Here is a 288,358-nt window from a genome sequence, read left to right as displayed (position 1 = left end):
AGTCGACTATCAAAATAATCGTTTGTGGCAGCCCTAGGTACAATGTTGCTGTTGAGGGGTTGCTGCTGCTCCTGCTGCTGATAGTGCTGAAGGGCAGGGCTGTGTTGATCTGAGACTGTAGACATTAAAGAATCCATAGGAGAGATGGTAGCTGATTACAGTTTTTCTTGATTGCTTAAACACATTTCTTGAAACTATGCCTCGTATTCCCAAAACAGTAAACACAAATCCATAACGTCTCACCCAATTTCCCAAACACCGTATTGTTAGGTCAAAATGAAGCTCTATACTCAAAACCAATCACTCTTGCTGAAAAACCAAACTTTGCCACAGACAGCATTCACAAGGCCCCAAACACACACATGACAACATAATCTTACACATTGGTGCAATAAATGTAAAACAATATTCCCCAAACTGCCAAGTTATGTTCCTTGTGGTTCTTCCCCTCAAAAACCTTTTCAAATCATGAACAAAAAAGATGAAACCAATGTAGATACAGTGGCACATTTTTATTCATGTACCATACAGTATAACACACACCAAAAACATTAGTCCACCTCAGCATCCTGTCTGTGGTCTGGGTCAGGCCAGAGAATCTCATCCACATCACAGGCTATATTGGCCCTAGCCAGGCAGCGGGGTTAAAATCCTCATGCATGCCTGATCCACACTGGCATGCATATACTGATATGTCAAGGTAGGCATCTTCCATGGCCTGGAGGAGGTGCACATGGACATATGGTTCTTTGTCGTACACTTTCCACCGCCATGCCCAAAATACTCCTCTATCAGGTTTAGAAACGGAGAGTATGAAGGCAGAAAGATGTTAGAACACCAGTCATCAACCATAGCAATGCGATGGAAGCTAATGTAATCCCAAACAACAACGCAGTGGGACTGCTCTGGTTTGTGCTGGTTCCCTGCAGTCCCGCTGGAACATATGTTATCTCAGACTATCAAGAAAAGCAATGAGAAGCATAGCGTTATAGGGTCCTAGAATGGCATGGCAGTGGAGTAACCCTCGTTGGCTGATGGCTGCGCACAGAGTGACATTCCCTCCTTGCTGACCAGGGACATTTACAATAAGCCAATGGGCAATTATGTTCCTTTACCTCCACCTCCTCCTCATTCCCTGGTGTCCTAGACCTCCTCGTCCTCCTCAAACTCTTGCTTTGCATGTCTTTGGATCCATTGTTTCAAACCTGAATGAGCTGACTTTTGTCTATCCATCAAAGTTTCTGATTGGTGTGTGATACATTTTGACTCCTAGTGTTTCCACTTTGTTACAGTTTTTCTCGAAAACTCTATTGTTTGAACCAAAGTCTCAGTTGCCTGAACCCACTTATTGAATCAGTCACTCTTTTGGCAAAACCATAAGCACTTTTCACCTGTTTAGACACATCTTGTCAACATATTATCATTGTGATGCACCTGTGTTGCATAATGGTGAGCACTGGTGGCAAAAGTCAAACACAATTAACGCTCAGGTGTCACCGGTTGAACACAACTCAAAATTTATCACACTTGTGGCTAATGATGTAAGGATACATATAAGCCAGATCACTGGTTTGTGAGGCACTACAATGGTTAGAAATCCAAGAAGAGGAGTTCGTATGAGAGGAGGTCAAGGTGGTCAGCGAGGACAAAGAACAGTAATATCAGATGAAATCAGAGCTACTGTGATTGTCCATGTTCTTGTCCATAGTATGACAATGAAGGAGGCCAGACTAAGGGTACAACCAAACAGTAGATTCACTGTGTCTACCATGATCCGAAGAGCACAGGTAGTTACCTTTTTCGACATCATAGTATGTAAATGTTGACAACAATTACATATGTACAATGACTGTACTACATACTTTACCACAGTAAACATGTTTCAGTACATCACTGTGCCAGTGTACTGTAGTTTTCTAATGGATGGTTAGTCTGACTGTTTGCAGGCCTATTCCATGTATGTATTTTTGTAAGTGCATGCTCTGTTTTTGTAGAGTTGAAAGCTGATTAACCACCCTTTAATTTTTAATTTGTCACGTCTTGAACCTTTTCATTTAAATTTTACTGATGTACCTGGAGAGGTGTGAGACATGTTTATGTACTGGCATCACCTTTATGCAATGAGATGACAGGAAAAGTGATGTAACTACCATCACAGAAGACAGATGCATCTATAGGCGTTGGGATCCCTGGCCACTGCTCCCCAATCTAGTATAAGCAGTTGCACACTGCTGAGATCTTACATAGATGGGTGTTCCTGATAGTAGGTAGATGAAAGATCAATCAGATATAAGAGATCCAGACTGTCCTCTTCTGTTAAAACCAGCAAAAATATGTTAAAGAGTAATAATAAAACAACAACAAGCTGCAGCCAACATAAAGTGGAAAAGACTGCTTACACCTTCATATGGGTTTGGGAGAATATATTTACTTTTTAAAGATTGTGTCCAAAGATGTTTTACACAAGGTTTATGTAAAGCGGCCTACTTGGGTTTGAAGCACAGTTCGTCAGTTCTAAATAGGAACTTGAATTAGAAGTTTAGTTCCCCGTTTGGACTTTGGTCATTATTTTCACATTGTAGAATACAACAAGGTTGGTGATAAGTTGGTAAGGTGGTCAGTGAAGACGTGGTTGCATTAGTAAATGGGTCACAATCTAAACAGGATTGTGACCCATTTATCTATTTTAAACCTTCAGATTAAGAACATTGTGATGGAAATGAAAAAACACTAGCAGGTATGGATTAATTCAAATACATTTCATCTATGTAGCGGTGCACTGACAGCAGCCATCATTCCGCAGTTTTAAAATTTACTTTAAAGAATTTTGTATGGCTATGTGTGAGTGCTGTTATTATTTCACACATAGAAACAGAACATCATTGCGTGAGAACCAGTCTAAACCAGACAGGCTTCCTGCTTACGCTTTGATGTAATACAAAATTACACATCTCTAGTACAAGTGGTTGCAGAATCAACTGTTGTCACCAACTTGACTATTTGTCATCAAAACGGTGCTTTAAGTAAAGTAGTCATGTAGTTTATCACACTTCCCATGGAAATGTTGTCATCCATAAACAAGAAAATACTGACATTAATCTCTGCTTTTCTAAAATCACTATTATATTTTATTATTATATGTGATAATGTAGATACAACGAGGAACAAAGGTTGATGGAGGGATCACCAATGTCTGTTGAGGAGCAGTGGCCAGAGATCCCAACGCCTATAGATGCTGCTGTCTTCTATGATGGTACTTACATCACTTTTCTTTTAGAGCCCTTTAAAATGTCAATTTCTCATAAAAAGAAATTCAATCCAACAAAATTTACAGTACATTTACACTAACACTTCATAGTTTTCTGCTCCTTTGCTGTTTGACTCTCAGATTAATAGAATATCTTCACTAACTGTGATTGGAAAATACTTGCATAATAGAGTAAAATGTAAGGTATAAAGGTTTATAACCAAGGCAGTACTATCCAAGGTACTTAAACCTTTTCATTATGAATACTTTTGAATGCACTGTACACAGACAGTCCTTGCCCCATACAGCAAACACAGTTTGCCACAATACATTTTAAGTTTCAAATTCTAAATGAATATTGATTTCCCCACAGGATCTGTGCACTTCTTCAAAGGAAACGTGGACTACAAATACGACTCCAACTTCAAACGTGTGCACTCCATCAGTCGTGTTAATGAGCTGCTGGAATGTGAAGTGAAGGAAGGCAATGAAACAGTGACAGAGAGGAGATAAGTGAAGTAATGCTTTCCCTGGAGCTTGACGGTGCTGTGCATGCATACACAAACTTTTACGTCCAGTAATAACCACAATGTATCGAACAGAAAATAGAGAAGTGGTTAGTGTGTGGTTAGTCTTACCTCAGTGTGTAATACAGTGATGTAACATTGGAATTTGTACAGTTTTCATGATTTGAAATGTGTGTTTTAATCTAATTTTGCTGCTAATTTTAATTTTAAATCTCTCTATACAAACATCAACATGTGATATAGAGCTATTCAGCCAAACGTAACATTTATTTTAAGCTCGTGTCGTTCCATCAGAGGGATTTATTTTTTACTTAGCAAAGAAAATTTGATATTTTCCTGATAAAAAAAAATATCTTTGCTTTTCTATTAAAACATATTCAGTGTGTGTGGGTGTGTGTGTGTGTGTCTTTTTACTGCTGTTGCCTAATTTACTTGAGGCTGAACATTACTTTATAAAGTCAAAACTCTTCATCCCTGTGTCCAGTATTGTGTAACACTGACACAAAGTGTTTTGAGATAATTACAGGTAAGGTGGAAAACACCCACCTGCAGTTGACTCACAGAAAAAAAAAAACTTTCCAGTTTCCAACACGTTATGCGGTTGGGCACTATTGAATGTGTAGAATAAACTGACTTTAATGTTTCTGGTAAATGGACTGATTCTTATATAGCGCTTTTCTACTCTCCTGGAGTACTCAAAGTGCTCTATACAACATGCCTCATTCACACCCACTCATACAAGCACTTCTAAACACAAGTGCAAACTAATCTGCATTCACACACATTCACACTCCGATGAATGCATCAGAGGACAATTTGGGGTTAGTATCTCAAGGATGCTTGGCACGCAGACTGGGGAAGCCAAGAATCAAACCACCAACCTTCTGATCAGTAACTGATCTGCTCTGCCATCTGAGCCACCCCACTGATAACATTAACACTTCACTGTAGCAATTTCAAGACTTCAGGTAGTAAAGTGAATCTGATCTTGTCTTGGCTCTGTGTGAGGCACACGTTTAAAGTACATGTTGTGCATTAAGGACAGGGTTTTCAAGAACTTCAGCTAATAGACTTCAGCTTGGTCCACGGGTTTGTTCCACGCACCTCAAAAGGTGGCTCATTGTAGAAGATGTGGTTGCACAATTGTAACAGAAATGGTGGCAATGTCAACATTAATCATCCTTTCCTGTATGTGATGTGCAGCACTTGAAACCCTCCATGACCAATTCCTGGCAAAATACTTCTTTTCATTTGGAATCATGTTGGATCGTGCAAAAACCAAAGTGTTCATAGTGAAAAAAAACCTTCCAATTCCTCAATGCAGTGTTTGACAGAATATTAAATTTATGTTAACACATCCATTACAAGAAAACACAGGTGAAAGTGTTTAATGAGACAAGAACTGTTCTGAGATTATTAAGTCCAGATACCAAATACCACTGAGAAAATATGAAAGAAAACTAGAAACTAAGTTTTAAATAATAACAGCTAAGCTAAAAGAAGGAAACCAGCTTTGAACCCTATATTAAAATGAAGTGAATCAACAACAACAACAATAATAATAATTGTGGAAAAAACACACAAAGAAAATCTTCAAATATGTGATTAAATCTGCTTTAAATCAGCTATGAGGTCAATTCTGGAAAAGGAAAAATGGACGCTTGTTTTCTTTGTTTGAGAGCTTGAAAATAGGAATAGTTTTACATTTTATTTCTAGAACTTTCATAAAGAGGGAAAACAACTTTAACCTGAGTTCACTGAGCTATATAAATCCAATCCATTATTATTATTATTATTATTATTATTATTATTATTATTATTATTATTATTAAAATCTGATAATTACAGATGTTGGGGCTGTTCTAATTATCTCATGAACAATTTCCTCTGCAAACTGCAACAATGATTCAACATCAGTGTTTTGGGGTTTTTTGTACATGTAACACCGTCATGAGCAATCAAAGCCAGAGTTCCCATCTTCACCATAAAAGGAGCATTTCGTTAGTCACTGACGGCAGGTAGTTACTCAACACATCCAAACTCCAGCCTATATAACAGCTTCTCACAGCACTGAGACACAAGTTGCACACAACGAGGAAGCATGAAGACTTTGACTCTGAGCATTCTGCTTGGCCTGGCAGTGGCAGTTTACTGCATGCCAGTATCTCAGATTACTGGGCAAGATGAAAGTTTTGCAAAGGTATGTGTACTTGGCTGTTTTTTATTTTTTGGCATAGGCTAGAGTGGACAAACGTTGTGATTATTTTAATTGTCCATCCCATGTTGTTATTTGTCTTGTTTCTTGAGCTTAAACATGCTGACAGATATTTGAGTGTAAAGCTCTGAATATTTCTCTCTTCCAGAACTACCTGAAGAAATTCTTCAACCTCACAGAGGAGGAGGGTCCAGCTGTCAGAAGGGGCATCAGCCCGCTGAACAAGAAGCTGGCTGAGATGCAGAGATTCTTTGGTCTCCAGATCACCGGGTCTCTGGATGCTGACACTTTGGCCATGATGAAGAAGCCCCGCTGTGGGGTTCCCGATGAACAGGTCGCTCGTTTCTCCACTTTTGAAAACAACCTCAAATGGAAGAAAAACAGCCTCACATACAGGTGAATGATCTAAAGACACAACATAACACACAACATGAGAAAATGTGACCACACTAATGATTTTCTTGGATATTGTTGTGCTCTGCAGGATAGAGAACTACACACCTGACATGTCTGTGGCAGAGGTGGATGACTCCATAGGCAAAGCTCTGCAGGTGTGGGCCAAAGTCACTCCACTGAGGTTCACAAGGATCTACAGCGGCATTGCTGATATTATGATCTCCTTTGGTCGCCGGGGTGAGTCTAAAAACACACTAAGTAATATAATCACTGAACGTTTTTATTGTATTATTGCACAAGACATGACCATCCCACCTATCTCACCATCTCACCTATATTTTTTAGTGTTTTTTTTGTTTTGTTTGGCCAAGTCTAATACCACTATCTTCTAACAGCACATGGTGATGGTTACCCCTTTGATGGCCCTAATGAAATTCTTGCCCACGCATTTGCTCCCGGTGATGGCATTGGAGGGGATGCCCATTTTGATGAAGATGAAACGTTCACGTTCCGCTCAAACACGGGTAAGTTTGTTTACTTTTATGAACTGTGGTGTCCAAATTATTACTCTGTAGTGTGCGACCTGAGTTATCCTTAGCTGTAACCAATTGTCATTCTGTGTTTTCTACTTCAGGCTACGTCCTCTTTATGGTTGCTGCCCATGAATTTGGTCACTCTCTGGGCTTGTCTCACTCCAATGACCCCGGTGCTCTCATGTACCCAGTGTACTCATACAGTAACCCTGACACCTATGTTCTTCCCCGGGATGACGTTAATGGCATCCAGTCCCTCTATGGTGAGTGCTAAATTCTTTTTTTGGTTTTATTCAATTAAAAATATTTGAGTTGACCAAAATCTTAGAAGAGCCTGTGCATAAATAATTTTACAACTTACAACAGTGTGATATTTATTAAATTACTTCCAGGTCCAAATCCAGATCCCGTTAAGCCTGGACCTACAGCGCCCACTACTCCTGATGCCTGTGATTCAACGATGGTTTTGGATGCTGTTGCCACAATGCGAGGAGAGATGCTCTTCTTCAAGGACAGGTATCACAAAATAAATGCTTGAATACCTGAGTGAGAAATCTCTCATAGCAGAGCTGGCTTCTGACATTGGCTGATTGGTCATTTACATTAATTTACATTTTGTGCATGTGTTCACAGATTAGTCTGGCGCAAACACCCTCAGATCAGCACACCTGTACAAACTCTCATCTCAGCTAACTGGCCCGATGCCCCTGTTTATATTGATGCTGCTTATGAGAGCCAAAAATTAGACCGTGTCTTACTTTTTAAAGGTATGCTTTCTCAGTGTCCACCTAATGCAGCACTCCTTCGAAGTCAGCATTTTTGTGCCTTTACATAGCTTTACTATAAAGTCTACTTCTTATTTGTTCACAGATCAGCAGGTGTGGGCTTTCAGCGGCTATGATCTTGTAAGTGGCTATCCTAAACCAATATCCAGCTTTGGTCTGCCCAAAACAGTGAAGAAAGTTGATGCGGCCCTCTATGACGAACAAAGTGGGAAGACTCTGTTCTTTGTAGGCAGTGAATACTACAGGTGTGTTCCACTAAGACCTGAGAAAATTAGGCAACTGATTTTCATACAGCAGCTTACAAGTTGTATTACAAATGTTAGATGAATCTAAATACATTTTTCTTTTCCCAGTTATAATGAGGCCACAAAGACGATGGATAAGGGATTCCCCAAACAGGTGGATGAGACCTTCTTGGGAATGACCTCCAAAGTGACTGCAGCTCTGCAGCAAGGAGGTGAGCAGCAATTCAGGCTTGAAGACCACTGAAACGAGACAATGATTTCTGTTTTTGATATTTCTGTTTTTATCTTTTGAGTTTACATGTAATGAATGATTGCTATTTTAACATGTTTAAAAATCCCTCTGGTCTGTTATGCAGCACTAACATGTAGCATCTCTGTTCTGCAGGGTACACCTACCTCTACAGTGGACCACAAATGTTTGAGTATGCCATGTGGAGCGGGAGGCTGTACCGTGTGCTGCCGAACAGCTACTTCTTGCCCTGCTACTATAAGCCAGTTTTCTAACTTGTTTACAGAAGATTTTGAATGTTAAATAAGGCACAGTAAAAAAAATAAAGAGAAACTGTATCAATATAATTTTGGATATCTAATATTATTGTTGAACAATTACCAGCAGCTTATGTACTTAATTTTGTTTTTGTTATGTTAATCATTGCTTCATTGAGGTTCACCTTTTTATTTTGTTTTATTTATGGCACAGTCATTATGTAATTCTTTCACTCGCTAATTGTTTTTGTTGTGTTTTCAACATTAATTACTGTGACTTTATGTATACAAAAGATCAAATGGAGTGCAGTAAAATTAAATTGACATCATCAATAAGCACATTTTAAGTATGTTACTGTTGTGTTACAATGTTACAACCAAAGGTGGATAAAGTACACACACTGGTAATGTAAGAATAAGTACAGATCTTTTATTTACAAAATACTGATGCAAAAGTTGAAGAAGTGCTTCCTTACCTCTCATATATAATCCAAGTATAAAAGAAAAAGTATCTCTTTGGAGTTATTTTTAGCTAACTTAAACTCAGTCATATTATAATAAAAATATACAATAGAAAGTTCTTACGAATGTAGAGTCGGTAGAATAAAAGTGATATAGAGATAAATGACTACTAAAATATTAGGGGTGCAACGATACACAAAATTCACGGTTCGGTTCGGTTCGATACTTTGGTGTCACGGTTCGATATTCTTTCGATACAAAAAAAATGTTCATGCCTTTTTAATTTGTCATTTATTAAAATTATAACTATATATTTTAACTCAAAAGTACAGTTTTTAAATTTAATGTTGCTGAAACAACAAAGTAATAAAAAATATATATATATATATATCTGATTGAGGAATCACTCATCTTTGGAAAAGAGAGTTTATTACAGAGAAATGGCTCTTACCAAAATAAAAGCTATACGCTTCTTCTGGGCTATATTCTCAGCAGCATATTAAACATATCAGTTCCCCATGAGGAGAATCATGTGCTAACGGCTGTCTAAATGACTCGGGTAAAGTTTGTAGCATGCGTGCTTGATGTTTTTGTCTGCTTCCACTTGTCTTTGCACGAGGATGATGTTGGAGTAAATGTGCAGTCATATTCGTTGTGTTCCCACTAGTGCTGTCAGCGTTAATCTCGTTGAAATGACGTTAACGCCACAACACGGCAAGTTTACGAGCTACCGCGGATCGCCCCGTGCCTGGGGCTGGACAGCCAACACGTTAACGAGCTAACTGCGCTAACGCAGTAGTTCCCACCAATGTAATTGAGCATTGCACATCCGACATACTGTTTTACTTTAGTCCATGACGCGCTTACCTTCAGGGTCATATTTCACATGAAAACCAAAATAGTTCCAAACGCCAGATCTGAATGAGGGTGGGGGAGGTTCAATTTGCCATGTTGCAAGGAGAGCTAAACTTCTGTCTCGCTAGCTTGCCCTGCGCTCAGTGAATCTGCGTTCGACTACTCCGCCTAGGCTGCACTGTCGAGCGCAGATCCACTGAGCGCTCAACACAGACAGCATCGTCAGAAGGAAAGTTGATCAAATAAATTAAAAATTTGTATTGTTCAATACATATGAGTACCGAACCGAAAGCACTGTATCGAACGGTTCAATATCGATACGAGTATCGTTGCACCCCTATAACATATATCAGGATGTGAGAACTAATAACTGAGTAGTGTTAAATATCAACACTTCATCGAGTTCTTCTGATCCCTCAGAGGCATCTGATGGAAGACAAAACACTGTTCAGTAGACCATTTCACACTTTATTCTCTTACACAATACTTCTAGAAGGGTGATGCGTCCTGCATGACACATTGCCGTGGATCTCCAAATGGTGGTGCGCCCCTAACAGTTTTATTACAGAAGCTTGAAACTGTGAGATGGTGTGCAGTTGTGGGTCAGCAGAGTGAAGAGTAGGGGGCTCAACACAAATCCTTGGGGAACCCCTGTATTCAGTGTTCTTGTGCTGGAGGTGTTGCTGCTGACCCCGTGCTGTCTTACTGTCAGGAAATCCAGCAGCCAAAGCGAGGTGCTGATCCCCAGCAGATCCAGTTTGTGAATTAGTTGCTGGGGAATGCTGAACTGAAGCCTATGAACAGCATTCTAATGGTCGAGCGGTTTGACCAGTATGCGAACTGAAATGGATCCAGGTTGGGGGGGAAGAGATGTCTTGATTTGATGCATGACTAACTGTTCAAAGCACTTCATAATGATGGGGGGAGTGCGACCGGATGGCAGTCGTTAAAGCAGGAGGGAGATGACTTCTTTGGTACAGGAATGATGGTGGAGGCTTTGAGGCATGTGCAAGCCTGGGTCAGTGATGTATTAAAGATGTCTGTGAAGACATCTGTGAGTTTTGCAGCACAGTCCCTCAGTGCTCGTCCAGGGATGTTGTCAGGACCTGGGGCCTTGCGTGTGTTGATCCTGGCAAGGGATCTCCACAAACTGTCTGGGGATAGTGTCACCACCTGATTGTTCGGGGAGCGGGGGGTTGAATCTTCTCTGCAGGGGAGAAGTTCTGTGCCTCAAAGCAAATAAAGAATTTGTTTAGCTCATCTGATAAAGGGGTGGAACTGACAGCAGTCTGTGGAGTGGGCTTGTAGTCTGTGATGGTTTGTATTTCTTGCCACAGCCTCTGAGTGTCTCTGCTGTCGCTTGCTTATTACCCACCAGTCTACTGTTGTTTACAGCACTGTTACACCCCTGAAAACAGGGGGAAAAGAATCACGAGAGTGATTATGACTTGCGTCTCTCATGCAGTAGTTTATTGCAGTGAAAATGAGCAGAAACGTTTCACATTCTGTACTGCTAAATGTCACATGGTGGAAGAAAAACACTAATTAATAAACCGAAATACTAAAGTGCTTACTATACATATACTTGAGCAGGTTTCCTGACAAAATGGCTGACAATCGCGGCATTTTTAGCTCCTGCAGTTATCGTAATGGCCATTACACAGTACAAAACACAGCTCAAAACCACCACGCACATGTGCACAAAACTGTAATATAATGCTTCTAACGCTTACAAAACAATGAAGGATTACCTCTTAAATATCTTAACAGTGTACACATTGAAAATATATCAACTTTTAAACACTTTTACCTGAAAACAGGGGGAAAAGAATCACGAGAGTGATTATGACTTGCGTCTCTCATGCAGTAGTTTATTGCAGTGAGGAGAACGCGCGAAAGCCCCCTAGTGGAGAATAGAGACATTACTAATCGATCCCAGAAAAGGCTTACTAGCCGATCACTAATGTATAGATTGCAGTTCTCTTAAATAACATGAAAGCCATTAATATAACATGAAAAATAATAAACTCTTAACCACTTTCTTACCATATTTACATTATTTGCATCCTTATATCAACAGATATGAATTAGTATTAACTGAACAGTTTTATATGCAGTAGTTCTTCAATCTGTCACATTGACCGCTGTTTTTTTTTTTTTTTTCCAATGACTGCCGACTAGAAAGGCTCATTTCTGCTGTTCAATACCGAAGAAATTTAAACTTTTTTAAAATTATGCCAAATTTTGCTCTACTGCAGAATATTTTTAAGGTTATCTGCTATAAAAAGTCAGGTCAGGAAAATCTCCATCCATCCATCCATCCATCCATCTTCATCCGCTTTATCCGGGGCCGGGTCGCGGGGGCAGCAGCCTAAGCAAAGAGGCCCAGACCTCCCTCTCCCCAGCCACCTCCTCCAGCTTATCCGGGGGAATACCAAGGCGTTCCCAGGCCAGCCGAGAGATATAATCTCTCCAGCGTGTCCTGGGTCTGCCCCGGGGCCTCCTCCCAGTGGGACATGCCTGGAACACCTCACCCAGGAGGCGCCCAGGGGGCATCCTTGTCAGATGCCCGAACCACCTCAGCTGGCTCCTTTCGATGTGGAGCAGCAGCTGCTCTACTCTGAGCCCCTCCCGGATGGCCGAACTTCTCACCCTATCTCTAAGGGAGAGGCCAGCCACTCTTCGGAGGAAGCTCATTTCTGCCGCTTGTATCCGCGATCTCGTTCTTTCGGTCACTACCCACAGCTCGTGGCCATAGGTGAGGGTAGGGACGTAGATCGACCGGTAAATTGAGAGCTTCGCTTTTACACTCAGCTCCCTCTTCACCACGACGGACCGGTGCAGCGTCCGCATTACTGCAGCTGCAGCCCCAATCCGTCTGTCGATCTCCGGCTCCCTTCTCCCATCACTCGAGAACAAGACCCCGAGATACTTGAACTCCTCCACTTGGGGCAGGAACTCATCCCCGACCCGGAGTGGGCACTCCACCCTTTTCCGGCTGAGAACCATGGCCTCAGATTTGGAGGTGCTGATCCTCATTCCCGCTGCTTCACACTCGGCTGCGAACCGTTCCAGTGTGAGCTGGAGGCCCTCACCCGATGAAGCCAACAGAACCACATCATCTGCAAAAATCAGAGATGAGATTCTGAGGCCACCAAAGCGAAAGCCCTCCGCCACTTGGCTGCGCCTAGAAATTCTGTCCATAAAAATTATGAACAGAACTGGAGACAAAGGGCAGCCCTGGCGGAGCCCATCACCCACCGGGAACGAGTCCGACTTATTGCCGGCAATGCGAACCAAGCTCTTGCAACGGTTGTATAGGGATCGAATAGCCCGTAGCAATGGGCCAGACACCCCATATTCCCGCAACACCTCCCACAGGACACCCCGAGGGACACGGTCGAATGCCTTCTCCAAGTCCACAAAACACATGTAGACTGGTTGGGCAAACTCCCATGCACCCTCAAGTATCCTGGAGAGGATAAAGAGCTGGTCCAGTGTTCCGCGACCAGGACGAAAACCGCATTGTTCCTCCTGTATCCGAGGTTCGACTAACGGACGAACTCTCCTTTCCAGCACCCTGGCAGAGACTTTCCCAGGGAGGCTGAGGAGTGTGATCCCCCTGTAGTTGGAACACACCCTCCGGTCCCCCTTCTTAAAGATGGGGACCACCACCCCGGTCTGCCAGTCCACAGGTACTGCCCCTGATCTCCACGCAACATTGCAGAGGCGTGTCAACCAGGACAGCCCTACAACGTCCAGAGCCTTCAGGAACTCGGGGCGGACCTCATCAACCCCAGGGGCTCTGCCACCAAGGAGTTGTTTAACTGCCTCAGTGACCTCGCCCCCGGAAATTGGCGGGTCATTCCCCTCATCCCCAGACTCTGCTTCCTCCTCGGGAGACGTGTCAGTGGGATTAAGGAGGTCCTCGAAGTATTCCTTCCACCGCCCAACAATTTTCTCAGTCGACGTCAGCAGCGCTCCGCCAGCACTATACACAGTGCAGGTAGAGCACCGCTTTCCCCTCCTGAGACGTCTGACGGTTTGCCAGAATCTCTTCGAGGCAGTCCGAAAGTCTTTTTCCATGGCCTCTCCGAACTCCTCCCACACCCGAGTTTTTGCTTCAGCCACTGCCCGAGCCGCATTCCGCTTGGCCTGTCGATACCTGTCGGCTGCCTCCGGAGTCCCACAGGCTAACCAAGCCTGATAGGACTCCTTCTTCAGCCTGGTGGCTCCCGTCACCTCTGGTGTCCACCATTTGGTTCGGGGATTACCACCACGGCAGGCACCAACCACCTTGCGGCCGCAGCTCAATGCAGCAGCTTCGGCAATGGAGACGCTGAACATGGTCCATTCAGACTCAATGTCCCCAGTCTCCCTCGGAATGCTGTTGAAGCTCTGCCGGAGGTGTGCGTTGAAGATCTCGCGGACTGGGGCCTCTGCTAGACGTTCCCAGCACACCCTCACTACGCGTTTAGGTGCACCAGGTCTGTCCAGTGTCCTCCCCCGCCACCTGATCCAACTCACCACCAGGTGGTGATCAGTTGACAGCTCAGCCCCTCTCTTTACCCGAGTGTCCAGAACATATGGTCGCAGGTCTGCTGATACGATTACAAAATCGATCATCGACCTACGGCCTAGAGCGTCCTGGTGCCACGTGCACTTATGGACACTCTTATGTTCGAACAGGGTGTTCGTTATGGCCAAACTGTGATTAGCACAGAAGTCCAATAACAAAGCACCGCTCGGGTTCAGATCAGGGAGGCCGTTCCTCCCAATCACGCCCCTCCAGGTCTCGCTGTCGTTACCCACATGAGCATTGAAGTCTCCCAGCAGGACAACAGAGTCTCCAGGTGGAGCACCCTCCAGCACCCCCCCCCCCCCCCCCCCCCCCCAGGGACTCTAAGAAGGCTGGGTACTCTGAACTGCCACTCGGCGCATAAGCGCAGATGACTGTCAGGACCCGTTCCCCGACCCTAAGGCGCAGGGAACAAACCCTCTCGTCCACCGGGAAAAACCCCAACGTACCGGCAGCAAGCCGAGGGGATATTAGAATACCCACCCCAGCCCGCCGCCTCTCACCAGGGGCAATTCCAGACTGAGACAGAGTCCAGCCCCTCTCCAGGAGGCTGGTTCCAGAGCCCAAGCCATGTGTAGAGGTGAGCCCGACTATATCTAGCCGGTACCTCTCAACCTCACGCACTAACTCAGGCTCCTTCCCCACCAGAGAGGTGACAATGTCCCTATTGCCAGTCTTGGCAGCCGGGGGTCAGTCCGCCAGGGCCTCCGCTCCTGGCCGCCACCCGGCACACAATGCACCCGACCCCTATGGCGCCTCCTGCGGGTGGTGGGCCTGCGGGTGGATAGGCCCATGTCTCCTCTTCGGGCTGTGCCCGGCCGGGCCCCATGGACTAAGGCCCGGCCACCAGACGCTCGCCCTCGGGCACCCTCCCCGGGCCTGGCTCCAGGGCGGGGCCCCGGTAACCCTATCCCGGGCAGGGTAAACTGTTCCCTCGGTGTCCTTTTCATAAGGGTCTTATGAATCACTCTTTGTCTGGTCCCTCACCCAGGGCCAATTTGCCATGGGAGACCCTACCAGGGGGCAAAAGCCCCCAGACAACATAGCCCCTGGGATCCCTGGGAAAATCTCCTTCATGATATTTTTTTGGTTTTATCCTCAGTTACTGTGATACAAAGCCATGTGCTGTGATGCTTACACCTCTGATGAAGTGTCGGTACTGATAAATGATCAGAATTGTAATATTTCTGACTGTCTGACTCAAAATTGAATCGAATTCAATCGAATCGTTGATCAAATCAAATTGGGACGTTGTGATTTGGAATTGAATCGATTCTAGAAATCAGTGACGATACCCAGCCCTATTTGGTCATATTTGTTGAGCTGCTGAAAAGTTGCATTTGAAGTAACCGCTGTTGTGTCCACATACTATTGCATTTGTTCTGTAGATGCATTTACCAGAAGCGCTAGAGGGCGCTAGTGAGTATGTTGTTCTGGTTGTGGTATTTGAAAGAAGAAAAATAAAAATAAAGAAAGGAGTTATCTCCGGTGATCATCTGTTCCTACCTGCATGTGTGTGTAATGCCTGCTGAACTAACACCATACAACAACCTCCCAGTTCATTCACATCACAGCCCACTTTAATTTCAAAACCTTGTTACAGGTCATCCTATTGATGAATGCATGCGCCATATTTTCAATTACCGTCCATTCATACTGATGGATTATGAATAAATGAATGAATGTTGGAGAGAGAACAGCCAAAAACAAAAATGAACAAAGAACAAGCAGTATACAATCATCAGGTTAATGGCAGGTTAAGCATTACAGAACAAGAAAGAAAAGGCAACTAGCAAAGACAAGGAATCGTAGGGAAGCCTGGGAAATTTTGAAGAGTGGAAAGAATATCAATAAAAGTTTAAAAGGGGGGTAACACAAAAATATATTACCAGGACACATGACCATGATGCAGTTAGGTCTGTAGGTTTTTTGTTTATTTGTAGTTTTGCCTCTTTACACTACCACCTCCGCATGTGTCTGATTTGGCAGCTCTTAAATGTTCTGTTTTGCCCTTCATTTACATCCACATCTCATAACATCCCACAAATATATCAAACAAAAACACTGGGAATGAACTTGAAAAATTGAGGAAACATGGCTCACCTGGCCATGAAACTGTCAAGGTTCCTGGGTGGTTCACCCAGTGTTTTCCAGTGTTTCAGCAGAAACTGCTTAGCCCACCTGTCTCTCAGGGGCCTGCACAGGCTATCGTTTCAAGGCTGTTGCTGCCTCTCAAGCCTCCAGAGTGGCCTCTACCAATGCCTGAAGTGGGAAGAGCATCAAGGTAGATAGATAGATAGATAGATAGATAGATAGATAGATAGATAGATAGATAGATAGATAGATAGATAGATAGATAGATAGATAGATAGATAGATAGATAGATAGATAGATAGATAGATAGATAGATAGATAGATAGATAGATTAGATAGGGACAAACAGTTTTTAAATTGTACCCAAGTCTGTCTTCTGAAGAGTTTGTTAATAAGTTTCTGAGTATGTTTAATAATGGTTCTTGACGCAATGGTTCATAGATTATTTACAACTTTTTTCATTAACTTTCTCAGGCAACCATGTAGAGCAAATTAGCCTTTTCCTATTCGAAGCACCTTAAACACTCCTGGTTTTCGGTCCTCACAGACTTAGTACTCATAATCCCAATATCTATTGTTCTAAAGATTGCATCTCCAGGCAACACGTTTTCACTCCCAAAGCGTAACATTTTATGCTAGGTGACAAATCGTCAGTATATTACGCCTTTGGCCACCTAACACATCCCTATATTAAAATGAGGAAACATAAGAACTGTTTGGAATAAATCTACACATGTACATTTATTTGACTTAAATCGCTTTGGAAAACACTGTCTAACACGATTAAGGTGGTGGTTAAAATTAGGGATAAGGTTAGGGTTAGGCCCGGAATACACAGCTGGAATGTGTGTTACTGCGGGAGTGTCATTCAATTAGATTTCATCCACAATCCGGCACATTACATAGGAACGCAGAAAGGTAACCTTTCGCATTCCCTGGAATGCCTCGGGACGTGACAAATCATCTGTATATTACGCATCGGGAGTGAGAGCGGGCTGCCCTAGGTGGAGTATAAATTGCCATCTACTTTTCCTCAGATCCACCACCCCTTTGGTCAATTCCTCCATTAGAGCCAAAACACCTGAACCCCGTCCCTCCATGCCTCAAGTGTAGCACGATCTTGCAGAAGTGTTCGACAAAGCTTGGTGCTGGGTTCTTTTTCATGACAAAGAAAAAATCAAGGTGACAAACAAGTACCCCTCACCCCTCCTGTAAACTGAATTGGAACTCCTACAAGGCAACACCATTTTCACTAAACTGGACCTTTGTAATGCCTATTACTTGGTAAGGATTAAAGAGGGAGACAAATTTAAAACAGCATTCAAACACATCTTGCGCACTTTGAATACCTTGTTATAGCATTTTGTTTGACCAGTGCTCTGGCAGTTTCCCATTCCCTTGGAAATAATGTGTTTCAATACTTCATTTATCACTTTGTCTTTGTTTAGTTTGATGATATTCCCATTTCCTCTAAGACCCTCCATCATCATTAAAGCCATGGCTGTTTGGTCCTCTAGCACCATCTTAAGAACTGGCTCTGTGTTAGCGGTGAGAAATGTGAGTTTCACACATACTCTGTTTCATTCCTTGTTTTCATTGTGGTTAAAGGACAACTCAAATCTGACCCTGTAAAACACCAACTTTCTACAGTGCAGTTTTGAGATTCCTTTCCAGGCACCTCAACTCCCATTGAGGTTACTTGACAGTGTGAAGTAACCTCAATAGGTCGCCTAATAGGGTAATGCAAGGTCTCACAATGGTTTCACCTGAAACCTGTGGTGATATTGACCCACGCCTTTTTTCACACATTGGCTCAGAAGGGTTGGTTGTGTACAAAAACATTCGTTTACGAACTGAGAAACTGGGATCGAATTATACTTGTCCCTTTGAGTTGACTCTATCATTACTCCTGTCTCTGTCCGGTTGAAATGACCACAGAACAGGAAAAGTCACCATATTTTTCATGTCTCGCAGTCTGGATCAGTCCATTGGCTCCTCACAATTTTGAAAGTTTCTTTGCCTTGCCTGCAAAAGAGTATCTTACCTGCTTTTCCTGTGCTCAGATTTGCTTGGTGTCTGTAAGTAAACATTTGGAATTGAAATGGTTTGGATTCCAAGGAGAACCCAGACGGTGACTAGAACTCTCACTCCTGGAGGAGTATGTTTTTCTGATATGATGAATGGTGAAATGTTGAATGGTGATGGTGACATTTGAAAGATAATTTTCACACTTTGGTTTTTATTTATTGCCAAATCCATGCCACATCTTTGTTATGTCTGAGCTATTTTTTAGCCATTTTGACATCTATCATTCCAGGAACTAACATCTGAGAAAATTGTTGATAAGCTGCCAAAATGGAAATGTCTGGATTTCTTGTCTCACTGTCTCACACGCACACTGTTATGTTTATGGGTGTGGATCTCTGTTTCATCATAGACTGCCCACATACACCTGACTGTGGAGATAGACCTGATGTTTGAATCATAATCTCTGTTTGGAGGGAAACTATGATGACTACTCATATAACGATGGGGTTATCAGCATGGTTTTTACACACTGTACTGCAAAGTTACCAAAACAAAAGCCAAAAGGATGTATAACAATGAGCATCAGCCTTTGATATCCATTCAGTCGTCTCAGCATGGTCTGGAATTTTTTCTTTTTTTTTGAATACTTCATTACCTCATTACCTTAAAAGGCAGCAGATAGAGAGTACTATTCTTGAGAAGGAGGAAGAGTCCCTGAAGTGTTTGGGTAATTTCAGTCATGACAACTCAACATTCAGTAGTAAAAGATCTTCTGCCTACAACAACCTCTGTGATTCAATCTCTGTGATTCATGCATCAGATCATCAAGCTGCAGTAACAAGTCATAGGTTGAGTTATCAGTTCCCATCAGGTTCAGCTGCAATCACAGTGGACAAACTGGCTTTTTAATGAGGTTTTCTGACTTCTGGAACAGAAGCATAAACATTGTAAGAATGCTGGAAATAGGTACTGTTACTACAGTAGAGTAGTGTATTTTGAAGCCTGTTTCTAAATATGAGAAATTTTAAAAAGTGACAATTTCAGTTTCTAATTGTAAAAGCATGAACACTATACCACTGAAGTATGATTCACAAAATATCTATGACGTTCAATGAATTTGCCCCAAATAAGGTTAAAAAAAACTCTTTTTTCTTGCTGTCATGCAGTCAAAATCCTGACGAGTCTCTGATTCATGTCACAACAGCACTCATATATATACAAAATGATGAAAATGCATACTTTCTTTTTTTTGGTTCTGTTGATGCATTACAAGCTCTCTTGTTTTCCAAGACAGTCATCGTGCCCCACTACCGGTGGACCTTATACAAGACTTCTTGTAATCCTTATACGAGACGATTGCGGATGACTGATGCAGTCTGTGTTAAAATCTGTTAACATCAGCTCATTGTGTAATGGAGTGTTGTAATATTGACCCATATAATTGCCCCCAAAATAGGTACTCATATATGCAATCATGGAGACACAAAAGAAATGATCATCATGTGGTGCATATTTAAACCATAGAAAAAACTTTTTTCAAAGTGTTTCATTTTATGTTTTCTTAAAAAATAAAAGAAGAAAAGAAGAAGGACCTAATAGACACTTAATAGATACTTTTTCATAACAGGTACTAACTGGTCATAGTTTACACATGTACTAGCTGGGTTTTTTTTAGCATTGTTCAGTATATCTAAGACACAATCCAAACGATACTACCATCAGTGTCCAATACTGAAAAGAATGGCAGCACTGTTGTGCACCACATGCAAAATTGAGAGTAAACAGAGGGTTTGTTGACAGCACGATATATCTTGTTTGGGTTTAGCCTCAGGACACATTGCTCACTTATCAGTAGAAAAAATAATCTAGGTACTCCCTTTTGTGATGGATTCGATAAATATCTTCTGACTTGTGCTAAACCGCCTTAAGCAAAATTTACAGTGTCTGTTGTAATATAACTTCGAACAACATGCAAAATTAGGAAACATATTCAAAGTAAAATGACAAATATACAATAAATGTTTCATCTCCCTCCTGTTTAAATACATAGAGACAATATTGTCTGAATGAGTATCAGCAAAACACTGATGAAGAAATACACTAGCATGATCCTACAATGATATGTACAGCAGTCAAAACTCACTGGTTTTATTATCCCTTACTGTTTCACTATTAACATAATATTTGGTTTAAAAATCTGTAGTTTTGGTATGTAATGTTTTGTAATGTGTCATCTCATAATCACAGAGTTGATTTGGGAATTTTCTATCTGTGCTGATCTTCTCCTCAGTCATGTCATCCTAAATATAACTATTACTGAGTCATCAGCTCAAGGAAGTAGTTGCTTAACACACCCACTCTACGATACTTCCCCTCCACAGCCTATATAACACCAGACTTCAATGTATGCACACAAGTCAAAACAGTGAAGAAGTATGAGGTCTCTCACCGGGTGTATTCTGTTCAGTCTGGCGACTGCAGTTCTCTCTGTGCCGCTTTCTGAAGTTTCTGTGGAAGATGAAAGTTTTGCAAAGGTATGTATATGTTTCCTTTGCTTGTCCTATAATTGTAACACAAGTCCTAGGATTATGGGGTATTAAGAATATTGTTCAGATCTCATGTTTTTTGACAGAACTACCTGAAGAAATTCTTCAACCTCACAGAGGAGGAGGGTCCAGCTGTCAGAAGGGGCATCAGCCCGCTGAACAAGAAGCTGGCTGAGATGCAGAGATTCTTTGGTCTCCAGATCACCGGGTCTCTGGATGCTGACACTTTGGCCATGATGAAGAAGCCCCGCTGTGGGGTTCCCGATGAACAGGTCGCTCGTTTCTCCATTTATGGAAAAAAATGGCAGAAACGCAGCCTCACATACAGGTGAATGATCTAAAGACACAACATAACACACAACGTGAGAAAATGTGACCACACTAATGATTTTCTTGATTATTGTTGTGCTCTGCAGGATAGAGAACTACACACCTGACATGTCTGTGGCAGAGGTGGATGCTTCCATAGGCAAAGCTCTGCAGGTGTGGGCCAAAGTCACTCCACTGAGGTTCACAAGGATCTACAGCGGCATTGCTGATATTATGATCTCCTTTGTTCGCCGGGGTGAGTGCAAATCTTTTTCAGCAATGGAAGATGCACTCAGATAACATCATTATTAAAAATATGAGTCTAAAACAATAGAAAATAGAGTATGGATAGGTTACTCAGAATCAGAAAATCCTAAAGAAATGATGTACTTATACACACGATACCTCTAATCGGCATTATATTGTATTACATAGAGTTATATATGTTTTAGATTGACTGTTTGAATCCACTTGGAGATAACTATTTACCAAATGTTTCATGTCAATGTGTACACAAAATGGTTTGTAAATTTTGGCTTGTTTGCCTTATTTAACAGAACATGGTGATTTTAATTCCTTCGATGGGCCCGGTAACACTCTTGCCCACGCCTTTGCTCCCGGTGATGGTCTTGGAGGGGATGCTCATTTTGACGATGATGAATCTTTCACGTTCCGCTCAAGCCGTGGTGAGGTTTTCACTTATCATTTTTCCTTTTTTGATCTTTACGTGCTTTACGTGTGATTTTAGAAAATAACTGCATTGTCGCACTGTCCTGTAACCGGCCTGCCATTATGTGTTTTCGGCTTCAGGCGTCGTCCTCTTCATTGTCGCCGCCCATGAGTTTGGTCACTCTCTGGGCTTAGGTCATTCCAATGTCCCTGGTGCCCTAATGTACCCAACGTACTCCTACAGAAACCCTGACACCTTTGTTCTGCCTCAGGATGATGTTAGGGGCATTCAGTACCTCTATGGTGAGTACTGAGGGTCTGAATATTGCTTTGGTATTGCTGCTCGTTTTGACCTTTGGTGGATTGTGAAGCAGGGCTTCCCAAAACGTATCTTTTGAATTCTAGGTTCAAACTCTAGGAAGGATCCCTCTGTGGATGATCCCAAGCCTCCCACTACTCCTGATGCCTGTGATTCTACCATGGTATTGGATGCTGTCACAACCCACAGAGGAGAGATTATCTTCTTCAAAGACAGGTTTCAGATATGCGCCGCAGCAGAGTGCTAAAACATCTAAATCCACAGTTTAGTAATGATTGTTTGATGGCTCATGTTTGCCTCTATTTATTATCAGCTTCTTGTGGCGTAGCTTCCCCCAGAGCCAGACTCCACAGCAAAGCCTCATCAGAAGCTTGTGGCCCAGTGCCCCTGTGGACATCGATGCTGCGTATGAGAGCCGACAGTTAGACACAGTGTTTCTGTTCAAAGGTACTGGTTTCTCCTTATCTATGTAAGAAACACATTCCATATTTTGGAATCTAACTTAAGCGTTTTCAATCGTTTTCTACAGGTCGCAAAGTGTGGGCCTTCACTGGCAACCAGCCCGTGCGGGGCTACCCTAAAACACTAACTGCTTTTGGTCTGCCAAAAGGAGTGAGGAAAATCGACGCTGCCCTTCATGATGTAAACTCTGGCAAAACTCTCTTCTTTGTAGGCAATAATTACTTCAGGTGAGTTGAAAGTTTACCAGTTCCAATTTTCACTGTGAACTACTCTATACTATTAACGTCAACTGGATCAATCTATTTTCTGTTTTTCTCCAGTTATGATGAGTCCAGAAAGACTATGGAGCAAGGATATCCCAGACTGGTGAATCAGGCCTTTGCAGGCCTGACCAGAAGAGTTACAGCAGCTTTCCAGCACAAAGGTGAGTGGTCCTCACTGCTAACCTGAAATTAGAGATTTTAAAAAAATGTCTTGTCAGACTAAAAGTCATGCTACTGTCATTCTAATTTCCACATTTTTAACATAACAGCAGAACCAGAAGCAGCTCTAAAACCTCTTGAAAACTCTTTAACTCTTAAACTATATGCTCCAGTGTAAAACCGAAAAGTAGCACCTACTTTATAATGAGTCTAAAAACATAACCTCCCCGAACAACAGTTAAGTATTAAGTACTGAGCTTAGAGACAGTAGTAGGTGGATTTTTTTGGCAAAGTCTGCTGGCTGTATTTATGCTTTAAGCTAAGCTAACCGTCTTTTAGTTTAGTATAACCAACACATGAAAGCAGTGGCCTCATGTATATCATTGAATTAAGACAATGTATTATTTTTGTGAACCATTTCTTTAACTAGTATTTAGACTAACACTAAGCCATTGTTCTGCAGGTTACACTTACATTTACAGTGGACCCTACATGTATGAGTACGACCTGGGGACTGGGACACGGCACCGTGTGTTGAGGAACAGTTACTTCCTGCGCTGCACGAACTCCTAGACGAATGGGTCTTTGTTTTTACAGTATGTAGTAATTGTGCAAACTAAGACAAAAATCTGTAAACAAAGCCTACAGTATTATTCAAGTACTTCACTGAAAACATTTAAACTGCACTTTTCTCAATTTCTTTTTAAACATATAATAAAAGTGGGGCTTAAGGAGTCAGTACTATGATCTATAAATATATGATCTACACATCCTTGCCTCTGCTAAATTATTTTGATCCCAGGTGGACACAAAATCTTTGCCCTTGCCTGAGTAATTCATTGTACTTTAACAACAGTTACAGCTCAAATAAGATTGTTTAGTGCTGCAAGTTTTGCTGAAACAAAACAAAACAAGTTTATACTGGAAACAACTAAATTAAAAACTGATATTGGTATCCTGATATGACTGAACACCCTCTAAAGATTTTGAGAATATTAAAGAGAAATTGAACCACTGACCAAGTAGTATTATGTTAAAGGGGGATTTAATACTGCATTGTGCTATAGCTGCAGAAGGTATGAGATTGATGAGCACTGCATTAAGTAATTAATTTTGAGAATATTTTAATGACCTTCTAAATGCAGCTTCAAATGTATTTTCTAAACGTGTTTTGTTGTAATTGCTCAGATGACTTCATTTTAAAAGGAGCATTCACTAATAAATACACGAAATGACTTCATTGTCTTTAGACTGTTGTTTCTTAACTATGATATGAAAAATGACTGTATGAATTTTAAATAACTGATGGCTACATGTCTTATTTATATAAAAGCTGAACTGTTTAAAAACATCTGATACTTTTTGGTTATTAGATCCAATATAAATAATACATTCTCACACAATATAATAAATACATAACATGGCTTCTTGGCATAACAACACATCTGTACGGAGCAGAATGTCATGGTCATGGGTCATTGATTCAGTGCTTTGTGTTCATGGACTTCTTGACTAATCATTATGATGTTTCTAGAGTGACTCATATTTATTAGTTTAGCTTTTTTTGGAAAAAGGGGAAAAAACAACCTCTGCTTACCACACAGCCTGACACAGAAATCTGTACATAGACCCCCCCCCCCCCCCACACACACACACACACACACGGTGCTGATGAAATATCCTGATGTCCTGCTTCAAGGCTTTTCAGACTGAAATCAACATGTTCTTGTTGATGAAGTGAACATGCATGAACATGACGTAAATTCCTTTACATGCAGATCTAAGGAATATATCTCCCCCTATAGACACACACACACATTAACATTGTAATGCTGGTCTTATTCACAACACTGGCACTGAATATTTCCATAAAAAATATGCAACTAGCTCATTATAAGCTTTAAAGTCTTTTCCACAGCATTGAAACATAGCTGCTAATCATGTTAATAATCTGACCTTTGCTGAAGGTAAGCTTGTGCTCCATATTATAGCGAATACTTGGATTATAATTCTTTAGCTGATCAGATAATGATCAGCTTGCCGTGCAGGGAATTATGTGTCATTTTGCACGAAAATACTTTTGCATATTTCCAAATATGCTGACAACGTATTAACTGACTCATTGCACTCTCTAACCTAGTCTGAAATAGTTAATACCAGCAATTAAACTATACATTTTAAATTGTTATTATTTTAAGGGAAACATTAACCTAACCAAAGATACAATGGCATAAATTGGGCCTCCTGCTTCTTTGATTTCTTCTTCGTACTTTCCTGCCAGACAAAAAATGCATACTGGAAGCAAGGAAACAAAACATAAGGAGTGAGGGGATGAGTGAAAACACAACAAAGAACAGAGGGAGAAAGATGCAGGCAATATATACAGATAGCAGATAAGGATGGAAGAAGGAACAGGTGGGAAAACAGCTGACACTAATCATAGGGGACATATATGGGAAGTGAAACTGAACGATGAGGGACTATCAAAATAAAACAGAAAACCAACACTGAGACATACCAGCTTGACACAGACAAAAAGGAAGACAGAGACAGGATACAGAGGGACCAGTCAGACATGGGGTAATGACTGGGGAACAGAAGATAAATAGACTACAGAGGACAAAATATATGACGAGAGAAAATAGCAATGCACTTGTAATACACACACCCCAGACTTAAATACAAGAGCCCAAACCTCACACGAAACCCAAAATACTGACTCAAAGTCCCTGGACCATGAGAGAATCAATTTATATTCTACAGCCATTTATTCATTAAGCAGAAACGTTTCCTACTGGCACTTAAATGAATAAACAATAAACAGTGGAACTGGAACCTGTGAAATACTGTAAAATAAAATATTTATTTATATTTTTTATTTCAAGGTAAATGTGATTACTGTGTGTTGATCTTAAAATATATATAACCCAATATATTTTATTTAAGCAATACACATTGGATGTTGTGGATGAAACTACAATAACTACAATGCTTAGCCAAAGATGACGTAGGAAGCACACCTCCTCCTGTGATTGGCTGATGTGTTTATTCGTGCGCTGCTGAAGGTGAAGCGTTAGTCAGTTCTGTGTCTCAGTCCGAAATGTCATCCAGTGGACTTTTAACCATGCACGCTCAAATCTGTAAACGTCTGGTAAGTGATGGGCTGTGAAACTGTCATCTTAGGTTTGTGGTCATGTTGTTGTAAGAAATAGGAAGGCTAGGCTGGCAGCACAGGGCTCTGGTTAACTTCAAGTAGCTGTGCTAACCTTGCTCTGTGTGTGTGTGTGAGAGTAGCGTCCTTGGCAGGTTAAAGTAATGCAAACACCTGAAAACATACTGTACTTGTAGCTGGTTGGTCAGAGTACTTTAAAGAAGCAGTAGTATGCTTTACTGGCTTCAATACAGTCGACAGTGTATCAGAAAGGACTAGTTGACACCAAAACAGGCTAGCTATAGCATCAGCTGCAGCTAGCTTAGCGCCCACAAAGAGTACCATTGAAACTCTAGCTCCTGTCACTTCATTAGGCAGCTGATATTACCTGAATACCTGCCTTTATTGTCATATTTTTCACGGTGACAGTTTTATTCTGGAGCTTGATTCTAACATGTGATGTTCGGGTCTGTGGGACACCTTTTCATTGTTTAGTAAACGTCAAGTTTTTCAGATTTATCATTATTTCAACAACGGCTAATTTTCTGTGAAGAACATAAAATAACCCATTTTAATGATCTCGCACTGTAATCGTGTTTGACACGTTTCGCCCCAGTTATGACAGATGGCTTAGCTGCTGCTTCTGGACAGGTGAAGCGGCAGGATTTGGGTTTGTTGTTGTTGTGTTTGTTTGTTTGTTTGTTTTTCCCCGGGACGGAGTCATGTGCGCTGGTGTTTGTAATTATTAAGTGAATGTTTTTTTTAATTAAGACAAACGGCCACATGCACATGTAAGAAAATTAATACTAGATCTCTCATTGTTATTTATGCTGTGGATTGTGAAGACTAATATAGAGTATTCATTCACTAAAACACCAGAAAGTGTAATTGAATAAATATGATTTTATTGGAATTATTACTTGCTCATGCAAGTTTTTTACTTTTAACAGAAAATGATATTTGCTGCATCAAGTGGCTTCACACACAGTCTAACATCCTGCACATTCAGAAACTTATTATTTTGACTGTAGTAATGAAACCAATGAAAATTAAAGAATTGTTGTGCTATTACTATAAAATATAATTTGTTACTATTTTTTTTTTAAATAATTGTCATTACAAATGAGTCCTTGACCTCAAAAAACAAAAAGAGAAACTTCTCTTTCTTTTTTTATTCCCACTAATACTCTCGGTGTAATTGTGTCATAAAAAACAGGAGAGCTGCATGCAGATGCAATTTCAGTGTGATTAAAAACGCAGACGCAGACTGACACGTTGCAAAAGTTCAGGAGCAACCTCTTAACTGTGTTGTGTTTGCTTAGATTCAAAAAGGTATCTAAAACATCAGAGCTGCTTCTAGCTTTGTTTGGCAGTGTGGAACAACCTGATGATGGAAAGTGTCAGACGACTAAAACATCAACTAAACGCATCCAAACTCTTTTTTTTTTTTTTTTTTTTTTTTTTTTTACAAAGCTGAGGAGGTGACTTGGAGGGAAAAAACCAGGCCAACTCAGTCTGAAAGCTGAAAACCTGTGTGGCTGTCACATTCAATATAGCCCTCATTTGTCAGTATGTTTAATTCTATAAATTGTTTTAAGTAAGTACTCTGCTCTTTACAGTCACAGCTTGTTGTCTTTAACAGTCTCAATGTTTTTCTTTCCCTGTTTGTGTGGGATTTAGCCGCGATAACACATGCTGTTTTCATAATTATCAATAGCCTGATATAACAAGTACCCTTATTTAGACTTGTGAAGCAGCTGCCTGTGTTATTGTTTCACAGAATAGGGTTATGAGACTGTGTCAATAGTTAAAAGTGGCCAGCAGATGTTCTGGTGGAGACGGGTGTCAGAAAGTTTCAAAGCCTCAGGACGTTTAAACGTTTCACAAAACCTGTTTCTACTATGTGGTGTACATATGGTAAATGGCCTGTATTTGTATAGCGCTTTTACTAGTCCCCCTTAAGGACTCCAAAGCGCTTTACACACACATTCATACACTGGTGGAGGCAGCTACAGTTAGCTGCCTCCAACTGTCCTGGGGCAGACTGACAGAAGCGAGGCTGCCATATCGCACCAACACCAGTAGGCGGTAGGTGAAGTGTCTTGCCCAAGGACACAACGACCGAGACTGTCCAAGCCGGGGCTCGAACCGGCAACCTTCCGATTACAAGGCGAACACCCAACTCTTGAGCCACGATCGCCAATGTGTGTTTTGTGTTTCTGCTCGTGCTTTTTCCAAACGAGGTTCAAACATTTCAGTCACATTCATCTGCCTGTTCTCGCATTCTTGTAATTCTCCATATCGTTGAAAGGATTCTCTGAGGAGTTTTAGGACTTTTAGATAAGAGAGAACATTTGGAAGATAACAGATGGGAAGAGTTTTCAGAACGTGAGTCATTTTGCCTTTATTGGATAGAACAGTGCAGAAAGTAGACATCAGCGCAGGGCGAGAGTGAAGGGGTATAACACACAATAAATGATCTGGGGCTCTAAATTCCATACGTTGGTCACTTCCTCAGCCAGGTGAGCCAAAGCAGCACCATCAGTTCAGAGTCTGAAAGTGAGCACGAAGACAGGATTTGACACTGAACACCTGCCCCAAAGCAAACCCTTGGATATCAAAAATGGTGACACTGAATAGTCTCCTCGCCCAAAGAATGAGCCATTGAGCTTGACTGGTAGCATCGTGCAACCAGGGCCAAGACAAATGGTGGTCCAGCTTGTGGAGGGCATCAAAGCTGATTTTTACTCTTCATCCTAGATCCCATCTACAAATATACCAGTGTCAGTAGATGTTCCCTGATTTGATCCTTAGCAACAGAAAGACAAGCTGCAATGTGTGTTTTAGAGGTGGACGGCAAGTAGTACATATGTAACACACACTGTTGTATAGGGTAGCACAAAAAGGCTGCTTGTAGATGATATATCAATCTGTTGAAAGATATAAATGTCAGTAGTGATGACAGTTTGCTGCCTTTATATTTGATTCAATTTTCTATTTCTATTACATTTTATGACCAAAAATCAAACAGCATATTTCATAAATGGGCTTCAATAGAAGTAAATGACCAAATATTAACCATATATATGGTCTATCTATATTTCTTGGACTTGGGGTAAAATAAACATCTGTTAAGTACTTTTAGATACGTTGTTATTGTTGTATTGGTTAATAAAAACCCTAAATGTGTTGGGTCCATCAGATCCACAAAACAAAGGTCAGACACCTGTCATAAGCATTATATCAGCTGAATACTTATGTTCACTTATTATTTATAACATTTATGATCTTGTCACTGTAGGCTCACAAGTATCTGTCAAGAACCTACACATCTCATCCTTCCCTCAATGTAAGTACTATCACTGAGAGCCTGCACTGATAGTTAATCATCTGTAGAGCACAATAACATATATACACTAAATTGTATGGTCATAGGAAGTCGTCATTGTCAGCGCAGTCCGCACTCCGATGGGCTCCTTCAAAGGCAGCCTAGCTTCAGTTCCAGCCACCAAACTGGGCTCTATTGCCATCAAGGGGGCCATTGACAAAGCAGGTATGTTTGGCCACTTCACTTTCACTGCTCGGACGGATCCACTTTCCTCTGTTGCTTGATAAACATCGGCTGGTGCTGTGTCCAAACAATAGGTTGAGTATCTGTCTCTCATGAGTGGAAACAGGGCTGCATTAAAACTGAGGCAGCTGTGCATGTTCAGTATGTTGCCTTTGTGTTTAGGAATTGCTCCGGAAGAAGTGAAGGAAGTCTACATGGGCAATGTGCTTCAGGCTGGCGAAGGACAGGCCCCCACACGACAGGCCTTGCTCGGAGCAGGTATGACCTCTCGGCTATATTTAACCCACAATATTGATACATCTGTGGTGCCTTGAGGGATATTTTTGAGTCTGCAATATGAATTATTCCCAATTTCTTGAGCTAAACACTGTTTTTTGAATATTATCTCTTGACATTGGAGTTCAAATGTGCATCCAAGCAGAATCCAGAGCTGGTGAGAAGTTGTCTTCATCTAATTTCTGTTATAGTAAGAATGATGTCTCTGATTGTCTCTACAGGACTGACCCTCAGCACACCAGCAACAACCATCAACAAAGTCTGTGCATCTGGAATGAAGTCCATCATGATGGCAGCTCAGAGTCTAATGTGTGGACACCAGGTATTATCAGCATTAAATATGCAAGGTGTAACAAAACACGAGTGCAGATTCTTCTGAAATACTGCATCTTTTGCTGTCATGCTAGTACTCGATCACAGATGTGATCCTGATAAATGCATAAATGCACGTGTTTATCAGGACTGAAAGAAACTTTTGTTTATAATGGGTTATTCTGGCTTTGTAATGCAAATTACTCTGACTATAGTTCTATATGTGTGACTTAGGATGTGATGGTGGCAGGAGGCATGGAGAGCATGTCCAATGTACCTTATGTGATGGCAAGAGAGACCCCATCCTACGGAGGAGTGAGGATGGAAGACCTCATTGTGAAGGACGGACTCACTGATGTCTACAACAAATTCCACATGGTGATCCTCATGTTCTACTTATTATTGGAAAATTATAAGGCCTATGTGCATTTAGAGCATTATAATATTGTTGCTCTCTTACAGGGTAACTGTGCAGAAAACACAGCCAAGAACTGCAAAATCAGCAGAGAGGAGCAGGATGCGTACGCCATCAACTCTTATAGCTGCAGCAGAGCAGCGCACGAGGCTGGTGTGCTGGCAAAGGAGATAATACCTGTTACTATTACCCAGAAAGGTACAGGAAGATATACCATGTTTGTCTCGGCCCAGTGACTTTAATTAGTGTTATTGCACAGCTAATGTTGTTGATGGGGTTTTGCAGGCAAACCTGATGTGGTGGTGTCTGAGGATGAGGAGTGGAGACGGGTCGACTTCAGCAAAGTCCCCAAACTGAGAGCTGTGTTCCAGAAAGAGAACGGTAACGATGAGTTATAGAGCAACATGAAGCCGTGTGAAGCATCCACATTCTTCTTGCACTTTAACACTAATTAAAATAAAACAAAAAGATTAAAAATGAGATTTTCTTTAATATTTTTAACTAAGACGTGTAACATCAGACAAATACAGTGTGTACTGTTTTTATTAAAATAACTTAAAAAAAATTGTACAAGTAGTTCTGCTGCTACAGGAAATGTTAATAACAGTAATGTGGTTGCTCATCTGTGCGTTATTAAAGGTGTAATTTATTTTGATGGGTCTCTTGTTATTTTTTTATTTTGCTGTTTTCAGGCACGGTGACAGCAGCCAATGCCAGCACACTGAACGACGGAGCTGCAGCTCTTGTTTTAATGACAGCAGATGCAGCAAAAAGACTCAATGTGACTCCACTGGCCAGGGTTGTTTGTAAGTTTTTCGTGGACGCTTGCTTCATGGAGAGCTTTACTGTTGGTTTGCTCTTGGTTCGCACTCACAAGGTGAGGAAGGAGGCAGTGCTGGTCGATATTGCTGGAAAAAACAAAAAGACAGTGTAAAACCTAACCCCAATAATTACCTGACACCATATGATCAAGTACTTGGTGACAGTGGGAAAGAAAAACATTTAACAGGAAGAAACCTCTGGCAGAACCACATTGACCACATTTTTTATGCTTTTTTCAGAGCATTTAAAATCACAAGAAAACAGCAAATAAGTTTAAGCATTGATATTCGTTAGAGGCATCTTTAAAAGAGGGTTATTGCAAACCCAAAGGCCGACTGGCTCCAAATAGTTGGACCTGTATAATGAACTGGGTAGAAGCTGACTTGATACATTTGACCATCATTTGTTCCAGTGGTATCTGTTCAACTATCTTCATTAAAGTAACAAAAATCTGTCATAAAAAATCTTCTGTTGTTAAACCGTTAGCTGGCTTTGTTTAGTTGTTGTTTTTCAATGCATCCATTTGAGTCTGACACCAGTTCTTCAGCATTTGTTTATATCAAGTCACGGTGGTAAAATGAACTCCTTTTGAAATGAAAGTGTTTCTTGTTTCCTCCTGAGAGTATCTTTGGATGACTTTTGGTTGCCAAACAGTTCATATATATCTGTACATTCTCTGATTTGTTTTACACAGCTTTTGCCGATGCTGCAGTTGCACCCATTGATTTCCCCATTGCTCCTGCATTTGCTGTACCAAAGGTGGGTTATGAGCATGTAGTCTGGCACTTACATTTTCTAATTATTTTGCAACAATGACACAACCCCCAAAAACATGGTTTTACAGATGGAGGCCACCAACAGTTTTTCCCTCCTCATCTTTTCAGTTTTTTCACTAGTTTGATGAGACTAGTCCTCTATTAGGCCAGTCTCTGTATCACCTTATGCTTTTAGTAGTCTGAGGCAATACTTGGGACCCTACAGAGGTTACACAGGTAGACCAACTCTGACAGGGTGACACATCAACATCTGCCATTGACAGAAGGCTTTCTGTGTCTCCCAGCACAATTTCAAGAGCATGGGAGAGATTCGAACAGACAGGCAGTTACTTTAGGATAGCTGGACTGGGCCATAGAAGGTCCTTAACCCATCATCAGGACTGGTGTCTGCCCCTGTGTGCAAGGAGGAATAAGATGAGCACTGCCAGAGCACATCAACAACTCGTGTAGGAGGTCACTAAAGAACCCAGAATAGCATCTAAAGAACTGAAGGCCTCACTTCTTCCAGTCAAGATTACATAATATAAGAATAAGCCTGACCACAAATAGGAGAGTTCCAACGACAAAACCACTGCTGACCAAAATAAACACAAACTCCATTTTTCAAAAAATATCTTGATGATTTTGGTAAATAACCCAAAACCTTTGGGAAATATTCTGTGGACATGGGAGACAAAAGGTGAACAAAGAATTCAACCAAGTCCAACCTGAAAGGCTCATCGTCAATTATCACAAATGCGCGATCCTGCTTCTTGCTGCAAAGGGTGACACAACAACACAATGACATCATCATTTAGAAACTGCATGTCGTATTTGCCTGGGTTATATTTGTTTTGTGATTACTAAAGATTGTTCATATTTATATTTTTAGGTTAAATTAAAAGTATATACAAAAGCATAATATAATAATTATTTAGACCCATATATGTGTATGACTAGACCCGTGTGTGTGTGTGTCTGCCAGGTGCTGGATGCAGCAGGGCTGAAGAAGGATGATATTGCCATGTGGGAGATCAATGAGGCCTTTAGCGTGGTTGTGCTGGCTAACATCAAGATGCTGAACATCGACCCAGCAAAAGTCAACGTTAACGGGGGAGCTGTGTCACTGGGACACCCCATTGGGTAGGTGACACAACAAAATGTTACAACTTGGCTTTAACTCACCTGGTTCTTCTCAAAAGTATTTTTTTCTAGTAAATGTGTTTACATTTGTCTGAAATATTCAGATGTGGCCCATAATATTGCAAACAATACATCATAACTGTTTCTCTTCGCAAACAAGAAACCTGACACGTGACAGCCCTGCTAACCTTTTTGGCTTTGTCAGAGTTAATTATTTAACTGGAGCAATGCTTAACCACAGGTATGTGGATCTTCTCTAAGCACTGACCTTAGCAATTGAGACTTTGTTGACTATGCTTAAAAAGCCAGCTCTGTGCCAACAAACCACATAATTTAAATTAACTCTACAAATTCTGCGAAACAGTGTGCTCAAATGTCCAGCCTGACTTATTCTAGAAGCTTGTCAATGGCTAACAAAGGTGCCATGGCCGAGATTAACTTGCTAAGAGACATTTAAGCAATATAAATAGGTGCGTATGTATATATTTGAGCCTGTGTGTATATATAGTATTAAATATGTATAGATGAGAGAAAATCCAAAATAAATTCAAACCTGTTTACCCAATTTATTGAAAGTCATTGAAGAAAAATCTCAGAAAAATCATTCCACTCTGGAAAAAGAACAGTCCAAATTAATCATTCCCAAAATGACTATTCATGGCAGGCTCAGCCTACGTTTGAAGCCGCCGAGGTGTTCGATGGCGGGGCTGACGTGATGTCACTGTTATGAATGAAATTTGCCACAGTCCAATAACTCCAGCCGTACTTATCTTGTCCGTTTAACATCTTTATTGCATTCCATCAGTTGTATTTATTGTTCAACAGTTCTCTTTATCCAACCTCATTTATCATAAATCACAACAGCATAGCGGTCACAAACTGTTTGCTTTTTCCGACCAAACAACATCTGACACTAATTACGTGTGCCTACCTTAAATACAGTCCCATGTTTGATTTCTGTGCACTTCTGTAGTACGCCATGGCTTTTTAAACCTAGAGTAGAAAAGAAACTATTACCCTCTATTTCTCTTTCCTCTGTCAGGATGTCTGGTGCAAGAATTGTGGGTCACATGGTGCACAACCTGAAGTCTGGTCAGTACGGGCTGGCGGGCATCTGCAATGGAGGCGGCGGAGCTTCTTCCATTCTGATCCAGAAGCTGTAAGAAGACCTGGCAAGAAGCTTCTGTTCCTTTAAGAGTGTTGAACTGTGCAGTGACTGTCTGCTGGTTCCAAAGGACTCTCACATCTATAAGCTCCTGTTAATTGTGAAGAAAGAATCTGTTACGTTAATGTCAGCGGCCTTAGCAAACAGCAACACGGGACTCCTGTGATGTCGTGACTCCAGTGTACAAAACACTCCTCTTGTTTGAGAACACGTCTTGTGCAAAAAATAGAATAATGTTTAACTCTGGTTAAATAAATAGTTTTTTGAAAGCACTGTCTTGTTATTGGTCTGTTGTGAGCGTGTGTATTTACTGGGTATTACTACAATTACCAGTTTGTGTTGTTTTTCAAACTGGCCACTAGATGCCGCAACTACCTTTCTTAAGTTAAGCTGTTCTTACACTGGATACATAACGTGCCAGAGATAAGCGATAACATTGACTGTGCTCTGTTTGGCTGCATTATCTGCAACAGCAATGTCTTTTTAACCTTTTGAAATTGGGGATTAAAGGATCAGTTTGCCTCTGATTATAAGAACTGCACTTTTCCCCTCTCTTAAATATTCTCTGCCTGAAGGGAAACAAACATTTGTCTGTAATGATAAAACATGAATTAAACTATATTATTTATATTAAGACAAGAATGTAAAACAAAAAAGATGCTAGACAGATACCATTTTTGATGGCTAAAGCATTTGTAAATATTCACAAGGTAATCCATGTCTTTAAATAGACAGAATTCGCCCATAGAGTTTAGTGGACTCATGTTTGTGGGGTGCGGTTTAAGTGTAGTGTTGCTGGAAATGTATCATGTTTTTCCCCTGTGGGTGAACACCTAGTCAGGATATGCTGCTCAGTAAAGGTAAGTTTCATCAAAACCGGGGGAAGGAGGGTGCAATGAGTGGTTAGCTTTATGCAGGATGTTTTGTTTCCTCTAATTAGCTTGAACTCGATGATCCCTCATTATCCTCACACCCTTTCAAAGTCAGTTTAAGGTTGTGAGTGTGTCATTTAGACATTATGTACCTCCATCCTGTCCTTCATGACCGTCATCTTTCTTTCTCTATTTTGCATTTCCTGACAGTTGGCACATTCATACAGAGTTAAATTTTAACAGGGTCTGAAAGTCCTTTGTCCATTCTTTTTTAAAGTCCACTTATTTAGACGTCACAAATTAAACTCAGGGAACTCTTTGCTTTGACAGGATCGAGATTTACACTTAATGTAAGTGCATATATTACACCTTTTCACCCTATTTTTAATCTTCATGTTATGGTTAGCAGAATATAGTAGAATCTTATTAGGCCCCAGAGTAAAGCTGTGAAGACTGGTAAGAGATGGAGCTTTGATTACCAAAACACGTGCCTTATGCAAAAGAACCTAAGCTTGTATGAGATGCAGAGGATTGTTACACCAATCTGCAAACCTCTCGGAAATATATATAGAACACTGTCTTTCATCTGTACTGAAGTATGGTGCTTTGTAATGGGGCTGGTATTGTATCAAAAGCATTGTTTGTATTTGTCTCAATCCGAACGTGTGTATTTCAGTCTGTGTGGAGATTTGTGTGTGCGTAGCAAAAGTTACATGTTAAAAAAAAAAGAGAAAAAGTAAAACTGCATGATTGTAACTTGTGATGTTGTGTGTTGTTGTTGTTTTTTATAGAGATTTGCGCTTTAATACTTTTGAACCATTCATACTCACAGAACAGACATGAACACACAGACATACTGATTTCTCTACGCACACACAAATCTGATTACACGTACACGAACTGGAATATGTACATGTGAATTAAGATACTGAGATATGCCCATATTCTTTGCACCTGTCATTTTTTTATCCAGTTGTGTGTAAATCCACTTGAGCACCACATGCTGGGTGCGCACACAGTGGGAAAGGGCGTGACTCTGGCTGTTGATTACATTCGAGGCGAGAAAGAAAATGAGACAGGGAGAGAGAGAAACAAACGAGTGCGGTAACAGAGTCAGAGAACCGAAGGAAACTTTCGAGGTGAGAACTAGTAAATAATTCTAAGTAATTTAGCTGTCCTGGATCACATGATACCTTCATACCAAAGTAAGATGAGCAAATATTTATTCAAAAATGTTCTCTCTTCAGTTTAAATCTTATTTGTGAATAACAGAAAAGTGTAAACGAGTATTTCTGTTTCATTTTAATATGTGTGTGTTATTTTTTAGCTTCTTATTGTGGGGCCAAGCTGTTCAGTTTAATGAAAAAATACAAATCTGCAAAGATGTGTGAATGTTTTTATACCTGTGTTGCACCTAACAACTAGTATTTAAATGTGTTTAAATTTTACACATCACTTTTCAGGTTTCACAGAGTTCTTCTTCTTCGGGCAGTAAAATCAGTTTCACTATGAATAATAATCAGGTATGGTCACCTCAAGTGTTATTCTCAGGTTGTTATTTGACTAAACATACATATACAAACAGGCTCGATCTGATATCTCAACTTTATAACTGAATCTAACAAACCGATGCTGATGAAATGATTACCTCAGTGACAGGTAGAGCAAATAAATTCATCTTTTTTTTGTCTGTATATCTCCAGGTGAGCGGTCCCATGTATGACAACCAAGTGTTTAAACATGAAGAATATAGTCCTCCATATTCTGTAACACAGCAGATCCCCAGCCATTCCTCCATCAACCAGTATTATACTTCAACACCCGGAATACCAGCTAATCCAAGGCAAACAAAAGGTACTGGAATATTTGATTTGACCAAGGTTGTCACTTGGCAAATATCCATCTGGAAATATGTATTGCACATTCACAGAATCATTAACTTATTTTTGTTCCACATTTTAAATCCACACATACTAATTTAACCTAAATAATTAAAATTGTTTCCTTGATTAAATGAATACAGTTTCAATCGAGTCTTTTCTAGAGACACAAGACAACGTGGCTAAAATAGTTTTAAACTGTTGTTGTCTAAAAGTTGGCAGGCAGAAAGCCGTGGTGTGGTTTTACGGTGTTTCCACAAGTTAAATACTGTGCAAATTTTAATATGCAGCATAAAATAGGTAACTGTAACTTCCTCTTAACCACTAGATACTCACAAATTCAGAACGTAGACACTGAACTATCCAGACACACCTTTCTGAATATGACTGCATTCATAGAGAGTTGCAAACTATGAAAGATATACAAAACAAAACAATAAAACACAGAGTGGAGTTATACTTTTGCATAAAGTTTATTTATATAGTGCAATGCAGAAACTCTTCATATTAATTGAAATGTTTTAGTTTCATAAGCTCAATAAAAAGAAACTCTAAATATTAAAGTTAGAAGATGTTAAAAGCAAAAGAAAAGAAAAAGTAAATGATGTGTTTATTTACTTCAAGAATTTTGGTTTACAATGTTTATATGAGCCTCAAAGTAAGTTAGCTGTGTTTATGACTCTTCTTTGGTAGAGTTTATTGCTTCTTGTTAACTGTTTTATGGTTTACATTACTACAATATCACAATATTCATCTGTCGTCACAGTGGCTGTTTAGATTTCTAAAACATGGGCAAACTCAGTGCAGTTGTGTCTTGTTTGTGACTGCGCATTAATGATTGGGATAGTTATACATTTATACAGCTCCAAATCACAACAACAGTCACCTCAAGGTGCTTTATATTGTAAGGTCGACCCTACAATAACACATACAGAGAAAAACCAACAATTATATGACCTCCTATGAGCAAGCACTTTGGCGACAGTGGGAAGGAAAAACTCCCTTTTAACAGGAAGAAACCTCCAGCAGAACCAGGCTCAGGGAGGGGCGGGGCCATCTGCTGCGACCGGTTGGGGAGAGAGAAGGAAGACAGGATAAAAGACATGCTGTGGAAGAGAGACAGAGATTAATATCAAGTATTATTCAATGCAGAGAGGTCTGTTAACACATAGTGAGTGAGAAAGGTGACGGAAGAAGAAATATTCAATGCATCATGGGAATCCCCCAGCACCCTACGCCTATTGCAGCATAACTAAGGGAGGATTCAGGGTCACCTGGTCCAGCACTAACTATATGCTTTAGCAAAAAGGAAAGTTTGAAGCCTAATCTTAAAAGTAGAAATAGTGTCTGTCTCCCAAATCAACAGTTTTTCCATGAATTTTTACAAATTGATACAGGATTGTCTTTTTTTTTTTTAAATCTTGGCCTTCAGGAAGAAAGAAATGTCACTGGAAGTACATCCTGAGTGCATTTCTGTGTGTGACTGTTATCCTGGCAGTGCTCGGACTCTTGCTGTGGTACTTCCGTGAGTTGATCTGGAGACTGTGCAGCTGCATAAAATTATTTTTATAATTTAAGTATTGTAATATGGCATGATTCTGCATGCTCTTGTATATATATGAGATTCACAGTAGTAAATGCATGTGCTCACAGTATACTACCAGTGTCTACTGGGGAAGTCGTGTGGAAAAGGTGGGATGTGTCTGAGCCATACCCGGTGGTGTGATGGAACCATTGACTGTCCAGATGGAGAGGATGAATCTCAGTGCTGTAAGGCATTCAAATCAGTGTCTCAGTCTTCCACGCAGTTATTTAGTGTACGAATCTATTTTTTAATAGACTTGATGTTTCACAGTTCGCCTCCAAGGGGCCAACTCCATGCTGGAGAGTTATTCATCAAGCAGCCAGACCTGGATGCCCGTGTGTGCTGACAACTGGGATGATAACTATGGACGAACTGTGTGCAGACAGATTGGTTACAGCAGGTGCTCATTGTCCTTTCCCACTGACACACTTTTGCAATGTGTGGTGTAAAAAGCTCACTCATATTACACGACTCATGATTTGCATTGCTACTGGACCTTGAATAATTTCCAAACTAAAGCATTTTTTTAAAATTACATACAAAAATATTTTCTTGGATTAGATATAATAGATATTCGTTTGATATAATAATGTGTGCGTCACATTACTGTAACTCCTCAGCCCTTTGACAAAAATGATAAGAATCATCTTGTAATTTTACACCTGGTGGCCTGTATGATACGTGGGTGATAAAGTGTTTGTTTTTTTAGCTGCACAGACCTACTGCTTACCTGTGGAAACAATGGATGTACTTAGTTTTTCCACCCACTGAGACAACAACTAATATTCTTCTGAAATGACAAATGTGCAGTATTGATTAGTACATATTTTTCAAAGTTCTAACTCAGAGGGAATGTCCTTGCGTGACATGCATGTATGTGTGAGTACAGTCTGCTGGTCTCATCTCCCTGTCACACGTGCCTCTTTGTCCCACAGAGATGATTATTTTGCCTACAGCCAAACCAGTGCAGGTTCTTTGGCCTCCAATGGATATATGAGGCTGGAGTCTGGAAGTAATAGTGGCTCACTAATACAGTCACAGCTCACTCACAGGTATACACAACCACATATCACTGAGTGCTCACTTCATACACACCACAGCATTTATAAAATGTGCCGTTTTTTTCATCCTTTCACTTTCAGCTTACTGTGCTTCTCCAAAGCTGTCACACTTCAGTGTATTGGTAAGCTACTGTGTTCTCTGTGACATACGTGAAATAATAATGTAAATCCCCAAAACTTGATTCTATTTATCTGGACGTCGTGTTTCAGTGAAGAAGCGTTTCCTCACTTGGATGAGTGATGGACAGAATCAAGTTTTGGGGATTTCCTTACTTGGATGATTGATCATACATCAATGTAATCATTTAATCTGTCCATTTGTCTGGTGCTACAGTGTCTGAATTGGTTTAAAAGCTTGAAAGTCAGCGAAAGTAACATTGAGCTCCTCGGTCCTCAGAATGTGGCAAGAGTTCAGCAGCTCCGAGCAGTCGTATTGTTGGTGGCACAGAGGCTGTAAATGGAGCCTGGCCATGGCAGGTCAGCCTCCAGGTTTCAGGTCGACACAGCTGCGGAGGCTCCGTTATCAGCCGATACTGGATCCTGTCTGCTGCACACTGCTTTAAATAGTGAGAGCTTCTATTCTCTGCTTTCTTTCACCCGAACATGTCATTGTGCTGTTGAACAATAGCAAAAACATAATCCCTCTGACGGAAGTAATCCTGATTCAAAGAACTACCTGTGTGTGTGTCATATTTACAGCTTAATGACTTAGGTGTGCCTTCAAAGACAAAGTACACAGGATATATGGGAATATTACTTTATTGCAATATATTTATTCACATGTTGGTAGAAAGGTAACTGTGTCACTGATAGCAGTGAAGCACGCGACGTGTTTGCAAGTTCAGTAGGTTTGTCTCTTTTTCGACAACAGGTTCACTTACTGTGTTTATCCCACAGAAGACATTAACATTAACTATCTTAGTTGAAGCAGGCCTAAGGTTTGGCCATGCAGCTTTGACCACCATACATTCAATTAGATGATAAAACTGTGTAAGACTGGAACTGCCAAATCGTTATCATACAGTGTCCTCAATTTCTCAGTGAGAGCCACCTTTACTTTTTATGTCGAGTCTCCAACTATCAGTTGTCGAGTCCTCCACTCAAGTGGAGGATTCATAATGGATCAATAGTGACCTCGTGTTCATCTTTTATCTACAGTGTTTTGGCTAATATTTAATAAATCCACCATGCCCATTTCACCTTGTCTTTTCCTTGGCAGTTCCTCTTCTCCTTCATTGTGGAGGGTATACTATGGGGACGTGAACTTGGAAAACATGTTTAACAGCAGAGTTCAGAAAATCATCAAACATAAAGATTTTGACACAAGAACGAATAATTATGACATTGCTCTCCTAAAGCTTGATACACCTCTGACTTTTAACAGTAAGTACTTGGAAGTTAATTTCACATGTTAATTTCAATGATACTGTGATTACGTGATTGCAAATCCAGCACTCTAAGGTGATACATGCTTATGCCTCAGATAAAGTTCGGCCGGTGTGTCTCCCCAATGTTGACCTGAACCTTTCTGCTAATCGTCAAGCATGGATCACAGGATGGGGAGCACTGCAGTCAACAGGTGAGGCAAAACCATAACTGAATATGTCAAACCTTCAGCCTTTGGCAACAGCCTTTACCATAACACCCAAAATGTAATTCAATGGTATTTATTTATACCATTTATTTATTTATATTTATTTATTTACACCATTTATATAGCACCAAATGTTTAAAATTGTAAGGAAAATACTCTACAATAATGCAACAATGGAACAATCACATAAGCAAGCACTTTGGTGACAGTGGGAGGGAAAGACTCCCTTTTAACAGGAAGAAACCTCCAGCAGACTCATGCTCAGGGAGGGGCGGGGTCATCTGCTATGACCAGACCAAGCAGAGGACTTAAATACACGGAACGGCAATGAGGAAAGTGGAAACACATGGGGAACACAGCTGATACAAAGTGACGTCACAGGGGAAGCAAAACTAAACACACAAAACATGGACCGTGAGACTAGCAAAGTAAAACAGGAAACACTGAGACATAGACTGACACGTGAGCATGCGTCAACATGACAGGAGGCAAGGCAGATGAGAGAGGGAGCGAGGGAACACGAGAGAGGGGACGAGAGAGCACAAGTAAGAGAGACATGACGGCTGGGGAGACATGGAATGACACACAGGAAGTGGAGACGAGACATCTCGACAAAGCAACATGGAAACTAAACATAGCAGCCGAAAAGGAAAACCAAAATACTACACACAAAGAAACCACAAAACACCATTAATTCCAATAGGCTGGCTCAAATGACCCAAGTCACCGGAAATTAGTTGATTCCAGTCCTGGCCAATTGTTCGATGCATCTCTAATTGTAAGTTCTTAATCATGTAACACTGACCAGCATTTTCAAAAAAGGCAGACACTGTTTAGACTATTACAATATGTGAATGAATTTCATTGATTGATTAACATCTGTTTCATTAACTTCAGTTAAATTTATTCAAGCTGTTTTTAGCAATACCAGAAATATGGAGTCAGTATTAGGACATCAAAACTGATCTGATGTTTACTGTCACCTTTTTTTTTCTTCTTTACAATAAATGCAACCACCACCAGTTCATTATTGTATCTTCACTAATAGCTACCACTACACTTTTTCCATGAAAAAGTAAAACAGTTATGCATGTCCTGTCCATGTTAAACAACACTTTTTAATGACTCTTAAACTAGTGACTGTGATATCCTCAGTTAATAGGAACATAAATGGATATTAAATAAAGCCAGTGAGCAGAACAGACTCTTTCCAACTGAGAATGAAAAGAAATACAAAGTTCAGTGTGTGACCCAGAGCAGAAGAGTAAAAACTACTACCGCTGTTTTGGATTTTTGTTACTTGTTATTAACAATATACAGTGTGTTTATGGCCTTGGATTTGGGATTACCTTGCTAGTGACAGGACCTTTGAGCCAGCTTCAGGCTTCTCAGAATGAAAAAAAAGTATTCAGACCTGAGTGGGTCTATTCCAGCAGCTGTCAATGTAGTTTGTGTCCACGTTGACACAAACACAAGAACACAAGACAAATTTAGGGGTTGAATACTTTTTTCACAGCACTGTCTAATATAAACTACGTTGAGTGAGAAACCTGTAACGCTCCTTTTCATTTTTCATTGTCGATTATTTCAGATGGGACTTAGCAAGCACTGCCTTTCATGTTTGTCTGAGTTAACAGTGTGAATAATCCTTTTTCCAGGGCCAACCCCCAAAATAATGAATCAAGCCAAGGTGACCATTTACAGCAGGGCCACTTGTAATGCACCTGAAGTATTAAATGGTGAAGTCACCAAGGCCATGTTCTGTGCAGGTAGCCTGGAGGGAGGAGTTGACTCCTGTCAGGTCAGTCTGATCCTCCTGTCACACACTCTGAGATGTAGCAATAAGTGTACAACCTGAGATATGTCTGTGGTTCTGTGTGCTGCAGGGTGACAGTGGAGGTCCCCTGGTCGTGAAAGAAGGAAATCGATGGTGGCTGGCAGGAGCTACGAGCTATGGTTATGGATGTGCTTTGAAGAACAAGCCAGGAGTCTATGCCAATGTACCATTCTTTATTGACTGGATATACGAAAACATACAGGTACGTATGCAATGGGAGGAGAATAGAGAATAAAGTCCTGTGAAATTATCTGTTGATTAATCAGTGGTGTCAAATGTTTATCCTGTATTTTCTCTGCCACATCAAATATACATTTATATTTGTAAGTTTAGCTAGAAAGTCATAGCAGTGCTTTATTTGTGCGTGCTCTTCTGTTCACTTTGTACATGACATTGAATGTTTGACTGTTTTTCATGTTGTGTGAAATTATGTTCTCTGATACATAATTTGGTGATTAATAATCATCTAAGAGAACAAAAGAGAATCTGCTCTTCCCCCTAAATCTAATCATACTTTTTTTTCTTTACCTCCATAGAATAACTGAGACGTCGGTGAATTTTTGAAAGGAACTACTTGAGTTACTTGCAAAACAAAAATCAACCAACAAAATAATGGATCAGCATTTTTATATTCTTGTTTATAGCATGCACTGAATTTCTTGCATTTGGACAAAATAAAGCTATTATTTGGTCCAATAAAACTAATTTTCAGCAAAGAGTTGTTTTTTGTAAATTCACATTGTGCGATAGATGTGCTACAGAAAAATGTAGCTTTGCTTTTCTTACTTCTGCCTGGCTAACGAAGCTTGCTATGCCATGCCTGATACAATGAAATGAATTCATACATGTGCCTTTTAGCTCCCACCTCAACTAAGTATGATGTCCTTGAAGTGGAACAGCAAGGTCAAAGCCAGGAAATCAAATTTTGACTGTGTCACATAATGTTATGTAATAAATTCCACTAGAGTTAAATGGTAAAAAATGGTAAATGGCCTGTATTTATATAGCGCTTTACTAGTCCCTAAGGACCCCAAAGCGCTTTACATATCCAGTCATCCACCCATTCACACACACATTCACACACTGTTGTGTTGTATCTCATAACTGTTTCAAAATAAAATATGACCACTGTCAAATGTTCTGAAATAAGTTGTACTTTAAGTGTTCTGTGTGCGCTGTGGATGACAGCTTTGCTCACACTGGAGTCTGTTTCCACATATTATCAGAACAATCAGCCAGGAATTCAGTTCTGCCCAGTAATAAGTGACAAATCAGTTAACTAATGGTAGTTAATGTTTTATGGTATATTACTGTCACATGTTCTAAGGCACTTGTCTAAAGACAGGATTTTTTTCAGCTACTAGCTGTTATTTTCCATTTCACTGTCTTAGCTTTGATATTTACGTAATGTTTTTTTTCCAAGTCCTATACTAAAGAGTGGTTTCACAATAATAATGTGTGCATTACTGTGAGACAAGTGCTTAAAATACATAGAATAAAAAAATGCTGTATTAGAATGTTATTGTGGATAATAGCTTAAAGCAGTTTTCATTAAGACTAGCAAAGTTTAAATAAATACTAGTGTCTTTCTACTTGAATAAAAGAGTGAATGAGGCTCTCGCTCCATTCTGATGTACTTCCAACCTTCAGATCAAATTCTTACTTATTCTTTAATTGCTTCTTTTCTCTTAGCAAATGTGCAGGAGCTGCTTAAATGCACACATTATTTGCTGTCGACCTTTTAGGAAGACTAGTACTTTTACTAGCCTGATCTACTAGTTTTTTGAATTACTTTACCAAATGCAACTGGTATATCACTGGTTTACGCAGACCCCAGTTCAATCAGAGCCAATTTAAAATGTCAATAAATAAATAGCAACGATGATACAGAATGCAATGGTTCATAAATGCATATTTTATTCACAACAGAGCATAGAAAATGTATCAGATGTATTTAGACTTGTCTCGAAAAAGTTGGGACAGGTGCAAGAAGAGAATGAGCGGTACTGGCCACGTTTTACTGGACACTGGACATTATATTCTTCATTTCCAGTTAATACTTGTACAGCTGCTGTTATTGTGTATATATTTATTTATATTTCTTCATACATTCTTATATAGTTCTAAATTGTGTATTTTGTTGTACAGTTATTTTATTTTCAACTTTAATTTATATATTTTATCTTATTCTTTCCCAGTTAAATTTACCCTTCATTCTAATTTGTGTTGTACAGTTATTTCATTTTTAACCTTAATTTATATTTTATTCCTTCCTAGTTAAATTTACCCTTTTTAATTTTTCATATTTATTTCCTATCTTATTCATAGCCTTTTCCTTTATTGTTTGGTCACGAGCAGTTGTCAAAGCATTTCACTACATATCGTACTGTGTATGACTGTGTACGTGACAAATAAAATTTGAATTTGAATTTGAATTCAGTAACATGATCGGGTTTAAAAAGAGCATCTCAGAGAGGCAGGGTTTCTCACGCTTATAAAGATAGGCAGAGGTTCCCCAATCTGCAAAAAACTGTCTATAAAATGTGAATAAATTTCAGAATAAAGACTTTGAATATCTTTTTATCTACTGTACATAACCATAGCCCATAACCTGGCAAAAGATTTTAGGGATTTGGGACAAAGTTTCCATGATCTTTGGGCCCTCAGGTGGCAGTGCATTAAAGACGTGATTCCTGAAGCCTGAATCAATTCACCATGCCATCCACTAATGCAGGTCTCTAGCATGCAAAGGAGTCATGTGATCCAGAGACACCAGGTCCTCACCTGGGCTGAAGCAAAGTGGAACTGAAGAGATACTTGTCATCTGCATCTTGTTATCAGGACTCAAAATGCTTACTGATGGTATGGGGGGCAGAATTACCTATTGAACTAGCAGCTTGCACATCTGGAAAGTCACCATCAGTGCTGAAACATATATACAGGTTTTAGAGCAACACATCCAGATGATGTCTTTTTTTTTTTTTTTTTTTTTTGCCTGTCCTGTTTGGCTCTTTTGCATCAGAATTGTTGTCTAAAGGCAAAGAAAGATGCCCAACGGATTTACTTTACCAAATTGACCATCCCAGCCTTGCCGTAATGGTCCATTTGATTCACCTGTTATTGTTTATTTTATTTTCACTTACTGAATACGGGACAGACTTGACTGGGGAAAAGAAGGGGAGAAAGAAAGAGGGAAAAAGAAACAGCTGAGAAGAGGGACGGGGGAGAAGGGCAAAAGACAAAAACCAACAGAACGGGCAGAAAAAGAAAAAAAAAGAAATAAAAAATGCATATATCGATCACCTGGATCACCTGCTGAGAAAGAAAAAAGAAAACAAGCAGAAGAGAACAAGAGTACTAGAATAAACAACATCACAATGATATATGGGAATATGACAGTAAATACTAAATATTAAACATTATTGTGCAGCACATAAGATCAACAGAACACAGTGTGCTTTGAGGTAGGAGCCAAAAAGGGTGTAGTTTGTGGGTGTGATCACCCGTGTGTACACCTGTGAGCATGGACGCGCTTGTTTTTTGTTTTTTTTTAAAGGTTCCTTCATGTAATAATCTGCTAGAGGGTGTGGGGGGGCCACAGCCCCGTCCTCCAGGGCATGAAGCAGGTATGGAGGAGATCAAAACTCCAGACATCCAGAGGCCCCCAGAACACAAGAGACCAAGGAAGACCAACAGAGGGGCAGCCGCGCCACTGTCCCAGTAAGAGCTGAGGAGAGTCCCAGATGAGGGCTCACTCAGCAGCCGCGGAGCAGAAGTCAGGGGGAGTTGCAGTGACGCGCCCATGAGCTCCGCCGGCAGCCAGCTGCGCCTGAGTGACCGAGCCCCCGGCCGAGAGGCCGGGGGCACCCCACCTCCGGAGTGGCCCGAGCGAGCCCCAGGCTCCAGGCCCCGATAAGCGGCCGCCAAGGAGTGAGCCGGTGTGTACCTGGACGCCCATCCCCGGACACAAAGAACCACCAACGCACCGATGTCTGAGGGAGTCCGCCACTGGCAGGGGAAGTGGTGGTAGGGGGAGATAGGCCTCCAAACCTTGGAGGGCCTGAGATGTCCCCAGAGAGGTGGCGCCTGACACCCAACCTGACATATAGACACAGACATACAGGCACACACAGACACAAACATCCATTCCCACCCTCATGCTCTCATATGCACTTACTCCACACTCAACCAACGTGGAGACAGACATAAAGAGACGCTGTACACACGATCACACTCCCCAAGCGTACTCTACAAACCGGGTCTAGGTACCCTTGCCCCTGGAGGGGGGAACTGCACCCAGACCCAGGTGGTGTTACCCTTTTCCCTGCGGTGGGGGGAGGCAGACCGCCCCGACTCCGCAGCAGCAGGAAGGCCCCACACCCCAGACCGCAGTCGGACGGCCAACTCCTCCTCCTAGCCCCCCCGCTCCAGCAGGTCGCAGAGAATGGGGGTGAGAGAAGACTCCAAACCTCCCTCCACCCGCTCATTGTAGTGTTGATGCATGTGTGTTCTAAGGTGCATTTAAAACCCAGGAGGGCATGGAGCTACCTGCCAGAGAGCAGCAGGTAAGCGCATGGTCCCTCCTGCTAGCCCTCAATGTCTACGTGTATTTAAAATTGAAAGGTGGGCAACGACGCCAGGGGTGAGGTGTACACCCTGATGGTACTTTGGATTCCGTGTATCGTGCCCACCCCCAAGATCCTATATGTATGTGTAATGAGAGTGTGAGTAATGTGAATGTCTAAGTTGTGGGATAAAATTGAGGCAGAGGCAGCCAGAAGGGGACAGAGGGAGGGGAGGGGGGGTAGCCTCCTCTGCACCCTGGTGACATACCCCTACTCCAAGGTCCTGCATGTGTGGGTGGTTGTGGTGGAGCGGGAAGAGGGAGGCAGCTGGAGATGGGGAGGGAAGGAAGGGAGGGGCAAGTGACCCCTCCCTGGGGCCAGCTCCCCCGCTGACCCCAGTAGGCACCCCCATACTCCGCGACCCGCCAGGGAAAGGGGGCCCAGGCCCATTCAGACCGGGGCCCAGTGCAGCAGCGCCTCCCGGCCCCACAGAGCCCGGGACAGTCCACCCAACCCCACCACAGAGAAAACTGCACCCACCCCACCATCCACTCATCTTCCAGACTACATAAGACAATAAACACCCAGGCTGAGATCTTCCTCCACCTCTCCTGTATCTCCCCCTCCTGCAGAGGGAGCTCCTGAGGAGAGGAAAGCTCCTGCAAGATGTGACAATCTCCCCCACCAGTTGAAGAGCCCCCCAGGTGGTTCGACGCACCGGCGACACCCTGCTCCAGGGCTGGGCCCCCATGCACCCACCCGCCCACAACCCCGGCAACACACCAACCAGGACCCAAGCCCCCGAGGCCCGGTCCGGGTCCCAGCCCAGAGACGGAGCGCCCCCAGAACCTCACGCCCATCCCGGACCCACCCAGGGCCAGCCAGGCTACCAGGTCAGTAACCCATGTCCGTCAGCACAGACCCTCCCCTAGCCCCGCTGCACGCAGCCGCGAGGAAACAGTCACCTGAGAGCCAACAGAGCCCCCAACCGGACATGACCGCTACCCCGGGTTGAGCCCCCAAGGAAGATACCTCCGGGGAACCCCCCGACGCCCTAAGCCTGTCCCTACCCCCACACCAATCACAACAGTGAAGGCGGGACCAAACTATGACCCCCCACCCCCACTAGGTGATGGAGCTGATCAAAGGAGCCCAGAGCAATTGATCTGATGTGGTGGCAGAGGCTGTATCAAGACTAATGTAATCTAATAGATAATTTCTATATTGGTTAGAATTAAGATTATTTTTATTTTTCCAGTTCATGAGGACAGTTTTCTTGGCTATGCATAGGGCAGTGAAAACCATATGGGCGATATTCTTTTCTGAAGTGACATTATCTAAGCTGCCCAACAAACACACTAAGGGGGAAGTTGGAATGTTACATTTCAGACACTTCGATAAGTCTTCACATATCTCGCGCCAAAACTTCTGAACTGGTGGACAGAACCAAAGAGCGTGGATATAATTGTCCGGTGAATTGGTTTGGCAGTGTGAGCAGTTGTTGGTAGACGTAAAGCCCATCTTGAACATCCGATGACCTGTATAGTGCACTCTATGTAATATTTTGTATTGAATTAATTGAAGACTGGGATTTCTAATTAGATGAAAGGTTTTTAAGCAAATCTGAGACCAGAAGTTTAGGTCTAAGTTAACTGATAAATCCGCTTCCCATTTTGCAATAGGAAGTGATATTGATTCATCTGTTTTAGAAAGCATTCTGTATATTTTGGATAGTAATTTGGGGGTTTTAAGAGTAAGAAATTGAACCACACTTGGTGGTGTTTGTAGTTCAACTTGACCCGGTTTAAATTTCTTTTTTACTATGGATTTAATTTGTTGATATTCTAAAAATCTTTTCTTGTTGATCCCATATTGTGTAACTAGTCTGTCAAATGAAATAAATTCTGTTCCTTCTAGTATATGTTCTAAATATTTGATTCCTTTACCACTCCAATCTGAAAAGTTTATCATATTATTGTTTTGTAATATGTCAGGGTTGTTCCAGATAGGTGTACGTTTGCATGGGATTAATGAAGACGCCGTCAACAACAGCAACCCTTCCCATGAGTGATATGGGTAGAGATTTCCATCTAGCCAGATCATCTTCTACCTTCTTTAAAAGTGGGATATGGTTTAATTTAGTTAGATCTGCAAGCTTGGGAGAAACATTAATACCTAAATATTTTATATTTCCCGATTGCAGTGGTGTAGAAGAGGAATTATGGAAGGAGCAATTAATCGGTAGGACTGTAGATTTTGACCAGTTAATTGAGTAATCTGATATTCTTGCAAAAGAGTTTATCAATTCAATCACCCCAGAGATATTGGTTTGTGAATTTTGGAGAAAGAGTAACACATCATCCGCATAAAGGCTGATTTTATGTTCCACGTTCTTGCATTTTATGCCCTTAATTACTGAATTCTGTCTAATTGCTGCTGCTAGTGGTTCAATAAAAATTGCAAACAGTGAAGGGGAGAGTGGGCATCCCTGCCTGGTGCCCCTCAAGAGACAGAAGCTGGAGGATGTCTGGTCATTTGTTCTAACACAAGCTGTTGGGGAATTATATAATATTTTTAACCAGTTTATGAAAGAGGATCCAAAACCAAATTTGTGTAAAGTTGAAAATAGAAATTTCCAGTTAACTCTGTCAAATGCTTTTTCTGCGTCTAAAGAGAATATTGTAGTTTCTAGGTTTTTACTGTATGAGTAGTCTATCAAATTAAGTAATCTACGTGTATTTGTTGATGAGTGCCTACCTTTTATGAAACCAGTTTGGTCAGGATGAATTAAGAGGGGGGTTATTTTCTCCAGTCTCTTTGAGAGAGCTTTGCAGATTATTTTAAGGTCTACATTTATAAGGGATATTGGACGATAGCTTGAGGGATATACAGGGTCTTTGCCTGGTTTTAGCAGGAGATTAATGTTTGCAGAATTCATATTTGATGGAAGTCTGCCCTTTTCTTTAATTTCCAACAACGTTCTGTAGAAAACTGGTGCTAGAATCGTCCAGAATTCTTTGTAGAATTCTGCAGGAAAGCCGTCTGGACCTGGAGCCGTATTATTGGGCATACTTATCAGGGCTTCCTGGAGTTCACCTGGTGTCAGTGGTGAATCCAGTGCCATTGCTTGAGTGTCCAATAATTTTGGAAGAGTTATGTTATCCAAAAACTGATCAATTTCTTTTTTAGATGGCTTTATTTGTGGTGAATACAACGTTTTATAGAAATCCCTGAAAATGTTGTTTATTTGTATTGGATCATATAATGTGTTCCCAGATGAATCTTGAACAGCACATATAGTTGTTTTTTCTTTATTTATTTTTAGCTGGTTTGCTAGAAATTGACCAGATTTATTACCATGTTCATAATTTTGTAGGCGTAGTCTTTGTACTAAGAATTTTGTTTTTTTTTATCAATTATCTCATTTAATTCTAGTTTTGTTTTGCGTATTTTGTTCAATGTTTCCTGATCTTGGTGGGACGCGTAGGCTTCTTCTAGTGATTTGATTTTTTTTTCTAATTCCTGAATATTTTTGTTTTCTTTTTATGTGATGAGAAAGAAATTATTTTACCTCTCATCACAGCTTTCCCTGCTTCCCATAGAACAGAAGCTGATGTTTCGGGAGTGTCATTATAGTCTAAATATGAAGTCCACTCTTTTTTAAAATATTTAATAAAGTCTTCATCTTTAAGTAGTGATATATTAAATCTCCAGTTTTTTCTTGGCGTAGTATTATTCTTGTGCATTAGTGTTAAAGATACAGGACCATGATCGCTGACAGCTATAGGGTGAATCTCAGTGTCTGAAATGTCGTTCAGCAGTGAGCTGCTGACCAAAAAATAATCCAGACGAGAGTAGGAGTGATGGACATGTGAGAAAAAAGTATATTCCTTACTGGTGGGGTGAAGGGAGCGCCATGCATCGCAAAGACCAAAGTCGCTCATATACTGTTTGATTATATTTGTGGACTGCCAATTACGCTGAGTTCCCGCTGTATTGAGCCTATCAATTTCTTCATTTAGTCCAAGGTTGAGGTCGCCTCCAAGAACAAGTGTGCCATCTAAGTGTTCAGAGAGTGCACTGAAAAAACCGTGAAAGAATGAGGGATCATCAACATTTGGACCATATACACTTGCAATACATAGCTTTTTATCAAGTATAGATAGTTTAATGATTAAGAATCTGCCCTCTGGATCTATAACTGTATCGAGTACTGTGAAATTAATATTTTTATGTATTAAAATTGCTGCTCCCCTTTGTCTAGAATTATAACAAGCTGAGAACACATTGGGAAACTCAGGTGTTTTAAGTTCATTCGAACCTCTAAGAGGTCTGTGGGTCTCTTGTAAAAGGACAAGATCTGCCTGTAGTTTTTTGAGTTGGTTAAATATTTTTAACCTCTTTTCTCTGGAGCCAGCTCCATTTATATTCCATGTAATGAACCTCAGTGTACCCATAGATGTTTGTGTATAACTAGGGATGTATGCTGTGTGCGTCGCTTAGACAGGTGGAGAGAATACGTCACTTGTTCATAAATAAAGAGAAGGAGAGAGAGAAAAAATGTGTGGCGAGATGCTCCCTGAGTCTGACTTTGTGTATGCATAGTTACTAATATGAGTAGGCTTGGCTTAAGTGTGTGTATCCTAAACGACTGTGTGCGCTGTCTGACTGAAGTAAATGTGCTGCCGTTGAGCGCATGGTGCGTATGTGTCGAAATAAAGGATGTTTGTGGATGAGTGTCGAAGCAGGTGATCGAGGCAGTGAAAGGAATAAAGAAAGAAACCAAGGACAGGGGTGAGCAGCATAAAACCAAGAGGGGGAAAAGAGCGGGAAAAAAAACGAGAAAAAAACAAACAAAAACAAAACGTAAACATTCCAATTAAATCACTGACGGAGAGTGACGGTGTTAATTCTGCTATGAAATCACACTTTAAGATGCGATTTGATACTGGTAAGTTAAACAGATGTTAATGCAAGTTAGTGTGAGTGGATGGGGAAATGGTGCAGCTGATTCTTATCTGGTGTGAGGTTAATACAGCCACGGAGTGATGTCGGGGTCGCGGTGGAGCTGTCCGTCCACGTACAGCCGGTCCACAGCGATGACAGCGCGGTAGCCCTTCTGGATGAAGCCGCGTCGGATTGGGAAGAGGACCCTGCATCGTTCCAAGATCTCTTTGGGGAACTGGTCGTTCACGCTGAAGTCCGTTCCTTTTAATTCCCTGCCGCGGCTTTTCACATGTTGCTTTTGTTTGAAGTGGCCGAATTTGGCCACGATAGGACGTGGTCTCCCGGCCGTAGCCCGAATGGGGCCGAGGCGATGTACCCGATCAAAGACGATGTTCTTCACAGTGTCCTCCGGCAGCTTCAGGTGGGTTTTGATGAAGCTTTTTACCGTGGTCTCCGCGTCCTCTCCAGTGGCTTCTGGAATACCAGAAAATACCAGATAATCACGCATGCTACGAGCTTGTAGATCGATAACTGTTTCTTTTATTTTTTTATTTTCTCTATTGAGCTGGGTAACATTATCTGTGAGACATTTCACCGACTCCCTTAGCGTGGCATTTTCAGCAGCAAGTGTTTCCACCTGCTGCTGGCTGTACTCCAGGGATTCTCGCAAGCATTTAAATTCTCGGTGAAGAATCTCCACCAAGGACAGCCTTGCGTCGAAACTGGACAATCGCTTGTCGATTGACTCCAGTATGTCAGCAATATCTTTGCCGGCTGGCGATGTTGAGCCGGGGGAATCTGCCGGGCGTTGTCTTTTCGACGACGGCGTCTCAGGTTTGGCCGGGGAAGCTGCACACTGGGTCTTCTTCATCACGAGATCCTGAAAGCACTGATCAATATAATCTTGGAGAGTCTCTAAACTCTCCTCGTTGTTCTCCAGGGTGTTGGAGATTATTTAGACAAATAGTGTTAGTTATAAGACAATTGATAAGTGTATTTGGTAATGCTGAAGCTTAAATGAATTTGTTCAAATCTAAACTACCATTTGCTTTAATTTTCCGCCAAAATCTCCAGCGTCTGACGTCAGTTACAACATGAGTCGCTTACCTTGTCCGTCACTTCCGTCACTTACCTCTCCCTCAATGCTTACCTCTCCCCCAAACCAATCTACTTGAAACTGCAAAAACATAACATGATGTCTTTTTTTAAGGGAATTGTTTGCATATTTCAGTAAGACAATGCTGAACCATATCTCACACCTCTTACAACATCATGGCTTCATAGAAGAGTCAGGCTGCTTAACTGCCCGGCCTACAGTCCAGAACCTCTCACCTACTGAGAACATTTGGCACATCATAAAACAAGACATAAAACAAAGGAGACCCAAGGCTGTTGAGCAGCTAGAATTCTACATCACACAAAAAAGCAAAAACAAAAAACAAACAAAATCCTGTCCTAAATGTAACTGGTCTCTTGAGTTCCCAGATGTTTCTCCATTGTTGATGCTGAGATAATGCTGCACAGCGGTGAACATGGCCCTGTCTCAACTTTTAAATTGAAATAAGATAAGAATGAGATTTGCAAAATATTGCATTCTTTTTTTATTTATGTTACAACCCAAGTTTTTTGGAATTGTGATTGTAAATGTGTTTTCCATTTTTGTGTTACCGATGTCATCTTGTTTTAAAGACTTACTGCCCATAAGAAAGTTATAATTACTGTGAAACTGTGCATTATTGCAACGTTGATCATGTTTGTTGATGGTATTACCAGTAAACAGTCAATGATGAGTCATTTACTGACAAGCAGACTTTTGAAAAAGGTGTGTCACTACAAGGCAAATTTCCTGTTTCCTGTTTCCTGATCCTTCCTGGAACCTGTTTGTTTCCTTCACCTGATGTTTTGCGAAACTCTGTGTGACAATTCTGAAATAGTTTTTCAGTAGTTTGGATATTTATAAGGGTTTGTTTAAAAATGGACATGTTTTAACATAAAATCACTCATCATTTCTTCTGATGAGTGATTTTATGTTAAAACTATTGCAAATCTATTTTCAGTATTATATTCTACTAAGTATGACACGTGATTATAATTATATTGAGCGATTGTTACATAATAGCTTATTTGTTATATATCATTACATCTTTCATGTTGAAATTACAAGCAGAATTCAGTGTCGGTAAAGACAGCACAACTAAAGATCCTCAAACAAACACAGTTAATGTGGGCTATAGCGCCCTCTCCTGGCAGCCACAGCCACACTCACATATGTCACTCTACATCTTTTTGCGCTCTTTTAATACGATTCTTTTTATTTCTGTTCTGTGAGTCGTTTTAATGGAATTTGACTCCGAGAAACGTTCTTATCAGATACAGCAAGAAAGATAAAATGCTGTGTGGCTAAATAAATTCCAAAAGAAATACTCACCACATTCCCTCCTGCGTGTCACATTAAATTATTGCTTGATCTTCACCAGCTAGATCGTTTTTTTCTTTGTACCTCATATTTTAAATATATTTAAATATATATTAAATATATATTATAATGCTCTAAAAGACAGATTTGCTTAATTTGTTATGAAATAATGAAGGGAACAGGAACGGTTTTCCAGTCAATTATCCAGTTAATTTAGAGTATATGAAAAATAAGGGACTGTTAGACATAAATTACTGTAATTCTAATTAATGCAAAATGTTTGAAGTCTGCATTTCACAAATTTCTCTTTACTGGTGCACAGAGGCAAAATAAATTATTAGTATTATTATTATTTTTATTATTATTTAAAAAAAAAACATATAATAAGCAAAGTGTCCATGTACAACAATTAATGACCTAACTGTACACGGTGTAAACATTTTGTCATTAATGCTCTGATATAACAATAATGATTCAGAGATTGTTCCAGTTCTAGTGATCACAGAGGAGAAGTCAATCACAGATGGGTTTAAGTTCATATATCTGCCTGGCAGACATTTAGATTTAGAAGGAATTAATATTCTTGTGACTTGTGTGGATTAGCAGTAGCAATCTGTCACTACATTTAATAGTGTGCATACACTAAAGTTTCAAATCTAATATAAATGTCAACAATACATTTAAATACATTTTTATATATATGGAATATATGTGGTTTATTAAGTTTATCAATTTTTTTTTTAAAGATTACTTTGGAAAGACTCCATAATACTGTTTCAAGGTGAGAGAGCTGCGGCGCACATTTACACACCTGAGCTAACAGCTGGCACGATGTGAGGAGAAACAGTTTTCTGTTTGTCCACATCGCAGCATGGCCAGTTTTCATACGCAGATTTCCACACAGGTTCTTCCTCAGGTTCCCAGAGTCACCTTCATCATCAGTTATTTATTTGTATACTGTTGAAAAGGTTGACATGGGAAGTCAAATGTCTTTTAGCCCCTTTCAGGTTCATTAATTATAATATTTTCAAGTACAAACTCTTACAGAACATGCAGTCGTGACGATTTAGATGAACTGTCAGTTTATCACAGTTTATTATGAGCTAATGATATATCAACTGAACTTCTAGTGGTGTTTTCCCATCATTTATGTTGATTTATTGTAGGCTCGTACTCATAAAATGTGAGCACTATTTTCATCAACAGTGGTCAATACAAAAGATACCAGTAGCAATGAAATGCTTTTTTAATCTGCAGAAAACTGGGTTTGTTTGCGTGCATCAGAACTGAAGGATCGTTTTGTTTTGTTTTGGGGGTTTTTTGTATTGATGGATACATACTACAGATCCATTTATTTATGTTGGTAGCATTTTTATGTTTTTCATGTTGTAGCTACTGTTACCAACTTTAATCAACGACGTATGTTGAATGAGATGATCACACACTTTAAACGAAAATCAGGTGGTTTTTCCAGGTGTATAAATGTGACATTTCATAAATGGGAAATGCGTAACCAATTATTAAATCTATAAAAACGGAGTTGTGCCTTTTACACTGCGTGTGCCTATGGTCACGTGTTACGTTACCAGTAACTCCAGCAGGTGTCAGTGTGGATCGAGCAGAGGCTGTGAAAGGGGGAGAAAAACTGTTCTCAAACTAGAAGATTTTCAGGTAAGGGCTGACTTTGCGGTTTTAGTTTTCTCTCCTCTGCTAAAGTATTGGTTGCCTCAGTTTTTCCTGCCTTTTATCTTTGTTTGCCTGTATAAGTGATGTTTAAAACGTTTTATAATAAAAATGTAGCATGCTAGCAATAATACAGATTCACAGTAAAGGAGCAAAAGCTCATTATTAATAAAGTAAAGCCAGAACAGGTCATTATAGGAACACAAACATACATTTATTTCTGCTGCTATCATATGTGCAGTCTTTTTTTTTTAACTTCAGCAGATGGTAGGGGTTTTTAATATTACTCCTTTTTCCCCAGTGGTAAATGCTGTGCTGAGGGTTGTCCTTCCATGATGGTTCCTCTCCTTGCTTCTCTTCTTTCTCGAGTTTCTGCTGCCTGAGGTATTCACTAAGCATGTGGTCAGTTGTGGCTGTCTTCCCGATGTACTCATGGACCTTTGTTGTTTCATCCTGGACAGTGGTTCTGACACTCACTAGTCCTCGGCCTTCTTCCTTGTGCTTAGCGAACAGTCTCAGGGGGCTGGACTTGGGGTGAAACCCTCCATTATTGGAGCTTTCTTGCCTTGATGTTAGTGGCTTCTATGGCAGTTTATTATCCCAGCAGGGTATATGATGACTGTCAGGGTGTAGGTGATGATTGCCTACATCTTGTTCTTCTCAGCGGACTCCTCAGGACTTTTCTTACTCTCTGCAGGTATTCGGTGGTTGAGGCTTTCCTAACTATCCTCAATGTGCGCAATGAGGATATATCGTTCAAAGTCAGGAAAAAAGCAGATGATTCATTTTTCCTCTTTAATCTATTTATAACAGAATTGCTTTTTAAATATCCCACTTTTGACGTTCACATAAACACAAATACATACACAATAAGAACCAGAACATGATACTATATCTCGTTATATCAGTCAAATAACTACATACATTCTCTATGAAATTTTCTCCTGTTACAGAACTGCAGGTATGATTTAATGTTCTAAAACTTGTATAAATGCCAGACATTTGTTGATCAAAGTACAGTGAAAACTGGTGTAAAATTCAAGCAAAACATGAAACTGTAAACAGAGTGTTTCATTCAAGGTTAGAGCGACTGTTGTCCACTTATCTACCACCATCTGCTGGTACAAGGCAACATGACAGGTCCATTCATGGTGGGAACTCTGAAATTGGTTTATATTTGACTCTTCAACAATTTGTTATTAGAATCAATCATACACTGGACACTGTGGGTTTACTAGTGAATGAAGGGAAATGTTCAACTTTCTCTGGTTATAAGTAGTAGCTAAATAAATACATAACATTAAATAAAAACATGGAACTAGATGCACTGTCAATAACGAACATATTCACTGGTTTATCCTGGGCTTTGATCTCCTTCCATCAGCTTGGCTGTATAATCACTGCTCATGGAGGTTGGCTCGCTGGTTGGCATATGCTCAATCCCAGAGCCTGCATCTGCTACCTGTTTGTACCAATTAACAGGCCCATGATACTGCACTGACACCTCTTCAACGGGTTAACAGATGCCACAATTAGCTACTCATTTGAATAGCTGCCTGCTTAGCGTGAGGACTCTTGTTGCATCATCTCCAACTGTGGGGACCGCCTTTCATCTATTTGCCTTTTTTTCTTGTTGCCTCTCAAATGAGGCATGGGAAGGCCAGGGAACCCCAGTGTGTTGAGCAGTCTTTTTATTATATCCCTAAATTAGCTCTCCAGTCCCACTGCTCCAGGTGATGGTGACACACTGCTGGATGGCAAAATTCACTGCATACAGTATATTATAGATGGATGGGCGGATTTTCAAATGCTCATATTTGTGGTACTTGTGACAAACAAGTGCCCAGCTCAGAAAATGTTATTTATTGTTCCAGGAAACTTCAGAGTACAGCTGATCATGACCTATTCTCCCGAGCATTAGGGGTGAGGAATGAGGTGAAGTTTAGAACTTCCCAGGTAGCTCATTAGTTCCCTTTGTCAATGCTGGCATGCTGTTCTGACAGTTGCTGATTACAAAACAGTGCAGCTCTGTATTGTTCTGAAATAGTCAGTCTTTTTATTTTATTTTATTTTAACATGTAAATTTAATTTGAGTGTTTCTAATGACAAATTGTGTACTGCTCTCCTTGTGTGTGTGCATGCGTGCGTGCGTAGGTACACAATTCAGCAGCCAGCCAAACTCCATTCAAAAGAATACGGGAGTCAGGATATAGCGTCCAAGCTCCAGGGGCTTTATTTTACGTTGCACCGCCATACACCATTGAATCAGAGTGAAACTAAAACAAAAACAAGAATACAACAGTAAGGTGATTAACACACTGATATTACAAATTCCCTTATCGACTCTACAGCAAGTCAAGGCTAGCAACAAAAGACAAAGAAATATCCATGTAATCGGTCCTCCTATGTATACATGACATGAGATTAGCTTAGCAATATAATTATACACAAAGTTAGGCTTTAGAACACAAAACTACCAAAATGTTACTAAAATATGTCGCTATACTAGTGATGGGCAGATGAAGCTTCATGAAGCACTGAAGCTTTTCATCCAATTGGTTCACCCCAGCGCAAAGCTTCTTGAAGCTTCATTTGCTGTAGTAGGACATCTACTGGATGTAAAAATATTAGTTGGCATGAATTTGAAGAGTGTGGCCTTTTGCACACAGCCTGTAAATGTCAACAACAAAAGGAGTGTGTAAAACATCTATATTGTAGTGATGCAGTATACTGTGTATATTTATACTGGCAGTATGGAAAATGATTATTTGGAAATGCTTAAAATGGAAATGATCATTTACTGTGAGGTGAGGTGTGGTTGGGGTGTGGACAGTAGTTGTGCTTTTGTAACGTTGAGGTATGGACAGCTACACACTGAGGCTTTGAGCCTCAGTCCTGCCTGTTCACATTTTATTCTGTAAAAACTAAATTTCCACTGCTTTTATGACCTTTTTAGTGGGGAGAACATAGCTAGGATTTAATGATTTAACAAATCTTTTAAATCCTTTGCCCTCCACAATGCTAAATGGCTGGGAGTCCTCAATCACCATGCTAACCAGGTCTTCATCTATTTGAGATTGTTCTCCTGAGGAAAGACAATAAAGACAAAGCACAAATATAAATATCACACACGTAACTTATTACAGTTGTATGATATTGTTATATCATTTAGTAACATTACTGCATGCTATATTATCGTGGCATTTGATGGCTCACCTGGTCTTGCTCCACAATCGGTGTTCCCCTTATTCTCATGCAAAGCTCTGTAGTGCCTAAGCATGGATGAGGTGTTGTTGTTATATCCCAGCTCCCTGGCACATAGCAAACACTTCACCTTGTACAAAAGTAAAGCCGCTTAACATAAATTGTATTGCACCATCAGTATTATGAAAAACCATCTTCTGTAGAAATTTACATACCTTGTTGGGAGGAATAAGATCAAAATGTTCCCACACAGGGGAGGACATCCTCCTCTTCTTAGCCGGCTCCATTCTCTCCTGACTTTCTCTCCTCACTCTCATAAACCTCCAAACTGTCTCCAAACTCTCACTAACCGCAACTCTCCATCAAACACCCACATTTTGAATGAAGTCTGAGGGGTTTATATCTCTATCATAGCTTGCGGCAAAGTTTGAACCACTTCATGAACCAGTGACGTGGTACAGCCGGGCAGCGAGGCTTCGGACGTCATCATTTTCAGCTCCTCCCATAAATGAAGCAAGCCTCGATACGTGCATCGCGGAAACGCTCCCTCAATTACTCGACACAAGCTTCGAAGCCTCGATACAGAACGTCACATCACTACTCTATACTCTTAAGTCAACAAGTACTTACAGATGATGCTTTCGAAGGCATAAACAAGAAAGAGGATTGCAGCGGATAACTACAGGAACACTTCAGCACATGTGAACCTGTTTACCCCAACTAACATAGCTGACTGTCACATTAACAACAATTTACAAGGCCCAGTAGGGGGCACTAAATTCAAGGCAGAACACTCCCCGCCTGGTATCTTTAAGATGCCACAAATTAGTCTGTAACTATAAAGAGATATATTTTCTTATAACATTACTTTTTCATGAGAAGAATGACCTCAGAGACAGGCCTGAGGAACCTTTTTTCTGATCCTTGTTTGGTGACCTTGAGCTCCACTTTGCGAACTTTTCCATCACTGCTGGGAAAAGTGTCTGTAACAAGTGCCATAGGCCAGTCATTGCGGGCTGCCTCATTATCCTTCAGTAGGACAACATCGCCCTTCTCAATGTTAGGACATGACTTCAACCATTTCTGACGAGCTTGGAGTGTGTGTAGATACTCTGTTTTCCAGCGCCTCAAGAAGTGGTCTGCTAGGTGCTGGACTTGCTGCCATTGCTGCTTGTAGAGATCCTTCTCTGTAAACTTCCCAGGCGGAGGTGGTGCGCTTGCCTTTTGAGTAAGGAGCATAGCCGGGCAAAGTATTTCAGGTGAGTTGGCATCTGAAGAGACAGGAACTATAGGCCTGGAGTTAATAATAGCCATTACTTCTGCCATTAAAGTGCACAGTACTTTGTGAGTGAGATGGGAACAATCTGTGTGCATTAGCATAGAGTCTAAGATCCTCCTTGTAACTCCAATCATGCGCTCCCATGTGCCCCCTACATGTGAGGAGTGTGGAAGGTTGAACTCCCATGTACAACCATAATTGTTCACATATCTCTGTACTTTTAAATCTTTTACTGTTTTGTGGTACTCGAGTTTGTTGCAGGCGCCAACAAAATTAGTCCCACAGTCAGAATGCAATTGTTTACATGGGCCCCGGATAGCACAGAATCTTCGGAGACAGTTAATGAAGGATGAAGCATCCATGGACTCAATCACTTCAATGTCAATGGCACGAGTACTTAGACAAGTTAATAACACCGCCCAGTGCTTAATGTAGGCCAGTCCTCCTCTTGTGCGCCTTGCAACTACATTCCAAGGCCCAAAGACATCCAGACCCGTGTAAGTAAAGGGGGGAGAAGTACTAAGTCGTTGCCCCTGCAAATGCGACATCTTCTGCCTTTCAGTTCTGCCTCGCAGCTTCCGACAAATGACACATCCAAGAAGAACACTGCCTATGCATCTTTTGCCACCTATCAGCCATATTCCAGCTGCTCGAATCACACCCTCTGTGAAGACACGGCCTTGGTGTTCCACTTGTTCATGGTAGTGTCGTATGAGCAATGTAGAGACATGATGTTTGCCAGGCATAATGACTGGGTGCTTCTCCTTACTGATAAGATCAGCTAGTTTTAGCCTGCCGCCAACTCGAAGCAGACCATCTGCGTCTATAAATGGATTCAGCTTTGCAAAAGGGCTTTTCTGGCTGATATTGCCTTTCTTGGAGAGAGTGTCTAACTCCTCAGAGAAACTAGCTGTCTGCACAGAGCGAATAATAACACGCCTTGCCTTGGACAATTCACTGACAGTATGTGGCATTGAACACTGATGCCATCCTTTGCATTCATTGGTGCTTTGGTCATGGACTGAAAAGAATGTGCAATGTGAATAAGTGTGGCAACTGCTCTCTGCAAAGAGTTCCATGAAGAAAATTTCTCAACCCTTTCTGGGGTAAGTTTCTTCTCCTCTTTCTTACTGGCACAGCATGTGACTTGTGGCCGGATCTCTTTATCCGAGTCTGGGTCAACAAGACTGAAGATCTCTTGCTGCTCAGCAGAATTTTTGTGTTGTTCATATAAGAACGCTGGTCCAGTCAGCCAGTTCGTATTAGAGCTGAGAGGCTTGGATTGATCTTGAAGCATGATCTGCTGGATTATGTTCTGTGGGCACATATCGCCACTGTTCTGGCTGCGTCGATTGTTGAATTCGTTGAACTCTGTTGTGAACATACACATAAAAGTGTTTTGACTACTTATAGATATATCCAAGCACCACTTTGCTATCACAAAAGAAGGTGACTGCATCAAGCTCCAAGTCCAACTCCTGGACAATAAGTTCAGCCATTTCCACCGCTAGCACTGCCGCACAGAGTTCTAATCTGGGGATGGTGGGCTCACTTAATGGTGCCAGTTTGGCCTTCCCTAGAACAAAGCCAATGTTTATCTGTCCTTCGTCGTCAGTTGTTTTGAGGTATGCTACAGCACCGATGGCTTTGGTTGAAGCATCTGAGAAAACGCAGATTTATTTTTTCTTGGCATTTGAAGGAGAGTTGAGTGTGTAAGCTCGAGGAATATGCAGCTGTTGGAGGTCTTGTAGTGAGTCCCTCCATGCTTCCCATTCACTGTATTTCTCCAATGGGAGTGACTCATCCCAGTCGCTTACTGAAGTGGATAGTTCTCTTAGTAGGAACTTTCCTTGAATGGTGATAGGAGCTACAAACCCAAGAGGATCAAAGAGGCTATTTACTGTGGATAAAGCCCCACGCTGTGTGAAAGGTTGCTGGTTGGTCGATGCTTGAAAAGTGAATGTATCTGTAGCCACTTCCCAGCTCAAACCAAGACTGCGCTGTGTAGGAATAGGTTCTGCTCCTAGGTCAAGATCCTTGATTTCTTTCGCGTGGTCTTCTGCTGGAAATGCTCTCAGCACATTCATGTTGTTTGATACTATCCTGCCTTATATTAGACTCTGAAAGAGAGGCTTCCGTTCTCTTAATCAGGGAAATGGCTTCCTCTTCAGTTGGCAAAGAAACTAGACCATCATCCACATAAAACTCACGTTCCACAAAGCGTTTGGTGTCTGGCCCATGTTGCTTTTCTCCCTTCTCAGCTGCTCTCCTGAGGAGGTAAGTAGCCACTGCCGGTGAAGGGCTGTTGCCAAATACATGGACTCGCATCCTGTACTCCACCACGTCTTTGCTTGGGTTATTATCATGGTACCACAGAAAGCGCAAAAAGTCTCGATGATCCTCTCTTACCACAAAACTGTAAAACATCTGTTCGATGTCTGCTGTCACTGCCACCTGCTCCTTCCTGAAACGCATAAGGACACCTAAGAGACTATTATTCAGGTTTGGTCCAGTGAGTAGAACCTTGTTCAGAGAGATGCCCTTGTATTGTGCACTAGAATCAAAAACTACTCTGATCTGGTCTGGCTTTCTTGGATGATAAACTTCAAATGTTGGTAAATACCAGCACTCTGTCCCCTGTATCAGTGGAGGTGCTAGCTCTGCGTGGTTGTTGTCCAATACATGCTGCATGAAAGCAAGAAACTGCTCATTTTTGTTTGGATTTCATTCCACTAAATTCAAGGCAGAACAAATTGCCCAACATTATTTTGTGTTGGTGGACATTAGGGCTGCCACGATTAGTCGACTAGTCACGATTACGTCGACTATCAAAATCGTCGACGACTAATTTAATAGTCGACGCCTCGTTTGAAGCTTTGTAAGATCCCAAAAGACGCAGGAATAAGTAGTAGGATTTAAGAGTGTAATAACGGACTGAAACAGAAGATGGCAGCACTGCATGTACAAGGATGCCAGCTGCTGTTAAACCCAGAAGGAGAAGAAGCTGTGTCCCAGAATTCATAGCACGGCTCTGCTTAGTTTCCAACAATGGCGGCAGCTAGTTAGTTTTAATATTACTCTTATTATTCTTTCTGGGTCACAAAATAAACGTTTAACATATTTTCAGGCGAGAATGTAGCTGTGTAAACCTCAAATATCTGCTCAGTTTATCAAGACACCACATATTTTCAAAAGCGCTCCGACGTTTTCGGAGACGTCTGTTACCCACCAGCTCGATAGCTAGCCGGGGTTCAAGGCTCACTAGAGCCGTGAGAACACCGGACTCCTGGCAAATCGTTTTCAAACCCACCGCCGTCTTTCGCTACTCAGGTTAAACATGATATATAAGTCACTTAGATAACTTAAAAATGTTATTGTTTGGCTTTTTTCAGTATTTTATTTGTTCCTTTTTTTTTTTTTTTCTTTTTTCTTTTTTCGCCTGTCCCATTTGGTTCTTTAGCCATCAGAATTGTTGTCTGAAGACCAACAAGGATACCCAATGGATTTACTTTGCCAAATGGATCATCGTGGCATTGCCGTATTCGTCCATTTGGTCGATCTTTGTTTTTATTTTTTATTATATTTTATTTTCAGATGTTACAGACGGGACAGACATGAGTGAGAGATAGGAAAGGGAGAAAGAAAGAGGAAGGAAAGGAAAAACAGAAGGGGAGAGGGACAGTGAGAAAGGGGGGGAGAAAAAAAATAAAAATCTCCTGGATCACCTGTTGAGAGAAGAATAGAAAACAAGCAAAAAAAGACAAAAAAAACAAAAAACAAAGCAACATACTAAACACAACACCATCACATTAATCTAGCTAAGTGTAAACAGCAGTAAATACTAAATATTCAATGTTGTTGTGCAGCACGCAGGACAGATGTGCTTCGAAGTAGCAGCCAAGAAAGGTGTAATTTGGGTCTACGAGCAGTGAACACCCGTGTGCATACCTGTGTGGATCAGCGCGCTTGTATTCCAAAGGTTTCTCCATGTAACGATCTGCTAGGGAGTGTGGGGGGGCCACAGCCCCGTCCTCCAGGGTGTGAAGCAGGTATGGAGGAGATCAAAACTCCAGACATCCAGAGGCCCCCAGAACGCAAGAAACCATGGAAGACCAACAGAGGGGCAGCCGCGCCACTGTTCCAGTAAGAGCTGAGGAGAGTCCCAGATGAGGGTTCACTCAGCAGCCGCGGAGCAGAAGCCAGGGGGAGTTGCAGTGACGCGCCCGTGAGCTCCGCCGGCCGCCAGCTGTGCCTGAGTGACCGAGCCCCAGGCCGAGAGGCCGGGGGCACCCCACCCCCGAAGGGGCCCGAGCGAGCCCCAGGCTCCAGGCCCCGATAAGCGGCCGCCAAGGAGTGAGCCGGTGTGTACCTGGACGCCCACCCCCAGACACAAAGAACCACCAACGCACCGACACCTGAGGGAGTCCGCCACCGGCAGGGGAAGTGGTGGTAGGTGGAGATAGGCCTCCAAACCTTGGAGGGCCTGAGGTGTCCCCAGAGAGGTGGCGTCTGATACCCAACCTGACATATAGACACAGACATACAGGCACACACAGACACAAACATCCATTCCCCCCCTCATGCTCTCATATGCACTCACTCCACACTCAACCAACGTGGAGACAGACATAAAGAGACGCTGTACACACGATCACACTCCCCAAGCGTACTCTACAAACCGGGTCTAGGTACCCTTGCCCCTGGAGGGGGGAACTGCACCCAGACCCAGGTGGTGTTACCCTTTTCCCTGCGGTGGGGAGAGGCAGACCACCCCGACTCCGTAGCAGCAGGGAGGCCCCACACTCCAGACCGCAGTCGGACGGCCAACTCCACCTAGCCCTCCCACTCCAGCAGGCCGCAGAGAATGGGGGTGGGAGAAGACTCCAAACCTCCCTCCACCCGCTCATTGTAGTGTTGATGCATGTGTGTTCTAAGGTGCAATTAAAACCCAGGAGGGCATGGAGCTACCTGCCAAGGAGCAGCAGGTAAGCGCATAGTCCCTCCTGATAGCCCTCAATGTCTAAGTGTATTTAAAATTGAGAGGTGGGCAACGACGCCAGGGGTGAGGAGTACACCCTGATGGTAATTTGGACTCCGTGATTGTGCCCACCCCCAAGATCCTATATGTATGTGTAATGAGAGTATGAATAATGTGAATGTCTAAGAAGGGGACAGAGGGGGGGGGGGTAGCCTCCTCTGCACCCTGGTGACATACCCCTACTCCAAGGCCCTGCATGTGTGGGTGGTTGTGGTGGAGCGGGAAGAGAGAGGCAGCTGGAGATGGGGAGGGAAGGAAGGGAGGGGCAGGTAACCCCTCCCTGGGGCCAGCTCCCCCGCTGACCCCAGTAGGCACTCCCACACTCCGCGACCCGCCAGGGAAAGGGGGCCCAGGCCCATCCAGACCGGGGCCCAGTGCAGCAGCGCCTCCCGGCCCCACAGAGCCCGGGACAGTCCACCCAACCCCACCACAGAGAAAACTGCACCCATCCCGCCATCCACTCATCTTCCAGACTACATAAGACAGTAAACGCCCAGGCTGAGATCTTCCTCCACCTCTCCTGTATCTCCCCCTCCTGCAGAGAGAGTTCCTGAAGAGAGGAAAGCTCCTGCAAGATGTGACCATCTCCCCCACCAGTTGAAGAGCCCCCCAGGCGGTTCGACGCACCGGCGGCACCCTGCTCCAGGGCCGGGCCCCCATGCACCCACCCGCCCACAACCCCGGCAACACACCAACCAGGATCCAAGCCCCCGAGGCCCGGCCCGGGCCCCAGCCCAGAGACGGAGCGCCCCCAGAACCTCACGCCCATCCCGGACCCACCCAGGGCCAGCCAGGCTACCAGGTCAGTAACCCACGTCCGTCAGCACAGACCCTCCCCTAGCCCCACTGCACGCAGCCGCGAGGAAACAGTCACCTGAGAGCCAACAGAGCCCCCAACCGGACATGACCGCTACCCCGGGTTGAGCCCCCCAAGGAAGATGCCTCCGGGGAACCCCCCGACGCCCTAAGCCTGTCCCTACCCCCACACCAATCACAACAGTGAAGGTGGGACCAAATTATGACCCCCCACCCCCACTAGGTGATGGAGCTGATAAAAGGAGTCCAGAGCAATTGATCTGATGTGGTGCCAGAGGCTGTATCAAGACTAATGTAATCTAATAGATAATTTCTATATTGGTTAGAATTAAGATTATTTTTATTTTTCCAGTTCATGAGGACTGTTTTCTTGGCTATGCATAGGGCAGTGAAAATCATATGGGCTATATTCTTTTCTGAAGTGACATTATCTAAGCTGCCCAGTAAACACACTAAGGGGGAGGTTGGAATGTTACATTTCAGACACTTTGATAAGTCTTCACATATCTCGCGCCAAAACTTTTGCACTGGTGGACAGAACCAAAGAGCGTGGATGTAATTGTCTGGTGTATTGCCTTGACAGTGTGAGCAGTTGTTGGAAGATGTAAAGCCCATCTTGAACATCCGATGACCTGTATAGTGCACTCTATGTAGTATTTTGTATTGTATTAATTGCAGACTGGGATTTCTAATTAGATGAAAGGTTTTTAAGCAAATCTGAGACCAGAAGTTTTGGTCTAAGCTGACTGATAAATCTGCTTCCCACTTTGCAATAGGAAGGGATATTGATTCATCTAATTTAGAAAGTGTTCTGTATATTTTAGATAATAATTTGGGGGATTTAAGAGTAAGAAAATGTGCCGCACTTAGTGGTGTTTGTAATTCAACTTGACTGAGGTTAAATTTCTTTTTTACTATGGATTTAATTTGTTGATATTCTAAAAATCTTGTCTTGTTGATCCCATATTGTGCAACTAGTCTGTCAAATGGAATAAATTCTGTTCCCTCTAATATATGTTCTAAGTATTTAATTCCTTTACAACTCCATTCTGGGAAATTAATCATATTATTGTTTTGTAATATGTCAGGGTTATTCCAGATAGGTGTACGTTTGCATGGGATTAATGAAGACTCCGTTATTTTTAGAAACTCCCACCATGCTGTCAGAGAAAAGCTGATGTTGATACTTTTAAAGCATTCATGTCTTTTGATGTTTGAGCTGATAAATGGTAGGTCTGAAATCTCTAGATCCTTGCATAGTGCCTGTTCAACATCTAGCCAGGGCTCAACTAAGAAGGTATGTTTTAACCATTCTGAGATGAACTGAAGCCTGTTGGCTAAGAAGTATTGGTGAAAATTAGGCAGATCTAATCCTCCTCTATCCTTGGTTCTTTGTAGCGTTTTTAAGCTGATACGCGGGGGTTTATCTTTCCAAAGGAATTTGGAAATATATGAATCCAGAGATCTGAACCAATCTTGTTAGGGATCATCAAAAATAAGTAATTTATTTTTGGCAAGATCATCATTTTTATAGTGGCGACCCTTCCCATGAGTGATATGGGTAAAGATTTCCATCTAGTCAGATTGCCTTCTACTTTCTTTAGAAGTGGGATGTGGTTTAATTTAGTTAAGTCTGAAAGCTTAGGAGAGACATTAATACCTAAATATTTAATATTTCCGGATTGCAGTGGGGCAGAGGAAGAATTATGGAAGGAGCAGTTAATGGGGAGAACTGTAGATTTTGGCCAGTTAATTGAATAATCTGAAACTCTTGAAAACCAGTTTATTAAAGTAATTACCTCAGAGAGGTTGGTTTGTGTGTTTTGCAGAAAAAGCAACACATCATCCGCATAGAGACTGATTTTATGTTCTATGTTCTTACATTTTATGCCCTTAATTGTTGTAGCCTGTCTAAATGCTGCTGCTAGAGGTTCGATAAAAATTGCAAAAAGTGAAGGGGAGAGTGGGCATCCCTGTCTGGTGCCCCTCAGGAGATAGAAGCTGGAGGATGTCTGGTCATTTGTTCTGATACGAGCTGTTGGGGAGTTGTATAATATTCTTATCCAGTTTATGAAAGAGTTTCCAAAACCAAATTTGTGTAAAGTTGCGAATAAAAATTTCCAGTTAACTCTGTCAAATGCTTTTTCTGCATCTAGAGATAATATTATGGTTTCAATGTTTTTATCGTATGAGTAGTCTATTAAATTAAGTAATCTACGAGTGTTTGTTGAGGAGTGCCGACCTTTTATGAAACCAGTTTGGTCAGGATGAATTAAGAGGGGGGTCATTTTCTCTAATCTCTTTGAGAGAGCTTTGCAGATTATTTTAAGGTCTACATTTAAAAGAGAAATTGGACGATAGCTTGAGGGAAATAAAGGGTCTTTGCCTGGTTTTAGCAGGAGACTAATGTTGGCAGAATTCATATTTGGTGGTAGTCCGCCATTTTCCTCGATTTCCTGCAACATGCCGTGGAATACTGGTGCCAAAATTATCCAGAATTCTTTGTAGAATTCTGCAGGGAAGCCGTCTGGACCTGGAGCCTTATTATTGTGCATACTTATCAGGGCTTCCTGGAGTTCACTTGGCGTCAGTGGCGAATCCAGTTTCATTGCTTGACTATCTAGTAATTTTGGAAGAGTTACGTTGTCAAGAAACAGATCAATTTCATTTTTAGATGGGTTTATTTGTGGTGAGTATAAAGTTTCATAGAAATCCCTAAAAATGTTGTTTATTCTTCCAGGATCATATATTATGTTCCCCGATAAATCTTTAGCAGCACATATAGTTGTTTTTTCTTTATTTATTTTTAGCTGGTTAGCTAGAAATCGACCTGATTTGTTACTGTGTTCAAAATTCTGCAAGCGAAGTCTTTGTATAAGGAATTGTGTTTTTTTTATTAATAATTTCATTTAATTCTAGTTTTGTTTTGCATATTTTGTTCAATGTTTCCTGATCTTGGTCGCACGCGTAGGCTTCTTCTAGTGATTTGATGTTTTTTTCTAATTCCTGAATATTTTTGTTTTCTTCTTTCTTTTTGTGTGATGAGAAAGAAATTATTTTACCTCTCATCACAGCTTTCCCTGCTTCCCATAGAACAGAAGCAGATATTCCGGGAGTGTCATTAAAGTCTAAATATGAAGTCCATTCCTTTTTAAAATATTTAATAAAGTCTTCATCTTTAAGTAGTGATATATTAAATTTCCAGTTTTTTCTTGGCGTAGTGTTATTCTTGTGCATTAGTGTTAAAGATACAGGAGCATGATCGCTGACAGCTATAGGATGAATCTCAGTGTCTAAAATGTCACACAGCAGTGAGCTGCTGACCAAAAAATAATCCAGACGAGAGTAAGAGTGATGAACATGCGAGAAAAAAGTATATTCCTTACTGGTGGGGTGAAGAGAGCGCCATGCATCGCAAAGACCAAAGTCGCTCATATACTGTTTGATTATATTTGTGGAATGCCAATTGCGCTGAGTTCCTGTTGTGTTGAGCCTATCCATGTCTTCATTTAGTCCAAGGTTGAGGTCACCGCCAAGAATGAGTGTGCAATCAAGGTGTTCAGAGAGTGCACTAAAAAATCCGTGGAAGAATGAGGGATCATCAACATTTGGACCGTATATACTTACAATACATAATTTTTTGTTCAATATTGATAGTTTAATAATTAGAAATCTACCCTCTGGATCTATAACTGTATCGAGTACTGTAAAATTAACATTTTTATGTATTAAAATTGCTACTCCCCGTTGTCTAGAATTATAACAGGCTGCAAACACGTTAGGAAACTCAGGTGTTTTAAGTTCGTTTAAGCCTGTGACAGGTTTATGAGTTTCTTGTAATAAAACAACATCTGCCTGTAGTTTTTTAAGCTGGTTAAATATCTTTAACCTCTTTCCTCTGGAGCCAGCTCCATTTACATTCCATGTGACAAACCTCAGCATTCCCATAATTGTGTGTGTATGTCTAATGAAGTATGCTGGGTGTTTCGTTTAGACAGGTGGAGAGAATGTGGAAACATCCCTTGTTTGTAAATAGAAAGAGAAAAAGAAGTGTGGTGAGAGGCTCCATAAGTCTGACTATGTGTGTGAATATTCACTAATATGAACAAGCGTGGCTTGCTTATGTGTCCTGCAAGTCTGTGCGTGCTGTGAGGCTGTTGTGAATGTGCTGCCGTTGAGCTGATGTGTTTGCGTGATCGTGGTGTGAAAATATGGAGAAATAGAGGGTGTTGTTTGTAGGTGAGTGGGGAAGTAGGTGATCACAGCAGTGAAAGACAAGAGAAAGAAAGAAACCACATGAACTGTGAGCAACAACAACAAAAAAGAAACGAAACGGAAACATTCCAATATTTTTATTTTATTTTATTTGTTCCTGAGTAAATCGGCTGAGTTTATTAAACTCCACCGAAACAATCTGCACATTTAATTAAAATTTAATAAACTACCATCTTGTCTTTATTTTTAGTTAGCACATACCATAACCTCCTAAGACCCAAACTCTTCCACGGCATGCATTTTAAATTCTCTTTGATATTTGGGCATATTGGGACCCGATGAATGTAAAAACAAAGAATTACCAGATTTTTTTGTTTTACCTGATTTTTGTTTCTAAAAAAAATGAGAGCCACATATGAGGATATTCGTTTAAAATTTCGATAGAACAGTAGCAGTATAATGTCCTCGTAAGTGGATATCAAGCCCTTGTAGAGCAAAATTGAGTATTTTGGTCTAAATAACCCAAAATGTGATGTCCACATATGTCAGTGGTTCCCAAACTTTTTTTGCTGGGCCCCCCTTTGTTTTACGAGAAAAATGTTGCCCCCCCCCCCCCCCCCCCCCCCCCCGCGCGTGCACGCGCGCACAAACACATCCTCCAACCACACACACCCATATTTTGCTCCATTGCAGTTTATTTCACACCTCAAACATTTAGTAAACAATTACAGGTAGTAATGAAATAAACTACTAACTCTGTTACGCTACGTCCAAACCTACACGGGTGATTTTGAAAACGCAGCTGTTTCGTCCACACGTAAACGACGTTTCGAATCACCGAAAACTGAAAGTTTTTTTAAAACTCCTTTTTTGCGTTTACGTGTGGACGAGGAATACAGAGTTCGTCACGCAACGTCAAAGGTATGTGCCTTTTTCACGTCACGCCATGCGCCACGTTATTGTTTACATGAGATGAATTGCAGAATGGCAGATAGAGACAAAATACTGTTAATCTGACTATCTGCAGTGTTTACACGCTTACATACACACGCAGTTACTAGAGGTGGGAATCACCATACATCCCACGATACGATATTATCACAATACTTAACGCACGATACGCTATTATTGCGATTTTTAAAAATATTTTGCGATATTCAGATTCTGTACATAAAGGTAAACTTTATCAATATTCATTTTATCTAATATCAAAGTCTCACACTCAGTCTTTCTCTCATTTCAGTCAGTTTTATTGTTGACAAACTGAACGGTTTGTATTACAGTCTAGTCCAACTTAACTGAATGCAACCATCTGGTACAATTATAGCTATTCTGAACTATGCAATTTATGAAAACTATGCAGCCCATTCAGCAACTGAAGAATTTGAAAGTAAAATAAAACTAAATATAATTTTACATTAAATAAAAAAGTTTTAAACTTAATTAAAATAAAACATGTCTTAAATTAAAATAAGTAAACTGTCATGTTTATTGCTGCCAAAAAAAAGTTAAACACATTTGGACAGTGAAGGAGTGTCAGGATTCTTGCTCAGAAAAAGGAGCTGATCAACATGCTCTGAAGTCAGAGCACAAAAACTTTTTTTGTAACAAAATATCGATTCCTGCTATCCCTGTATCGATACATTATTAGCAAACAAAATATCACGATACTACACAGTATCGATTTTTCCCCCCACCCCTAGCAGTTACTGTCCCTCCATTACAAAGGCAGAGGCGTCACATGTAATTATTTTACGTGTAGTTGTTTTTTTCATGTGTAATAATATTCAACATTGCTATCAATACATTTTTCAAAAAATGCCTCTCTGTGCAAAATGGGTTTAAAAACATAAACAACTGTGGAACACTGTTTGTCCGGGATTTGAACTGAGGGAACAAATCGTGGCAGGATCAGCCTGATGTTATTTGTATCCCACTGTAACTTTACTGTATAAAGAAGTAACATCTCCAAAATGTCAGGAGCAGTTAGTCATTACAACAAGTGTTTGTGAACTAAAAATCCAGAATGTGGGATACTGTTTGTCCGTGATCTAAACAGCCCAGCGCTGCTCCCGATGCAGGGAAAACCAATTCTGCAGGGGGAGACCTAACTCGGCACTTGTGCAGGTGAAGCCAAAGGGAAGATATGCTTCACCATATTTTCTAGTCTTTGGCTTAGAATGAAGTTGGTTTGGAAACATATTCAGCGATGCTTCATCTCCTGCTTTGCGTTTGTGTGGGCGCCCCGTGCTAGCAGTGTCCAAGCGTTTTGTTTTGTTTTCCCCCCCTTTCATCCCGCGCCCCCCCCTGCAATGGCTCTGCGCCGCCTGTAGGGGGCGGGCCCCACTTGGGAAGGTCTGACATATGTGGACGGCAAGTCCTAGGAGGTTAAACACTTCAAGCTGTAAGCTAGTGATAGTTATATAAGAGCAGATGCATGCTGGTGCAATAAGCTGTCCGTTTTACGTACAATGGATGCATGATCTGATTAGTCGACTAATCGCAAAAACTATCAAAATAATCGTTTGTGGCAGCCCTAGTGGACATGACGTTTCATCTGTCTGCTCTCATACGTACTGACTTGTTTCCATGTGCAGAAAATACATTTTTTTTTCAACTTTTAAAAGAAAAAAAATATGTTAGTAATTAAAAATATGTTGGTGGTTTCGTCTGGCAACAGTAGCCATGTATTTTAAAGGTTTTTTTAGTTCCACAAGCCAACTTTGGGAGCCAGGGACTGGACCAGGGACCTCCACCTGTGACCATTGCTCGACCCATAAAGCACTGAACCCTTATGGCTGTGTTTCCCATCCACTGTGTGCCGTGGAAGATTATCTGGTTTCACCTGATTAGTGCTCTAAGCAATCAGTGTGAGTAACAGGCAGAAAAATTACATTCTCTTCCACTAGAGGGCAGTACAACTACCTGCTCTAATTAAATTGGTTGCCCACTGGCAGTAAAACAGAAGAACATGAAGAAGAAATTAGATAATAGTCTTGCTGTGAGATGCAGTGCAATAGATAAATATCTGAAAAGAAAAAGTAGTCAGTCTGACCTGGTCCTGGAGAAAATTCCGACTCAGATGAAGGTCCTAACATGAGTAGTGGTCAGAAGAAAGCAAAAAAGGAGCCAATTCCACTATCCATGGTGTGCAGGGAAAAATGATCAATATGCTTTTTGTGACATTTTTGTTTGGTGGTGTGCCGTGTGATTTTGCCAATATGAAATATGTGCTGTGGCTCCAAAAGGTTGGGAAACATTGCCTTATGGCCCCTCCTGTGGGTGGAAGGCCCATAGGAGGATTATTTGAACTATTTGAACCTTTGCTAAATTTGTAAGTTTGCCCACTAACAAAGAGATGAGTCTATATTTTTGATGGCAGGTTCATTTGAACAGAGAGAGACAGAACAATAGCCAAAAAATCCAGAGAAATGCATTTTTAAAAAGTTATAAATGAATTTACATTTTCATGGAGGAAATGAGTATTCAATCCCTTTTTTGGCAATCACAGAGGTCAGACTTGTCTTGTAGCTAGCCACAAGTTTTGCACACATCTCTGGGGGGATTTTGTCCCACTCCTATCACACCTATTTTGTGTGGGTTTTGTGTATAGAAAACTTTAAATTGTTCAAAAATGTGTTTCAGACATTTAAAGTACATTGCTTTGATTTTTCTCCCTCAAGAAGTTAAATAAGCTGCAACTAGCTGTCATGGTCTGTGGAATGCGTGATGCTCGGGTAGCCACACCCCCGGGCTGGGCCATCACTAGCACACCTGCTCTCCATCCCGGTGATTACACGGAGATCCACTTAATCCGGCGCTGACGGATGCTCCACGCCAGTCCGTAGTCATCCCCACAGTGGTAACCAGACTTCCACGAAAAGTGTGCATTCTCTTCTGCTTGGAACTTTGTTTAACCTGCCTACTTCTGTCCAGATTTCTACTCGGCGTCTGCTACCTGCCTGTCCTCCGGCTCAACTGGATCTCGCGGCGCTCACCTGGCCCACTCGCCATTCCACGGACTTCCTGCCCCCACGGACTGCCACACTTCCCTCCCGAGCTCCCACGGTTCCGTTCTATCGTAAGCCCCTACTCTAACTCAGTCCTGATATGTTCTCCCCGCTTCCTGGCTCCCTAGTAATCATCTCCCCTTTCTATTGCAGCCCCCCGCCGTCCCGATCCCGGCTTCCTCGTGTCATTGTTTCCCCGGATTTTTAGTTTCTGTTTTGCTCTCTACTTTCCCCGGGTCGCCTTTCGTTGTTTTAATAAAGTGTCTTTTTGTTAGCTCGGAGTCTGCGCCTGGATCCTTTCGTGCCCGCGCACCACGGCGCATGACACTAGCTGCATATATGGTCCATGACTGTGCAAATAATTTACAGTAGTTTAACAATGTCACCTCTGGTGTTACACATAAATATATACTAAATATAGTATTTACAACATATGTTAAAAAAAATCTTAAAAAGTCTTAAAATCTACCTTCAGTTAATCTATGAACTCTTTGTGTAGGTTTTATACAAATCAAAAAGATGATTTTTCAACTGCAATTAGCCCTTTTTCATGTCCTGTTTCTAGTTAGAAAGACCAACTGCCCATTTTCAGATCAAAGTGATGTTCTTAATTGAAGGGGTAAACTATGTGCTACTACAAAAAGAAGCCAGTGATGGAAGAGGAAACAGTGTTGACATCAAGTATGAATGATGGTGGGTGATGTGTAACAACAAAACAGCAACACTGTTACTAGGGGCGAAGTGCTAATCTTGGGTTGGGGGTGGCGGGGGCTCAAATCTCAGAGGAAATGTAACTAAAAAAAGATTCTTGCTGGTGTGATTCTGCCCTAGTTCTCACCAACACTTTGCTGATAAGTGTAATTGTGTGACGCAGAGTACGTATGTTCATGCACATCCAAGCTTCCAAGTGCTGATGTGCACACACGAACTGCATGTTACCGTAATCCTGCCTGCGTGTGCACGACTGAAAACCCCATGTGTCATTTTTGCACAAAGAGTATGATCAATGCAACATCCTTCTGCAGCCAATGAGGAGCAAGCCCTTGTTACTGGGCAGTTATGTGTTTATTCTCCCTCTCCTGTTCTTTCGTGAGGTCGATGTCACGCGTCAAGCCTCATAGACTCTCAGATCAGCATGAGTCTTTACGACACACCGGGGTCCTGCGGTTGTGATGAACATCAGCACTCTTACTGGTTTTGTAGGTCAACCAGTATTTAGCTACGGGTGCAGCTCAACTTACAGCACATGTGCTTGTGTGCAGCAGGTAGAGCAAAGGTCACACAGGAATTTATATATATGTAGAGAGAAACATAGATAATAGATAGATTAAAAAAAACTAAATGATTGGCTAGAGCTGGATGAGCAAGTGTCATATTCAAATTTTTACAGTTACAAACAGATTTAACTTTCCTATTTTAACTGATGTGATAATATCACGTTTATTAAGCAAAGAAGACATTTTCAGTTGTTTTTTAATTTTTGTGTAATACTCTGATTTAGGAATTTTAATCCTGACTGAATGTTAAAAAAAATGTAAATATAACTAAAATAACAAGAGACAAGAAAAACTTAAAAACAAGTTTTCATGAATATTTCTATGTCTACACAATGTTTATGCTCAAAAAGCATAGAATGATGTTTGCACTGTAATTTCATTACACAAACCAGTGGTGCAGATTTAAAACATACTACATGAAATATTAGCAAGCAAAAGTGCTGATGTCACTGCTGTGGCTCATCTGGTTTTATATGTTTCTTTGCTAAGTGGTGTCAAAAGCATTAGCTAACGTAGGTTAGATCAGCGATTATTAGCTTATTTTAGCTTTCGGCGCTCTTAGTCCACTGGCGTGACTGACGTCCTTCATTATTTTAGTTTCTTAAAGTTTCCTATTCTAGTTAGATTTTCAAATTGTACTTGATTGTTTAATAAAAGTGCTTTCATGGACAGTCTGAAAGGGTTAGGGTCTGAAAGAAACGCTGACTTATTGGAAAAGACATTTTTTAGCAAATGTATAGATTTCACATGACTTAGCTATCAATTATATTTGTTATCACATGTGGATTCTCCTCACTTTCAGTGTGTATTCTGAGACACTGCAATCGGCCATCCAAATAAATGGGCTTCTTCTGAAAGAAACGTAATGTGTACCCAACAGAACTGAGGGTGGAGTCATAAAGGGCTTTTACAAAAATATCCTGTGGCATGAAACTTATTATACTAAAAAGCAAATTATACACTTCTTGTGTGCAAGGCAATATGTAAAAAACACAGGTTTGATCGTAGCATTGTCCCGCATCTTAGTAGTTATTATGAGTAGTACTAGCAGGTGTAATATTTCCATCTGAAATGTAAAGAAGGTACTCTAGTACTACCTTCCAGAATGCACTGTATAAAAGTATGCACCATTAACAGACCAAACAAACCTAGAGCCTCCATTCTGCAGTAAATTAATCCAAATTCATTTTAAGCTACACGTGAAATTTTTATGAGCATTAAATGCTAAGCTAGCTAAAATGAGGATGTTTTACGCTGTACACTTGTTCTGTTGTGATTCAGTGTTTCTGTTCCATATAAGATAAACAGTGCATTTTAAGAGGCATTCAAAGCTTTGTCCAGTCCTTCAGACCAGGTTAATATTTAACATTAACATTTACATCACTTTTCAACCTCTTATTCAGCATTATTATTATTATTATTATTATCATTATTATTAAAGCACACTTCTTACTTTTGGCTAGCAGTAATTGTATGTTTTTCTAAATCACCAAAACTTTGTGTAAATCATCCAACTTTTTAAAAGGTCTGTTTATCATTAACACACATACAGAGGCAGACAAGCCATCTAATGGCTACATGTTGTATTAGGATAAAATAACCAGAACATGCCTACAGGCTGGTTGAGTTCATCCACAACATCAGCCTTGACCACATGGTGGCATCAGTCCTCACTGACTCACCTCATGAATGCAGCATTACTGATGAGCTGAGTGTTGATAAATCCTCTTTACTGGGAAGGTTCAACTTTAATCTTAACAGTGTTTTTTAACCCTTTCTGTGAAAACCATATGCCAATAACTATAAGCCAGAAACATCTGTCCAAACCTCTCAGATATGTAAACGAGAGGAATAACAAATGGATTTCCTTGTAAGACGGCTAGTTACAGATGAAAAGATCTGCTCGCAGATTAAAAACATGTCTTATTTCCTTAGGATGGAAATGTGGGTGTTGCAGAAAATCTTCTTTTGTGTCTACTGGTGACATTTTCTTATGAAACATTAAGTCTGCCTTCAATTCTATAGATTCCCAGTTGTGGTATCTTTACCGGTGCTGTTTTTGCACAGTTAAACGTTTGTTTCCCCAGTGTTCTTGCTTGGTTGGTGAGTGTATTATTGCTGTTGACTATTTTGTATTTAGGTCAGTGTGGCCCCCTCAGGCTCTGACAAACCACTTTCTCCCCGAGTCCCTATGATTGACACATTTTCTTATGGCAAATGAAATCGTGCTCCTCCAGTTTTAAATTCTTGATGAGTAACATGTTATAAAATACAACACTAAACGCTGCTGTTGGTGGACTCCCATTTAGATATCCCTCAATACCGTTTAGTTATTCCCTGAATACTTCTAATAATACTGTTAATAATGAAGAGTACAAGAATATAATTATTTTGACGTCTGTTTGTTTATTCCTCGGATCTTGTTCCCATCTCTCCATAATACAAAACAAACAGACGTGTGTCCCCTCTGGGTGTGTAAGATCTTGTTTTGCATAGACTGTTGCATCACGTGACCAGGCATCAGAGATGGCTACCTGTTGTCCTCTCTTGCCCCTCATCCTTACCACTTCTAGACAACATGATAATAATCAGCAGCCTGGCAAAAACCAGAATTACCAGGACATCCTCTAAGAACATAATGCCCGTCTTAGACACTGGGCATCTGGTGGCATTTCCTCGCAGTATGTTAGATACAGGAGGGGGTGGGGCGTGGGGGGTGAGGTAAAGGAAAGAGGATGGGAGGGAGGAAGCTTTAAGGCTGGGATTAAGGAGGGTGAAGAGGGGGTGGGGAGATGTTGTGTGTCTGTGTGTGTGGGGTGGGGTGACCTGACCACATGCTCCGTCCGTAAAGCGCTTTTCTTCTGCACTGGCCCGCTGCCCTGGGCAACCGTTCCAGGTCAAACCCAGAGCCCCCACTGAGTGATGCACTGTGCTGCTGTCAACAGCCATTGTGATCTGCATATCTGCTCAGTCAGCCTCTCCTGTGTGATTTTTCATTGTGGGCACAGTTCTTCACTTTGAGAACTACAAGGCAGGAGCTCAAAACAAACAAACAAAAAAAGTAAATATGTGGTAGGATGGATTAGAAGACGTGAACATGATTACTTGGGATATAGAATTCAGTTAAGCTATCTGGTGATTAGACTCCGATGACCCATCATTGCAGAGGGGAATCTCAGCAGAATTAGGAACCTGGAGTCTAGACACTGGTGGTGGTGAAGGTGAAAATGAAGGCTTGGGTGGAGCCTGCATGAATACGGTGAGGCGGAGATTGGGAGGCGGTGCGTTGCATGAATGAGAGCCTGAAAGGCAGAATGACAGATTACTGAGACTTAAAGTACAGAGAATGGAGATTGGTGCGGAGAAGGCGGGCAAGAAGATGATTGGACTAGAACAGTTGTGTCAGCATTGAGTTTTACGTGGTGGGAAAGTGGACGTGATGTAAAGAATAGGCTAACAGCTGAACACCCAGGAAAGCAAACAGATGAGTAATTGTAGGTGTTCCTCATTCAACTTATGCATAAGCTTTATTTTAAGGAGAGACAATTTGGAAGAACTGAGTATGAGTTACTGAGATTTCAGTTAAGTTGTTCTACTGTTGTGACCCATAATAGTAGAATGTAATCTCAGCAGTGATAGGAATTATGACAGCAACCCTCACCCTGATAAGAGCAATCGTAATGTAGCAGGGAAATTCAGCTCTATAAAAATATAAATGTTAGAAGCAGCATTAACAAAGACACAGAATATATCTATTAAAAATAACGGAAATGAAGAGGTCCAGGGTCCAGGCACCAAAGGGGAAAGAGTGACAAAAGCAATAGAATGAGCCTCTAAGGCTCAGTGGTCTAAAGCAGGGGTCCCCAATCCCAGTCCACGAGGGCCGGTGTCCCTGTAGGTTTTAGATGTGTCCTTGATCCATCACAGCTGATTTAAATGGATAAATGACCTTCTCAACATGTCTTGAAGTTCTCCAGAGGCCTGGTAATGAACTAATCTTGTGATTCAGGTGTGTTGACCCAGGGTGAGATCTAAAACCTGCAGGGACACTGGCCCTCGCGAACTGGGATTGGGGACCCCTGGTCTAAAGTTAAGGCTCACTGGTTGTCTAGCGAGCCTGCAATAAGGCTCAAAGGCTATTGGAGGCCTGGAGAGAGGTGTAGGATAGAGACTGCAATAATGCTGGAAGACCATTGCGGTCGAGAGAGAGCAGAGAGACTACATTAAGGCACGAGAGTTGATAAAGGCCAGGATAAAAAAGATAACCTACAAACGAGATTGGATGCCTTCAGTCTCTCTGACCGATCATAGCCGAATGTAATCTTGGCACTATATTTGTCATATGGTGATGCATGCAGAAACTCTTGTGGTCCACTACCTGCAGAGACTAGGATCAGCTGTTAGATTCTTAGGTGAGTTCTGTGAAGCCTGGGGAACTAGGATGGCCTAGGAAAGAATGAGAGATGTGTACGGGGAGCAAGCTGTTTTTGCTCTCCAGAACTTGTAGGCAAATGGTAAAAGCTTGCAGATGCAAAGAAACTGAAGCAAAGTTGCAATTTGCACAACAATAGAAATGGGTGCTAGATTGAAATAGCTAAAAACAGAAAACTACAGTGAGGAAGAATTACCCTAAAGTAATGCAGTGCAGGATCTGCTTGTCCTATTACTACACAAGAGCTCAACCTACACAGGACAAGAGCATCATTATGGACCCAAAGATGACGTTGCCTGAATCAAAATGATTGAGAAGGCAACTAATGCAGCACTGAAAGACAATCTGAAAGGCAGAATGACAAAAGAGCATTGATATTTAAATTAAGCAGAATGGAGGCTGATTGGCTTAGATAAGGCAAACAGGAAGATTAACAAGGCCTCGAGCAATGACCTCAGCATTGAGTTTGACATGGTGGGAATATGGAAGTCATGTCATCCTGGAAAGCACATTTGTGTCAAAGAAAAGCGTTACCATTCAGTACTTCAGGTCAGAGGAAACAAGATTATTTGAAAATTAGATTTTTACACCTACCTCTGTCCAACAATAGTGATTAATTTGTCAATCATTTCCATAACAGATGGGTTACTTAATTTAGTTGGCATCCTAAAAAATCTACAGATACTATTGATGGAAAGCCAAAACATCAAATACTCATATAAAAGAACCGCAGACTGTATAAATGATGGTTGTAGCTACCAGTCAGTTAACCTTAAACCTGCATTGACGTCAGCCAGCGCATATTGGGAATGTCATAGGCACCGATTGGTTTTCTATCGCCCATTTGATGGGAGTAAGGGCGCCCTTCGTTTGCGAGGTGCGCCTGCTGCTTGCGGAGAGGAGAGGGCGGGGCGGCGGGGGATTCTCTGACCGGCTGGAGCAGCATCTAATAACCAACTCGCAAAATAAAACAAAATAAAAACAAACTAACAAACACAAAAACACCAGACATTATGATACAGACTCATAATTTTCACCGATGTTTTTTCGAAATTCTATACGGGAAAAGTGAGCGCGAGAGCCCTCGGTGCGCCTGCTCGCTGCTGAAGTCAAAGTAAACTTTATTGTCATCTCCGCTACATACAGTCCAGTATATAGAGAGACGAGACGACGAGGCTCCAGTTACAGCAGTGCAAGTAAACAAACAATAAATATAAGAAGAGTAAGAAAATAAATATACACTTTAGGACTCGGCGCAAAGGGATCAATAACAATTTAAAATTTACAGTTTGATGATTTAAAGTCTCACACACAACCCGTCGAAAGACGAAAAACATTTATAATGTTGTAAATCCAAGCCCATTATGTATTCATGATTTTAATCCTGGGTTGTGTGAAATCTCAGAAATAAACCCTAGACAAAGTGAATTTGTGAACTAAGGTGTTGGTCTGTTAGGTTATGTTGTGGTGATCCTCGGGTTGGGGGATGAGTGTTCATACTGGAGTGCAAAATTAAAACCAATGGAAGATGGACAAGAAAAGTTCAAAGCCATCAGGTGCTCAGTTTAGAAAAAAGAGAAAAGAAGAGGAGAAACGAGCAAAAGATGCAGGTAAGCAGATGTGTGATTGGATAATGGCAGGTCATCCTGAAACTATCAGAATCAGAATACTTTATTAATCCCTAAGGAAATAATGCGGGTTACAGTTGCTCCAATAAGAAATGGTAAAAATAGTAACAGTAACAGACTAAACTCCAAACAATACATTATGTTACAGATTTTTAATATTAATTAGACATTGTCGATTGTTGATTTGTCCTGATCTCATTGTTTGACGAATTAGGATGGCTGTTTGGTAGCTGTTTGCATACTATGCATACTCTCTCTCTCTTCATATGTGTGTGTGTACACAGTGTTGGGGGGGGGGGGGGGGGGCAGAGGGAGTGTTCGCCCAGGGCTGCCACTGCCAGGGGGTTATAGCTGCAATTGCAAAAAGACCTTTGGTCTGTGGAAAAATGGCTCTTGGACTTGACTTCAGTAAAACTTTCCTGATGAGTTTATGTGCTCATTCACTCTTTTTGGGTCATATTGAATAAAAGATTGAGCCCATTTAAAAAACTTTGGTCAAATTTTCAGATAGAAGGATTATGCAGTGTATGCTTATTAGGTAAAGACTAGGAATTGACAAGTCATTAGCGTTAATGAGTGTGAAGTTTCACAGTCAGCTCGATCCGTTGGTCATCACATCCAGTTTAAAAATACCAACATAGCAACAGCAAAAACTCTCATCTCAAGGCTTCTAAATGGGACTTCATAAGCCATAAGTCATGTTTTAAGGACCCTGGAATGTACTGCATGCCTTCTTTGCTCACTAGCAACTTCTTGGCTTTAAGTATATTATCTCTTCCTGCTGTTACTGCAAGTTCTGTAGGCGTGTGCATTTCAGTCTTTGGAGAGGCAAGTGGAAACGGTGGACCGGTGTGTTTATTACACGCTTTGCCGGGATCCATGGTAGCTTTTTATATGTCAGTCTAATAAACATAGTTAATCGCTACATCTACAGTGGGGCAAAAAAGTATTTAGTCAGCCACCGATTGTGCAAGTTCCCCCACCTAAAATGATGACAGAGGTCAGTAATTTGCACCAGAGGTACACTTCAACTGTGAGAGACAGAATGTGAAAAAAAAATCCATGAATCCACATGGTAGGATTTGTAAAGAATTTATTGGTAAATCAGGGTGGAAAATAAGTATTTGGTCAATAACAAAAATACAACTCAATACTTTGTAACATAACCTTTGTTGGCAATAACAGAGGTCAAACGTTTACTATAGGTCTTTACCAGGTTTGCACACACAGTAGCTGGTATTTTGGCCCATTCCTCCATGCAGATCTTCTCGAGAGCAGTGATGTTTTGGGGCTGTCGCCAAGCAACACGGACTTTCAACTCCCGCCACAGATTTTCTATGGGGTTGAGGTCTGGAGACTGGCTAGGCCACTCCAGGACTTTCAAATGCTTCTTACGGAGCCACTCCTTTGTTGCCCGGGCGGTGTGTTTTGGATCATTGTCATGTTGGAAGACCCAGCCTCGTTTCATCTTCAAAGTTCTCACTGATGGAAGGAGGTTTTGGCTCAAAATCTCACGATACATGGCCCCATTCATTCTGTCCTTAACACGGATCAGTCGTCCTGTCCCCTTGGCAGAAAAACAGCCCCATAGCATGATGTTTCCACCCCCATGCTTCACAGTAGGTATGGTGTTCTTGGGATGCAACTCAGTATTCTTCTTCCTCCAAACATGACGAGTTGAGTTTATACCAAAAAGTTCTACTTTGGTTTCATCTGACCACATGACATTCTCCCAATCCTCTGCTGTATCATCCATGTGCTCTCTGGCAAACTTCAGACGGGCCTGGACATGCACTGGCTTCAGCAGCGGAACACGTCTGGCACTGCGGGATTTGATTCCCTGCCGTTGTAGTGTGTTACTGATGGTGACCTTTGTTACTTTGGTCCCAGCTCTCTGCAGGTCATTCACCAGGTCCCCCCGTGTGGTTCTGGGATCTTTGCTCACCGTTCTCATGATCATTTTGACCCCACGGGATGAGATCTTGTGTGGAGCCCCAGATCGAGGGAGATTATCAGTGGTCTTGTATGTCTTCCATTTTCTGATGATTGCTCCCACAGTTGATTTTTTCACACCAAGCTGCTTGCCTATTGTAGATTCACTCTTCCCAGTCTGGTGCAGGTCTACAATACTTTTCCTGGTGTCCTTCGAAAGCTCTTTGGTCTTGGCCATGGCGGAGTTTGGAGTCTGACTGTTTGAGGCTGTGGACAGGTGTCTTTTATACAGATGATGAGTTCAAACAGGTGCCATTCATACAGGTAACGAGTGGGGGACAGAAAAGCTTCTTACAGAAGACGTTACAGGTCTGTGAGAGCCAGAGATTTTCCATGTTTGAGGTGACCAAATACTTATTTTCCACCCTGATTTACGAATAAATTCTTTACAAATCCTACCATGTGAATTCATGGATTTTTTTTTCACATTCTGTCTCTCACAGTTGAAGTGTACCTCTGGTGCAAATTACTGACCTCTGTCATCATTTTAAGTGGGGGAACTTGCACAGTCGGTGGCTGACTAAATACTTTTTTGCCCCACTGTAGTTTTTTGTTTGTTTTTATCAGAAACTACATGAAGATTGTTGTGAAATGGGAAAAACAAAAAGTCATTTATTATCCGTCAGTCATAGAAAATTGTTTCTTTTTGCAGTGCAGCCAGTGAGACCATTTTTCTGGGATGAGTTCATTAGAACTAAAACCTTATTATTCTGGCAATTTGTCAGTTTGTTGATAAAATTAGCTAGAACATATTAACTTGTCAGTTGGAATGTAGAAATATGACTAGTGTATAATTCTAAAGACCATTTTTATTTCAGCAGATTTATCATTTCTGTCAATATACAGCATGAGTGCTCCAGAACTGTTTCTTTTTTCTTTAGTTTTTTGGGGGTGAGGAGGTGGGGGTTGTTTGGTTGGTTTTTTGTTTTGTTTTGTTTGGTTGATGTACATCCAAGTACATTTTTATTAGGACTTTGTGTCTCAGTGAACTTAACTTTTAACAAAAACAGTAAACTCGTTCTCTAGGTATCTGTGGGATTGACTCACACATTTCCTTTCTAGATTGAAGGGAAGAGTGTGTGTTGCTAAGCTGGACAGATAAACCCAGGCCTTTATTTATCAATGAGAAGGTCAGAATACAGATACTGTATCATGCTAATCTTACACGTTAGAAGAATGGACACGGACTGCACCGAGGGGACACTGTACATCAGTTAAGTTTTAGCTACTAAAACTAAACCAAGCTGTCATATCAAAGCATTTGCACAACACATCCTGGAAAGACTTTATTGCAGTAACAGTAATGTAACAAGTTGTTGTTAACTGAGGTGAAGTTATCTTCACTTTGCCTGTCCAGTATGAAGATACTCAGTTGAAATACATGTGATCTTTTGTCTTCCACTTGTCAACTGTCCTGAATTTTTTAAGGACACACTGCACACCACACTGAGATATGCCAAGTTTTCAGCTAATACCTTTTTGGGAATTCACTTCTTGATGCAAAATGCTATTTTGTGCTTGTCACACAGTGTTATCATTTTTGTAGCTTCAACGATTTGAAACTGAATTCTTGCTAAGTTGTCTGTGTTGTGTAGGCAACACTAGTTCATGCCTTAAGTTAGATGTCTGGGTTTTTTATGCTTGAATGATTCATAGATTGGTGTTCAGTGGCTTAACAAACAAACTGAAACGAGTGAAAAAGCAAAGAAAAAGTCCTTCAGAAAGCCTGGAGAGCTATTGGCCGAGCTGACTTTAAAAATTACAACAAAGCCTAACCTTTTAGCAGAATTTAACTGATAAGGGATGGTTCAAGACTTCTGCACATTATAGCAACTATCACCCCATGGCTCTTTTAAGTTTTCATCAGAGGCAGTCTTTAATATCAACAGACCTTGCTATCACGCCAAACATTTTCAAGTCTATTACATAGTTCCCCTGTCTTTTCTTTTACTGCCTACTAAAATTAGTACAGACTGCAGCATTTGAAGCCCCTCCTGCACACCAACTCCACTGAAACCTCCCAGAGAGTACAACATTTTACGCAAGGTGACTTCCAACTCCTGACAGTTTTTCTGTCAAGGAAACATTGGAGATGCCCCAGGGCAGATCGCCAGCATCAAGGCCAGATGGGAGCCCCACACTCTACCTGCCACCCCACCACCCCCCGTCCCTTTGCCAGTCCCCTGACACCCCCTCCTGCCATCTGTGCTGACCTGCCCCTAGCTGTCAACAGTTCAAGAGCGGGTTGCATCGTTTCAGTCGACAACACAGCTGTGCAGATGTTGTCAGGGTGAAAAGATGGTGATGGCGCCAACAGCAAGGCTAACATCTGCGGTCCCTGTGGGAACAGCAGAGCAGCACTTTGCAGGAAAGCCAGTCGCTGTGATACCGTGTCAATGAGCTGACAGACGTGGTGCTTAACGTCCTGTGTGGAATCATTAGCATTGCTCCTGTTTCACAAAGGCCTCGGAAAACCTCACACAGCCTTACAGACCACCTCCGCAGCATAATACTTTGTCAGTTCAATAAATATGTTCTAGGGATTAAACCCAGATTAAGACACTGTAAACAAGACAGATTTACATCAACTAAGTAGATCACAGAGATTTGATACTCAAAGCACTCCAAGCATAATCCAAATATCATCACAGTGTGTATGCTTCTTAAATCTGTATGATTTACATGTTGTTCTCACAAGTGGCTTAATAAAAATATATTAGCAGGACTCTTTCCCACACTCGCTCTCCCCCACATATCCCTCCCTCCCTCTCTCCATTCTGCTTTATGTCCTCTGTGGCATGTGTCAGGTATAGCCGTTCATTACCCTAGTGTACTTGTGCTCTTACTCTCTCGTGCTCTCTCCATTCAACAAACAGACAAAGAATACATTTATAAGATAAGATAAGACTTTATTGATCCCACAACGGGGAAATTTTTGTGTCACCTCAGCTCAGGTACAGATATCAGAAGGAAATACAAAAATACAAATAAGTACAATCAATTAAAAAAAGTAAGATAACACACTATATACAATGGTAGCATACACAGTATGTGATTATGGATATGGTTGGAAATATGGAAGACATATTTCTGTTGTGTTCTTCTCCACTGTGTGCGTCTCTGAGAGTGTAAAAGAGAGACAGGGCTCAGCAGAGAAGGGTAAATGAGTAAGGGGACTTCATACATTTTTATGACTGTACCGATAAGGTCAGTCATGTGCTGTGGTTACTAAGCAACGCTGCCACCCCGTGTTGGACAGTTACAAAAAAAAGAGTCAAACTCAGAGATGTTTACTATTACGCTAACTGACAGTCGCCCAGTATCTCTCAGGCGTCTTAGCTCAGCCTCATGGTGCAGTTACTATAACACATCTCACACATCTCAATCTTGCATTGCATCACATTATGGCACATTATGCACATTGGCTCTCTTCCACAGCATGTCTCTTCCTGTTAAAAGGGAGTTTTTCCTTCCCACTGTTGCCAAAGTGCTTGCTCATAGGGGGGTCATGTGATTGTTGGGTTTTTCACTGTATGGATTATTGTAGTATAATCAGTATACTTACAATATAAAGCAATATAAAGTGCCTTGATGTGACTGTTGTTGTGATTTGGCGATGTATAAATAAAATTGAAATTGAATTGAATTATCCCAGAGAAAGACATTTTTTTGTTCATCAAGCTGTAAGGCATAACAATATATTTTTTTAAAATATTGTCTGCCAAATCTGTGGGGAAATAAATAATTTTAATTAAAAACAATGATTATTAGTAGGGCTGCTCGATTATGGCAAAAAATGATAATCACGATTATTTTCACTGAAATTGAGATCTCGATTATTTGACGATATTTATTTAACAATAACAATGTATTGAATAATGACTTTAAAGATTGTCAAAAAATAATATAAAATAGTGTGCAAATACTGATAACAGTGCAAATGTTTGCAATATAAAAAAATTAATGAAAAATGTAAACATCTATGTTTAGTGAACTTTGCAGTGTTGCTCTGTGGTGCAGCTACGACACTGTAGCAAAGTTTACACACTGTGTCTACTTGATCCACGTCTGACTCCGCGAACCCATAATGTTTCCACACCACTGAAGTTTTTTTACCTCTCTTTTCAACCAATGGCAGTCACTCTCCTCTCCAAATAACTTCTGCTTAGCTTTCCGAGCTTCCCTCAGGTCCTCTTAATCAGCGGTCCCCAACCCGGTATCGGTCCATAAGTCGTTTGGTACCGGGCCGCGAGAGTTGAGGCTCAGGTGTGAAATGTATAGTTTTCAGGGTTTTTATTGGTTTTCAGCGTTATTTTGTTAGCGTTTTTATCGTTAACTCGGTTTTCCTGGGTCTTTCCACGTGTGCTATGAATAAATTTTCTTTTTTTCAGTACCGGTACTAGTTTTATTTTGTTGTATTTATCCGCGACACCTTAAAGGCCGGTCTGTGAAAATATTGTCGAGCATAAACCGGTCCGTGGCGCAAAAAAGGTTGGAGACCGCTGCTCTTAATTGTTGTGACACGTGTTCGAAATGCAGAGAGGTGCGCTCGATTTGCCACACGGAGCAGCGCGAGAGTAAAGCACGAGGGAGGGGCTAATAATCGGCTCAGTCATTTTTAATGATCGTTGAAAGCCCAGATCGTAATCGAGATTAAAATTCGATTAATTGAGCAGCCCTAATTATTAGTTTATTACGTCAACATTGACTATGATTATATTTAAGGAATTCAAAACAGAAAACCCCTTTTTCTGTTTTGCAGTATTAAATTCATGACTGCGTTTTATGGGCAGAAATCTGTGCCATCAGAAACTGAATTTGAATAAGTTCAATTTGAATTTGAATTGCTCAGATTGAATCTGAATTGTAACTTGAATAAATGCTTTTGAAAACTGAATTTGAATTAGTCTAATTTGAAATTGAATTTATGGTTTGAAAATGATCATCACTAAATTGAAATTGAATTTTATATTTTGAAAATGAATTGATTTGCTTTGAAACTGCATTTTATCCTTTAAAAATTCAGCTCTCGAATACTTTCAGTTTCACTTCTCACCATTCAGTTTCAGTTCTACAATTCAATTTCAGTTCCAAAATTCAGTTTTTTGGAACTTACATCCGGTTCCGGTTCAAGCGCAGATTAATAGAACTACGTTTTACTAGCGGACCGAAAGTGTTACTGACGGGAATCTACAGCGTCTTGAGCTGAATTAAGACTTCAGAAGTCATTCGTCATGTCGAATGACCAGCGGATAAACTCTCAGGTTGGTAATAAATGTATTACATGTATAAGAACAAGCGTCATGTTAACAAATGATAGCCGTACGGTAACTTTTATGCTTATTGTAGCTTCTAGCTAAAAACGCTAATTTAGCGTAGTTTGCCCTGAATTCAGCTTTGACAAACAAATATGATCGACTGTTTCTAGTAGAATTCCAAAGTTGTCATCTTGGACCCTCTCAGAGTACCCCCTCTGTATGCTTGCAGAGACCCCTACAGTAGGGAAACATGCAAAACGGTGCCCAAACCTTTGTATTTTAGCTTTATTTATGTCTTACACAGCATCCCAACTCTTTAGCTAACTTAATAACTTTAGCTAAAGTGAATAGTTAGTCTAATTCATTAGTGCAGCATTACTGGATCACCTCTGTTTGAAGTGATATAATATGATATACAACTATCACTGTGTTTAACTACCATAATAATTCTACTTAATTAGATTTTTTTTTTTTTTTAAACATACTGCTCCATTACTATGTTTGACAGGCTGAAGTTGTCGGGTCACCTCCTAAATCGACCATCTTTTACAGGTGTTTTGTGCCAGAAATGGAGTGTCCACTGAAGACTGAAGATACTGAATCTCTACGCCTTGCCATCCATCCGTCTTGTGCCTTCATCTAGACAAGAGACAAACTTAACCACTCTCATATGCTCTGTACCTACATCACCTTCCCTGACAGTCGTAGCTTGGCTCATCTGAGGGTGAAATTATAAGAATGTGTTATTTTGCAAAGTGCTCTCTAGGGTTCCTAAATAAAATATGGCATTGAGGTCTTTTGAATTAATCCCTTCTTCTGAAATATAAGAACCTCTCCTGGTTTTAATGGCACTTTGGATTTCCTTACTTTCTGTTCCACTCCCAACCCCAAATAGATGCTGACAAGCTGCCACAGTAACATGGAAGAGGGAAAGACGTTGGAAAGGACTACTACAAATAAACCTAATGCCTAACAATGAAAAGTGTAAAATAAGAACAATAATAATAATAATAATAAAGATAAAAGATGAAGTAACAAGTTTTTAGTTTTTTGTTTATTCCAAATGATCATCCAGATGTCTGTGACATGTGATGGCAAACACCATAATGGAAGGCCTTTGTCATCACATGCTTAAACTCATCATATATTTTTGCATATGCTGAACAGGCCAGTCAGACATGCTGTAACTGTGGGGTAGAAAACAGCATGAACACCATACGGCAGGTGTCTCAAACTCCAGTCCTCGAGGGCATGGAGAAGTTGCATGACACTGGCCCTTGAGGACTGGAGTTTGAGACCCCTGTCATATGGAATATGACAGGTGTGGTTGAACTGCATGAAGACTCTGAAGTTTCTCTTCTCTTCTGGCAGGACAGGAATGTGGCCTTGTCCTGTGAGCCACTGTAAGGATGTACTTAGAGTAGAACTGGACTGTCACCGGCCTCAGGCTCTTCACCCTTTTCAAAGACAAAGCAGTCATTTAGATAAAATATTAGATATTGTTTACCTGTAAATGCACAAAGTAAATTTAGAAATGTTATTATTGTCAAGAGTGAACAAGCACTGATAGTGTAATCTACAGCTGTGGCCAAACGTTTAGAGAATGAGAAGTGTTGTTTGCTTATTTACAAAGTTTGCTGTTTCAGTGATAGTTGTATATCACATTATATCATTTCAAACAGAGGTGACCCAGTAATGCTGCACTAATAACTATTCACTTTAGCTAAAGTTATTATGTTAGCTAAAGAGTTGGGATGCTGTGTAAGACATAAATAAAGCTAAAATACAAAGGTTTGGACACCGTTTTGCATGTTTCCCTACTGTAGGGGTCTCTGCAAGCATACAGAGGGGGTACTCTGAGAGGGTCCAAGATGACAACTTTGGAATTCTACTAGAAACAGTCGATCATATTTGTTGTCAAAGCTGAATTCAGGGCAAACTACGCTAAATTAGCGTTTTTAGCTAGCAGCTACAATAAGCATAAAAGTTACCGTACGGCTATCATTTGTTAACATGACGCTTGTTCTTATACATGTAATACATTTACCAACCTGAGAGTTTATCCGCTGGTCATTCGACAAGACGAATGACTTCTGAAGTCTTAATTCAGCTCAAGACGCTGTAGATTCCCGTCAGTAACACTTTCGGTCCGCTAGTAAAACGTAGTTCTATTAATCTGCGCTTGAACCGGAACCGGATGTAAGTTCCAAAAAACTGAATTTTGGAACTGAAATTGAATTGTAGAACTGAAACTGAATGGTGAGAAGTGAAACTGAAATTATTCGAGAGCTGAATTTTCAAAGGATAAAATGCCGTTTCAAAGCAAATGAATTCATTTTCAAGATATAAAATTCAATTTCAATTTAGTGATGATCTTTTTCAAACCATAAATTCAATTTCAAATTAGACTAATTCAAATTCAGTTTTCAAAAGCATTTATTCAAGTTACAATTCAGATTCAATCTGAGCAATTCAAATTCAAATTGAACTTATTCAAATTCAGTTTCTGATGGCACAGATTTCTGCCCATAGCGTTTATTCTGACGACGTCCATGTTCCAATAGCAGAAGTGAAGCAGGAAACTGGGGGTGAGTGAAAGAATCTCTTCTGTCAAAGGCTGTTTATTTTTACATTTTAGGAAAATTACGAATATCAAAATGACAAATTACAAATATCTCTTTAACATTTGAAACGTTTAGAAAGGTTTTTTCTGATCTTATTTGAAAGCACGGTCAGAATTTAAAAATGCAAATTCCCATTACATTCAGTAGTTTGTTGTTATGTGTGTTTGCCGTGAGCGGATGAAAGTAACCTGTCAATGAAATGATCTTTCTATTGTAAAAGTCCAATTTTAAATACCAATGACAGTAAAGATTTGGGAGCCAGAAAATTTCACTATTTCAAAAAGTCACAGAACAGTTTAAACCATCAAAATCTACATTTCTCATGAGTACACATTTAGTATGTCAGAAACCTCACTTCGTTATACACACTGCAACTAAAATTCCAAATGAAACAAAAATGAGATTTCTAGATTGAAATAAAATAAAATCTTGTGAATCAACACCTCACTATATTCATTAACTCTCCTGCTTTAATTTCAAAGACCTAAAACCCTTGAATTACCTCTGGATGACCCTACTGACCACTTATATCTGATCAGAGCATTGAGATGTGAGATGCAAAGTAGTCAAACAGTTAAATCAATGAATAGATCTGCGATAGTAGGCTGTCAAGGAGGTTTGCTCTGCACAGCCAGTTGCTTACAAAGCAAGATAGTGAAATCAGCCAGGCAAATTCTGTGTTTTTTAACCTTGTTAATCAGGACTTGGCGTTTGTAGTTCCTCATTCTTTTAATTAACCCTCTCCAGGCAGGCGTGGCAGATTTGCAACAGTTAAAATCTAACAACCTGATTACCCCACATACATATTTTATGAGTTTTTTTTACTCAGAAGTACCACTGCAGGACTTGGTTGTGTATTAGCAACAAAAAGTTTAATTTGAGCCTGAGAGGGTTAATGTACGAAGGATATAGGTTGCATTTCAATCCATAGTTAAATAGAGGAGCGTGTTAACTCATTTCTGGTAGATTAGCAGCCCAGTTATCTATGACAGTAAAAAAAATATTATCTGCCATAGATAACTGGGAACCTGAGATCCCGACTTTCACAACTGAATGCAATTAAAATACATTTGAAGCTTTCAGTTGTGAAAGTCTAATACGAATTTAATTACTAGCCAGTATCAATAACATATCAATACCACAACTAATTCTTTTGTTTTTTGTTGGTATGTATTTCCTTTTGAGCCAAGAAAATGAGGAAATCTTCCTTACAAAAACAACTTTTGATGTTTTAAAGTCTTATAGCCCTTCACCATATTGTCTTTGAACGTCTCACTAGTGCAAAATTGATGTAACACATTAAAAAAGTAATAATAAATATCAGCCACTAACATCTGTAACTGTCATCTCATTTTGTAATATGTTGATATAGGTCATTAAGACCAATTTTAACTGATACAGATGTGATGTTCAGGTATTGGAGCATCTGTAATTAAATATATAACATTTTTACATCACTTACTTATTAGTAATTCCTTTTAGTGTTCAAATTTATATTTTTCTTTATATTTATATAAAGATTTATTTATATATTTAGTTATATTTCTTTTCCAGTTTCATATTTTTGAATTAGCAGTATTATTAGAAAAACTTATTTCAGTTACAACAGATTATTTATATAAGCAGTTTACTATATATAAAATAAGGCCTGGATTCGATGTCTGCTGCTTTACCTTTGAGAATATATTTTGTATTGTAAAGCTGTGGTGTGGAAAGTCTGGCATTTAGCTAATTTTCAATCAGAGCGTGAATTGTGACTTTGTCTCTCATTCTTTTCAAAATGTCTGGGCTGAGGCTAGGATTCATAGATTATCTAATGAAATGAGGGTCTCAGGATGTATGCTAGACTACTGCTCCTGCGTTTATGTCTCATAAGGCGGTTTAAATTATTCAGCAGTCTGACCCAAGCAGTGGAGCTCCTTCATTCCATATGAGTTACTTATTCAGATGAAGCTGCCTTGGTCATCTTTAAAACAATATCAGAAATATGTTTAATAGGTTTGTTTAAATGTAGTCAAACATGAGACTATTTTATTAATACAACAATTAATGTTTCCTTTGGGTCTATTTCTAAGTATAATTATCAAATAGATTACATAGCTATTATAGTTAGCCACGCTGGACTTGCTTCTTGTTTAACTCATATACATATATTTTGTAAATAAGGTGCTAAACCTGTTTCATCAAGAAAAAATATGCAATACATTAACAATCAAAGATTTTAGTTTACAGAGGTATCAGAGGTTTGTGAGGGCCATTTGTAAATCTTTTCTTGTGTATTTTTGGAATAATTCTTAGTGGATTTTAAGGGTCGTGAGATGCAACTGTTCACAGTTTCCCTGCAGTGTTTCCTTCTTCTGGTATCCACAGATTTTATTTTTATCAAACGCTTCTTTCATTTCTCTCCAAACATACATTAGATGTACTGTACTAGACAGATGTACTTGGGTACCTGCCTATTATACCTACCAGAGCTGCACAACCATAGAAATCCATGCCATGAAACTCCCAGTGTACAGCCCCAGTGTTGATGACACACCTTGTATCTCAGTTCTTGGATACCTCGCTCTGTAACTTTGTATGGTCTGCCACATTGTAGCTGAGTTGCTGTGGTTCCTAAACGCTTCCACTTTGCAATAACATCACACACACAGCTGATGCTAAAATATCTAGGAAGGAATACCTTTCATGAACTGACTGGTTGGAGCAGTGACATCGTATTACATTACCATGCTTGAATTCAGTGAACTCTTTAGAAAGACCCATTGTTTCACATTTGTTTGTAGAGGCAGACCTCGAGATACTTAAAATCTTCCACTTGGGGCAGTAACTCATCCCTGATGTGGAGTGGGCACTTCACCCTTTTCCGGTTGAGGACCATGGCCTCAGAATTGGAGGTGCTGATTCTCATTCCATAAAAATCTTGTCTATAAAAATCATAAAGAGATTTGGTGAAAAGGGACAAGCCTGACTGCTATTTAGATATAGCTGTTTATAAACTGTCTGTGAGCAGTGTAGGACAGTATTTCTACTATTTTTTTAATAGTACTTAATTTTCAAGAAACATTTGCAACAGAGTTAATTGAGCTAGAAACAGGTAATTTAGCCATTGTTAAGTTGTTAGATGTTTCTTTGTGGATAACAATGGTTGTCATTAACGACTGTCATTCTGCAGTACATGTTTACTTCTTATTCTTATTGCTCTGGCTGCCTCTTTTAGATCTCCTTCTATTTCACCCTATCCTTTTCTGTCACACCAACCCCCTGCATGTCCTCCTTCACTACATCCTCTGATGTCTTCCTCTTTTCCTCCTGCCTGGCACCTTTATTATCACCCTGACACTAATCTCCACCCACTCCACATTGCACGCACTCTCTTCTTTACCTCTCTTGTGCACCATTTGTTGTTTTAGATGGTTGAACCCTGGTATGTAAAAGCATTTGCCCGCACTATCTCAACTCCGCATGTTCATATTTCCAACTGTCTTCCGCTCATTCCCACATACGTACTTTGTCTTGTGTCTATTCATTTTCATTCCCTACTCTCCAGTGAATACCTCCGCCTCGCCATACTCTCCTCCACCCGCTCCCTATTCTCAGTACAGATCACAGTGCTATCTGAAAACACCACAATCCACAGTCTCCCAACTGACCTGATCCGTCAGTTTGTCTCAGAGCAGATCCGTGATATAGTCCCATACCCACCTTGAACCCGTCTGTCACTTCTGCTACACACCTCACCACTGTCTCACTGTCCTCATACAAGTCTTGCGCCAGTTCCTTAACCACTTCTGACTTCATCATGCAGAGCCACAGTTCCTGTCTTGGCATCCTATCATGTGCTTTCTCTAGATTAGAAGGGCACAGTGAAGCTCCTTTTGACCTTCTCTATACTCCATAAACACTCCAACAACCATCGCATCTGTAGTACTCTTTTTCTGCATTAAGTCATATTGCTGCTTGCTGATTGTCACTTTGCTTCTTAACCTAGCTTCAACAACTGCTTCCCATAGCTTCACGGTATGACTCTCCAATGTTATCCCTCTGTAGAACATCCAACCAATCTACAAAATAAATGTGGTCAACAATATACATATGTATATTTCCAGTTGAAGACACATGAATAGCAATCAAACCAGAGTTAACAATTTCCCAACACTTCTAAGAGGTGAAGCTCCTCAACAAAACAAACCAAAAGGAAACTTGATGTCCAAACAATGAATTACACACTTTGGAACAAAGTCTTTGAACCTACTGGGTGGTCTGATTTCTCTATCCTACGTTCTCTTACAGCTGATTGAGCGCCTCCAATACAAGCGCACCCTCATGGATGGGGGCGTCGTGGTGAACCATTAGACAGGCCCGAGTCATAGACAGGGTCTGGAACTCTGCAGTCCCATTAAGAGACAGTGGAACCTCCTGGATGTGTCGCGCAGCTAGAGATTTGTCTAGCTACGTGGAATTTGTGAAGTTTGCCCCAAATCACATTCTGTAGCCATCCTAAATGCATCTAACTTCCCGTCACAGATTGTGACACAATGACATCCTGTACATATGCTTCGACTGCCCCTTCTAATGTCCTTGCGCAAAGGGCAACTGGTTGTTGTTCATCTCCTTGCTTTTACAACAGAGTGGTACCCAATCCATAGCTGCTCGCATCAGTGCTTACTATTGTTGGCTTGCCAGCGTCGTAATATGCTAATGCCGGTGTTGTAGTCAACATGGCTTTCACTTTTGTGAATACTTGTTTCTGCACTTCTCTCCATGTCAACACAGTGTCAGTTTTGAACAAACCGTTGATTGGGTGCGTGATGGTGCCCAGATAGTGTAGGCTGTGAAGTCCTGCATCGGGTCTTAGCTAAATTTTTACATACTCACAGTTCAATAGCCTCATGTCCCCAACTTTCCACTTGCACCCTGCTGACCATCCAGTATGGAAATCTCATTTGTTATGATTTGGATGCTTGATTTGACCACGATTTCATGCCCTTCCAAACACAACCCTCCCCATTCATCTGTGTTTAAGGGTGCTTCAGTAGCTGTTTACACCACATGTAATTTTTCACTAGAGATCATAAGATAAGATGAGATAACTCTTTATTGTCAAAATTGTAAAACTGTTCCATGTCAGCACTAAACACAACAAACACAACAAAACACAACACAGTAAACAGTAAAGTTGATATAATGTGCAAAAAAGTATGACTTAATTAACTAAAGTATGAATGTTTGTTTCACATTACTGTTTGTCCATGACCTAAGCAACCTGAATCTTTTGCCAGACAGCAGGAGTTTACACACACTCGTGTCCTGGGTGTGTGCAATCCTGTAGCATGCTGCGTGCCCTCTTGAGACGGCGAATGCTGTACAGGTCCTTTAGGGAGGAAAGAGGATGTCCCATGATTTTTTGGGGTAATATTAATGACCCCTTAAGTGCCTTTTGTGTGCCGTGGTACTGCTAGAGGACCATACAGAGATGCAGTATGTTAGCATACAGTGGGGCAAAAAAGTATTTAGTCAGCCACCGATTGTGCAAGTTCCCCCACTTAAAATGATGACAGAGGTCAGTAATTTGCACCAGAGGTACACTTCAACTGTGAGAGACAGAATGTGAAAAAAAATCCATGAATTCACATGGTAGGATTTGTAAAGAATTTATTCGTAAATTAGGGTGGAAAATAAGTATTTGGTCACCTCAAACAAGGAAAATCTCTGGCTCTCACAGACCTGTAACGTCTTCTGTAAGAAGCTTTTCTGTCCCCCACTCGTTACCTGTATGAATGGCACCTGTTTGAACTCATCATCTGTATAAAAGACACCTGTCCACAGCCTCAAACAGTCAGACTCCAAACTTCGCCATGGCCAAGACCAAAGAGCTTTCGAAGGACACCAGGAAAAGTATTGTAGACCTGCACCAGACTGGGAAGAGTGAATCTACAATAGGCAAGCAGCTTGGTGTGAAAAAATCAACTGTGGGAGCAATCATCAGAAAATGGAAGACATACAAGACCACTGATAATCTCCCTCGATCTGGGGCTCCACGCAAGATCTCATCCCGTGGGGTCAAAATGATCATGAGAACGGTGAGCAAAGATCCCAGAACCACACGGGGGGACCTGGTGAATGACCTGCAGAGAGCTGGGACCAAAGTAACAAAGGTCACCATCAGTAACACACTACAACGGCAGGGAATCAAATCCCGCAGTGCCAGACGTGTTCCGCTGCTGAAGCCAGTGCATGTCCAGGCCCGTCTGAAGTTTGCCAGAGAGCACATGGATGATACAGCAGAGGATTGGGAGAATGTCGTGTGGTCAGATGAAACCAAAGTAGAACTTTTTGGTATAAACTCAACTCGTCGTGTTTGGAGGAAGAAGAATACTGAGTTGCATCCCAAGAACACCATACCTACTGTGAAGCATGGGGGTGGAAACATCATGCTATGGGGCTGTTTTTCTGCCAAGGGGACAGGACGACTGATCCGTGTTAAGGACAGAATGAATGGGGCCATGTATCGTGAGATTTTGAGCCAAAACCTCCTTCCATCAGTGAGAACTTTGAAGATGAAACGAGGCTGGGTCTTCCAACATGACAATGATCCAAAACACACCGCCCGGGCAACAAAGGAGTGGCTCCGTAAGAAGCATTTGAAAGTCCTGGAGTGGCCTAGCCAGTCTCCAGACCTCAACCCCCATAGAAAATCTGTGGCGGGAGTTGAAAGTCCGTGTTGCTCGGCGACAGCCCCAAAACATCACTGCTCTCGTGAAGATCTGCATGGAGGAATGGGCCAAAATAACAGCTACTGTGTGTGCAAACCTGGTAAAGACCTATAGTAAACGTTTGACCTCTGTTATTGCCAACAAAGGTTATGTTACAAAGTATTGAGTTGTATTTTTGTTATTGACCAAATACTTATTTTCCACCCTGATTTACCAATAAATTCTTTACAAATCCTACCATGTGGATTCATGGATTTTTTTTTCACATTCTGTCTCTCACAGTTGAAGTGTACCTCTGGTGCAAATTACTGACCTCTGTCATCATTTTAAGTGGGGGAACTTGCACAATCGGTGGCTGACTAAATACTTTTTTGCCCCACTGTACTTGATAATGACACTTGATATGGCAGACGCGTTTCCACAAATATATGTCTATCTGTCTGAACCCATCAGAACCAACACTTTCAACTCCCTATCTATCCTTCCATCCATCCATCCATTCAGCCAGCCAGCCAGCCATTTTCTTCCACTAATTCAGTTCAGTGTTACAGGAGGCATAAGCCTATTCCAGCGGTCACAGGGCGAAAGGCAGGGTAGACCACTGTTGACCCTTATCTTTTATTAGTATTTTTAATTTGGCTAGAAACAGAAACCAGAAGTGAAAAGCTAAAATTAAAATAGTAAAAAAAAACATAAAATAAAAATAAATTAATAAATGGGTGCTGTACGTAAACTGAAATAGTAAACTGACTAATTATCATGGTTCAAGATCATTTTCTTGTGTATATCCAGTCGGCTTCCAACACTGCTACTATTTTTAGAACACTTGATGAACGACCTGCTCTGTCTCCTTGTGCTTTAGCTCTGCAATGCATACAAGATTTCTTCTAATGTGTCAAAATGATGATCTTTCATCTTGATTTTAATTTTGGGGGAAAAGATAATGTCACAACGAGCCAAACCTTTCACGTGGCAAAAAAATCCTGTTTTCAGTACAATGCACACATTCACTGTTTCCCCTGACGTATAGCTGCTCTCTCTGTTATTTTTTAAACAAAGTACAGCAGTACAGCATTATATGGCTGTCATTTGTTTACTTTCCCCGTCACTCATTTACTACTTCCACAGAAAGAATGAAAGCGAGAGGGGCACGGCTTACCGTCAGGGCCCAGATAACTTTGAAGCGGTAACGGTAATGCTGCAGTGCGTTAATAAAATAAGAATAAAGCATTTAACTGACTAGTATTTCAAGGGGTCTTGACCAGTTGTTCATATATTACAGGTTTGAAGTAGGATTGTACTGGTATGAATGGTATTAATATTGTTAATTTCAAATCTAATGTCCAAACACTGGGAAAGCAAAACCAGTAGTTGCTTGTCAAATGTTTAGTCATTTTCATTATCTACAGTAGCATCATAACACATCGTGTTGCAGATCATAATGCTTAATAAATGTATTAATTGTTTCCAGTATCTGTTTCCATCACTAAATTCTTAATGTTTTAGACATTAAAAATATTTTAAAATATTTGCATTTGATTAAAGAATCAGTGCAGTTAAATAACAACATGGTTTAAAGAGGATAAAACCTTTGATTTGATCCAAACCTCACAACATATCATGGAGTTAATGCAGGGATTAGAGAAATAAGGATTGAGCTCTGTATGACCATACAGCCAGTGATTTTAATCCAATCTCTGAACCCCGTCCACTGGGATGAACACTGAAGACAATCATTTAACATATGGCTGAATGATTATCCATAACAAGGCATAAAAGGTAATGAATCAACAAAACCAGTGGGGAAATGGGCTGATGCCAAATTAATTGATGCTCTTGAGTTAACATGTTTTCTCAATAACCAACCTATTTATTCCAGTTGTAAACATGTTATTAGCACAATACAACTGTTTGGTGGTTTTGATTTCTTGCTTCTCGGACAGCAGTTATTAAAAATGTCTGTTTGAATTGAATTTGCTTAGAAGTTTGTCATAAGGTGCGATACAGGAAAATTTTAGCAATTCAGCACAATGTAGCTTAGCCATACTAGATACAAACCCCTAAGTCTGCATTTAATAGTTAGTATAGATAGCATAGATACTACAGGTACTGATGTGTGAGCCAGTTTAGCCTCAAATTTGCTAGCAGTCTGAATAGGTAGCTGCCTGCAACTGGGGCAAGATATATAGAGTCCCCGACTGCAGACCAGTGCTATACAAAGGCAGACAGAAGAAGATGAGACATGCGTATACCAGGGAACAAAATGCCATAACTGAATGATCAACAACCCCCCCTCACTGCTGGGAGTCAAGGAGATTGACAGAGAAGGGGATTACGCAAAATCCACACATACATACAAACAAAATACTTTGTGCACAGTGTCTGCATGTTTCCTTCCTGCTATCTTATTTTGGGTAGCTTCAGTCAGTGATAATGATCAGTTTTATTTTGGGGATGCCTGGCTGGAAGCGCATGGAGGGGCCAGACGTGCGTTGACAGGTCCTGTATTCCTGGCGCAGCGCATGTTCACATGCAGGTCTGATGTGGATGCTAAGTCCTAAAGACAGATACTGCATCTAGGCTGTGGGCTAAAGCTCGAGTCGCCGTTGAACATAAATTCACTAAATCCAAACAGTCACATGACAGCAGTGTCATAGCTTCCAAAATTATTTCAATACAGCACTGCTGTTTGCTCACTAAAGGTTTAAAAGGAAGCGTCTGAATCTTTGTGTCTCAGGCTGGTATAAAAAAACAAATAAGGTTGTTTTTCAGGTGTGTTCTTCCTTTTTACAACTACACGCTAATTACAAATTATAAAATGTTGAGAGAAATATCAACGCTAATCATTTAAAAAATGTGGCTTTACACTTCTCTATATGCTTGTCTTCATCCAGTAGCAGTTTCACAACTTAATTCTCAGTCTCCTCCTCCTCCGCTGTGGTTTGAATGGAGGTGAACTCATGCAGGGGGCTGTGGATGTCTAACATGGCCGCTGTTTGATACCCCCTGGTGCATTAGGGGGGTCGCTACTTATATTTGTCAAGGTCAATTAATGAATGCCGGGGTAAAGCTGGCAGGGTCCCCAAAATGCCCCCGGGGCTCATAAATTACCCAGAAGACACATTAAAGGACACGATTTGATCTCCTCCAATTAAGATAATTTAGATTTTTTCCCCTTAACCAAATGCCTACATAGCACCCAGTCAGGTGTAGCCTACATCACTGTTTCTCCCTGCCTCCCTCCCTCCTTCAGCCTCCATCCTGCAGCCTGCTACACCACAACAGTGGCAACAAACCATAGAAGGGTGTCCTGCCTGAGCTAATATTTATTTATTTATATTTTTTTGCTTGCGTTAATGCACAGTTCACCCTGCGTGGCACCTTGATCCGTCATAAAACAAAAGAAAGGGTTTCTTTTTTTTGTATCCCCCCCCCCCTTTTTTTTTTTCTTTCTTTCTGATTTTTCTTTTTTTACGCCAGAGGCTCAGCTGTGCCCCCCACCACCCCCACCCCTGCACCTTTAAGGCAATGGAGAGGGAGGAAAGCGGCTGCGGAGAAGGAAGCGAGGTTTTATTCCACGGTGCTCTGAGGCAGGGCAGGTTATAAGCGCAGGGACCAGTGTGCGCAGTTTGTGTGTGCGGCTGCGGGGGGAAGATGCGTGTGCTTGTTGCTCGCCGGATGGAGAGAGGTGGCGAAGAGAGAATGAGTTTCCAGCGCAGCTAACAGTCAACTCCATGCGCTTTTTAATCCTCGACAGAAATTCCAACTTTTTACGCATTTTTTTCCCCGCACATACCTGAGATGACACGTTTGCCTCTTTTCAGGGCATAGACTTCTAATTCATTCATTCTTTATTGATTCTTTTCATTATTGGAGGCTTTTTTGGTTCTTATTTTTTATGTTTTTAATATATTTTTTCTTTGATGTTTTAATTTTCTATCCGTGGATTTCGGTGTGCGCATAGGCAGTGCGTCCTGTGCTTTTGAGCCTCTGACTCAGCAGCAGCACAGCTCACCTGGTCCGGAGCGCACCGAGCCGAGCTCCCTCATGTTCCACACAGAGCAGCACTCCGGTACGGGGGGACGGCTGCACTGAGGCCCGGCACGGTGCGGTCAGTCCTAAAAAAAAGAAAAAGAAAGGAGGGGTGAGACGCACAGTTGTGGATCATATACCATCTCCCGTTGTACCAGGAGACAATCAGCAGCAGGAAAAAGCTCAAACCTCCTCCTCTTCATCTTCTTCCCAACGTGAAGGATTGAGAGAGAGAGAGGGAGAGAGAGCGCGCCAGAGGGAGAGAGAGATTTGCAGGCTCCCTTTTCTTATATTGCAATTGACTTGGGAAAAAATAAAAAAGGGGGGAAATAATAAGAAGAAAGAGTGCGTGGAGAGAAGAAGAAAAAAGCATAAGCTTGGATATTGAACGGAGCGGGGCATGTGGATATTGGCTCTTTTCTTTTTCCAGTGCATCTTGAATGGTAAGTGATGCTTTTGCGCACATCGAACTTAAAGTTTATGCTGATTATCGAACAGAACCAAGCTGCAATTAATATGCGGGGTGGTCTGGAACCATTTCTACTTTGAGGATAATATTTATTTATATTTTGTCCCGGGAAAACGATGGGTAGAACAGGCTGTTGCTATGTCCTGTCACTGACAGTGGGGCTTTTGGTGGGAGGTTGATATTTACTTGCACAGTAACCTTTAATAAAGTGAAAATGTTTTATCCCCTCATACACCTTCGATATTTAACAATAACCTTGTGCAGATAGAGAAGCAGAGAGAGGGGAGAAATGTAGGTTGTGGATAGGTGCAGCCTGTACTGCATGAAGAACGAGGCTCTTTACAGGAATATTTCTATTTTCTTTTTTCTACAATGATTTTTTTTAGTAAAATTTAGGGTCAAAATAATTGGAACAATTATCAGTTTTCATTCTAAATTTGTACAGAAAGGATTATTTATTCCCTCTCTTGAAGCTAAGCTGGGCCTCAGTTTGGCTGCATTTTCATACATCATTTTTAGGTGCTGGATCTGCACTGTTTATAAATCAGATTTCTATTTGTATAAATTATGAAAGTAATATTTTAGTAAATCATTTTGTGGGAACACAGTTGTGTGTTACTTGGTGCAATCAGCCTTTGGTTGTTTTAATCTCTATTCTGCTTTTGAGAGGCATTCAAACAAAAACCGTTATTTGCATGAAATAATTTCTTTATTGACATTCACAATGATTTTCTATTCAAAAATCTACTCATGAACCAAGAAATGAGCTGGTGAATATGTCAGATATTTACTTTCATTCTGTAATTTATTTAAAGTAAAAAAAAAAATTAACAAAATGCTTTGCACATGTAACTGCATGTTTGTGTGCTTTCTCTCAGATCTATTAATTGTCTCCTTGAAAAAGAATGAAAAGGTTGGCCAGTTGTTTTGTGTGTGTGTGTTTCTTTTTTTTCCGGCATTGCACCCGCCATATTAGAAGCACAGACATGGAGTCATTTTGAATTGGGGGGAAAAAAAAGAGACAAGCCCTTATCACCCTTGCCCAAATGCACATCTCGCAAAATGCATCCACATCCCGTTTTGTATACAGTGAATTCCTCAAAAGATTGGCTTGATAAGTGGTAGTTGTATCTTTCTTTGGAGTGGGGGTAACTGATTTTTTTTTACAGCGAACACAGGAATTGGAAAAGGGGGGTGGTGAGGGACACGGGGCTGTGGGGTATAGGACGGGATGTGCGCATGTTGGGGGGCAGAAATCGTCTCGAAAGAAAATTGAGCTATTTTGAAGATCTTTTGAAAGATACGTGGAAGCAAAGGGGTTAAAAAAACAAGACTGGACACAATGTGAACTGAGAGTAGACGATGATGCATCAAGCAAAGATGACAGGAAAACCATTTTGTTGCCAATGTGAAGGGTTCTGTGAAGGCAGGGTTTATTTATAGGAGAGAATGGATTCAAAGCAAATTCTCTTTTTGCTGCAGCCGAGACGAGAGAATTTCCAAGAACACGAGAGGACACTGGTGTTCATTTGAAATCTAACTAAACGCTGTACTGAAATCCCCGTTTGCAGAGCGAGATCCATGGCTTAGCTTGCTTGTGAATGGCTTTTTTCAGTCTCTTTGGTCCAGGCAACAGTGTTGCAAAATGGCTGCTACTAGAGACATCTACATGGAAACTTTGAATGGCAGCAACAGCACTTGTAATTGTGATGAATGCTACGTTCGAGGCTGCTGCTGATGCGGTACCATTTGTATCAGCAGACTTGAATCGTCTGACGCTGACCTTTTCTTCTCATTCAGAGATCTGAGCGTCGTTTTTGTGTCGGAAAGTAGAATTGACCAGTGTTCATTATGATGATCCCTGTATTTTTCCTGTGCCATGCTAAAATTGACAGTACACAGAATTAAAAGGCTGTGAGTGGTGATGTTAGATGCTATTGTTTCTGCCGTGCATTTGTTTTCAGTGGACAGACCTGCAAAGACTGCACTTAACGAGCCATTTCCATCCGAATCGTACATTTTTACACCTCTTGTGGATGGAGAGATGAAGCTTTACGAAATAAAGGCTTTTAGAGCTCTGGTCCGGTACAGGCTGCTGAGGTTGTCTCTATGGAGACCTGGGTAATGAGTGTTGCTGCAGTGTGGGCTTTGGGCTTGACAAACACTGCACTCTGTTCAGGTGACCTGATCAGTGCTTCTCGATACACATCACGGCCTTTCATTAATTTTCAAAAACTGATACACGTCTGTGCAGGTGTCGTTTGCATGCACTATATTTGCATTGGCTCTTAATAGAAAATGTATTTAAAGATTGCAGCTCCTGGCTATTTGCACAGCTTTTCAGTGATCATTTATGAATAGTATCTACTGTACAAACTCCATTTTGCTCTGAATTGCTGTTTTCCAATTTGAGGACACATTTGCAAGCTCATCTACAAGAGATATAAACAATTCAGCACTGTAGAGAGTAAAACCTGCTGTAGAGTTCACTCCAGTGGTGCTTGAGCTTTTAAAGTGCTCTTACAAAAGTGTCTATCCTAAATGGAATAGGAAAAACATTCCAGTTATGAAGAGAGAAAATTGGGGAAATGGCATAATGTTGTTTTTGCTTAGCTATGCCAGGGGGGGAAATCTGACACATGCTCAATTGGACACTAATAAGCTGTGTAAATATACAGTGAAGCGCCTCAATTGGCTCTTAGTATCACTCTGTGCATGTTTATTTTTAGCTTTTAGCTTGGGATGGAAAGGGGGATGCTGGAGAAAAGGTCTTTATCGTGTTATCAAACATGATTAATGTCGGAGCAGACTTTAGTTTTCCTCAGCATTTGTTTCTGTTTTACAACATCGTACTGCAAACTTTTCACAATAACCAACAACTGTTTCCAGTTTTAAAAATATAAAACACCAAGACCCAGGAATATTTATTCAGATATGAGCAAATTATGTAATGAAACATCACTAAACTGACATAAATCAGCGATGTGTATCTGTACACAGTGGCTCGGTCATACCTATATATTTTTATATTCATATCATTGTTCTAATCAGTAGAGCGTATAGTTGTAAATTTCTCACACTAAGTAACAACTTTCATTTGCTTTCCACAATATTTCCTGTCACAGAAGAGTGAAAAAGGAACTCGTGTTGGTTGTTCAGGAATTTGATCCATGTTATGTAAAAGATTGTGTTCCTCATCAAATATATAGTTAAAAAAACACTCAAAAAATGATTCATTCGATTCAATTCAGTTCAGATTTTACTTTCATACTTTGGTAGCAGCAGTTGTTTTAAGGTGCTATATACTGTAAGGTAAAGACTCTGTAGGACTGGAGAGAGAACTCCAATGATCACATGATCCCATATGAGAAAATACTTTACGACACAGGGAAGGAAGAACTCCCTGAAAGCACACAGCAAGACAAAGCTTATTTTGCCAACATCTCATTGAAGTTACAGCATCTTAGTCTTAATTTTTCACAAGTGTACCTCAGCGCAAATCACACATCACTACCTTCAATCGAAAAGAGTTTTCTGAAGATAATCTAGGAGGCGCGCTTCCCTGAAACATTTTACGACCAGACTAAATGTATTGTACACAGCTAAAATGAATTTCCTTATCTGTAATTTACAAGTGGAAAAATGTGTCTTGGGTTTGCTATTTTTAAATTTGGAGACGACTGCACACCAAATTTTCCTCCTATTTTACAGTTTTAGCCAATCGTCACCACACAAAACAGTGTTGCTTAGAGGTCGCATCAGGGCCAGTAGGAAACTAGGTCTGTGCAGACTCTGGTCTTTTGGTATACATCTGTCACTTCACATAGAGACAGAACGGGTTGACGGAGTCACAGCAACACACATCAGCAAACAATAACTGAGCTCAGTTCCTCAGTAGCACGTTAATATCAGCACACCAGTCAATGCAATGTAGGCCACTGGGAACATGAGTTTAAACTCAGCGTGTTTACTCTGTAAGTGCATAGTTGTCATGTCTTGATTTTGTTCAGTTAGGATCGGCACTCATGCTCGAGATAGTCATTTCTGACAGCTGTATTCATACATTCATGTTTACCGTTAGTAGAAACTGTAAAGTCAATATATTCTAAAACCTAAATGCGTTTATTATGAAATAAACAGTGTTTGTGCTCTTATATTAGCTTAGAGTGTCGCAGTAGGATAGATTTCGTTCACATTTGTTGTTTTTCTTCAAGGTGTTATGAAATCTGGTTCATTCGGTAATGTTAGAAGGCATTAGAGACTTAGTGTTTTTGTGGACTCGCTAATCACTCCGGGATTTGTCCGTGCCATCGGATCGAGGTTTTTTTTGTTTGTTTTTGCCACTGCATGCTTACGCCTTAGCTTGGCTGTGAGTAGACTCAAGCATATGTTAATGGATGCACATTGAACTGTTAAAGGTTTCATTTAACCCAGACCAGAATGCTTAAGGAGATGATAGTGTGTAGTGAGGCAGAAAAAGAGGAGGAAGAGAGGGGGGAAGAGGGACGCACACAGTCAGCTTGTGTTATGTGGTATCTAAAACTCAAAGAGTCATATCAAATCGCCCTGCTTTTCCATGCAGAAACAAGATTATTCTCAGCTTTTTTTTTACACTTATGAAGACTGAACTGCCTTTTTTATCCTTTGTCCAGTTAAAGTTCATGGCTGCGAGTGCCACAGCCCAAATTAACTGGTATAAGTGACAGAAATTGCTCGAGCCCTTTGTTCTTGACATTGTAATGATAATTCAGAGCATCCTGCTGCTTTTTTTTCTGGTTCTAGTCCATATTGCAGCTGACAAGTGTGATAGTTCATTAAAGATATATGAAGATAAACTTAATAAGGTTAAAGTACAAAATGCTATGCAATCATTAGATCAGCCAAGCACTACAACATGCATTCAGGCTTATGGGTGTTTCACAGCTAAGTGGTAACTATAAAAGTTGTTGTCGGTGCTTATGGCTATGGTATTCATATACAGCACATCTGCACATCTAGCACTTAACATGGACTCACAGATTAAAGGTAATACTCAAAAGTATTGAATGACATTTTGACAGAATATTGGCTCAGATCAGTTTTGCACAGTTTAACTAATGGATCACTGCAGTTTAGCTTGTTGTCTAACCTGATTACCAGAACATCTTTGACATTTTGCGTGACATATAAGCTGCATTCTTCAGAAATGGCCTTGCGTGAGTGTACAATGAGACAGTGTTACAGAGCAAGTAAAGTGGTTAAAAACAATGGACTAGAGTTTCCGGTACATCTTATCGGGACTAGTGATTTAACAAGATCACAGTTACCTAAGTTATTTGCATATGTAGGCTTTCATTAGAAAATAGGGCAGTAGGTTAATGCTGTGACCAGTCAGGTACAACAACAGGTAACATAAGCTCTCAAAATAAAGACCTTGGCTGTTTGTCCTTGAACTTGGAGGATTTTATTGAAATGGACTTCATTTCTAATATTCCGGATAAAATGTTACATTTTGACTTTTATTATCTAAAGCATGCAGTGTATCACTGTGAAAGTAGTGAGTTTAGCATATGAAATACACTCTTGGACTTTATTTGGTTCATCTGTTAAACTGCCCTTTAACACAAATGTCTAATCGGCCAATCACATTGCAACAATTCACTGCATTTATCCATACGGGCATAATCAAGCTCAAACTGGGCATCAGAATGGTAAAGAAACGTGGCATGGTTATTGGTGTCATACAGGTATGTTAAAAACTGCAGATCTATTGGAGCTGTACCGAACAACCACCTCTGGGGTTTGCAGAGAATTGTACACAAAAGACAAAAATATCAAGTGAGCACTGTTGATGTCAGAGGTCAGAGGAGAATGGCCAGACTACTTTGCACTGATAAAAACCAAATAACCACTGGTTACAACCACGGAGAGCAACATGCTGAATGTTGAAGCAGCAGAAGACCACTATGGGGACCGCTCCTGTCAGCTGTATCCACAGAAGTTTAGAGCTTGGCTGTGGTTATCCATCAGGTATAAAAATAAATAAACACCAGAGCCAAGTTCTAGACACATTATGGAGTGGCCCCTTCTACAAATGGAATCAAAACTCAATCCAAGGGCACCAGTTTAGCTCAGCTGGACTGAGCGGGCAACCATATGCTGCTGAGGGCGGCCGACCCGGGTTCGAGTCTGACCCGCAGCCCTTTGCCGCATGGCTTTACTGTCAGTCTTCACTGTATCTGTCTAGTAAAGCCAGTAAAAAAATATTAACAAATATATTAAAGGGAAAAAATCAATCCAAAAGGGAGAAGAACACTAAACTTGTGCCATGATTCGGTTGCAATGAGCAGATATGAGGTTAAAATTGTTGACAAACACTGTTTCCCATCAACAATATTTGATAATGGAGCATCTACATAATGCACTGAATTTATATATGTTTACACTTACCGTTTTGCCTGATTTGAAATTTTCATATTATTTAAAAAAAAGTATGTAGAACAGACAAAAATGATGCAACTACTGCAAAACAACACAGATCTGTGCACAGATCAGATTGCTGGTTTTACCTCATAGACCACAGAGGGAAGTTCTCATTTGTTATCCCTGAGAAGACGTGAAGGGATGTCAGCAAATTATACTAAACTAACACTGTCTAAACCAAAATGAAACCAAAATGAGACGTTTACAACAGAAGCATCTGAAACACAGTAATATTACAAAGTATTCCTCTTGAGCTTCACTCCATATCGATTTCATGCTGTTTACACATTTTCACGTGAACAAAGTGAACGACTGCGTTGCTTGCGTTGCAATGATTGCTGCCTGGGATGAAACACAGAGGCAAGAGGTTCAAACAGCATCTCATTCATGTCAGTAATATAAAATACCTCAAGCTTGCAGCAGATTAACAAGACCAATGATGGCAGACACAGTGATGGAAGCATTTTTGCATGTTCGTCCAAATTCGCTGTCCTTGCGTTAATTGTAGACTTTAGAATGTGATTTCATAAAAATATTAATTGAGTCTTGCCCTGAACAAGTGGGAGCAATGTTCTGCTAAACTAAATTATACTGCTGGGAAATGATTTTATCAGATTTTATCAGCTGAACTCGAATTCTGTGGTCAGTTTGTGTAGAGGGGGGAAAGCTAAAAATGAACCATTTTAGAATAAACCTTCTTTATGGGGGGAGGTGTTTACAATAAAGATTACCCAATGTTAAACCATAAAAGACAATCACTGACAAAATAGAAAATACTCACTTGTAATTTCTTCCTCTGTGGCTGACATATTCATTAAGCATACCAGACCGTGCTGATTAACATTCACAGTCCAGCTCTTTTCCTGTAGCCCAAAATGTGTAACATTTTCAAACATTCTGGCAAATGTTTCATTAAAGTGTTGCTCGCCCCCAGCTCCATTCCGCTCCAGTCTCAGCTCTATCAGGCCTTCCCCAGAAGTGATTATGCTAATTGCTGTTTGATCAGATGATTAAATTATAATTTGATTAATCCCAGGCACTAAACGCTCTGAATATGTTGATGTGTGTTTTGCTGCCTGGCAGTGTTTGCAGGGCCCCTGTCACCGGTGCTGCCAGTATAATTCACACAGCTCAGGTATAGGACAGGGAGTACGCGAGGCTGCGTCGGAAGGTAGTTACGGACACGAATGAAACAGCGGTGTTGATGTACAGCTGCGCAGTAATCACAGAAAACATGATGGTTAATAAAAGCTCACTCCCATCTGTGTGCTGATTGAGTGCAGCTCTAATGCAGATATCTGCCATTTTCTCAGCCGTCGCCTGTCCCTGTTCCTCTCAATTGACTGTGTATCCGTCAGAGTGATTTATATTAGTGAGGGTGCAGATAGCCTCGTACAGGACTGCATGGTTTTTTTGAAGTTCTGTAAAGCTAGCATTGCTAGTGTGACTGTGACTTCTTAAACCTCCTGACTGGATATAAATGAAAAAGCTAAAGTAGAGCTAGACACATGAAAACATCACATATTCTAAACAATCGTTAAGAACCACAAAAATCCACGCTTAACAAATTGGCTCACAATTTTTTTGCATAGAAGCAATGTCTTTTCTAGTGGGGTTACTAAAGACAAAATGCTGTTGCCTCAAAGGGAAATGGTGGGCTGATGAGTGGAGGAGGAGGGGGGGGAGGGATGAGGGAGACAGTGATGGGAGGGGAGCGGTGATATTTTTCTGAGGCAGAAGAGTATGGCCGTGAGCAGAAAGGCAACAATGTCTAGTCATCTGACCCACAATCCCATTTAACCCCAGGACTTTGATTTGCCCTCCACTGTTAACTGCCACATTTCGCCTCCTTCTTTCTCTCCTGCAAATGGCATTCACTGTGCCCCGGGATAATAGGAAAACAACATGGCAATGAAGCAAAATGTCTTCCTGTTATAGCTCTCTACAGAGGCGGAAAATTCTCTAATCTGTTCGTGTGATACACAGTTAAGGAAATTCTGTTGTGTTTATTTTGATACAATAACCAGTGCCTATGAAAGACCATATTTACACAACTGTTTATATGTTCATCTCTATAAGTCCAGTAAATGAGTGAAATAAATACATCTATCCATTTAGGGCTCAGGAAAAATACATCTGCCAGTACTTGTAACACACCAAATACACTGTATGATTTTTACTCGAAGGATTAAGCAGCCAAGCATCTTCTTTTAAAAGTTTCCTTTGTACTGATCGAGCATTTTAATCAGAAGTGGAAATTTACTTTTTCACCAATACAACATCTCACCAGTCAAAGTTCACACGTCCCACACATTTGCACTCGTGTTTAGCAGACCGAATGAGTGAGCATTGTTGTTTCTTTCCTTTGAAACGATGAACATGATCCCAAGTATTCTGTCGGTTACGAATGGAGCACGTGTCTCATCTAAAAACATGTCAAAGTGATCAAAAGGTGGAAAGTGAAATACACCAGAGCTGTCTGAGCTTCAGTAAACTTCTCACCCAGTGGTGACTAAACATGTTGGCATGAATGACCAAAAGCTGAAATCCAGCATATGTCAGATCAAGTCAAAAGGACAAACAGGTTAGTGGTGAAGTACACTACCGTGCTTTCTCTCACTTTCTTCTCTTTCTTTCTCACAGAGAAACAAAATCCAGCTGTACTGTAATTACTCTGCTCAGATGCATACCAAACGTATTTTCTTTAGGCTCTAAGCTCCTGTGCTGTGTCACAGTACCAGTACTGTGGATGATCTTCAGGCTGTCAGCCTTCCTCCTCCAGCAAATCTCCTCATTCATCCCTTCCTGCTGGGTTTAATGTCCTCCTCCTCAGCTCACCTGAGATCCTCTTTCTCTCTCTCTCTCTCTCTCTCTGTCGGCTCAGTCAGTTGAATGGTACTTGATGGTATAGCGAGCAGAGGTAGGAGGAATTTTACTCAAACAGAAATAATGCCACTCTCCCACCCTCTAACAGCATGCACAGCGTATATTGTGCCTCACTAGATTTTATACAAATTTAAGTCAAGTGCTGTAGCACTGTTCAGAGATACAAGTCAAGAACTCACGAGAGCATCTCTAACTAAAACATCCTCTCTCAAAAAACGTACTCCTATTGCTGAAATAGAAAAAAAAATACCATTTTCAGTGCAAAATACGCAGTCATGTTAACGTTCTTGGGGTGTACTCGGAGTGACTGACAATATTCTCTTTTAATAAGTACATTAGTTCTTGTACAAAGAAAATTAAGTTAAAAAATACTTCAAGATCTTAGGGAAAATGTATGAATTTGGTTTTTCTAAGCATTATGCTTAAACTAATGCCTCTAAAGCCAAGTAATTATTATGACAAATTGTTTAAGTGAAGGGTAAAGAAAGAATCGCTTTATGGATGTTCTGGGATTTGTGGAGTTCAACTGATTCTTTGAAAGCCTCACAGTGATCTCATAACTGCAGGTTGCATGAAGCTATAAGCTGCAAGCATAACATTTATCTTTCATCCAGAACTGAGATAAAGACATTTAGACATTTAAGTCCAAATTTCAAATTTCCCAGAATGTCAAACTGTGTTTTTAAAAAGCATTATTTGAAATGGTCATTGTCAGTTGATTCTAGTACGGGATATCCCACCCACACGTGTCCTGGCTGTAGAGCAAGAGCATGGCATCTCATGCTACATGTGCTGTACCGTGTTTCTCTCCATCATGGAACAGATGTTATAGACGTCTGTGAAGGTTCAGACCCAGCAACACACTCAGACAAAAACTGGTTCACCCGAAAGACAAAACTCCAAAACACAGACTTAACAATGTGGTGTATGCTGTACAGTGCAGCGAGGAATGCTCAGACCTCTACATTGGAGAGACCAAACAGCCACTTCACAAGCGCATGGCACAACATAGAAGAGCCACCTCCACAGGACAAGACTCAGCATCCATCTGCATCTAAAGGTCAAAGGTCACTCTTTCGAGGATGCCAATGTTCACATTTTGGACAGAGAGGACGGATGGTTTGAAAGAGGAGTGAAAGAAGCATCTATGTCCACTGTGAGCGACCATCTTTGAACAGAGGCGGGGCTTACGACACCAACTCTCTGCCATCTATAATCCAGTTTTGAGTTCCCTCCCCAGACGCCTTAACGCCCACTCACATCCTGGGCCATCTGACCTCAGGAAATCGCATGATAAGGTGGGGCCAGGTCCCCCAACCTTTTTAGCGCCACGGACCGGTTTATGCCCGACATTATTTTCACGGACCGGCCTTAAGGTGTCGCGGATAAATACAACAAAATAAAACTAGTACCGGTACTGAAAAAAAAGAAGATTTATTCATGACACACCTGAAAAGACCCAGGAAAACCGAGTTAACGATAAAAACGATAACAAAATAACGCTGAACACCGATAAAATCCCTGAAAACCATACATTTCACACCTGAGCCTCAACTCTCGCGGCCAAACGACTGAAGGACCGGTACCGGTCCGAGGCCCGGGGGTTGGGGACTGCTGAGGTAGAGGACCATCAGGGGGTCCTTTTGTCCCTCTTTGGGGGGAAACTCCCACTGGGGTTAAATCTGGGACTCTCCACCATTTGGCCTTAGAACTGAAGAAGCTTCTCAGATGAGAGGTGAAACGTCTTCAAGTAACTTAAAGAAGTCCAGATGCTTTTCTTTCCAAGCTCCTTAGACTAAGATGTTATAGACATAACATTTTCTTTTTCTCTCAGCCCATGGCTGTTAGTAACTGTCAGTAGGCTGGCCATATCTCAGCTTCTACTTTAGTTTACCTGGTGGTTAACAAAGTAACCCTAAATGTGGATGTAACACAAGGCAATGAAATGAATGAAGCCTGTCTATGAGGTATGTTGACTTATTATTAAAAGGTGCTAGAATGGTGTTGCTAGTTGTTCCTGCTCACCTTGAACCCTGAGTGTACCTCTCCACTGTCACCTCCATCTAACAGAAGACCACCAGTCGTTGATCCTTCCATTACATCTTCTGCTGGCAGACTGATTCAGAGCCAAAAATAAGAGAAAGGCGTGGCGCTGAAAGGGAAATCTAAAGGTAGTTCTAGTTATAGGGCTTTGGAGTTGACGTCACGCCGCAATGCATTATGGGAGCGCAGCGCCATTTTCGGGGTCTACGAATCAAACCAAACACACTGTGTTGGAACGACGACTACAAGAAAGATGCTTAAAAGCAGCTCAAAAGAGAATGAACTGTATAGAGACCGATTGCGTCCAGAGGCGAAGCGGCGGTACTTGCAGAAAATAGTGTGCATTGGAAATGTGGACCCGTATGAAATACGGCCGTGGAGTAGAAACCCTGAAGACCAACCGCTACTGACGTAGCCTGACATATGTTCGTACCTTGTCTGTGGAGTCAGCGCGTACAAGTCGTCATTCAAACAAAGGTAAGTCAGCTCGAGTACTGCGAGTGAAATGCGTTTGATTTCCCTGCAAACATTCACATTAGTGCAGCATAAATTCATTCATGAGGGGAGATTACAGTGAGAACATGTGGAGGCTGTTAGGTGGATAACATAATGAGTTCAGTGCATTGATGTGACATTGTCCTGAAGGATTGTTATTCTTTATGATTAAAGAAATTGCACTAATTTATTCATATTTATTATAAATAATCCTAATTATACATCTTGCTTCCATGTTTGTATCCTGTGTCACTAAAAATACATTTTATTTTAGTTTTATACATCGATTAATGACCTGCAGAATCTCCTTATCATATTAAGTGATTCATAATTGTCACTATATGCTTTCTCCATCTCTAAAGTGATGACATCCTTGCATTACATACTTTAGGTTCATTTTCTGCAGGCAGATTTAGAATATAACATGCAGCATTCTATAGATGGACACATAAAGAAATGAAAAATTACATGTATGTGCTAACTTTCTAAACACTTTGTTACATTTATGATAAAGTAGATAAAACACATTTACGTCGGCCTTGGCTCATTAGTTCTTGTCTTTAAATGAACTTTGTCTGTGTGTGTTTCAGGTCCTGCACTCTCAAAGACTGAATGAACCAGCATTGCAGCCATGGGTCACTGTGAGCATCACAGGGAAGGTTGAAGCCGCCCACTGCAGCTGTATGGCCGGAGTCGCAGAGACCTGCACCCATGTCTCTGCTCTTCTGTTTAATGTAGAAGCAACAGTGTGGATCTGTGGCACAAGGACTGTTACAGATGAACCTGCATACTGGGTTTTGCTGGGTAATATGACCAAGATACAGCCAGAGGTTGGCCATAAGATAGACTTCTCCTCTTCAGCTGCCCAAAAAAAAGGCTCTCAATCAAAACATAAACAGACCATCTGTAGTGACAGGTAAAAGAAGCCGTCCTCAAAACAGAAAAATCCCACCTGCTACTGTGGAGGAGTTGTCACTGCTATTGGATACTTTGCTGGAGCACAGTAAAGCTGTGGGTTGTGGGAATGACCCATAATGTTTTATCTAGGGGTCTAGATTTATGCCTGTAGTGCACTGCCGTGTAAATAATTTGCATTTACTGAATATATACCGACTGAGTCCCACTGTTCAAAAGTTGAATAAAGAAACAAACAAATTTTTGCCTTTTTTTTTTTTTATTAAAACCACTTTATAGAACATCACATCAGTTACAATGATGATATCATTTATAGTTTACAAATGACAAAATGTTTACACAAAATCATGAGTGTTTACATGATATCACCCACTACTAACATTACTTTATTTACTGTATCTTTTGAAAAAATAACAGCACAAGACTTAAGAATATTTAACAGGAGCAGGTTTCATTCTTCCCTGGTTTTATTATCACACTGTTCACCAAAACGCAGCAAACCTTCACCATCTTATCCAGGAGGGTCACCTCTTCACCCTCACATGGAAGAAGTCATCTGATTGGCATGGTGGTATGTTTGCAGCAGGTCCCTTGTGTAGCACTGGAACCCAGTCACGATGTTTCATCCATTTCATTAGCTTGTTTGCTGCAATAATGCCAAATAATTAGCAACTCTATAAATAGAGGGTAGTTCTGCAAAATCACTCAGTAGGATGTTTGTTCTAAATTGCTATGACCTCAGAGCGCATAGAAAATAAAACTAATAGGCTATAAAGAGAGATATGAACATATTTAGAACTTACCGGAATGAAAATGTCTGGAGCACCAACAGATATTTGGAGATGGAAGAGAACTGGATATCAGCTCATCTCACAGCTGCTATCCAGGCTGGACGCCTTCGTTTGGTAACATCAATACACGAGCTGCCTCATGTTGCTTCCAGGTTGGGAAAGAATTAAAAGATAAACCCTTTTCAACCTTATTCTCTTGCCGGTCGTGTGATCGAACATTGCAGCCGACCACACAGCAAGAACGAACCATGGTTGTTGTGTGTGACTTCGCTCCCTTTTCACTTGCGCTAGACCCCCAAAATCGGGTCAAAATCCTTTCCACGCCCACCCCCCGTGACATCACGCTCCAAAGCCCTATTCGGCCCCTCCAAAGAACCGATCGACAGCTGAACAGGGAAATATGTCATCCATACATGTCCACTGTTAAGGTTTGGAACAATTAAAGCATCGGAGCGGCAGCAATATTATCTGGTTACAATAATAGAGATGTAAGCAAATGTACCCTACTTTGTTGTCTTGGCCCTCTTGAATTCAGTGCTTTGGTGGGATGAGCCAAGGGTATTGATCCTTGTCAGCTCTCTGGAGCCACAGCAAACCTATGATGTCCTAAAAGTTAACACATGCTTGAAAGAATTATATCCTAACAGTAACTGAACATTTGAATTGGTTGTCCCTGGTGCTGTTACCCTCAACAAGGCCGTTGGTTAATGGCAGAGATGCTCCCCACTGCTTCCCTAGCTTGGAAGTTTGCAGCTCTTCATTGTCCCTGTGTGGGGGGGTTAAACCACAGAACTTGAGAAATTTTGAGAGAGAAGAGTTGGAGGAAAGTTTAAAGAATCACCACAGGTTATCCTGAAGTGGAACAAGAACGTGTGACTCAGATCTCATGGCAACCAATCCAGAACTTGATAAAGCGTTCATTAAAGCCAAAAATGTTTTGAGAAAAGTGTGTATTACTGAACTCAGTAGGAGTCATCCACTGAATATCATGAATATCTGTGTTTCAGACTAAAGTAACTCAGTCTGGACCAGACTTGTGGCTTGTAGGTAGATAAGAAAGCTAATGTGTCACAGAATAGATATGGATGGCTACTTTTATTGTAGTTAGCTCCGTAACTCATAATGAGAACTGACTTCTGTGACTCCAGAAGGCTGGGAAATGACTAGAGTCTACATTAAGCTCTGATCCGCGCTTGAATTTCCATATGACCTAATATTAGGTAAATGCAGTCATATCAACATAGCATCACTTGGGAAGCGTAATGGAGCATTATCTGAGATGGTTGTTTCTTTCTCCTGATGTGCTTTTGCATGTTAGTATCAGTGGCAGTTACTAGAACTTTATTTACTCCCTACCTCTCCGTCTCAGTCTATTTGCCGTGTTTGTCCTTTCCCGCCTTAGTGATGTAACTGATTAATGTCTTCAAAGTGCACAGTATGTAGGAACTCCCTCCTCTTATGTTAGCGCTTATGTAAATGAGCATTCATATGCATCAACTAACCCACTCCACAGTGATTCTTTGCTCACCCTCCAGAGAGTTGACATCAGAGAAGGGTATCATTGGTTTTACATAGCGGCTGCGTGGCACTGAGCACATCGCTCAACATTATTCATGAGGGCAAATTGGGCGCCGGTGATTTGGGAGAGTGAGGGGACTCTGTTCTTCGATCAGTGCATCTCAGCTCAGTGCAGCGCTTCTCTTTACCGCTCATTGTGTAAGCCCCTAGGGCAACAGTGGAGAGGGTAGGGGGTGGGGTGGGTGCTTGCTTACTCACTGCCATCATGAGGCCATCCTGTTCTCCACCCTATCTCCACCCCTCCCTATCCAACCCCCATTTTCTACTCCCCCAACCACCACACTCTCCTCCCTAGGCAGCCACTGCAGAGCTTTGCCTTAATTACCTGCATCGCCTGCTATGAGCTGTCAGTGTGGCTCAGTCCTTGTTTGCCCCAGTGGAGATGCCCTAATGTCTTGATGCCCTGGTGCCCGCTGACCTGGTGCAGACCACATAGGCCACATTGTGGTTAATACCCAATCGGGCTCCAGTGTTTAAATACATTAACAGCCTTGGCTGAGCACATGTTTTTGGGCTAATAGCTCATTGAATGTGATAAAATCACAGAAGAAAGGGTGAAAACCACGCTTTTGTTGTGGGAACCAAGCAGTCAACCCGGATAATATGTCATAAATTGTAGATTTTTTTTTCTCTTTTGTTGGCATTTCATCGGGAAAAAAAGGAGCCTCCATACTCATTCAGTAAAAGTTGATTAATGATGTTTGGTTGAGGTAAATACAAGCTGCGCAAAAACCCCCTGACACATCAGTGGTCTAATGCACAGGCTAATGCATAGGCCTATTTATGCTGTGTGTTAGTGGGACCTGTATTGATCTCACATTTACTTAAATGAATTGCCTCAGTGAAGCAACCACTGACTGGCATTGGTCTGCAAGCAAATACTGAAGGAAAAATATAAACATTATTTGGTTAATATTTTTGAGATGTTATATAACTGAGAATTTTTTTAACCCCTATCTTGATTTTTAAAAGATAACTACAACTGTTTCCTGTCTGCTATTCTCTGTCATGCTGGAAGGCTAAATCAGCAACATTCCTGCCTGCATTGACTCCCTGCTGGCTCACCAGTGAACCAAGCCCATGTCAGTCTCTATGTTCATGGGCTACCAGACATTAACCCCACCTCCCACACACAGACACACACACACACACACAAGCGCACAGATCCATCTGACACGCCTGTGTGCACTCTCCGTGACCGAAGCTTGTCTGTTGCCCTTGAGCTCCGAACATAGTAGCAGAGGCTCTGCAAAGAGAAAATTGCATGAGGAGTCACCTGCAATCCATGATTAGAGTCTTCAGCAGGGCCTGCCACCAATAGGTGCTGACATCTGGGAGCGTGCCAAGCATTATTCCACACAGGAAGAGGCTAACTCAAATGGACCCCCATCCCACCCCCACCGGTTCCTGCCCCTCTTCTGAGAATTGCTAAGGAAGAACACGCGCAAAAAAAGTGAGAGTCCATCTATTATACATGCGTGGGATTCATAATTGAACAATATCACTTTTTCCTCTTTGTGATTTTGGCTCTGGGAAAAGTAATGTCAATTAAGACAACTCTGGCACAAGCTGCCATGTAGAAGCTGTTAGAGAGTATGCCTCTGTGTGTGGGCATGATGGGCGTGGGAGAGGGTTGGTGTTCCTTCAGCATGATAATGTGATGGCATGTGGGTAACGCCAGAGCCATGTTAAGGGAACAGAGAACGGATGCACTGAAGGATTTAAATAGTTTGTATAAACCTAAAAAGTGTTTTCTGACAGTTTCATGGTATAATGATTCGTGTCATTTTCGCAAGAGTGAGCCTTTGTAGATATTTACAGTAGCTTCATTTGGACTTATTCTTTTAGACTTTGTGACACAAATGACTCTGTCACCAGAAAAAGAAAATCCCACCTGGACCCCAGTGGCTGTGTGTGGGTGGAGCTGCCTGAACCACTTCCACAGTGAAATTCCAGCCACAGAATGACCAGAAACAAAACAAAACAAGACTCATTTTTTTAAAACTGAAAAATCTCCCCACAGCAGACACGGCTCCTCTCCCGGTAATGACTTATTTTGATGCATTTCTCCTCTATTTTATTCTTTACCGTCAATCTGTCTTTACAGTACTTAAATAAAGCAGTAGCACCCCTTCCAATTGTGATTTTCTTTTCTTTTTAGCTAGTATTCATTTAGTTAATGTGCAATTATTAGTGTTTATGTGTCAAAATGATCCTGTTCCATGATGTTTGCTGTCTTTCAATTGCTGTTTTATATTAATTTTTAGTAATATTGATAAAAAGCCCATTAATGTGAGAGACCTATGAACAGAAAATCCAACAAGATGTGGACCAAAGTGTTGCAGACTGCAGCCATTATCTGCCAACCAGGCTGACGGCTGACTGAGTATTGATAGGGTCCACATAAATCTTTTATCTCCTGTTTCAACATTCTGCTAGCTCTTGTTTTGATCTTGCTCGTGCGGTCCCAGCGTTATCAACAGATCCTCAAAAATGTGCTTTATCCCGCTGCAAAAACAATGCGTAAGGTATCTCTGAGATGCGCATGTGTATGTGTTACGTCTTTCTATTTTATCACAGCCGTTAATAAGATTATTATTTAACGGTGGTACACACGCTTGATGACAGCCAGCAGCCTCCCACGTGCTGTCTCTTTGCTTGAAAGAAACAATTATGATAAATAGTCTTGGGCTGTTAATTTATAACTGAATATTCAATATTATGTTCCCCAAAATACAAATTGTGTTTATGTGTGGGTTCTTCTTTATTAGATATTACTCAGTGTCAGAGTAAGAGGGAATAGACTGTGAGGAGTGTCTACTTTTAACCAGATTCAGATGCATTGCTGGATGTAGGGCCCAAGTACCTTAATTATTTATAAAGTAGTTGATTTTCTTTTTCAATTTTCATGAACCATGAGCCACAGCACAGCAGAGCATATGTGTTGTTTAATTTTCCAAATTTTTAGCTGCAAGAAAGGTCCAGTGGATAATAGTGGATAATAAATGCAAATCAGGAGGTGGCTTCATGCGTTTTGTTTTTTTTTTTGCTCTGGTTTGTTGTTTTTGTACCTGTATCCTTGTGTAAAGGTGGAAAAAATCAGAATGTTGAAGGCAGGGTTAAAGTAGTGTGAAGGAGAGATGAAGGTTAGAAGAGAATGCAATCAGACAGCTGGAAAAGAAATAGATACAGAAAAAGAGACTGAAGAGGAATAAAAAAGGTAAAAACCTTCATTTCAAGGAGGTTGTGGATGACGACTAAGCTGAAGCGTGCTTTCGACCTCTGTCAGAGCATCTCTTCCACCCTTTTCTTTGCATTCTCGTCCCATCTCTGTGTACATAGCGGCCTCTGTGTCACTGTCTGAGAGCTTTCCAGCTCTCCCATCTCCCCATCCAACCCCCACCCTGACTATTTTCCTCTAAAACGTAAATGCACTCCCAGTGTATCTATCTGAAACTGTTGGGATATGGTGGGGTTTTATATCCATCAGGCTTTCTCATCTTAAAATAAACATCCAAGCAGTAACGTGTAGAGGTAGTTTGGGGGTCTTAATTTTTTTCACGTGTATGTGAAACAAAAGCAGTTGTGGGGTGAACTCTTTCTCACTCTGTCACTTCTAACAGTTATGGTAAAAGCTGGTTGTTACCACTACACCGGCCAAGGTGAATGAAAACGAATATTATTCTGATATGAAGAGAATTTAGATTCTGTCTGATTTTTTCTTACTGACCTGTCATTATGAGGTGTTTTTCAGAACTTGTGATCTATATTAAAAGTCTGGCACCCAGCTTGACCTGACAGTAGATAAAATCGAAGTACTTTTGTTGCCTGCTTTTGTTGATAGCTTCATATACTGGGCTTCCCCATAATTGTAAATATAGACACTATATTGGAAAGAAAAATCATGCAGTGTGACAGATCTAACTCTTGGATTTCCTCAGCCTTTACATTGTACAGCTTGTTGAAGATCAGGTTCAGACTGAGCTCATACATCTGTTTTGGAAGAAAATGAACTGCACCGCGGTGAAAAAGTCATCCATATAAAAGAGTCTCGCTCCCTGCTATTCATAACAGATGCTGAGATTTTATGACCATCTTGATGGCAGACTTTCCTGCTTGAGAAAACCACTGACAAGCTGTTACTCTGTGTGATTACATGGCTGTAAATTAACCCCTGAGAAGTTGTCTGTGTATCATTATAGTTGGAGAGGGCCATTCTAAATTATTTATTATGCCTCTGTCTAATGATTTTGGCCTGCTTGCAGCTTATGTACTGTGTTTATGACAGCATAGTCGAACTCCGAGAACAACTGTTTTGAGGAAATAAAAATCATAATAATGGTAAAAGGTTTATGCTTCATAAATGAGCCATTTAATTGTTGACTGACAAGTTTAAAGGGTTAATAATATGTCACTCTATGACACTGACAAGGGTAGGGGAAAACGCAAAGGAGAAAAAACACAAGGGACTAACCTTCAAAATAAAACAGAAATCAAAATGAAGTCAACAAGATAGCACGGCAAACGAAACACTTGAGAGTTGCCCTGGAATATAAGGGCAGTAGTGTTAAGGCAGTTTAAAAAAAAATCAAATGAACACCCTCACAATAATTGTACTGTAGTTAGATTATTTGTATAATTGCTTAGTGAGAGGTTTGAGGAGGCTCTTGTGCTGATATCATGTATTAAAGCTGAATGCTATCTGTCCAAACCTTTGGTATCTGCACAGCAAACATGAGGGGGCACTGTGGACAGACCCACACAGTGGGCAGCCCATTGTGGGCCCCAGGACCAACATGAAAATAAGGGCACATGTGGGCCCCAGATGGGCTTTAGTGGAGTAGCCTATAGAGTGGGCTGCCTACACTAAGTGGAGAGAGGAGCTCATATCTGCCCAATTATACAATACAGCCACCAATTGGTATAAAGTGTGGACCAGAATGTTGCTCAAAATAAATAAACTCCTTATTCAATTCAATTTTATTTATACAGCGCCAAATCACAACAACAGTCCCCTCAAGAGGCTTTATATTGTAATGTAGACCCTACAATAATACATAAAGAGAAAAACCCAACAATCGTATGAACTCCTATGAGCAAGCACTTTGGTGACAGTGGGAAGGAAAAACTCCCTTTTAACAGCAAGAAACCTCCAGCAGAACCAGGATCAGGGAGGGGCGGGGCCATGTGCTGTGATTGGTTGGGGTGAGAGAAGAAAGACAGGATAAAGACATGCTGTGGAAGAGAGACAGAGATTAATAACAAGTATGATACAATGTAGAGAGGTCTGTTAACACATAGTGAGTGAGAAAGGTGTCTGAAGAAGAAATACTCAATGGCTATTCACAAGGAATCACCACATGGTTGATTTGGTCCCACGTGGGGCCACACATGTGGGTAGGTCCATAGTGGGTCTGACCGTATAAAACCCATATCGGAACACCAACATTCAAAACTACTGTAAGCTCTGTGTTCACACGCCCAGTTGGGGCCCACGTGGGATAAGTTTGTGTTTGCTCCACCCACACAGCCCCAAAGTTCACCTATAACTAGTCACTGTGGACCTGCATGGGCATTTTTGCCAGTTAAGGTAGGTAACATTTAAGTCTAAACATAGCCAAGCTGGCAATCAATAAAGTCTCCCACAGCTGAACTGTGTATCATGGTGACTCTACCCTCTCTTGCCACCTCATGGAAAAAGAAACTACAGTCTTGTAGCTGTCGACAACTGCAGCCATTCTCTTTTCGACACCTCCAGGCCCGGCCCTCTGAGTACTGTATGTGTGAAGTGAGTGCAGCTAGAAATGTGCAGAAACATGTGTACGCCACACTGTTTGTTTGTTGTTACAGGTTGAACGACCAGTGGGTGGAAGTAGCCGGTGACTTGAGAACGCTCATTAGGAATTTATGAAGCGCTAAAATGTTTGGTCTCTGGGGAGGGGGGATTGGCAGCCGTCGCACAAGCATGCTGGGGACAGGAGGAGGTAGACCGCATTAGCAGAGAGCAGACATACAGTAGAGATGCAATATTTACAAAGGGTGACTGACAGAGGCTGCTCATGCGACAGCTCTGCAGGACTGCTGATCACTCTCTGTTCACTCGCTCTGTGTGCAGTGAGGAATTATCACTTCCAAGTTTGTATATGTGCAATTTTTTTATTTAGTTTGGAGATGCAGATAGCAGAGCTGATTACAGTAACACATTGTAGGCAATACTCGTTTCTACAGCACAAAGAAGCTTGTGGGCAGCATTTCAGCAAGCTTCATCACATCTACAGTCTTTGCCGTTATCATCCTTGTACATTCTGGTAAAAATATGAATTCCATTACATGTAACGGCGCATGCATACAGGAAGTGGCTGCAAGCAGCATAGCAACCAGAGACCACAGAATATCAGTGACCTTCAGTGACGTTGAGTGAAAGAACCACTTACAATATTGCATATTTCAATAAAAGATCCTCAGTCACACTTTTGTGAAAATTAAGGTGAGCTGAACAGTCAGCTTAAAAGCACTGCATGACAACCAGTCATTTTAAATGTGCATGGGCCATGACCCTTATATCATATTAATGAAGAAACTTTTGTCATTAACTTCATAGGTGGTACCCTCCATGGACCCTGGTGACACTGTCACAATAGATCTAGTAGAGTCCTTTTCAATGCATTGCACATTACAGAGGCAGCATCCAATAAATATGTGTTTCAGCTATGTTTAAAAGACATTAAAGACAGCAGTGTTCACGTTTGCTTAAAACTTTCTTTAAGTTTTAGTTGAAAAAGTGAAAGAGTAAATGAGTAAAGTATTATTTTTGAAGCAAACTAAGCCCGGATGTGTCTTCCATCTGAATTTAGACGTAATGTAACATATTTTTAAACCAAGAGCTTTAACCTGAAAAACAGTGTCAATGGACGCTTGGTGCTTGGTGGGATATTCACCTGTCTGATAGACAAACAAGTTTCATGAGCATCTCTAAATTTGAATTGAAACATAAAGCAAACTGATGTTTACCTTTGTGTTTGTGAATGAATGCTGCTAACTCAGCTCAATTAGGACTGATCAAAACCAGTAGAAATAAAACACATATAAAAACAATTATGTGATTATGATGAGCAGCACTCATTTTAATGTCTTTTACCTATGTTTCTAATGGCGATCTATATAATTATGACGCATCTTCTCTTTTGCCTTGGCATCATTTCCTGTAAGACACAACACTGTTGTTGAATCTCATCTATTGGTGATGAATCTCTTAAATAAATATTACCGCTGAAGGTTATGCAATTTCCTCGGGGAGAGAAAATCGTATAAAAGGAACTACAGTAAGTGACAACTGTGATACATATGGAGTGTTTGTAGATTTATAGAAACATGTTACAAACACACATCATGACTTTATTTTGCACTGGATGTACTAAACGAGTTCTGCTGTCTTACTTGGGTTCCAGCCAATAAACATATCCTGGCTGCATGCCGACAGTGTGGGTTGTCCATTACAGCACAGAGCTGCATTGTCAGTTTTTATCCACAGCGGTAACTTACTGCTGGGGAAGTGCATCACATTACATTGACTTGCTTCATTAGTTAAGATGACTAGAAAACATCTTCTGTTGCACACATGACAAATTCACAGCTTACCAGCTGGTGCATGTATTTTGGCAATATCCAAATGGTAGTCACCGAAACGTATTCTCAGTGAGTGCTTGATGCCACAGCAGTAATATGCTATATCGTTGTTGTAATGATGAATAATTTATTTTTAAAATGCAAAATTAAATATTGCTGTAATGGCTTTTAGATCTATTGTAAAATGTAGGCACAAATGTGTTTGTCAAGAGAAAACGTATGGATATTTCCCTATGAGGGTTAAAATACAAGTTCCCATTTAGAGTTTCCAATTAATAATTAGTTAAGCTGAAAGTGCTGAGTTTTTTTATTTAAAAAAATAGCCTGTAATGGCTTTTTAAAAACATACATTCACTGTGATTACAAAGAAACAAATTCGTCAGAGCTCAAAGAAATTCAGTAGCATAGGTCCTTAGCTTGGAGTTTGTTCTCCTCATGTTTCGTGGGTTCTCTCAGGGTACCTCCCCCAGTCCAAAGACATGCAGTTAGTGGGGATAGATTAATTGGAAACTCTAAAACTAAGTGCCCACAGGTGTGAATGTGTCTGTGTGTGGCGACCTGTCCAGGGTGTACCCTGCCTCTTGCCCCAAGACAGCTGGGATAGGTTCCAGCCCCCCCGCGACCCTGAAAAGGATAAGCGGCAGAGGATAGATGGATGCATAGAGGTCCTTCGCTTAATCACCTCCCTTTGGTGTGGTATTGCAGACAATGCATAATATCAGAAGGTGTTAAATTGAGCATAGTCATTGTCTTGATGTGTTCCATTTTTGTGACGCCAATCCATCCTGGTGAAAACACGATCAGACCCTTTGGTGAATACGTTGTGGGCCGCAGGCCTTTCTTCTGACCGCACCTTTTAGAAGAATTTTGTTTCTATTTCTCGGTGAGCGATTTAAAAAAAGTATTTTCTTAACAATAATGAAAGTTACTGAACTGACTCTGGTATGGATAGACGCACTTTGTCTGTAGGCAGGTCTGGCTTTCTCTGCAGCTCTGTAGTTTCACATCTACTACTACTCTCTGGGGCCTTGCTGCAGTGTCTCTTCATAGACAACAAGAAACACACTCCTGCCACCTCTTATCACTGCAGCGAGGACAAACACAGCAGCCAGCCTGTGAAAAACACACTTGGCCTAAATTAAAGAAAAAAATCAAATGCAGTAGAGCACTAATATGTAAATATGGTTGTTCTCTCACAGATCTTTGACGGGGTCCTTTCTTGGTAGTTATTAAAGGATTCGCCGTGCCGTGTCTGACGTGGTTTTCTGATCTCATTTCTCTCTGCAGTTTTCGGTGAAGATCTACGTTCCAGCTTATATTTTGTCAATGCATCTGTGCAAGAGGTAGTGTTTGCCAGCACCACAGGGACATCGGTGCCCTGTCCCGCCGCAGGTGTGCCTCCTGTCTCACTGCGCTGGTACCTGGCCACCGGCGAGGAGATCTATGATGTGCCAGGGATCCGTCATGTGCACCCCAATGGCACCCTTCAGATCTTCCAGATCCCCCCTTCCAGCTTCAGCAAACTCATCCATGACAATACCTACTATTGCACAGCGGAGAACCCCTCAGGGAGAATCAGGAGCCAAGATGTTCACATTAAGGCTGGTCAGTTTCTCTGCTCGTCACTCTGTTTTGTTTTCCATTGGGTCGTCACATCGCAAATCAGCAAACTTTTAGAACAATTTATGCTCCGATTTGGATACAGATTGGTCAAAAGTTTAAACATATACAATAAGTGCTGTGACATTTTAAGTTGACATATCAAATACTTTTCAAGATAATTTTTTTTTGAAAAATGGTCTGTCAACCCACTTTCAGGTCATTTTTCATACAATGGAATCTAATATTTAAACATGAGTATATCAAAAACTAATAAAGATAAAAGCCTGAATTTCTATTTTTCTAACTATAATTTGGTGCTTATGTTAACAAAAGTCTAATAACTAGATATTTAAAATATGAAAAACTGTCCATCACTGCTTCATATTCCCATATTTGAGAAATCAAAAAACTTCACATAGTTCAGTTCAGTTCTTTTTTATTTCAAACATATACATTCACCAACGTTTCATAAACATAGAAAAAGACTAGTGACAATGTCTGAATAGTATATAATTATATCTCACAATTATGCAAAAATAAAACAGAATCTTAAAATTCTTAGTCACAAAAAATAAAGAAAATTATATTTTCATTCAACTTTTATATAAAGTAAAATCCCAAAAGAACAAAATTCAGATTCCAGTTTCCAGATGATACTCAGTTATAAGTAGAAATCAATTCTTTTGAATGTTGCGAGGTAGTTTCACTGATCAGGCCATGTGGACGTGCCAATTTGATCTTGCAAGACTACCCATGTGAATGAAAAAAGCATTTTCCTCAGTACTGTGAATAAGAATTTCTTGTTGAAAGGCATTCTACATGCTTTATTTTGCATTATTGTGAAATACAGCTATATAACTTTCAAAAAATGTCCATTTTTTTATTAGTGTGTTTTCAAATATTAGACTTTACAGGATGAAGTATATTTGAGGTTGAAGTATCTGTCACCAAATACAGATCCTGATTCAGTTTAATGGTAAGAAAGACCAGTTAAAATATCAGGATTTTATATTTAACAGCTTTTTGCTCAAACATTGCTTCAGATTTCAATGTGCCATAAAAGGCCTGAAAGCTAGTTGGCTTTTTAAACATCTATATATGTACATATATATATATATATATATATATATCTACACACATATATTTGTGTGTATATCAAAAATATTTGATATATGAAGCTAAAATTTTATAGCAATCATTGTAAAAAAAAACTCGAGCAGGAGGCCCGTGTTAATTTGGTCCCATTTTATATTAAAACCTGTCTGTCCTCCCCTCCTAGTCCTACGAGAGCCCTACACTGTCCGGGTGGAGGACCAGAAAGCCATGAGAGGCAATGTGGCGGTCTTCAAGTGTATTATACCTGCCTCAGTGGAGGCCTACATCACTGTTGTGTCCTGGGAGAAAGACACTGTGTCAATCACCCCTGAAGGTAAGTCATGGCATTTTTCTTCACTACAGTGACTCCTGCATCAAAAGTTGGCGGCAGTGTTTGGTGACTGATGTGGACCTTGTTTGCCTTTTTGCTGCATTGTTCTTGTACAGTTGCCTTCTCATCTTGTTTTGAGAAATTAGGAGAGATTTGCATATTAGTAAACTGGAGTGAAAAAGTGGTGTGGTGGCTATTTTTGGTACTGACAGAATGATGTAATATGCTTTCTTGATATACTAGGAAACACACAGTGGTAGAACTCTGTTTAGTTTGCAGAAAAGAGATTTTATTTGGGAGCATTTCTACAGGTGCAGGTACATGCAGTGAGATAAAGCTTCACAGTTTCATTGATAATGAATACACTGTAGTAGAAAGGACTATTTGTCCTGGCCAAATGCTGATTACAAGTGTTGTTTGTCAAAAGAAGAAGAGAGGCTTGTGCGCCATCTCAGGCCTAGCTTATCCTAGCTAGCCGGAGTCATTCAGTGTATGTGCACGTCTGTATTTCCACATCTGTCTGACCCAATGACAGTTAGGTCCCGCTCTTCTTCCTCTGCCCGGTCTTCCACAAGAGCGCAGACTGCCAGCCATGTCACTTAGTCTCAGTGTATTGACCCATTTCTCTGGCTGATAGGAAGCACTGCAGTGCCCCGATCATTCAAATCACTTAAATGGAACACTCGCCTCCGTGATTGTTTCCCAGCCCTGGGGGGCAAATTCACTTTATGTGGGGCATTTAGCAAACTCAATAGGCAGGAGCTAATGCTATTTTGCGTTTGGATGCAGGGCAAACGCCGGCTAGTAGCTGCTTTTTTGTTGATGTTTCACATTTGAGGCAAAATCGTTCATGTTGAAATCTATAGCAATCTCTTAATTGTCCATAAATGGATTTGCCGCAGGCATGTTTTTCAGACACAGGCATATATTCCTGTACTGCAGTCTTTGTCATTGAAATGCATCGCATCTGGACCTTTTAAACTTATCGCCACACTGTCGCATTGTGTGAAGGGAACCACGTTTTTTCACACCCCCGATCCTCGAGGACCTTTTCCACTGGTTATCTTTACAGAGAAAAGTCTTTGCGCTGAAAACACAAAGTGTTTATCTTGAGCCGTAAAAATCGGCCCATCTGTAGCCGTCAGCCATGTAAACGCTGTCAGAAAAAATCATCCAGCCACCAATCCACTGCTCTTCTCAATGCTAAATAATGGATGACGGAAGCCTATGAATCCATGAGCAAATGGTCTTTATTCACATCTCAGTGCACACATCCTACTGACGCACCGTCCATTCCCCTTATCCTCTGCTGCACACCTTTTAACTGTGCTTTGTGCGTGTGCGTGCCTAAGTCTATATTCACACTAACTGACAACTCAACTCAAGATGGCTTGACCCCCTACATCCCGATGACCAACCTTCAGTGTTTAAATATTTCATGACTAAAAATAATATTGACACTTGAAACAAAAAACTTTGTGAAATGTAGCTTTTCTGTCTCTGGTATGAATAATTGACTGCGGCTCTCTCAGTGTGGAAGGTGTAGCGTGGTGTGCAGACAGGCCTTCTGCGAGTCTCACTGGACCGAGCCTTGTCGAGTTGTTGCAGTGTACACTAACAAAGCACCACTTTAAAAACCCTGGTGTCCATTAGAAAAGAATGGAAAATTATAATGCATTCAGCCAGGACATCCAGTAAAAGCAACAATGCGCTGTCGTTGTCTGATATAGTGCTTATATAGTGGGCTGCTGCTTCAGAAAACATGCTTTTTATGCTCCAGTATTTTTGGTCTCTTACAGCTTTGTTTTACTGAAAGAACAAAGATAATGCTTTGCAGTGAGGTGGAACAACAGATAGTTAAGAGTTGATTCGTGGCCAAAATTGAAAGGACGAGTGATTACAGCAGGAAAACACAGCTTAGGTGTTCCACACATGTGGATAACATGACCATTGAGCAGCTCAGTTTTGTCTAAAAGAAATCTAAAGAGATTTTACTGATGACTTTAAAGCCCACACTGAGCTTGCACCGTGGTATATCCGCCTGAGGCCCAGCCTATTCATTTTTGTCCTCTGTAATGGACATTTGTTTTGGTCTATATCTTTTGACTTATTTGAGTTACCTTCTAAGTCCTGATGTGCTCAATAGAGGACATGCTGGCCTTTCCAATGATATCCCATGTGTGTGGGTGGCCTATTTCCAGGAAATCACAAGAAAAGTTAAACTGAAAGATGCTTTTTCCTCAGTTCTCAGGAGGATATCTCGGGTCTTCTGACATAGTACATGCCCATTGGTAACCTAGCAGGTCCTCGGCTGAGGTTCTGATCAGAACCCATTCTCTGTAAGGAGACGAGCTCCTCCTTGGCAGGCTCCTTTTTTAAATCTCTCATAAAGACAGAACTTTATAAACAGGCTTTTTCAGTTCTTCCACTTTAAGTTATTTTTATGTTGGCTTTTATAAAGTTTTATCATTTCTTCCTAATGATTATTTTTATTTACTTTAAATTTGTTTGTAATTTACCTGTGTTTAGATTTTCAATTTTGTCTTCCTTGCTAGCGTTGTTTTACCTTTACCTTTTCTTGAATGTTTTATTGCTGCTGGTTTTCCTTCTCATCGTATGAAGCACCTTTTAATTTTATTTTCAAAAGTATCTACGTAAAGATTCTTCTTCTCTGTCTTTTTATTATTATTATTATTATTATTATTATTATTATTATTATTATTATTACATTGCTGTTGTCGTTTTAAGAGTATTTACTGTTTAAAGAGGAGAGAGGAGGGAGAACTGGTTTTACTGTTTTTCTATTACATGATAGAGTATCGAATATTGAATATTAAGGCTCTTGAAAAACACTGTGTTTGGTCACTAAGTCATAAACCTGCCTAACTGATGGGAAAAAAATCTTCACTTATTTTAACATAGTGTAGATATACCTAGTATGTTTGCTCCCATTGTAACATATTTTGCTTCATGGACATGAAATATCATCACATGTTAACCAGGTGTATCCAACCAAAGCCCATAAAACAAGCGCACATTCAGGTCATCACATTATGTAAACTGCTGCCGACTGCTTGACCAACAGAGCTAATCACTGTCAGGATTCAAACAGTCCTCAAAAGTCACTGCCCAAAGCAGAGGATTTAAAAGGTCCGTTACAAACAGGAAGGAAAAACCGGCTGCTGTAAAATATGTGTTGTGCATATTTTACAGCAGCCTGTAAGCTGAAACAATGATTGAACTAGAGAGATAACCAACTTCATTATTATTAAATGACATATTGTGTTTATTTATATTTCTGGACTTTTTTACATTGTAGTAATAGAGTTTAAGCTCAGACTGATTTCCCGTCACGGTCACCTCCTGTGGCGATGGCAGCAGCTGAATTTCTGCTATGAAGATTATAACTATAAATACTACTACTAGTACTACTACTACCACTAAACTATAAATGGGGGATTGCCAAATCAAACACGTGGCTCAAAAGTGGGGTTTCCATACTGGATCAGTTGAGGTCCTAGTTAACAATGGCCGCCTCCAATGCTACTACCAACAGGGTGCTGGTTGCACTGTGCTACTCTTCGCCAAAGATAAAGGAAGGGGAAGGTGTGCTAGGAGGCAGTGAGAGAGAAGTGGGCAAAAGTGTAGACTAGTAAAGTCACGAGTCCTAGCTGATATGATGCAGAGAAGGAAGGTAGATAAAGTATATTTTGTGTTCAGGAGACGAAACAAGACCAAGGGCATTGGAGGTGAAATTTTCTATTATATTGTAGATAGGAAGTAAAATGAACTAGTGGCAATTTTGAAGAACATTTGAAGAGTGTTGTGGAGGCGAAGAAGGTGACTGGGGCAAACTTCAGTGGGCAGGTAGGTGAAGGGGACAGAGGAAGCAAGGAGGTGTTGGCTAGGTAAGATGTTAAAGAGAGGAATGTGGACGGCCAGATGGTAGTGGATTTTGCTAAAAGGACAGAAATAGCTGTGGTGTGGACTATGAACTTGTAAGAGATATTAAGAGTGGAAAGGTCCGGATGACATTCCTGTGGAAGTATGGATAATCCTAAGACAGAGAAAGGTAGACTTGTTGACAGGATTGCTTCACACAATCATGGAGAATGAGAGGATGCCTGAGGAATGGAGAAGTGATTCAGTACCAATATTTCAGAACTATGTCCAGATCTGTAGTAACTGCAAAGGGTTAACATTGATGAGTCATACCATGAAGCCATGGGAAAGACTTGTTGAACCTTGGTTAAACAGAGAGGTGACAGTCACTGAGTAGCAGTATGGCTTCATGCCGAGAAAGAGCGCTACAGATGTGATGTTTGCCATGATGGAGAAGTATAGATCAGAAGAGGCTCCTTGTGTCTTTAAGAAATCACATAATAGGAAGGCTAGTGTAGGACATGTATGAGAACATAAGGGAGTGGTGAGTTGTGCAGTAGGAATGAGATATCAGTTCAAGATGGGGGTGGGACTACATCAGGGAGCTCTGACCCCCTTCTTATTTGCAGTGGTGATGGACAGGCTGACAGATGAGGTCAGGCAGGAGTCTCCATGGAGTTATCATGTTTGCGAGTGACAGTAGGGAGCAAGTGGAAGGAAGCCTGGAAAGGTGGAGGTATGAACTGGAGAGAAGAACAATGAAACTCACTAGAAGTAAGACAGAAGGGACTCAGTTTGAGCAGTTTGGAGACAAAGTCAGAGGAAAGGTTGAGAAGGTTTGAACACGTGTAGAGGAGGGACAGAGGATGTTGAATGTTGGGGCGATCGTGGCTCAAGAGTTGGGCGTTCGTCTTGTAATCGGAAGGTTGCCGGTTCGAGCCCTGGCTCCGACAGTCTCAGCCGTTGTGTCCTTGGGCGAGACACTTCACCCGTTGGCTACTGGTGGTGGTCAGAGGGCCCGGTGGCGCCAGTGTCCGGCAGCCTCGCCTCTGTCGCCTCTGGCTGTGGCTACAATGTAGCTGCCATCACCAGTGTGTGAATGTGTGTGTGAATGGGTGGATGATTGTGTATAGTGTAAAGCGCTTTGGGGTCCTAGGACCAAGTAAAGCGCTATACAAATACAGACCATTTGAATATGGAGCTGCCAGGCAGGAGGAAAAGAGGGAGACCTCGGAGGTTTATGGATGTGGGGATGGAGGAGTTACAGAGAGTTGTGTGAGGATGATACAGTGAAATGGAGGCAGATGCTGTGGTGACCTCTACAAGGAGGAGCCAAAAGATTAATAATATATCCACTCATTAAAGTTAAGTGTATCTATCCCAACACGCATAGACACATACGAGCACATATTTGTACATTTGTACATGTACATTGCATATACTTTATGTATGTTTATACATACATAAAATATATATGCAAGCATTAATGTGAACTGTTGCCAAAAGGTTATGAAAACCTCTAAAAATGTGTTTTCATCAGATGTTTAAAATAATCCAGAGATTCAGCTGTTCTGATGGGAGGTTGTTTCAAAGTTTAGGTACTCAAATGTCAAAAGCATGGCTGCCTGAGGATTTAAAATAAAAGTGTAGAAGAGCTGAAAGGCCCTGATCAGATTATTGCTGAGACCAACTGCTGGAATAACATCTCGGCAGCCAGGCTGCTGCATTCAGGACCAATTGAAGGGAAGCCAGCAAGAACTAAGTAGTGCACGTGAAAAAGTGAGTTGTAGTAATCTAAAGGGCAAAAGATTAGAGTGTGTACTAAAAGTTGTAGTTAAGTGGCAGATGACGGGCTTGATTTATGTGTTTTTTTTAGTTGAAAGTAACAAGACTGGGTGACTGAGAGATTCACGCTGCCTGTGGGAGGTCATTGTAGGAGCTGGCCTCCTTAACGATACACGCAAGGATAAGGGCAGGGTGAAATGGACCCACTGACTATAATTGTATGCTTACATACTGCATACATTCACACACACATATACAAAGAAATAAAAGAAATATATGGTTTTTTTTAAAAAATGGATTCCAAAGATATAACAGTCATGGACAAGCTGGCATAACAAAAGCAAGAGCATTCATTCATATATCACCACAGCTGCAAACTTCAGCACAGCTCGGTATATCTGGAAGTTGTGGTTCATACCTGCTATACACAAATGTGCTTCCTGCAGGGTTACTTTAGGGCGTCTGTAGCATTTCTGGCTGCAGCTGTGTTGCTGTGCAGGGCTGTTCCCCAGGTGCAGCTTGTGCTGCAGTCACTGAGGAGGCCTTGTAGTCATTCGCCTTGGCCTGGCGCTGCCTGCTCTGCATTCAGCACCAGTAAGGCTGCGAGGGGGCCGACCCCCCAGCGCTACACTGCAGACACTCACATACACATACAAACACACACGCACTCAAACAGGGGCTTGTTTTCATTCAGTGCACGAGCTAAACACGAGGCCCGTCGGCTTTCACACAGATTCTCTTTGCTCTGCGTAGCCTTTTCTTATTTCTCCTGCAGTTCCTTTTTTTGTTCTCTTGCTCCCTCTTTACACTATTTCTGTCACTTTCTCCTACACATATAGAGGACCTGTACCCTTCACCGTAGTCATTTATTTTACAAATGAACTAATAGTGCTAGATTACACCAGTGATATCTCACACTTTGCAGCGTAGTACTGCTGGTTTTGGTAGCGTGTAGAGACAGTTGTTTTTTTAGGAGATTACAGATTGCTCTAACACATGCATGCAGTCTGTCTATATGCTGAGCCTTCTTGTGCATTTCACAGCTTCTTTCATGTTTGTTGACATTTGGGATGTGTGTTTGAGTTATTTCTGCAGCCAGCCTCGATCCCTGCAGCCATTGCCGGGAGGGAGAGGAGCCAGCCACACTATTTCAGTTTAATTGGCTGTGTATAATGGGCCTTTGAAGTAAATATCAAGAGTTGCAATCAAAAGGCTGCTGGACGTCATCATGCATTGCCACAGTCCCTACTGTTTCCTCTCCACCAGTCCTGCATTTACAAAGCTACAAAGTGAGAAGTTTAGGGTTGCATTGTTGATCTGAGCTGAACTGTGCGTTTCCAAGGTAGTTGTGTAACTAGTGAGACACTGAGTCACCCTGAGATGTCCTTGGAGGCAGATGTGTTGTGCCGCACAGGTTAAAAGGTTAACAGATCATGTAAATGTTTCATTAAAGTGCACATGCATGATAGTTTAATTGAAGGTTATGTTTGAACATATAATATTAAGATAATCCCCCGTTCCTGCTTCACAGCTTCAGTGTAGCCCCAGTGTAAACATTTGTGTAGCGGGTCGGATTGGAGTTAATCCTTCACCATATACTGTGGGTTGTAGCCTGCAGGTAGTGTGCTAACATGAACAGCTTTTCTTTGGAGCTGCCTTGCAGCTTCGCCCTTTTCTCAGGGCATGTAGGAAGTGCAGCCACTGGCAAAGCACAAACCTGAGCTAGGGACCAGGTAGGTCGGGTTATGGTTTCACCAGCCAGCCTCTGTGCGGTAAAGATGTAGAGGGAGGGGAGGAGGGAAGGAAGTGAGGATAACACTCTCTCTCTCTCACGCTGTCTCTCCCTTTCCCTGCCTCACTCTGTCGACAGGCAGGGTTGGGAGGCCGACGTGTGACGGGCTGGATGTAGTCTTTTTCCAGCATTCGTCTTTCTGTCTGCCCATGATTGGCTGGAGTATTGTTATTCACACAGAAAAATGGGTCAGGTGGCCTGTGGAAAATGGAGTGTTTGCATGGACGGATGGACAGACAGCACAAATACACACATGCATACCTACGCATGCAACCCACACAGAGCAGGATTATACTCAGCCGTGGCGCAGCGCTGCCAGATAAATAACAGATAAATGAAAATAAATCCAGGTTATGTGGCGAGCGTCTCTCGTGCCGAATTCACTGTGTCCTCTCACACAAGCTGCGAGCTGGTTCTCTCCTCACACCCAGTGGCAGGGGCTTAGCGAGATAAATAAAGGGATGCACCGAAGGAAAAAAAGAAAGCTGGGAAGAAAATCAATACCTGTGTGCATGAATCTGGCTGCAGCTGCCACAAAGCATTATGGGAACATGACGGGTAGATACACTTAGGCTGGGCAGTGTGCAGGCAGCATGATAAGCTTTAAGGGAAAAAAAGCACGCAAACCTTTTGGGCATCAAAACAAGATGTACATAGATAGCGACAAAGATGGATTGTCTGAAATCCCGTTACGGTATCATGAACGGAAAAATAAATGCAAAGAATAATGATTAGAGTTCATGAATTTGAGTGTGACAGAATGACTGCTCACAGTAAATATGTGGATATGTGGTAGAAAATATTAATATCTACATGAGCTTTGCAAAAAAGGTGCTGCTGGATCAGAATATAAAAAGTAGTCACATTTATTTATTTAGAATTATTATTATGACTTTTTAGGACAACCCTTATACTGTACTGCCTAATAAGGCTTGTTTGGCAGCTGAACTCACAGTTACAATGTAGGTAGGAAACATGAGTGTATCTGCATGCTAACACTCTGTGTGCTTACTCCAAGTCTTTCCGCACACAGCCTGCTGCTCCGGTCTCAGCCTGAGACTGACAGAGATATTAATTAAATTGGCTGATGCCCTTTCTCTCTCTTCGCTGCTCTGGCACCGCAATGATCACACTCCCACCTCCGTACTGTGCTGTTTGCTCACCAATAACCGCAATTTGTTCTTTATTAAACTCTCGGGGCAGGGAACAATTAGGGTGTGAGCTGGAGGTGGTGGCATATCTGTGTGTGTGTGCGTCTGTGCGTGCACGCATGTGTAGATTTGAGCACAGGCTGGCTGGAAGAGGAGGGTCGAGGTACTAAACACTGCTTAATCTTTGATAAACAGTGAGGACTGCTTTGTGCTGCTGCAGTTTGCCACATCTTCTCCAGGCTCCTCAGCGCTGTGCAGGGCTAGCTCAAGGCTGTCGCCTCCACAGCTCCTGGACCTGGATGGGAGCCAGGTCATGCATGGCTCCCTGCCAGGATACAGATTAGCTATAAGTGCAACATGAGCTAATGGTGGAAGGAGTCGCCAATTAATTGGCACTCAGACATTCTTTGGATTGTGTGGACTTGGAGTTGAGTCTTATCAATAGATCATAGAGTTTGGTATGGCAGACTGATAAATTCCCATGTCACATAATGGGGAAAAAAGATATATTATGTGGGTACATAGATGTCAAACTATTTAAATCTCAAGATATACTTAAGGCCCAGACCTGAAATCTTTTGTGTACTTGCCTCCACTCTTCCCGTGATGATGGGAAGAACTAGAATGTGACAGAATGATGCAGATGCAATGGACATCCTCCCCAATTCTGCACAACATAAGATTGTCAGAACCTTACATAGTGCAGAGGTGTTATTTAGGGACAGTAATTGGCGGCCTTTAACAACAGAAAAGATCAGACTGAGGCAATGCACGACAACAAAGCAAACAGCAAGATCCCAGGAACATGTGCTGAGTGCTCTGTCAGTTCGGACAAAAAGAAAGGAAAAAGAAAGGTGATCCCCGCCCCCAGCCTGTGAACCATGTTTAACTCAGCTGTGCTTTTACGTCAGAGAAAATTCAGAGAAAAACAAAAATGATTTTCAGGGAAGACCTTTGACTGGTGACAGAGGCCGCTTCAAACTGCAGCTTCTGTGGAGGAACCTGCAGAGAGGCTGTTTAGTGTGTGTGTGTGTGTGTGAGAGAGAGAGATGGAGAGACAGAGAGAGAGGAAAAAAGTGCATTTGTGTGTGTTTTAGTGTGTAGGAGGAGGAAAAGGGGGAGTTGGCTGTGAATGGATGCTCTTATCGCATGCATACAGCTGCTGCAGTGTCTTTGAGAGACAGAGGGGCTGTCCATGCATGCCACTCACTCTGCCTATTCACAGCCTCCCTCCCTCTCTACATCCCTCTCCTGCTTTCTGTCCCTGTCTGTGATGCATTTTATGGCAAGGAAGTAAACGAAAGAAAGAAGGGAGAAGAAAAAAATCATGACTTGGGCTTTCACGCAGATTCATGATGCGCAGGCCCCCCGTTTCACATCCTCGTGATGATTCTTACACCAAGGGACAGGCAAGAAATTAAATGTCATCGGACATCACCGCATCGCCCCGACTGACGTGTGATGGTGTGCACAAACGCGCAGCAGTCTTCCTTTGTTCACAGACCTGTCTTAAACAGTGCCGTTTGCACTGTTATCATTACTATTCACAGATTTCGTGGAAAGAAGTAAGAAACAAACACGGTACCAGCCGTAGCTGTTAAATAAGCCAATTGGCTAAAATGCCAATGAAGAAACCTGCCTCACAGTGCTAAACAGAGCTATGAATAATGAAGTGAATTAATTTGGTTGGGAATCGGCGCCAATACAAAGGTGACCCGTAGAAAGGTATTTCCACGACGAGCCGCCACGGGATATCACCTTGATAGATGAACATTTCGGACAGCTCGGGAAGAGAGATCCCCAGACAACACAAGTTACAGACTGTATCCTGGGATTTGTAGCTTTCCCTGCACACTCCCCACATCACACCCATGTTTGCTTAAGTGCCCTGTGAGGTGTGGATACCCTGCTGCAGCAGCACTTTTCACAGTTTGAAGCAGAAAACAACCATGTAGGTTATTTGGAAATACATTTTGCAAAGAGAAAATGTGTTCCTTCATTACAGCTTAAATGTATCCTTTACTTTAAAAAACTAACTCAAAGAAAAAAAACGATATATATATATTTCCTATTTTCTGATTTCATTACTACTATGCACCATCACGACAGAAAACTGACAATAAAATATTTTAAATTGTGTCAGTGAAAAAAATACCTTTAAAGCAAAAAAAAAAAATTCTTCCTTTTTAGTTATTCATTTCCATTTAAATTAAAATATATGTGTGTGTATAGATAGATAGATAGATAGATAGATAGATAGATAGATAGATAGATAGATAGATAGATAGATAGATAGATAGATAGATAGATAGATAGATAGATAGATAGATAGATAGATAGATAGATAGATAGATATGTATTTTTTTAAAATAATGGCTTTAACAAAATGAGGCCTAAAATAATGTTGAGCCATTTTATTGTGATCTAATTGTAATCACAGCTGACTTTTTCTTTTTCTTTTTTAAAGGAAAATAAAGAAGTAAATTGAAACAATTATCCCATATTTTGTTTCATTTGTATCTATACATTAGAACTTTATGTCTTCAAGAAAATGCCCTGCAGAGAGAGAATTGTCGACCTGCCGTGCCGATGTTTTACATTAGTTTGTCAAAGGTGAAAAAAACGAATTGTTTGGAAACGCTTGCATAATCCTTTAGTTCCACTCTGCTGCTATAGCGAACGATACAATACCAAGAGGGTCTGCGTTAAACTAATTCAAAGGACAAAGAAATAAAACTGATAAGTTAACGCATGAAGGCTCCTTTGCATAATCTGAGTTAATCCATAATGCAGAATACAGAGTGAGCTGTCTAAAAATATCTCTGACTGCCTTCAGAAATGAAGGAAACATTTCAGTTCTGCAGCCACCGATAATAACGTTACAGTTTCAGGTTTGTGGAGGTTTGCATTACCTCACAGGTAACCAGCACAAGTGTGCAGAAAAAGAAGAAAAGCACTAAAATTGACTCTTTTCTTCTTTTCGGGTGTAAGGACTGTAGAATTGAGCGTTTTCTGCTTTGCTGGATGAGCAGGGACGAACCCCAAATAGATTTTTCTCTTGCATACAGTAAATAGTCGTGTTGTTGCTGAGGGCCTGAGTTGACGCTGTGAGCTCAGCCTGATTGGCTGGAGTTTGCTGTGACTCGCCGCGCGCTTAGCCAATGACGGTTGGCTCTGGCCTTTTTTTCCCCACCCTAAATAAATTGCCTGGAGAAATTGAACAAAAAATTAGAGAAAGAGAGAGAGCCTTTCATCTAATTGAGAAGCTCATATTAACTGTGGTGGTAAGATAAGCTCCCCTCTCTGAGCAGCTATTAGGCTTGCTGTAGCAGTTTGCTCTTTTTTCCTGCTTTTTGTTTACTTCCCAGTTAGATTTTTTTAAGCTGTCACCTCAGTGCTCAGGTTTGAATTTACAGGTGCAGTTTGCTGGTATTTATTTGTGTGTGCGCACTGCTCTACCTGCACACATGCACGACTCAACCAAAATGGAAACCACGTCACGTGACCTTGGGCAGCCTCCATTTAGACACACAGAGAAAAACAGGAACACACACAGACTCACACGTCTTTCTTAGCTCCTCAGCTTTGCTGACTCCAACTTGTGAGCAGATATATTCAAGCACAGAGCACCAACATCACATGTGAGCTGAAGTCCTGACACGTCCTACATGATGTGTATAAATGTGCATTTAACTCTGATTCCTATTCTTCTGTGTCGCGCCACATATGCATCCCCAGATTGTGGTCCGATTCTTTGGGTGCAGACATTCTTCCTGATTACACCCCCACCACCACCTCCCACATCCAGGATTACATTTCTACAATCTAATCCTGGTTTGGCTGCCTGGGGTGGAGGACTGCGACCATCTAATGACGCTGATATTGCGGGACTCTTGGAAGCGGAGGACAGCAATCAAGTGGTGTTGCCGTGCTGATTTTTTTTAAACTACTGTCAGTAAAAGTTAGGAAAAATCGTTGATAAAAAGATTTGCTCTGTCTAGGTAGCTGCTGCCGCCCTGTCTTAGTGCCTCTTTCAGTCCAAGGCAGCCATTTTGTGTTAGCAACAAGAAAACGTGCTCAGTTAAAAACAGATGTGTTTAACTTTTAAAGTTTAAGCAGCAGTTCTTTTCTTTTTCATGCTTAACACGAGAGGGTCCATATGAATGTAAATCCTCCCTCCCACTCAAACACACACACCTGTCCTCTCCACCAGAAACAGGTGCACTGCTCATCAGCTACAATCATTCTCCTGGAGCTCAAATAGCATCTTATGTGTGTATGAAAATAGCAGCGCTGTAGTAGCGATATTGTTTGCTTGTGCGGAGCCTGAGCAAACACACCTATGTGAGTGATCGGTCGACCTATTCAAAGAGGCCCCGTAATGGCCTGCTCCTTCCAGCCTTGTTTGCTCTGCGTTTTGTAGCTTTGGCGTCTGGCAGATGGGCCATCGGGGATTATTCATGCTAACGAAGAGAGGTTGAAGAGGGTGGGGGGCTAGGGATAGGGTAGAGGGTTGTAGGTTATTTATAACAAGCAGATCGCTGACAGGTCTCTCCTTCCAATAGATATGTTTGCGTGCTGACACTGGGGGCAGTTTATGAAATCTGAAAATCATATGAATTTTTTTGCAATTATTTGTATTTATTTTTCAGACTTTTTCAGTTATTCATTTTCTAGAGATCGTCTTTGGTTAACCTGCTCGTGCTTCGAGCAGCTGGAGTCACAGTCAGTGTGGTTCAATGCCCTTGGGACCGCACACCCTTACTGGACAGAGATATAAAAGGACCCTTCTAGTGTAATTATACAAGGCCTGCGTCGAGACAGGATGGCCTAATCCCTGACCACCCTCCACCGCACCAGTGCTTGTGTACCACACGCACTACCGCTTCCCTCCCCACCACTTAACATATGGAGATGGAAGGAATTAGCGCACTGGAAGAAAATAGACGAGTCAAAGCAGCCATCAGCTTAGATCCCACAGTGCTCTTCCTTGAGTGAGTTTCTGGAGGTTTTCTCTTCGTGTGCATCCTTTCTCTTCGGTGCTGCCGTGGTCATTTTGCATGTGATTAACTCATTCACGTGCACCTGATAGGCATTGCTTTCATTTCTGAGGGTGGGCTTGAGCACATAAAAGGAGCGTGCCTTGTGTAAAAAATGCTCAATGTTTAGGACCACACCTTCCACAAAGCCACACACTGACCCCAACAGGCTACTTCCGTGACCCCCCACCCCCACCCCCCCCACCCCCAACATGCCCCACCCCAGGTTCAACTCAGATCTTGTTAAATAGGATTAAGCTGGCTACCTGCCATTCAGCGGCTCGGACAGGACCTCTTATCATCTGTCTTCAGATTGCTGCCAACAACAACATAATGCACAACGACCTACATTAAACAATGCCACATGCAGGTTTTGGACTAGCTCTGGATCTCATGGCCAGCGTAGGTATTGTCTCCCCAATGCTGATTTAGTAGGTTACCAGGCCACTTACCTGCCTAATCAGGACCTGATGACCGGCTTCATCCTGAAAGGCATCGAGGCTCAAGCCAATTAAATATTTTCAAACAGTCTCAGTGCGTGTGTGTACATTGAACTGGCTTTTTTAGGTTCTTGTCTAAAACAAGCACATCATTTCTTTGTAAAGAAAAGACCTGACTCGCCTACACTCCACCCTCACAATTATAGATAAGAACTGATCGTGTTCAGTAGAACAGGACACGGAGATAAACGAGACAGTGCAGTCAAGTCCGAGCCCTCCGAAGCACACATGACATGTCTCGAGCACCCTTCCGTACTCTCCCTCGAAGCAGAGACACCAATTCAGTGGCGTAAGAAGCTTTGCGGCCAAATCCCCAGTTGATCTTCATAAAGTTTGTGTCTTACAATTAAGTACAGATGGTTTGCAGCTGGTTGTAAGGCTAGTAAATAACTCGGGCCTCTATTTTCGCCAGGGATTTGGTAGGGTAATCCCTCTCTCTGACAGTTTACCAGATTCAGATCAGTCTGGGCTTTGCTTTCCTTCCTCCACTTCTTCACTCATTTTTTTCTCTCTCTCCTGTTATTCCCCCTCATTCCATCAAAAGCTCTTTATCCTCATTTGAATATGTTATCATTTAGTGGTAACACACGCATGACATGACTTCCACTGTGTCTAAGAACAGGGATGTGGGTGATGTGAACCCCTTAAAGCCCCTTTTATTCTGGCAAATCCACAGCGTAGGCTTGAAGCAGTGTCTGCGTGAATGTGGACGTGTTGAGACACTGTGGATCCAGGAAGGTTAGCACATGCTAATGGGGATCCAGTAAAGTAAACAAATTCCCAGCTGCCACATTGAATGTTCGTGGAGATACATAAACATTTGAGGCTTGGTAGCCTCATTTCTGCTAGCTGAAAAAGCAAATAATGAAATTCAATCTTTCATTCAGAATTCAGTGAGACTTTTTAAATGTTATATTTAGGTATTAATAAATATAATATGTATCCTATAACATGTCTTTCTCTGGTGTGGCCTCTCTCCTGCTTTTTTATCAACTATAAACCAAATCATGTTAATTCAACTTAGCTTTATTTAATATTTTCACCTAGTTTGAGAAACAATGCATTAAAAAGCATCATTTATTTATAGAAAAACCGTTCTTCGGTACAGGATTTCCTTCAACTATGGCTACGTTCACACTGCAGGCGAAAGCGCATCAAATCCGATTTTTTTTACCCTTTGCGACCCATCTATCCGATCATGGTATGACAGTGTGAACGGCACAAATCCGATAGTTTCACATCTGATCTGGGTCACTTTCGTATGTGGTGCTGAATCCGATACATATCCGATGTTTCAGAAAGCGACTGCTGTTTGATGGTCAAGTCGCATTAAATCCGTCTTTTACATCACCAACACAAGACAGACGCCAATTATCAGAGCCGGAGAAGACATCGCGAACGCTTCCTGGCCATCCAGTGTAGATGTCAGTGAAACTGTTGGGAAGACAACGTTGGAGAATGTGAACATTTTATTTGTACTGTATAATCTGCAGATTCTGACAGAAATCTGCAGCTATCCTTTGAAGCAGCGCTCCTCTAAAACAGCAATAAGGATCATTATTAGGTTATTTACATTATTATGTAAATAACAAAATAACTTCAAGCAAAAATTGGGAAACATGAAGTCCGAAGTCTTTATATTAAGGCCATCAGTCAAACAATACTGTTTGCTCTGGGTCTAAACAGAGCGCGTTGTGTGTGACGTCTTCTTTTGCGCATGCGGCCGCTTTGAGCGTTCACACTAGAGCGCGTTTGCTGTCGCATTTTATTTGTAGTGTGAACGAGCAGACAAAAAAATCGGATTTGATCAAAAAATCAGAACTGAGCATCAAGACCTGCAGTGTGAACGTAGCCTAAGTGACCCAGATCGGATTTGAAAATATCGGATTTGTGCCGTTCACACTGTCATGCCATGATCGGATATGGGTCGCATAGGGTAAAAAAAAAAATCAGATTTGATGCGCTTTCGCCTGCAGTGTGAACGTAGCCTAAGATTTGAGTGAAAACAAATACTGTTATTGACCGAAATTGTTTTCTCATAATCAAACAGCCTTAAACGTAAACGTATGGTGATAGCTTTAACATCAGCTTGAGTATAACTTTGCATTCTATTATATTTTTATTGCTCGTCTAATGTATGCCAGTATGCGTAGAGGACCCTTGTTAAGAGCAGATCTCTCTCCTGGGACTGTGTCAGGGCCCAGAGGAAGTAAAACTCTAATGAGCACGTAGTTACAGCGCTCACACATCCTGGAGGAGCTGTGATCATCGCTTGGTATAAAGAAAATGCTCCCTAGGAAACAGCTTGACCGTGCTGCTCCTTGTTTCCTCATCCTGCCATTCCTATTATTCAAATATATTTATATATTTATATCATTATTTATGTGCTGTAAGTGGAAGGAGCTGACACAGCAACATCTCATCTGGATAAGACAGTAGCTAAATGCCCTAGAAGCGCCTCAGGATACGAACAGATGGGAGTGTTTAGCAGCCTTACCCACCTACTCCTGCAACCCAAAACACACACACACACACATTAGAATCCACACACGTCCTCCGTGTCTTATGCCCCACCTCTCCTTTCCCCTTTATTCTCCCCCTGCACCCCCACCATGAGTCTGCCCCCACCAAATGTTCAGTTAACCTGTCAGCTCTCTTTGCCCAAAATTCAAGATGCCATATGCCTCACTCTGACTTCTAACCCTCCGCTGCTGCTCTTCCCCGTCTCCTTCATGGTGACATGAAAGTCCCCCTTGAAAATAAGGATGTCTCTCCTCTGCTGTTTGATTCAGAACGGCTGGCTGAGATCACAGCGATTGCAGGCGTAGCTTGTCTTGTATAATAAAAGCAGTCACTTAGCATTACATGACACAGTAGGAGCGCGTTCACCGCGGCTGCATCCATGAGACTTTTGATGGTCTATCTGGGTAAATACAACAAATAACTTGTGACAAAAATAAATGCCGTGCTATGTTGTTTGTAAAATGCTGTGTTGGAAAAAAAGAGATCTGACTCAAGTGTGTAACGTCTAACAGAAACATCGGCTGGCTGCTCAATGAGAGTGAGTGATTGTTAAAGCAAACATTTAAAATGAGTCCCGGCAGGCCAAACGCTTGTCCTGCGGTATAACATCACATAACTGTTTCTTCTGCAAGCTTTGGCTGTCCTGTCCAGTGAATTCTGGGCCATTTGCCCTTGCATGGAGGGCAGCTCCCAGCAGGCCTGGCCATAGTGACAGTTTGTTGTTGTTTATAAGGTCATCACCACTATAGGGGGCAGCATATTTATTACACTCAGCCCATAGCTCTGTTGGTCTCTGGCAGTCTGTTTCTCTGTGGGCTCCTGTCATAAGGTCAGAGGGTACTTACTATTATCCTGCTCTTGTCTTCGCAACAGGGCAGAGAAGTCACGGTGCATCTTGAAGAGTAAAAAGGTTAATTGGCCTTATCAAAACAAAAATGCCAAGTTTACATTGAAAGTCGAGCAAAATCTGCAATAACCAAAATTTCTGCCATGCAGATGTACACCAGTAAATGACCCGACTAACATGTTCTGCCAAAACAGTTTAGCACTTCAGACTGGCCTTTTCTGACCTTCAGCTCGTGGAACCTGTTTGGGTCGGACCAAAGTCCATTTTCACACCTGAAATCTGAGTTTGGATCAACCGGAAAAGTCCAGAACAAACAGGTCAGGTCTAAAAGGTGCTCTAAACTCTGTCTATGCTTTCACCAGATCACCCAAGGAGGATTATTTTACCCACTGACACAGCTTCTGCTCAGAACGTACTTTCTCCATGCAAATTGTCCGTTATACTGTTCACCTGAAAGTTAGCCAGCATAAGATGTGAATCACACCAGGTGATTCCTGTGTTTCCATATTTACACTCCCTATCCATTTACACTGTCATGTACAGCTACCTGAAGTGTCTGGATAGTCGCAATTGTCATGAAGTTCAACATGAGAAGTGAAAAGACTTCTGAGCGCCAATAGAAAAAAGTGGGGAAAGTTATTGTTTGATCCCCTGCTGAATTTGTAAGTTTGGTCATTTGCAAAGAAATAAAGTTTCTAATTGTCATGGTTTTAACATAATATCAACCAAAGATCTGCATAAAACACATTACATGAAAGTTATAAATTGGTTTGCATGTCTCTGAGTGAAATAAGTATTTGATTCCTAAGTGAAAAGTGACTTAATATTTAGTGCAGATTGTCAGAGGAGTAGTTGTTTTCCACAACATCGTAATTAATGCATGTTTGTTAAAACAAGGTCGATATGATACAGACTTTCTACAGGAGGTCATACCATTGTTGTTGCTCCCACCAAGTCTACTTTGGAAAGTTACAACATTGTGGCTCATAATCAAAAACCTTGCGGAGAATATGAGCAGGATCGTTGCTTCTGGAACTATTAAGCTCTGGTGGTTACATACAAGAGAGGCTGCAAATGTTCACAAAACACAGTAGCTAGCACAACAATCACAGTCCAACATTTGAAGTATGAATAGTTTCATTTCAAGTCATTCATCAAGTCCAGTTGCTAACGTGATTGGTTTTTATATGCAGGAACTTTTTCTTTTCCCATTTTCTTCTTATTTACATCATATAGTAAAACTTACTGTCTTTGGGTTTTGGCTGATCACACACACACAGACAAAAGAAAACACCCTGATATTTTATGAAACAAGTGATGTAGAAAAGCAAAAAATCTATTAAAGAAAAAAGGTGCAGAATATATTGTATTACAGTGCTTAAACCTTTAGATGCAATAAGCAACATCAGTGTTAAATTTTCATCTGAGAATCACATGCAATAGACTCAAGCATGCATTGTATTCTGAAAGAGACACAGAGTAAGGAAGTGTCTGGGAGTGGGAGCAGCAAGCTAAGTAAGGCTGTTAGAGAGGAAGCGCTGACAGTCCAATCCAGCGCAGCCACCATTCAAAAGACAGCTCCTTTTGTTTCTGCCTCCCTTTCTTCTGCCACGCTAGAAAAAAGGGTGAATCTCTGTGCGCAGTAACCCTCTGACACCTCCCTCTGATCTGCCTCCTGCACTCTACCTCCTCCACCCCACCCTTCCCTCAGCACCACCACCCTTTCCTCCCTGTACTACATCTCTTCACCAGCACACTCGTTTCTCTTCCACCTCTCCCCCTCCCCATGCATATGCCAATGTCTAAGAGTCACTCTCCTGGTTGCCACAGTAACCATTACAGCCCCCCCCCCCCCAACACACACACACACACACACACACACACACACACACACACACACACACACACACACACACACACACACACACAATCTCCCTCTTTCTCTCTATCTTCTACTCTCACAATGCACCTAAACAGGAGAACGTGTCTCAGTCTGACAGAGACAAGGGAAATTTGGGGGAGGCATATTTCCGAAAGAACGCTGTTGCACATTTGTCTTCTCCTCTACAGTTTTATCCACATACGCAGCACACTGCAGACAAGGCAAGAGAAGAGGGCTGAAGAAAAAACAGTAGCAAATGAAGACCTGGAAAAAAACAAGTGCAAAGCGAGCAGACCTAGAATGTCAGTCTAATTTTTGTTTTTTGTGTGTTTTGTTTTGTTTTGTTGTAAATACATTCACAGCACCGGTATCACCGCTGCTAACCAGCTCTCTCCACCTGCTCCAGCCATATTGCCCCATCCCCCTCCTTCATATCAGTCCTCCCACCTCCTTCACCCCCCTGCTTTCCTTTGCCTTCTGCCTTGTCGTCTGTGAGTGGCAGTCAGGTGGTGGTGGTGGTGCTGGAGTATCTGCCTATGCACTATTGTACCTTAGACGAGTCATTGAGCACCTGAGCTCGCCGTTCCTGTCTGCCTGCCTGTCTGTCACCGTCTCGCTCTTTCTAAATGTGCCCACTGCCCAATTGCACTCTCATTACCTCCTAATTAGTCTGGATGCAACAGCAACTGGTAGCACAGTCACAAAGAGAGCCGAATGTAAATCAGTTACAGCCATTCTGACATTATTTGTAAGACTTTTTTTTCCTCCACTGGGTGGTGGCATGTTAAATGCTCCCCTGGTGATTGTGGTAATTTAGAGCAATATGGTAATAGGGTTGCTGATGGCTATTTCTCCTCTCACCAGCCGCTGTTTTTGTCCTTTCATGAGCTGTTGTTGGCCAAATTACATCGAGGGTTTAATTGGGTATTTTAGATCACGGGCATCACAGTTGATGGATGATATAAATCAGCTCAGTGATCATTGATTATCACTTTTCAGAGCATGCATCATAAATTAGCCCATCATTGGCTCATGCTGTTTTATTTGTATAAGCTAAATAAGTATAGCGGAGCAGACTTGCTGTTGGTGGCACAGTCTTTGAATGAATTGTCTCTTTTATTCTGAATTTGGTTTGCAGTGGCGCAGATATGAAACAGGGCTGTGATTACAGTACACACTTGTGATTGCCTTTATTATCTAATTTAGTATAAATATACTAATCACAGTCAAAATGTTTTATTTTACTGAGCCAATTCTATGTTAAAGTCTGGATTTATAGTCTGGATCTATATTGATAAATAGACTGCAACACAGTATGTGGATGCAGACATGCCAAATGTGTTTAAATATGAAATGTTTTCATTTATTTTCTAACTCTTGGGCTTCATATCTGCATGACTAAATATATAATGGTGAAAGTTTCAAAACACTTCTTCTTATTTATTAGTTTCTAGTTTAAAGCTTGTTTGGCTCATTTCACACATGCAGGCTTCTAGCAACATTATAGATTACAAGTAGCATAAATTGTTCTCTGTAATTGCCAAACGTTTTAACAATTGTTCATGCAAAGAAATAGCCATTATCTGTTGGCCCTACTCCTGTGTGTTTTCCTAATTTTAAATCAAGTCTGTGACTTTGGCCACCTCACCTTATCTGACTTTCTGCTGTCTTTCTGATCTTACTGATATGTTCAAGCTTTTTTTTTCCATCAATAAGCTTATTGAAAGGTTTTTACCAAACATATTACAGCCACTCTGACCGCACATCAGTGCTTTAATTGCACAGTAGTAATATGTTGTATGTAAAACGAATCTGTGAAATGCTGGAAAGAGTAACATGTTCTTATTAGGAGACTTTAATATCAATTGGTCAGCTCCTTCTTGTCCTTTAAGGAAAAAGATAAGTTCATCAGCGTCGGCTTGTTGCCTGTCTCAGATGATCACCATTCCCACCCAGGTCACGGTCAACGCAGGAGGTCATAGGTCATCATCATGTATTGATCATATATATACAAATGTTCCTGAGCATTGCTCTAATATTGTTTCTATTCCAGTTGGTTATAGTGACCATAATCTTGTAGGTTTGACCAAGAAAATGAAACCACTGAAAACTGCACAAGAGATTATTTTTCATAGATCATACAAAAATTTCAATGCAGATAAGTATATTAATGACGTAAAAGAAATTCACTGGACTGACATCTGCCTCGAGAGTGACCCTGATATGGCATTATCTATGTTTATTGAAAACTTTTGCTACCTGGCTGACAAACATGCCCCCTTAAAAAGATTTACTGTTAAAAAGAACTACGCACCTTGGTTAGATAATGAACTTAAGGTTGCAATGTCAGAAAGGGATATAGCAAAAGCAAAAGCACATAAGTCTGTCAGTCCACAAGAGTGGGCAAGATATCGCGAGTTAAGAAATCAAGTAACTAAACTGAATAGGCGCAAGAAGAAAGAATATTATCAACTTAAGCTCAAGGAGGCCAATAAGGACAGCAAGAAGGTGTGGAAAGTTTTAAATAATATAATGGGTAGAGATCTTGCTCTGGTGGTGTCTCACATCTACACGGGTGGAACGTTTATAAGTAAAGCTAAGGACAATTATTTTGTGAATAACTACAGCAATAAAATAACAAATTTAAAATCTAATATGAGCAGAGGCGATCCCACCTTATCACGTCGTCTTATACAGGATGTTATCGTGAATAATAAGCAATGCCAATTTAAGTTTGAGGCAGTGAGTGTGGAGATGGTAGAGCGCTTATTGATATCACTTCCTGACGATACATCCTCCGGCTCTGATAACACAGACAGCAAACTGCAAGTTTGTGTCCCTTCCTATATGTCCCATATGTAATAGATCTTTGGCATGCAGCTTATTTCCATTGCAGTGGAAAGAATCGAAAATAATTCCCATCCCTAAAAACAAGAATGACGTTTTTAATGGTGTCAATAGCAGATCTATTAGTCTGCTCCCCGTTCTAAGTAAAATTATGGAGAGGGTTGTCTATGAACAAATTCAACATTACCTAACAGAAAATCAGTTACTCACTCAGTTTCAACATGCCTACAAACCTGGTTATTCCACCAGCTCAGCTCTCAGTCACATGACAGATAACTGGTACAAATATCTAGATAATGGGAATTTGGCCGGGGTGGTATTTTTGGATTTTAGTGCTGCATTTGATTTGATAAATCATGATCTTTTGATAGATAAAATAAAATGTTATGGATTTTCACCAGCTGCTTTGTGCTGGATGGAAAGTTATTTGTCTGGAAGAAGGCAAAAGGTTTATTATAACGGTTATTTCTCGGAGGGCTGTGAAATGAACTGTGGTCTACCCCAAGGCAGCTGCCTCGGTCCACTTCTGTGTTCAGTCTTTACAAACGATCTGCCGTACGTCCTGGATAAATCTCATCTTGTAATGTATGCTGATGACTCCACCGTGTTTTATTCAGCCAGTAGCTACTCTGAATTGACCAGCGTGTTACAACTAGATTTGCTGAATGTGTTTGACTGGATAAGTAAAAACAACGTGATTTTAAACGTGTTTAAATCCAAAGACATGTTAATAGGAAGTAGAGGACGCTTAGTCAACAGCCCACAACTAAATCTTTCCATAGCTGGATCGGTATTAGAACAGGTCACCCAGACTAAATTACTTGGTGTTACCATAAACCACCACCTTTCATTGTCTCAGCACATCAACTCTGTTATTAAGAAAATGGGACAGGGCATAGCTATAGCTAGGAAATGCTCCTTTTATATTACTTCTTCAGTTATGAAAGATGTCATTAATGCACTAGTGTTATCTCATCTAGAGTATTGCTCAGTCATTTGGTCAGCAGCTAATAAGACAGATCTGAACTTCAGTTAGTCCAAAATAGGGCGGCCAGATTAGTGTTAAGGTGTTCATATTATACAGATATTGATAAAATGCGCGGTAAACTTTCTTGGCTTTCTGTACAAGTTAAATTATACTATGGCTTACTTGTATTTTTAAAGAAAGCAATACTGGTAAACACACCACACTTTTTTATGCTCAGTTGCAGCATTCAGATGAAATACATAATCATGCCACACGATTCTCAACTAACCACAATTTAGTGACTCCTCGAGTTAAAAGTAACTTTCTGAAAAACTCTGTTATATTTAAAGCATCTTTTCAGTGGAATAAGTTGCCTTATGCAATTAGAGAATTGGCTTCTATTCATAATTTTAAAAATCACCTAAAAGCCTATTTAGGCAGTTTTTAATTTATTTGTAAAAATTGTAGAGGGTAATGTCACTTGTAATGGAAATTGTGTATTTTGTTTGAGTGTTTTGTTTTGGGTTTTTTTTTGCTTTTTATATATAATTTTTAATATTCACATGTTTACATTTTCAGAATTGTAAAACCTTATTGCGGATGTAAGAGCCAAATTATGTGGACAATTTGCATCCAACTTATTGTGTAACATTTTATTTGGTGGTATTTGATGATTTGGGCCCCAGGAAGACTAGCAACCCCTGTTGTGGAAGCTAATGGGGTTCCTTATAAATAAACAAATAAACAGTTGATCTACTCTCCTCGACGATGACGGCTCCACACCTTTATGGGCCCAAAAAATAAAAAAATAAAATAAGTACAATAACCATGAAAAATTAAACTGAAGAACGATTCACTTATCCTGCACGTTTGCCAAAATGAGGAGTTAAATGACTTTTCATTTGTCGGACAGACTTTTTTCTTTAACATAGTGACTTAACTGAAAGACATGACAGACTGCAGGTTTGTCCCTGATCAATTATAGCTGATCAACAGACTAGCACTAGTGCTTTTGTCACAGGAATGGGGACAAAATATCTGTAGTTTAGCATAGTGTATATTGTACTGGTCACGAATAGACTTGCACCAAATACCAATATGTTAAAAGACTGCAGAATGCTGCAGTCACCCATAGTTTGTATTGAAGGTACACACTTGTCTACAAACACTCTCCAACTACTCACTGTGTGGTTCTGAAACTAAGAGTGGAACACAGACTTTTCACCCTGTTGCAGATGCTGTCGTCCTGGTAAAAAATAGTTAACGTGGGGTACATTTAAAGCTGTGTTGGCATAAGAGCATCGTTTCACACACAGTGGGTGAGAGGATGACAAGACAGAGAGAAAGAGAGACCTGCACTGCCTGTATCAGTCAAAGAGCACCTAATTATGGTTAACTTTGCTAGCATGTGGCAAAGAATGAGCTTTCCTGCAGTACACAGACAGAGACATGTTCTAACATTTGTATAATTCTTTATCCCTTTTTTAAACTTTGTTAGAGTTGACGACCTTCATGTATAAAATGACCAATAGGCTGTTAACTGTTAGCTAACTTAAGAGATGCCTAGTTTAGGTCCTTTGTTTCCAAATATTACAGGACTGGCATTCTGCAACTTAAGGGCTCTTCTGTTCATCCCTGCAGAGCATTTTTTTAAATTATGTCGTAAAATGACATAAAACTTGTAGAAAGGTCATTAACCCCCTCAAAAAATGTATAAATAAAGAAACAACTTAAGTCCCTTTTTTAAATAAAAAACCCCAAAAGCTACTTTTAAAAATTCCTGAAAATTCTTTTTTTTTTTTTTTTTTTTTTTTTTTTTTACACCTGGCAGCAGTTTTTCCTGGACTATCAAGCTGTCAGGAGACCAATCAGATTCTTCCCTGTAATTGCTCCAATCTAGCTAACATACACTCTCACACAGTCCCACTTTGAGCCAATCTCCAAACATGGCCACAATCCTGCTGCACTACATTGTGCTAAGCAATGAAATGACTCCCTACAGACCCATCGTCAGTGGCGCTAGTGCCAGGCCCGCCAGCGGAGGGTTAAGTAAATATTGGGCAAAGCAGCTGCTCTCAGAGTACCATCGTCTGCCTGTGTTCCTGCCTGGTCCCAGCCTGGTATAAATCACACACAGCAATTAGTGCCACGCTGTCCCCCTGCTCTCGTTAAACAACCCCGCCTGCTGAGGAAGCCCGTAAACACCAGACACCAGCCTGAATGGGTGGCGGAGGGAGGGCTGGGTGGATGGATGGATGCACAATCACGGGGGCTCAAGTTTAAAAAAATAACTATTTCAGACTTCAGACATTTTCCCTTTAAATTTTAGTTGACCTCAAACTAATAAATGTGACTGTATATTGTTATGGTAACCTGATCAGAACAGGCAGACCACTTCTGGAGGCCTTTAATGGTGATTAGTAACACTTTGAGTGTGGTCCTATATTGAGCATTGTGATTTGTACAGTGCTCGCTCTCCTGTCATGCGTTAGCAGTGATAGACACTTGCATCCCACGCCTGTCTGCCTGGCTCATCTGGAGTGATAGTCTGAGACTTCTCGGGGTTTGCATCTGCAACTCAATTATTCACACCTCAAGGAAATTAGCAGCAGAAGGTGGCGAGGTGTGTTCCTGTAATATATCAGTTCAAGAAGTCAATACTATGTAAATATTCACACCTTTTATGAGCCTAATGAGTCATTTACACTTTAGAGCAGCAAACAAGCTCTGGTTCATGATTAGACCATGAACAGCAACATGCAAGGCCAAGACGATGGAAAGGAAAAGAGGGGCAGAAAATAAACGAGGGGAGCCTGATTTGGTCTCCACAGCAACATTGATTGATATTCTTCAGGTGGAGCAGCTGTCAAGCGGCCTGGCCACTGCAAGCTAATACTCTGAGGGGGGAGGGAGGAGAAAGAGGAAAGGGAAACACCAAGGAAAAGGGAAGAATTGAAAAGCGAGGACACAGAGGAGACAGTGACAAAGAACAAGATGGGCAGGAGGAGGAGGCTAAATTGAAATTGCTGTATAAAGAGAAGGAGTGTTTTTTTTTAATTTTTGCTTTTTGCTTTGATTTGAGCCATTGTGAGAATGGCAGAGGCTGCTGTGGGAATTTTATAACAGTCGAGTAGACAAGTGGTCTTGTAAATGGGGGCGTGTCTTCATTCTGTGTCCTGGACATCTGGAGGGAGAGAAAAAAACATGTGGAGTCAGTTTGGTAAAGACTGATCTGACATATCTTACATTAATCATCGGGGTTTTTTCAATTTTGTATTTGATCATCAATCTCTGTTTGTACATATAATCTTGATTGTGGTTAATGCAATACAATCTCAGTGTAGTTCCATGAAGCCCCATTTTTTTCAGTCACTTTCCTGTATTTTATTTTCTGTTGTCCATCCCAGAATTTTAAAGAGAGTAGTTTGAATGAATGATCTCCCTATTTTCCCATGCTTCCATGGTAACAACAATAATACTGCTACTACTAACAAAACTAATTTCAGAATGTAAGAAAATGAAAATAAGATAAATCTAACAAAAGGAAATAAAATGGATAGAATAAGAAATTGAAAAAAATAATAATAAAAAATTGTATTAAAAAGAAAAATAACCATTATTGTATTGTATTGTATTGTATTGTATTGTATCTTTATTTATTTCAGACATAATAAAACAAACAACCAAAAAACAAAAAAAACCAATATATACTCGTCTACATGTACTTTCGTTTACGGATACGAATATATGTGTAGATACACACACACACACACGTATTTGTACAGACAAGCAAAAAAGAAATATAATAAAATAAAACACATTCGTCTAACATGAAATAACAATTGTTTGGTCTGAAAAGGAGTAGGAAGAAGTATACACATACTTATTAACTCCTACCCCTGCTCAACATCTTATTAATCCCACATATTTACCTAATTCTCCTCATCACATATTCCACACAATACACAAAAAACTTATATCAACAAGGCTGGCACGATATTTATAATTTCAATACGAGTTGACATATTTATACATACAATGGGTGATTGTTTTTTTCAATATCATATCCTTCCAAAAGTAATTTTCGAAGTGTCTTTATGAACTTGCCAATTCCTGAGCATTGCTGTAATTCTGCAGTAAAGCTATTTATTAAAATCAAATAAAATGAAACATTATTTCTTTTTATTTAATTCTGTTTTATTTAAATGCAGTGTTATATTTCTTATATTTTTACATTTTCATTTGCTGTTATAAAGACCATCAAATGTCTCAGTAATACATTTAACAAATTCAAATCTACATTTTCATTTCATACATTGTCCGATTTATAAAGCTGTGCATACATATGGTGCTATGTCTTTGTATACATGCATACTGTCCCTTTTAGCCACGAGTGGCTGCAGAACCTCCCGTATTTCACCTTTGACATATTAAAAAGAACACTTTGCACCTTAAATTGTTAGACGCACCAATGTAGAGTTACAAAGAAGGAACTCAAGAGAAGGAACCAGGACTGAGAGGGCCTATAAATATAGGAGTGAAGTCTGTGAATGGCAGATTTTAAATATTACTGCAGATTGATGAGTTTGTCAGTTGGAGAAATAGGATGGTGGCTCAGTGTGATGAGCTGTTTTGTTTTATGTAAAATTATTTCTCACTGACATAGAAAACTTGCTTTGCACAGAGCTTAAGTGTCTCTGAGGCCTGCACCTTGTTATCACATGTTTATGAATATTTGTGTGGAAAAGTTTCCCACGTGCTTTTTGCTTTTTGTCACCGTTTTTATGATCGGGCCCTCGACTGTTTACATTTCTTTTCAGCTGCCACTCAAACTCTTTAAAATAAATAGAGATAATTATCCATTTAATTGTTGCACAAAAATGATTCGTCCACAGCAGGAATGACGGCGCAGATGTTTACAGTCATCTGTGACTACAGTGGAAAAAGATGCAGCAAAAAAAAATAAACAAGGCTAAAGAGACATTTCTGTGGTGAGCTTATTACTGTTAGCAATCAAGCAGCGGCCTGCTTTTTTGCTTTCACCATGTTTTTCAATATTGTGCATGAAAACCCTTCAACATCACACAAGGGTCTGCTAGAACACTAGACCCAAACAAATCTAGAAACGAGTAGAAGATCCAGACCTGCAGGCAGATCGTCGTCTGCCAGCACGACTGGCTTCTCACCAACGTCTCTGCAAAGGTTTCAGAAGGTGCCGAAGCAACAGTTCAATTACAAGTTTGTTTCAATGAGACCTACTTTCATTTATTAGTCCAGCTGGATATTTGCAGCCAGGTTGTGCTGCACATTTAGAGGAAACTGTGCAACCACACACACGTGTGTATTTGCTCACAAAGATGCGACGCACTACATGGAGCTGTTTTTGAAGCATAATTCAGATAGCAATGGGTGTTGGATTAAAGCTGTGAAAAGATTTGTCAGCAGGATTATGCAAAAAGTAAAACTAGAATACTGCATGCACATCACAGCTCACACATTGTGGCGCTCCAGTTTCACCCATTTACTGCACTGTGGAAAATACCCTTTACTTGTGCTCAGCATCGCACAGTAACACACATAGCAGCGCCATCTGAAAATACACAATACTAGTCACATTCTCATAGACGTAGTGACCGGCTGAACATAAACTCTGCCTTGCAGTGATCAAACAGTCATGTTTAAAAAAAAAATCTCATGATGCATTTATTTAAACTGTGTTTGTGTCAGAAAAAAACATTTTTTTATGTGAAACTGGTCAAAATTTATATATTTAAATACTGTAAAGGGAATTCAGACCAAAATTTAGTTTCACTTTATGTTAAAATGTATTAACAGGACTGAACATGTGAAGCAAAGTTTTCTCACTGCAACAACAGTGAAAGGAAAGAGATGTTTACAAAACCAACTATAAGAACAGGATCACACAATGTTACAAAAAAAGTCGAACAAAAAAAAGAAAAGAACCAAGTTCTTTATCAACATTTAAAGATTTTGACCTCTACATAGCTCACTGATGACCTTGGAATAAAGTGATGTAACAGTACAGATTTGCATATTGCAGAGATGAATCGATTGAACCAGACTGAGATGGTCCGCAGGCCGATTATGGCCCTCAGGGCTTCCGTTCCCCAAGTATGTAGAATATAACATTATAATACTGCCTGCACACACGTATAATTATAATTATAATTATATTTTAGCAAATTTTAACTCTTATTGATTAATATGATAAATCTAAGCTCTGAACTGGACTGTTCTGTTAAATGAATAGTTTACTTTTTAAACTTTTAAGTTTTTGCACAAATACAGAAGGTTCGATAATATTTGAGCAAAGTACAATTGTGGGTTTGCCGTATTTTCTTAAGTGAAGCAATGTCTCACTATTCCTCACTATAACTCCATGCTGAAGACTCGCTGTTTTAGTTTACACTGAGGATCATTTCCAATATATTTTCATTCGTTTTTTACATTTATTTAGTTAAATAAATAAGGTAAAAATTCACTGATCGGAATAATGAGATTTGATTCAGGACAACAAGCCGATTTGCCTAAGAGATTTGTAAAATTATCTTGCTCCAGTGGCTGACTCAGGCCCTAATTTTAATACTAATCATTTTCAGGCTAAAACCCCCAGTAAACGTCATGTCAGGACGTAGTTTGTGCAAAGTTATGGATGGAAGCTGTAGCTCCAGGCTGTGATCAGACAGGGTGACTCATTAGGGAGTAGAAGTCTTTTCATTTCTTTCTGTATAATCACTGTAATGTAGATTTCAGCTTTTTCATTTATAGACTTTTATAACCTCAGCTCGCCAGAATGATTTCAACTTGTCAGGATTTCATTTTTTGAGATTTTAGACTAGTTCTATTAGTAATTAAAATACTTTGAGCCATTATTGGAGTAATTCTGTCATCTTACACGGAGCAGAGGAAGACGTTTTATGTGTCAGTGATTAAACTACTTCAGGTGTTTCATTTTAAGAGACTGCATTTCTTCCTAATATCCCCCTTCGCTGAGCTTGTGCACAGCCATAATTTTCATTCATGGATCGCCATCTCTGTTCAGCACCATGGAGAGCTCCACTCGACATGCTTATCTGAATGTTTATTGGAATCTGGTTTATCCAAAATCGTGAGCACTATAACACAGATATTTACTTAACAACTGGTAGCCATATTTTTATTCTTTTATTTTTCCATTTAGCTTTTAATCCAAATGTTTTTTATTTAAAGTTTTTAATTGGTCTTTTGAGCTCAGTGATCCAAATGTGGTTACTTTTTGTTACTTGAAAAAAATAAAATAAAAAGACAAACAACAGACTTTATGAGATTCTAAACGTAAAATATGCTGCAATAATATGTAGGTCAGTCAGCAGCATTCATCATCCCTGTCTACAAACAGTGGGGCCAAGGCCCCCTGCATATAGGATTACTTTACAATTAAAGATTACATATCCAACATCCACAATGACGGCGAAACAACTAGTAGCTCAGTGTTCCAACATTCGAAAGAAGGGACTGCTCTCACAGATAGAGATTGAAGAGGTACAACACAAATGCTACGGCAAGGAGGAGTCAGGACGCCAGGTCAGGGGGGAGATATCATCACCCCCACCCGAGATTGGGTACATAGCCCCAAGTGCGATAGGAGAAGGATCGTTGAGTGCGAGAGGAACTGACCTGAAAAATAGGATCATGGCCAAGCTTGAAACCTGGATCCCCCGTAGCCGGTTACCAAGATTACGTGAAGTACCCTCAGAAGGTCTGCTAGATGATGTTAATGCAGCACTACGGGCAATACCTACAACCACGATTACCGACACTAACAAGGTGATCTACAATACGGCAACAGTGATCAGTGAGATGCTTGGCTACAAGTTGAACAGCGACAAGGGGCAGTACCCTCCATGGAGAAGGAGGCTAGAGGGCAAGATCAAAGTAGCACGGAGGGAGGTTAGCCAACTAACAGAGTTGCAGAAAGCTGCGACAAATAAGGTGCCTAAGAAATACAGCAAGCTGTCCATACCTGAGGCCTTGGAAACTGCCAAGCAAAGACTCACAGCCTTGGCCAGCCGCTTGAGGAGGTACACCAGAGAGATAGAAGGCAGGAGAATAAACCAGCTGTTCTCCACAGAACCAGCAAAGGTGTACTCTCAGTGGCAAGGGAACAATAAGAGAACAGCACCACCCAGGCTGGAGACGGAGCAATACTGGAAGAGCATATGGGAGAAGGACGCAACCCATAACGGCAATGCTCAGTGGCTAGAGGATCTGAGGGCAGACCACAGCGACCTCCCTGAACAGGGTCCAGTAACCATCACAGTGGCAGATATCCAAGAAAGGGTCTCCAGTATGAAGAGTTGGACAGCACCAGGCCCAGACATGGTTCACGCCTACTGGCTAAAGAAGCTGACTGCACTCCACGAGCGTCTGGCAGCACAAATGAACCAGCTGCTAGTTAACGAGAGACACCCGGAATGGCTAACTGAAGGCCGGACGGTCCTGATCCCCAAGGAACTCAATGGGGATGTGGCGTACAACACTAGAGGCCAACTCCAAGCCCATAGCACAAGTCACCATCAAGTGCGGGATCTACCAATGACCACTGCTGTTCTGCATAGGCCTGAACCTCCTCAATGAGATCATTAACAAGACTGGCTACGGATACCGACTACGGAACGGAGCAGTTGTCAGCCACCTCCTGTACATGGATGACATCAAGCTGTATGCCAAGAGTGAACGAGACATCGATTCACTGATCCACACTACCAGGCTATACAGCAATGACATTGGAATGTCGTTCGGACTGGAGAAGTGTAGTCGGATGGTAACAAAGAGAGGGAAGGTAGTCAGAACTGAGGGGATTGAACTACCAGAAGGCAACATTGCAGACATAGAGGACAGTTACAAGTACTTGGGGATCCCGCAGGCGAATGGGAACCATGAAGAGGCCGCTAGAAAAGCTGCAACCACCAAGTACCTGCAGAGGGTCAGGCAAGTCCTGAGGAGTCAGCTGAATGGTAAGAACAAGATCCGGGCCATCAACACGTACGCCCTGCCCGTGATCAGGTACCCTGCTGGGGTAATAGGCTGGCCAAAGGAGGAGATAGAAGCCACTGACATAAAGACAAGAAAGCTCCTTACCATGCATGGAGGGTTTCACCCCAAATCCAGCACCCTGAGGCTGTACGCTAAGCGGAAGGAAGGGGGCCGGGGACTGGTGAGTGTCAGCACCACAGTCCAGGATGAGACAACGAACATCCAAGAATACATTGGGAAGATGGCCCCAACTGACTGAGTGCTCAGTGAATACCTCAGGCAGCAGAAACCCAAGAAAGAGGAGGGAGACGAGGAACCATCATGGAAGGACAGGCCCCTGCACGGTATGTACCACCGGCAGATAGAGGAGGTGGCTGATATCCAGAAATCCTACCAGTGGCTGGACAAAGCTGGACTGAAAGACAGCACAGAGGCACTAATCATGGCAGCACAAGAACAAGCTCTGAGCACAAGATCCATAGAGGCTGGGGTCTATCACACCAGACAAGACCCCAGGTGCAGGCTGTGTAAAGATGCCCCAGAGACAATCCAGCACATAACAGCAGGGTGCAAGATGCTAGCAGGCAAGGCATACATGGAACGCCATAACCAAGTGGCTGGCATAGTGTACAGGAACATCTGTGCCGAGTATAACCTGGAAGTCCCGAGGTCAAAATGGGAGACGCCCCCAAGGGTGGTGGAGAATGACCGAGCTAAGATCCTGTGGGACTTCCAGATACAGACGGACAAAATGGTGGTGGCTAACCAACCGGACATAGTGGTGGTAGACAAACAGAAGAAGATGGCCGTAGTGATCGATGTAGCGGTTCCGAATGACAGCAACATCAGGAAGAAGGAACACGAGAAGCTGGAGAAATACCAAGGGCTCAGAGAAGAGCTCGAGAGGATGTGGAGGGTGAAGGTAACGGTGGTACCCGTGGTAATCGGAGCACTAGGTGCGGTGACTCCCAAGCTAGGCGAGTGGCTCCAGCAGATCCCGGGAATAACATCGGAGATCTCTGTCCAGAAGAGCGCAGTCCTGGGAACAGCTAAGATACTGCGCAGGACCCTCAAGCTCCCAGGCCTCTGGTAGAGGACCCGAGCTTGAAGGATAAACCGCCCGCAGGGGCGTGCTGGGTGTTTATATATATATATATATATATATATATATATATATATATATATAGACATATTTTTTTCCCAAATTCAATTTTGTAGCCTGAAGGATTTGTTTTATCATTATTTCCTCCATTGAATTTATCTTTTATTAAGTTACGTTACTACTGTTTGATACTGGTGAGTATTTTTTACAGTGAACTGGACAAAGGGTAAACTGCTAAAACTTTTTTTCCTGCATCTCCAAAAAGTTGATTCTGTTCATATGGACGTATTGTGTGTGTTTTGTGGGAGGAACGTTTCGTCACTCATCCAAGTGATGAACAGAATCAACTTATTGGAGATTTACTTTGAGAATGCATCAAGACGTTTTTTTCCTGCACATACTTTGATCATTCCAAAAGTGCTTTTCTCCTTCAGAGTTGGAAAAGAAGGGAAACATCTGTGTTTCTCCCAAACCATACATTTTGTCTTGCCATAACATCCTCGCACTCTCCCACTCCTCTCTTCCACCTTTATCTCTGTCCCATCACTCGCTCTTCCCTCCTCCTCGGTGTGGTTCCTGAATATTTAATAAGCCTGAATTACTGAGGCTCTCAACTGTAATGACGGGAAAATCAGACAATTAAAGCAGAAGGGCACCGGCTTTAAATCTCACCTCCCCCAGAGGATCCAGAGATTATTTAAAGTGGCACACTGTTTGATTATCTAATCCTCCTCTTGCCCCTTCTGCTTTACTCACAGAGCAGCATCGCCTGCTCCACTTGCCACCGCAAATTACCATGAAACACCACGCCGGGCTGTATTTAAGTTCTTTTTCCATGAACGGGAATATTGTGCCACATGGTCTCAGGGGAATGGCACCGTGGGAGTAACTCTTTTAGCAACTGAGGTTATCACAGTTTAGCAAGGGCTTCAAGGATTGTCTTGTTCACACTTAGGAAATGTAATTAATAACCACGCTAAGAATGCACATTTGCATGGAAACCACATTATTTACGTCATGCTGTAAACAAATAAGCGTGTGTAAGTGGGAGAGAACATTTCTGTTCCCCAGGTGTTGCAAAGATATTTCAAGCTCTTCCTCTTTCCCCCCTTTTATCCAAGGCTTTCATCAAACATGAGTAAAAGAAAAATAAAGGCATGACATTGTGTGGGACCCACCAAGAAAACCCTTCTTTTTTTAACTTTGCTCTCAGAACAAAGCCTGTCTTGGTGGTGTTTGGCGCTAAGTAGAATTGTTGTCAGCTTGACTTATTATCCAGACAAAGTGACGGATTGTGATGAGTAGATAGTAATAGCTTCTTTAATGCCTGCCAGTGCCACACACACACACACACACACACACACACACACACACACACACACACACACACACACACACACACACACACACACAGATGAATATTCATGATTATACAGCTGAGGCTCAACACTGGCTCATTTAGCGCTGGCCAGAGAGAGGCCAATGATAGCATTGTAAACACACAACCATCAGAGGTTTAATAGCTCAACTCCAGTACTGGCTAATTGCACTGCACACACAGCCACACACACAGAGGCAGGCACAGATTTGAAAGCTATTGTGATGAGATTTCCCTCTTCAGTTTTGATTCAACAGACAAACATTTGTTTGATGGGGAGAAAAAAAAAGAAGAAAAAAAACATACTCACGCAGCTGCCTCAAAACAGTCTGATGGAGAAAAGAGACATCCAGTCATAGTACGTCAGTGTCTGCCAAATAAGTCCTGTACAAACACACTCCATTCTTCCACTGCGCTTTGTTTGGTTCTGTTTAGATCTGGGGAGATAGAGTTTCATTGGACTGTCTATACAACCGTACAGCCAGTTGAGCCGAATATAGGCACAGTGGAGCATAATGGGCAACACAATAGCTTCCACTGTTGCTCTCGTATTAGGTTGACATGATGGTTTCCCACGTGCGTCTGCTGTGTTATATTTCAGAAACATTTAATATATTCACCTTAACTTAGATGTGAAATAGTTTCCCAGCAAACAGTCAGTAGTGTAAACTACTTACTGTCATACAAGTGAACAAACACTTTTGTGGCATTTTGTTCCGCAGGGAGTTTGGATGCCTTGTAAGTCTGGAGACAGACAGCATCCAGAATCTCTGCATTTTAACTGAGAAATGTGGGGCAACAATGAGGCTGAGCACCTCAGGGTTTAAGCTCGCCTGCTACCTCCTGATCTGAGTGTCGTTCAGTGCCTATTTGCATCCAGTTTTAATAGCAGTTTATTCAGTCAAGCAGAAGATGACATCTTTTTCTTTGGCTGACATATGAGGCTGTTAGCCTGAGGCTACTGTGTGTCTAGTTAATGAGCAGAGGGATCCTGCTGATGATTAGGACCGGCAATAAATAAGCTCAGCCCCCCACTCTGACTCTACTTTGTAGTGGGAAGATCTGGCCTAGAACAGGATAGGCTGCTTTAAGTTTTTGATCAAGGTGGGATGAGAAATGAGAAAATGTGTTTATTTTGTGTATATATAATTACAACGCCCAAATTGTAATTATATATATGTAATTATAGATTTATTTCTTATACTAGCAAGAAAAGAAGAAGAAAAAACATTTTTTTCCCTTTTATATGTGTGTGTAGGTTAAAGTAGCTACTCCAGAAAATGAAAACATACGTATTTCTAATTTAAATTTTCAGGTTGAATTTTCCGAGTGAAGACTGCTGATCTTCATTTTTATACACGTGTATTTAGCCAAGGCCAAAGAATCCATCTGCTTCCTCAAAGTTATACAGCTACAGTTATACAAGTCTAAGAAAGCGCAGTCTATAGCATGTTTTGTGAGCATGTCATTTTTAGATACACGGTGTACCGAAATACAGAGTGGTTGCATTTACTCGAACTGTTAGTCTAAAAAGTCATTCTCAGTACTGAAGTTATATATATATATATATATATATATATATATATATATATATATACACACATATATATACATATACATATATATACACATATATATATACATATACATATAGATGTCTTAAATTTTTCAGTTGCCCAATAACACAAAGAAAAATATACATTTCTCAAATTTAATAAACTGTAACTACAGAAAGATGTTGACCTGAGAAACCTTCCTTCCTAATAATGATTTTCTATTTATCTTAATTAAATAGCGACTTTAAATTATTTAAGAATTGTTAAAGCCTGTGTGTGCAGCCATGAAGTCAAAATACTAGCTACTAGTGTTCTAAATGTTACAATGTTATAATGTTCTACATGCATTTTTTGCTGTTGATGCAAGGCCAAGTCAGTGTTAGAGGTGGTACTTCTAAGTGTACAGTATTTCCTCAGAGAAGAGCTAAAAATATTCAGGATCTGAACCAAGTTATGTTATTTATCACTGCATGCACTGACACAAGTAGGAAGACACAAGTCTGTCTTATTTATCTAGCCTGAAATCACAAATCCCAGCTCCATGTTCAGAAAAATAAAGAAATAAAAAGAAGATATCAGAGAAAAGAGTACACAGGACAGCCAGACCTTCAAAAGAGGGAGGTAGTATTAGTAAACAGAAGAACTGTGTATGCATTTTGATCCAGTACTGAAAGATTGGTCGGGACAGTATATGTGCATGATTGTACATCTCCACCATTTACAGTATTGGGAATAGTGCTTGCTAAGCGAATGGTGGTCAGCATGTTGCCATGGTAACCACAGCAGCTGTCAGTGTGTGCCTCCTGCAAGAATGACAGATGACTTTTATTAGAGGGGCTGTAAATTGGTGGGGTCCCCCCACTCCATAGAGATGCACATCCCAGCCTGATCATTTTGGAGTCATTCTGCCAATAACAGTGACCAGGCCTAATTACAACACAGGCCCTCCTGGGCTCATCATACACTCATTATTACAGACTACACTGGCAGTCCTGGCAGCAGTCACTGTGTGACATTCTCATGGTGGGAAACAATAAGGCACAACATATGGTGGGATTATCACCACAGTTACATGTTATTAAAAGACAAGTGTTTTTTATTTAAAAGTAATTATAGTTTAAAGGGGCCTTTGTGATGATTCACATACATCAACACAACATTGTTTTTGTGAAAATTGTAGTTTTGTTAAACAGAGGGTGCATGCACGCCATGCCATAGTTTTTCTATGGAAAATGCAAATCTGCAGTCACCATTGCAGTGGTGATATTCTCTCAAACGCAGAGTCAGTCTTGTGTCTGCTTTTGTTTCATTTCAGTCCTCCACACTTCCAAATGTTGCATCCTAACTGGAAGAGTTTGTTCACCCTGGGTTAGTCTTCGGCTGTGTAACAAGCCTGGCTTATCTTTTTATTTATTTATTTTAAATCAGGCTGTGTGACTTTGAGTGGCCAAGGTTACGGTGACACTGTAGGGCTCGGCTGTCTCCGGAGACCACATTCCACTCACTAATACACTCCAAGACAGTTGCCCACTGGGGACACTGCCAGCAGAGTGATGAGGAAGCAATTTTTATCTGCATTGTTTAGCTGACTTGGTTGCTTTCCCATCAGTGGTGTTCAGGCTGTGGGTGTTGATCAGGACAGATGATTCAGAGTTCTTCAGAGGAGTCAAAGGAGCACAGGTTGAGATTTTCAAGGTCATGGAGAAAGAAAATGAACCTATATTTTTCTGTTAAAAAAAGTTGTAGTGCAGCTTCATTTAATATCTTTTTATTCCATTTATTTTTACAGATTTGCAAAAATCTGGTCTACAACTATATAAACAGATGTCATAAAGTCCTTGCTAGCTTTATATTTGCACTCATTTTTAGTGTCACAGTAGCTTCACATTACTATCCCACTACCTGTTTTTAGAGCAGTATATTTGATCAGAGAAAGGCTCAGTAAGAAACAGAGAAAAGAGGCCGGGGTTCCTGCGGAGATCTGTCGGACAGACAACGCTGCCACTTTTTTGATAATTGCTCTGCCTAACCATGATCTGAATTAGCATATGAAAGTTTTCTTCTTCACTGGAAGCACATAGCTGTAAGCTAATTTGTAAGACATTTTAGATGACAGGGAGTGGTTGTATCCCAGAGGTGCGCTTTCCCCCTTGATCTTTTATTTTGTCTCTCTCTCTCTCTCTCTAATTTTCTTAATTTTCTTAATCTTAATTATATAATATTGAACTGGAGGCAGCTAGGTGGCTAACAGGTGCAGTCACAGAGCAGAGTGCAGGTCTGGCAGGAGCTGAAGCAGAAACTGGCATTTTGATAAGGCCGTGTAACAAAACTTTAGTTGGATAATCAGGTGGTTGAAGGAATAGTTTGAAGGTCTCCTTAATCCCACTGATAGGCCTTGTGTAGGCAAAGCAGAGTCTGTGAAGGATGGGTAACTCAGTCATTACTATCATTAAGGTCACTGAGCAGCTCCTTGGTGGATGGGATGCACTCTTAGTTCCTGTCTTTGGTGGCACACTTCTGCAACGTCGTATGGAGACCATGGAAGGTGCCTCTGGATTGGCAGACTGTGGTTGTGATTCCCATCTTTAAGGAGGCGAACCAGAGGGTGTGCTCTAATTATAGGGGAGTCACACTACTCAGGAGAGTCTGTCCATTAGCCGAACCTTGGATTCTGAAGGAACGATGCTGTTTTCATCCTGGTCGTGGAATACATGGGAATTTACTCAACCAGTCTATTTTTGCTTTATGGACTTTTAGAAGGCATTTAACCATGTTGCTCAGGAGATCCTGCAAGAAGTGCTTTGGGAGCAGAGCATGGGGTATCTGCTCCTTTGCTATGGGCCATTCGGTCCTTGTACATTCCCAGTGATAGCTAATCAAGTCCAGTGAGAGCTGGCGTTATACAGAGCAATAAGTCGGGCTTGTTCCGGGTTGGTGTTGGACTACACCAAGGCTCCCTTTGTCACCAAATGTGTTTAGAATTGTATGCACAGAATTTCAGGTGTAGCTCAGTGCTGTAAGAATCTCATCTCTGCTCTTTGCAGATGATGTGGCTCTATTGCCTTACTCAGGTGGTGACCTTGAGCTCACACTTGAGCAGTGTGCAGCTGACTGTGAACCAGCAGGAATTAGAATTAGTACTAAAAGTTTGAAGCCATGATTATTAGCTGCAAAGAATTCCCATCATGGTCATGAGTTCTGGGTTGTGGTGAAAGAATGAGACTACCCATGTGAGCAGCAGAAATGAAATATGGATATGCCTTAGTGATAAGGTGAGGAGTTCAGTTGCTATTCCTTCAAAACAAGTCAGCTGAGGCAAATCGGACAAGGGCGCTTCCTGGGTGAGAGCGAGGCATGTTCTAGTGGAAAGCATGGCATGCTGGAGAAATTGCATCTCCCAGCTGCCCTGTGAACTCCTCAGTGTTTCTCGGATGAGCTGGAGGAGCTGACTGGGGATAGGGAGGTCTGGGCTTCTCTGCTTAGACTACCACTGCGTCGTGACTGCAGATCAGTGGCAGAAAACTGATGGACGGATGGAGGAAATGACTGAAAGAGCCAGGCCAACTCACAGTTTTAAGTGTATGTTTTGGGGTATGTCACTCAGTAGATGTGAATGCTTAGCTATGTCACCATGTGTCATTGTATTCCACCTCATCACAAATCCTTTATTCTTAGTCCCTGGCACACACTAACCTGTGTTCAGCGGTGACATCTCTGGCCCAGGGCAAACTCTCCTTGGTGAAAAGTGTGACACTTGCATTGTAATAGGAATATAATTCTGGCTGTTTCTGTTTTTATGTCCCACAAGCAATTTAAGTTTAATTGATACTGCAAAAGCTACCAGTCTGAGTGAACAAATAGTCTCCTTACAGGCTCACTGTGGCTTATAAGAGGATTGATTGAAGCTAATGAGTCTGCAGCCACAGAAAAGGGCTTGTGTTTGTGCCACTGATGATGCCAAAGCAGCTGAACGGGGTGACGAAGGGAAGAGGAAATGGCTGATATTTGTGGAAGCCACCTGGGGTGAAGTGAAGCCATAGTTTTGGAATATAAACTAATAAACGCAGATGTGGACAGAACAGGAAAGGCTGTCTGCTAGATGGTGTTAGTATGCATTAGACTGAACTCAGAGGAGAAAGGAATAGCGGTGCACCTCCGATCATTATTATTGACCATTCCTCCTTGCAGCTGTACACAGCTTAAACACATTAGGACTCCCTTGCATGTACACATGCATAGAAACATGTATACTCACAAGCACATGCTCATAAAGAGTTTAATATATGCACAAGCCAGTGGGATATGAGATAACTGCAGTATAAGCGAACACTGAAATGGTCTCAGGTTATAAGGACATGCACATATGCTAATAGAGGCCTCCAGCTCTGTGTTGAGCACTATATTCTGTTGTTGAGAGTGAGAACGAGCTAACAAAGAATCGAGAGCACTATCAGTTATCGCACTGACTCTGAAGAGTTCTTGTAATTTAAATAAAATCCAGCCGCCACCACCTTCTGTTTCTTTCCAGTAGTCTAAATATATACCTAATACGCATTAATTTACCTACTGCTGAAAAAATACTAAGAAGTGTTGGAAGATTCAGAATACAGAAATACTACAGTCAGATAGTTTCCATCTGCAATACTTTATATGCAGCACACCTCTTCCATACAAACAGCTGTAAAGTGTGTTTTTTATGGCCACTTCAGAGAGAAACATCACCTGGTGTTTCTAACTCTGTGCTTGCTCCACAGTGCAGGACTCTGTGTAGAATGTGGGGCTGCTGCCCTGTGATTTAATCGGAGACATATCTTGTGACGTTTGTGAGGTTGTGTGATGACTGTACAACAGGCTAAAACAGGCATCCTGTTTCGGTGTTTGAATGTCATAAACGAAGGACTTTCCTTGTAGAACAGTTATCAGCCTCTTGAGTGTACAGGCTGTTGAGTCAGAGTCAGCCAGAGAGAAATGATGTTTCAGGACAGACAGAGAGAAGCTGCATTGAACATCCTGGTCTGATCCATCAGCTGCTGTGTCATTTGACATCTTTGATGTGGACAGATGTTACAGGGACAGAGCAGACTGCCACCTCTGTTTCCTCCAAAATGGAGATGAGCATGTAAAGCTTAATAACAAAAGTTTTCTCTCCAGTTTCCATACTGAGTCCCAAATGTTGAAAACATAAGGTGAGGAAAGCACCCCTTCCTGTTCCTCCGTGTGGATGAATAGAAAGCCAGAGTTGACGAGAGCAACAACAGGATCAGAGTACAAAGCAGAACAGGTGTTACTGAGAACAAATACGAGATAGATCAAGTTAAGATTAAGTTAGATATTGTTGGAGGTGAGTTCCAGATTTGCAGCAACATTGGGCAAGCTAGAGCAACTTAAATAGTGGCCCCTGTTGGACATTTGGATATCAGCTGAACAATCGGCTGATGTGGGCCAGCACTGAGATCAGCTGCACAGGACTTCATGATGTGCATGAATGCTCTACCTCTGTTTCTAAAAGATAGAAAGAGTTTACGTTTCAAATGTAGCAGTGTAAAAAGATTTATGTTCAAAAGCTTGATAATGATGTACAGTGAAGTGAAAGCTGTGTGGTTTATGTTTGACTAATTAGTGCATTCAGTCAGAATTAGGTGTCAAACTCAATTCTCAGATGAGAAGCTGAAAACACAACAGGGCTGATGTTGCCCATTAAAAATGAAAATGCCACATTAACTTAGTACTATTATCTGTTTTCCTCATCCATCTTTATTCATCTGTCCTACAGAGGAATAATTTCCCTTATAGAACTGTGAGCTGTATGACCCGATGCCTCGCCTGGGTGATGCTGGATATCAGGGATATATCTGCAGGAGAGTCCTGGAGATGTATCAGGCTGCAAGATAATTTTGCAGATGTACTGAAGACAGCACCTAGGGAGTGGTGTGCAGGAGAAACTGACTCCAAATATTTAAGACAGGGCTGGTTGGCACTGCAGTAGCTATCTGTCAGAATAATACATGTATTGTATTTCTAATTGAATACTGTGACATACTATAAGGTTTCACAAGTCCAATGATAATGTCTGGGTAGCAGACAGATGCGTGTATCCTCTCATCTTAACTGTTCTTTAATTTATATTCCTTCACTCTAATAGTGACATTTGCAGTGTTTCCAATATGAGGCACACACAGTATAGAGGTATGTGATCTGTTAAATAAGACAGATTGTATTCTGAGAAATTCACAAATAACCCAAAGATAGTTTAAAGACCATAAATGCTCACACAAACCCACGTACATGTGTGTATGTGTCTCTTTCCACGTGCATTTAAAGCATGTGCTCCCCTTTCCTAGCCTTTTGTCATAGTGACAGGCAGTCTGTTCTAATGAAAGCTCCTCTCATTCATAAGGCTGTCAGCTTTTGATGCCAGAAAAGTTGCAGCGGGAAAGAAGGAAAGCAGGAGAGAGGGACTGCAGAAGACTTAGCCTACACCTAATTTTTCCTTTGCTTTCTCTGAATGATTTCATTCCTAAAAAGCAACTGCATTGCAGTTTTAATTTGATGATGTGTCGTGGCTTGTTTCCATGCTTAAGTAACTAAGGACTACACATGCACACACACACATGGATCCAGTGTCTCTCAGTTGTATCACTGGTTGAGTAGCTCAACCACAAGCAAGGAAAAAACTTCTTCAGGATATCGATGCCCTGGTCTCTTTTTTCTATCTAGGTCAACATTTGCTCACAATAGCATCTTGGCCACCCTCCCCTGTGTATTCCCCATTTTCTTTCTCTGTTTTCTCCCCTCTGTACTCACATTCACACCTTTCTTATTGCAACACCTCTGTCTTTGGTACCAATCATTTATTTCTAAATTATGATAAATGTTTTGGGTGTTTTTTGCTTCTACATAAATGTAGGCAGTAGTAGGGACAATGTGTCATTTTCCTAATATTTGCCATAATTTGAGGGGTTTTTTATTTTTATTTCTGAGCCGTTTCAGAGATTGTCTTAAGACCTTCACACCTTTTTCCATCATTTTAGGCACGCTCAATGCAAAGGCCTCTGCCAGCAGGATAAACCTGTGTTAATGTGTCATGACAAGACTAAATGAGAAGATTCAAAATCCCATAAAGCATGCATTATTATATCTCTAGCAATACTGCCAGAATCCCCCACCGTACGGCGGCCCTATTTGATGCCCAAACCAGATAGGCTCTTCCATCATCTGTGACATGAAATACCCCGATAGCCACCGGCTACAGAACACATCGCTCCTCAGAAACACTGACTACCTCTCTCTACTTCCATGTGTTCACACAAATTAGCATTACATTAGCATGATATTAGCACATCCGACCTGCACATCCATGCCTTATCAAAGCACTCTGTGATCCCCAGCTCCCCGTGCTTTAGTCTGGATCAGAAAAAAAGAGCGAAAACCTGAGTGAGAAAGAGAGAAAGACAGAGCGTTTCCCCCGAGAGAGAGGGAAGAGAGCGATGAGCTACATGATAACGAGCTGTGTTACACCGCTATACAACACACAGCCTTGTCACTGCGCCTCAGAGCTGATTTAGCTGAGCTAAATGGGCTGCAGCAGATGTTTGGTGACTACAATCACACAGAGCTGCGTTCCTCACTTGACTTGCAAATATTTGCTTAGAGACTTCAATATTGGCTTTTCTTTATTTCATTCTTTTTGAATGTGTAAGGTGGTTATTCCAGCGCATAAAAATGAATACACGCAGCATGCTTTCTCTACTGACACCTATTACTGCTGCGCTGTGTTTGGTACAAAATGTTAACCGTCGCTTGTGATGAAAACCCCGAGGCAACTGATCCTGTACTTTCATGAACAGTTTTTGAGACAGTTAAAAAAACTTATTGACTAAACATAAAAAAAACTGTGGTTTAATTCTATCTAGTGATTTTTCTTGATAAGTATTTTGATTAAAGTCTTGTTGCTGCAAACAGTGAAGCTCAGTTGAGATAATGCGTTCTGAGGAGAGTCTGCACTCTGCCGTCTAGTGAACAAGCAAACCACAGATAGATTTTCCAGAATGTTTAACATCACGCGGACTGACCACAGGCTATACTTACAGGTCACATGAAAGTGACGTGTTTGGTACTAACTGGCCCACATGTAGTTTACTGGTGTTCACTGAAGATGTTGCTTTGCTTTCTTTATATGTAGGTAACGTCACCTAATATGTTTTATTTATCTTTTCATTTCCAGTGCAACGGTTTCTCATCACATCCACGGGAGCCCTGTATATTCTGGATGTGCAAATGGAAGACGGGCTGTACAACTACAGGTGTATGACACGGCATCAGTACACCGGAGAAACCCGACAGAGCAATAGTGCCCGCCTCATTGTGTCAGGTGAGAGGGGGATACCACAATTAGAATGAATAGGAAGTTCTGCAGCTTGATATATATTAGCTTGTATATTAAGCTGCACTTCTGGGTTGAATGGTCACTTGTTTCACGGTGCAAAAAACTACAGAGTTGTATTATGTGCATATATATTGGTTGGTTTCATTGTGAAACGTTAAGATGAGCGTTTTTACCATCTCCATCTTTGTGTTTGTAGATCAGATTGATTTGGAGTAATCGCACTGAGACACGAAACGATACTGCACGCTCTCTGTCCAGTGACTAGGTTGCTCGTTGTTTTTTGACTCTACCTGTAATATACAAAATGAACATCAGTATGTTTTCAATAAGGCTTGAAAGTAGTGACTCAGTACTAGCAACCGCAAAATTAAACTCTTCACCAGCATGTTTACTGAGGTCATAGGTCATGAAAGTTTTCCTGGATTTGATACAACCAAATGTATTTTTATAAAACAAACACTCGGAAAGCACAACTTCCTGCAGTGTTTTATACCGATGTCAGCATTGTTAATATGGGCATCTTGTGTAGTATATTCATCTTTCTGTATCATTGTGTCATATAAGGTTGTATTGGAAAAAATAATGTTTTAGAGAGGTCAAACAAAGAAAGTGCTAATGTCCCCCAAGGTCTAATATATTGCTTTAATGTTTGAAGATTTTCATGGCCTACCTATGACCTTGAAGCACTACATACTAAAATAGTGTATTTTATTATCTTTACCCATATGACTGGAGCAGAAGCGGCTGAAATCTTTGGCTTATTTAAGCTGTAAAAACTTGAGACGTAAAGCATCGTACTGAAGAAATAAAAATGGGGTTTAACAGCTTTCTCTCCCTTTCATATGATTGTTTTGGGGTTTTTTTTTTTCAAAGTTAACTTTGACTCTGAAGGTCAAAGTCAAATGCTTAGCCAACCCGGGTAATCATGTCCCCTAAGGCCTAGTATATTGTTGTGAAGTTTGAAGACGATTCATAACAAACTGTGGGTAATATGAAGTTTTTGCTGATTTCACTGTTTTTACTGTTACAGTGATGGGAGATACCAAGATACCAATGACAGCTTATACTGTTGATGGTATCTGTCAGACCGTTAGAAAGAAAGAATGCAGGTTTAAGCCCTTTACCCGGCACAGGCTAATTGAAATCATGCCAAAACAACCAACAGTGTGTTTTTCTGCGTTAAACAGATGGCCAAAGAGTCAAATTTACACTACACAGCTGTTTGCATAACAACAACCAACAGCTGATATGCGATGGGATTTTTTTTCCAAGTTTCATATTTAAAGCTTAAGGTAATCAGTGTGTGAGTTTCAATACTGCGGTGTGTTTGATCTGATAAAAGTTTCATAATGGCATTCACATCGGCCCCAGCATATGTCAGTAACAGCAGGTAAACCCTCTAAAAATGTCCCAGTCTGTTGCCTTGATTTCAGTTTAGAATAATATGGTTAATGTGTTGCAAATACCAGCTGGTGATACCACACACTGTTGGATAAAATGACACAAGACAAGTAATCAGACACAAGGACAGGAAGCACCATGACACAGTCAGATAGGGTTTGCTGTTGATTTAGTGTGCCTTCAGAAACACTGACTGCATGTGAGAGGACCATATGGAAATAAATGTGAGCTTGTAAAAAAAAACATGTTGGTCAGTTGAATTAAACGGAGGGCGACAGGATAAAAACCCTTGAACTAAAGAGTGGGTGACAGGCAGTAAAGGCCATGAGAACTCTCCAGTTTGGGGGAGGACTTCAGGATAGAAAAATACCCTCCTTTCCAAAACCATTTAAAGAGTCACTCTGCAGATTTCAGAGTATTGATGCAGTATTTTTAGTTTGTAAGACATTCATTCACAAGATAGGCAGGGTTGTACCATGTTTACTGATGGGGGGGGGGGGGACTAGAGCCATTACACTAAAATTTAAAAAATCCCATTCTCTTCCTTTGGCTACTCATGAGTTCACGATTAAACACTTTTCCACTTTTAACTCCTTGTGCTGCATTTAACCCTTTTTGAACCCACGCAGATCCGACCAATTCTGCACCCCACATCCTGGATAGCTTTGAGCGCCGTGAGGTGATGGCATCTCATCGAGTGGAGCTCCCTTGCAAGGCCTCTGGTCACCCTGTACCCAAATACCGCTGGCTGAAGGACAACCGCCCGCTGGAGACAGACTCGCGCTTCAAACAGAGTGTGACAGGCCTGCTCATAGAGAGAACCCAGCCCAGTGACACAGGGACGTATGTGTGTGAGGTGTGGAATGGCTACGGCAATGCCGAGGTGGTTGGCAGGCTGCAGGTAAAAGGTCAGTGTCCTTGTGATGGTGCTAAGTAAGGCTGTGGAGTTTTTTTTTATTATGGAGCAACGAATCAAAAGAGGCAGATTCTTTTGCTTTTTAAGTGTGAAGCACTTTTGTTTACATTTTATCATCTATCTAATGATGATAACTTGGTACCTCCACTAAACTACAGAGCCCCTCAAGGTCATGGTGAGTCCGCGGAAGGTGAAAGGCAGCGTGGGAAGCCAGGTTTCACTGTCCTGCGGTGTAACGGGCTCCGAGGAGTATCAGCTGTCCTGGTATCGCAACGGAGAACTCATCTACCCCAGTAACAGTGTCCGCATGACAGGCCAAAACAGAGAGAACCTGGTCATGGCTGGCATGGCCAAGAGTGACGGAGGAGCCTATCAGTGCTTTGCCAGACATGGCAAGATGTCTGCCCAGGACTTTGTTCAAGTCATACTGGAAGGTCAGAATTCACAGTGAGACGTGTGGGTGGGAGCAGTGCGTGTGCACCATTTTGGTTTTGTGTGCACAGCAATTGTGTGTATCTATGCATATGCAAGTCCAGACTGTGCTGTGTGAAGCTCAATCCTGCAGGGCCCAGCCCTTTTTTATAAGATTTTCTGAAAAGCCTTGAGCTGTACATGAGCTGGTTGCTGCTGCAGTGTCTCCCATAACCAGGGTACTATAAGGGGAATATTGATAATCAATAATGCTGTGGAGCCAGAGAGGAGCTGGATTAATCTGCTCCTCATTCTGACACTGCTTTTTATACTGGAGATGTGCATGTTTTCCACTAAAAGTGCAGATTTAGACAAGATTCTCATTCAAAAGCATCAGATATGAATTGACATGCATCCCTTATGAGGGGAACAACAAAATATACATCACCGTGTGAATTTTCTCCCTCTGTGCAGATGGCACCCCCAAAATTCTGGCTTCGTTCAGCGAGAAGGTCTACAACGTCAACGAGTTTGTGTCATTGTCGTGCACAGTGAAGGGCACGCCAGAGCCGCGGGTAACGTGGACTCTGGACGATGAGCCCGTGGTACGGGACAGCCGCCATCGCATCTCCTACTACACCAATGCCGAGGGCCACGTGGTGAGTCATCTGAACATCAGCCAGACTCAAGTCCCCGATGGAGGAGTGTACCGCTGCATCTGCAACAACTCAGCTGGGACCGTTTCCTACCAGGCGCGAATAAACGTAAGAGGTGCTTGTCAGATCAACTCTTCCAACACACCATCACATATACACATCGACATGCCTTGAGTCACTCTGTTTTGACGCATTTCTGATTGGCTACTTTAAAAGTGCACGTGATGAAAGAGGTTTTATTATGCTGTCGTGTTTCTAGCTTTTCACATACTTTTAAATCTGATAGCGTAGCTTGGCTCTGTTTCTCCTCAGAATATAGCAAGACGCCCAGAAGATGCTTTTCCTGTTATCTTTCCACTTTTCCAGTTTTTTGGGGGTATTTTTGCGTTTGGATTTCACCATCTCTATATCAGGACAGTTATTACTGTTGACTGTACTGCTATATGCATTCTACAGGGACATGGCTTGCTGAATTGCTGCTGTCATGTAGTGACACTGGGGCGCTCAAGCTTGCCGTGCTTTCCAGAACATTATTATTTCTCTATTGCAGAGAGGGAATGTTGCTTTCTTTGTACAGATTGGTCGGATTTGATTGCTGCTCAGTCTTGCATGTTGTGGGGCTAAATAGGGCGATCCTCCAGCCCTTAAGCGAGGGTTCATGGATGCCAAATGCAGCCAAGCAATGAAGATAAATCTCCACAGGTGCCAACGCGGAGAACGTGTAATGACTGCTTCTCACGTCATTGGCTCCTTAATCGTGCTAAAGAGAGTAGCAACCCAGGATACGCTTGTATTCCAAGTACACTGCAGAGCCTAGTTAAACTGTCTTCTCCAGTGCTTTAAAGAGACACCTAATAGTCCATTTCCCTGATAGACACTGAGCTATGGAAGCCTATTGGTTATTCTGTTGGTTTTTCACAAGTGTGCACAAAAGGCGGCAACGTGAGTAATGGCTTTGATAATAGCTTCATGAGTGGAGAAAGCGAACATTCGACTCTAATGCTTGTCAGAAGCAATCACAGCCTGCACCAAAGAGGTGGGAGCAAAAGGTAATATTCACTACAGTCTCAAACAGAAAGATGCACCAATCCCTGAATCTGGCAAAGCAGGATGTGACGCGAACAGAACAGCAGAACGGTCCACCCTGTGATGATTCGTAGTCTCATTTGTGTTTTACGGTCCTTCTCGCTTAATCGAGCAGTCTGTAACCCCTACGCACATCTGGGTCATTTTTTATGTCACAGTATCAGAGTGAATCGAGGCATGTACAACTTTGTGGTGTCTTAAAAACACACAAAACACAGAAAAGCTAACTTTCACACCACAAACCACCTCAAAATCATTTTAAGAGAGTTGTCTCTCCAATGTGTCCTTCAAGGGCCTGCCAGCATCAGACCAATGAAAAACCTCACTGCCATCGCTGGGCGGGACATGTACATCCACTGCCGTGTCATTGGCTACCCCTACTACTCCATCAAATGGTACAAGGACTCCAATTTGCTGCCGTACAACCACCGACAGCGGGCCTTCGAGAACAACGGCACCCTGAAACTGTTTGACGTGCAGAAGGAGGTGGATGAAGGAGAATACACGTGTAATGTGCTGGTGCAGCCACAGCTGTCCACACACCAGAGCGTTTACGTTACAGTGAAAGGTATGAAACAGTCTAATTGATTTTCAGACAGACAGCACGGGACTCGTTCTATATTTGGTCCAATAAAACAAGATTTAGTTCATTTAGCTGTGCGACATCATCACGTTTACCCATCTGCGAGGCCAATAAGCAGCTGTTTCAGATGTACGTTCGCATTTGTACGGTACTGTATTGTACTCTGTGTTTGCAGAATACATTTGTGGTTACGCTGTCATTAATCTCTTTGCAATTCAAAGGGAACGGCTTTATCGGTGTACACACTGACCCCGTAGTGCCTTTCCATCGGAGGTGTATGCCCCCTTTCCTCGTTGCAGAAAACACAGATATGCAGAGTGATATTTGTATATCACTACCTATGAAAAAAGCACTCACATCACTGATAGCAAGGCACCATCTCCATCATCCCAGCCAGCTTATCTGGAGCTCATCTGAATATGCAGCAGGACTGAGAAGAGCCAGATGATGATAACCTCCGATGGCTCTCTTTCTTCAGTGACGCAGCATAATTTCAACTGTCCTATGGGCCGATCCCCACCCCCCCACACCACCCACTCTCACTGGTCTTGACGTGCTAACGAGCGTTTGAGGGGGAAATCACACAGCATAGACAAAGCGACACTTCTATTCCACCTTGGCTAATTTGCCTCTCAGCTGCTTAGCATTCCACCGCTGCCGAGAGGGAATCCCCAGGAACCTATTATGCTTATTTTGTTGTGAATTAAATAAGCGCTGAAGTGCTGCTTATTCCAATGTTATTTTAAATCATTAATTTTTCAAAGCATCTGGTTCTCACGATGGCTACAGTGTCCCCAGAGAGCCGAGTGAGAGTGAATGCTATATGCTTATGTTTTGAGAGGCTTCAGCTGCTCCACATGAGGCGAGCTAATAAAATATTTCTTGCTTTCCTGAAAAATCACAGCTTAATGTGGAAAATAAGGTGATAAAGAGAGAACTGGGCCTAATGAGTTGCTATGCGAGTGTTTTGTAAAGTAGCTCAGCCGCGGTGTATAGTATGTTAATGTGTTGATTATTAATGTGCATGAGTGGTTAGTGATTTTGAGTAGCTCTGGCTGAAATTAAACAACCTGTAACCCGCAGGCCTGAAGCAATATTCCCATCTCTGTTACAGTCCCGCCCACCATCCAACCATTTGAGTTTCCCCGGTTTTCCATCGGCCAGCGAGTCTTCGTCCCCTGTGTGGTTATGTCTGGTGACCAGCCCGTCTTCATCACCTGGCAGAAGGATGGTCGGCCAATCCCGGCCAGCCTGGGCGTTACCATAGACAACATAGACTTCACCAGCTCCTTGCGTATCTCTAACCTCACACTGATGCATAACGGCAACTACACCTGCATCGCACGGAATCAGGCTGCTGCTGTGGAACACCGGAGTGAGCTCATTGTCCGAGGTGAGGAGGGGAGAGATGGGTAAGAGAGTCAATCTGGATGTGATTTACAGAAGTTCAGTGCTGTGGAAAAGTTTGGATCCACCCCTCATTTCTTTATGTTTCACGTGCAAGCAGCCAGACTTTCTTGTAAAAAGATTTTTTAACTGGCTTTGAGCAGTAATTCTCCAGGCTTTCTGAAAGTTTAATCAATGAAAACTGCCAAAGATTAAACAGTTTGGGTACTTTTTCAAGTGGTGGACAAAACAAGAAGTGACAGACAGCTATATAAAAAGTTATGTACAGCATAGAGGCCTGATTTGAGGTGTGGTGCTTTTATTTGGAAGATTTTGCTGTGAACAGACAACATGCAGTCAAAAGAGCTCTCCATGCTGGTGAAATAAGCCATCCTTAAGCTGCAAACACAACAAAAACCCCATCTGAGATACTGCTACAATATTAGGAGCGGCAAAATCTAGTTTGGCACATCCTGAAAGAAAGAAAGCACTGGTGAACTCCGCAAGATCGCAGAATCATTTCCATGGTGAAGAGAAACCCGTCCACAACAGCCAACAAAGTGAACAACACTCTCCAGGAGGAAGGTGTATCGATATCCGTGTCTACCATAAAGAGAACAGTGCGTGAAAGTAAATACAGACGGTTCACTGCAAGGTACAAGACCTCAACAATAGAAAGGCTGGGTTGGACATCTAAAAAAGGCAGCACAGTTCTGGAAAAACCTTCTTTGGACAGATGAAACCAAGATCAACCTCTACCAGAATGATGGCTAGAGAAAAATACGGAGAAGGTGTGAAACACCTCATGATCCAAAGCATACCACATCATTGGTAAAACAGGGCGGAGGCAGTGTGTTAGCCTCGGTGTGCACTGCTGCCAGCGACAGTGGGACACTGTTTATTGACGATGTGATACAGTAAGCAGCTGAATGAATTTTGAGGTGTTCGGAGACATACTCTCTGCTCACATCCAGCTAAATGCAGTCAAAGTTCTTGGGTGGCGTTTCTTAATAAAGTTGGACAATTACCCAAAACATACAGCTAAAGCAACCCAGGGGTTTATTGAAGCAAAGAAGGCAAATATACTTGAATGGACCAGTCAGTCACCTGATCTTGCTGTCGCGGCCCAGTGGCCACCAGAAGTATGGACTCGAGTGTAGACAGCACACGGAAGCACGGAGAAAGAGTGAAGGCAACACTTTCTTTACAGAGAGTGAAGGAAGCAACAGTGTAACTAAACCTACACACGAGGTCCTTGGAGATTCAACCGAAGGAACTTAACAACAATAAAGATCACTGTGAACTAAGCACTTGAGTTTCACAGTGATAAACTGATTACCATGAACTATAACAACACTAGGATTAACGAGAGCATGGCTATGATAGATACTAAACAACAACACATGAAAATCACAAAACAGTAAAAATTCCAAGCTATGAAAAGAGTCCATGAGTGTTGCCCAAGAGCTGACGTGTTCAAGGGCCAGCAAACCCGATACGGGGTAACTGCCCGCACAGGAACCCTGTGGCGTGGAGGTAAGGAAGAGGCTAGACTGGGGTCACGGAGCCGGGGAGTTCGGAGTCACTGTAACTGAAGGAAGCAGACGTCAAAGGGAGTTCTAGACACAATAGATTGCGTGCAGTCTTACTTTCTGCAGGCGGGCGCAAAGTGCGAAGGGGTAAATGGTCTGGGTGAGCCGAGAGAGAGTCCAGAGAGGGTCCGAGATGTTCCAGTGAGTTTGGCATGTAGGCAGGCAGCAGTGAAGCGGTGAGGCAGCCGGGCAGGCCAGCGACTGAGAAGAGGTTAGTTTATGGCAGGTTAGGTAATGACATCCCAGAGGATTACTGCAAGTGAAAGAGAAGCACAGGTAAGTATGAGCAACACTATGAGTATCAAACATGAGCTGTGACAGCCTTCACTAACTGAGGTTATCAGACAATCTGCCGAAGAGGGATTGTGAGCGCTGGCAGCCAAATTACTTCCAGGTGCAGCCTGTCAGTGATGAAGCGGTGACTCCGCCCAGAGGTGGAATCACCAACGCTGTGGAAAAAGCCAAGTTTACTCTTTAACAAGATTTCAGCTGGTAAAGACTAAACTTCAGACAGAAAGGGCCACAAATAAACAGCAACTGCAGTAAAGGCCTGGCAGAACATTAAAAAGTAGGAAGCCCGGCATCTGGTGATGTCCATGAGTTCAAGACTTTGAGTATTAGAACTGAACCCCTTAAATGAAGGGACTGTGTTAAAATGCTTTAGTTCCTCACATTTTTATGCAGTCTTTTTGTTCAACCTTCTGCAGTTCAATCGCATCGGAGTTACTTCATTTCAATGGGCGACCATGGCTCAGGGGGTTGGGAAGCGTATCTGTAACCGGAAGGTCGCGGGTTCGGTCCCCGGGCTCTCTGTCCTGGTTGTTGTGTCCTTGGGCAAGACACTTTACCCTACCGCCTACTGGTGATGGCCAGAGGGGCCGATGGTGCGATATGGCAGCCTCGCCTCTGTCAGTCTGCCCCAGGGCAGCTGTGGCTACAACTGTAGCTGCCTCCACCAGTGTGTGAATGTGAGAGTGAATGAATAGTGGAATTGTAAAGCGCTTTGGGTGCCTTGAAAAGCGCTATATAAATCCAATCCATTATTATTATTATTATTATTATTCAAATTTGTTGTGGTAAAAAACTTGGAAAAATCAGGAAAAACTTGTCTCTGTCCAAATATATATGGACCTAACTGCATCAATGATCTCAAACGGTGCACATTGTGGGATCATCCTGAACAAACAGCAGCCAGCATCCAAAGACAATCGATGAATGTCCTTCAAGAAGCCGGGAGAACTTTCCCAGAAGACTGCTTAAAGAAACCCACAAGAGTTCAGAATGTCTTCAGCCAGAAGTGGCCCTCTGGGCAGGTTTGTGTGGCTGTATGTGGTCCACAATATAAAATGAGTTTGACATTCCTGCTTTAGCCCTTTAGTAATTCTAAACCTTGTGAGAATTGTATAAACTTTTTTGCATTTATGTATGTTTACACGTTTCAATAAATCACTGTTCCTATTTCCCATTTTCCTGGAAAATGTAAAGAAATGAGGGGTGGCTGCACTTCTCAGGAGTTTAAGGAAGCGGATGTTTGCGGACCACACTGTACTTTCACTTGGTCTTTTTCCCCATTCTGAACTGAAATGTTCCTGTGACTTTTTAGATGTAAAGATCTCACAGTAAGGTTTCTTCACTTGCAGTTCCTCCCAAATTTGTGGTGCAACCTAAAGACCAGGATGGCATCTACGGGAAAGCAGTGATACTAAACTGCTCAGCTGAAGGCTATCCTGTTCCTACGATCCAGTGGGAATACTCTAAAGGTAAACCTGCACAGTTTACACACACGTTGATTACACAGCCGTCTCCCTGAGGTTTGTTGCAAGCGTTGGATGTTTTACATGTTTTCAAACACTTTTAAAATCATTCTCTTGAGTTGAGAAGAGTTGCTGCATTGAAAAATACTGTTATTTATTCATTATTTATTTATTTTACCTACAGCAAGCTTATCCTCTGTTGCCAGCACACCTAATACGATGTCCACAGCCATGAGGATGAATGCATAAAAACCCTCAAGTCAAACCTGCGTTTCAAGGAATAGTTTTCTGTTTCTCTGTAACGAGGAAGTGGGTGTGAAATTATGTAACTGTGGTACTTCACGTGTAACATTTCTCAGCCCAGCTGGACACAACAGCAAAGTTTGAGATATGAGATATAAGATAAAAAAAATGCATAATTAGAGTTTTTAATTCTTTCAGTTAAACTGGCAGCTGCAGAGCAAGAAGACGTGTGTTTAATGGTTTGAGATCTCTGAAGGTTTTCATAACATAAACACATAAAATAACAATGACTTGTTTTTTATTCCTCTTCCATTGGACTAAAGCTGGGCAAACACTGTGCGACTTTTTCAGTCGCGTTTTTCAGCTCCTGCTCAAACAGTACAATTGAATCGCAGAGGTTAGAAGTTCATAGGTCACGATGCAGGCTCTCACACGATACGGCCCGATGCTCTGATGCGACCTGAGTGCTCACACTGTGCATCCATAACATGAAGCTTATAACACAAAATCTGTCTCTCGCTCTCGCTCTCTGTCTTTCACTCACTCAGACACACACACACACACACACACACACACACACCGTCAACTTTGCTAAATTGCTAATGAAGAAACGCTGACCAGGCAGCTGTGATTGAGCAGCAATGTCCATCCAACTCTTTCCACGGCTGTTGTGGTTGTGATAATGTTGTGAGGCCACATCGAAAAGACTCAGCTGAGCTTGCCAAAGTTGGTCCAAGTTGGAAACTCGGGCCGATCCCTAAAACTGTCGCACGACTGAAAAATCGTCTCCAAATATCGCACAGTGTATGGCCAGCTTAATTTTCCGTCCATCGTTTGGGGGGCGCTGGAGGCTGTTCCAGCTGCTATGGGTGAAGGCAGGGGGACACCCTTGATGAGTCTCTCAAATTCACAGCTACGAGCAATTTAGATTCACCAATTAACCCCACTAGTGGGGGTTAGTGGACTTACGTATAAATGAAAAATTCTGAGTTTGCACAATCTCAGTATTTGTAAGACTCTTTTAATGTCAGTTTTACTGTGTAACAAATGCATTACTATTGTCCCTTACCACCATTTCTCTTTTGAAAACTTCAGATTTACAGTATAGGCTTAATTATAAAAAGGAATTGTGGGATATGTGGTACTCAAACCGTACTAGACTAACACTAGCTCATTTGAACCCATAAAACAAAGCCTTACTATTTCTGTAGTATAAATAAAATGCACAAAATGTAATGTTTTTATCTGTAAAGGTTTTCATTGAGACTTTAGCAGGAGCATCGAACAGCAAACTGGACTGCCTCATGCAGTTTACTATTGACAAACCGTGTATTTTCTCTGACAGGCGCTGGAGTCCCACAGTTTAAACCCATCCCCCTCAACTCAGGCTTTCGGATTGAAGTGTTGGTCAACGGCTCTCTGCTCATCAAGCACGTGCTGGAAGAAGACAGTGGTTTCTACCTGTGTAGAGTCAGCAATGACGTCGGGGCCGACGTGAGCAAGTCGATGTACCTCAACGTCAAAAGTAAGTCTGACAGGACGACAGCACCTATTAGAGCCAAAGAATGTAAATTTGGCATGTTTGGTTTTTGTCCTGTTGACTCTCCTCTTTCATGCACCAGCTGCTGGTGCATTAAAACAAAAAGTTAAAGCTAAAGCACAAAGGTTAAGTGAGCTGAACTTCGACAGTCAGTCAGGCCACCAGAAAGATGTCACCACGGTTGCTTGCGCTGTGCTTTCTGCCTGAACGAATCCCACGAAAGCAACGCACACAGCCTCTACACCACATCTCTTGGAGAAAGTACAGCATTTATCTGCTGTGTGGCCAAGGATTTAGCTCCCCTCCATTAATCCCTGAATTCTGCATGCGAGCAAGAGCTGCCATGTGGAAAAGAGGGCTGTGGAATACAGCAAGGGAGTTTGGAAGAAGGAATAGGTTATCCACGTCTTTTCTCCTCATCTCTGTGTCCTATATGTCTTCTATCTTGTCTTTAGTTTAGTAAGTAGAAGAAAATGTTAACTATTTGCTGAGTTGTTTGTGTTCTTGTATAGATAATACACTTTTTAATAGGAATGCTGCCCTCTTGAGGTTGAAAGTCTGTTTAATAAACCATGAGAGCGCATAAATTATTCCAGCGCATCTTCTCAGAAAGAGAGATGTTGAAAGCAGCCTGCAGAAATGGTAGGAATGGTTTTAAGAGCTTCCTTCAAGGTGAAAACAACAACCTCAGAAATAATGTAAATGTGAGTTTTACCAAAAAGTACAGTTACTTAACTTTAGCTGGTGATTGTGGATGTGTCCGTGGATGTGTGAGCTCCAACTGCTTTACTGCGGCTCGGCGCTCATTTTGATTGGTTGCTGTTAGATAAAGCTTTTGCCACCACGGCTCTTATCAAGCCCGAGCAGGGTATTCCCTGCTGAGTGTCTAACTGTCTGCCAGCCACAGCCAAATAGGCTCCAACTCCTTTATGACCCCCTCTGTCTGATTGAGGCCCACCATGTCACCTCATAGACAAGTGTGCTCAGAAGCACCAGCTCTCAGTGTAGCTGCGGTTTGGTGTCTTAGGCCATTTGAGTGTGAGTCACGGTTGAATTTTCTTATTGATACTTGAATCCTCACACCTCTGTGAAGTGTTGTGTCTTTAATTTATTTTTTAACACACGTTCCTCAGACCTCAGAGTTCTTGAACTTGGTAAAAATCTGAACCTTTAACTGGAACACAACTCCTTTATTGGGTGGCTGTAGCTCAGGCGGTAGAGCAGGTCATCCACTGATCAGAAGGTTGGTGGTTTGATTCCTGGCTTCCCCTAGTCTACATGCCAAATATCCTTGGGCAAGATACTAACCCCAAATTGCTCTCCGATGCATCCATCGGAGTATGAATGTGTGTGAATGTTAGCTATGAAGCACTTAGAAAGATGTGCTTGTGCGAATGGGTGAATGCACAAGTTGTGTAAAGTGCTTTGAGTACTCAGATGAGTAGAAAAGCGCTATATAAGAACCAGTCCATTTACTTTATCTCTCAAATGTCCTTAAATCATCAGCTGACAAGCTACTTTCTAAATAATCTTTCCCCTTTAGGTTTTCTGAAACTCTCAAAGCTCGGGACGTCATAAGATCATCATTTGCAAAGTGCGTGCTCTAGTCCAGTGTGTATCTTACAAGAGCATCGAGTTGTATAAGCAATATTACAGACTGATTATCATTATGATTAGTATATTGTGGATTTGACATTGATAACCACCAGAAACACCAGAGAAGTACAAGGAGAAAAAATCATTTGTTGACTGTAGCTTTCTCATTTACGCTTACACTTCACTTAAGCTTTGTCAAGCTAAGCCTAACCGGTTTGTAGCATCGTAAACCCAATATCTCCAGGTTGTCAAACTGTGTGAAAAGGCAAAACCTTTATGGAAAAACCGTTGGATGTTGGATTAGATGGTATACATGTTAGAAACTAACAAACGTTTAGTTAGTCTCTGCATTTGGATTACAACTTTGAGTTTCTAACACAGTACACAACCTAATCTCACTGGTTTGAACTCTTTATATAAACCACATTATTTATAACACGTGTCAAACACACTGCAAGATTTGGATTTTTATTTAACAGATTATTTGTCTTTGTCTTCTTTATGTTTGCAGCCCCTCAGGTGCATGCTGTGCTCCTGAAGCATCTGCCCGTTGTTGTGGTAGTTGTCCTGATTTGTGCCTCTTCTGTGCAGTAACCCAAATCTCCCCGCGTGCCAAGGGAGCCACACCTCATCCTCTATCCCGTGTGTGTCTGTGTGTGGACAATGAGCTCATTAACCCGTACAGTTTCTCTCTGTGCTTGACAGAGACGGTGCACCACAGTAATGCCTGAATCTGTGATGTCCTGTACACCGTGTGCTGCCTTTATGTTGTTTATTCAGACCAGCACCAGCTAATTGAACAGTGGCAAGCACTTAAGAGGCTTAGGAGCCAATTTGAGAGGCACACAATCTGACGCATGCTGGACCAGTCACGTGATGGACAGACGGCTTGATCTTCACTCACTATTATTGGCCGTCCACATGTGGCTTGATGCATTGGCAAACAATAGATTGAATGAGAAGCTTTAACATATGTAAGCATAGAAATATTTATGGTGAAGATGCTGTCAGTTTTGTGTGCGTGTGGGACACAGGTGAGCAAACAAGCTCATAAGCCCACACAAAGACAGAGATTTCACACAAAGGTGTGCACACTTTACTGTAAAGGCACTGATACAGTGCAGAGCAGTGCAGCCATTACTAAAGAATAATGGGCCAGGCAGCTAATGCAGTGCTTGGGATAGATCCCACTCCACCAGGCTATTGTAGTGGACTGCCTGGGAAATGAATTGCATCTATTGTGATGTCTTTGCTTGGCACTTTCATTGTTATGAGTGTCTGTGCATAGGCTCATGTCTCGTCATAATACACCATGCATCATGCAGGATGAGCACCAACACTACACTAACAGCCAGCAGAAACTGCTCGCGCTCTCTGCCGGGGGAGAGCAAGTGTGTGCACATGCACTCTGTTTGTTTTTCTCTCATAGGCTTCCTTATTTGAGTAGTAATCACTTTTTGTCCTGTGTGAAAACTGGTTGCAGATGGCGGCTTGAATGAATGATTTTTATGTCATTTACAGTCAAGCATCTCTACCTACAAAACAGATGCTATTCAGTCAATTCATTACCAATCCACAACAGATGCTATCAGAGGCGGTCAACAGCCACTCAGTGTTTATCAGGGCCAATTAAAACCAATCAAGCCTGTTAGACATCATAATGCCTGCAGACGCAGTGATGAAGCGTCACTCGAGTGCAGTGCTAAATGGTCTTATGGTCGCGGAGCAGTCTCAAGCACAGAATCCTCTTGGGGCCGGGTTTTAAAGAGACTTTCATCTAAATCCAAAACAGTTTAGTTTTCTGCTGTCTTTGATCAGGAAATGAATCTTAAACAAAGACTTGTTTTTCAGTGAAGAAATAAATTCTTCTTTTTAAAAAAAGAAGCTTTGTACAGGATAAAAAGTCTGCAAGTAATTCTGAAAGTTCTCTTGATACCTTTTGGGACTCACCGCATCACTTCCTGTTGCTTTTACTCTCAACACAGTGCAAACCTGTAACAGACCTTGGAGGTTCAGGCTGGATTCACTGGGTAAACAGAAGTGGTCGACTGCAAGAACTGCAGTATATTTTCAGTGTATAAGAAAGTATGAGCCTTGTTTTGCACACTCCACTAGTCAGTGCTGGTAAGTTGTCTACTTTGCTGGATTTAAAGTAGTCAGCACTTTTTTTTTCTAAATGAATTTTAGAGAAATATTAAGCCCAGTTTAACCCTTGGACCAGTTAAAAGTGTGACTGTGAAACAAAGAAGTTCCCTTGACTCTCATTGTGTTTATTGAGCCTACTTGCACTAAGCCACTGTTCCAGTGTGCAGGCCTATATTTGCTATCATGCTTCACGTCCAAGCCAATTGTGCAGCTAAAGGAATTATTTCAGTACATTGCAGGCAGCCAGTGAACCAGTCATCACCGCAGCACAATACCCCACGTCAAGGCTGCCTCTTCCCCAGCGCCCACTTACAGTGTGCCCTCAAGGCATAAAGCTAGATGCATCTCAGCTTGTCTTTTCTTGTCAGCCCTTGTGGCCCCATTGAGCCGGGGTGCCCTTTGGCTCACATTGGCCAGGCTGCCTGTGTAGAATGTAGACTAGCATCCCAGTGTTCACACCACGGAGGGATCCACAGCTTGTATTTGTGGAGAAGCCGGCTCACCGTAAGTCTTCTTGTTAATTCAAAGGTTTCACTTTTTAAAAGCAGCTATTACATCAATCACACAAGAGATGCTGTATACCAAGGAAAAAACGGATCGTCACCACGACTGATGTAAACAGTACCCTCCCAAGAGAAATTCACACCAGGATCCATACAGGAGAGGTGCCACTTTAATTATTACGGTGTGAATGAGAGGTGATCCCTGATAAGTGCAGCGCCAACACAGCAGTCAAACTTTTCTTAAAAGCCATTAACGATGGCATAGTTTTCTTTTTGCAGGATGTACAAAGTGAAGCTTGGTGTCCGTGTCCATTTTATTGTTATTAACAAATAAATAAATAAAAGTAATCCTGCTTCACCACCTCTCACATCTCATTGATCCTCTGAGACGGTGTGACTGCTTTCTTTCTTTGATCTCATATGAATAGCCCCACGCCGACGTAGCCATTCACCCATAATTATATGTTAGTATTATTCTCCTGACTCCACCATTTGGCTAATTCTGTTTTCCACATCGCTAACACCAGCAGTTACAGGCATTAGAAACATTTTCTTTTTTTGTGTTGTCTTTTATTTCTGCATTGCGACATTCGGGGTGTGATTGTGTAATCATCATCATGCTCCCGTGGAAATCAATGGCAGGTCTGCGTTCTATTCCTGGCTACTACAAATGGCCCTATTTCTAAGAGTACAGACGAAGGAGAGAGCGCGAGAGAGAGAGGAGGCAGGCAAGGAGAGGAGAGGAGAGGAGAGACTGTCCGATGCTGGTTGGCATGGTAACCTGGCCAGGTGAAAGGGAGCCTGGGAGAAGGGGGAGAGGGAGGGGGGGGGTGCTTTTGTCTCAGGGGAGTAGCCTATCAGCAGCCAGCCTATCCCCCACAATCCCCTGCAGGCTTAAGCGTATCATCACTGCCCTCTGGGTTGCTGTGGAGGAACAGGGCTCTCCTCACCTCCACATAAAAGACACAATGTGCAGTGCAGTAAACATACACAACGCAGTCCACTGTTTCCTCTCTCGAATGCTCATGCCTTCCTTCAGCCTTCCTTGGCAACATGTCACATCTTACTGGTTCCTACTGGAGACCAGTATGTAAGCGGTTTTCCTGTGTGTGTGTGTTTGTGCATGACTCTAAGAGTTCATCATGTCATTGTGTGTTTGTTTTTGTTTAATGATATGTACAATCCATCTTTTCCAGACATCTGCACGCACACCTCCAGTTATGTTTAGAGCTGAATTAGGCATCGGGGAGCCGGTGCTTTCTGACACAAGGAGATACCCTTTTCCCACCATCTGTCCTCTCATTCTCTTTTTCTTTCCTCCCTCTGTCCACACTCCTTCCCCTGGTTCTGTTTCCATAATTCTGCTGGATATTAAAGAAATATATCAACACAACAATTACGAGGCCATAAAATGAGCCTCGGGGCTGGCGCAGCTGGGCTGCTCACACACACAGGGTTGTACACACATACATTTACATAGACACAAGCTGCATACGCCTCATCTCAGAGGCCTCTTCATGGTGCAGAGGCACTCCTGCTTTTAAAGAAATGTTTGCTTTTGTCTTTAATCTCAAATCAGGATTTCCTATTTCATTAATGTGGGAAAAAATAATAAAAAAATATATTATCCCAAAAATGGAACCTTTGGGGGGGTTGTTCCACAGTATTTTAAAATTTGAAAAGGCTGCCAAAAATTTCATCCAATGTTTTCTGTGCATTTCAAACAGCAAATAAATGTAAATTTTCTTTGTCTGCTGTACCCAACTAAAGCACTGGTTTCTACTGGTGAGCCTCTCCGAGGTGGAGCAGCTGCTCTGATTATTTTTTGTTCGATCAAAAAACTTTAGGTTTAGCTTCTACAAAGACTGGTTTACATATACATTCATTAATTTTTTCCTCATTGGTTTCCTGTCACATCAGTTACTGTTGTTGCTTGGAAAACAGGAACTGCTACTGAGGCATTTAGGAAACATTTGTAAATTGGAACTACAAAAGAAAAAAAACCTGTAAAGGGCACAGCGATAGTTTGTGTACAAAAACCTGAGCTGCTTCTCGTGTTTTTGTTTTTTTTTACCTTGCTTCCAATGATCCAAAACTTTTTGGCATTTTTGTAAAGTGCTCTCGAGCGATAGTTCCCCCGGCTTTCTGACTGAAGGTCTTTCGATTCATGTTGGAGATCTTATCAAAACTGATGAAATTATAAATGCAGAAAAGTACCATCAGATTTTTATCCACCATGCAATACGATCTGGGAAGTAACAATTTCATTTTTCAGCATGGATCCAAACACACTGTCAATGCAATAAAAGCAAACCTGGATAGAACATCACACGATGAAAGACTGATAGTCATGGATTGGCCCCCCAGAGCTTGAACCGCAACATTATTGAAGTACATAGTCTTGACAGTTAATGGAACAGAATGCAGCCTTCTGTAGTGAACTTTCTAGTGTTTAAAAGCTGGATCCATGTCAGGAAAACATTATAAGTAAACTCTACCAATTCTGCTGCCGGTCAAATATACGACCAGAATCATACCAGCGGCTCGTTGATGGCTACCAAAACCATCTGGTCGAACTTGCTAAGGGACACTTAATCATATATTAGTGGTGTATGTATATATTTGAGCCTGAATGTCTCATTTTTCATTAGTGGAAATCCAAAAAAAATTTAAAGTTGAGCACCCAGAAGACATTGTTAAAAGCCCCAAATTACTGTTACAGTCCTGCCCATGATGAGTGAACGTAAACGTCTACACAACTGTATAATGATGCTCTTGTGATGAGCGTAGTTTCAATGTTTCTTTACAAAATGCCAGATACTAAAATATCTTAAAGTTTACAGTACACAGGTATTCTCCACACCTGATGAGCCGAGCCTTCTCAGTCTCTTCGTTGCCCTTCCTTTTTGTCGCCTAGCGTAGTATCCCACTGTGCCAGGAGTGTCAACAACACGGCCCCGTGCCACCTCGGAGCCACTTACATGGCGAAATGAAAGTAGCTTTGCTCTCAAACGATAACGTTTACATAAAGCCGGAGCGGTTATTTATTTCCCCTCACTTTTCCAAATGTGTCTCACAAAAAATTCATACTTGTCATGCAAAATAAATCAGCGTTCTTTTCCAGAGCCGAGCCTCAAATGGCGGCAGAGTGAATAAGAGATGAGGCTTAAATGTTCGCAACCTCTTGCCTGACACGTCCCATCAGATCAGCAGAGTAACGCTTTGTGTGTGTGTATGTGGGGGGGGGGGACGCAAAATGAGAGCGAGCACACGTGTTGGCGTGCATGCGCAGGCAGAGGTGTGTTTATGTGTGAGAGCATCTGGGAGTGGAAGGTTGTTATACACTCTGCTGTGGGTGTAATGAGCCATGTACAGTATGTCGTTAGTGTACATTTAGTGTGGTGTCTTCAGAGTGTTGTTAGAGCATAACTGTACCACTTAGTACCCTACGATGCACGCCAGAGCTGTGCGCTGCCATCAACACAACATTATAGGTTTTATATCTGCTGTTTCAACAAAAAGCTTCGTGTTTTTTTCTATTTATTTATTTTTGCTTTCAGCTTTTATCGTATTTTAATATAAAATTTACAAAATGAATACTAAACATTTTTGCAAAACTAAAAAAACAACGTTTGCTCTGTAAGAAGTTCCAGAAAAGGAATTCGTTCATTTTTATTTCATGATGTTTATGTTTAGGACAGCAGAGTCATCAGCTGCTCCTCACCTTCCAGCCAATCATAGGCCTGCCTGTTAACTGTGTTATTTGATTGTTTATGCTTTTTTTACTACATAGTGCATCTTTAACTGAGGAACATCTTTCTGATAGATATAATATTACATTGAATATAATGAAATCATAGTGTCAGTTTACTCTGAATGGGTTTTAGGTATTTTAGGCTTACAGTGTTAAAAGGAGCTATAAGAGCAATTAGTTCCCAAGTAATCGCTTGCTTAAAGAGGCAGAGGTGAAGGGATGAGGACTAGCAGAAAGTACAGATATCACTATTGTTGCGCCTCCTCGAGGGCGTAACAACAACACAACAACTCCAGAAACCCAGTACAAGTGTTATACGCTGAGACAAGTTTAATGGCAGCTTTCTCACAAAAGCAATGACCCAAATTCATAAAACAAATGTTGGGGAGAAAGGGACAGTTAGGTTGTGCCAAAAACCCCCCCACAAAAAGACAAAACCAAAACGTAGCTGAGCTCTTACCCCAGAAAAACAAGGAAGGAAAAAAGTCCACAACTCAAAACAAGCTCAAAAATGACATGGGTGGCACCAACATACTTACCTAAGAAAACATGCAGCCTGCAGACACGTGACACTATTGAACATACTAAATACATGTTTCACTCTTCTTGCGTTCTTTCTCTTCTCTTGAGCTTTCAAGCATGAACAGCCTGTTTAAGGTCACGCCGACGCATCACAGTGGAATTTAAGTCCAGATTTTGAAACCTTTTTATCATTATTGTTGTATAAATTGTAATTACCAACACAGTTTTTTTATGATTTATGTTTCCACTAGAATGCCCAAGGTCTTCAACTGAAATATGGAATATTGAAATACTCAAATATAAAAAATGTAAAGAACTACTAAAGCACATTGTTATTTTTTCTTTATAAACATGCAAAAATACAGTTATTTCCTTTATTTTTTTCTTGTTTTTTATGGCATGTGGTCTGATCATTTTTTAAACTGCATATATATATATATATATATATATATATATATATATATATATATATATATATATATATATATATATATATATATATATATATCCCTCAAGCTCCCAGGCCTCTGGTAGAGGACCCGAGCTTGAAGGATAAACCGCCCGCAGGGGCGTGCTGGGTGTTTTATATATATATATATAAGCACATACTGGTTTAAAGCTCTTTCTCACACTACATTTGAACATTTATTCGAAAATTGATACAACAGACGGGCATCAGTAGATCTTATATGCCTACATATTTATATCAATACTGATACCACAACAATATCTTGTCAATACAAAATATCAATATCTTAATTAAAAGTTGTTGTTCCTTTGAACAACAGCTGGTGTTTACAGAGTACCGATGTCACCTGTGAAATGAAACGAACAAAATCTTTTTCTCTCCACTTTGTCTTCACACCAGTCCCCGCTATGATCACGTCCTACCCCAACACCACATTGGCCACGCAGGGTGAAGAAAAGAAGATGAGCTGCACGGCCCACGGTGAGAAACCCATCATGGTGCGCTGGGAAAAGGAGGAACGCATCATCAACCCTGAGACCAGCCGTTACGTGGTTTCTGTCAAGGAGGTGGGCGATGAAGTCATCTCCACCCTGCAGGTAGGAGGCTGAAGTGGTCAGTCTTAGATTATATTTTGTTGGTGTATGATGATGGTTTAATATTTGGCGCAGTTTCCATGTGAGTTAAATTAGATTTAAACCTAATCTAATTGTTAGACTGTATTTAAAGATGGATACTGTATGTTTGCCATCTATGGGGATGTGCTGGGATGAATCTGTAGCATCGTCACATCATTACAGACATAAGAACAAAGGGAATATTGTATTTTTACATTTACATTCAAGGCCACAAACATTCAAAAGCCAAAAACGATGGGAAACAATTTTCTAAATGATGTTTCACATCCTGCCAAGATCCTTACGCTGAGGCAACATCCCAAAATAAAAAGATACAACAATTATTCTCACTTTGTTGCTTCGGCAATACTAATGGACCAAAAGGCATCCATTAGATGTATTATTCTACACCCATTCATTATTCACGTCCTGTCGTTCCTCTGCATCCACTAGATCATGCCCACAGTGAGGGAGGACTCCGGCTTCTTCTCCTGCCATGCCATTAACTCTTTTGGTGAAGACAGAGGAATCATACAGCTCACGGTACAAGGTATAACTTCACCAGACTGAAATGCTCAAATAAAGCCATAGATCCTTTTAAGCCTCACAATAATGCATCCTCCAGTAACACTGAGTTAACTTTGGGCCTTGTAGAGCCCCCGGACCCCCCAGAAGTGGAGATCAGAGAAGTGAAAGACAGAACCATCGCACTGCGTTGGACGATGGGGTTCGATGGCAACAGTCCAATAACAGGCTTTGATATTGAGAGCAAGAATAAATCAGGTACAGTGAAGCTCATTTGAGTCCATAATTACAACATACTGGTGTAATACCAATCTGGAAAACAGCTAAGCCAGTAGAGAGACGTGAATTATCAGTGCATTCATTTAATCTCAAAGCTATAATTTAATGCACTTAGCCTGATTTGACCTCTTGAGTTCAGGCCCACCAATAAAACTTGGCCTTTCCCCCTCAGCCTCCTGGGATACTGCACAGAAGACCAAAGACGTCTCCCCTCAGCTCAACCAGGCCACCATCATCGACCTTCATCCTTCGTCCACCTACAACATCCGCATGTTTGCCAAGAACCTGATTGGGAAGAGTGAGGCCAGCAATGAGCTCACCATCACCACTGATGAAGCAGGTGAGAATTAAGAGATTGAATCCCTCACAAAGCCAAATGGATTCTGTGCTGTTTTTCTCTGCAGAACTAAATAATGCAAGCACGCAATTATCTGATTTTCAGGACTGTGAATAATGTACAGTAAGACAAAACTCGGTGTAGCAAAAACGCACGATGAAAGACAACAATCAGAGTGTGACCAACGAATTAGAGACAGGAGGCAAAAGGAGGTGAAGAGCCAACTGTGTCACTTCATTAACAGCCCGGTGACATCAGCCCATCGGCTCTGATGCATTATTGAACACACGCTGACCCTGTACTAAAAGCAAAACTTTTCAATTAGCAGCCTCGGTAGTAAATGTCACACTCTGGTCAATAGAGAAAAGCAGGAGGGAAATTACCCCCCCCCCCCCCCCCCCCCCAGTGCTCCCCACTCTGGCAGCCTCCCCTCACCCTCAGCAGCCACCTACATATACAAGCTCCATATATTTATCCACAGCCTCACTCATTCAGTTGGTTCGATGTGCACACTTTAATCAGACGTTTATGTCGTTGACATGATCTCAGCTCCTGATGGTCCACCTCAGGATGTGCAGCTGGAAGCCCTCTCCTCCCAGAGCATCCGAGTCACATGGAGGGTGAGTTCAGCTGATCCTGTGTGTTACCATAGACTGAATGTGTGCAGTCTTTAGCTGTATACATATAGATACAGATTTATCTCCAAATCCAGTGCTGTTCTCTCCACTGTGTCCATAAGCATTTAACCTGCTGCTCCTGTGGATTAGCTCAGCAGCGAGCAGAGTAGCTCAGCTCAGGTGTTTCTTTATTTTACTTTGAGGATTTGAACCAGTTTGCTGTAGGATATTTTATTACTCTGCTTTTTCAGAAGAAGTTACAATATTTGCATCTCTCATCTGCTTAGTTGAAAGTCGGGGAATCCATTAATTTGCAATGTGCAATAACATGTGGTCTTGTTTAAAGCTTGCATTGTTGTATTTCAAAGCAATTCAATTCATGCATCCACGTCATGCTTTCACAAATGGCACACTGCTACGCTTTAAATCAGCGGTCCCCAACCCCCGGGCCTCGGACCGGTACCGGTGCGTGAGTCGTTTGGTACCGGGCCGCGAGAGTTGAAGCTCAGGTGTGAAATGTATAGTTTTCAGGGTTTTTATCGGTTTTCAGCGTTATTTTGTTATCGTTTTTATCGTTAACTCGGTTTTCCTGGGTCTTTTCACATGTGTTATGAATAAATCTTCTTTTTTTCGGTACCGGTACTAGTTTTATTTTGTTGTATTTATCCGCGACACCTTAAAGGCCGGTCCGTGAAAATATTGTCGGGCATAAACCGGTCCGTGGCGCAAAAATGGTTGGAGACCGCTGCTTTAAATGGTAAAAAAGTGCACATTTTCTCTCAACCAGCAAAAAGAAAAGGTTTGTGCTTCAGTTCTCCCAGTAAATGATTAAGAAAGACAAACAGAATGATTTGAATATAAATCATTTGCAGCATTACAACATTTTCTTTTCCTTCAGCAGAATGAGGAATGCATTTGGATGCATCACCTACTTGGTGTCATGTATCGTTACACCTTCTTGTTTCCTGCCCGTACTGACCATTCAGACCTAAATACGCCCTTAATGCATTTTTGATTGTGTTTTGGTAGGTTGGGTGTTACAAACAAGATGGATTTCATTACCAGATGTGAACAACACATGATAGGAGCATGAGTGGAAAAAATCTGATTAACTGACAAATTATCTGTGTGTGTGCTAGCACTCCCTCGTTAGCACAGTGTATATTTAATTCAGCCAGAAAATCTCTAATGAGTGTTGTCATTTTTCTGCCAGCCGCCCAAAAAGCACCTCCAAAATGGGGCCATCAAAGGCTACCAGGTAGGCTACAGGGAGTACAGCTCAGGAGGAAACTACCAGTTCAGTGTGATCAGCGTGGAGACCACAGGGGACAATGCAGAAAGCCTGGTGTTGGATAATCTGAAGAAGTTCACCCAGTATGGAGTCGTGGTGCAAGCCAGTAACAGCGCTGGGACAGGGCCGTCTTCCACCGAGGTGGCTGCTACCACACTGGAGGACGGTAAGAGGGGAGGAAATAAAACTATTCTTATTATTTGCAGTTTCACATCAACATTTTAATGAATGAGAAATGTTGTACGCAGAAAATGAGACAAAACCCTTGATCTAAATACAGCACGAATACATTTGGAGTATCGCATTACAAACACAGCTGTGAAGGAGCCAGGTAGCGTGGTTTAATGTTGCAGCTATTTGTGAGGATGTAACACAACCTAGTGGAGATCACTGGGTATTACGTGTGTTGTCAGTGTTTGTTTTTATACTCTGGGTTTTTTCTACTCAGTGCCCAGTCGTCCCCCAGAGAACGTCCAGGCCGTTGCGACTTCCCCAGAGGTCATTTCACTATCCTGGCTGACGCCTCCTAAAGAAGCTCTGAATGGCAACTTGCTGGGATTCAGGGTTATCTACTGGGCCAACCTGCCTGATGGAGGTACACGCGCACACACACACACACACACACACACACACACACACACACACACACACACACACACACACACACACACACACGAGAGCATGCAAACCTGAGTTTAGATTAACATGCATTTTACAAAAATGCATCTCAGTCTCCAGAAATCTGCACTTCCTCCTCAAATAGAGTATAAACTATTCCTGATAGCATTTCTTTCATGAAAACATATACACACACAGGTTGGTGTGATCTGCACTACTATGAGTCTGCTTCCAATCAGAGCAGAGGTGGATAACCCTGTCCGATGCACCTGTGCAGGGGGCACACCTAGCCTGCTAGCATGTCTGAAGGATCAGTGTGTGAGCTAAGAGCCAGATCAAGCCACAAGTCAGAGAGAGCTGCGTTCCCTGGACAAGGATCACCTGATCTGTTAGCACAAGTGCAGTCAGTGGATAAAGAAATGTCAAGAAATGTAGGTCAAAGTCATAACATCCAACAAGGATGAAGGGGCATCCGTTTTATAATTATTTAATACATCTGTTCATTTAATATGTTTCCATTTAACATTTTAATATGCTAAAGATTTGTATTTCTATTATTTTATCCAACCACGGTCTTTATTGTTTATTTCAATTCAATTCAGCTTTGTTCAGTCACCTCTAAGCACCTCTAACAACCTCTATGAGCAAGCACTCGGTAGTAGTGGGGAAGGAAAAACTCCCTCTTAGCAGGAAGGACAACCATCTGCTGTAATTCCTGCATTCTTGTGGACTGATGTTCTAATTTGTTAGTAGCTACAAACAGATAAAAAAAATAGGGATGAAGCTAAGATTTGTGCATAAAACATTTGATTTGTTTGTGTCGGTGAATGAGGCCCGCTGTTTTCTTACATTTAGATCCCCACACTGAGCCTAGACCAAATAGTTTTACTTGACCAGTCCACATCCAAGGACACTCTGACAGCTTCACTGTGGTTTTGGAGCGTGTTGCCCAATTACAGCAGACTTAGTGGTCCTAGTATTCTGAGATGTCCTTGGGCAAGATATTGTTGATGCCAATGGCAGGCCATCACTTCTGAGGCTATTACTGTAAATATGTGCACGTGTAAAAAGATTTATAGAATTGCTAAGGTTAAGCAGTGCTCTAAGTTACCATCCTGACATGCCGGCTCAAAGCGTTACTGCGTGTGACTTTTTCTTGGTCATTAGAAACAAGTAGCTTTTAGTGTAGATACTCAGATGGATTTTTAAGGCATGGCATAACCTTCACTGCTGGCCAACAGGCTGTATGCTGATGGAAGGCGGACAGCATAGCATGGCAGTGTCAGCCAGATTGCTTGTGACAGCATGATTACCTTTGCCCCTTGCACTGTCACATCACATTGGCCTGCCTACAGAACATGAACGCTCAAGACTTGACAGCCATGGCTAGTTTGCATGGTAACAGTGAATGTATTCTCAAAGCTACATTAAAATGCTATTATTTGTAAATATTTGTGTTTTTAATTTTTTATATATACTGCAGCCTAACAATTAATATATTGAGCTGTTTATTGCACTCAGTGCCAGACAAGTGTAGTACATCAGGATGATGGAATAATCTCATTGACCAGCAGAGGGAGTTATAGAACCTGCAGCGGTGCAGGCTGTGCCGGTGTTGCAGTTTGTAGGACAAGAACAAACTGGATGTTATGACTTTGTTCATTTGTTTTTGTTTTTGTTTTTTTGTAAATACTTCTGTTGAGTAAGAGAAATCAAAGTATCTAAACTCTAAAAGACAACAGAACTGAATTTTTGAATACTCTGCCAGTGATTTTCCTGCTTATTCAGTCTATTTTTTCTCCATAATGTCAGCAAAACAGTTAAAAAATTAGAATGTAACATATTCAAATTGCTTCTTTTGTCTGACCAACAGCCTAAACAGCCAAAAACTATTATCTTCAGCAATTATGTCAAACAATGAACAGCAGCAAGTCATCACACCATCTGCAAATATCCTTTTGGCTCGGAAAAACAATTAATCCACCGTTCGAATCAATTAAAGTCACGGGAGAGCTGCAGTTATCTCGCAGTTGCAGGCACCAGAAAAATACGGGCCTCTGATTATTGTCACTTTTCTTTATCGGGATGTGGTTCCAGTTTGATGCAAACATAATTTTTGATTTTAAATTTTTTTTTTTTTAATTTTTGTTCCTGGATATGAAGACTGTGGGCCAGACACAGACAACCACAGTCTTGGTTAACCTGTACATCCTATTGTGTTTTTCAAGTGTTTTAAATGCTCTCCTCCTTAATGAGGAGAAGAGCAGTAGCTGGGGGTCCGTTATAGATCTCTGGAGTGAAATGAAAAACTAGAACTGTGGACGAGAACACATTGTGGTGAAGGAATACAGACACATTGAGGTGTTGATAATCCAGAAGTTAAGAGCTGAGGGAACCATGTACGCTTGGATCCAGACTTGTTTAAATTTTGTGACTGAATATGAAATCATCTCAGGCTGTGCTCGCTTAGGCCTGATATTACTTTTATGTATTTGAGCCTCTATATTTTAGTAGTCACATGTTTGGACCAGTGGCAACCTGTCACATAATGGGATTATTTACAACAGGAGACATTATGGGGATTTTTGTTTTCCACAAAAATTATTCAGGAACCAGAATATTCTTACATATACTGAAGCCCGATTTAATACTGCTGTCAGTGTGTTTAGAGGATAAATCTGAATTTAAACAAGTTCAGAACCTAAACATATAACTGTTTAGGTTAACAAAGAAAGACTTTTAAGTTTCCTGAAGATGTCTCCAAGGTCCTTAGATTACCATGACCTGGATGAGTGAGAGCCTACACAGACATTATATGTGCAGTTACCGTATTCTCAGTCTCATTTTTTCCAGTTGATCCAGTCAAACATAAACAGTTTAACATGTCAGAAGTGAACAGAGATGTGTAGACACCACGCTGATTTATTCACTATTCTCCAAACTCATCTTCTTCTGTTTTCTGTTGGCCAGAGCTCGGAGAGATCAGGAACGTGACAACCTCTAAGCCCTCACTGGAGCTGGATGGATTGGAGAAATATACCAACTACAGCATCCAGGTGCTGGCCTTCACCAGAGCTGGTGATGGTGTCCGCAGTGAACAGATTTACACCCGCACCAAGGAGGACGGTAGGCCGATTAAGTCACCTCTCCAAATAAAAAGGCAGCTGTCAGGTTGTAGCGAGCTTCTGTCATAGAGGTTGTTTCATGGTCAGGTTATGCTAAGATCTGTGCTAAAGTGAATTTGACTCACTGCCTCAAGGAATTACAATATCTCCCCTCTTTACACTAAATGTCAGTTTTTCTAGACCAACAGTATTTTACTGGGATAAAAATGAGGCAGGATCCTAAATATACTTATTAAGTAGAGAGCAGTAAGTCTCGCATGCAGCAGAGAGAATATGTTATGTGGCCATCTGTTATCTAGCTGTATAATCAGTGTAAAAAGAGCCATAAAAATCTTTCAAGTATTAATATTAGCTTAATGTACGGAGTATATCAACTAAATTATCTCATGCTTTCAGTTCCCGGTCCTCCGGCGGGGGTAAAGGCAGCAGCTGCATCCAACTCAATGGTGTTCGTGTCCTGGCTTCCTCCTCTCAAAGTGAACGGCATCATCAGGAAATACACCGTTTTCTGCTCCAACCCACACCCCACGGTAAAGCACATCAACAAAGTATCATTCAAAAAGACAATGTTACACTGTTACACATTGTTGCAACATTGTTTGTTCGTTTTTTAATTCAAGTTCCGGTTTTAGAGCTAGCTAACCAGGAAGATAACCAGGAACCTGGAGCTTCGGCTCGAAGCAAAGATGACTTATGTTTGTTTAATAATTACAGTAAAAGTAAAGTAAAAACAAAAGTTTACAAAAAACAGAAATAATTAGTAATTGTGTGGGTTTCTTTAGCTTTAAAGAGCTTTACACCTGCTCAGCATAATGCTACAGCACCCTAAGTTTTCATAGCCCTGCATATCAGGACATTTAGAACCATTTATTTATTACTATTTGAAGCATTTGTCACACAAGAAACTGTAAATATGTGATGTGTCCTAAAGATATGTGTACACACAAGGCATGAACATGTGAAACACAAATGTTTGTAGCACCTAAACAACTATAACATTTGCAGAGGTGTACAAAAAAATCACAGATAGTGAATAAATGTGAACTCTGGCCAGTATAGTTTGAGCTGTTTGAGAACTGGTCGTGGACAGCATCAGTCCAGCTGGGTGCAAACACGATATTTGTTCATTACTGGTTTGGGCTCAATAGAAAACATCAGCATGTGTAGTTTTACCCCTGAGTGTTTTTTTATGCACTGGAGTCATTTATGAACGTCCTCCCTCCTCCAGGTGAGCAGTGAGTTTGAGGCGGCCCCAGATGTATTCTTCTACCGCATCCCCAACCTGAGCAAAAACCGTCAGTACAGCGTCTGGGTTGTTGCAGTGACTGCTGCGGGCCGTGGAAATGCCAGCGAGATCATCACTGTCAAACCCATGGCTGAGGGTCGGTGGAGCTACTCTCTTATAAAATGTGCTTTTCAATGCTGAACAGCTCTCTGTTGCCTGGTATCACGTTTGTGAGCTCGAAGTGCAAAGTGGATGCGTAAAATGTGCAGTTTGGGTAAAAATGACTCTTAAGACAAGGAGCATTACTAAATGGGAATAATGCTGCATTTGGCCCTGGGAACATGTTGCATGTTCTGTAAACGCAGATAAGCTGATGCATATACCAACAGGTCTTTATTGTCTGGAGTCAGCTCCTATATTAAGCGCCCGCTGCAGAGCTTTCTGGTCTTGCACTGTGCATATCTAATACCAGTTTGTGATCTTTGCAGTTACGATTCTTTCTATTGCTCCCCTGTAGAAAGTTGCAATAATTGTCACAGAAATGTATTCTTCACTAGTTTCTTTAAGAAGTCTGTCAGGTTAGACATGTGTGAGCACACCTTAAGTTAAATTCTCCATCTGAAATATTTAAACAGGAACACATGTCTTTGAATTTCACTGCAGGCTGATCAGTTGTGTGTTTTTACAGCTCCGGCTCGGATCCTGACCTTCAACAGGACCGTAACGACCCCCTGGATGAGGGACATCTTGCTGCCTTGTAAGGCAGTTGGTGATCCTTCACCAACCATCAAGTGGCTGAAGGAGATGTGAGTAAAATACTAATCACTGAGGATCACTGAGGATCTTTTCACAGCTGAATATTTGTGGATATTGCCTCCTTAAAATATCCAGTGTCTGTGTGGCACACTAGAAGCTGAAAGTTAATCGTAAATGCATCTCTGCCTCAGCAACGGGACCCCAGCACCCGTTGTGATTGACAGCCGGCGCAGCGTCCATACGAACGGCAGCCTCGTTATCCGCACAGTGAAAGCAGAGGATTCTGGGAACTACACATGTGTGGCCAGTAACAGCTTTGGGCTGGACAAGATTGTCCTAAACCTCCAGGTTCAAGGTGAGAATTACAACATGGGCAGAAAGACAAAAGAATGACACGTTATCATCTTTTTCAGTGCTAGATTTCTTTCTTTAAATCCTGCTGTTTCCTTCAGTTCCTCCTGACCAGCCTCGCCTCACAGTGACCAAGACAACCACCACCTCCATCACCCTCTCCTGGATCCCAGGAGATAACGGTGGCAGCTCCATTAGAGGTCAGAGAGATTCTGCCTGTCCTTCTCTGTCACTGCTTTTTTTACCATTTGATTTACATTCATGTCTCCATCTGTGCCACCTTCAGGCTACATCTTGCAGTACTCAGAGGATAACAGTGAACAGTGGGGTAATTTTGCCATCAGTCCAAGTGAGCGCTCTTACAGGCTAGAGAATCTCAAATGCGGCACCTGGTACAAGTTCACCCTAACCGCCCAGAATGCCGTGGGCCCCGGACGCATCAGTGAGATCATTGAAGCAAAGACCCATGGGAAAGGTATGAACTGTTCTTCTTTAAGGGGCATGTTACAGGTTAGTCGTTGTGCAGCCTCCACTTATTTAAAAGTAAACTTAAAATACTTAACAATACAGCAAATGATTGGAGTGATAAACACGTTTTAAAAGGTCAAAGAGGTTTTAACTTTTTTCCCTGAGAAATAATAATATATACGGTGTGATCAAACCTGTGAAGAGCCAAAACCTTATTGGATTTAAACCAGACCGAGCCTTCAAAATTCTCATGCATGAGCAGACTGCAGTTATTTTTAGATCATTGCCTTTTAATTATCCTGGATCTTCTCCGGTGTGTTAACTTAATTTTCATTTTTTGGAGCAATGGAAACAACTTTTTAGTGTACTTTGTGCAAACACACAATGGCTCAGTGGCAATTCAGGAGGTTGCACTCCCTCATCGGGGCTTGAGCTGACAGTCTCACCCTGGAGAATAAATTCTCATTGTGGACTCCTCAGCTGTAGACTTTCTTACCAGGACACCCAGATCCTACCACCCGCTCAGGTTTCAGACCGCCGCCTGTGCAGGTTTCAGATCCCTGGTGAAATCTGAGAGCGCGCTCGACAGATCCACCAAATTTGAATTTGGTTTCAGTTTCTGAAAACATCCTGATTTAGAAAATAAAGTGATAGCACAGAATGTGTTGCATCTGATTAAGTGTACACACAGTCACTGGTAAATCCTTCCTGCAAATAATGCACTCTGTCACAAAGTTCATGAACTTGACAGTGAGTTTACTCAAATGGCTTCCTTATCACGATAGCTGCCAATGCCAGCATGGGTCCAAATCTCTGAGGTTTCCTGTTTCCAGCACTTTGTTGAACGTATGCAACAAAGAATAAAGACTGTGTGAATGCAAAAGCAGGTCTAATCAAGGTGTACTTCGTCTTAAGCTCTTAATTTTGTGTCTGAATGCTGATTATTTTTCCTTCTTCCCACAGAACCTCAGTACTCTAAAGAACAGGAGCTCTTCACTAGCATCAATGCCACTCGAGTCAAGCTCAACCTGAACGGCTGGAATAACGGCGGATGCCCGATCACCTCGTTCACCCTGGAGTATCGGCCGGTAGACTCGCCCACTTGGACCACGGCACAGCGCACCTCCCTCACCAAGAGCTACGTCCTCTACGACCTGCAGGAGGCCACCTGGTACGAGCTGCAGATGAAAGTCTACAACAGCGCCGGCTATGCCGAGAAGAGAGTCAAGTTTGGAACACTCAGCTATGATGGCAGTGAGTTCACATGGTGGCAGGAGACCATCTGTTTCCCACTCTTTTCTTCACAGGGAGCAGAGTGATTGTCTGTCGTGGGCTACTGAAACCAGCAGGGTACTGTAGCTGCGTGATTCACTGGCTGCTCCAGAGGTAGTATCATGTGAACACTCACACTTTAGGAGGGAATTGGTGATAAAAGCCATAAGTTCTCAGTAACTATAGCATTAAGAGTCTGACTAAGTGTGAGAGTTTGAGGCAAAGAGGAATAAATTACCTTTTCTGTTAATGGCAGAGCTCCAGGCTCAAGGAGACTGAGCCGCCTTTGACAAATCGGGCAATAAAAAGCACATTTCATACCAAATCTAGTGGCTGCAGCTTGGCTTTCATGATGACGCCGCCTTCTGAATTCTAACACAAGAATCAAATAATCTCCTGATCTCCTTTGAGATAAAGGATACCAGCATTACCAGCTCATATTGCACACCAGGGGCTCAGCAGTATTCTACCACAATCACTTCTGAGGAACAAATACTTCATTTCCTCCCTCACTCACATTCTGCGACTGCTGAAGAGAGGGTGGGGGTGAGCATTAAGCTGTGAAGGATGAGTTCATTGGTACTGAGGTACAGTTGGGCGAAATGAGAACAAAGCATTAGTGTCAATTTGACAAAGGTCAAGCACAACGATTAGGAAAGGGCAGCAGCTTATGGTGAAACACAAAATTTGTAATGCTCTTGACTTTTTTTTACTCATTAGGATTCATTCAGTAGCTTTCATTTAAAGAGACAGATCAGGGGGTTGTCATGCAGGTTGTGTCTCCTGACACTGTCACATGACCTCTGCACAGGTACCATCGCACCTTTAGTGAAGGCGCCCAATGTGAGCGAGGATAACTCTGGGAGCGGTGAGGGTTTGAAGATGATGGTAACCATTTCCTGCGTGTTGGTGGGTATCGTCGTGATCTTCATCGGCCTTCTGGTGCTGAGGAGGAGGAGGAGGGAGCAGAGGCTCAAGAGGCTCAGAGGTGAGATGATGGGGGTCCCCGCACGTGATGGGCGGGTTTCCCAAATCTGCTACGTGCTTGCCTCTAACATTTTCTCTTTATGTTTCCTAGATGCAAAAAGCTTGGCTGAGATGCTCATGAGGTAACATCTTCATTAAGCCGTCATCATTTACCTCAGCATGCACACAGACGCAATTACAGATCTTTTTACTTCCACTCATTTTTCATCTGCTCTGTGCTTCTCAGTAAAAACACGCGTCCAGCAGAGCCAATTAACAAACAGCAGCAGACGCTCCGCATGCACATCGATATCCCCAGAGCCCAGCTTCTCATCGAGGAGAGAGACACCATGGAGACTGTTGGTAAGCACGCAGCGAGCACTGGTGACACAGGACATAATGTACGATGGCGCGCAGGCTAAGTTTGTTTCTGCTGCTGTCTCAAAGATGACAGGTCCACTGTGCTACTGACCGACAACGACTTCGGGGAGACACAGAAGCAGAAGTCGTCCACAGTCACCCACACTGTCCACTACCAATCAATCTCCCAGGCCACTGGTCCACTGGTAGACGTGTCTGATGCCAGACCAGGAACTAGTAAGTCCAGTACGGACTCTTTTTTTAACTTCATAATACATTAAAATGTTTATGTGTCCTTTTATTTTCCCAGAACTCTCTCCTTTCATGAACCTTCCCTCTGTCACTTTGCCTTTTGTTTTGGAAGTTATGAGGATTCATTGAAAAGCTCAGCAGACTGCTGCCACACTCATACGCCACATTATGCTGCTTCATAGTTACAGTGCTGTTGCCATGCCTGCTGTTCTGGAGTCAATAAGGTGTTTCCTTGTGGAGCGGTTTCACTACAGATTCTATATTTACATGAAATCCACTCCACAAATAGACTTCAGCTGGTTTATTATCAGGTATAAATAGCTGCAGGATGGCTGCACAAACTATTATTTGCAGGACAGCTTTTAAAGTCAGCGCCATCATCCCTCGGTTGTTCTTTAGCCTTTGTATTTGAACCCCACTGTGGAATTACTGCCACAGAAGCCACAGTATGTTGAACTCAATGCCACAAGCACGAAAAGTTGGACGAAGTTTTGTTGCCATTGGATGACCTCCTTCAGGTTCGAGGCTCCGGGTCACATTTAGAACTGGGTGACTTGGTAATCTTGGTAATCCACACACTCTTAAATCTCTGCGATGCCGTCTCAGTGCAGCAGTAGCTGCTGTGATATCGGCACAGTTAGTGGTAAATTGTGCACCGCCAACATTAGTGAATCAGATAAAGTTCTTGATTTTAAAATTCCTCCCGCCTCTTACATGCAATCTTCTCACTGTGCTCTCTTTATAAATACTGACAACACTTTTTTTACACTCGTGCAACATGTTAATAAATTTGGCTCAATAGCTCTCATGCAGTGAGCTCACCGTTAGTTTTTATTACTTTAGTAATCAAAGTCTGCATAGTGACGCAGAAGAAAATCCACTGTAATCCCAGAGACTATATACTGTTGCCACTCTTTTCTGTTGTAATCATGACCATTTCATTGAGCCAAGTTGTTGCTCGACCTGTTTAAATACCTTGCGTTTCTCTGCCTCGCTCTCAGACCCGACAGCCCGCCGCACAGCCAAAGCTGGCCCAGCTGCTCGCAACAGGTACGCCAGCCAGTGGACCCTAAACCGCCCCCACCCGCCAGTCTCCTCTCACACTCTGAGCACTGATTGGAGGCTGCCCACACCCAGAGTGGCAGGCTCTGTTGACAAGGAGAGTGACAGCTACAGCGTCAGCCCATCTCAGGACACAGGTAAATGACACAGAGCTGCTCTGTGTGACCCTACGTGTCTAACAGCATAGCACCTGTATTAACCTTCACAAAATGCCATTGCACTAATTCTAACAATGATCCACTCCACTAACTCTGGGCCTGATCCAGACCGTGCACGGAGCAGCATGGTGTCAACAGAGAGCGCCTCCTCCACTTACGAGGAGCTCGCCAGAGCCTACGAGCACGCCAAGATGGAGGAGCAGCTGCGACACGCCAAATTCACCATCACCGAATGCTTCATTTCTGACACTTCGTCAGAGCAGATGACGGCAGGCACCAACGACTACACCGACAGCCTGACCTCCAGCACACCATCCGAATCAGGCATCTGCCGCTTCACCGCTTCCCCACCCAAGCCTCAGGACGTCAGTCGGGTTATGAACATGGCCGTGCCCAAGGCTCACAGACCGGGTGAGGCCAAGCTGTCCAGAGGCCACACGTCAGCCTGCCTGAAACTATAACTGCTCAACATCTCTAATGTTTACCCCTAATATTAACACCAGCAGTGAATTCATTCAAGCTGATAGTCGTCTTATTTAAAGTGAAACCACAAGTCGAATCTGAATGAAAACAACTTGGACACAGATGCAGAAGCATTGTCTAAAAATTCATTATAAATGTGGCAAAAAAGAAAGGCAGCGATATCTGCTTTAAAAGGCACAGGAACGTTTTGATAGTGTGAGCAAATCCCAGCCATTATAATGTAAATCCACATGAATGAAACTGTCCATTACCTGATTAGTGCATGCATTAGTGCATTACTGCTGATTTGGTGTTTTGTGCATTTCAAAATAAGACTGCCCAGTTATTCCACACGCCTTCAATGTCACAGGAGTGGAAGAGTAATTTGGCTGAAAAGAATAAGCAGGATTATTTTAGCCTGATAAGAACAGGGTGAAGTTGTTCAGGAGTGTCTGTCGTCTTACTGACCCTGCTCTGTGTTTGTTGTCCCTCAGGGGGCGAGCTGGTTCACCTTCCTCCCTATCTGCGCATGGACTTCCTGTTAAACCGAGGCATGTCTTGCTCGGGGTCATCTAGGGGGACAGCTAGTGGGGAGAGAGCGGCCATGGGTCAAGCCTGCCTTGAGCCCCAGAAGAGCCGCTCGCTGAAGCGGCCCTCTCGGATGGCGCCCCCGACACCTACAGAGGCCCCTCAGGCCAGCAGGGACCCAGTGGCCCAGTGGCAACCCGGATCAGCGGCCACACTCCCCCACAGAGAGGGCTCAGAGCTGGCCCAGGCAGCCAAGCTCAGCACCTCCCAGGAGTCCCTGCTGGACTCCAGAGGACATCTGAAACAGAGCAGCAACCCCTACGCAAAGTCTTATACGCTAGTATAACAGCAGGGGCACCTGGGGCGGGACTAGAACTCACTCTAACACTGGACTTAACACTCAAGTGCAGTAAACTGACTTTCACCACACAGTTCTGTATATATGTCCCCTCCCTCCGAGGACGGGGTCACTTTTACTAATGTCCTTTTATTTATTTTAGACTTTTCTTTCACCTCTTGTTTGTATTTTTTGTTTTGTTTTGTTTATTTGTTTGTATCACTTGAGAAAAAAAAATTTCACTCATTTGGAGAGGAGTCCAGTCGGAGCTTTGCCAAACTAATTGAGTAATGAGGGAGCATTTATTTATTCTTGTTCATTCTTTATAAGAAATTGGTGATTATTAATTGTTAGTTGTCAGCTATTATTGATCATTAATTACTGATTACCAAGTGATCTATTATCACCATCACTTCTCCAGTGTTTTCATAAGAACCTGGACATCTTTTTTTCTTCCTCTTTGGTTTCTTTTCCTGGTTTCTGGAAGATGACGATTTGGAGTCATGTTTTTTCCTATGGAATTTTCTTCTGAAGCATTCAGTGAAACTCGGAGAAATCTCGGAACAAAAGCAATTGAAACTAGAGTCCAAACTTTTCAGCTGCTCTCAAATTGTTACTTTTTTTGAAGAAAAAAAAATCTATTTCCTATGGATGCATGGGGACTGACCAATTAAAAGACAATGAGGATTATGATCGCGGCTGGGTGGGCAGCCCAGTCGAGCATTTTGTCACACTATGAAATGATCCAATGTGAAGATTTATTATTCTTATTACTATAAATATATATATAAAAAGAGAAATCACTTTTATTTGTGGATATTACAGGGAAGAATTGATTTGGTTAATAAAGTCCTTAGTCATGTTTGCACATATCTCATTTTAATTAGGAAATGGAGTCTCTGTTGATCTTTCTCTGTGTCCCATTCTCTGATGGTGCAATATGAAAAAAGATATGAAAAGTCTATGGAAACTATTGCTCTATACTGTACTGTAATGATGATAAATAACTATGTTGTGAGTATACTTACAGGGCCGGACACACTCCAGCTTTTGTATTCAGGTGTAGTTTACCACTGCTTGTCTGCCAGGTTGGTAAATGATGTTAGCTAGAACAGGGAGGTTTTTGAGTACTGATGGTTTGCACTTCACAACAGCCCGACTCAAGTGTGTCCAGATCCCTTCTCTCAGTGCACTAGGTAGAGTCTTCAGGGCTCTCACTGTCCTCAGTAGATTTACTGTTGCTGCATTGCAGCAATGCTCCTCTACAGGGAAAAAAAAACGTGAGACAATCCAGCAGAATTCCCCCCTTCGAACCAAACCTATAATGTCTATGGGAAGTATCTGAAAAAAAAAGTTCATGTGGATATATACGTAAGAAACTGTTTTTCTGTTCCTGTCTGCCCTGGCCCGTTTCTGTTCTCTTTCTTTCAGTTAGCCTGAGGGATCCAAAATGCTGTGAGGTCATAATGTCAGTTTCTATGATTAGTTTCTATGATTAACTGTCTTCATTATGATTATACATTTTAACAAAAAAAAATGTCACTTTTTATTTTTAACATGAGTGTTCACCATGGTGGCACTGGAATAAAGAGAAACTAACACAAAGGTTCAAATTTGATTAATAAAATGGCTGTTCCCCAAAGTGTCCCTCGCAGCTTTGATGGTGGGGCGGAGGTGACGGAGCAGACGGGCCCAGAGCGGGTGGAGGCCGCGCTCCCTGCCTGCTTGGGCCGTGAATTTCGGCGAGAGAGATGCCCGGTCTTCACCTCGTTTTTGTCACTGTGACAGCAATGAAACATGAGTTTCCTAATGTTGAGCGTTGTACTCCCTACCTGCAGGTGGCAGTGATGTGCTGCTCAGTACAGTCTGGTCAACACAATGAGCCTGCAGTGTGCTGAGACCCTCTCTATCAAACCTGCTTTAAACTAAGATGAGCAGCTGAGTCTGCCCTGAATCGTGGACGGGATGTTTTCCAGAGATATTCAGCAGCAAATGTGCAGCATGGAGAGATTTTGTCAGAAGACAAATGACGAAAACACCAACAAAGCCTCAAAATCCCAGAATGCACAGCAACAGTGTAAATGTTTCTTTTCCTTAAAGCAGGGGTGTCCAAGCCATTTTATTCCCTTTGATCGTATGTAGTGAAAGTCCCCTTTCTGTCAGTGTAAACAGTGAGATATAAGAAAAACAAGCGCAATTTCAACACTAAGTCTTGTTTTTTCTACATGCTGCTGTCGTAAATGAAAGAAATCTGTGAGCATGAATCTTAAATGTGTAAAATACAGAAATCTGGAATTCAATTACTTTAGTATGAATAGGAAAAGCTATCAGTAGGAAACACTAGGAAACTTCTGAAAATACAGTTGAAATTCCAGGGTCCTTCTTCACCTTTCCAAAGCTGATTCTCAACCCCGGGCGTTATGTTTGACACTCCTGCCCTAAAGGAAAAGAAAACAGGCAGTACAGTTGAGTCATTTTTCCCGGTGTCATGTTATTCCCACTGACATCTATTGACTTACTCTTTAGGGTTCCCAGTTTTGAGAGAGAGTCAGACGTCTGAACTGTTCATGATAAGCTATTATAATTTTTCATCCTCAGCTCAGATGTGTTTTAAGCAAAATTTCAAAAGTTTCCGTAGCTTCAGAATGAATCCCACGTCTGTGCTCAGGGATGACTGTATAAATCGAAGCTGACTGAAAGCACAAAACATTATTTTAAGAATGCCTAACACACCAGCAGCCTCACTTTTAAACGCCATGACATCCAGTGGTACTTGGTTTGCAGACTCCTAATGTCAGTGGCTCCACTCTCTCCATGAGGCTTTGCAGCTGTTGACTGCAATAACTGAGAAATTACACTGTAAATTATATACAATTATATAATTCATTTAAAATAAAAGCAGTTCAGATTTATTTTGAAAGCAGCCTTTGACCTTTACTGTGAAAGATTGAAAATCTGTGATCAGTTTGATTTCAGTTGTGTCGTCCATCGATGACGTGGAACATCAACGCTGATTATCCAAATTTAGATCAGTGATGTGACAGGTTAAAGCAACTAACCGTGCTCCAGGTAACTCTGCTACTGTCTCGTCTTTGGGTTTATCTAGAAAGACGCATTTGTATAAACAGGGCAGGACTGTTTATACAAAACTCATTTAAGAAAACCAAATGAATGAAACACTCAAAACTAAATCAGTTATATTTCTTTTAAATGTGACAGCGATGCCCCAGAACAGACTTTTTATCCAATGTTGTCAGAGTTTAATTATATAAACATGTCAGATATTTAATTATAGATGGTGGTGCTTGATGCCATATTGCCATAGAATATGAATGAATGCCCAAATGACTGTGCTGCCGGAGCGGGTGGAGTCAAATTTACTTAAAACAGTTCAGGTTGACCTTAAACATATCTGAAATCTTCCAAACATACTTATCAAATTCAGTTGTGGCTCTAAAATTATTCCCACAATCTTAAAACTGATGTATTTCTTCAGTTTTGAACTTAATTTTAAATAGAAATTCTCATAGAAACATTTTTCGTTTTTCTAACTTAGTGCCAGATGATTATGTTGCAGCCACAGTTGGTCGTGACTAACTGCTGTGGTGCCGTACACTGAGAAACTCTAGGATGGATTTAGCTCTGATTGCCTGAAACATGAAACTTCATTTCTAAAGACTACAAGTGTAATTCAGATCATTCATCTGAAATTGGGGAGTGGGACCAGTTCTTTCACTACCAGTGCCCCTCTGTACCACATGACTGTCCACGGTATTTGGAGGCATCAGGTTCACTGCTCCAGAACACATTTTAATAAAAGGTACTAACTTCATTTTAAGCTTTTTTTGGCATTAATCGATAAAGTTTAGTATAATTATTGTCATTTGAAAATCAAAGCACTTCTAGAGCTTGTGAGGGTGACATTTGGCCGGAGCAGGAATGCAGTTGGACCGATAACAGCTTCTTCACCATAACAGACATGTTCATTGAGGTTTTCAGATCATTTCACACATTTCTGTGGTATTATTAAGAAAGGATAAAGAGAACTGCCAAGCAATAAAGTGCCACTTAACAGGCAGAAGGCACTGTGGGACATGTAGGCTGAAGTTAAATATCACGCAAGGGACGAAATGCGCTGAAAAGACTGGAGTGAAACATATCAGTTTAATTTTCTGCTCTAATGAAGTCAGTGTCAATTTAAAGTGTTGTTAAATTTCAGCCTGTCAAGACTCCGTCTGGTGTTGCTGCAGAGGATAAGTGTGAACAGTAGTGACAGAATTATGAAGAATCTTCCTAAACTGGTTTATTGATTCTGAACTCACCAGCCTGCCATCCTGAAGAGTCCACCTGAGCCTCACACGTCCTGCCTGCTAAATTGCTTCCATGGTCTTATATCACAAGACACAGATTAGCAGGAAGGTGTATTACTCAGCATGACAACTGTATCTGCCATCCACCTCCAAAGTCCACAACAAATTAAGCACGGTGACAGAGATTTACTCACCACCACACTCAGTGGTTAATAACAGCTGTCATAAATAAGGTTCAGGCTGCACTGAATTCTTTGCCTCTGATCAGCCTGAGAAATATGAATCCATCGTTTGCAGAGCTGAGGAAGTGGTTCTGAAAACGTAAAGTAATAAGCACGGATGCATGTCCCAGTGCAGACCTGAAGCAATGAGCTCTGAGCATGGCTCAGGCAGCTGGCATTGTTTATGTTGTCATTTATTGGATTCCAGATATTTTTACTCCTCACAAACTCATTTAGTGAGTTACAGCAAAGGAGTTTATGTGATGATCACAGAGAAATCCTTACAGTGTGATCTGTTCGCACTCAGCTGGCAAAATCAACATCGATATATCCAAATGAAAAAGCGAAGAGATCAGATCAGATCAACTAATCAGAAATTTCTACAGATTTCACTGAAAATCTAAATTGAAATTGTTCCTTACAGATGTATTCAAGAATGTGAGTGTGCCCAACTCGTACTTAGCTGGGACACACATTCATACATGTATATAAAATCCCAATTTAAACACAGCATGTTGGGAAAAATGCCTACATAATAAAACTTTGCTGAAACTTAAACCTTAATTTGTGCAAGGGCTGCTATGAGCACTCAAGAAATGTAAAATAGAAGAAGTTTGGAACTATCAGGACTCTTTCTGAAGCCGGCTGCCAGGTTATCGATCAGGGAGGTGATGAAAAACCCAGGGCCAAAGGCACAAACCCGCACAGAGAAGACACGTCATCATAGATGCTTCCCTTCCAGTCTGAAGTTACTTTACACAATATGCTAAGAAGAAAGGGATAATCTGCCCACATCCAGGTTTGCAAATCATAAAGACACAAAAGAAGAAAGAAAACTTCACTTTAGTTTGTCATTATAGCTTGAGTTTACTTGTGGGAATATGGCAAATGTTTCAAATGAATTTTACAGATCATACAGTGCAGTAGGATGCCTGGACAGTTTCTGAAAAGAACATAATACACAGCATAACAAACATGTCATTACTTCCTGATAAAATCGTTGGTTTAATATTCTCAGCTTCCATTACGAATGATTTTAATGTGAAATAATACCCAATATATCTACTAGGAAACAGGTTTAAATTAGAATTTCACGTCTTCCACTCCACTGAGGTTCTGTTACTGAACACTGTGGTCAGCAGCTGTGCTTTTTGATGAGATGGCAGAAGAGCAGAGATTCACCTGCAGCACTGTGTTTAACGCCGTATGATATTGTTGCTCTGAAACGACACAAAAACCCCACGTAACTTACACTTAAAAAGTCTGCCTGCATTATAACTCAGTGTTTCCATGGTAACAAATTAGTAATGAGTAGCACTGCAGGGCAAAAATAGGAACACGTGGCTCAGCATTTGTGGTCTGCCATGCTGCGAAGGTGTTTTTAGAGCCAAGTGGAGACAGTCCAGTCACATACTGAATCCTGTCATGTCAACAAGCCCCAGGAGCTCATTTCTGATGCGTAGAATGTAGCTCATTTCTACATTGCTTAGATTTTATGCTCCTGGACACTGTTTGTGACAATCGAAAATAAAAATTTAATTGGATCTCCTGTTTTGTTTTTCCAGTTTTAATTAATTCATGATTTTGTTTTCTAGAAGCCAAACATCTGCTACTAGAATGATGGAGAAATCTGTGTTTGAGAAAGTTGTACTTTTAAGCTGCTTTAAAAAATATTTAAATTCAAAATATTCAACAGTTTGGTTAGTGCAACTCTTTTGTCCACATTACCAAAAATGTAAATCAAGTTAAGGGCACAGGTCCATAAGGACAAAAGGATGTTGAATGAGAAATCAACGACGTTCATGAATCACTTAAAACCTCTTTTCAAGGTCAATCATTAGAACCTTTTGATCCCAGCTTGTATATACTAGCAAAAAAAATTAACTAGTGCAATATTTGTATAGCACTGTGATCAATGAAAATAGACTTTTAACTGCAGCACACAAAGTACATTGTGTGTGCATTTAACCACTTTCACAATCGTCACTAAAGTTTTCGTATAATCTTGCAGCTTTGCACATGAATGCTTCACTGTCAGCTTTTTCAACTTTCTTCTTAAATCACAGATGTTGAAGCATGTGACCTGCTGCATGCGGTGCACGAATTCTGTAGCAAGGAAAGAAATACTCAAAAAAAAAAAATCACTCCTTTCCGTTGTCTTTATTTATTTCTCTGTAGAAGTGGGTATGCATGTGTGCACGTATGTGTGAGCTTTCATGCATGCATGTGTGTGCTTGTACAATACACGTGAGCCAATCTAAAAATGAACAATCACACTGGAACCACAACAAAGAACCACAATCACAACATCTGCAGTCTCAACAAAGATACAACTGAGAGAGTCATCGGGGGAAAAGTGTGTTGGAGAGGAGATCTCTGACATGTGAACACATTTAGAGACACTAAACTGATTGGATTTTAAAGACACTGGTAACAGTATGGAATCATTCTGCTCAGCCACAGGAAGAAGCCAGTAACAGGCCTCCAGTGGAGCCCAACTCTTCTGCTGGTACTGTGACCCAGATTATAGCATCAATCAAAGATCGCTGTTTAACATTACATGAGAAGACCTGCCAGCTTCCTGTTTATGTGGGTGTGCAGTGAGTGTGAAACCACACTGTAAAGTGTCACTGAAGTAAAAAAGAAATAGCAAAATTATATTATTATCTAAATACATACACCAAGAAAGTAATAATGCAACATTTTGTATATAGTAAAGTTATTCATTATGCACAGACTTTCACAAAGGTACAATTTAACCGCACCCTTCTACCTCCACCTTCAGGAATCTCGCCCTCACCCTCCCTTTCCAGTTCATAATGATGCAGTTTAATTGACATGCATGACCGGGCCCACGTCAGCTGAAGACGAGGCTAAGAGATGCCACTCTACGACTTCACATCCTGCTTCTTTTTCTGGAATTTCCTGAACTGTGACTGGATGGTCACAGCAGCCTTCGCCGTCTCCGGGGCGTCCATGTCGATGTCGAAATCCGGGGGGAGGTTGTTCTTCTTTTCTTCTGGGGAGAGAGGAGACGTGGAAATGTGAGAGGACAGCAGGACTTTCAAGAGGGGAGTTCATAAACATATCAAAAGTTCCTGAAAGATTTCTCTCAAGGCACAATCTATGCTGTCCACTTTCACTCTCTGTCTCTTTAGCAATAAGTGGGTGTTCGCTGTTCGGCTAGCTGTACTCAAATGGGAAAATCCACCTGTTAACCGTAACATTGGGGTTGGCGAAGTGATTTATGCGGAGGAGAGCTTGTTTGAGTCACCAGACCGACAAGCTGGTGTCTGACGATCCAGCTTTTCCTCAACAGGCCACAACCAAGAACTGAACCACCAACTTTCCAACTGATGGATGACCTGTTCTATCTTCTGAGCAAAATGAACCTCTAGTAATGTGACGTCATCTGAATACAGTGCATCAAATGATAAAGGACTCACTACTGCCCCCCTGAGGCTTGTAACATATAATCACCAACACACTTCATCCCAGAGGGTCAAATACTGTTGTTCTGTAAGCTGCAAGTTTGTAATTCCTGTCAATAATTAGGATGTAAACTCATCCAAGTTAAGGAAGTTTGGGGCTTTGTTTTCACTCACTAATTTGTCTCACTTTCACAGGATGGATTCAAGCTTCAAACTTACCTGGTAAACCTGTGCGCTGAAAAAATATTTGATGCCAAATGACTTTTTATGTGTTTTGGCAAAGAAAACCTTTACAAGTGTCCACATGTCATGAACTGGGAGTCTCAATATTTCTTACCCTTGGTGTCCAAAACGCTAAGTTTCTGTTTTATCCTGTGAAAGAGAACATTCAGCAACCAGGGCTGTTTTTTTATTCCTAGTTATTACAGGTATTGTAAACTTTTGGTTTTACAAAAATATGTAAATTTGCATAAAAGTTTTTTGAGATGAAGACTAGCTGGTTAGTTTGACAAACTTGGCTAACCTCTACTCCTGACACAGAGAGCAAGGTAAAGCCGCTTCTTGGAACATATGCATGAATACTGCTTCTACTTACATTATATTTTCTCTTTGTATTTAATTTCAAACCATTATTTTACACTGATCCGCCAGCTTCATGAGCCTAACTTTTATCCTCGTCAGGCTGGAAGATCCTCGACAGCTGAGGGAAGCCTAATGTTTTACAGATTCAAAGAGACCGGTAAACTCTGGGCATGGGGAAGCCATTAAACGAGCCATTATTGGACACGAACACAACAGTATAAACGGCGGTTTATAAACACAGAAAGAAAACATTTAGTAAAGATTTTGCAGTTTACTGCTCTGTTGCAGTGCTGCAAAAGTGACCTCTTTCTTGTTAGATGTAAATGTCATTACAGATGGCTGACATTCAGTAAAAGGACAGAGCAGAAGCTCCCAAACTGACAAAAGAAGCAAACGGGGAACGTGCTCTTCACAGCGCAGCAGAGAAGATTCTAGTTCTTTAAGCCAGAACCCAAAACTCCTTCAAGCCTCCGGGTGCTGTGTGTGAAGGGAATGAGATGCACTGTACTTAATTAAGAAACAAGCTTCTGATTAATAGATTCAAAGCAACAAAGATGAAGTGCCCAAACAGGGATAAACAGAGAAGACAGAAGTGCATCTGGCTGCTTGATCACAGAACATGAACATGTGAAAAGTTTTACAGGATATCTCTTCAGTTCTCACGGCAATAAAAAAAACCCACCAGAAAACATCATGCTCATTCATTTTAAAAGGTCAGTTGTTTATTTGAGCATTACAGTTTTCATGCAGTACAGTGCTCCGTGCGTGGTTGTGCACTCTTGCATGAAAGGTGATTTTTTTCCAAATGGCCTACTTACGCTTAGATGGTACCTTTTGTTGACCTTGAAGCCCTTGGATGACAGTGAAAAACAACTTTATATTTCATAACTGCAGAAGCCACACACACATCTCTCTCTATTACACACACACACCATCACTCTTTATAGTCACACCTGCTCCACATGGCTCATGCCCTTTACACCACAAAGAAACTTTTAAAAGCACATCAGGCTTTAGGTCATATGTATGTCATACTGCTGAACCAATGAATGAATCCCATCTGTAAATCATTGCTGCAGATCATTTACATATATATTACAGCAACCTTAGAGTATATGGACAATGATTAGTGAAGGCCTAGGCAAACAAACATTGGAAACATCTATAATCTTGAAACAGGGAAATGTAAATTATCCCAGACTGCAAGGCACTGTGGACTTTGGCAGTAACTTTGTTTCTATCTTTATCTGCTGGAGTCAGAAAAGAAAAAAAAGTTTAAATTAAGAAATAAAAGATAACAATTCCCATATGTTTAAGTGTTGCTTAGAATTCTGAGTATATTAAATGGTACAGTCCATGAATGTTGTAAAGTAAATTAGTTGTTATGTTCTGTATTTTTAAGAGATATAGCTTCGTCCCACAAGCCCCACACAATGGGCCGCCATGTTTGACTTCAGGTTTTGCTGCTGTTCTCTGGGCCTCTTTCACGCCACTGTCCGCATACGCACATGGAAGAGCAGGAAGGTCTTGCTGACAAATATAAACTGCTACAGTGAGAAATTGCTTTTTGAGATTTCCCTTTTTCTGAAGCTGGAACATGGCATGTAATTTATATGAATGGATTAAAAAAATGTTAGAGGTGAGAATAGAGACATTGGAGTGGCTATGCCAAAGCAAACAGGCAAATGACAGCAGTTGTATGGCTCCATCTATGTGAAGGAGGTTTCTATACAATCTATGCAACACATGTCATCTTTGGATTTGTGATTCCTGATATTGTCATGTGTTGAGCATTATTCATTTTGTGAGTGCCTTTTCTCTCCTGCATAGAATTCAAGGGCACACAGCTTACCACCTCTTCTTAAAAGGAAAGACCAAAACGGACAAATGTCACAAGAATGCAATTCACACGTGTCAAATTCAATTTAGTGTCCTCAAATTCCTCCTGATCACTGCTGTCATGTCCCCCTTCGGACCGAGCCAGAGCTGCAACACACTTCATCATCCCAAAGGTTGAGACAAAAATCCATTTCAACACGGGGTCTTTACAGGGTTATCAGCAGCCCCAGAGACGGAGGCGAAATAACATCCGGTCCTTCTGTGCTGAATGAACTATGGAACTGTTTGGCAGTGAATGGGCTGCTATTAACCTGCTACACTGATTGTGTGAGAAGAATGTTACCTTCGAGCAGTGGAGGAGATTACATTCAGTGAGTGCCGTGAAATTGAATTCAGAAAATGTGCAGACTACAATGACTTACTTAGATTTACTTACAAGATTTATGACACCTTCTCCATGGTCGAACAGCTGCTGAATGCATATTCCTGACAGGATATATATATTTTTTAAGCTTAGTTAGCGACTGATAATCCTGCAAGCCAGACTGATTTTCTCACCTGAGCTCAGGTCTTGAAAAATGCCATTCACTGGTGTGAGGTTCATTAGAAGCAGTCTTTTGTTCTTCCACACTATCATTTTGCCAGGATGATAGTTCTGCACTTAGCACCATTTATGAATTTCAAAGGATTCTGCCAAGTATTCACAGTCCAATTTTGCTGTTTATAACTCAAGGGATTAGAATTACTTCATCGTGCCAACAATACCATGGCCCAGTTTACAAAGTAAGTCACTGCCATGCTAGAAAGAACTGGTGTGTTGTTTCAGATAAACAGTGAAGAAACAAACTGAAATTAACTATTCAAATTAAATAAGAAAAGCACGACAGGTATACTGGAGCACAATGTTAGATTTCATTTTATCAGCATGAAATTTCACAATAATAATCCTTAATTGCAGAGAAAACATTCAAATATGAGGATTTAAAAAATATATACTTGTATTTATTCATTTATTTATTTTAAGAAAACTGGTTGTAACACTTTCTTATTGTTTAAAGATGTCAGATATAAAAATTTATGTTTTTGCCAAGTTGTATCATTACCAAGTGAAAACCTCTGAGGATGAAAAATGAAGCCATAGCAGCATTGCCAAAAACGACTGTTTTGAGGCTGGTTTAGAGGCCATGGGTCCTGATACGCTCCCATATTAAAATGCCCAGCTTCAGCTCTGTAACTAACTGTAACGGTCCTGGGTCGTTTGACCCAGTGCTTTGAGTTTTATTTTGATGGTCTATGTTTAAGTTCATTTATGTCATTGTCCGTGGTCCTGTGTGTGATGTGCGGGTAGCCACACCCCCAGGCTGGGCCATCACCGGCACACCTGCTCTCCATCGGGGTGATTACCTGAAGAGCTACTTAATAACCCGGCGCTGACGGATGCTCCACGCCAGTCCGTTAATCACCTCTCTGTGGTAACTAGACTCCCGCGAAAGCGTTGCATTACTATCTTGTTGGAACTGCGTTAAATCTGCCTACTTGTGTCTAGGTTTCGATCCGGCGTTCAGCGTCTGCCACCTGCCTGTCCTCCTGCTCAATTGGATCACCTGGTGCATCATCTGGCCCATCCACTACCTCCACGGACTTCCCTCCTCAGCTCCCACGGTCCCGCTCTAATCGTAAGCCAACTGGTCTAACTCAGTTTTGATGTGTTTCCTCCGCTTCCCGGCTCCCTAGTAATCTTCTCCCCTTTCTGTTGCAGCCTCCCACGGTCCCGATTCCGGCTTCCTCGCATCATTGTTTCCCGGGTTTTGTAGTTCCTCGTTTTGCTCCTTTGGTTTTCGCCTTTTGTTATTATAATAAAGTGTCCTTTTCTGCTAGCGCTTGAGTCTGCGTTTGGATCCTTTTGTGCACGCGCGCCGCGGCGCATGACAATTTAGTTACCTTATACCCCTACGTTGCCCAGTTATAGTTCATTTTTTATTAGATTCCCCTTATGTCTTCACCCCTTGTGTTTAAGTCGCCCTTCATGTGGTTCATTGATGCCTTTCTCTCCCATCTGCTCCTCTTGTTTACATGTTTTCCACTTGTGATGCATTCCTTCTGTCACGTGTTTCCCCCCAGCCATCATGTTCTGTTTGTGCTTAGTTATGTACGTGTCTCATCCCCAGTCCCCTTTCCCCCTCTGTATTCATAATGTGCGTGTCCCTCAACAGTCCGTGTGTCATGTCTGCGTCCTGTTATGTTTCCTGTTTTATTTTGAAGAGGTCTGGCGTTCTATGTTCAGTGTATTTAGTTTCACTTCCCCTGATCACCTCCTGTGTGTATTTAGTCTCCGAGTTTTCACTCATTCCTTGTCCGGTTGTCTGCTTTCCTGCTATGTGTGCTTGTTACTACATCCATGTTTCCAGGGATTTCGTGTATTTATGTCAAGTCTTCAAGTTCCAGGTTTTTCATGCCGGGTTTCCACGTTCATGTTCCAGTTTTTTTGTGTTATCGTTGGATCACCCAGTTTAGGTTATAGTTTAGTTTCACACTTGCCCTTCTGTTTTGTATTGTTCCACCGGCCTTGAATAAATGGCTCGTTTTTTGTCAAGCTCAAGTTTTGTTCTTTCGAATGTCAGGACTTGGGTCCTCCTCCTCACTCCATACAGTCTGCTTCAGCCAGATTGTGACACTAACATGTGCACAAGCTGGTGTGAAAAACTGTCTTGGTGGATTTATGAGGTTGTGTTTGTTTGTTTGTTTTTGTCTCTCAGTTTGTTGTTTTAACTTGATGGTTTAAAGCAGAATATATCTTAAAATTAAATATGCAAAAATGCCCAAACACTTGAACTCTAGTGTGGGTACATTTACTCAAGAACTGTGCTTACTAAATGCAAAAAATACGCTTATTTTACTGTAAATCTTTTCCATCATGTTCACAGCTGTGGATAATATAAAACCTATAATGTGCTTTAAAAACACTTATGCAGTGCTTTAAATTAAACCACAAATTTAGCTTGTTATTGTGGTGTTGAGGTCACTTTAGTGTGTAAAGATTTATGCACGATTGTCTTTTAAACAATCTAATCTTTGGTGAAAACTTCACATTATTTAAATTCGGTTTAAAAATACCTTGGACAGATGCTTTGCTGTTTCCGGTCATTGGGCCAGATGCTTGTCTCTGCAAAAATGAGAAGAGAAACAATGAGCAATTAAAAGTTACAATTAACATCAGCCTGAGACGCTACATGTAAACCTGCCTTCAACCCAAAATATGTTGTTCATTCCCCCAAGTACCAATCTGATCGTTTCCTGGACCAAAACAAGCATCTGCTATAGTCACACAGATGTGAGCAACACATAAGACAATTGAAAGGAGAGGTGTGGTTCTTTGTGAGGCGAGCCAGGATGTGATAAGCTGATCTATAATCCATGTTTCTGCAGCAGAGACAAGTTTGCTCTACCTGCTCCTGCAGCTCCTGAGAGTTCTCTGATGGGATGATGCCGTTCGCCTGCAGTAAGACTGCATCCAGGCTTACAGTGTGAGCCGAGGCTCGCTTCATTCACAACTTCTGCTTTTCTAAGAGTTTCCTTCACATGGACCTTTGGTTTCGTGCCGTTTATTTGGGGTGGCTGTGGCTCAAGCACTAGAACAGGTCAAAGGTTAGCGGGTCAATCATTGGCTGCATACCAACATATACTGGGTTCTGAGCTGATGTGCATACAAAAAAGTGGTTGGATTGTTAATAAATATTTATTACAAAGTATAAAAAGTACTGCAACATGCAGTTTACTGCTAATCATGCCAATACGTAATGCTACAAAAAAGGCACGTCTTATTTTTTATGCTTGATATTGACATGCACGGACTGCGACTGTGTAGAGTATAATTATATAAAGTATTAAGTATCATTTTAGTTTGGCATCTGTGCCATCAGTGTTCCTCATTCTTGATAAACACACAATATGGCCAAAAGTATTCACCCACCCATGTAAATCACTGAATTCAGGAGCTCAGTGAATTGCAGCCTGGTACCGTGATTGTCAGGGACCTGGATCTGAGCGACCTGGGGTCCCTGAGCAGTTATGGACTTGTATTACATTATATGTATTTTTGGTGTTGCTGTCCCTCGTTCTCCCTGCTTGCAGGTATGTGTGTGAGTCTGGGTGTGTCTGGGAGCACCTGTTTACAGGCGCCTTCAGGCCTGGTAGGTGTGGCCCTGCCAGGTGGTTGGCCACACCTGAAAACCATCACACAGCTGACGAAGCCCCGTAGGAGGAGCTACTTAAGATTGTGGTGGAGCTCTCTCCGACGCTGGATCATTGCGTCACTTCACGTTAGTCTCTCGTCCGGTCAGTACGGTTAGTCTGCCGCATTGTGTGTGTCTTACAGCTGCCTGTTTGTTATCTCCCCAGGAGGAGTGTGGAAACAAGAGCTCAGCGAGCACGGGGTGCTCAGACACTGAGGAGCGGGGACAAGGAACACTGACACTGGGAAGAGGACGTCACGGGAGTCGGGAGCGCACTGAGGATTTATTGTTATTTTCCATTTTCACTGTAAATAAATGCACTGTTTGCATTCAGAGCTCCACGCCTTCCTCACATCCCCACGGTTGGCCAGTGTCAACCGTGACAGTGATAGGATGTTACTTGTCCAGTCGTGAAATGTCTTCACTACTAAATATTCCACAGTCAGCTGTTAGTGTTATTATAGCAAAGTGAAAGTAACTGGGAATGACAGCAATTCAGCCACAGCCATGCAAAATCACAGATCGGGCTCAGAAAACGCTGAGACGCACAAAGGTCGCCAAGTTTCCGCAGAGTCAATCGCTACAAACCTCCAAATTTCATGTGGCCTTCAGATTAGCTCAACAACAGTGTGTAGAGAGCTTCATGTCATTGGTTTCCATGGTCAAGCAGCTGCATCCAAGCCTTACATCACCCAGAGCAATGCAAAGCATCAGATGCAGTGGTGCAAACCACACCGCCACTGAGGAGTAGAGACGTGTTCTCTCTAGCTCTATAGTCCATGAAGTAACAAATCATGCTTCTCCTTCTGTCACTCAGATTACCAAGTCTGGTTTTGGTGGTTGCCAGGAGAACGGTACTTGTCTGATGCTTTGTACTAAATGTAAAGTTTGGTGTAGGGGTGATTGTGGTGTGGGGTTGTTTTTCAGGAGCTAGGTTCATCCCCTTAGTTCGAATGAAAGGAACTGTTAATGCTTCAAGAAAACAAGACATTTTAGACAATTCCATGCTCCCAGCTTTGGGGGAACAGTTTGGAGATGGCCCCTCCCCGTTCCAACATGACTGCACACCAGTGCACAAAGCCAGGTCCATAAAGACATGGATGAAGAGGTTGGTGTGGAAGAACTTGACTGGCTTGCACAGAGTCCTGACTTCAACCTAATAGAACACTTTTATGAGAATATAATAGAATATTCAATGTGTATAGAGGGTTTATATAGCTCTGCTGCCTGGACGCCTAGATAAAGCCAAATATCTCCCCCCAGAGTCCCCTTATGCCATCAGGAGAGCAAGTAGAAGAAAAACTTGTTTGGCAACTTGGCCATCTGTTTTTCTGTTTACATGCAGAAATCTCCTGGGATTCCTGGCATCGTGCTTACTGTCAGTTGGTTGATTGTGGTCTGTTATTCAAGAGGGCAGGAGGCAGTGCCATGAAGTGATGGTGCCATACATCACACCTCCACCCACCACAAGCGAGCATTCAGCCAGAGCTGAGATCCAGGAGGAGAATGACAATAAGAGTTGAGCAATTGTTTCAGTACAATGTGAAGATGGAGCACAATATTGATGAACAGTAAAAAACGGCAGGTCAGAACTGGATGCACACACGTGTGTGTGTGTGTGTGTGTGTGTGTGTGTGTGTGTGTGTGTGTGTGTGTGTGTGTGTGTGTGTGTGTGTGTGTGTGTGGTTACTTTGAGTGAGATTATTTTTGTCTTTGTCTCAAAAACTCATTTTGAGTTTAAAGACGGAGACTGAACAAGAGCTGTATATATCATTATCATAGCAACTCCTGCATCATCACCAGGTGTATTTTAGCTGCAAGCTATGGCAACAAAGTATGTTTAGCCTTATTGGTTCATGAAATATAAATAAAATGTTTTCCTTTAAAGTCTGGAGGACAGCGTTCTTTTCTCCAACATGCCCACTCCATTCTTCCCTTAACAGTCTTCCATTTTTCACAGCTTACATGACGGCTGAACTTCTAATGTGCACACTCTTTACACATTAGCACATTTTTTCTGCACTATTTGATTCTCTGTTCCATTTCACTTCTTCAGCAGAGGTTTCATCTCTTCAATTTCAGAACAAGAGCGCGCCTGCAGTCTATATCATAAGATGACTTTAGGGAGCAACGAGTGACTTTCATATGAGTTGTTTGTCACGGCCCATCCCAGTTTTTACTTAGGTTTAGGGATGGGTATTGATAAGATTTCCATGATTCCGATTCCATTTTCGATTCTGTTTAACGATTCGATTCTTTATAAAAAAGGAGAACACTAAGGTCGATTAGCTTAGAACTTTGTTTTATATCTTCTCTTTGAACAAGATAGAAATTTAGGAGTAACATGGCCTTACAAACCCAACAGTGAGATCTTAAGAGATCCAGCCTACGGCTCTTCAATCGGGTGTCACAGGGTCCCCGGGGAAAAAAATTGTAAATGTAAAATAATAAAATAAATATTCTTCTGTAGCAATAACAAAGTTTAACATAAATTATTCTGTAGCAATTACACAAGAATATCCAGTAATGTCCCTGCCTACAATTAAACACATTCACTTACTGAAAATCATCTGCTGTGGCAAACGGGTGCAAGCCTTTGACCACAAACTGAGTCACTGCTCGGTGACATTCGTCTATCCTGGCCTGAAAGGAGACGCTACCAGTAGACTGCAGTGAGAACTGCCAGCATCTGAGCCGGGCTCTGTCTCTCTCATCATGGTCACTAAATGCACAGTAATGGCAGGTTTTGTAATAAGGCAGATCGCGCTAACATAATATGCACTGTTAGTTGATTGTTTACCTGCCGCATTAACGGGAGAGGACGTGCAAACGTTACCGCTGCTGCTGGGTTGAGATTCACGAGTCCGGAGCGGAATTAAAAACACGACATTCATTTAAGGTCATCGCGTGTTTTGTGAGCAAATGCTTTTGCATATTCGTAGTGTTTCCTGCCTTAAATGAAATATCTACTTTTCAAGTATTGCAAGTTGTCCTGTTGTCATCAGGTCTCGTAAAGTATAACCAAATTTTTGAGCGTTTGAGCCGCTTAGGCGCCATGTTTCCTGCCAGGTAAATGACGCTCCGCAACGTGTTGACATCATTCGGGGCGACTGGAATCGATAAGAGAATCGTTTGCAAAAAGGGCAAACAATTCCAAGGAATTGAAACAGTGGGAACCGGTTCTCAACAAGAACCGGCTTTCGATACCCATCCCTACTTAGGTTTGACTCTCATCACTTGTGCCCTTAGTTCAGTTGAGGAAGCAGCATTGTCACTGTGCAGAAATGTGTTTGTGTTGCATGTCCAGGCGGCTGGCCGCCTGTGAGCTGGGGCTCACGACTGTTCCAGCCGTGCCGTGTCCATCTGCCACGCGGCCGACCTCCAAACCAGCATCGCCGGCGCCACTGGATTCGCGGGCGGCCACCTGAACTCGCACCTCCCTGTTGGGTGCCGACGGTCCAGGCTGATTCCCTCTCCCACTCGCGGCGGGGGAGTAGGTTCAGCCAGATGGCTCCCCGGCCTCAATCGGGTGATGGAGGTATGTGGTGGGGCGCGGTCTGCGGTGCCGTGCAGGGAGGGTGGACGCACCTGCACGGCATCCTTAATCACGGCCGCTCAGTTAAAAACACGGGGACTCAGGGGTTGTGGTGTGATGTGATTTCAATGAAATGGCTCTAAGTGATGATCTGTGGTCCCGCTGTGCCTTATTTACACCACAGAATATAGATTCAGGAGTGGAGTAACCATCAGCTATCTACTCTACATAGATGAGATCAAACTGTATGCCAAGACTGACATCAATGTATTTTCACTTACACAAGCAGCTTTTTTATGTGCATTAAAGTTATATAAAAAATTTGCAAATGCAAATGCAAATTCTTTGCTGACAGTTTAACCAAAAGGCATTTCCAGTGGAAACTGGCCGACATATCCTCAGCATAACCATGTAGAATATCCACACAACTTAAAAAGAGGTCATACACACACAATACGGTAAAATTATGTTGAAGCGCAGTACGTATCACTCCGCGAGGCTCCTGCCAACGATAGCCGTAATGCTCCGACAATCCATCGAGCGGTGCGGCTTCGTATCTTAGCAAAGTCGTACTGAAACATTTGACAGATTTTCGAGCGCCGTGCACATAAAATCATTTCGAGGTCAGTAAACACAACCAGAATTCATACATAAGGCACACGGGATTATAAGGGGCTCTGTCGATTTTTCAGAAAAATCAAAGGATTGATTTTAAGTGCGCCGTATTTTCCAAAAAACACGGTAATAACGACGGCCCGCTAGCATGCGCTACCAAAAAATAGTGCTTTGTTGTGTATCTGACGGACGAAAGCTAAACCAGTTCCACACCACTGAAGCTGCAGCATTTTTACAAACCAGTTCTGGTTCATCAGTTTCATTCAACGATCCGCTTTCGCTCTTCTTATTCTGCGTCGCCGCCATGTGTGTATGAAAACAAAGGCACTGCGCATGCGCGTTTTACCCATATTCTATCGCCATATTTCATTTTCTTATCGTTGCCCAACATTACACTGTGAAAGGTATGATATGGCCCAGCCCTAGTCCATACCCAGGTATTTAAATGCATCTACTTTTGCTATCTCCACTGCTTGCATGTTCACCTTTGGTTCCCTGACAAGATGATCCCACAGTAAAGTTGAGGTGTGGCGTTTAGGGAGTACAAACCTTCCATTGTGTGTTTTCTGTTTGGTTATGGTGCGTTTTTGTGACACCAGTTGTTTTGCTACTGCATAAAGATAAAATTTCAATTGTTTTCTTTGCTAAGCTGTCTTTAATGTTTAAATACAGCACTGGTTCATCTCTTGAGGTAGGTGACATTTTTATACTTGAATGATTCATAACAATCATTATAACATCATCATTCATCATTCATAACAACAACTCAATGTTATGTTGCTAAAACAAAACAAAACAAAAAAATAGAAAAAAAGATATTCCTCTAAAAATGTTCAGGTACAAGGACTGGACTGAAAATACGTGTACATCAGTGGCGGAGCGTGGGGGTGGCTTACTGGGCTTAAGCCCGGGTTGTTTTGTCAGAAGCCCGGGGTCTTTTGGAGTGTAATTTTTTCATAGTTAGATGTCTGGCTGACACTGTATAAAACAAAAAACTAAACACAGTATTCGAAGCACATAGTGCACACTTCGGTACCGAGCCCCGCAGGGGACATGGGAGAAAAAAAAATTAAGACGGACTTTTGCGAGATCTCGCAAAACTATCTCGGGATCTCGCAAAACAAACTCGGGATCTCGCAAAAGTTTTGCGAGATCTCGCAAAATTTTTAGCCGCATTTTAGCCGTCTCGACCTCCCGTTAGCTCGAAGCTAACGGGAGGTCGAGACCTACTACAGCCGGGAGGAACACCGCTTTCCCGGCACATCGTGCCTCGACCTCCCGGTCGGCTTCGAGCCGGCATCCGAAGAATGTGGCTAAAAGTTTTGCGAGATCCCGAGTTTGTTTTGCGAGATCTCGCAAAACTTTTGCGAGATCCCGAGTTTGTTTTGCGAGATCTCGCAAAACTTTTGCGAGATCCCGAGATAGTTTTGCGAGATCTCGCAAAAGTCCGTCTTAATTTTTTTTTCTCCCATGTCACCTGCGGGGCTCCGTACTTCGGGAATTTACGACTGTGCGTAAATCCCCCCTAATATTGGTATGATCCAAGCTCAGACACTAAGCGGGGCAGCTGCTGCCTGCGAGTGCGCTGTTAGAGAAACGCAGCCAGGCGAGCTGAAGACTCTTCTGATAGGTTAGTAGAGTCCATGTGAGTAAATTGGTGGCACAGCTGTGGATGCATATAAGGCAAAACACAGAGCCTGTTTCTTTAACATGGGAAAATCCAGAGATGTCAACCAAAACACCAAGAAAAGAATTGTGGAGCTCCATAAGTGTGGCTCAATTATGAATACAATTTGGTGCCATTTGCAATTAAGAAATACAGATAGTTTCTCTCTTTACTCTGAAAGTTAACAAATATGTTTTTATATTTATCAATCTAAAAAAATAAACATTTAGTCTGATTTGATGTTACAATTAAAAAAGTGTTTTTGTCTGAAGAGTGTGTAAATATCTGGTTTCAACTGTATATTTGATGATTGTCAGCACAAAGAGGGAGAGAGAGGAGCAGAGATTGAGATGGAGAATGAGGACAGAACAGAGGTGGAACAAGAGCAGGTGAGACACACATGTTAGTCAAATGATACCAAAAGTATCACCGTATCATAGGGACTCATGTATCTCGTACCTAGTGTTTCTTTTTAGGTTTGTTATTTTTCAAATTCTATATTTATTAAGTTTTGCAGGCTTGTTTGCACAACAAGGCTAAATAATTATATAAACTTTTCTCAATCTAAATAGTGGACTTTGGTAGAATTAAAAAATAAGTGTAGTGCAGGTCTATGATGATTTTTAGTGCTGCTATCATCTAGTTCTGATTCTGGTTCTGTCTTGGTTACTGTTGTAGTCCTGTTTTAATTCCGGATCAGTTCTGGGTCTGGTTGAATTGGGGTTCAGTCCCGGTGTCTTGATACAGCCCTGATTTTGCTCTGCCTTGCTGCTTAATTAAAAAACTAGTTTAAGGTGTCCTGCACATGTGATATATTTTTTTCCTATATGAAGTCATTCTTTTTTGAACAAAACTCAAAACAGAGCCTATTAATCTTTTTCATTCATTTCTACCCCCCCCCCCCCCCCCCCCCCCCCCCCGCGCAACCCCCCCGCCAATGCATACTACCCTTTATGGCTAAGCCCTGGGTGTTTCAAATGTCTGGCTCCGCCTCTGGCATACAAGCAGCCAATTTCCAAAGAAAAAGCTTGAACATTCATAATTCATAATTAATTCATAATTAACAAACATTCATAAAGCCTGGAGAAGTATTGCTCAAGACCGATTAAAAACTTCAGGCTCCTTTGAAGCCAAACAGAAAGAAAGACTAGCTTGATCTTAAGTTCTGTTGTTATTCTACACAGCACTTCTACTGTTTTTACTGCATTCTACCTCTGTAGTATTTCCATATTTTGTGATTAGCTCTACAAGACATGATCAAATATCCCTCCTCGCATATTTTTTATCATTAAAGCACATCTAACCTCCTGTAGCTGTCCACTTTCCATTAATGTTCACACTTGACAGCTGTGACCTTGACATTCTAAGGAACAGATGTGACACCAAGCTGAGATGCCTGCTATCATGATTATTAAAACTGCCAAAGGAGCAGGTACCACAGACATGTTTGTTGTATATAATTAGAAAAAGAAAAGAAAACTTCTTAGCAATTTATATTCTACAATAGGAAACACTTTGCAATGTACTTTAAAGAAGATTATTTGATATGCACACACACACACACACACAAATATATATATACATATATTAGGGGTGCAACGATACTCGTATCGATATTGAACCGTTCGATACAGTGCTTTCGGTTCGGTACACATATGTATCGAACAATACAAAATTTTTAATTTATTTTAACAACTTTTCTTCTGACGATGCTGTCTGTGTTGAGAGCTCGGTGGATCTGTGTTCGACTACTCTGCCTAGGCTGCACTGTTGAGCGCAGATCCACTGAGCGCAGCGCAAGCTAGCGAGACAGAAGTTAAGCTCTCCTTGCAACATGGCAAATTGAACCTCCCCCACCCTCATTCAGATCTGGCCTTTGGAACTATCTTGGTAAGAGTACTGACCCAAACTTGTGGACACTGAGCAAAGAGATTTTTGCTAGTTTAAAGTTTTGGCACAATGTAGTATGGAAAGCTGAACTACCAGGTCAATCAGTAGCATTAGCTGTTAAAACATAATTGAACTGATCGATTCTGCACTTTGTTATCTGGATTTACTCTGAAGTCTTGGCCCTGCAGCACAAACATAAAGACAAATCTGGGGAGTCAGGGCAGGAAGCTGGATGAGAGCAGACCACGAGTCTCGTACACGTTCTGGTGCCAATAGCTAAACTGAACCTAAGTTTGTGTTACTGGTTGGTGTTTGAGCAGATTATATGCAGCTTCTGTATATTTCTTTTTTAGCTTGCATTGTCTCAGAGGAGGATCCACGACTGTTGCAGGCTTCCAGTCCCATATGCCAGAAACAGAGGGAGCTTGACAAATGGATTGCAGTGATGATAATTATATTGCTAATGATGATCTCCTCCTGTACAGTGTGTGCCACTATGCCTATCATGGTTGACTGGCAACAAACAGAGCTCGATAAACACCAGAAATTATTAGTTTTCTCGTCCTTTGTGCTCCTGTATCACTGGTCTTTCTTACCATCAGAATTAATCACAATCATGATGTGATCTGGGACAGATACATCAAAACATGTCAAAATATTGACTAGTTCAAATAAAATTAATAAAATCCAGCACCCCTCCAAATTGCAAAAAAAAAAAAATTACTGACCATTTCTGAATATACATAGTTGAATTAGAGAATACTATAAAATAAAGTATGTAGACTATTTTTGATGTGACATAATTAATCACATATTTGAAGAAAATGCCATTATCAGCTGTCATGCTGGACGGAGCAAATATAACAAGTTGTATCACAAAAACAAAAATATCTTTAGATTGTCCAAATAAAACCAGATGGTACTTTAATTATAATTCAGAAAATCATTTTGTTAAATATGTGCTTCTTCCATTTTAAAACCCGGGTCGCACCATCATCAGATTTTTAGAATATTTTCTGCTCTGAGTTATAATAAGAGCACCACAAGGAAACTTTGACCACTTTCAGTATCTTTCAAAGTATTTGATATATGAAGCTAAAATTTCAGAGCACTCACTGCATGTGTTAAAACTTGGGACCATAAAATTTTCATGCAAATTCGAGATGGCCGAGCAGGAAATATGTGAGAAATGACCCACATGTCATCCTACATGGAGTGCAAGGAAACACGTGAACTTAAAGTGACAAGTTTTATTAAAAAGTTTGGCAGTTTTTAAATAATCAAAGCCTTTCAATGGTCATACAATTCTTGTTTTTGTTTGTTTGTTTTCCTTATTTTGTTTTGTGTGTTTGTGGCTAACGACCTAAAACATTATTTGTCTAAAAATAATGAAGTGAATTAAGTTTAATAAAACTCTTTTATCATCAAGTTCTCTTTGTTTGTTCGGTCCACATTGCAAGAATTCAGATGGAGTCTATCCAGAATTTGCTCTTTAGCGGGTTGGTTTCAGTGTCAGCAGAAACTTACATGTTTTTCTGCAGCTTCTAAAGATTTGTTGTTTCCGTCACTCCTTCCTCATGTGATGCTCATGTATGTTTTCTCTCAGTGACTGATTTCATAAGACCTGGCAATTGGTAAAATAAATAAATTACCTCGGTAGTGTGTGGGGGGCTATTTTTGGTTCTTTTTGCAGCTCCCTAGAGAGACTCCATGCTGCACTCAGGATCTATTAACAATTTAACGAGAAGACAGCAAAACTAGGTCACAGACAGCTCATCCCAGCACCATTACAACTGTGTAGCAGCTTCCCCACCACCAGACTGGAAGCAGAGATGACAGCATGGAAGAGTGACACTGCTGAGCGATGACTGACTACCTGAGCAGTGTGATGACACATTTGATGGACTAGGCTTTTTTTTTTTTACACATTCATCCCAGATTTACAAAAAAAGAAAAAAACGATATAAAAATAGCTTATTATTTTCTTTTCTTTTTACTGTACAGGATGTGACACTGAGAACTACAGCTTAGGTACAACTGTCTGTGGGTTATGTAAAACATCAGCACTCGCGGCAGTAAAACACCAGTGAATGAGGCTAAAGCCATGCTTGTAGCTCTGAGGCTGTACCACGAGCTTATATAAGCACAATAAAAAGGTTACACATCAGCAAACAACAAACCAGGTTTTTGGCCTTGTTACCATGTTTACTATTTTGAGCATAGTAGTGCAGGGCTGGAACGTAATTTTATTCAAGTAGAGGTATTTGCACTTTTCTTTTCATGTTTCTACTCCACAACATCTTTGACTTGACTGTAGCTATCTGACAGGCATTCTCATGGACTTGCCTGTGTCCCATAAAGAGTGCATGGAGCTTGTCAAGCTGAGACTGATGGGAGATTAGCTTTGTAGACAAGCCACTGACTGTGCTTTCACTGCTGTGAGATCAGTTAACAGCTGCACAAATTGTGGGGAACGAGCTAGCATTAGCAGATAAACGAGCACTTTCATCATAGCAGATTAGCTTCTCTTGTAAACAAGCTTGGTCACCATGTGTGATGTAAGTAACTTTTAATATAGACTGTGCACATTAGTAGTGAAAGCTTTAATGATAAATAGGGGAACTCTTGCCATGTTCGATTTAGTAAAACAGTCAAGTTGAAAAGACGAATTAATTTGTGTTCCACAGGGTTCTGTGCTGAGACCAGTTCTATCTACATTATTCACGCTTCCCTTGGGACACCTGCAACAGGCTATCTAGGGTGTATTCTGCCTCTACCCCTGTAGTAACTGAATTCAAGTAACCCTGAATTTGGTAAGTGGAAATGGATGGATGGATGGAGCATACATTTTTCTCTTTTAGGTTGGACTATTGTAAGTGATTATTACCAGGTTTTCCTAAAAACTCCCTGTAAAGCTTTCATTTGATCTGAAATGCTTCAGCAACAGTCCTGTCAGGGACCAGAAAGAGAGAGCATATTTCTCTTATACTGGCTTCTTTTTATTGGCTTCCTGTTAAACCCAGAATTGAATTTAAAATCATTCTCCTCACATACAAACAAGGTTGTGATTTATTGAATTGGATTGAATTGAACTGAACTGAATGCATACTTCAGCAGCACTTTCAGATTAACATCTGAATCACTCGGTTGACCAAATAAACAAAGTTTAACCAGTTGTTTTGCTAATATATCAGCTACATTTTTCATTCACTTTAATTCTTCTGTAGATAAATAAATATGCCACCCATCATCCTCACTGCCATTTGTCAGCCTCCCTCTGTTTCTGTTTCTGTAGCATGATAATCTGTAAGTTTTCAGGCCCCTCTTCTGTGGAACCATCTTCCAATTTGGATTTGGGAGACAGACACTATCTCTACTTTCAAGATTAGGCTTCAAACTTTCCTTTTTGCTAAAGCATATAGTTATGGCTGGAGCAGGTGACCCTGAATCCTCCTTTAGTTATGCTGCAATAGGTGTAGGCTGCCGGGGGATTCCCATGATGCATTTCATGTCTTCTTCAGTCACTTTACTTTCACTCACTATGTGTTAATAGACCTCTCTGCACTGAAAAGTACTGATTCATTAAACCCCTCAAACTCAACTGAAAGTGTCTATCTCACATAAACATCTAAAACAGCATATTTTCAATATATGGAAGGAGCAGTGTGCAGTATTTTCCAGCCGGAGTCATTCAAGTAAAAGTAATAAAAGATCAGCATGGTTTTCCCAAAGAGCATTAGTATGCATTAGGCAGAGTGTGCATTAAAAACTATACTCATAGTCTTTAAAAAAAGCAGTTGTAAACACTGAATACATAATTTAAAACAATAATAAGCAACAATGTGCTGCACTGTTGCACAGAATGACTATAATGTATCTCCAGAAACCTACAGAGATTAGAGCCAGCTCACGTTCTTCCATCCTGTATGCCAGAAATATCCCAGTGGAATTTAAAAACACTCCGCTTCTGTCGGTACTTTCTCCCAAATGGATGATGCTGTTATGATATGAACTGCTAAGTGGTGTGGCAAACCATTTTAGTAAAAAATAAACAAACTAACAAACAGATGAATGAAGCTCATATCGGTTTAACAGTTAAAGGTCATTTGCTGATTCTGATTTACACATAAAGGTTAAGAGAGTCGTTTACTGTTCTCATTCAGGGAAAGGTAATACCACTACTGGAGACTGGAAAGTCAAGAATCTCCAAGGGGCATAATGTGGTTGATGTGATGGTTTTATAACTTGATAAATAAATTAGGATTTCGCTTTCAATTCAGGGTGGCTTTGCATTTTATGTCAGGCAATGGCCACAAGCGAATTATAGCACAGTATGAGTTCTTCCTATAAAAGATTATTTGTAGTTCCCCAGAGAAGTGATGAATGGCATTTTGGGAACCTTGGAGTAAACCTGTACATCTGCAAGGTTCCCTACAAATCCCATCTTGGTCATTTAACCGCAGTCAGTTTTATTTTTTCCCACGTTGGCCTTACTCATCCCACTCTTCCCCCGCTGCTGTTTGTCATTTTCCATGTGCAGAAACCAGGAATGCCACCAAATTACTTTAGTGTAATCTCTGTTCACTGTTTAAAGCAGGATTAGGGTTAGTGTGTGCATCTCATTTAGAGAATTGGAGATTGAAATGACCAGAAATTGACATTTATGGTCAATGAGCAAGAAAAAAACATCACATGGAATCAACAATATTTCAGTCAAAATTTATTTGAACATTTTCTCCCAGTTGCAGAGATTTTTTCCTCTAATCATCACTTTAGTCCACATCTCTATCACCTCATCTTCAGTCAGCAAAAAGGAGTTTTAAGGAAAATCTATCCCTGAACGCTTTCCCCCACTCAGCTTGCTGTCCTTTTTACACTGATCAGCAACTTCTAACACTCTTATCTCATTAATTTAATAAAAAAGGCTCTAGTCCACTTTGGATGATGAAACTAAATGCTTTGCCAAGCAGCCATGATATAATTAAAGTATGAGGTAGGTGAACACAACAGGAGACCACTTAAATGTCGATGCACTGATTGAAGGACAAAACAGGATATCCCCATTAATATGGCCTTGTGGCCATCTTTCAATAATTACATTTTCAAGCAGATTTTTAACAGATGACTAAGAAATTGCCATTTAATCATCCACACACTGTACACGCCACAGCCCACACGCAACAACATGCTTAAAGTGAATCATCACAATGAAAATGACTTTGATTTAAAAGGCTAGTCAAATCCTAAAAAAACTGTAATGTCAAGCAGCACTTAAGCACAGCTCGATTAACCTGCAGCAGAATCACAGAGACATTACAAGAAAATCAGATTTCCACATCTGAGTACAGTCTTGTTGACACTAGCTTTTAGCAGGTGGAGGTGTCCACTAAAAGCTGCTGCACAATTTGACACCAGGGCTGAATCTGTTTTATTGCATTGTTAGTCTCAGTTGTGTGGCTTTGTCCATCTTCCTCGTGGTTATTATTGTGCAGTGCATCATGACATTGTCCACCAATAATTTTAAAAAATCTATCTGTTCATGTCCGATTCACAGTCACAGCTGTCACCAGTCCATCACAGACAGACAGCCACTCAGTCTCTCTCACCAGAACCTAACATATTCCAGATAAGAGATCAACACATATGAAATCACCACCTGTCTGTTTTCCAGAAAAAAGTGTAATTCCAGAGGAAACTGGAGTCCCTGGAGAGGAAAACTTTATTCCTGTTGCCAGGTCTCTCTTGGAAATGAGATTTTTAATCTCAATGAGATTTTTTTACCTGGATAAATAAAGGATTAATAAAAAATTCCCCTGCATCTCCATTCTGTGTGACAACTTTGCTAATGACTTCACCATTGTGCTACCAACACTGTGCACCGAGAAGTCAAAAAGGTGATAAAAGTGAACGTCTGAGACTACTGCCTGAATGCAGTAACGTCAGTCTCTGTAGTTAGCGCCAGGGTGAGGAAGACCACATCACTGTCCTAAAAGTTACTTTATTTACCACAACAAAGTCTGAACACTCAATTGCAAATGGCATTATTTATTCCAGATTAACTCAGTGCAGGCCACCGGTTAGGGGTGTGATTAGCACTGGGTCCTGGGTTTGAACTGATCATCTGGCCGGGGCCTTTCTGTGTGCAGTTTGCATGTTCTTTTTGTGGGGGCTCTCTGGGTACCACCATAAGGGTTGGTTAATCGGTGATTCTAACTTGGCCATCGGTGTGAGTTTGAATGCTTGTCTGTCCTTCTGTGTTAGCCACAGCGATCTGTCCATGGTCTATGTCAGCTGAGACAGGCTCCAACTCCCCCGTGACCCTGAATTAGATAAGCAGCAGAAAATGGATGGATAATTTAATGCAATCCATTCAGTAGTTGTACTATCACAGTGATAACTTAGCTCATGTTGCAAAAAGAGACATGTTCCTGGTGGGTGTTGGACCTTGCCATCAGAGGCCTGTACTACAAAGCAGTATTTCATCTTATCCAGAAATCTTCAGGGTAAACTCTGGGTTTTCTATACAACAAAGGTGGTTCACTTCTTACTAGAATATGTTGCCATGGTAGCTGGAAACCTGCTCCACAGCAGGTTATGTTCCAGATAAGAGAACAACACATATGAAATCATCATATTCCTTTATTTTTTCTGATATTAAACAATTTCACTACAGTTTTATTGTTCTACAAGCATTAATAACAGGACAACTACTCAATAACTGCGGATATACCAAGTTTGGACATAGACTAAGGCTACATCTGTGGCCCAGTGCTAAGTGGCTGGGAGAATTAGCACCATTAAGTCCAATGGCCATGCCTCTCAGCCATAAAACAATGGCTTACCTGCTCACGTTTAGGGAGGAGTTCATGAGTAGGAAGAGAGCAAAGTAGAGGGAGAGATCTGGAGTACAGTAACAGATAGTACCAGTCTGTTGCCATAAATAGAGAGCTAAGCTTGAAGGTGAAGCAATTTACTCATTGATCTACATTACTACGTATTGTGGGCAGTAACTTAAAGAATGAGCTTGGGGATACATGTGGTGGAAATGAGTTTCCTTCAAAAGGTGTCTGGAGTTAGAGATAGAGTGATGGGAAGATGGAAGAGCTCTAGGCCGCCACTCAGCTCACAACAGATCCTCGGAAAAGTAAAAGAAAATTGATATTTACTATAACAATAAAGAACTTAGGATTTTCATGGTAAATTTGAGTTTTACCTCAACAGTGGTTTATCTGGTTAAACTGTATATACACCATCTGACTGCTCACTTGCTTCTTGAGAAGGGGTCACTGGCAGTATGTCACCAAAATAGAGGTCGTATACCTTTATAAATGAAAACATGACCCAGGTGTAAAGCCGCTACAGTCTGCATGTAACCAAAGAAGCACCGGGCAGCGGCATCCTCACTGCCCTCAGTGACTGAAACAGGAAAAATCATTAAAGATGTAACCAAGTGAATACAGAAATCACAAATTGTTGTTAGAGGAGATTTTTTTTTACAGTTATCCAGTAGCTATGTGACCAATCCAGATGTGTTTTTCTCTCTCTTACATGGATCTGCCCTGTGCAGCAGCCTACTGTACACACTGTACTTTCAATGTACTTCTACTAATCACACAAGGGAGGAGATGTAACATGACCAACAGCAGTCGCTTTTGCATGGCTGGCACTTTTCCCCCTGAACCACCACGGGGCTGGGTATTGTAGGCAAATCTCCAGGTGAGAAACTGGGCTACACAAGGAGTCATTATCTTTAGCTGGAAATCTGAAAAGTGGAACGGACATATCTTGGCAACCACAAACAGCTGGCTGAAACCTCTCCACTGAGAGCCATCTAATTAAATTTTTGTTCAACAACCGGAGGCTTAAGCAAACAAAAAAAGGACTAAAACTCGAAACAGCACAACAGCAACTACAAGCGACACTAGGTTACTTACACTGGAAAATTCCCATTAGACACGTACACAGCAACTAGCAACTAAATGAAAGTTTCTATTTTATGTAGCTTTAAATAAGAAGATGATGCCGAGTTCAGACACATTGGTTGAGTTTGAGAAACAAAATGTTGAGAGATTTATGGATAATATGCAACATAAACATCAGCAATGCAGTCCTCACCAGCCTAAAATGCTGCTAATGTAATTTCAAAGCCTCTTACTGGCTGGAAATGCAGAATTGTTCATCACTATGGTGACAGGCAGCACATTTAAGCCACTTTCTCGACAGGAGCCTCAGACTGCCTGATGTTTGTGGACACTGCCAAAGATGAATCAGTCCGAGCCTGAACAATACAGCAGGGGATCACTTATGGCCTTTTTTTTTCATGAATCATAGCACAGTGTAAGGCTTAATACGACAGTGATACATGCATTGATTTTTAAAACACTACCAATCCAGGCAGTAGGTTGGCTGGTGTAGAGTGCTGTCTGGCTTTGAAACAGGATTTAGCCTCGGTAGATTGCTGTAATGCAGTTACACAGTGTTTATAGGCATATTTATTGCTTATATGCACTGCCTGTACTTGCTTTAGGTGGTAAGATCAAGTGTCACTAGAGAAATAAGTCTCCGTGTTTTTGATAAAGGTCTCCCCCATTGTCTAGACAACTTAATTGAACTACTTAGATCATACACCCGTGCTGGGGTACTCAGATCATCTTCCCAGTCACTTTTAGTACAGCTGAGATCCCGGCTGAAGACTACAGGTGACCGCGCATTTGCCTTGGCTGCACCCAATTTGTGAAATAACCTCCCCATTACTATCCGTGAGTCCGATTCCATTCAATCCTTCAAATCGCGGTTAAAACCTGTTTATTTAACTTAGCCTTTTCTACCAGTTAATGCTTGCTGCTACTTTAGTTCTATTCTTAACTTTAAATTATTTTTAAATTTTTCTTGACTCTTTTATCCTTTGCACATATTGTTCTATTATGCTTTTATTTGTATTTCTTTTGTTTCTGTGTTTTTAATGCCATCAACCTGCGAGCATACATGGTACTTGCCATGGCCTTCATCTGTCTCTATTACTTATATCTGACCCTCTTGTATGTTAACTTTGGCATACCACTGTTTTTTAAAGTGCTATATAAATAAAGTTTGTTGTTGTTGTTAATGATTCTATAGTGATGTGAGTCTTCTCTGCTTCTGGTGGGAATGCCGGTTATCTTGACGAGCATTAAAACTGTGTGGGATTCTGAGCGCAATAAAAAAGAGCTAGAAGAGCAGTGTTTAAAGGTAAATGGAGCCCACCACTGATTTGCATTTAATTATTCATTCAGAGCAACAGATTCCTGCCCTGGTCTTGCTGTTTTTAAAGACACAAGAATCCATCACAGACATGCGCTATGCAATTTTATTTCATGACTTTTCCTTTGTGTAATAATAACTTATTTATTGGACTTTAACTTCACTCTGTAAGCAGCACACAGGAGGGGAAGAGAGAAGTCAGTGAGTTTGTGTATGTGTGTATGTGAGTGAACAAAAAGACATAACAAGTCTCCAATAAAAGATTCATAAGGTAGAGACAGCTGGTGTTCATCACAATTTACATACACTGGAAGCACTAATCGAGTGACAAAATTACTGCATAATAAAGCCCAACAGTGGACTCAGAGCTAGAGACAGGTTAAAAGTAGCCTTGTATTATATGGTTTTAGTCAGTCCAGGTTCTTGGGTTGAACGAGCGGTCTTGTTGGAGCCTTGGCTCCTTGTGAATGCTCAAGGAATGTTTTATTTCCCTGGGTTCCCAGCTATCCTTGAATAATTCAGAAACAACAGGACTTACCCTGCCAGTGAACACTCTTACTTCTAATCTCCACTCTGACATTATCAGACTGGCTTCTTCTATCACATCTGAATAGTTGTGTGATTAGACTAACTGTGTAGGTCAATGCTGCCTGAAATGTCACTGGTAGCCATATTCACCAGTAAAACTTCAACACACACACACACACACACACACACACACACACACACACACACACACACACACGCACACACACACACACACACAGTTCAGCGGTTTGAGGAGTGGCTCAAACAACCTGACTGTGCTGGCTGTCATTTTAAGTTTGTGAAGTGATTAAGATCATCAGAGCTGCAAAAATCCCATCACGTATGCTGAGAGTCTGCCTGGTAGCTGCACATCAGTTCCAGTCATGACAACAGAAGCAATATTCATCTAGGCTGTGACTCACTGTAACACTATCGCTTATCGCTTTTTTGCGTAAAATGTAGGAATGTGTGGAAAAATCGAGAAAAGCGCACACTGAGCTCATTCTTCATGTTAAACATGTGTGCATGTTATTTTTATGGCTCTACACCAAAGTTGAATATCGATTATCTCAGCAGCAAGAGTGTTGGACAAAGCGAGGGTTAAATGTTATTATTATTTGAATCTGCAGCTCTGCTCTTATAACTTTATACCAAGTCCGGAATATCAGTTGTCTCTGACGCCAAAGTACAAACACAAAGCGGAAAAAGCGATTTACTAAGAAGAACCTACCTCACTCATGGCTTCGCTGTGCGTGTCTGCGTGTGGATTTCTGTGATGCTCACCGGTCGACTGACTGAAGGTACCGTCCTCTCCACGCGCGCACATTCCGCTTTTATAGCGCAGGAAGCCCCGCTCCCCCCTCACCACATTTCCATGAAGCCAATGGGCTCCTCGTCTGTAGCTCAACACTAAGGAGCAGCCTTCACGTCTTCCACCATCTGCTGATTCTGCGGGTCCGCTGAAAATAAAATAAGCCATCAAACACATTTTTTTTCATGTATTATATGTTTACTAAACTGGATAGTTTGATGTGAAGCTCCTGTTAATCCCGAACCAGTACTGCATGTTCCAGTCGCTGTGGTCTTACATTTCCGATGTTTTCTGGCTAATGTTGATTAATTGTTAAAACCTAAAAGATTAAACTTTTCAACTATTTCAACAATTTGAATTTTAGTATTAATCTCCAGTCTATAAATGTATATCAATTTTAGTTGATTAGTTTATATCAATTGTAGTGACTCTGCATCATGAGGACAAAGCAATGGTTGAAAATTAAGCAGGGAATTGGAATTTAACCACGCCTCTGACTATTGGTGAATCTAAAAAACACCATGAGAAATGCAGTGAAGGAGACTTGTGGATATTTCTTTTGAAAAAAGCCACTTTTGTAATGTTTTATAAACCACTGTGTTATGCTGTGGATTTTTGTTTGTTTTATGTTGTACTTGTAGCATTTTTAAGATGTGTTGGGCAGAGATGCCACCAACCGGGGGGCGAGGCGGGCGCACCCCTCATAAAATAAAGATAATACAAAGATGTCTCCAATATTATTTTTCCAACATTTTCAAACAATAAAAGTAAGGATTCATGAAAAAAATGATACTTTTTCATGGTGGCTCCTGCTGCTGCTTGAGACAGAGCACATTTGGAGTATTGTTTGGCATTTTGATCAATAAAAATGTATTATCCAGAATGTATTTTTTTTTATCCACCCACACAGGTGTTTTTACTCATAGCTGCGTGGGTTTGCAGAGCCTTTAACTACAAATAGAGTGGGCAGATATGTAGTATTAATAAGTAGCACTGTTAGTAAGCGGAGATCAAATTTGCACTTTTGTACTTCCCAGCAGTATTTCTCACGATGATGGTGAAGTCTGGTTGGCAGAGCACTGATGCTGTGGGGCTCCTTTGCAGCAGCAGGTGCCTGAAGGCGTATTGGGGTAGAGGGAATATTAATAGTACATATAAAAGAGGAACCCTGCTGCAGAAAACTGCAAAGTTGGACATTATTTATTTCCTATTTTATCTTGAAGACCTGAAAGTAACATTTTATCCCGGTTAAATACTTCAGTGAAAGAGTTCAGGCACACTTACCGCTGTAGAATGTAGCAGGCAAACTGATGTGCAATGTTGCTATAGATCACTTTATAAGATGTCTCATTTATGTCAGTGACTACTGATTTTACAATAATGCATAGAGTGTTTTCACATTATGAATGTGTGCCTGATTCAATATATAACACACTGACTGATAGCTGGGATATGTTTTAATAGGTTTTATTATTACTCGTATTATATAATTAATTATTATCAGCAAATCCAGTTGAAAGGGGGAACATTGTAGCCACCGTAGCACACCATGGCCATATTTATCAGACTGAATGAATGTGTTACCCCGTGTGTGTGAATCAGTCCTGCTGCCTTTAGAGGACAAAAAAATCTGTGTGGAAAGAATCAGTAATATCAGGCCAAACTATGTTATTATTACTGGTTTTGACTACATCAGGGAAACTAATAATTGCTCCCATTAAACACTCACATACCAATAAAACAAAGTTATTGAGTGTGAAAAAATACCACAAAGATTTTTAACATACTCGTGTTGATTTTATGGCTGAAACTGTTAATTGAGGAGAAATATATGATTTAGTCATTTGTATTCACAAACTACCAAACTGTTGCTGTGCAACAGAGAAGAGCACTGGAATAAATTATGAACTTACATTTTTGCAGGGTTTTTTTCTTTTTCAGATTTATTTTTGCCTGTTCTTACAGTTTTCAGAAAACCTTTTTCATAACTTTTCATGTGCATGCATGTGTGTGTCTGCACACTCGTGAATCAGGCAGAGTTTGAGTAAACCGCAAATCAGTCATGTTTTAATCAGAGCCTCAAGCTGCTCACAGATCCACCACACTCAGTGTCCCTCAGGATCCACCTGAGGTAATAACTGATCATCAGTCACTCAAAGCCCTGATTCACTGGGACTGCCCACACACGTCAAATCTCATCGACTCCTTGAAATAAAGTCTTCACCAGTGTGCAGAGCTTATTTTTAAAGATTTTCATGGTGTTGTTTCATTTCTCTCTTTTCACAGAGATGTTAAAGAAGGATCCTCAGCTTGTTTTCTTAATCGGTCCCAGTCCTATTTATCAGGAGCATGCTGAACATGTGGAGACTGTGTGGCTGCAGCATGGCAGAAAAACAAGAAATACATTCAAAGCATCTCTGCAGCTATCGTTGATAAAAGAAAAAAGAAAAGAATGGATAAATAAACAAAATACATCTGGTGGGTTTTTTTATGCATTTGAACTCAGTGCTAATGAAACGTCTTTTGCATTATTCTGTTTTAAGCTGCTCAGGATCTTTTTGAGTAATACTTTACATCAGGGGTCCCCAACTCCAGGGCTCGAGGGCCGGTGTCCTGCAGGTTTTAGATGTGTGCTTGATCCAACACATCTGATTTAAATGGCTAAATTGCCTCCTCAACATGTCTTGCAGTTCTCCAGAGGCCTGCTAATGAACTAATCATTTGATTCAGGTGTGTTGGCCCAGGGTGAGATCTAAAACCTGCAGGCAGTGGCCCTCGAGGCCTGGAGACCCCTGCTTTACAAGTAACAAAGGCTCACTTTGGAAAGCTTCAGTGGCCTTTACCAGGTTACCCAAAAGTTACAGAATATATGCAAGACTGTTTGTTTATTTCTTTATCTATCTGTCAGTTGTCAACACATTTGAAAATAAAACATATGTAAAGTGTTTAAAATTGACCATCACCACTATAATGGCGACAAATAAATAAATTAGCTTCAGATTTAGATTTCCACATGACCTGAAACAGAGCTCCAAATAACGCAGCTTGGGATATGTTGACACGCAATTTTGTGCCAACAAGCAAACCCAATATTATTTTAAATCCAATAATAAGAGTCTGAATTAGTCTTTTGTGTTAGATGGATAAACAAGTAAGTTCCATGTGATTTCCAGTAATTAGTTTTTCTTTGTTCTGTTGTTTTTTGTCTTTTTGTTATTTCTCATTTTGTTTTGAAAAGCAGTTTTAGGTTTGTCTGCAGCTCAGGTGGTAGATTTAGTCATCTACCAATCATCAGGCTGGTGCATCAATCCCTGACTTCTCCAGTGTACATGCCAGAGTATCCTTGTGTAAAATGTTACTCCCCAAGCTTCCCCCTGTGCAGTGTGTGATTGGAAGAGTGAGACTTGTGGGAGAAAGTGTTCAAATGAGTAGAAAGATGCTATAATAGAAGCAGTGTGTTATAAAGGACCTGCAGCCCCACAGCTTTCAAGTCTCTTACTGTCTTTAGATCCCTGCTCTGGAAATTCAATTAAATTTTATTTATACAGGACCAAATTACAACAATAGTCGACTCAAGGCGCTTTATGTTGTTAGGTAGATCCTACAATAAATGAAATCTCTGAATAAAAAATGTCACAAATGATATTATTAGTTACATCCTTAAATACATCAGCATTTACAGTATATGGATGTGTTTCTAGAATGTGGTGAACATATTGGCTTGCTGATCGCGTCAGCAAACTCTTTCTGAACTCTAGACCCACTCTGTCTCCGTATCCTGAAGACATATTGACAATCTGACAAAGTGGGCACTCACGCATTCTCCCTTTGCACGCTAAGTTGCAGGGTTATCTATTACCAGATGCAGCACAAGTAAGCCCTCTCCCCCAGTCTGACAGTCACCAGCTTCATTCTGGCTCTTGTAATGCTGCTGAGGCATTTTTAGCAAAGAAGCTGCTACCTCGAGATCAGCTATTTTTAAGACTGGTCTTCTGAAGAAAGAGCTTTCAAAAAACTGGAACTTTGTGTTGTTTTTGATCGCTCCATCATACTGTGTGAGGAAAATTCCTTGCCTCCCTTACAGCTTAAGGCAATAAATCCCATCACTAAATCAGATAGTTGTTTTCAGTCATACAGCAGCTGAATACACTATGCGGTGATATTAGGAGGTAAACGCACAGACAGTGGTTTCTGTGAGCGTTTCTGACCCCATGCAATGAAAATGAGATTTCAGAATGTTTTAATGATAGTATGCAGACAATCAGACGATGAAATATTCAAAGTCTTCACAATTTTAGTTTTTCCACAGTTTGAAGAAGTAGTTTGCTGCAGATTACTCAACATCTGTCCTTCTTTACCTGTGAGAAGTTCTCCCTCTCTTAGATGTTCTTTTCAAACCCAGTTATGTTACTATTAGTTGCAAAATGTTCCTCCAGCTGTTTGTTTTTAGTACCATTTATTTTTCCTTCGTTGCCTTCCTACATTTTTGAGATGTTTTGCTGCCATCAAGCTTTTATTTTTTCATGAAATAGTAAAAGGTCTCATATCGAACATGTCATATGTTTTTTGTTTTACTGGGAACAAAACATGGGATTTGAAAATCTTATTCAAATTTTAAACAGCTTTTTTTTTTAATTGGGGCTGTAAATTAAGAGAAACAACACATTAAAGTTTGGTTATTCTGGACAGAACAAAGCATTTAATAAACTAAAGACTTCACTTTATTCATCTGTCATTCTTACTTTTTTACATTTCTTAGTTTGTGGAATTATTGTGGCATGATAGTTAGCACTGTTGCCGCACAGCAAGAACATCCTGAGCTCAATTCCACTATCAGGCCGGGGTCTTTCTGTGTGGAGTTTGCATGTTCTCCCCGTGTTTCTGTAGGTCAGGGGTGGGTAACTCCAGGCCTCGAGGGCCGCTGTCCTGCAGGTTTTAGATCTCATCCCGTGTCAACACACCTGAATCAAATGATTAGTTCATCACCAGGCCTCTGGAGAACTTCAAGACATGTTGAGGAGGTCATTTAGCCATTTAAATCAGATGTGTTGGATCAAGCATACATCTAAAACCTGCAGGACACCAGCCCTTGAGGCCTGGAGTTGCCCACCCCTGGCGTAGGTCGTCTCTGGGTACTCAGACTTCTTCCCACAGTCCAAAGACATGCAGTTAGTGAGGATAGGTTAACTGGAAACTCTAAATTGCCCATAGAAGTGAATTGTTGTCTGTGTCTATGTGTTAGACCTGTGACAGACTGGTGACCTGGGATAGGCTCCAGCCCCCCACGACCCTGAAAAGGATAAGCGGCAGAGGAAGGATGGACCTTTAAAGGAACAATAGTTCAACAGTGTTATTACAAAAACAGCCGTTAGCAACATGGATGGTTGTGGCAGCAATAATACAAACTGACTGACTTACACAGTTCTCTGAATCACTGTCCCAACACTTTCATGAATAACGACAAAGAAAAGGTCTAGTCCTCCAACATTTGTGTACTGTACAGTATGCCTGTAATGCAAAGGGCATTTTCTTGGACTTTGTTAAAATATAAACAAAAGGAGAAATAAAGGGGTTACTCATCGGGCCAGGTAATTTTTTGATTGCTGCTTTTCCTAGTAGAAAATGATTAGTAGGATCCAAATATTCCATAGTTTAATCGACACTATGACACTATCGACATGTTCTGCCAGCCAGTGGTTTTTGCAAGCAGGATGCATGTGTGCGCTTCCAACTCTGCACAGGAAATTTGATGATTGAAGTCTGCTTTGTGAGATTAATTTGTTGGACATTCCTAATGCAAGCGTGAAACTGCCCAGAAGTGCCCTGAAAGCCAGGATGACTCAACAAGCAGCACTATATATGGCTTATCAATAGTCATTACCATAGCTTTATTCATTAATTTTATTGGTTCTGTTCATTACCACTTACATCCACTGCCAGCCTGCTGTTTAAGTAATTATCTATTTTTAGGAGGAACCAAGAAGCCACTGTTTCTGCTCTTCACATCCAATTACAATGCTGTAAATCGTAATAATCATATATGAAGGCTGAAATAAGCTACTAGTCTTCTACTCACAGAAAATGTGAACAACTAACAAGAGTAAAATCAAGGAGTATGAAGAGGATCTTCTTTCATATTTAAGCCATTAATCGCAATTTCAAAGACACTAAATGGAAGAGAACATTACAGACACTAATGTGATTTCAAATATGGAGACGTAAACAGTGCAGGTAATCGGATTTAGTGTCAGTTTTCTCAGACTTGAAGGGCTCTTACAGCAGCGCTGTGGAACCTCACTCTTCATCAAGACACTCTGACAAGCCTCCTCAGCACATCGGCTGTCTAATGTGAGTCACTCCCATCAGTTGTCCACACACAGAGATGCAGAGCCATAAAGCTGCTGGTTATTCCTCTCAGGCTACACAGAGGCTAAACTGCTTCTCTGTGACTGTAGAAATGATTCAGCTGTTGTCTCTCAGCTGATATGGTGTTTTCAGCCTTTATCTCTAAAATCAGTTACTGCTGGTTTAAGCAGATCAGATGAAACATTTAGCTGTGATGTCTCAGCTAACTCCACTTTGTCTCATAAAAACACAAAGTCAAACTTTCTCACTAAGTAGTCCCAAAGTTCATCTCAGAACCTTCAGTGGCTATTTGAATGAAGATCGCATTAAATCTACTCACAAATTAAGTTTAATCTCTAATTACATAGGAGTGATAATGAGAGCGATGTCACGTTATCACCTAATTGATCCAGTGGGGAGCGTTGCCAATCAGTGGCTTGTATTTGATCGTAAAGCTCAGCTGGACGAGTTTGCTGCATTCTGGTCGGTTTCACCAACAAATTCCAAAAATTGTTTCTTGGCCAAGTAAAGGTCATCTGAGTCCAGCTGATCCAGCAGTCGATAAAAACGTGCTGAATCTGGAATTACTGGCGTACATTAAAGTGTGAGAACAGCATTTCTGTGCCATAGCAGGAATTACGGTTCGTTTTGGCTTTTGACCGCTTAAACAGCAAAAATGTCTGAACTTGTAATTGAAATCTGCTCATTTAAATCTGATTTTAATGGTTTAAATGGTCCAAAATATTTGAAATATTTATTATTTAATTTAAAAGTTTTGTTGTGGCTCAGTAGGGTTTAACTTGGCTATGGAAATATAAATCTCAAAAATTAGAGTCTAGATATAAGTGTGAGGCACTTTTTTGTAGGTATACCCATGTGGCCCCACACTCCAGTATACAAAGCTCCAATCTGGACACCACTTAGAGCCTGGGTGCCTTGCTGGAAAAATGCAGTCGTACACATCATACCGTCGCCAGGCAGTTTGGTTTCTACAATGATTGAAACCAATGAAACTACTATGAATGAAACTACAATGATTGGACCCCTCATTTGGTTTGTTTAATTGTACTATGCCTTTAATTCTTAAGGCCAGAAGGGCCCAGGCAATGAACATCCTATGGTACCTCTTTCAAATTGCCCATAGGTGTGAATGGTTGTCTGTCTCTGTGTGTTAGCCCTGCGGCAGACTGGCGACCTGTCCAGGGTGTATAGTCTCCAGCCCCCCTGTGACCCTAACAAGGATAAGTGGAAGGGAATGGATGGAGGGACATTTAGCTTCCGTTGTTCAATTGAAGGTGATATTTTCCAGCTGATTTCCAGGTGTTGTACTTTTGCGAACTCCTCATAGGGACAAATCAACATCATATTTGGTCAGTCTCAACTACAGACTTGGGCCACATTAAATTGTGGAGCTTTTGAGTTTTTGTCATAGGGTGAGTCTGTGGCGCCACGGCGATCATTTTAAATTAAGAGGTCAGCTCCCCCGCTGACCCCAGTAGGGGTCACTTGCCCCTCCCTTCCTTCCCTCCCCATCTCCAGCTGCCTCCCTCTTCCCGCTCCACCACAACCACCCACACATGCAGGGCCTTGGAGTAGGGGTATGTCACCAGGGTGCAGAGGAGGCTCCCCCCCCCCCCCCCCCGGTCCCCTTCTGGCTGCCTCTGCCTCAATTTTATCCCACAACTTAGACATTCACATTACTCACACTCTCATTACACATACATATAGGATCTTGGGGGTGGGCACGATACACGGAGTCCAAAGTACCATCAGGGTGTACACCTCACCCCTGGCGTCGTTGCCCACCTCTCAATTTTAAATACACGTAGACATTGAGGGCTAGCAGGAGGGACCATGCGCTTACCTGCTGCTCTCTGGCAGGTAGCTCCAAGCCCTCCTGGGTTTTAAATGCACCTTAGAACACACATGCATCAACACTACAATGAGCGGGTGGAGGGAGGTTTGGAGTCTTCTCTCACCCCCATTCTCTGCGACCTGCTGGAGGGCTAGGAGGAGGAGTTGGCCGTCCGACTGCGGTCTGGAGTGTGGGGCCTCCCTGCTGCTGTGGAGTCGGGGCGGTCTGCCTCTCCCCACCGCAGGGAAAAGGGTAACACCACCTGGGTCTGGGTGCAGTTCCCCCCTCCAGGGGCGGGGGTACCTAGACCCGGTTTGTAGAGTACGCTTGGGGAGTGTGATCGTGTGTACAGCGTCTCTTTATGTCTGTCTCCACGTTGGTTGAGTGTGGAGTAAGTGCATATGAGAGCATGAGGGTGGGAATGGATGTTTGTATCTGTGTGTGCCTGTATGTCTGTGTCTATATGTCAGGTTGGGTGTCAGGCGCCACCTCTCTGGGGACATCTCAGGCCCTCCAAGGTTTGGAGGCCTATCTCCCCCCCACTACCACTTCCCCTGCCAGTGGCGGACTCCCTCAGACATCGGTGCGTTGGTGGTTCTTTGTGTCCGGGGATGGGCGTCCAGGTACACACCGGCTCACTCCTTGGCGGCCGCTTATCGGGGCCTGGAGCCTGGGGCTCGCTCGGGCCACTTCGGAGGTGGGGTGCCCCCGGCCTCTTGGCCTGGGGCTCGGTCACTCAGGCACGGCTGGCTGCCGGCGGAGCTCACGGGCGCGTCACTGCAACTCCCCCTGGCTTCTGCTCCGCGGCTGCTGAGTGAGCCCTCATCTGGGACTCTCCTCAGCTCTTACTGGAACAGTGGCGCGGCTGCCCCTCTGTTGGTCTTCCTTGGTCTCTTGTGTTCTGGGGGCCTCTGGATGTCTGGAGTTTTGATCTCCTCCATACCTGCTTCATGCCCTGGAGGACGGGGCTGTGGCCCCCCCACACCCTCTAGCAGATCATTACATGAAGGAACCTTTTAAAAAACAAAAAACAAGCGCGTCCATGCTCACAGGTGTACACACGGGTGATCACACCCACAAACTACACCCTTTTTGGCTCCTACCTCAAAGCACACTGTGTTCTGTTGATCTTATGTGCTGCACAATAATGTTTAATATTAAGTATTTACTGTCATATTCCCATATATCATTGTGATGTTGTTTATTCTATTACTCTTCTTCTCTTCTGCTTGTTTTCTTTTTTCTTTCTCAGCAGGTGAGCCAGGTGATCGATATATGCGTTTTTTATTTCTTTTTTTTTTTCTTTTTCTGCTCATTCTGTTGGTTTTTGTCTTTTGCCCTTCTCCCCCGTCCCTCTTCTCCGCTGTTGTTCTTTCCCTCTTTCTTTCTCCCCTTCTTTCCCCCAGTCAAGTCTGTCCCGTATTCAGTAAGTGAAAATAAAATAAACAATAAAAGGTGAATCAAATGGACCATTACGGCAAGGCTGGGATGGTCAATTTGGTAAAGTAAATCCGTTGGGCATCTTTCTTTGCCTTTAGACAATAATTCTGATGGCAAAAGAGCCAAACGGGACAGGCAAAAATAAATAAATAAATAAATTTGTATTTGCTCTCATTCAAACATGGTCCAATCTGGCCCAAACTTCCCACATGTGATAAGGCTCCGCCCCTGAAAACATTTCAACTGCCATATTTGACATTGGTGACAGCGCCACCTAGTGGAAACAGGAAATGTCATGTTTAACACTTTGGGATACAGAGTAGAGGTGGGTGACCCGAGCAACCTTAACTAAATTTGTCCAGGAAAAGCCTTAAGAAGTTGGTCTTGGGCTACATTGAAAACTGAGTTTTTGTCAGAGGGTGTGACCCTGGCAAAATGACGAATTTCTATTTTGCACCATGACAAATAAAATTGCTATAACTCAAAGAAATCGTGTACTCATGCAATATCTGAGCAAAGGATACTTTGGTATGGAGACTGGAACAACAAGGAATTGAACTGCCAAACCTCCAGTTAGTAGATGACTTGCTCCACCTCATGAGCTACAACCACCGCAAACTGCCCGTGCACAGCAGCTGGCTAATAACTTATACATGTGAAACTGCCATGTCATTCTCAAAGTAACCATTTAAAACAGGTTTTAATAATGTTTTTTAAAATAGACAACTCTTCAGAGAACAATTGCTTTACAAGTAAGGAGATGCAAATTAGGGGATTTAGAAGTTTAATCACTTTCATCACTTTTGAATATTTAAATTCACATAATGTTACAATAAAAATGTACACAATTCGTATATATATCGCAGGGTTATATGATTTCTTCTCTACAATAAATTATGGAGGATTTAAAATCTGCATGGCCACCTGAGGCTACAGCCTTCACACTACATCAGTCTTTGGTTTGAGCAGATCCAGTCATTCACATCACCTTTTATCCAGACAAAGCCGAGCACCGTTTAGATGCTGTGCAGGTTTGTTCCCAGGCTCGCAAGCATTCAGAGACGTGTCCTCTGTTTGTCCTCACACAATCGTGGCGTGTCTGTGTTTTATGAAGCCTGGATCCTCAAAATTGTAGAAGGCACCACCTGCTTGTGCACTGTTTGCCACAGTAGATACCTAAAAATCAAAAACAGCAAAATTTAACATTATAAATAATAATAAATCCAAAATTTTCTTTCAACATTTTCATCAACCTATATTCCTGTGTGTTACTTTAAAATCTATACAACACATTAATCATATTCCTCCTCTGAACACGTAATCAGCTTGGAAATACTGCAATGTAACTGTGGTCTTGAATAACATCTTTGTTTATTGGGTGCGTCATTCAAAACTTAAATTAGTTGCATGGTAAAACAGTGACTCATCCATTTGTGCCCTGCCTGCTAAAGTACATGGAAAAATTAACATGTTCATAATTATGGAGAATATATTTTCACGTGGTTGAATGCAGAAGTGAAGCCACATGAATACATTATCATGTTTGCTCATTTACCAGAGCAAAATGATCTGAATTAATCAAAACTGTCTCAGCATTTCCAAAGGCACACAGCATGACTAAGCAAAATTTGGACTGTAATGTACGCCACCTGTGTCAAGTGTTCTGCCCAGTGTTACTCACTGTGGTTTATGTAAAGAATATGGTTCCAAAGATCAGATGGATTCAATACTAGAAAAACTGGTGTTCTATTGTGTGATCCATGAGATGACATTACAGCATGAAACAAAGATTGAACTGTGAAAAAAACGATGCTTCTCTACAGGTTGGCTTTGCCACAGGAAGTAGAGCAGGTCAGCTGATGGTTTGATTCCTGGCTGCTTCAGTCTGAATAGCAAAATGTCAAAGTATCCTCGAGCAAGACACTGAACCCCAAGCGTTCACTGGAGTATGATGACATTATGAAGACAGACTTGAACCACTTAAGCATACAAACTGCTGCTGCTTGACTGGAAAAGCTCTATTTAAGGGAGGCATTATACATTTTATCGCATGATATCTTTTGAAAGTCCAGAGGGAACATCTAAAAAAGTAGGTCAAATATTTAGTTGGACTCAAGGATAAAACGGTTCGGTCGAAGCACAACCATAACTCGAGAATTCACGATGACAAACTTAAAAGGCAATCAGGTTTATTCAAACAAGCATCTAAAATCATGACGTGATGAGAGTTCATATTTTAGGCTGAAGATCCAGACAGAAAATAGACTTCACTATGTGGTGCTGACAGTGAACTGTGAAGCAATGATTGCTGTTTAGCTAGTATTGTGGCTCTACCTAAGGTAACTGCAGTAACTCTGAGTCAGTTAACAAAGAGATCAACATTTTTTGTTTCTCATTAAAATGTCCTGAAGCATTTACAGATAAACTGCTGTTCTCTATAATATCAGTGAAATATCTCAACATCTACTGAATGGATTAGCATAGCAGTGACACATGACCTTGAGTCATCATGTGATCAAAATGAACATTTTCAAGGTAATTCAAGTATTTTTCCCCCACAAAAAAACCTGCAAATTAGCCCGTGTCCTACTTTATATTTACCCTTAAACAAAGGCTATGTTCACACTGCAGGCGAAAGCGCATCAAATCCGATTTTTTTGACCCTATGCGACCCATCCATCCGATCATGGTCTGACAGTGTGAACGGCACAAATCCGATATTTTCAAATCCGATCTGGGTCACTTTCGTATGTGGTCCTGAATCCGATACATATCCGATGTTTTAGAAAGCGACTGCTGTTTGAACGGTCAGGTCGCATTAAATCCGTCTTTTACGTCACTGACACGACAGACGCCAATTATCAGCTCCGAGGAAGCGCCCGAGAAGACATCGCGAACGAGCTCTTCCTGGCCATCCAGTGTAGATGTCAGTGAAACTGTTGGGAAGACAACGTTGGAGAAACGTGAACATTTTCTTTGTACTGTATAATCTGCAGATTCTGACAGAAATCTGCAGCTATCCTTTGAAGCACAGCTCCTCTAAAACAGCAATAAGGATCATTATTAGGTTATTTACATTATTATGTAAATAACAAAATAACTTCAAGCAAAAATCGGGAAACGTAAAGTTCGAAGTCTTTATATTAAGGGCCATCAGTCAAACAATACTGTTTGCTCTGGGTCTAAACAGAGCGTGTCGTGTGTGACGTCTTCTTTTGCGCATGCGGCCGCTTTGAGCGTTCACACTAGAGCGCGTTTGCTGTCGCATTTTATTTGTAGTGTGAACGAGCAGACAAAAAAATCTGATTTGATCAAAAAATCGGAATTGAGCATTAAGACCTGCAGTGTGAACGTAGCCAAATAGTAGTTTGCTAATATGCTACAGCTTTACTGGGCTGCTAGCACGGAAGACATAGACGAGAACTGTAACACATCTTTGCTCTTCGCTTCCACCAAAGTCACCAGTACAGTGCAGCTGTAAGAAAAGGAGTTGTAAGAAAGTCACAAACCCAACAAAACTGCTTTCTATTGTCCAATAACAGTCCTGTGATTGATTGGTGAGCTGTCTGCCTGACGGCCTATTAACCCATCCCAATGTCAGCTTGGACAGGCTGATATGCTAGCATGTTTACTGCTGCATAAAACCCAGACCAGGATCTAAATTACTGGAGCTATTTACCTGGAATAAGCCATTGTCAGTGATTTCACTGGTAGGAACACCTGCGAAGAGAGAAGCAAAACAGGAAAAGAAGGATGGATCAGCAACTATGCAAAAAAATGTAAAGATTCAAAGTGTATCAGATGGTTTTGGATAATTGGATTACCTCTAAGATTGTTCAGAGATTTCCACCAAAGAGCAAAGTACAAGAACAAGTACCCTTTTATCTGTTAGATACTGGTACAGTACACGAGTAACTTCTTAAAGGCTTGTGTGTTTGTGTTCAGTCTTACTTGTCTGACCCTCCGGCACATATGCTGTGTTCACTTGTCCCTCTTTGTTTCTGGGTCCATGCACACCACTTAACTGGCTCTGTGTCCTCACTCTCCTACAGCACACAAATATGAACATCAGTCAGTTTTACTGTATGCTGAAAAAGGTTTATTAGCTAATAAATAAATTAAATGGCAGAATAATTTAAAATCGGCTTTTACCTCATTTCATCCTGATAGTTTGTTTCTAAAAACAGATTCACAAATACTTGTAGTTAACAAATGAAACAGTGACTTCTGTATTTGTGCTCATCATCTGTTAGTATAACATTTGTGATTGTGGGGACACAGAATCTACGTAGTTAATGACATAATGAGACCCTTACGTTTTTCTTTCCTGCGTTTGTAGCAGAACCAAATTCCAATGATGAGCAAAACCAGCAGAGCAAGACTTCCAAAGGACACAACCACAGCTATCAACACAGTCCAATTAGGCGGCTTGGGAGCTTTTGCAGAAGAAAGATCAGAAGTAAGAGAAAGTGATTCAAAGATTTAAAGCTGTTGTTATCACACTAAACTGTTCAATAAAAGCACCTAAAACGGAGGGAAAGGAATACATTTCTGCTTATTTAAAACTCAGTGTCCAAACTAATCCCTATGTATCTCATACTGTGCCTAGGTTCAATTCAATTCAATTCAGTTGTATTTATACAGCACCAAATCACAACAACAGTCGCCTCAAGGTGCTTTGTATGTAAGGTAGACCCTACAATAACACATACAGAGAAAACCCCAACAATCATATGACCCCCCATGAGCAAGCACACACCTATACACACACACACACATACACACACACTTCTTTTATGCTTTACACATTAAACTGCTTCATCTGATTGGTTATCGCTCACAAAACAAAAATATTTGAACAGAGACTGACATCCTGGCCACAGCACGACTGTGGTTCTCTTGACAAATGAGAACTGATGACAACCTTTGTGGTCTTTTCCTCTTCTCTGGGAGAGGCAAAAGTGTGGCGTGTTAAATTACATATTTAATTCTGCAGAACAGAATGTGAATGTCTAAAGCTTGCGTTAACTGGATACTTTTTCTGAGGCATCTAACAAAAAACCTAAAAGGTGTGGGAACTAGATGAGTATAATACCAACTCAAGAATTAGTCCTGTGGCACTGCATAATGACAGTGGACATGACCATATTAGGTATATCTCTTCTTACTGACATCATACAGAGACAAGATTCAAAAAACCTAAGATTGGGCATTCAGAACAGTCCGTAGCTGTTATTCTACTCTATTTATTTGAAGCAGGACGCTTTACTTCCTGGTAGAAATGTCACTTCTCCCTCTTTGCATATTAGAGCATAGAATCCATGTGATATCTGTGTCCTCTTGGCTGGCTCCAAACATTCAGGGCTATTGGTGTTAGGGTAATTACTCTACGTTATAAGTTGAATATTTCTTTTATTTGGTTTTTTCTATTTATTTTATTTTATTTTTTATCAGATCTGATAAATTATATATTTATGTCTATCTGTGGATTTTCACTTATTCATAAGATCTGAGCATACAGTAGAAGGATTCTGTTATACTGGCTAAGGCAAACAGTAATATATCATCATTCATGCTGTCGTGCTTTGTCAGGGTCATTCATTAAAGGAAGACCCTGCCGATTACTTCTAACACTGAAATCATTGTTAGGACCTTCATGTCCGAAGAAGTTTATGCACTTTTAGAGAATCTATCAGGCATAAATAAGCAAAGTGGAAAAAAAATCTCTCGCATTAATTGGAGAGAGTATATGTCTTATAATCCCATGTGAGATTTGCCTTCACACGGAAAAAAACGTGAAAATATAATTATCTCCTTATATGATTATAATATATCGGTGTAGGGTGTAATATGTTACAAAGTAATACATGCCTGTAATCACTTTATATTTTTCAGTAACATAGTAATGTGACATGTTACTAACATTCATTAGTTATCTGCATGCCGGGTGGATAGAAAGGAAAAAGAATCCAACAATAACATTTTTCTTCCTGCGCACTCTTGCAGCAGTCAGTGGATTTCAGGAGAAGGAAAATGGTTAGAGCTTTGACGCAAGCTTTTTGCTTGCTTAACAGGACACGAGCATCGTGGTAAACCAAACTGCATCCGGGAGAGAAACACATGTATTATCCTGCTAACAGAACTTTGGCGCTTTGAACTTTTGTCTCATCTGCACATAAAGCTCGCTAACACTAAGCTAGCTGCCTGTTCGTATTTCTAAAGCAGGATGACTGTGGCGATCACTTTGAAGTCTCTTAGGCTGGTTTTCATCTTTGTTTTATTGTTTTGTGTTCATACGTAAGAACTGAAAGAAAGATTGTTTTCATTAGGTTACACATGTGTATTGGTGTGCAGACAACAAGACAGTATAATTCAAGTAATTTTATTAAGTAATGACAAAGTAATGTAACAAGTAGTGTAACAAATTACTTTCTCCAGCGAGTAATAAAGTAACATACTGCATTACTTTTGAAGAAAACAGTAAGTAATGTAATACATTACTTTTTGTGAGTACCCTAATACATGGACAGTTTCCAGCTATACCACTGCCTCACATTGTGTCCATGACTGTCCAGACTTGACCTATGATAAAATTCTATTACATCATATTTACATTACCTGGTTAGACCTTTATTTTAGATTTGGTTTTAATTAGAAAAGTTTCAGTCATGCAAGTATGTTGTACAGTGTGTTTTGGAAGGTGACAGTTTATTGCTCTCTTGCTTTTAATCTCCTGAACCAAAATCGTCTGAAGTTCACCACGAGGGCACGTACATCTAACTCTTTTCTAAAAGTGTGATTTAAAACAGCTTTTAGATTTAAAAAGGGCAACATTTTGTTTTAGGTTTAGCAAAAAATAGTGCAGCATACCAAAGGTTTAATGAAAAATACTAACATCTTTGTTTTACACAGGGATCGCTTTGCACATAAAATGACAGTTTTCTGCTTGTCTGCACTCTGTGGTCAGACTGGCAGCATTGCAAAGGTAGTTGGAATTAAAGTGTAAAGTAGTGGCAGTAACACAAATAGAGGAAATGACTCAAAAACAGATCCTCTTGTTTCTGAAGGTAGCAGAAGTCACGGCTTGTAACTTCTTTGTTAAACATTTTCAACTTTATACACAAAAAGTAAGTAAGAGTTTCTTACCAACTACTAAGAAGAGAGACGTTGATTGCGGAGATGTCAGTGCTGGGATGCTCACCAAACATTTGACTGTCGTGTCTCTGACTGCCTGGAAGGTTAGTACACTGGTGGAGTTAAAGAAATCCCCATTATCTGTGAAGTTGTCCAGGGTGCTGTTCATAGCGTTACCATTTAGAGTCCATGTGACTGTAGGTTTGGGGTACCAACCAGCTGCTACACACTGGAACGTTACCTGCTGGTCATACATCACCTTCATGCTCGGTCCTGCGATGCTGATCGTACCGTTCTCTGAGAAAGACAGAGGAGAGTTTAGGTCCAGAAGAAAACCCATTTCTGACCTTATAATCAAAGAGTGGCGACAATGTGCTGTCCACAATAAATTCTTAGCTTCATGATTGGACCTGAAGAATAAACTGAAAAATATAGATGAAAGTTGTTCCCTATATTTAACATTGCCCTTAAAAAACACGAAAAGACCAAAAATCTGCAGTAAAGTCATGTAAGCAGAGATCGACTTCCTCATAACTTCCTCCAGCTGAGATTTAGAGATTCATGTTTAGTATAGAAGCCAATGTAGTAAATTAGTCAAACAACCAATAAACCACTGCCAAATGTTGATCGAGCTTAATTAAATTTTCACTCACTATATCTCTGAGAGTGAGCTATGTTATTTCCTCAAATTATCATTAAGCTGAGTGAAATAAATACTTCATCCTGCTCTAATAAATATACACCACAGAAACAAACCTGTGGCTATAAACAACTGCTGACAAATACACCTTGTACGCATGTGTGGATAATATTTTATAATAACTTCTTATATCTTAATAAGAAATTATTGTTTTCTAACAGCAGGCTTCATTTAACCAGATGTCTGGTCGCTATCTCATAAAAGACCCTCTCCTGGCACTCCTTTGTGTTATGTCGGGGCTTTGATTCTCTGTGTGCTTTATTAAATGCTGAAATGCAGTATTTGCCTGTTGACTTCTTTATTTTTTAAATATGTTACATAAAGGGACTGGGTGGAGGAAACTGTTGCAATGTTAGCGATCAGCAGTAGTCGATCCATGCACTACTCTAGTTCTCCCCTAAATGAGCCTTTGCTCCCTGTAAAACGTGTTCGGACCATTTGCACTTTTACAATTTTACCACGAAACCTGAAATATTAGCTTCTGTGTCAAAGTGACCCAGCTCTCATCTACAGTCTTTGACTACACCCCAAGTAATAGTTTTTAGAATCAGCTCAGAAGCACAACCGGGGGTACGGTCATCGTTTTCTTCAGCATAAGGTTATGCACTGATTTTATCCCCAGAGTTAAACTACCAATGCAAAGTTGGGCAGAACAAAATTTCCAGGGACTCTTTTTAATATGGACACTGGAAATTACCAGGTAACACATGGCCAGATCACCACGTGGGAGAAATAGGCAGGTGTAAAGATCAGCACGTCTTTGACAAGGGCTCGATCATTACAGGGGTGCTCCCATTCAGGAACTTGTATTGTTTCACTGTGAAACTCTCTTTAACCAGAATGTTCACTGCGAGTGTCCCTCGTTAATGTCCCCTTGCAGAAAAGCAATAAGATTCTAATCAACTTCACGAGACAGCTCTCCATCAGTGCTTCACAATCAATGTCCATTAATAGGCAGACCAGGACTCAGATTAACAACATATTTTACTCCGTACTGCTGTCTGTGTAAAAGCTTGGCTTCAGGCTGATTATCTGGAAAACTGCTAGATTCAACATCTGAGCTGAACACATGTCAGGGCTGAGCTCACATACAACTGAACTGCTGACACTTTTACAACCTTTCTAAATCTTTCTAAGCCTGCAACAAATTTATTGTACAGGGTTTTGTTTTTTGTTTTGGGGGAACACCTAAGGAATTATTTCAGTCACTGTTGCCACGGTTTCATTAGGTTTACACTTTGTTAAACTGGAAAATATAAAAGACTCGCTCGTTTTTTATAAATCCTGAAGTTCCACAACAATAACCCAGATAATTTATTCATAATTGTCAGCCAGGGTCTAAATAAACTGTTTAACTGGTTCATTTATGAGATCACTGCAACTCTGTGCATGCGTGATGCTAATTTTATCCAACTAGATTTATCAAATTAAAATAAAATAAAACAGGCTGGCCTGTTACCATCTAACATTCTGTCAGCGTCACAGAAATGGTCATTTCAACTTTCATTTTAGCTTTAAAGCTTTTTGTTTCTCTTTCTCATCAGATCTACTTTATGGTTAGACGCTGCTGCCAGAGGCCGTTGAGAAGCCTGAAAATCAGTGCTCACTGCTGTCCTCCAGAGTACACTCCAGTCATTACAACAATGGTGTGAAAATACAAGGAAAAGAAGGTAAAGACCTTGAAGGTAACATCCTCCTCTAGGTTTGACTGACTGCACATTGAGGTTAGAGGTCAACCGATACATGAATTAGGCTTTTAGATTTCAAAACGTCTGATACATGTTTACGAACCCACCTTGTACAGAAAGCTGTGCTGTTTTTTCTCCATATGACCCTTGAACCGCACAGGTGACGGGCCCGATCAGTGAGCGGCTGACATTATGGATGGTAAACTCCACACAACTGCTGTTATCACTGGAGCAGAATCTAGCTGAATACTGCTCTACTTGGAGTATTGTAGTGTTTCTACGGACCGTGAGGACCAGAAACTGTCCAACTGTCCAGGCCATGAATTCCCACGATCCGGTCACTCTGGCGATGAACTGGGCATCGGAGCCTTTAAACACTGCTGCAGTCATCGGCTCCAGCTGAAACTGGTCTGACACTGGTAGGTTTAAAAGAGAATAGATGTGAGGATTTGCAACCTTGTGTGGAACATAGAGGTGTTTCTGCACATTTTGTTTGACTAAATGAGCTCCTGTCACTGATGATCATATAAAACATATTTCTTTACTGTGATAATACCTTAATTCTGTGATTTAGAAAATACTTTTGGCCTTACTATATGAAAAATTTTTATTTAATATCATGATCTCAAAGTGTATGTAACATTTACTTAAAAGGGCCACATTCATTCTTAGGTAAGGTTTGAATTTGCTATAAATACACATTCTTCTTCATGTAATATAATAATAAAATATTGGAGATATTCTTTTGAGATTCTGCTGTGTGTTGACATGATTGCATTACAACATCTCCAAAGATTGCAACCAGTTATATCTCCAATCATATCAAATCCTAAAAATGTTCCACTGAATTTTGATTCAGTGGATTTTAACTTATTCTAACGTTTGATGTGAAACTGCCTGAAGCTCCTGCATATCCAGGGTTTTAAACTCTACGCTGGCACATAATAGCTGTTTGGATAAATGCATAAATATGCATAAGTATACAAAGTAACTCTGGTATTAACTGACGTTTTAACTACAGTAGACTATTATGAAAGGTGTATAAAGGTGTGGTGTTGGCAAATCACAACATTTTAAACACAAATGCTAAAAAAATACAAGTGAAATATGGAAGTGACATCAATCAGTGAAGAACTTTTCCTTGTCACAGGACAATGGCAATGCATGCTGCAGGCTATACAGGTACATACTGCTTTTTTTTCAATATGGTGCTTGAGAGCTGTTTGCTCAAGGTAAGTAAATATCACAAAGGCCATTGGTTTTGTTGTGTTGGCTTTTGACAAGGCTGAAAGTTAAACACAGCACAAAACAGGGCTGATCCTTCAATTGATAAGCATCAAAGCTGACATTGTAAAATATTTTCTCGCTGTTGTTCAAACCTAGAAGGAAGATTTTCCTTGTTAGTCACATTATTAAACAAATGTCTGAGCACGGCTGTTGACATGTTACTGAAATTATAGATTTGATCAGTTTTTCCCCCAAGACTGCATCATAGGTAAAGACTGATCCTTTGTAATAGCGAGAGGTTCAAACATGCTGTGGAAATATAAGTTTCAGAAACATTTGCTACATAGTCACCATAGTTACACAGTACCACAAGCTGGAATCAGACATCAGAGGTTTGTTTTATCTGACAACAAATAAAGCACATCCAGGGATATGTTTGTACTTGTCAGGTCACTCGATTCATTCTTGTGAAGAGCGGCAAAGCTGGATCACGTATTTCCCTGCAGATCTCACAGCCCCAGACTGACTCCATGATCTTATGACTACACTGATCAATAAAGCTGATTGTTATTGTTCATTTATTGGCTGTCCTGAAAAAGAATCCTGAAACCGCAATGTGAGTCTAACAATTTGTGGCTCTGAGGTCCACTATGAGCTTAGCATGTAAAAGGATATAAAATTATATGAGGTTTACTCTCTCTACAGTGTGCTTTTAACCAAAGTTCCTAATTCAGCGCAGCGTTCAGTGTCTTTCTCAGTGTGTGGAGTGAAACCATGTGCCTGGTGCGGTTTCTATATGAGAAATGTGGACATGCCTCAAAATCTATCAGCTCTAACTGTGATATCTGAGGTGGAAGCTCTGATCATGTTGTTCTCCTGTGTATTTTCTCTTGAGATTACACTGTCCGTAATTATTTTGTTCTTCACATCAAAGAAAGCTGCTCCATATTTTGAGGTTTCCCCCTCTTGTTGTTATTGGGCAGGTCTGCTACTGACATGCAACAAAAATAAAACTTGGAAGTCATTGACAAAATGAAATGAATACTCACCTCCCATCGTGCAGGGTAATAAACAGATGAAGAAGAGAGAGGCCCAGGAGACAGTCATGGTAGTGCTTATCTCAAAGATGGGAACAGGCGGCTGTAATGAGCAGCAACAAGAACTCAGCAACTCAAAAATGAAAAATGTTTCTGAATGTTTCTAAAATGACTGTTGGACATGCTTAAGCACAAAGTTAAACTTCAAGTAAATAACTCAAAACTACAAATATAACAAAGGACAGCACTCAGGCATCGTCGTCACTGTCTGGGATTATGTTAAACAGTCTTGTTATAAGGTCCACTGCCCTCTCTCCTGGACATACCTCCACAGGTGCTTTCACACTCTTCATCCCCTTCACAGCTGGCCTCACTTCCTCCTTACTCTGCTTCCTCATTCACTAACTGTCCTTCATCCAGCCTCCTCTCTCTTTCATTTTATCATTCATTAGCTCAGTTCCAGCACAATTCTTTGACCTATTAGTACATTTCCACCTCTATCTTTGTTCGCTTTCCTCTATCCAGAGGAAACACTGAATGCCTTCTTGCTAGTTTCCCTCAGCAGTAAAGCTTTAATTTCCCTGTAACCCTTCACTGCCACCCAGAGCTTGTCTCAACTCCTCCCTGAACTCTGAGCAACAGTCTTCTCTTCTTAACTTCCACCCTTTAATAGATCCTTTAATACTGCCTTCACTTGCTTCTTTGTCTTGATGTCCAAACGTATCATAGATGTAGAACACCATGTGATATTGCCCAGCTACATTCTGGCCTGCCACCACACCTCGCCTCCTCCTATCTCTTTAAGTTTGCACTCACTGCATGTGATGTAGTCGTCCTGTGTACACCTTGTTTCCCTCTCATACATCACCCATCCCTCTTCTCAAAGTGTTCCCCACAGTCATTTCCATTCTTTTTCCAAAATCCACCATCTGTCCATCTGCATTTATCTCCTTAACACAGTACCTACCTAACACCTCTGTTCCCCTCCACTACATGTCTATTAAGGTTTGCTTAAATCAAACTTCAATAGACAAAAGATTTTTTGTTTTTATCACTTCATCCAGCTTATTGTACAATTCCTCTCTCTCTAACTGACAATTCAATCTGACCTGTGGGGCATACAAACTGACAACATTCAACAATTCCCAATCCACACAATTTGTAATTAGAAACTTGTGATCCTAAAAATAGTCCCATGATATAATGAGCAAAAGAACTTAAATCTTGTTAAAACATAAGTAAACTGACACAAAAAACTATCTGAAACAGAGAATTTTAAAGCAATGAAAAGTAGAAAACTGAAATTTGAAACATTTAGTTGATTTAAACGTTTGTTGATCCATTGAAGTTTTGTAACTCTTTATTCTCAACAAAATATTTTTAAAAAGCAAAGCAGTCAGACTAAATAGTTCTAATATAATATAATATAATATAATATAATATAATATAATATAATATAATATAATATAATATAATATCAGAGTGGGGAAGGTTACGTTTAAAATGTATTCCACTACAGATTACAGTATACAGAATGGCACTAAATGTAGTTTGTAACATATTCCGTTAAGTTACTCAGTGTGAGTAACGTATTCTGAATACGTTGGATTACTTGATATATTGTCATGATTTTTACAACTATGTAATGTACTATTACTGTGTAATTTATTAATATTACCAAGCTAACATTGTTAGCTGGTGTTAGCTGAGGTGCTGTTAGACTTGATGGATAACATTAACAACCTGCTAGCTGCAAACAATCATGTGCTCCTCTGAAAGCAGTACCAACTAGATGTTTAAATCTTAATATAAATGAGCAACAGTAGGGTGGACATTAGGTAAGGCTGTAGGTTTTGCAGAGATCTCGTATAGAAAACAATTTCTGTATCAGTATTGTGTTTTCTTTCTGTCTGCTTTCAACATGACCCAGGCAGCAACCACAACTAAAACCTGGTGGAGTCCTTCGATGCTGAGAGCAGCTTGCAATGCAAACTGAATTTGCATTGCACGGTCAGATTTCGCCCATCCCTTTCTTTTTTGTATGTGAAGTGGTGACGGAATTTCCAAGTAAGAAATGGATTCCTGCCCGTGCGCTGCTGGCTGCGTTGCGCTGGCTTCGGGTCGCCAACATCAAGCGCTTATATTAGAGCCTCTTATTGCGTGTTTTGTTTGGGTTTCATGCATTCCGTTAGTTCCCAACACTGAATATAATATAATATAATATAATATAATATAATATAATATAATATAATATAATATAATATAATAGTTCTATTAGCGCTATATCGCTAATTATTATTACTAATTATCACTTATTTGCTCACGGCAGAGCCAGGCTGTTCTGTAATACGTTTTACACTTGCTGTGAAGTTTTCCACTCTTTGCTGTTTTGATATATAAATGTAAAAATCATCTCAGTTTTGAATCTTTTCATTAATATTTAAAAAAAAATCCCCAGAAATAGAAACATCTTCAATTAGATCAACTTACTGTGTGATACTTCCAGTCGTGGGTCGTGGCGGGTGCCGTGGATCAACGCTTCATTTCCTGAAACGGCAGGTGAGCAGCGCTGTGGCTGACTCCACCTGCGACTCTCACAGGGAGCAAAGTTCAAACCTGGTCACTGAAACATGCCCTTATCAGCTTACCTGTCAGTGAGTAATAATGTCCCAAACATCCACTCGGGGTGGATGTGAAGTAAGGCAAGGCAAGTTTATTTGTATAGCACAATTCAACAACAAGGTGATTCAAAGTGCTTTACAGAGACATTAGAAACAAGAACAAATAAAAAGCATGATTTAAAATTGAATAAAACAAGCAAATAAACTAACTAACTAATTAACAAACAAACAAACAACAGTATATAAAATCAAAACAGATAAAATCAGAACAGTAGATAAAATCAGTAGTTAAATGTAAGTTTTGAAATTTAAGCTTAAAGTGTGGATTTGGTGCTTTATTCAAATGCAGCTGAGAACAGGTGAGTCTTCAACCTGGAATAAACTGAGTGTTTCAGCTGATCTGAGGCTTTCTGGGAGTTTGTTCCAGATATAAGGAGCATAAAAGCTGAATGCAGCTTCTCCGTGTCTGGTTCTGACTCTGGGAACTGATAAAAGACCGGATCCAGATGACCTGAGGGATCTGGATGGTTCATACTGGGTCAGGAGGTCATTGATGTATTTTGGTCCTAAACCATTCAGAGCTTTGTAGGCCAGCATCAGAACTTTAAAGTCTATCCTCTGACGGACAGGCAGCCAGTGTAAGGACCTCAGAGCTGGACTGATGTGGTCCACTTTTTTGGTCTTAGTGAGGACTCGAGCAGCAGAGTTCTGAATGAGCTGTAGTTGTCTGACTGATTTTTTAGGTAGACCTGTAAAGATGCTGTTACAGTAATCAAGCCTACTAAAGATGAATGCATGGACTAGTTTTTCCAGGTCCTGTTGAGACATCAGATCTTTTATCCTTGATATATTCTTGAGGTGATAGTAAGCTGACTTTGTTATTGTCTTAATGTGTTTTTCTAAGTTTAGGTCTGCATCCATCACTACACCCAAATTTCTCGCCTGGTTTGTGGTTTTTAGATGTATAGATTGAAGTTCTCTGGTGACCTGTAATCATTTTTCTTTGGCGCCAAAGACTATTACCTCAGTTTTGTTTTTGTTTAGCTGGAGAAAATTGTGGCACAACCAGTCATTGATTTCCTCAATGCATTTACCAAGAGCCTGTACAGGGCCTCGGTCTCCTGGTGACATTGTGATATATATTTGTGTGTCATCTGCATAGCTGTGATAGTTTATTTTGTTGTTCTTTATAATCTGTGCCAGTGGGAGCATGTAGATGTTAAACAGAAGGGGTCCCAAGATGGAACCTTGGGGAACTCCACATGTGATACTTGTCTGCTCAGATGTGAAGTTACCTATTGATACAAAGTATTTCCTGTTTTCTACGTATGTTTTGAACCAGTTTAGTACAGTTCCTGAAAGACCTGTCCAGTTCTCCAGTCGTTTGCGTAATATGTTGTGGTCAACTGTATCAAATGCTGCACTGAGATCCAGTAAAACTAGGACTGACATTTTTCCACTGTCTGTATTCAGACATATGTCATTAAACACTTTGGTCAGAGCGGTTTCAGTGCTGTGGTTCTGTCTAAAACCTGACTGGAAGGCATCGTAGCAATTATTCTGTTTTAAGAAGTAACTGAGCTGTTGAGAAACTGCTTTTTCAATGATCTTACTTAAAAACGGGAGATTTGAGATCGGCCTGTAGTTGTTCATTTGTGTCTTGTCAAGATTGTCCTTTTTCAGTATAGGTTTGATTACAGCAGTTTTTAGTGATTCTGGAAACACACCTGATAATAAAGAAAAGTTGACGATCTGTAACAGGTCTGACTCTAAAGTCTTTGAGACCTTTTTGAAAAAACTTGTTGGCAGGACATCTAAACAGCAGGAGGAGGAGTTCAGTTGACCTAAGATGTCCTCCAGGTCTTTGCTGTTAATAGGTTGAAACTGTTTCATGGTGTTTAAACAGTTTTTTGGTGGACACAGTACATATCCTGGATCTGCTGTTGATGTACCAATTGCTTGTCTAATTTTTTGGATTTTTTCAGTGAAGAATTTGGCAAAGTCATTGCAGGCCATGGTCGAATGAAGTTCAGCTGCCACTGACACAGGAGGGTTTGTTAGCCTGTCAACTGTAGAAAATAAGACCCCAGCATTATGGCTGTTTTTAGTGACGATGTCAGAGAAGTAGGACCTCCTTGCATTCCTCAGTTGTAAATTATAATTGTGAAGTTTCTCTTTATAAATGTCATAATGAACCTGGAGGTTTGTTTTTCTCTATCTGCGCTCAGCTTTCCTACACTCTCTTTTTTCATTTTTCACTAGTGTGGAGTTTCTCCATGGAGACTTTTTCCTTCCAGAGATAACCTTCACCTTAATGGGAGCAATAGTGTCCATTACATTTAACATGTTAGCATTGAAGCTATTGACGAGCTCATTGACTGACCCTCTGGACAGGTCAGGTGTTAATGGGAAGACCTGGTTAAAAATTGCACTACTGTGTTCAGTTATACACCGTTTTGTGATCACTGTTGTTGATATATTTGTGTGGGCTGAGATTTTACTTTCAAAGAAAACACAGTAATGATCAGACAGGCCCACATCAGACACAGTAACCTTTGAAATGCTCAGGCCTTTGGAGATCAGTAGGTCAAGAGTGTGTCCTCTATTATGTGTGGCCTCTGTTACATGCTGAGTCAGCCCAAAGTTGCCCAGAGTGTTACTCAGGTCTTTAGTCCCTTTGTCCTGAGGGTTGTCCACATGAATGTTAAAATCCCCAACAATAATTACACAGTCAAAATCAACACAGATCACAGACAGCAGTTCACTGAGGTCATTAAAAAAGTCTGTGCAGTATTTGGGAGGCCTGTAAACATTAAGAAACACAACTTTGGATGGGGCCTTCAGCTGTAAAGCCACATATTCAAAAGACTGAAAACTTCCAGGAGATAGCTGCTTACATTGAAATGATTCATTAAATAAGACAGCGACCCCTCCTCCTCTCCTGCTCACCCTGACCTCACTGATAAAACTGTAGTTAGGAGGGGTCGTCTCGATGAGAACAGCTCCACTGTTACTTTGGTCCAACCAAGTTTCAGTTAAAAACATAAAATCAAGGCTGTGCTCAGTGATTAAATCATTAATTAAAAATGTTTTCCCAGCTAGAGATCTAATGTTTAATAAAGCCAACTTAAGTGTTTTAGAGGTATTACTTGTCCCCTCGTGTTTGGGAGCAGTCTGTGGCACACAAGGTATGTTTACTATGTTTAAAGATCTTTTAGAGTGCAGCTCTCTGTGTTTTGACCAGGCCACATGTCTCCTGTCACCTAAAAGTACAGAAATTTTAAAACCTTCTAGTAAACAGGGTCCCAGCTTCTCCTGGGAAAAGTCATCACTGCCATAATCCTCACAGCCCGGACCCTTCACACATCACGCATCAGACTGCGGAGACAGGGCATGAAGAGGAACTAAGGGGGGCGAGGCTGGGCAATGTGACTTCGATTGCTCTGTTGAGGGTGGGGCTCGATGGCGAACCTTTGGCCGCTCTGGTGGGGGGTTTATGGGGGACAAAAAGGGATAAAAAGTAGATAAGAGTTAACTGATTCACAAACAGAGTCATAAACAGCCATGTTAGTCAGTGTTTATTTAACAAGCATTAAATAAATGTCCTAATGTCACATATATCAATATACTGTAATATACTATAATATAATTGTGTATGCTCACTTTATATCGCTGCAAGCAAAAGGTTTATTTAACACCATCAATTGTTTTGTTATTACTAAAGTTAACCGTCACTGTGGCACAGTGTGGTTTGTGGCTCAGCTGCAGGGAAGGGGTGGAGCAGTTGGTTCAGGCTGTGGTGTCAGAGGAGGCTGACTCAATACACCTGACCTCCATCATCTGATCATGTTTCCCCTTTTGAGTACGTCGCTGGGATCAGAGCAGAGAGTGTGGTGTGGAGCTGGAGGAGAGCAGCTGGAAAGCTGCTGTAGAAACAGATTGCAACTATAACGCTGTGTGCCTGAGTCCTTTATTATCACAGTCACACTCCAGTCAGACCTGCTTATCATACAACAGAGCAAACACAGATCCAAAGTGACCTTTCAGTCTATGAATATGAATCTCAAAGACATAAATAATCTTTAGTAGACAGTGGAAACTCCGTTAGAAGCAACTAATGTCATGTAGCTCAGTGCAACAATCACAGTTCTTGTTCTACTGCAAGGTTTTCAGAATTAATAATTAGTCATTATGAATTGGGTTAATTCGAAATGAAATATAGTTTGCTCATATTAACTAATTTTTTTAAAAAGACGAAAAGTTTTTCTTGTTGCTAATTAATGCTCAGATTATCCTCTAATAACCTGAGGATACGATTATAGTTCTTAGTTTCAGAAACTGGCAAAAGGATTAGTTAAGTTAGCAAACATCCCGCTCATTTTGAATTTGATGCCAGGAATACAATTCAAAAAAGTTATGACCAAATCCCAAATAAGTGTAAAGGTGGGAAGCAGCTCTGCCAGCAAACTGCTGCTGCCTTCTCTGAGCCCAGTCTGAGCCCAGACTCTGGGACTTGAACAAAGTTTAAAACTGTCCTGTGGTCTGACCAGTCCAAGTCTGAAATTCTTGAATTCAAAACCAGCATCTGTTACGTATGGAGGGCTTAATGCACATAATTAATGTATTTGAGAAAGTCCTGCTAGTGCTGAACAACATATACAGGTTTTAGAGACTCTTTAACTAATAACTAACCAGGCAGCTCGTTCACTTTCTCCTGACTGTTCTTTCTACACTTCTTTATCATACAAAAAAAAAATACAAACAAAATCAGTAGTTTTAAAGATAACAGACATTTTATGAAAGTTTGACCTTGTTTGACATTGAAGAAGAGGTCAGAGGTCCAACGTAACGTGATATTTAGAAAGCTCAGAAATCATTGTCTATATGCTTACATGTGGTCAATACAAACAACGGCAGTAAGAAAGAGAGTTTTAGCAGTTTTAGCTCAATCTATTGACCTTGAAGGAGAGGTCAGAGGTCAAATGTAACATGAAATTTTAAATCTTTACACAGTACTTTTATATGTTGACAATTCATGCCACCTAACTATAACAGTTTTATGGCTTTTTGTCCCAGTTTGACCAATAAATCCTTAAGTTGACCTTAAAGACTTGGTCGATAAAAGGCAAGTTTGTAAAGACTTGTTAACTTTACAGCCATAAAAAGCTTTTATCAGAATTAATGTAAGTTTATTTGAGTTATCGTTACAGACAGAATGATATGCATGCATGCAAATGCTACCTCCTTGGAGAAGATAACAATGTAAATGCAAAACAGTGGGAAACCAGAGCTGACAGCTGAAAGTCAACGAGCGAAACAGCTATAGGCAGTTTAGAACTGGACTGCTGGCAAGTTAACAATGCAGGCTTTGTAATATTCCCCAAATTCAGCTTTATGAGTACATTATGAAGGAGGCATGTATTAAACACACTTAATATACACCTCGTAGATACAAACAGTGCCATTTGGCAGCTAATGCTGAATGTTAATATAACTTCTGTTTACTTACATAAAACCTCCACAGGGCACCTTTGAGATGTGGTGCCAAGTTTTCAGGGATTTCAAGAGCCTCATCACACCTCAGGAACTCCACAGAGGCGATATCCACTATCTAAAATTATTTCCTAACCTTACATCTATCATCCTTCCTGGAAAGGTAGTTTGTTAATTCGTTAATACAACAGTGAGTTGATACTAGCTAATACTGGCACAGTTTAATATAATTAACATGCTGAAGACAAGACTTTGATTGGTAATTGATCATGTTACAGTGTTGCTACTTGTACTCGACTGAAAGCACAGGATACTTCTTTCACCTTTCAGTCACTGCAATAAGTTCATGCAGTGTCACTGTCAGCTCCAACCCCAAGGTGGGCTGGAATTAGCTCAGCCAGGTTTCCACGGCATTTTTATCCCTCGTCTCCTCACCCTGCATAATAAGAAAACAAATATGTCTCACAAGCAACAGTGGCTATTAAAACCAAAGATGGTTAGAAGGCAGAACAGCGACTGAATATGGCAGTGCATGTAAAAAACAACTTTATTTTTCACTAATTGGTTATATTAATATTTATGTTTGTTTATCAGACTACTCCTCAACATTAGTAAAGGGACATTAACTCTGTTTATCTCTGATGTCCACAGTGCTTATGTCTTAATTGTTCATGGAAAGGTGATTCAGATCTGTATATGACCTTGATTTATGATTGCTTCAGAAATCAGATGATGATAACTTATAATAAATATAAGAATATTGTGCAGTTAGAATAGTCTAGTGTAAGTCTTTTCCAAAAACGTAATCTTGTCTGGATTCAGTCTCGTTTGCACAGTAAGATCAACAAACTTTAGAGATTACATAGCCGCTCATTAAGCGCTACCTAACTGCTCTAAACACTAATCACACACTTGTCTTCCTTATTGCTGCTTAGACTGTAAAAGCAGTTCCCCAGATTACCCTGTAAGCCTGCAGCATGCTTATGAATGATGGTGGGAGGTTTGTGTGTGTAGATTCTTAAAGCCGTGCAGCCTGTGGACCTGTGATACATTTCAATGAGTGTCTTCATCAACATCAAAGACATGCAGATTGCTTAGTGTTTGATTTGCAAGCTAGGGGTTTGACACTGGGTCAGTCAGGGTTTCCTGGTTGACCACTAGAGGTCACTGTGGGATCACGTTCTTCTTATATAAAAGGCTGGGGTAGAAATTGCGCATATGGCAGCATTTTACACGCACTTACTGCTTGTTGCTTGCTTGTTAACTTGTGAACCACAGTTGCATATGTTGGAAAAATTCAATTTTCATGCATTAAAGCAGGGAAGTGAACTTTGCAATTATGAATAAAAAAATTTATGTAAAAAGTAAAATATGTTTTTGTGTTTCTGTGGATTTGGGACTTGTTTTCTATGCATGAAGATGAATTAAATATTTGAACAAAGAGGTGGCAACAGGTAATTTACTCAAATTACCTGTTGCCACAATAGAAAAAGAAAAAGAGTTTATTACAGGGCGTTTATCCAAATGTGTTCAAAGTGGAAGAACAGAAAGAAAAAGATGTCTCCCAGGTCTCAAAATTATACATAAATTTAAACCTGGCTTCTGTTACTATAGTGAATTATTTGTAAGTTGTTTGCTATACGTTTAAAATGTAAACTTTAAATTGTAATGGAGTGAAATGTCTAATATTTCCTACTGAAACGTAGTGATGGCAAAATAAACATTACACTGTAGCTATACTAGTACATTTGTTCTTATGCAGAACCTGATAAAATATACCAAAACGATCTTTCTGAAGATGAACATGTGATTGAAAGGAGGCCTTTGGTTGGAACAGCCGCCTGACTGATGGACAGCTGAAGATGCCAACATGACCGGCCTTTCCGCTTAAATAAAAGGCTGATGTGGGCCACAATTTCTGAATGCAGCAGTGTAGTAGGAGCTGGAACATCTCCAGACACAGTTGGTATTGTATAGGCATAAGTGAGCAGACAACCATGAAACACAGGAAGTAGATCGGTGGGGGGAGGGTCAACTGATCCCTGCATATGACCGACTCTGCTGTAATTCAGATGGCCTTCTCTGCCACCAGGTTTGCTCTGTCAGGGATCACCAGTCACAGTGTATCACTCATCTGCTGCTTCACTTAACTAGCCTTTTGTTTCCATACATTGTTTGCAACCACAGATTATTTCTACTTCTCACTTCCTTTATCTGTGAGAAGAAAATATGATATGACCCCATGATGGAACACATTCCTTACAAAGAAATTCAGAGCAACATTAATTACCATTGTAAGATTTGTTTTTGTTGTGTCAGCTGTCGGCTAATCAATGGTTAAAGCCGACTAAGGTTTTTTGTTCCTGAGCTTATTAAGCTATGTTGTCACTGGGACATGCCGCCGCCCTCTTTCACCTGTAAAATACTGTTAAAGGCAAAACATGGACACTCCCTTGTTTAGACTGCAACAGTTTCCTGGACAAATACAATTCAGTGTTCTTTTTTTAGAAAATATATTTTTCCATTCTCAACTGTACTATTATTACTTTCTGAATAGTTTTGAATCAATGAATCAATATAGACATGTATATTAAATACAAACAAATATGTATCAGTCAAAAGGATTTTTTAAAAAAGATTTTTTTTCATCAAAAAATATCCAACTTTATATTAAGTGTCCCACAAAAAATTGGCTTGTTACAAAGCCTAGAACATTAGCCTGTCAGCAAAGAGCGTACTGTCTGGCTACACAAACGACCTGTGCAGATGCTGTTATTGTGCCCCATAATGTCACGTTCTTGGGTTCACACTGTGAGCTCTGGTCATGCTGGAGCCCCCCTCACACAAACTGCAATAATCTGGCTTTACCCGGTGCTCCATATGGGAAGCCTACCATTCGCTGATGGGTTAAATCCACTTAGTGAGAGGGAGAGGGAGCGACTCAGCTTTTCCTTACATCCAGCTGACCAGTCTGTCACGTCTCTGCCTGGCTGCATCAAGGACCACATGGTAGTTTTACAGCTGAGCAGAAGTAAAGAGAAGTATGCACAAAAGCAGCTGTGGAGTCTCACCTGCTCCAATCCTGTTTACTAGACTTAACCAGCTGCTACTGACTGACTGACGGTTAGGAAGATAAACAAACAAGTTGCCCTCTGTCAAAGAGGCTTTGGATGAGGTCACCTTTCCCTTCATCCTGTCACCCTTCAACTAGGATTATGACAGCACTTGTGGTCCAGTTACCTCTGAGAACTTCCTTAAATACAACATATTAACTGTTTGTGCCTAAAAAACAAAGATCAGAGGGGTCAGTTTGTAACGCTGCCTTCTGTGAGGTAAAACAGTCATTTTTCATACATTTGCAGTAAGACTCCTTTCCACAGTCGTCTGAGGTGTTGCTCCCTCCTCCCACTGTTCTTACAACTCAGGAGGGAAAATGAGTGGGCCAAAAGGAGGGGAAAGACAGCAACATGCAGCGGCTGTGATGGAAGGGCTCCTCCACACTCAACACAACAACACCATTGTTATTTGAGACTTACCTAATGCCCTTACCCCTCCCTGTGCCCTTCCTTCATTTTTTCACCTCCCTCTGTTATGTACATATATTACCTTAAAGAAAGACTTTTGCAGAGAGCTGCAGAATGTTCTTAAGGACATCCAGATTATCAAGTCCTGCAAAGCCAGAAGTTCAAGACAAGACAGAGCTGCAACTACTGCTGTGCAACATGCTTTTCAGTTCATAATCATGCAATAGGGAAGCCTTTAATACTTGATTGTGCTCCACACTCCTTCACTTTGAGGTTTATTTTTCTTGAAGCCAAATAGACTTTACAGTTAATCATGTTGTTCAACAAGTTCCAATTCTGCTGTGTTGGGATCCAGATTTCTTTTACTAATGCACACATTACATTTTTTTCAGAGTAGAATCTTGTTGGGAACTAAAAAATACACAAATAGACTAGATTTGTTTTTTAAGCTTAAGATGAAATATTGCAACATGCAGCTAATGCATTTGTAGCAACTGCTACAATCTGTGAGGAATGTTTCAGGCACTCACCAAAAGGTGATCCAAGAAGAAGCTAGCTAGGTGTACCTAATAAAGCATCCAGTGAGTGTACAACAACAAATACACACTGAGGACACGAATATAGAGTTTCTATCATAAAAGAATGTTGCATGTTGTTATATTTTTTTAAGCATTGACAATTACTACCATTATAGCTTCTTTTCCATTTTGCCTCAGTCTGTTTTAAATGAGTCCAGCAAAGATTTCCAGGGATCTCATGTGCACATATGCAATGATTTCCATGATGGAATCATTCCTGGCTTCAATGCAGTGTCACTTGAGGGTCCACAGATCCATGTTGGATTTTTGGTTTTGTCCATTTCTGCATCAGTTTTTAATTAATGAGCTATAAGTGCAATATAATGGTTCTTCGTCCTAAATCGGCTCTGAGAGGTCCTTCACAGTGAACATAGTTTGCAAAGTGAAGCAGTAAATAGAAAGATTAAAAACCTGTGGAACTGGTTGCTGTCATTCAGTTTTATACCTTTAACAGAGAACACAAACTCCTGATGCTTCGATTAAGATGGTTGTTTAGGAAGCAAAAAAAGAGATTGCAACAGATTACACATCACTGAGTGGGGCAGTGGGTGCCAGAATACAATATAAATAGCAAACAGGAGAAATATATATAATGAAGAGGAATACATACAAAAACAATAGAAATATATATGTATAAAAATAAAATAAATGAATCAATGTCTATTGACATCACCTTCTCTTTTATCCATAGAGAACAGACGTTTTGATTCCCTTCTGTCCTGCTGTTGCCACACAAGCTACAGAAACATCAGTTCCCGCCTGTTTGGCTGTTCAAGCATGTCTCGTGGAATGAAAAGTAGACCTCGGGTAATAACACCTCTTTGACTCATTAGCTGATTTCACTTTCTCACTAATACTTGGCTCTTATACGGAAAAGCTCAAATCTAACATATGGTAGCTTTTGTTAGGGCTGAGGTGTGATGTGGGTTTTACATAAACAAAAAGAAAGGAGTTGGTGAGTTCTCAAACTGCTGTTGAATGGACACCTCCAGGAAATAGCACTTCACTGTGAATCAGGACTGTTTGTTTAATGGTAGTAGCACCAATAAACAAATAGACATGTGCAGGTCCTCCTCCTGAATCAAACAGCTACAAGGCGTTGGGAGTGTGTGGTCTCTGCTGGGACTGAGATGTTGGCGGAGGATCCTTTGGGTTCCGCAGGGTTTGGGCTTTAAGCCACCATGCACATCTCGATCTGTTTGGGATCTAATAAATTGGAGTCCAGGCTGCTACTCTGGGCTCTTTTACTTTTTTGCAGTGCTCTGAGCAATTCTATTTACAATATACATGCTATACATGCTTCCTTTTATCATTCGAAAACATAGCATACATTTTTAGTTAGAAACATGGTGTCTAGCCATATTCTTACCCTGGATGGTACGACCTTGGCCTCCAGGAACACTGTGAGGAATCGTTTTGACCAGGATATGTCTGTCAATGTGCACATTAAACAAATATGTAATTTAAACAATATCTCTAAAAGTAGAAACATCTTGTCTCAGAGTGATGCTAAAAAACTAGTTCATGCATTTATAACTTCTAGGATCAACTATTGTAATGATCAGGTTGTTCTAATGGTGCGTTACAGAAAAAATCTGAAATTCCGAGTTCCCAGTCTGAATTTTTTTTGTGGAAGACTCACTCACCTCAGACTTTCCAATCTGCAAATCGAAGCAGCAAAAGTTAGCAATCAAAGATGGCGGCACTGAATGTAAACAATAGTAACCTGTAACCTTTTAATCTGTACTGCACCTGCTGTGTATCGGGCCCCTGGGACCTTTCTGAAAGGTGACTGCAGGTCTGCAGGCCCCATCTTATCTTAAAGACCTCATAGTAACGAATCGCCCCAATAGAGCACTTCAGTCTCAGGCAACGTCCACACTCGCCCAGATAGATTTGAAAATGGCGTTTTCGTTTGAAAACGCTCCGTGCCCACACTAGCGTTGCAGTTGTGCGTCCACATTGAAACGGTCAAAAACGCTTACCTTCCAGTCCTGCACATGCGTGAAGCGCAAGAAGATTCAACTTGCCTCATTTCTGTCTGCTGCTTATTTACTTTCCTTCCGGCTCTTTGAAAAGTCGCGGCAAAATGTCGAGGAAAAGCACCGAGTTTTTTAAATGGACTAACAATGAGGTGCTGTTGCTGCGGGTAACACAAAAACACAAAGTTGCAAACGCGAGTGAGAGTTAAAGAATTTTAAGTAAAGCTATCTGGAGCGTGTACATACTGAATTTAATCTTTAATAGGGCTGTCAAACTGAGAGCAAACAAAACAACTGCTGTGTAATGCCCTCCGTTATCTTAGTTTAATTGGTCACATGACTGCATCACATGACTAACATGCCTCATCGTTTTAGAAAGTCTGTGTTTTCACTGTACACACTGCGACGCAAAAGCACCATTTTCAAATGTATGCGTTTACGAGAGCGTTTCCAAAACGCTGCGTTTTCCATGAGCAAAAGCGCCGTCTCAGTGTGGACGGGAGGCCAAAACGGAGAGAAAATGATGCGTTTACAAATGAAAACACACGTGGACTGCTGGTTTACTTGTGGTTCCTCGGGTATTTAAAAGTAGAATTTGAGGCAGCGCCCTCAGCTTCCAGACTCCTCTTCTGTGGAACCAGCTTCCAGTTTGGATTTGGGAGACAGACACCCTCTCTACTTTAGGCATAAAGCCTTCCTTTCTGACAAAGCATCTAGTTAAGGTTGGATCAGGGGACCCTGTATCCTTTGTTATGCTATAATAGACCTACGCTGCTGCTTTATCTTACAATATAAAGTGCCTTGACACAACTGATGTTATGATTAGCCCTTTATTGTCATTGTTAATGTACAATTTGAAATGAAATTGAATGAAATAATGGTTTCGTTGTACATTCTGAAAACTGAATTGAATTTACAAACACATTTTACAGATGTCTGTTTACACTGAATAATAGATATAAATAGAATGTAATGAAATACTCCAAAGGAAATTCAATTTCCAACAACAAGACTGCACAGCAATACATATGGCTGCAAACCGAGCACTTTTACTTTTGATCTGTTTTGCTTAGTTAGAATTTTAAATGCAAGGTTTTTTGTTGTTCAGAGTATTTTTACATATTGATATTTTAGCTTTTACTTAAGGAAAAAACAAAATACTTATTCCAGTATAATTTCATACACAGTGTGCTCTACAGTGCAAAATACATTATTGCAGCACACAGAGGTATTACACTGGTTGTTGCTTCTTTTACAAATAATGATGCAAAATTGGAAGAAATTGTGGTGTTTTTGCATTTACTGCAGATTACAAATATGAAACTATTCTAGGAGAATGGTAACCCTGCTGGACAACTTTGTGCCCAGAACAACATGATTAACAGCAAAGTGTTTTTGGCTTTGGGGCAGGCATAGTCAAAATAGTACATAGTGCCAACCAGAGATGCGCAGTAACGCATTACTGTAATCTGATTACTTTTTTCAAGTAACGAGTAAAGTAAGGGATTACTATTGCAAAAACGGTAATTAGATTACCGTTACTTTCCTGTAGTACCTCTGCGTTACTAAAACTGTGATTTTTGCGAGAATGTCTCACGACAGTGACGTAAGCGAGTGCGCAGTTAGGCTACGTTCACACTGCAGGCGAAAGCGCATCAAATCCGATTTTTTAGACCCTATGCGACCCATTTCCGATCCTGGTCTGACAGTGTAAACGGCACAAATCCGATATTTTCAAATCCGATCTGGGTCACTTTCGTATGTGGTCCTGAATCCGATGTCTCAGAAAGCGACTGCTGTGTGAATGGTCAAGTTGCATTAAATCCGTCTTTTACGTCACTGACACAAGACAGAGGCCAATTATCAGCGCCAGAGAAGACACCGTGAACGCTTCCTGGCCATCCAGTGAAACTGCTGGGAAGACAACGCTGGAGAAACGTTAACATTTTATTTGTACTGCATAACCTGCAGGTTCTGACAGAAATCTGCAACTATCCTTTGAAGCACCGCTCCTCTAAAACAGCAATAAGGATCATTATTAGGTTATCTACATTATTATGTAAATAACAAAATAACTTAAAGCAAAAATCGGGAAACATGAAGTCCGAAGTCTTTATATTAAGGCCATCAGTCAAACAATATAGTTTGTTCTGGGTCTAAACAGAGCACGTTGTGTGTGGCGTCTTCTTTTGCGCATGCGGCTGCTTTGAGCGTTCACACTAGAGCGCGTTTGCTGTCGCATTTTATTTGTAGTGTGAACGAGCAGACAAAAAAATCGGATTTGATCAAAAAATCGGAATTGATCAAAAAATCGGAATTGAGCATTAAGACCTGCAGTGTGAACGTAGCCTTAGTGACAACAGCTGTGTGCAGATCAACAATGGATCACATATCGATTGTGGGAGAGAGTATGAGCGTGCAGCGTTTAAAGCGTGGAAGTACTGACCTTACTTTGAGTTTGATTCCATAAAAAGTGACAAAAACATTAGCGTCCATCGTGCGTGGGAAGAAAACTTCTTTTTACAGCGAAAAAAACCCCTAAACTTCCAAGCAAGCACCGAGTAGCTACGACGTAATGGGAAATTCACAGAGAAACTCGCGGATTCTTCAACTGACCGCGGCACACCTGCACCAGGGTAAACCTCCGCCTACCGCAGTCCTGCTTTACAGGTGAAAATAGAGCAACAGGACCGCTGAGTCTTTGACTTTATTTATTTTCTGCTGTGTTTTACTTGCATCTATTTGAAAGAGTGAGTGTAAACACAAAAAAATATTTAATTTTATGTGCTGGAATGTGCAGAAAATAGGTTTAAATGTTAAACGAATTTATTCAAGTCAGAGAATGTTGCATATAATTAAATTTTTGTTTGATGCATAAAGTTAAAAGATTAAAACTAATAAAACAAGTTAAAAAAAAAAGAGACTTTTCCATTTGATTACATTTTGTATGATGGATTATGCAGAAAAAGTAGAATTGGGCTGAAAGATCTATCGCTTTATCACCTCTTCAGGTTGTAAATCGTGTTTTTAAAAAGTAACTAAGTAATTAATTACTTTTGAAAATAAGTAATCAGTAAAGTAACGGGATTACTTTTTGGGGGAAGTAATCAGTAATTAGTTACTGATTACTTTTTTCAAAGTAACTTTACCAACACTGGTGCCAACAGTCCCGTGTCCATGCCCTGACACGTCTATTTTGGCAGCACAGGGTGCACCTACACAATATTGTGCAATATAATATATACCATATTATGGTTATGCTTCCTGATCACTGTATCTAGGGAATTATTGTAATTATCCCGGTAATACACCCAAATGCAGTGTTTGTATGCTAAATTTATTTCAATTCTCTATTACAGTAGCCTGTCTAGAGACATTATTCTTTGCAAAATTGAAGAAAATTCTAATAGGAAGAGAGTCTAGAAATGGGATAAATTAACAATTATTAATTTAAGAAATTACAGAAACGGTTATGAGCTAAAAAAAAAAAAAAAAAAAAAGTAAATAAATAAATCATTTGTCACTTACACACAGAAACAGTTTAGTTTATCATAGTATTCATCTGTTCCAGAAAATATTTAAACATTTCCCATGTATGTAGTTGATCATGAGCAGTTGTATTTTTGCAGCTGTATTTTTCTCAGGGCGGTAAAGAAGTAAGAGGTAACCGTGTCAGGGTAGTGTCATTCACTCAGGGGAAATGAATAAATGTCCCCTGCCGAACCGTGAGAAATGACTTCAGCACAAAGCCAACGCACTTGTTTCCAGTGAAGTCATGTTTGGACTGTATGCACACCATTGAGCAAGTGGACGATGACTACATGAGAAGGGCTGCACAAGAGCACACACAGAGGCAAGAAGCTGTACCCACACGTATCCTGTCGCCATTTTCCCAAGCTAAACTACAAAGACTTGGCTCGAGGAGTACACACCCCTCTCACAGTCATATGCCAATGGATAGTCTTTCCACACTAGCACTGTAAACGCAAAATGTGTTTTGTTTTCGCGCACATAGACATAATTCAAAGCCGTGGAACGTTTAGAGAGAAAATTAAGACGTTTCTGGCCAGCTGAAAGACGGCTTTAATGACAATTTTGCCTTGTTTAGCAGACGGCTGCACAGAAAGACAAATACCTCACCATAATTGTTGACTGACGTGTCACGTATCCACACGGATAAGGGCACAGATTTGAAATGGTGTTGCCGACTGCTGTGTTCTCCAATCAGCGTGCAGCGTGGGCGGGCAGAAGCGCCGTCAATCATGCAGGAACTATAACTGTTTGAATAGGGAGGTAGGGGGAGAATCCAATCCGGTTTGAGCTAGTTTTTCTTCCAATGGAACATTAACGTCTCCCTGCGCTGTATTAGACTGTACTGGCAAAGCTTTATCCAGAATATACCACTGTACTTTCTCCTGTATTCAGTTACATTTAGCTATTTTTAAACCCACAAACCAACCATGCCTAAAAGGAGCAAAGTGAGTAGACCATTATCTTTCATGCCTTTAATAACACAGTATTTATAACCCACAACTAAAATTTGTTAAGGGGCTTGTGGCGAGAGTTGTTCAAACGTTGCTGCAATATGTCCGTTTTATGTACCAAGTGAACGTCAACAGCAGTGTTGTGTATCGCGGAGTTTAGTTAGCATGTAGTGTCTGTTTTGATTTTGTCAAGCGGCTAATTATTGAAGCTTCTCTTTCGTGCAGTGACTGTCGGCTGCAAGTGGTTGCCCGTTTTATAGCAGAAAAACAGTTTGTGCAGCTGCATCGAATTCATTTACCGTGCCGATAGATGGCTTTTCTGCGCAGAAAGTTGGCGGCATATCGATTGTTTTCTGTTGGGGTCGTCACCCTGGATGCGAAAGTTTTCCTGAAAGAAGACCCAGTAGCGAAAAAAAAAACGTACAAAATTCCTAATTGGTTTATTATTCTGTGGCGGTTGGCTGTAACGTTATTTTTAATGCGGGCACAAAGTGGCCTCTGTAGTTCTTTTGTTGGACAAAACAAACAAACACATAATACGCTTTGATTAGCGATATTGTTTTATAAAGTTAGTGTGCAGGCGTTGTTTATTAATGCACGGCAAGCGAAAACGCAGTTCTTGGAAGGCGTACGGCTCGTTAGCCGAGAGGCTTTCTGTGTATTGTCGGCTCAGGCCAGTTGTAGGTTATGCAATGGCGAGCCTCCGTCAGCACAGCGCTGCTCCTGTTGCTGGGGGTTCTAGTAGATTCTGCATGCAGACCGACAGAGTCGCAGAGCATCTCGGAGATATTCTTTTTCAAATTCGTGGCGGGAACACTGGCTACGCTGCTCGGGTTTCTCCGGCCACTGGCAATCCCATTTATTACCAATGAATGAATGTGTCGTGAGGAGGCGGAGTCGGCCCCCTCCTCCACTGAAGTATTACTGTAGGCAAATCACTAGCAGGAGCTGGGAGAGCAGTACCACGTGACTCAGTTTAAACTACATTATGCTATTATATTGCCCTGACTTTTGTAGGCCAGCATGTTACAGGGCACTTTATTCCTGCTCAGTTATCGTTGCGCTGGAAAATGTAGTTCCTGAAGGAGTAGCATTTAGTGTTAACATGCTGATTAAACTGCTTTTAGTTTTTAAATGGCCTTGCATGTATTACCTTACTCAACTCAAATAGGATAATAACTTATTAAAAAAAACTGTCCTCACCCAGTACCAGATAAATCAATCAGAGGCACAGCAGAATGCAGACAGTTATCATAATCTGATTTATTTACTTTTTCTCTTGTTCTCCTTACAGGCAGGTGCAGGTGACTCAGAGGTAAGCAGTCATTTCTGAATTTCTTGTTTTTTGGTTTTAGATATTTTAACAGTTAGCCTCCACACTCACCAGGGGTCAGTAATATCTCATCTTTCAAAGCCATTGCCTGAGACTGACTGTTAAAAGTAATCACTATGTTTGTTTATTCTCTGCAGCCCAAGAGGAGATCTCTCCGGTTGAAAGATGTAAGTATGGAGAAGCATAGATAAAATGCTGTCTTTTTACTGTGTTATTTTTTTTTGGTTTAAAAGAAAATGATCTTCTTTACTCACAGAGACCTGAAACTGCAAAGCCAGAGCCCAAACCTAAGCCAAAGGTAGGGTCTCATTTTAATTACTTCTCATAAGACCTGAACTGTTAGCATATGGTGGCTAATATGTGGTTAATATTTGTTTTTGCAGAAGGGACCTGCTAAGCCTAAGAAAGCTAAGGAGGTGGAAAAGGCCAAGCCAGAAGAGAAGGCGCCGGAGGCTCCTGCTGAGAATGGCGAAGCCAAAGCTGAGGAAGAGGTAAGTGCTGCGACACGTTTAAACACATCGAAAGATAATAGTCTTCTTGGCGGTGCTGTTAAACTCTGAATGTCATCTTACAGGCACCCACTACAGATGGAGCTGAACAAAAAGATAAGGCAGCAGAATAACATCTCTCAAGCCACGTCTTTTACCAGTGCTCCCTGTACCTCTTTTCTTGTACAATTCAGGGGAATATTTTTATCAACTATTTTCTAAATACAGGTTTTTTTAGTAGTTTGATTGTAGAGAACACTTTTTTAAATGAAAGAGGGGAAAAAAACAAGTCAATTGGAGACGGGGAATTTCATCACATCTCACAATTGTGCATCGCCATGAAAATTGCGGTCATTGTTGTTACTGTCAGTGGATTTTTTTTTTTTTTTTTTCAGTTTGTGTAAATGTGAAGGAGTGGAGGGTGCGGGACAGGTTACTGTGTCGGCACACAAGCATGACGTTCACAGGAGCTGGGGAAACAACTGGAAGAGCTTGCCTGCGTGGATTACATTCCATATGCTTTATAAGGGACAGTGTGTGTAATCTGTGCCGGGGTGGGGCTTGACAAAGTCACAGGGCACCTCATTCTCTTATTGTTTTTATTGAAGAACAGTGTTTTAGGGTGTGTGTAAAAGCTTTGTTCCTATTTGTTAACTCTTGTACTGATGCAGTTTTCTTAACAAATCTGACCAATAAACCTAAAACCCCTAGTACTGCGGCTCTCTCTTTCAGAACTGTGCATTGCGTGTGTTGGTTGTGTCTGTTCTGTGATAGCATTGCAATGAATTTGTATAGTTGCTGTGAAAAAGGATTTCAATCTTTCTGTATGCAGTGTGTAATGGTACTTTGTAAGGATGGTAAAAATGGAATTTGTTCCTCTTTTTTTTTTCTTTTCTTTTTGGGCCACATTAATGTGGTATGTAACCGTTAAAAAAATAGATTGGCTTAAAGGCCAACAAACTGTACATTTATTTGAAATGTCAAATTCATACCAGCAGTAGCAATATTCATGTGGGTTTTAGGTATTTGTGTCAAGTACAAGTGTGCGGTTTCTCATGATTTGTTTATAGATGTAACTGTGTATGATTGTTATCAACAAACCAATAAAACTCAGTTGGTAGTTGTTACACTGTTTTATTCTAAGAGCGTAATATTGCAGAAAAAAACAAGAACTAACATTCAATTCAATCTATAACAGCAATAAAATATCTGATAATTAAACTTTAAAGCTGATTAAAAAAATTTATTAAAACAAAACCTGTTTAACAGATTTTAGTAATTGGATTGTGCAAAATGAATTACAGCTTTTGACGCTTAACTAAAATCTGTAAGACAAGTATTAATACCACCATAAGTGATGTTGTATTATCGATTTTAAGGATTGTTGCTTTAATATTGACACAAATCAACATTTTTCTTTTAAATAATATAAATAATTTGTATATTTAGAAAAGCTAACTTATTCTTCTAGATAATAGAAAAAAAAATAATAAAAGGGTGGTTTCAGAAGGAATCCAACTAAAGTATTTGCCAGCTCAGGTTTTTCATTCCACAAGTTGTCAAAAAACAAAAGAGAGAGAAGGTAAAGGCAGTTTTCAGCACCACGGACAGCTCCGCACCACGGTGGGCTGTTCTTTATCCTGCGCTGCCCATTTCATCCATTTTACGAAAATAATATTAACTCGGTGTTAGCAAACAAACTGATAATGTTTGTCCTGACGTGTGAATGACGCACTCGCGGCCTCGCGTTCTGATAGGTTTGCACAAACCGTAAAAGTGCGGGCCTTTATAACGTGTGGTGTTACACACCCAATCACCCCCCGCCCCCCAGTGTTGTAAATGTTTAGTAGTTACTTACATTTAAGATTCCACCTACAGCAAGTGAATATGGAGACAACACGTGACAATTCAATAATGGATTCGCGAGCTTTTAATTATGGGTTTTTAATTAAGCCTTATTCATTACTGATCGGAAAAGTGACATTTCTATTTAAATTTAAAGCTTGATTTGACTAGTGATTCCTGCATTTGCTTTTAGGTCTTTCTGATCACTGAAATAAATGTGCATTCAAAACATTTTGTAAAAAGCCCACGTAAATGCATAGAGGTGTTTTAAGATGGCTATAGGGTCGGGAATTGCTTCTGGGAGAAGTTTGGCATTACTGATGCATCATACTGGGCATATCAGGCCAGTGTGGCCAGAGACTGAGTAGATTCACTTTTTGTTTTTCCTCTTTAAGACGCTACTGAAACACACTGATACAAATATGATACTGAACATAAGTTTAAAAATACAACCCAACTCCCAAAAATGTTGGGACACTGGCTAAAATGTAAGTAAATACTACGATTTGAAAGTTTCATAAGTTTCATATTTTATTCAAAATAAAAAAATAGAAAACATATCAAATGTTTAAATAGATACATTTTACTAGTTCATAAAGAGCAATTAGCTCATTTTGTAATTTATGCCAGCAACATGTCTAAAAAAAATGGGGAGCAGGTAACTAAAGCTCACAAAAAATAATAAATAAAAAAAACATTTTTTCAATGTATTAATACACATTACATGAGCGATTTAAGATGACATAGCAACAAGATACAGCCACATTGAGTCTCTAGTTCAATTTGGGTTGAAAGTGCAGACTTCAAA

The 288,358-nt window shown here is 41.1% G+C and overlaps 8 protein-coding genes across 12 annotated transcripts; 6 read left to right on the top strand and 2 right to left on the bottom strand.

Annotated features, from left to right (window-relative positions):
- Positions 1-5,867: 5,867 nt before the first annotated feature.
- On the top strand, positions 5,868-8,770 carry LOC101478797 (collagenase 3). Its single transcript, XM_004561603.4, has 10 exons — positions 5,868-5,974; positions 6,138-6,385; positions 6,474-6,622; positions 6,781-6,909; positions 7,020-7,181; positions 7,311-7,434; positions 7,552-7,685; positions 7,789-7,948; positions 8,057-8,160; positions 8,334-8,770. Exons 1-10 carry the CDS (start codon positions 5,876-5,878, stop codon positions 8,450-8,452), a joined length of 1,428 nt encoding a protein of 475 aa, XP_004561660.2. The 5' UTR covers positions 5,868-5,875; the 3' UTR covers positions 8,453-8,770.
- Positions 8,771-20,887: 12,117 nt separating this feature from the next.
- On the top strand, positions 20,888-24,199 carry LOC101479082 (collagenase 3-like). The gene is made up of 10 exons (XM_004561604.4): positions 20,888-20,986; positions 21,085-21,326; positions 21,415-21,563; positions 21,865-21,993; positions 22,118-22,279; positions 22,382-22,511; positions 22,609-22,742; positions 22,825-22,984; positions 23,078-23,181; positions 23,643-24,199. Exons 1-10 carry the CDS (start codon positions 20,888-20,890, stop codon positions 23,750-23,752), a joined length of 1,419 nt encoding a protein of 472 aa, XP_004561661.3. The 3' UTR covers positions 23,753-24,199.
- A 1,995-nt stretch (positions 24,200-26,194) lies between these two features.
- acat1 (acetyl-CoA acetyltransferase 1) lies at positions 26,195-35,061 on the top strand. Its single transcript, XM_004561605.3, has 12 exons — positions 26,195-26,330; positions 29,632-29,679; positions 29,766-29,883; positions 30,064-30,159; positions 30,399-30,499; positions 30,724-30,867; positions 30,952-31,102; positions 31,190-31,285; positions 31,597-31,710; positions 32,421-32,485; positions 33,467-33,624; positions 34,667-35,061. Exons 1-12 carry the CDS (start codon positions 26,280-26,282, stop codon positions 34,785-34,787), a joined length of 1,263 nt encoding a protein of 420 aa, XP_004561662.3. The 5' UTR covers positions 26,195-26,279; the 3' UTR covers positions 34,788-35,061.
- A 704-nt stretch (positions 35,062-35,765) lies between these two features.
- Positions 35,766-44,323, top strand: tmprss2 (transmembrane serine protease 2). Of its 3 annotated transcripts, XM_004561606.5 has the most exons (15): positions 35,766-36,011; positions 36,635-36,800; positions 37,125-37,184; positions 37,365-37,515; positions 38,974-39,066; positions 39,195-39,311; positions 39,397-39,526; positions 40,062-40,178; positions 40,269-40,309; positions 40,585-40,753; positions 41,407-41,570; positions 41,671-41,766; positions 43,440-43,582; positions 43,668-43,820; positions 44,155-44,323. In XM_004561606.5, exons 2-15 carry the CDS (start codon positions 36,732-36,734, stop codon positions 44,161-44,163), a joined length of 1,512 nt encoding a protein of 503 aa, XP_004561663.3. In that variant the 5' UTR covers positions 35,766-36,011; positions 36,635-36,731; the 3' UTR covers positions 44,164-44,323. The 3 variants fall into 3 exon arrangements, with proteins under 3 accessions (XP_004561663.3, XP_076745014.1, XP_004561664.1); XM_076888899.1 differs by lacking the exon at positions 36,635-36,800 and having other exon boundaries at positions 35,767-36,011; XM_004561607.3 differs by lacking the exon at positions 35,766-36,011 and having other exon boundaries at positions 36,790-36,866.
- Positions 44,324-103,219: 58,896 nt separating this feature from the next.
- On the top strand, positions 103,220-212,549 carry dscama (Down syndrome cell adhesion molecule a). Of its 3 annotated transcripts, none has more exons than XM_004561608.4 (33): positions 103,234-104,193; positions 128,303-128,620; positions 129,897-130,046; positions 174,555-174,701; positions 176,747-177,025; positions 177,192-177,467; positions 177,919-178,215; positions 179,479-179,754; positions 180,884-181,162; positions 184,388-184,507; positions 186,090-186,269; positions 195,673-195,869; positions 196,341-196,437; positions 196,542-196,670; positions 196,864-197,031; positions 197,578-197,648; positions 198,859-199,102; positions 199,385-199,531; positions 202,525-202,680; positions 203,076-203,209; positions 203,908-204,061; positions 204,593-204,710; positions 204,852-205,015; positions 205,113-205,211; positions 205,298-205,486; positions 206,443-206,733; positions 207,563-207,739; positions 207,830-207,860; positions 207,965-208,080; positions 208,165-208,323; positions 209,331-209,528; positions 209,658-209,960; positions 210,506-212,549. In XM_004561608.4, the coding sequence occupies exons 1-33, from the start codon at positions 104,151-104,153 to the stop codon at positions 210,883-210,885; spliced, it is 6,087 nt and encodes a 2,028-aa protein (XP_004561665.1). In that variant the 5' UTR covers positions 103,234-104,150; the 3' UTR covers positions 210,886-212,549. The 3 variants fall into 3 exon arrangements, with proteins under 3 accessions (XP_076745013.1, XP_004561665.1, XP_004561666.1); XM_004561609.4 differs by having other exon boundaries at positions 208,165-208,314; positions 210,506-212,548; XM_076888898.1 differs by lacking the exons at positions 180,884-181,162; positions 184,388-184,507; positions 186,090-186,269; ... (20 more) ...; positions 209,658-209,960; positions 210,506-212,549 and having other exon boundaries at positions 103,220-104,193; positions 177,919-178,208; positions 179,479-179,625.
- Positions 212,550-216,249: 3,700 nt separating this feature from the next.
- On the bottom strand, positions 216,250-246,388 carry LOC101480811 (calmodulin regulator protein PCP4). The gene is made up of 5 exons (XM_014408397.3): positions 246,351-246,388; positions 243,696-243,924; positions 224,374-224,422; positions 220,239-220,271; positions 216,250-218,426 (listed from the first exon to the last, which is right to left on the bottom strand). The coding sequence occupies exons 2-5, from the start codon at positions 243,789-243,791 to the stop codon at positions 218,296-218,298; spliced, it is 309 nt and encodes a 102-aa protein (XP_014263883.1). The 5' UTR covers positions 243,792-243,924; positions 246,351-246,388; the 3' UTR covers positions 216,250-218,295.
- Positions 246,389-254,193: 7,805 nt separating this feature from the next.
- On the bottom strand, positions 254,194-267,733 carry igsf5a (immunoglobulin superfamily, member 5a). The gene is made up of 9 exons (XM_012921961.4): positions 267,693-267,733; positions 265,215-265,305; positions 263,046-263,354; positions 260,563-260,847; positions 257,733-257,852; positions 257,569-257,593; positions 257,368-257,462; positions 257,096-257,136; positions 254,194-254,592 (listed from the first exon to the last, which is right to left on the bottom strand). Exons 2-9 carry the CDS (start codon positions 265,270-265,272, stop codon positions 254,497-254,499), a joined length of 1,029 nt encoding a protein of 342 aa, XP_012777415.3. The 5' UTR covers positions 265,273-265,305; positions 267,693-267,733; the 3' UTR covers positions 254,194-254,496.
- A 15,961-nt stretch (positions 267,734-283,694) lies between these two features.
- hmgn1b (high mobility group nucleosome binding domain 1b) lies at positions 283,695-286,832 on the top strand. Its single transcript, XM_004561613.5, has 6 exons — positions 283,695-283,878; positions 285,179-285,199; positions 285,355-285,384; positions 285,474-285,515; positions 285,601-285,708; positions 285,792-286,832. The coding sequence occupies exons 1-6, from the start codon at positions 283,861-283,863 to the stop codon at positions 285,837-285,839; spliced, it is 267 nt and encodes an 88-aa protein (XP_004561670.1). The 5' UTR covers positions 283,695-283,860; the 3' UTR covers positions 285,840-286,832.
- The last annotated feature ends 1,526 nt before the right edge of the window (positions 286,833-288,358 follow it).

Source organism: Maylandia zebra, linkage group LG10 (assembly GCF_041146795.1).
Source record: "Maylandia zebra isolate NMK-2024a linkage group LG10, Mzebra_GT3a, whole genome shotgun sequence".
Lineage (NCBI taxonomy): Eukaryota > Metazoa > Chordata > Actinopteri > Cichliformes > Cichlidae > Maylandia > Maylandia zebra.
Note: the sequence above shows the minus strand (reverse complement) of the source record. Positions and strands in the feature narration are given on the sequence as shown.

What these genes read in the sequence shown, in the direction of transcription:
- LOC101478797 (XM_004561603.4), top strand. Translation starts at nt 5,876, where the DNA reads ATGAAGACTTTGACTCTGAGCATTCTGCTTGGCCTGGCAGTGGCAGTT. An exon ending in CACGTTCCGCTCAAACACGG is followed by an intron (nt 6,910 to 7,019) that starts GTAAGTTTGTTT and finishes TTTCTACTTCAG; the next exon opens with GCTACGTCCTCTTTATGGTT. An exon ending in ATGCTCTTCTTCAAGGACAG is followed by an intron (nt 7,435 to 7,551) that starts GTATCACAAAAT and finishes ATGTGTTCACAG; the next exon opens with ATTAGTCTGGCGCAAACACC.
- tmprss2 (XM_004561606.5), top strand. Translation starts at nt 36,732, where the DNA reads ATGAGACAGGGAGAGAGAGAAACAAACGAGTGCGGTAACAGAGTCAGA. An exon ending in CAGTCACAGCTCACTCACAG is followed by an intron (nt 40,179 to 40,268) that starts GTATACACAACC and finishes TTTCACTTTCAG; the next exon opens with CTTACTGTGCTTCTCCAAAG. An exon ending in TGTCACACTTCAGTGTATTG is followed by an intron (nt 40,310 to 40,584) that starts GTAAGCTACTGT and finishes CTCGGTCCTCAG; the next exon opens with AATGTGGCAAGAGTTCAGCA.
- LOC101480811 (XM_014408397.3), bottom strand. Translation starts at nt 243,791, where the DNA reads ATGTGCGCGCGTGGAGAGGACGGTACCTTCAGTCAGTCGACCGGTGAG. An exon ending in ACAGCGAAGCCATGAGTGAG is followed by an intron (nt 224,423 to 243,695) that starts GTAGGTTCTTCT and finishes TCATTTTTGCAG; the next exon opens with AGACAAGCATCTGGCCCAAT. An exon ending in CAGCAAAGCATCTGTCCAAG is followed by an intron (nt 220,272 to 224,373) that starts GTATTTTTAAAC and finishes CTGTCATCCAAG; the next exon opens with GGCTTCAAGGTCAACAAAAG.
- hmgn1b (XM_004561613.5), top strand. An exon ending in GATCTCTCCGGTTGAAAGAT is followed by an intron (nt 285,385 to 285,473) that starts GTAAGTATGGAG and finishes CTTTACTCACAG; the next exon opens with AGACCTGAAACTGCAAAGCC. An exon ending in AGCCCAAACCTAAGCCAAAG is followed by an intron (nt 285,516 to 285,600) that starts GTAGGGTCTCAT and finishes TTGTTTTTGCAG; the next exon opens with AAGGGACCTGCTAAGCCTAA.
- acat1 (XM_004561605.3), top strand. Translation starts at nt 26,280, where the DNA reads ATGTCATCCAGTGGACTTTTAACCATGCACGCTCAAATCTGTAAACGT. An exon ending in GGGGGCCATTGACAAAGCAG is followed by an intron (nt 29,884 to 30,063) that starts GTATGTTTGGCC and finishes CTTTGTGTTTAG; the next exon opens with GAATTGCTCCGGAAGAAGTG. An exon ending in TCTACAACAAATTCCACATG is followed by an intron (nt 30,868 to 30,951) that starts GTGATCCTCATG and finishes GCTCTCTTACAG; the next exon opens with GGTAACTGTGCAGAAAACAC.
- dscama (XM_004561608.4), top strand. Translation starts at nt 104,151, where the DNA reads ATGTGGATATTGGCTCTTTTCTTTTTCCAGTGCATCTTGAATG. An exon ending in CCTAAACCTCCAGGTTCAAG is followed by an intron (nt 205,016 to 205,112) that starts GTGAGAATTACA and finishes TGTTTCCTTCAG; the next exon opens with TTCCTCCTGACCAGCCTCGC. An exon ending in AGCAAAGACCCATGGGAAAG is followed by an intron (nt 205,487 to 206,442) that starts GTATGAACTGTT and finishes TTCTTCCCACAG; the next exon opens with AACCTCAGTACTCTAAAGAA.
- igsf5a (XM_012921961.4), bottom strand. Translation starts at nt 265,272, where the DNA reads ATGACTGTCTCCTGGGCCTCTCTCTTCTTCATCTGTTTATTACCCTGC. An exon ending in AGCACAGCTTTCTGTACAAG is followed by an intron (nt 260,848 to 263,045) that starts GTGGGTTCGTAA and finishes TGTCTTTCTCAG; the next exon opens with AGAACGGTACGATCAGCATC. An exon ending in GTCTCTCTTCTTAGTAGTTG is followed by an intron (nt 257,853 to 260,562) that starts GTAAGAAACTCT and finishes CTTCTGCAAAAG; the next exon opens with CTCCCAAGCCGCCTAATTGG.
- LOC101479082 (XM_004561604.4), top strand. Translation starts at nt 20,888, where the DNA reads ATGAGGTCTCTCACCGGGTGTATTCTGTTCAGTCTGGCGACTGCAGTT. An exon ending in CACGTTCCGCTCAAGCCGTG is followed by an intron (nt 21,994 to 22,117) that starts GTGAGGTTTTCA and finishes TTTCGGCTTCAG; the next exon opens with GCGTCGTCCTCTTCATTGTC. An exon ending in CACAGTGTTTCTGTTCAAAG is followed by an intron (nt 22,743 to 22,824) that starts GTACTGGTTTCT and finishes CGTTTTCTACAG; the next exon opens with GTCGCAAAGTGTGGGCCTTC.